This window comes from Talpa europaea (assembly GCF_964194135.1).
Source record: "Talpa europaea genome assembly, chromosome: 6".
NCBI classification, from domain to species: domain Eukaryota; kingdom Metazoa; phylum Chordata; class Mammalia; order Eulipotyphla; family Talpidae; genus Talpa; species Talpa europaea.
In genome coordinates this window covers 5,228,911-5,517,268 of record NC_140072.1, presented here as the reverse complement: position 1 = coordinate 5,517,268, position 288,358 = coordinate 5,228,911, and the positions used below count along the sequence as shown (strand labels likewise).

Genomic DNA, 288,358 nt, shown 5'->3' with positions numbered 1-288,358 from the left:
CTTGTGAAGATTATATAATATAAAGCATTTGCAAAGTGCATTGCAAATGACGATCCACATCATAATAACTAACAGATGATCATATTCTCATTAACATTTATCTTGGAAGGGTCAAAGATTTTAAAATCAACCTCCTGCTTTCCTAATGCTTCTAGAGATCTTTCAGATCTTTCCTTCATAATCCAGGAAGTCATAATCAATCATCCTAGTGTGTATACTGGGTTATCACTGTTTCTTGGCATGTTAAGGGATCTGTTATTGGAAACTACTTGAACATTACCTTGTGATAGGTGTTTAGAATTGTGATTTGTTCATTTCCAGTCAAAAGATTGTAATAAGAGCAGCTGATCTGTCCAGGACAGGCAATACTAAATGAGAACCAACATCCCTTAAAGATCTGCTAAGAGAGGGGAGGCATGCACGATAGCTAGCTCAGCACAGTCGGATGAGTGAATTCAATGAGAGGTAAGGCACAAGTGTGGGGGTGACACAGAGAAGACCCCCGAAGCCAGCAGAGGAGGTGTGAGGGAGGGCTTCCTGGAGGAAGTGTGATCTGACTTGACCTTGAATGAGTAGTTGAAGTTATTGTAGCAAGGATGCGCGGGTGAAGGGAATCGGGATATAATTGACACAGGAGAGAGGGAACTGCGTCCTAGACAGTGATGTGGATAACAGCCTGGTGACTGCCCTGCGGTGTCTATATGTCATAATCTGTGTGCAGTAAAAAAGAGCCAATATGTACAAGGTTTCTGGTTTGTGTTCCCTCAATTCTTAATTATGCAATTTGTATTTAATAGGTAATTACATTTTCTTCCATTTAAATGTACATTTAAATGTACACATGAGTTGAATGTCACTTAAATTCTGATAATACATGAAATTAAAAGTAAAAATCATGAAAAAGACATCTGGAATGAGTGAGCAAACAGGGGGAGGGAACTAGAAGCAGAAAAATGGGCAGGAGACCTCGGACAGAACGTGAAGGACTCTCTGGGAACAGCTCTCAGTTCTGTGTGAAAGGAGCTTCATTAAGGATGGAACTAGGAAGCTGGTATGGTAAAATTTATAATTTAGAAAGCTCACTCTGTCCTTAATTATTCTGTGGGAAAAAGGGCCTGACTTTTTTAAACTAAACCCTGTCGTTATTGAGAGACTTGGTCTTAGTTTTTCTAAGTCCTGTTGGAGTTCAGTCTCATTTCCCAGTGGTATCAATTAGTTCCTTAAACATTAAAAAAAATAAAATCCACATACACAGCATTTAATGACTCCATTTAACATGGAATCTGGAGGTAGAACCCGACTGTCTTCTGTCCTGGGAACTTCTGTCCTCAGCGCACCAGTGGCCTCTCCCCTCAGGTCCACCTGATGGTTGCGAAACTAAGCAAATTTAAGTCCTCACACAACAATCTAAAGCCCAAACAGTAGCTTTTCTTTATGTAACTATCTCTTTTATCACAAAGGAAAATAATTTCCAGAAGTTACCAAGTAGACTTTCTGTGACTCCTAGGCTGCAACTGGGCTGTTTCTATCCCTTAAAACAGTCACTGATTAGGGCGGCCTCCCTGGTGGTGCAAGAGGTGAAGCACCGCTCTATGAAGCAATCTGCAGCCTCTGCAGCACGAGTTCGATCCCCAGCCGGCCAGGGAGCAACCCACATGGTGCAGCAGACCTTTCCTGTCTCACCTGCTGCTCCCCTCCGCAGTGTAGTTCAGTCAGTCTGCCTGTTCTGCTCCCCACTCTGTCTCTGGTGAATCCTCTCACCCCCCGCACCTCTGGCCTGTACCCCAGCTCTTGTATGCATAAATAAATAAATCTTAAGAAAAAAAAAACCAACAAACCAGACACTAATTAGACAAATGGTGACTTAATGTTTGGAGGCTGGAGAGCAGAAGGCCACTGCCACGGAATCAGGAGTCTGGCAGGGAGAATGGGCTGGGCTAGAGATCAGGGCTTTAGTGACACGGTCCTCCGTGCTAGGTTAGCTGGTCTAGAAATACTGCTACTTGACCTACCTAACTCCTTTGACTTTTTGAGTCAAATTCCAAATCTCGGTCACCATGATTTACCCTTGCAAACTCCCTGGACTTTGACTGGCTCCCTGATTAGATAGTGACCCCTGCCACCCCCATGATTTAGCCCCAGCCCCTCCAGCCCAGCTATGCCTGGGTGAGCCACTAGATCCATCACCTCCTCTCAGCTCCTTCTCCTGGTCCCAACCCCTCTGCACCAGACCTTTACATCAGGTCTTCACAAGCCTCTGTCTTCTCAGTGTCAATGCTTAGCCATAAAGTGCAGGGTATGAATTTTAGAGCAAACTTTTTAATATACTTTGCAGGGTATGCCCTAGACTTGCCAGAACCCTCTGGAAGTTTTTTTCTGGGATGAATGCTTATCATGATTCCAGTCTGGTCCTCCTTTGATGCGTTGGCTGTAGGGTAGAACAAGACCTACAACTAAAGAATGAAGCTGGCATTTTTACATCCCTGCGCTGTGGTTCCCAAAATGTGGTCCCTGAACTAGTAGCATCAATACTTCCTCGGGGATGGTGAGCCGAGGACACTCTTGGGCCAGAGGTGTGTGGGGGGTGGGGGGTGAGAGGATTCACCAAAGACAGAGCCGGGGACAGATCAGGCAGACTGACCGAAATACACTGCTGAGCCACTAACCCATCACCTCCTCCCAGCTCCTCCTCCTTGTCCCAATCAGGCGAGCCAGGAGAGGTCTGCTGCACCATGTGGGCTGCTCCCCGGATGCCTGGGGATTGAACTCCTGCTGCAGAGGCTGCGGACAGCTTCATAGGTTGCGCCCTAACCCCATGCACCACCAGGGAAGCCCAGCAATCTTTTGAACAAGTCCTCCCACTGATTCTGCATTCAAGCGTGAGAACTACAACCACGGAAATCTCAGACACCTGGAATTGAGCTGTGTGACCTTGGTTGAGGGAATACATCTTTCTGAGCCTCTTTATAATTAAGAAAAGTATAATTATTGATGATGAAATACTTGATGAAGATTAAATGGGCAATTATTTGTGAAACACAGCTTAATTTTGCCACTTGTTAGGAATATAATTTTGTCCTCATTTCTTTCTCTTCCCTCTCTCTCTCTCTGAATGTTATTTATAACAATTATTTTTTGAATTACAATTTTTACGTGACTCTCGGCCTGGAAGGCAGATTTATTTCAATTACTCATCTGAAATGGTCTTGTTAGTGGGACTCCTTGGAAGAGAGTGGGTATGGATATGTTAAGCCCTGCAGTTCTTTTCTTTTCTGACTTTGCCCTCATCACCTGGTTAAGGAAGACTCCCCAACCGCAGCTATTTTGTCTTTCATCTGCCCTGGCTCTGCTCTGAGGAGGGAGCTACAAATGGCCCTCCACGTCGCAGGCTCTCTCTGCCTTCCTGCCATGTCTTGCTGGGGATCCATACAGCTGGGATTGCATTTCCTTAAAAGTCACTTTTCTTCAGGGTGAAAACGGTGGCTGAACATGCCAAGTTTCATGGCCGTGGGATTGTAATTGAGAAATATCACCGTCTGTTCACATTCTGCCTGAGAAATGCGCTCTGTGGCTGCCAGGAGCGGCTGCAAATGGTCTCGGGGAGAGGGACTGGGTGCCTTCATTTTGGGCGCACAGCGTCACAACATAAAGTGGGCATCGTTTCCAGGATCACCGGAGTCTAAGTGATGCCGGGCGCTGCTTTCTTGAGCAGGCTGCTGGCTCTCTTTAGTGTGGGCTATGGGTGGTTCTGTCCCCAAGTGCCTCTATGAGGAAAGACTGGCTGTTTTTTTTTTCCCTGAAAAAGTCTATTCTAGGAACTAAGCTCCTATATGTAGAGAGTGTGTGAGGGGCTTTTAATACCTTGCTCTCACTGATTAAATAGTAATCCTTTAAAATAGACGTTAAAACACCATTTTACAGATGGGGAAACTAAGGTTTAGAAAGTGCAATGGATATTTTCAGTCATGCAGCAATTAAATTGGAGCATTTTATTATTACCTGGATCTCTTTAAACTCTGCTGAATAGAAAGGGAAGTTATCAGGAACATACAGTGAATCGTAGATACTGGAAATGGTGCTTACAATAGAATTGATGTGGGGTAACCTGATTGTGTATGCGTATATTAGATTCTGGACTTGCTATTAACTCTGAACTACTAATTAGGAATAGACTTTGGGTTGCTGACTTTGATCTTACACTCCTGTTCGTTATCATGGCAGTGCTGTCTATTCAGTTAAAAGAGAGAGTATAACATGCCTTTCTTCATTTGCCAATCCCTACCATTCAATCATTTACTAGTCATAACAAATATTAGGTTCCTGCTCGGTGTTGCAATCTGCATAAGGAATAAGTAAGTCAAAAGACAGCCCTGTGACTTTCTCCGTGTCTTGGATGTGTGTGTTTTACTATGGAGATTGTCATCCATTACTTATTTCAGAGGCTTAGGAACCATCATAGTTACACCTTAGAACTGCCATGGAATATATGTCTCAAAATGGCTATACCTTCTGAGTTTGTTTATTCACCTGTCAAATGGAAAAATATAGAAGCTTACGCTGACTACACTTTCAAGGAAGACCAAATAGATAATACATGTGAGGGAAACTTGCACTATCCAAAGTATGATAAAATATTTACTAATATATTTTAGATAACATTTTGCTATTGCTGTAATTGTTATTACTGACTTCAGTTTTAAGAGGCCAGGTAAATAAATTAATGATAATGTCAATGTTCATTAAGTGTAAATCTAGCAAAATGTATTATTTCACCTCTTCTGTAGACCTAAGGGTAATTGCATTATTACTTCTCATTTAAAAGTGTTAGATGTTTACATTATTTTTCAGCTGTAGTCCTGAAGTTGCTCCTAGAGAAACTGATTGAGAAGCATTATGTAAGATTGGGGAGGTAGCATATGCTGGAGAATCATGCCAACCTGCTTTCAAAACCTGCCTCTATTCTAGCTGAAAGAGAGAATAAATTTTCTTTAAGAAGGAGGTAGTGACACCTAACTTACACAATTGGTGTGATGACTAAATAAAACTATATGGAAATGGCACATTATAAAATATTATATAACAAACACATATATATCTTAGCTCATATATTATAATTAAAAGTTTGCAAAAAGTAATTTTCAAAGGTGCTGCAAGTGGATGTTTTTCATTTTTCACCTTTAATATTCATTTCAAGAAAATTCAAAAAAATCTAAAAAAAATACAGTGGAAATAATGTCTTCCTTTATTGAGAGAGGAGTTTTCAGTTACTCTGTAGTCCATGAAATTCAAGATGATCCCTAGGACACTTCAGTGAACTCCTTCATAATCTCCTCTAAGTAGGCGTATGTACCCACTCCATGCTTTCTCCTCAGTCTGTCTTTCCATCATGTTATTAAGAGCAAAATTTTATCATCATCATTGTATATTAACTGTTTTCTCCCTGAATTATGAATTCCTTGAAGGTAGCAACAGTCTTGCAATTATCCCTTTATGCAGTTCTCCAGCACTGGCACATAGAGGGCACCCAGTCAGAGGGTTAATAATTTTCCCAATCACGTATTTAGTAAGAGAAGAGGAATGTGACATGCTGTGTCAACATGCTATGTCAAAACAAGGCATGCTGTAGACGTATATAATACAGAATTAAGAAAGCTTGTGCAAAGGCAACGAAGAAAGGAATAATCTATTATGCAAACAAGAAATTTGGTATTATCAGGTCAAAACTTATGAAGAGGATGAGGAATGGTGGGCGATGGGGCTAGGAAACTGAACAGAGTACGTGTGTTCATAAATGGTGATTTAAAATGCACTGAGATGATTGCCTTGTAAATTATGAATCAATATTGAACTTACTGAACTTGTCTTGTTATGGTACTTGTCTTAGCCCGCTCAGGCTGCCATAACAGATTACAAGGGGTTGGGAGCTTAACTAAAAAACATATTTTATCACAGTCTGGAGGCAAGATGTCCAAGATCAAAGTGCTAGAAAATTCAGTTTTGTGAAGAGGCCTCTCGACTTGTAAACAATCACTTCCTTGGTGTGTCCTCACATGATCTTTTCTTTGTGCATATATTTAAAGAGAGGGGTCTGATGTCTCAGTTCTGTTGGCTTAAGACCCCGTCTTGATGATCACATTCAACTTTAATTACCTCTCTATGGGACCTGTTTCCAAATACAGTCACATTTTGAGTTAGGACCTGAACATATGAATTCTGGAGGAGCACAATTCAGTCTATACTGTGTGTATGTCCAGAGGAAACACATTATTGATGCATTTGGGGACTTTAAATGGTCTGTATTGATCCACAAACAGTTAAGTGCTATAAATTTAGGTTGATAATAAAAACATGGCTTTATTCTACACTAATTATTTCACTATATAGAGCCATACAAAACGGAGAGATTTGGCCAAGTTCTCATGGGTGGATAATGCCAAACAAATGCTAATAGTCTCCTGACACCCACTGAGTTCCCACTATCTAAGTAAGTCATAATATAGGAATAGAAACTTACTTACACTTCAGATTCTTTCAGAGTGCTGACTGCTTAACAAGTCTGCATGACTCCCTTGGACTTCTCAATTATCTGCTTTGTTTTCCCAGGTAACTTGCTTCCAAGATTCCTGAATTTGCACAACACCTACTTTCTCCCATCAGTTTCTGATGTCACATTTCCATCTAGTTTCCTGCCCTAGGTAATGTTGCCAGGAGAGTAAATGAGCCATTGTGTGCACCCAAGGAACTAACCCAGTAATTTTTTGAAGCATGGGAAAAAACAAGATTAGAGAGCACAATAAAAGTTCTCCTAATGATATGTCAGCTTTTAAGTTTTTTCTCTCATTCAAGTATCACTTGCTTCACAATGCCTATATAAGGACAGATATTCCTCTGCAACTATTTAAATTAAATAAAGGACAAATCTGTTCCCAGATGCAAATGACAACAGTGGGCAGCTGAGGATGTATTGCTTATATGGTTTTATACCCAAATGGAGTTCTTTCATAGCCTCTGTTGTTTTATAACATTCCATCAGCATTGCCAGGGCTATTGCCCTGAACTCCCCTTCTGCCATGCTCCGCAACTCCACTGAGTCAGGGCATCTTTAGGGTTTTTTTCTGTTGTTCTTGTTTGTTTGTTTGTTTGTTTGTTTTTGTTCGGTCATGTGTTCTTCTGTCTCCTTATTTTTGATTTTGTATAAGTTTTAGCATGGATAAATTTTCCTGTGTTTTTTCGTACCTTTTGGAAGGTACAGAAAGTCAGAAAATTAGTACTGGCAAGGGGTAGTGGACATGAGAGAACTAGAGCAACAGGAGTAAAGGATCAGCTCAAATGGAGTCAGACTTTAAGCTTCCTGTTGTGAAGTGTTTCTTTGTGAGGAGAAGAATATTTTGAGGGCATGTGCCACTATATCACAAAGTCCTGTCTATGAGAAAAAATTTAGAGGTAAGAACCAAGAAAATATATTGCTTCTTCTAGTCAACAAGTTTATTCTTTTTCCAGTAAGACTAAGTTAGACCATTGTGTTTATACTTCCTCCTTTAATTGATTAATCTTAGTGTTCAATTATTTGGGTCACCAAGATCAAAATTTTTGGTTCACCTTTAGGAATTGAGTGCCATTTTATGGATCACATTTCTGTCTCTTTGGGTCATCTTATTTTTCCATTTTTACTTTGCCTTCATTTTCCTTATATTGTGTTTATTTTCTCCATAAACTGTTTAAGCATTTCTATGGAAAAATAATGCATATATTTAAAACACATAATGTTTGAGGAGGCCAAAACAAAAAAGATGGAGAAAGAAAGGAAAGGAAGGAGGAAGAGGGACCTTAGAATTATAGTAACTTTCAGAGTTAATTTAGTTAAAATTTGTATGAATGCAGGAATCCTTTTACCAGTGTTCCTTTGTGAGATTCACCTGCTTTTCCTATGTTTATTTTTCTAAGATAATCATTGCCCCTCCCTCTAAGACACTCCCATGCCATCTCAGAAACCTCTGATTATCTGTAACTTCATCCTTCAACTGGGTGAACTTGACCTCTGGCAAAAATTTCATCCAAAACTTTCATTTTTATTTAGATTCATAAGCACAGGAAAAAATAGTATTTTCTCTTTTGCTTTCCTCTGAGATGACTTGAAGCTCAAAACCCACTAGTAAGAGGTGTTAATAGGATCTGAAGGAGAGGCACACAGTTTGATATTCAGAGACAAAGACAGGCTTGCTGGGCTGTTTCCTCTATCAAATCTTCATTACCCACCGCACTGTGTCATTACTCACATGCTTTCACATCCACATGCTGCTCTGCCTCCCTCCATGCCCCTCTTTCTCTCCAGAAATAAATGCTATTGATCAGCAGTGGCCATTTCTAAAGCTGGCAAGAACGCATGAGCTTATTAAGTTTCTTTATTAAAGTTGAGTATAATCTGGAAGGAAGAGTGGATTCCCCCTGGATTTATGGTCATTTATATTTTCCCTTGTAATCCTCCATTTGTAACATTTCATTACACACAGTCTAATGGGGTTTGGGGATATTTTTGTTTGGTAAAGGATTTTTGTCATGCTGCTTTTTCCCAATCATTAAAACCTCAGTAGAGGGTCTACAGGGAGAGATGCAAAGTGCAGCTGTGGTGGTATCCTCTGACTTAACACGTGGTCAATTAGATCTGTGCTAATTTTTATGGTGATTTGAGGCTGAATTTTAGATCCAAAGAGTTTAACCACAACATTTACCCCTTAGCGTTATGTGCTATCATCATTTTTCCTTCGTGTCTTTCAAAGTTCATCGGGGCTTTCTTTTTCCTGTAGCTTAAATTCAGATCTTCTGTAAATTTCAGAATAAGTTTCCTAACTGGTTCTCTGCTGTCAGACTTTTTGTCCTCTTTCAGCCCTCCCATCTGTTACCTTTATTTAGCAGCCCAAGTGATCCTTCTAAAATGCAAATCTGACTATATCACCCACTAGTTAAATTCTCCAGTGACTTCTCATGTTTAAGCCCAAATCCAAATGCAGTGTCGGAGCTGTAAGGTCTTCCTCTCATGGGGATGATGTCTTGCCAACTCTTTTACTCTGCATTTATCCAAGACTTCCTACCCTGCCCATCACATACCTTGCCTTTCTGTTTTAATGACCCCTTCCCATATTCATAAATGTCCACGTGACTGTGTCCACCACACCCAACCCTTTCTTCATCTAACTAATGTTATTTCCCCTCTGAGTGTTTCTTCCTGTAATGAGTCTTACATATGTGTCCATTGTCCCAGTGCCTCTACGACAGCCCTAAACCACATTCAATTACAATTATTATGTTATTTGAGTTTTTGACCACTGCTCCCAAGTGCATTCAAGGCAGATTCTGTGTCTTTATACTTCCTCTATCTGTAATGACTTGTTCCATGCCTGGCTTAAAGTAGGTATTTAATAAAACTCTGTTGAATGATCAAATAAAAAAAGAATATATATGTATGCATATATTTATAAAGTAAAATCGAATGGAAAAACTTGTGTGAACTGGTAGTATCTTTCTCTGCTTTAGAAAGCATGGGTTGTGATATTTAATAAAAAAAAACTAATCTAGATGATATTTTACATAGATTTGTGATTCTTAGAACTTTAGATCTGGAAAGGACATCAGAGATTCTCTAAATGTCTGAAAGTATGTAGTTTAACCTTTTTAACTGATTAAGTAGAGAAACTGAATTTTGATAGTGTTCAGGGCTTCCTGGGGCCAGAGAAACCCTCTACCCAAGCTAGAGGACAGGGTTTTTAATTACTGTTGATGTATGACTGTGAAGAGCTAGTTACTTCTTTTTGATCAGGATTCCAATGGTATATGTTATATGCTATCTTCCTAAAATATACATATTACTCAGCAACCATATGTTTAAAGGCAGGAGTTCTAAAAGAAGACCACTCAAACCACAGGGTTCTCTAAGTTTTCAAGTTTTACTGGGAAGAATAACATTTCTCTGAAATATACTCTTGACTCATCATGAGTTAAGAATGTATTAACACCTCCACAAAATATAACCAAGAGAATGTGTTTCACCTGGAGGTGTGTAGACTAATTAAAAGTGACTAAAACTGAATATCTCTGTTTCTTCATGTTACTTACCTTCCCTTCTACTCTGAGAGTAGTCCAATTAACTACTTAGCCTTTCCATTGATTATCTGATATCAAGGGAGACTAACACTTAATCCTAAGGAGTCCGGAAATAATTTTGAGCAGGAATTCTCCCCATTCAGTAATAATAATATCAGAGGCCCTTTAGAATATTTCTAACCATGGGCTTCCCTAGTGGTACAGGAGTTAAAGACAGCACTATCAAGCTATCACCAGTCATTGCTGCACGATTTCAATCCATGGCGGGTCAGGGAGCTAATCCATGTGGCACAGCAGACCTCTCCTGCCTTGCCTGCTGCTCCCCTCAGCAGTGCATTTCAGTAGATATGCCTGTTCTGCTCCCCATTCTTTGGTGAATCCTCTCACCATCCCACACCCCTGGCTTATACACCAGTTCTTGTATGCATAAATAATACATCTTAAAAAAATATTCCAGCCTCTCCAATACTAAAATAGATGTGATATGTTACCACTCAAAAAACTTGCACAGGTTTTCTGGAATGCCAAGTTGGTTAAAATGATTGTAATAGAGAAGTACATACTGTTAGGATGCCATTATAGTCAGCTACACATTTCTTTGCCCAAGAAGAAATGAAAATGAAGAATTGAACATTATAGAATGAGTATAATTTATTTAGTAGACATATGCTGTCTACATATGGTGTCCACAAATTCCCACAAAGTCAACAAAGGTAACCTTGGAAGTAATGTTTGATGTTTCTTGGTTTAAATACAGTTCCCTCATTTCTCAGGTATGATATTCTGGAAAAAAAGATATTACAAGGTCATGGGTAGAAGTCATTGTTTCCATAAAGCTATGGAAAAACTTTGAAGACTGAACAAAGTATTGGCTTGGGTGTCTCAGGGACCTTTGAAATGAGAGATAAGGTGTATCAAATTATAGGATGCAAAGGATTGGGTAGAGGAACATGAGCCAAGAAAACTGATAGAAATTCCTTGGGCCCCTTCTAATATTTGGACTTTTGATATCAAGCACAGATATGAGAACCATAATTAGGAGAGTTTCTAATTTATATATTAGATCTCACCTCTACTCTACTCAGTGACAGAGTCTAACTCCTCAACCTGTTGCTCAGTCCTGGAAAGACAATTCTCTATAATTCTGCTGTAAATACATTGATCTGTTAATCAATGGTTGTAAGGAATAAGTATGCCCAATTTCATATAAGGGGAAGGGATAACATCAAAATGTTTTTAATAGAAATCACACTATTTGAAAAAAAAAAAAGCTATGATGTTGAGTACACAATGATGTTGAGTTTTCACCACTTTTCAATTCCTGATGCCTAGGAATATGAATCTTCCAGAAATGCAGTCTCTTACTAAAAATATTACATAGGAAAATGACATTAGAATTGGAGTTATAATGAAAATCTAATTTTGTTTCTTTTACCAGATTGCTATATAATCTTGGCCACATCATCTTCATCTTTCTTTCATTCCTTATCTATAAAATTGTGGAAGTTTGGTTGTTAAATGTGTTCTTGGGAGCTTTGTGGATTCTTTAAAGTTTCCTTAGAAAAAGGATGAGGCCAGTTCTACTATAATCAGTAGATTATTATGATTTCATAAAGAAAGCAGTCACAATACCCCATTTATATAATTTTCTAGCAAGTTATTCAGTTGCATTGACTTCTTAAACTCTCTCAACTTGGACAGTTTGAACTTTCACATTTTATGGAAATGAGTGATTTCCTTAAGCCTTATACATTTTTCCAGTAGGCTGAATTGTTAAGAATTTTTTAAAAATTCTAACTCAGATTATTTCTCTTCCTTCTGTGATTGATTAGTGGTGGTTGAAAATAAAATTAGAAGGTGTCCCCCAACTGTGAAGTGACTCATAAGGAGGGTTCAAAGTGTTCTTTTATGAGCAGTGCCTTGATTAGGAAAGTGATTTATTCCCTTAAAATATCCTGGATGAAATGTCCAACCCACTTAGAATGATCTAATGTTACCAGGAAGAGACCTTAGTTTCAATTTCTGTAAGTTATCTTTTTATGGATATGGAACTTGAGATCTAGAAAAGTTTTCTTGGCTGGGGAAGGGGAACCAGAAAATGAGCAAATGAGTCCTACAGTATGATAAGCTATCCGTTAATCATCATTTCTTACATTTGTATGATATTTAAAGTTTACATAGCACTTACTTGCATAATAATTCATAAGCATCAACAGCCAATGAGAAAGTTAAGACAGTTATAAATATCTTGTTAGAGGTTGAGAAGATGATAATTAACAAAGTCAAGAGGAAAATCAAGACTGCTTCATGAACGTGTTATTTCTCCTCAATAATTTGCCTTAAAAATTTAACTTTGGTCATAAAAATGAATAAAATATCTGGTGCTATAGTTTTTTTTTAACTATTAATCAGATGGCCTCCCTTTCTAATAGAATTCTTATAACTATGAGATGCAAAAATGATTTTATCAGGGGAAGAGAAAGATTCTAAAATAGTAAAACAAAAGCTTAAATACAGTTGTCTGCTTCTTTCCAAATGTGTTAGCTGAGTGGTCAGTAATAAAAAAGAAAGAATTTTAGGCAACCCTACAGATAGCAGTCAAGGGTCATGTGTAGGTAATAAGCTTCTGGACATCATAAGGGGAAGGAGTTTCACCCTGCTCTATAAACTAACAGGCTTTGGGGAGTTCACAGGTTTATTAGATGCATAGAAGGTGACTGTTGTAGGCATATTCCTCTCTCCAGCTTTCCAAGAACCTTCAGAAACAGAAAAGACATGGCTTGTCCAATCTCTTTCTCACACTTCTCCCAGAAAGTGATTAGAAAAAAGTTATCAGTGAAAAGCTCATAAGAAAACATTAAATCTATCTATATATATAATTTAAATTAAAAGTAAAGCTAAGTTTTAATTGGCTGTAGATTATAGAGTTCCATACTGAACCAAGGTATGTCAATATTAGCTGCTTAAGATGTATCCGAGAAAGGGAAAAAGAAGGTAAGTTGAACAGGAAGAGAGCTCGTCCAAGCCAGATTGGAAGTCTTCGTTTTCTATCCAACACAAACCTTACAGTATGAGAGGATGATGAGGGAACAGGAGATAATGCTCCAATGAAGGCCTATGGTGGCTCACTCCCCAGACTTCCGTTCTTGTTGCTTCCATATTAAAGCAATGATATGTGAACAGTGGATTTCAGAATCAACAACACATTGCAAAGAAATGGCATTTCCTCAACTTTGGAATGACTGAGTCCATGACTTGGTATGCCCAGTGATGGGAACCAGTGGGCCCTCTCACATATTCCAGAAGGGAGGCCAGTGAGAAGGAACATTGCTCTCAGTCTCACACATCCTTGAGTAGGGGGAGGTAACCAAACTATTTTAATTCATAAAATATATATTTTTTTTTTACTAGGCAACTTGAGAGACCACCATGTGATGCCCTCAAGAAAAAACGACTTTAATTTATTGGTGAAGAACATTAGACTCTGGAGCATCCAGTGATTTTCCAGGAAGGACACTAGACCCAGGTACATTGACTCATAACCTATGAGTTTTCTCATTATTTAATAATGTTCTCTCCTCAGGGGGAAACTCTGTATCTTAATTTATCTGTTTGCCATTCAAACATTGTGTGGTACACTAGTTCAGGCAAAGACAGGTCTTCACTCCATGGTGAGGACTGTATTGTGTTTTAAGTTCTCCTGACATTCTATAAAAGGGAATATTTCTGATAAATCTCCCGTTCGTCTTTTTCCTTAATTCCCATTATGATACATAGTCATTAGTGGATTGATCTGTTCACAGGTCCAGAAGTATACCTGAGAATCCGAAACATGTTGACCTCACAAAACCCAAAGTTGACCTGTTCTCCAAGGAGAATATAAATATATGCAACTGGTTGAAAAGTTGAAAATAGGCTTTTCTGTGAGGTACTATGGAGTAAGAGGGGAAAAATAAAGTGTTGGGGATATTGGAAGAAAAATCTGTATTCCTCTTTCTACATGCTAATTTCAGCCTTTACAAAGGAATCCACTCCTATTCACCTGGATTTTTGCTTCTCTTCTAGAGAGGAGAGGCTGCTTAGCAAAGAAATAGCTCAAATTTATTGGGTATTTTTTTTTAAAGATTTATTTATTTATACAAGCACTGGGGTGCAGGCCAGAGGAATGGGAGGGTGAGAGGATTCACCAGAGACAGAGGTGGGAGCAGAACAGGCAGACTGACTGAAATACACTGCTGAGGGGAGCAGTGGACAAGGCAGGAGAGGTCTGCTGCGCCATGTGGGAATCTCACTGGCCGGCCAGGAATTGAACCTACACTGCCGAGGCTGTGGACATGCCTACAGCGCTGTGCTCAACCGGCTGTGCCACCAGGGAGGCCAGGGTAATTTTTTAGTAAGTAGGATGAACTTGCCTACATACCTTAATCTACCCTTTCAACTTTGTCTCTTTGCTTTGAATGCCAATACCCATGCAATTTTGCTATCTCCATGCTTTGAAAGCACTTGGGTGTTGGTTGCCTCCAGTTTGTAGGAGAAGATACAGCCTGTAGTGGAGTGAAAGCATGCCTCTTCAAGGTCTAGATTTTGAATGGCATGATATGAATTAGACTAAGAGATTGGATCCAAGTAAATGAGCTACAGCCAGGGCATGGCCTCAAAATGAATAGCAGTGAGATCAGTTGCAGAGACAGAAAAGTGCCTGGGAAGACTTCAAAGTCCTATGTTTTCATTTGTTTTGTTGTCACCTTCATCTTCATTTTCATCATCTCTAAACTGAGTATACTGTCCTGTAAGACCATTGTGAGGATTAGAGTTTATGCATAAAGACTGTCTGATTAAAGCAGACTAAACAAATGGTAGCTATTCTGGTTGCATGGTTGTTGGTGCTGCTGTCAGTTTTACTACTGTCATCATCACCTCATTCTTATCATAATTATTAAGTTTCCCATTCTCTTCAAAACTACAGAGACTTTTCCTTCTGGCCTCTTCAGACTCAGAAAGCTGCTATAATTGGTACCTAATTGCTCTTATCACATCAAAGCCCTTATCACAGTCTATCTTGAAACTGTGAGTCATCAGACAGCTTCATAAAAATGCCTTGACACCTTCCCTTTGGGACAGTGATGTGGTGTTCATGAGGATTCAGTTCACACAGGGAAGGCTCAGTCATCATATGGTAGGCCCAGGGGGTAAATACAATTGCAAGATGACCACCAAGACTCTGGGTTGGAAATGAAAAAAATGATCCCCAAACCCTCTTATCCCAGAGGCAGGGAAGTATATTTTTTCCTTACCATGAAATTATTAGCTAATCCAATTGAATAGAAAAAGTAACCGATAGAGACTACACATTTTAAACTAGATTTTTGGAACTTTGAGGCTATTTTGGTCAACAAGATTGAAAGAAAATACTCTCCTTATAGGGTGTATGAAACTAGAAATTTCAATTCTGCCATAAAAATTGTGGTAGGAGGGTGGGTATAGCCTTCCAAAGAAATTAAAGATTGTATACCACTCTTCTTTGGCATTTTTGGACACTGTGTTTTCATGTTTTATTCTCTGATTAGTATCCCTCTATACAATAAGACTATAAAGCCTGTGAAAACTGGAGTTGTAGCTACATGTTCTCATTATCGTATCTCCGAAGCCCTCTGTTTTCAATATTTGTTTGCTATGTGATGTGGCCCCAGGCACTGACCTCACCTGAGGCTAAGTTTTGCTCGAGATAGAAATTGAAACAGGCTTACTGTGAAAATTAAATGAGATAATGTCTGTGATTTCTCCTGGAACTCAGAGTGCACTATTGAATAGTCCTGTCTCTTATTTTCCCCACTCCTTTTCATTAAGTATATTGCCCAAGTTGATGTCAGCTATAGAGTGTATAAAAGGTTCCGAAATGTGACTGAATTGAATTTTCATAGCAGTTCTGTAAGGTATGCAGAGAAATCGGTATTGATAAGAGGCAGTTAAGGCAATCAAGGTTAGAAAAAGCTGATGTGACCATGGAATCAGGTAGGGCTGATGTTCTTCGAATGTAGTGGGAAGGATCACGAGGCAAGGAATGCTGGTGACCTCCAGAAGCTTGGAAAGGCAAGACAGTGGGGTTCCCCTAGAGATTCCAGCTGGAATGCAATCAGGGGACACCTTGATTTTAGTCCTCTGACTCCTAGAACAGTGATAGAATACATTTGTGTGTTATTTGAAGGTATAAGTTTGCAAGAATCTGCTAGGGATGTGGGCTTCTAGTGAGTCCGAACCTGGGACACGACGGGGAGGGAAATCAGACATGGGGGACTGTCATGTCCAGCATGCAGTAAATCTTTACTTTCTTAGTGCTCATTATATACTATTTTAATTGCAGCAGGTGTAGCATCAAAGCATACCATATAATGATAACATGTATGAGTGATTTGTCTATTTTCTTACTGTTATCTATTTACTTCAGACAGTAGGGTACCAGGTGGTTAGTTCTCACACACATAATCTTATCGCCCCTAGCCAGAGCCTGGGAAGTTCGCTCATTATTTTTGTTATTCTCAAACTGTGGAGATGTACGCAGGTCACTTCCAGGCTCTCAACACCAAATCCTGTCACCCAGAGGTTTTCCTCCGAGATGCATGTGTTTTCACATGCCTTAAAGACGTGGGTCAAGGCCCTTCTGCTCACTGTGCAGGGTCTCTCCATTTTATTATTCTCAGACTGTGGAGATGTAGAAGCCTGACTCCACGCAGGTCACTTTCCAGGCTCTCAACACCAAGTCCTATCACTTAGAGGTTTTCCTCCGAGACACATGTGTTTTCACATGCCTTAGGGACTCGGGTCAAGGCCTTTCTGCTCACTACGCGGGGTGGCCACCTCCAACATAGGGAGACTACAGGAAAGTAAACCACGGTCATTGGGAGGGGATAGTACAGTTTATTCATTATATTATTTTTTATTGAGGCAACCTTGCTTTACAACAGTGTATTGGGTTTAGAGTTATGTTTTACCCCTCCTTAGATGTAAATACCACACCATACCCTCCACTAAAATCCTCCACCACCACCATCCTTTGGTCCTCCTGCCTCTGCTCCTACATCCTCCATCCTACTCTGGTAGACTCAATTCTTCAGTGAGATTTCCAGAATTTGTTTTTGTTCAGTTTTGTCTGTTCCATTGTTTATATTCTACAGATAAGTAAAATCATACAGACTTTGTTTCTCCCCTTCAGATTTATTTTGCTTGGCATTATCCCCTCTACTTTCATTCATCTTGGCACAAATGATAAAACTTCATCTTTTGGGCCACCCCGGTGGCGCAGCGGTTGAGGGCTGGGTTGTGAAGCTGCCCGCAGCCCCTGTAGCGCAGGTTCAATCCCCGGCTGCTCCCCAGCCACCAGAGGAGGGAGGGTCCCACATGGCGTGCAGACCTCTCCTGCCGCCCGCTGCTCCCCTCAGCAGTGTACCTTGGTCCTTCTGCCTGCTCTGCTCCCCGCTCTGGCTCTGGTGAATTCTCTCACCCTCCCGCGCTTCTTACTGTACCCACCGCTTGCATAAATAAATAAAAATAAATCTTTTTTTAAAAAAAAAACCTTCATCTTTTATTTTTAATGGTTGAGTAGTATTCCATCCTGTATATAGACCACATCTTCTTGATCCACCATCTGTTGTTGGACACTTGGGTTGTTTCCATAGCTTGGCTGTTGTAAATAGAGCTGCAATGAACATAGGAGAGTCCTTTTTAAGAAGAGTAAATAAACAAACACAGGGCTTAAGTAACTCAATGTTACATATTCAGTGGCACGGCAGTTTCTTCATTTAATTTTGATTCTATTTCTCATGCTCCATCAGCATGTATTTGTTTGGCATTAAAGAAATTCCCAGCACTGCTCACAGGGTTTCTTACTTTAAGTAAAATTAGGGCTTCTGAGACATACAATTGACCTTGTTAGGTTTTAAATGTCTATTTGAAATAGACATTGAAAGGGAAAATAGGAACTCTGGGCTGGGATGTCCCTTGGTCAAAGGAAGACAGAATAGGTGGGGCAGGACTCGGAGAAGCAGCAGGATGTGGTGGCACAGGTGTGGGCCTGGGCTACACAGAAGACAGGAGAACCATTTTATACTGTCCTTTGACCTTTGCATGGGAAAACTAGGACATCAGGAAAGGTTCTCATCCGGGAATTAAGGCATGCTGTTAGCCCTGTTCTTCTGCTACAACTCCGGTACTTGTATCTGGTGGATGGAGCTTGCGAAATGGAAGAGCTTCAACATGTGGCTCTGGGAAGAAAAGGCTTGCCACAGGGCATCGTTAGAGGTAGAGTCAATTAGAGAATTTGGATCCTCCTGCCTCTTGCACCTGCACTCCACTCTCCCAAACACTCCAGCTCCACAATCTCCAAACCAAAAGCTCTTGGCACCTGTGAGTCGGAGGTTATAATGGGTCTAGTTGAAATTTTGGCTTTTCCACTAGGTAGCTGTATCCCCAGACACATGGCAGAACTTTCCTAATCATTTTGCTATTGAGGAAGACAGGTGTGAAAGTCGCTGGAAATTGAAAGCTATTTTACCTGGAAGCAGTTAATTGTGCTAACCCTCCTGGGACATTGTGTGCACTCTGGTTTTTTAAATCTTAAAATAACTCCCTTTGTGAGAGTTGAGATTTTGTATCTTTTATTTCTATCCCTTTTGAAATATCACTACTCTTGTTTAAAAAGGACTGTAAAACCAAGATATTATTTGTTATCTTTCTAATATCTTCAATAGTATGACTGGTAATAATAGTGGCTACTATTAATTGGGTACCTAAAATATGAAAGGTGCCAGATTTATGTCTAAGAGACATATTATCATTACATCTCACAACAAGGAAAGTGGCGGTAGTGTCATCTTCATTTCATGGAGAATGAAACTGGCTCAGAAAGCGGAGCTGATCTACATGGTACAGTCAGCCATGGTGGGAAGAGTGTCCCAACCAGACTCTTCTGACTCCCAAATTATGTACTTGATACAGTGACTCCTATTATTACTTTGAGGTGAATTTTTTTAACTTTGAAAGTCCAAGACAAAGCCAAATTTAATGCGTATAACAAATGCTTAAGAATATTTGATGGCATTTTGAGCTCAGGCATTGAATTTGTATCTATTAGAGCTCACCCAAGGTTGAGACCCCAATCACAAAGAAGCACATGGAAAAAGTAAACACTATCACGTTCTAGAAATATTAGCAAGGAAGTTACATTAAGTGCATCCTGCCACGCAAATGCTGAAAAAGAAATACCAATGTCTTGGGAGATGAGAGTGGTTTGCCCTTGTTTCTCTCATTTTGACAAGGCTGCCAGGCAGCCACTTAGGGTCAGCGTCTCCAGTTTAGGAGTGAGAACAATAGTATAAAAGCTCTTACCACAACAGGTATTTTCCCAGGAGACAGCCCCAATGAAATGGAGGTCAACCATTCTGCGTTAGAGGTCAATGGATCCTGCTCTGAGGTCACCACACAGCATTTGATGCCTCTCTCTCCTCCCCTATTCAAGCCTGCCTTGACCAGTAGTCATCAACAATGATTTTTTGGGTTATTCTGTTGGTTGATTAATGAAATGGCTGGTTCTAAGAATAACTTGTTGATATTGGGGAAGGACCAAAAGTCGTGGTTGAAACAGCTCTCTCAGACAAGATTCACAAGCTTAGCTTACTTACTTAGCTTAAAATGAAGAGATTGCATAAAACGGTATAGAAATAGCATTCTCTGAACTATCTCAAAAATCCTATTGCGGCCTTTTCTTGATTTATTGACAATAGCACTTCTAGTACAAAGAACTTGTTAACCAATCATTCTGTGTGTAAAAGTCACCTTTTATTTATTGGAGTCAATAAATAGTGTGTGAAGAGATTAGCTGCTCCCAAGCTGGCTACCCATGTCTAAGGCAGCTCCTTAGCCACATTGGGATGATTTGAGGACACAGATTCTGGGAACTTCCTGGTGGCCGAGGGGTTAAGTCTCAGTGCTATCACCTCCATGGCCTGAGTTCCAGCTAGGGAACTGACCCTCAGATGGCACAGCAGACCTCTCCTGTCTCACCTGCTGCTCCCCTCAGCAGTATATTTCAGTAGATCCACCTGTTCTGTTCTCCACTCTGTCTCTGGTGAATTCTCTCATCCCCTACACCTCTGGCCTACACCCCACTTCTTCTACACAAAAATAAAAGAAATTTTAAAAGGATGTCAACATGACCTTTAGTAAATAAATAAGCACACACACACACACTCACACACAGATTCTAAGGAGACACCTAAAAATTTCTTAATCAGCATTAAAGTGGGGTTCTGAAAACATGTTGGTAATTTTTCAACTGGTTATTTTTATTTTTTTTAATTATGAAAATTATCAAAAAGGTCAACCTTCTTAAACACTTTAGCCTGATCATTTTTCTTTAATTGCACCCAGATTCTACTTCCATCAGGTCAACTTCTCAGAACTCAGAAGCAGGTGAACAATACCCAGTGGAGTGGAGGTCAACCATTCCATATCAGAGGCCATTGCCTCTGATGTCATCACACAGCATCTGCTGCAGACCTCTCCTCCCCTGCTCAACTCTGACATCATAGATCATCCAAACAACTTAGACCACTAGTCATAAGCCATTACTTTATTTCCTCCTAGGGACTCTGCTGCTCATTGCTAGGATGTCCTGCCCCAGAAGCAGCTCTTTTTCTTGATTACAGGCAGCAAAACAGAGACCATGCATATGTGTATGTTGGAACAGATCACAGTAACCCTAGTATTTCACTCTTGAGAATTTTTTTTTAAAAGAAAATAACAAACTTAGGCATCTCTATTCTTTAATCCTTACATGAGCCAGGTGGCATCGGCAGAGTGGGAATCATTTGTTTGGGGAGATAAGAAAGCCAGAACCCAAAGAGGATAAGAACTTGTCCAAGATACCTAGGCTGACTGCACAGATTCATTGGTAGGATTCATGGCAGAGACCCCAACACGTAGGGTATGGACAGTGGTCCAGTGTGGGATTTTGCCACTGAGAGCCAGAAACGTAAACAGAAGTGGAAGGAACCCTCACGAGGCTTCCAGGACTCAAAGTACCAACTGTTCAAACAGGGTCCATGAACCACAAACACCAGCAACAGTCTGGGTTTGCTCACAGTATTTGCAACCGGTGTTTAAGAATGGTTGGACACTGGCATGATGGACCTTGGGGAGGCACACTGAAGGAAATAGAAACTGGAGGAAACTGTTCCTACAAAACAGCTAAGACAGATGCAGTTGTGGATAGTGTAGTCCAAATGCAGAATGGGGAAGGTGTAGTCACATAAAGTGATTGACACCGTGGGGCGAACATGAAGGATGGGAGTAATCTCATCCATGTGGATCTGATCATGGCTAGAACGTAAAGCCCATGTGGATCATTGTGTCGGTATGTCATTTGCTTCCCCCTTCCCTGTGAAAGTACTGCACATGGCTACCATTGTTAGGAGACCTGAAGGAGCTTCCTGTGGGAGTATCATCCCCTCCCCATTATTAGACCAGGCTGCATGGTTTGAAGTGATTAATGAAGTCTAAGCACTGGGTAGACTGCATCTACCCAGTAATATAACGCTGGGCAGAAGCAGAGGCTTTATGAAACATTTCTTGCTTTCTGCCAGCAACTCCCTGTCCTTCTGCCAAGAGAAATCTGTGCTCCTTCATCATGGACTCCATGATGGGAGAAGCTCCAGAGCCACCCTGACACCTCCCCATTTGCCATATGATTGAAAGATAGAACTCAGTTTTTCTTTAAGCCACCAAGATTTTGAGTTCATTTGTTACAGCAACAAAGTTGACTGACACACAGAGACAACAGTTAGAAAAACAGAAAAGAAGCTTGCTAATGAAGGCTGTTTTTGGATAGTCAGGTCCCAGATACCAGGCTGGGGGTTAAAACAAGGGCTCCAACTCCCATGTTATAAGAGAGTATCTGGAGGCTATCATCCCAGGATACTTGCAGGTGCAAGACAGGGGTTGAGATAAGAGATGGGTTGTTTTCCCTGAGCCACAAGGCTAAGTCTGGCAGGGGTAACCATCACTCCAAGCTGAGTCTATGAATCGAGTCTCTTGCCACAAACAGGAAAACTAAGAGCTAAGGGTTTAGCCCAAATAAGAAGGGTGAGTTCAATTGCTTAGCACGAAGGACATCCCCAAGTTTCTACAGGACATCCTGCATTATGAAGGATGAGTAGACATGTCTAGATAGAGGAACTATCTGATGCCAAAGCATGGGAAAGCTCAAGGACTGGTCCACCTTTTCCCTCTTTTCTGGTCAGAATCTATCCAAGAGGAGCTCCTCAAGTTATTCTCCATGAAGCACCTGCACCAGAAGCAACTTTGTTGAAAATTAATAGTTCCTGTATTCCCCGACCTACCGAAATCAGAGTTTCTGAACACTGAGTATGCAAAACTAGCAGATCCCCCAGGTGACTCAGTGCAGTGGGCCTCAAACCTGATCACACATGAAATCATCGGGCAGCTTTTAAAATGAGAGGCTGGACCTCACTCTCATTTGCCTGATATGGTTAAGGGCTCACCCACTAGCATATTTTAGAAGTCTCCTACATTTATTTTGATGCACAGTCAGTTTGAGAATCATTGGCATAGAGAAAAAAAATCGATTTCCAGTTAGTGCTTATCCATCATGTACAAGATCACATGTAGGGCACTGTCATGCCCACAGCGATGGGAATTGATAATGGTTTTTCTTAAAACAGATTTGAAATATTGAAAGCTGATGGGAAGATGGTGCTCGGTACAGAGTAGACATTCAAAGTCATATGCTGAGTGAAGTGAGACATACCCAAAGAGACCGATCTTAATAACCAAACCTTCCAAGACATTCTCCTGTACTCTGATTGAAACTCAGGGACTTCCCTCTCCACATGTGGGAAGAGAGTAGGGATATGGGGATAGAGAGAGGAGAAAATTCTGAGTACAGATGGGACTCAAGAAGCCAGGAGCAAGGCAGGGCCTAAAGAGAAATCTGCCACTAAGAACTCAGGGGCTCCCTTTTCACAGCCTGGAGGGCCTGAGCTTTTTGTTTCTTGCTTTTAACACAGAACTTATCCTCAGAACACGTGTTTAGTTATCTACCAGTTTTGGGTTTGCTTATTGCATTTTCAGAATTGAATTTTTCAAGAGCAATTGCCACAATACAATTTTGTGAACTTGTAGCAATGAACATTTCTAATTAGGTTGCTATAGCCCTTAGCCAAATTACTGCAACTGTCATCTCTCTTTCTTTTTGATGCAAAAATGTAGGGCAGTCAGCAATATACACAATTTAATCTTAATGCGGGCAGACACTGCTCATAGTGACAGAAGGGTCTGTTTTCCATTAACCCAAAATTTGCTTAGTCAAGCAACTCCATCTTACACAGCTTGCATCCTAAAAGATGTTTCTGTCTTTGAAGCAAGCTGCCTTTTTAGCAATTAGCTGCCCATAAAATGCAAGTGATTGCCCTATCTCTGGATAATGGTTGAGTTGATCATGCCCATGGGCCAGGGCTATTCCTGGCCATTCTGAGTGTCCTCTGTCAGCACAGACCTGGGCTTCAGGGATTCTTCATCATTAGAACATGTGACAGCAATGGTGGAGACTTTCTGACCTTGTCATGTCTCTCTTTGATGGAAATCCGTATTTATTTACAGAAAATATTGATCTGTAAATTCTGATCCTGTGAGTCCCATGACTTAAATCCCTTGCTTTTGTTGTCCTATTCCATTTTTTTCATAGCTAGATCTACTAATTGTTTCAGTGGGACTCTCATCCCTAACTCCAGTCTAGATTAATTCTTATACACACAGAGCATAGTAAGACAAAATTAGCAATTGGTCAAGGAGACTATTAGTGATCAACAGCAGTATTCATTAGGTCTAAGGCATCGTTTGAGACAATTAGGATCTTAATTCTTGCTACAGGTAAAAAAGGTACATTATTATTCCAAATTCACAGATAAGAAAATCAAGTCAATGAAAACAAATGACTCTTACACAGCTGAGTCATGAAATGTCTAGTTACATGGCGTCTGACTCCATCCTTTCCTGCCATGTCCTCAACAGTATCATTGTGGGCCTTAAAGGCAGTTATTCTTCAGCTTTGGAATCCTCTACCCCATCATGAATATTACACTCCCTAGTGACCTTTTTAAAGATCGTTCCCTTCCTTTGACAAGCCCTTCAGAGGATACCCATGCTTTCAGAATAATATCCAACTCCATATGGCATCTATCCTAATTGTATTTCAAATTGTGTGCATCTCTCAAATCCAATAGAAATTTTCTCTCTGTTTCAACTTACTCCATTCTTTTTTTTTTAAGATTTATTTATGCATACAAGAACTGGGGTACAGGCCAGAGGTGTGGGGGTGAGAGGATTCACCAGAGACAGTGAGGAACAGAACAGGTGGAATGACTGAAACACACTGCTGAGGGGAGCAGCAGAGAGACAGGAGAGGTCTACTGCACCGTGTGGGTAGCTCCCTGGCCAGGGATCAAACTCATGCAGCAGTGACTTTGGATAGCTTCATAGGTTGCGTCTTAACCCCTTGCACCACCAGGTAGGCCCAAATTACTCCATTCTTAAGCTTACTACTTTTACTATGAACTTATTATTAACATTCTTAGCTTACCTTTACAGAATTTCTTAAATTGGACCTTGATTATTTGCATATGAAACTTTCTCCTTACTGCAAATTGTATTTCCTTTGGCTAAGCAAGGATTGTGTCTGCTTGATTTCTATATCCCCAACTATACTAGAGCACCTGGCACTGACTGGATACTTAATAAACGATTGCTAAATGAATGGTTGAATGAATCATTTGCTGCATGAATGGATGTATTAATGGGGGGAATAGAGGTCAGCAGCATCATCCTGTTCATTCTCACTGGGCTCAGAGTGTTTGCCCACATCCACATATGACCAATTCAGATATATAGATGCAGGGAGCTATTAAAAGACCAATGAGGCTGCCTGGTTTCTTTTAGATCAGATATAAGTCAAGCAAATCCAATTGGCCTTTATGTTGTAGAAAACTTTCATCCAAAGTATTTACTTTCTCAATTTGCATTTTCCTGTAGCTTGTGGAAGAGAAGATCATATTGCAAAATTTTTCTGAAACAGCTTTCTGGGACTGTAATAGGTTGAGGATAAAAGCATGGGGAGCTGGGCCTCCCCTGGTCGTGCAGGCGGTTGAGTGCAGTGCTGCAAAGCTGTCCGCAGCCTCTGCAGCGCCAGTTCAATCGCCAGCCACTGGCGAGGGTCCCACATGGCACGCAGACCTCTCCTGCCGCACCCGCTGCTCCCCTCAGCAGTGTATTTTGTCAGTCTGCCTGTTCTGTTCCCCACTCTGTCTCTGGTGAATCCTCTCACCCTCCCGCGCATCTGGCCTGTACCCCGGTTCTTGTATAAATAAATCTTTAAAAAAAAAAAAAGCAGAGGGAGTTGATAATGTTGACAGTTGAGGACAAAAATGAAAAGTTGATTGTGAATGGAAAGCAGGATCAGTGAGTGATTTTCTTCCTGCCGCTAACATTTAGGAGACATTGAGTGGACATTTTTGGAGAGGATGAGGAGAAAGATGAACCATAATATGTTGTTGGTGAGACTGTAAACTGGTGGAGTCATCTGGAAAAATAATCTGAATTTGCCTTAAAATAACAACAAAATAATTGGAAATACTTGTGACCCAGCAGTGACACTCTTGGGCATCTATCCAAAGACCTTGTAACCACCAGCCCCACAATTATATGTTCTACACTGTTTATGGTAGCATTATTTACAGTAGGTAGGATATGGAAGCAGCCCAAATGCTCACTGGTAGAGGACTGGATAAAGAAGTGCTGGTAAGTCACACAATGGACCATTATTCAGCAATATGGAAAGACAAAGTACTACCATTTACAGCAAAATTGGATGAGATCGCAAAAAAATATGTTTAGTAAAGCAAATCAGAATGACAAAGACACATATTGGACAAAGCAAAAAATCATAAAAAATTGCAAACACGAATAAGCAAAGTGAAGCTTCTAAGGTTAAGAAGGAGGGGGCAGGAAGAAAGCATCAAAGGGATGTAAGAGTTGGTAGTGGGAAAATAGATAAAAAGAAATAAAATAAGGAATTGACTTGATCACTCTAATATTGTATATTCAGGAGTGTTTAAGGTTTTGAACCTTACACAGTTTAGGGAGTCCTCTATAAATCAAAGAATCTTTTATATTTGTATTTTATACTAATATAAAATTCAGTACATGTTTGTGAAAGTGAGAAGCTCTAGGTTCATTAGCTTTGAAGTCAGTTTTCTTATGGTTCTCGGAAGGTGAACTTAATTGGTGTAAAATGTCCTTCCTCTGAAATAAATTCTGAGGATAAAGAGGGAGTTGATTAGTTAGAAAGGGAACTGCTAAAACCATAAAACAAATAGAAAGTCAGTCTGAAAAGACTTGGCCATGTAGCATGGAGATGTCCTCTATCTGCCTCCAGGAGGGTGTTCTGTCTCACTTTATAGAGGAGGAACAGATTGTAGCTGGAGACAATCCTATCACTGTCTCATCAATTTTGTCTTCTGATCCTGAAAGACCATCAATCCTCTAAAGAAGAAAGGTAGGCCAGTCAGAGGGCAGGAAGGACATCTCTTAAGTTTACCACACATTCCATTTATAAATGGATGTGGCCAACATGTCAGTGACTTGTCATATAGAGGAAAGTGTCTTTAGAGCTCATTCCTATCACTGTTCTTAGCAAGATCTGAACAATAATATTCTATGTATGCTAAGGAAGGAAATCTTCCCTTTTCTAAGCAACTGTGGAGAAAGTGGAGAAAAAAAAAAAACACTAATTCTTCCAAGATTTTCTGTAGATTATAAAGCTCATCCCAGTTAGCTAGTCTGGATTTCTAAGCATTTCTGATACCTTTGTGTCCCTACCGCTTACAGGATATTAAATTACCTATCACCTGGCACATTAAAAGAACAATCCAAAGAGACAGAGAAGTCCCTGTGTTGTAGGTGAGGTCAGATAACTTGTCAAACTCCCACGCTTATAAATGGCAGAACCCACATTTGAAACCAGAGTTTACAAACCCCCACACTTAACATATTCCAATACAGAATTTTATTTTCTTAAGGTTATCACTGTCTTAAAAACAGTTGACATCATATGAGACATTGTGCAGACATCCACCAACAACTGGTTTGTTTTCAACTCATGAAGCCTGTAATGAGCTTGAAATTTTGACTGGTGTTACTTGTTCGAAGTCAGGAGAAAAGCATGGGTCATTTCTCATGATTCTCTTGTGCAATTTTATGGCTCAATATCCTCATTGCTCTCCATCTCCTGTACAGAGAAGGCCTCCACTCTTGTTGGCATGAAGAAATGATTTGATGCTTGATGCCATTGTGTTCCAATGGATTGACATCGTGTAGTTCTTACAGTAATTGAAAAAACTCAATATTCCTATCACACGTGCCTCAGTTTCTTGGCCAGGAGATTGTATCCCTTCCATTTTCATTCTTGGAGTATCTCCACATATTAATTATTCAAATACTCTTCTGTACTCAGAGCTCACTTTGGCACTGGTGTGACTGTGGCTCAGGCTATGCAGGGACCCCGCTTATCTTCTTATTTAAATCTACACCCTCTGATCTCGCCATTGACTATTACATGTTGAGGATATCACCGGATGCATCTTTATATCTCTCACAGGATGAGGACAGGCTGAGTGTGTTTTTATAATTGCTGGGCTGGATAGATAGATACATTTAGTTATAATGATCTTTGACAAACCTTATTACTGCTGTAACATCTATACTGGTAGAATTCAATTAGAGGCAAATAGCAATTCTATGAAATCTCAACTTTCATAGTATATATTTGCTCTCAGAAAGCCCTGAAGAGGCCTTTCTATATCCCAGTGACTGGAGAGTTGCAGTTCCTGAGGAATAAAGGTATCTGCACAGGTGATTTCACACGCCACCTCTCCATGTGATAGGCACATAGAATCCTCTCTTATAAGGAAGCAAAAGTTGACTTGTCTAACATGAAAAAACTAAACTTAAGTGAATGAAATTTAATCACACTTCCTAGTTATCAGCTAGACACACTTACATCAGTTCTGAGGGCTAGAAGCCCAAGACCTAGGTGTCAACAGTGCTAGTCCCTTGTGAGAAGAAGCTCCACTTTGCTTTTCACTTAGATTCCCTTTGGCAGCAATCTTTGGTGCCCCTTGGCTTGCGGAAATGTCATTCCCATCTCTACCTTTTCCTCACATGATGTTCTCCCTATGTGTGTGTACACAATGTATACACATGCGTTTATGCACACATACATGTGTGTACATGTACACATATGTACATATGCACACATGTGAACTTGTCTATGTACAAGTATTTTCTGTCTGTAACACACTAGTCCTATTACATTAGTTCTCAGCCCAATTGTCTAACTTTAACTTGATTCCCTCTTTAAAGACCAAATAAGTTCATATTCCTAGGCACTCAATGTTATGACTCCAACATATCTTTTTGAGGGGACAGGAAAGAATCCATTGCAAAGAGCACGTGGACAGCAAGTCCTTGCTAGAATTTGATTAGGCTGTTTTTGAAGTGCAGGTAGCACCTAAGAAAATGGGCATTACAGGAACAATGATGCAATGGCAAAAGTGAGTTTAAAAACGGTGCATTTAGCATTTAAAGGAACTAAGCATGGGCTACCGTGAGAACAGCTTCCTAAGATCAACAGTCTATCATTTCATTTCTTTCTTCACCTTTTACATGCTGCACTTTGTTGAGGGACACAATTTTATTAGTTGGTTTCAATTTAGCAAGTTTTGCAGACAGACTTTGAAGGGGAAATTATAATTGAAGCTCTACATTCCTGATGACCTCTTCCGATGAAAGCTTTTGTCTGCTGGTTGTTCACATTGTAGAAATTCGTCCATCAAAGCCTGGCATGGTAGTCCGTCCTGGACTAGACATGAGATGTGCTGGATTTTAGTGTCAGTGCTGGCTTTAACTGTCTCTTAATGTCAATGACTCGGTATCTTTGGATCACAATATTTTATTGATACCAGAGAAGGTTGTATTTTATTATATGAATATTCTAGGTGTCTCTAAATCTTTGTGTCACTTCTGGCTGGCTGTAGTGTGATAAAAATACGTTAGACGAATCAGATGATGCCAAAATAATAAGGAATGAATGTAAACATTAATCTTAGTGAAAGAAGGGATGCAAGTGAAAAAAAAATACTAGAAAACCCACTTACATAGAATGAAGAATTACTTGATCATTGTTTTAACTAAACAGTTCTTTTTTCCCAAAAATTTCAAGGGAACTCTACTAGATTTTTTTAGGAAGTGAACATATTCTTAATTCTCTGTCTAAAACAATATTTTAAACCAATGTATTTGCTACTATAGTCACTATGTTTACACAATCAATTCAAATTATTATGATCAGGATTGAGACAATATTGGCCAGGAAAGAACAAAAAAGCAGTGTGGATATTGTTTCTTCATATCAATACAAACATAAATGAGTTCTGGATTGCAAAGTCATGAATTTCTAACATTGGTAGCAGAAATTTGAAAGCTACTGACTACCCTAAGCTTCACTCATGTAGCACTACTTTGCAGAGGCTTGAAGCACTGATAGACTAAAGGAATCTAGCAAATGACAATGACAGAGAAAGTTGTTCAAGTCTCATTTTGTTTCCATTTTCTTCAGTAAGGAAATTGGTAAACCTTATGGAAATGAAAAGATAAATAAATTCCTTATAAAATAAAATTAAATCTGACTTGAGTTAGAAATTGATTAAAGAATATTCCCTCACTTTTATTAGTCTAGTTCTCCAAATCTAGGTGAATTTCACATGAGCATACTGAAAAATGTTACTATTTTTTGCAGTAAACTTCAAAAAATTCTATAAATAGAAATTTTCAAGCATTGAAAAAAGCAGAGAATACAGTGTAATGAATGTCCACATGTCTATTTCCCAGTTTCAATGATTATCAGCTTACTTCATACTCTTCTTCCTGACTGCTCTCTTTCACTGACTTATTTTAAAACACATTCTTGGCATCATCACTGAGCAGATGAGCATTATTATCAATAATCATTTTTAGTCAGTATCCTGTTAATTTTCATATTTTCTGGACACTTTTTAAACTTAAGGCACCACAATGTGATATCACTTTATACCACTTTATACTAGGATGGCAATAATATTAATAGTAATAGTAACAATAAATCTAGAGAAATTGGAACCCTTCACATGCTGTTGATGCAGGTGTAAAATGGTACAACCATTTTGGAAAACATTTGGTGTTTCCTCAAAATGAAAAACATAGAATTACCGTATGATTCCTTAATTCTACTCCTAGTTCTATGCTCAAGAGAAATGAATGAATACACCCCTACTAAAATTTGTACCTCAATGTTCATAACATTCATTATTGCCAAATATATATATTTTTTTTAATAAAAGATTTATTTTTATTTATTTATCCAAGCACTGGGTACAGTCAGAAGCACCGGAGGGCGAGAGAATTCACCAGAGCCAGAGCGGGGAGCAGAGCAGGCAGAAGGACTGAAGTACACTGCTGAGGGGAGCAGCGGGCGGCAGGAGAGGTCTGCGCACCATTTGGGATCCTCCTCCGGTGGCCGGGAAGCAGCCGGGGATCGAACCGGCACTGCAGAGGCTGCAGGCAGCTTCGCAACCCAGCGCTCAACCGCTGCGCCACCGGGGAGGCCCCAAATAAATTATTTTTAATTGCCAATCAAAATGTCTATTAGCTCTGATGAATGGATACATGAAAGTGGCAGATTCAGTCAGTGGAATATTATTCAGCAAAGAAAACGAATTGAGGACCTCCCCTGGTGGCACAGCGGTTGAGAGCTGCCTGCAGCCTCTACAGCAGCAGTTCGTTCCCCAGAGGCCAGGCGAGGGTCCCACAAAAAAAAAAAAAAAAAAGGAATTGAGTATTATACCTACTACAACACGGATAAACCTTGAAAACATGATCTAAGAGAAAGAAGTCAGTCACAAAAGACCATGCATTGTATGATTCCATTCCTATGAAATGTCCAAAATAGGTAAAGTCATTGAAACAGAATATAGATAAACGACTGCTGAGGATGAGGAGAGGGAGTAAAGACAGTTGATGGGCATAGAGTGGTCTTATGAGGCAATGAATATGTTCTAAAATCGATGATGGTGATGGCTTCACATATCAGTGAGTATGCCAAACTATTGAGTTGTACACTTCAAACAGGTGAATGCTATGATATGTAAATTATAATTCCATAAGTTGTTATTTAATAACATTGAGAGAGAGGAAAACATACTAACAGACTAAAAGTATGGAGATGCTCTGATTTCCAAAAGGTGAAGGAGGTAGATTTCAAAATTGATTGATTGTTTCACAGTTAGTTTGACTTCAGTGAATAGGTATTTTTGAAAGGGAAAAAATAAAGTGAGAAAACATAGTATTGTAGGTACTCTGATTGGTTGGTTTGGGTCTCTGGCAAGAGACATAGTTGAACTTCTTAGCAATTACATCACATGGGCAAAATCCAGTGATAGGTTTGATAAAAGATTTCTAGACTTCCTGTCAAGGGACTCTGGTTATACTGACCCCTGACCTCCACCAAATCAACTTCATGTTAGGGGGCTCAGTTAATCAGGACTGTGTGGTCTGTTTTGAGGGGTTGTTGTAAGGTGCAACTCAGACAACTGATTTTAAAATGTCTTGAAGATCAAGAATTGTGTCACTGTCATTATTATCTCGGTGATACAAGCAGTAGAATCTATTCACAGAAAAGCTGATTTGATATTTGATGTGTAGACAATGTTTGTTGTGGATATTGGTGGCCTACTGCAATCAGGGCTGATCCCTGCCTCTCATTTGCATTTCATGTACCATTTCTGCAACTGTACCGTGTGCTGTGTATTCACGAAACATCCTATTATTGTGGCTTTTATATTTACACATATTTTAATAGAAGGGCTTTTTTAAAAAGGGCACCTCTGTATTCTTTGAGAGTAAGCAAATCCTCCTTAGAGTCACAAATTTCCTTTCCTCCTTGACCCCATTTTTTGTATGTAACTCTGAGTTAGATACTTAACTCCAAAACTTAAAGAGGCATTTTTTTTTAGAAGTTAGGGAAACAAGCAACTGCTTCTTTAACAGCAATTACAGAAAATCTACATACAGTTACTCTTATTATCCTTATTTGCTCTAGGTTTCATTTTTCTCTCCTTCCCTTTCTGTCTAGTCAATATTTGTCTGGAATTTTAAGAAGGAAAATCTAAAAATTGTGCATTCAGATTTTGTTGTTGGGTCACCATCAAGTCTGTGTGCCATACCTCCTCATTGCTGGAAGTGCCTTTCAATGGTAACTTTTGTAATCTGCATATTCAGGGACAGTGGGAAATGCACGTGGGACTCATGTCCCCAGTGTCTGCCTATAAGTGCTCTCAGCTCACACCCCTTACAGCTCTCATGGTGCTGCTAGTCCCCCATCAGGGTGCTGGTTTTCTCTCCTTCAATCTCTGAATTTCTTGAAGACAAGCGCTTTTTTGTTGTTGTTTTTGTTAACAAAGACTATTGTACCTGCTACAAGTCAAACTCCCCTATAAGACCCATCCTCAATCAGCAGTAGTGAATGTTCTGGCCTTGACTCAGAAAGGTGCTCTGAGTAAAAGCAGCAAAACTCAGTGCACACTGCCCCTCAGCTCTCTTCTGCATTTCATGGCTGTTATCACACCAGCTTCAGGCTCCAAAATCTTTGGTCAAGAAGCAACTGATGTAGTGTCATATTTTTGTGTCCTGCAAAATTTTATATAAAACAGAAAGGATGATAGGATTTTTCTGGTCCCCTTGGGGGAAATCACTACGTAGTTCTTAGGCATTAATATGTTTATGTATTTTGGAGAAAGCTTCATCCGCCTCACCCACCGCCCCAGGAATGTTTTTAGCCAAATCTCAATCACCTTTTTATCTCGGCTTGACAATGTTCCAGATGAACTGTCACTTTTGCTTCATAATTAAAAAATGAAATAGAGTCCTTTTCAGCTATTTTTCTCCAACTTGCCATTAGGAATGAACACAAGTCAGTACTGATACATGGATTTATACATCCTACAAATAGCAAGGTTGATGGGCAAGAAGATATAAGCCAACTTAAATTAAACTGGTTCTGCATATGAAATGACTGCCTGCTTCTGGGCAGACTTTATTTCACCCATAAATACTTAATAGAAATTGGTGGTCGATGGTTTCTGCTAGAGGGAATACTGTTCACTCCTGCTGACTTTGGCACCCAGGTGGCTTGGGGGGTGGAGGCTGTAAATGATTTATTTTTTCAAATGACTTTGTGGTTACCTGGCTCCAATGGAAGGCTTTGGGAGTCTTGAACTATCCTCCTGTGCCTTGGTCTCATCTTCTGTAAAACAGATCAGAATGCTTCTCTTGTGTCTGGAAGGCTCTTGGGAAGATGGAATGAATGAACATTGCTGTGTTTATGCATGTGGATTCATTCATAAGGGATTCTAGGATCTCAGAACAACTGACAGAAAGGGTAGGGTGGGGAATAAACTCACCCCTGGCTGAGGGTGGTGGCTCATATTTACAGGATCCAAGGAGGCACAGAAGTTGAGTGTTTTTTGAGTTTAGGTTAGATTCCAGGAATAGGAGTCAAGAATACAGTGTGCAGGGCCAATGACCTCCAGGAAGGAACGACATCCTTGGGCAGTGTGTGGTTGGACACCCAGAATGAGTTTCCAGTTGATTGGTCTCTGGTCAGCACCATGGCCAGCTTCCGTGAACCTGGGGGTGGTGAACCAGGTGTGTGTGTGTGTGTGTGTGTGTGTGTGTGTGTGTGTGTGTGTGTGAGTGTGTGTGTAAAGGGATGAAGTAGTGGGAGATGACCACAATAGGAGGAGCTGGGGCCTGGTGAGGGAAATGCAAGGGGAAGATTCTAGCTCTCAGAAAGAGGACCTAGAAAACACCAGGTAAATATACAGGCCATACAAGAACATAAGTCAGGGTAGGGGCTAATACCAGGAGTGACCCAGAGGTGATCTTAGATCAGAATGAGGAATGATCCATGGTGGGTGAAAGGGAGTAGACTGACCACTGGGCCAAGGGCTCACCCATCCTTATCCTTTACCAATTTGGAGCAACACGACTAATTCAGGCTGGCTCTGCGGGTGATGGTTTGGGTTATCTGAAAATAATCAAGCTAAAGCCACCACTGCTAAGTAATTCACCAGCACCAAGACTTCAGACTGGAGGGCTTTACATTGCTCTCTTGGGGGGACGTGGCAAGGAGCAGGGCTGCAGAGATCTGACAAGAACAGTGTTTCCCAGGCTTCCTTTAGCATCTTTCTTACACTCATTTAGGCTGTAACTCATATATTAAAATTGTACTCACCCTTTTGTCCTACTCAGTTTTGACAAGCAGGTTGAAAGGCAGATAGGTGTTTTTTTGGATAAGTGTTAATTGTAACATTTAATCCACTGAATCTGAACTCTGGGCTGCTTTCTACAATTAGAGGAGAGAATTAAAATCTCTCATTTTTAAAGTTCTAATGATGAACATGTACCATCAAGGTAAAGCTCTCTAGAGAAAATCTATTTTTTATCCAGGCATGTTAATGCCAAGAAAAAAGCAAATGCAAAGTGCTGTATCAATTTTATCAGAACTGTTCACCCCAAACATATGTCAGGGCATGCTCCCCCCTCCATGAGTATCTATATTACGAGGGGGAGGATACATGAATCCACTGCAGAGGCAAGTCTCCTGTTCTGTCAGTCTTGGTACCAAGACTGTCCTGTGTTACTCACTCTTGCCCTGAGACCTCCTTGTACTGGCTGCTTATCACCTGGTGTCTGCCTGCTGGGGCTGGAGTGAAGCAATAACTGCTTTGAGTTCCTTGTTGGAAAACACAGGTTCAAGAATGCCAAGTAGAGGCGACAGACAGGTTCCTGTAAGAGCTGGAACTTGGAGGTCTGCAAAGAGAAGAAAGCCAAGGGTGGCACAGAGGGGCAGTGTCTGACCACCTTTAGCAGAGCCTCAGATTCTAGGCTAGGAAAAGGAAGAACAAATTATAACAGCTCCTGCCAAGAGAAAGGGGGAAATCCAGGTTCCAGCCCACATTTCTATTCAGGGGCTCAGGGAATAAACTCACTGGTTTCCCAGAGTTGTGGTCAGAAATGCATAAGGACCCTTCCCAACTTCAGAGGAATGTTTCAGAAGCCTTTGGGAAGCCAAATCAAACTCTAAATGATGGCCCTTCCATCAGCCTGATAAAGGCTGAAAGAATAAGGAAGAGTTCATCTAGAGAAGGTGGGTCTTTAAATATTGCTGAAAACTGCAATATTATGGCTTTTCTCAACTCCACAGAAGGTATTGAATGTATGTACAACCTGACTCTGTGTATGTGTGTGTGTGTGTGTGTGTAACATAGGATATAATCACCCCATGAATCTATAAGGGGTGATTATATATGCAGCCATGTGTATGTATATATTATATATACCTGTATGGGGTTGTGTGTATAAAATCTATTTCTTCCTTAGTTTTTGATATTATCTTCATTTGAAAATAAATGGGCCTTGTAGAGTTGTGAACATACACACCTAAAATACACTTTGTGCTGTCATCCGTGTTCCCTCAATGGACATAATTAATTAATTAAAAGGAAAGAAGAGAAACAGGTTGATAGCTGCTGCGGGGGCCCCACTCTTATCCTGCAGCTTGCCGACTCTGGACTCTGGTGCCTCCACTTGCATCACCAAGGGCCGCCTCTGACTAAGAGACCCCACTCAGGCCTGGCTCTACAGCCACAGGAAGTTCCTGAAACTAAAATCTCCTTATGGGCGGACTCTCCTAATCAAAGGCAGACAGCCTGGGGTGTAAGTGCCCCAGCTCTCTCACCCTGATGGGGATAGCTCTGAAGATATACAACAATTCAGAAGTTCCCTTTTGGATTAAGCAGGTGGTGGTTACCTTAATATCATTCCCCTGCATTCGCTTAGCACCTAACTTCATCCCCAAACTGATGCCCTCATTTCCAGACTCTGTGCTGGGAGACAACCAACTAGGAATGCAAAATCCATTATTTTTGTGCTACTTTGCTAAAAGATTTTACACACGGGTGCTCGTGTTGCATTTCCTAGAATTTCTACTACTTCTCTGTCTTTTTAAGAATATTTTTCTTTAGAAAACATTGTCACAATGACTGAAAATTCAAATATCTTTATAAAAGTGGATTATTAAAACCATTATGTTCTTCTAGAACTCAATAAGTCATATCATGTTTGAAGAGCTTTCAAATAATGAAGAAAACAAATTCAATCTGAATAATTATATACTGTGACTTGACTGCATCATCTGACCTTCCAGCAGCATGTACCTAAATCCAGTTTGACCAGCTTGCTCTAAAGGGTGTAACAAAGGATTTGTAACATGCTCAGAAAACCATCTGGGGGCTGTCATAAGGAGAAGCTTTGTCTGTACATGAACTCAGACTTGATTCTAGAGTAATGGATTCTTCTCCACCAGCATCAGAAACGATGCAAACAATACACACCTAGGATTTAATTATCCCCAAAGACAACAGGTAACAGAGGAGTCAGTAATTGCAAGGTTACACTTCTGGCTGTATTAGGAGTCTGAACACTGCAAGGTTGTAAGAAAAGCCTATTGAATGTCAGAAGGAATTTGGAGACTCACTGAACTTGAGCAGAGCAGTGTGTATGCAGTCGGTGTGGGAATAGCCAGGGTGGGTATTATTTAAAAAGCCAAAAATTTGAAAATAAATATTAAAACTGGCCTATATGCAGAGAAAATGAGGTCTATGGGTACAGGGACAAAAAAATAGGAACTATGATTAAAGAAAACTATTTGTGTTTAGTGAAAAACCTAAATAAGGAGTTATTAAAAGAAAGAATACATAGAAGGGTTTCAGGGACAGGCCTGAGGACGGACATTGACTGGAAATCAACTTACAGACCTAATGGCAGCTGCTGTTGACTCTCTGAAGGACCTTCCAAAACAAGGATGAGGCTTGTTTGGTGAGTCCTTAGAATAAGGAGCTAAGGTACAGAGGCCCCAGCTTCAGGAAGGCAGATTTTTGGGTTACTATAAAAGAGCAGCTGGAAGGCAGCCCCAGGCTGTAGGCAACAGAGGCTCTAGCCTGGAATCAAAGGGGCCCTGTGATCCTGGGAGTCATTTGAGGACCTTGTTCCCAGGCCATAGTGCACTCACTGGAGAAATGCCCACCAATCTGGTGAGTGGCCCAGAGGATGGAGGCTTCTTTCCTTCCTTTCCTTCTTTTTAATCAGGACTCACCTTACCTTATAAATGTGTGCCCAAAACCAGGAGTTCCTCTAGGGGCACCACCATTTCACTGGGTGTCTTCTTTGCCCAGAGTGCTTGACATGGAGCCTGGCACTGAGTACTTTGTAGAAACATCTGTAAAATGAAAGGTTGTCGAAAAATAATTTGATCTCCGTAGAGAGGCAGGGGGTGCCCCTGTCTTTATTCCTTTACTCCTGGAATGTGCACCCCAGGATAACCAGAGCCTTGATTGCATTGTTTACTGCCATTGCGTCAGTGCCCAGGACTGTCTGGTATGTGGTGGATACTCAGCACCAGTGAGCAATGACTGGCCACGGGCCACAAGGTCAGAGCGGGAATGGACAGTCATGGACTTGATCTGATTTTGACATGGTGCACCAGAACTCCTTCTGCCCTGCTTGCTTCAGTAAAGAAGTAGTTTTAGACCCGCAATAGTCCATTCCTACATCTAGAGAAAGTAACAATAAAGAAAGTTCAATCTTGCCGTATTAGTTCACAAACTTGGTGGTACACCGGAATCCCCTGGCAATGGTTATGTTAAAACACAGACCACTAGACCCTCAGAGTGTCTGATTCAGTAAGTCTGAGGTTGGACCAAATATTTGTTTGTTTTGATACTTTTTCCTGTGACTCTGATGCCTCCAGGGACATACTTTGAGAACCACTGTGATTGTACAAGCAAGTAGAGGGTGGGAGGCTGATAGGTGTTTTCATAAGCTATCTTGGCCCAATTTATCAACAGAACATGAAACTCTCTTTTTTTCCCTCCACTGAACTGTGCGCCATTCTCAAAGAAACTTTTCAGGATGTGCAGAAACGGGTGCCCACCTGCCTTGATAATAATACGAAAAACAGTCAGTGCCAGATGAAACGCTGCATTTGGCACCATAAAATATCCTCCGAGGATAATCAGGTGCCGACAATTCCACAAACCTCCCATAAATCCTGACACTCCAGCCAAGAACTGCTCTGCTTTCCTGACATTCTGAAGTTAGCATTTTATGGCCTCGCCATAATAAGATCATCTTGCTCCGGAGTCATTTGTGCTGTAATTGCTTTAAAATTTCAAGGAGCTTTGGATTTCTCCACCTCATTAAATCGGATTACATCAGGAAAGCTGTTTTTTTTTTTTTTTTTAAACCAAGAAAGTGACCTTTTAACCAAGAAAGTTCCTATGCCCTCCATGTGGTTTCCTGGGGTTCTATTTTGCTAATGGATGCTAGACCCTCATGCACAGACGTAGGCGACCTCAGAAGTCAGCATGAAGCTCCCCTACTGGGTTTGCTGCTTCGATTTTCCTTTCCATCTAATAAAAAGAGCCACACATCACCTGTGGACTTGGCTTTGAAGTCTCGGGAGGGATGGCCCTTTAACATGAATAAACAAACCTTTGTGAAGCTGAAGCCAAATTCTCTCTGGTCCCCTTAGCATCCGAAAAATCAAGATAGTGTGATAGGAGGCTGAAGAGAAAGTGGGTTTCCCCCTACTATGAGTTCTATTATCAATGATTTTTGTTGACAAGCTAATAATTTTTAATGCTGCCCATGTGCTGGATAGTCAATCAAATGATTTGTATACACTGGTTTGATAGCCACACAATTGCACTATGGGGTCAAACTTGCCTGAAGGACTTAGGGTTAGTAGGTGACTCCAAAACCTGAGATTTCCACTACATTATGATGAACAGGAAGCAACATTTTTGAAAACTATTTTTTTAATTGAAGTAACATTAGCATCCACTATATGATTTAGGGCAATATTTTCACACAGATGTGTTACCACACCAAGGCACCCATAGTCCTCCACCATAGTCCACTGGAACCCTTCCCTCCCCACTGCCCACCCTCCCCTGTGCAGATGCAATTCTGCAGTCAGAATTGGTTTAGCGCTGTCTCTGTTTTGTTTTATTACTTTATATTCCACATATGAGCAAGATCATCTGCCATTTGTCTCTCTCCTTCTGACTTGTTTCACTTAACATAATTGCCTCCAATTCTATCCATATTGTTGCAAATGGCAAGAGTTCATCTCTCTTTATAGCAAAGGAGGTACCCATTGTACCAACACACTGTGTCCTCTTTATCCACTCACCTGCGCGTCCTCTTTATCCACTCACCTGCGCTTGGGCACTCAGAGTGTTTCCATAAATTGTCTATTCTCAAGAGTGCTGCAGTGGACATAGGCGTGCATATGTCCTTTTGAATTAGTATTTTTGCACTCTTGGATAAATACCAAGGAGTGGGTTTGCTGGGTTATGTGGTACATCTATTTTTAATATTTTGAGAAACCTCCATACTGTTTTCCGTAGGGCCTAGACTGATCTCTATTCCCACCAAGCGTGTAGGAGGGGTCCTTTTATCCACATCCTTGCCTACATTTGTTGTTTCTGGAATTTTTGATGTGGAATATTTTCACAGGAGAGAAGTAGCATCTCATTGTGGTTTTCATTTGTATTTCTCTGATGAGAAGTGATGTTGAACATGTTTTCGTGTGCTGTCGGCCATCCATATGTTATCTTGGGAGAAGTATCTATTTTAATTGGTTTATGGTACCACAGGGACCTATGTGCAAAATGACCACACTGCTCACACCTTCAGGAAATTCAGAGTCTGAGTAAGCAAGAAAAACTCCATATTACACCAACTTTGAAATGCACATTGATTCACATTATACTGTATCTGAAATGATCTTCTTATGCTGTTTGAACATCACAGGCATGGGGTCATGGTTATCACTGCCGATGTGTGATACAGCTGTTCATTTTGTTATCTCTTCTGGCTCTGAGTCCATCTCTTTTGATCAGTATAAAATAAGATTTCTAAATAACAAGGAAACCCAGCATTATAGTTTAATTGGCAGGAATTTTCTTTCTCAGCGATGTATAAAATAATAGTACAATTTGCAATTACGAGTGTTTTCACTTTCATGAAATATGGACACTGTTAAATATGGCTTTTGTGAATGAGACCCTAAGTATAAACAGATCTCACAAAGGGAGAAACAGTGGGGTGGGGAAGAGTCAGGAATATTTGATGTAGAAAGAACTGGTTTGCTGAGACCTGAAGAAAATGAAAATGTCCCAAGAGGAGGCTTGAGATTGACCTTTACACTGAGGGAATGTGAGAGCCGCATTTTGTATTTCTGAAGCTGAATCTCTATTACCTACCAGATGGATCCTTCTAGAAGGTTAAAAACAAGAAACAAAAGAACCGAGGGTATACAAATTGTGCACATACGTGTGTGTATTACTCTAAAGCACATGCAAATGTAAACATAATGAAATACAATCACATAGGAACGGATGTGCATGGAAAGACCATGCTGCTATCTCTCTCTGTCTCTGTCTTCCTTTCTCTCTGTCCTCTTTCTCTCTTCTGTCTGCCCTCCCTGTTGCCCATTTCGGGTTGACTTGGAATTGAAAGTGTTTTTTCATTAGACATTTTCCTTAAAAAAGAAAGATTTCATTTTTGTTCAAAATTTAAAATAAAACTAGGTGAATATTTCGTGTACCTCCTGACAGAGAGAGCAAACACACTTCAGAGTCACTCAACCCAGCTGCCTTTTCTTAGTCTTAGCACTAATTTGTAAAGTTTCAGTGGATCTGAGCTCAGAGTGGGGGGTGGTGCAGTTTCTGATGTGCAGTTCTCTTGTGTTTCTAAAGAAAGAGGGGTTTCCAGAGCTAGACACGGGACTCTCCACAGTGCATCTCTGGGATGCACCCCCGCCATGTCACCACCTTCTTTTCTGTATTTGCAGTGAAAATACTAAGAGGTTCACACAGTTCTTGGTATACACATGCCACGTTGGAATAACCATGCAATATTCTGTGAAAATGTGGCAGAATTCAAGTTGCTTGTGGATTAGGGGGCGATCTGGGGGAACCTGGGAGAGTTTGCACAGGGCTCCCATGGGGCTGCCCATCCTCCCTGCTGCTGTGCTCCCCAGGAACTCTGCTTACACACCCAACTCTTCCAGGGGTCTTGTTTCCTGCTGTGTATTTGTTTCTGTTTTTACTTAGAAGTGATATCCTAGCTGGAAAAAAAAATGCCAGATCTCTCACAGGGAGGCCTCCAGATGAAAAAGAGAAATGCATTCGCTTTTGGGGGTAACATGAATGGTGTTGACCACACCGGGAAGGACAGTGGGTGAAAGGCATCAACTGTAGGTGCCAAGTGGCTGAAAGCTCTGTCTCAAATCTATGTGTGATGATGTCACTAAGATGACGGGAAGTGTGGGAATCCACACCACTCCCAACACCGTCATGTGTGGGTCTGAGGAATGAAGTAGAATATGTCTAGTCATCAGATATTGAAATGGTAATTTTTTTTTAAGATTTATTTTTATTTATTTACTTATACAAGCACTGGGTACAGTCAGAAGCGCGGGAGTGTGAGAGAATTCACCAGAGTCAGAGCGGAGAGCAGAGCAGGCAGAAGGACCGAAGTACACTGCTGAGGGGAGCAGCGGGTGTGGCAGGAGAGGTCTGTGCGCCATGTGGGACCCTCACCCAGCGGCCGGGGATCGAACTGGTGCTGCAGAGGCTGCAGGCAGCTTCGCAACCCAGCGCTCAACCGCTGTGCCACCGGGGAGGCCCCGAAATGGTAATATTTTAAATGCATTGCATTAAACTCTATTAAAATGAACTTCAGCTGTTAATGCATCAACAACAAAATTTTAAGTTCCATTTGTTGTTGATATTGTATTTTTATTAGTTAATCCTGTACAAGACTGTGCAGGGCACTTACCTCAAAATGCCCTGTAAAATCAGCACTGGAATGTTTCCATAAACCGAGGCACAGAGAGCTTCAGCAAACTGTTGGTCACCCCACTTTGGAAAGCCATCTGAGCTCATGCAGTATTGGCGGCCCCTCCCACTGCTGTCGAGATCTAGGAGGGCAGAAGGAGGAAGAGGACCACATCCTCTCCAGGCAGCAGGATGCTTGTCCACCTTCAGAGGAGCCCAGCAACAGCCCGCACAGTTCTTGACAATAACGCCAGAGAAATTCAGGAAGAAAATAAACATCAATAACCTAAAATTGACCAGGATAATGATATTCAGAGCAAAGTAAGGCTTATCATTTCAACATTTCCTAATGCCCTTCATTTCATTAACTGCTGATTTGATCCAACATCTCTGAAATAGTTGCATTTGCATTTATAGAGAGAATGCCAGCCTTCCTAGCTTGTCAGAATCGTCCTCTCTCAGTTTGCATGTTGCACTTCCCAAATTTGAGAGGGAAGTGATTGCTAATTCTCTCCAAATGGTCCCTGTGCATCCAGACTGCATCGAAGGCTGATTCAATTTATTATTTCAACAAATATCTGAGAGTTCACTTGCTATGTTTATTTAGCATCCCTTCTATACTTAGTTCTATAAAATAAACGAGCTTTCAGGAAGGGAGTGGATGGGCGAGGGATGAGTTTCCTGCAATGGGTAAGTTAATCTTTGCTTATTTACCTCATCTCTTGAAGCTTCTATTTTTTCAGCCCTTAAATGGGAATCATCACTCCACTTGCAGGGTTGACATAAGGAGTGAATGAGATAATGAATGCAATTCACCAGATACTGTGGTGAGCACAATTAGGTGCTCAGTTGATGATTTGATGATCTCCAGGATTTAAAAATATTCCATAGAGACTCTATTGAAATTGGCCTGGTTGGTATTGTGTATCGATGGGAGAGAGATGACATCTACAGAACAGAGCACATTCCCATCAATCGTGTATCTTTATAGGAATTAGCTAATCACTCAGCATTCTCTTACAATTTCAAGAGGAGAAGGCACTTACATTGAGTGCCTCTTCTTCTATGCTGGAGAGATGAACATGTAGCATGGTGAGTGGTAGGCTGGGAGTACCTGGCTCACTCTGCCTTTTCTCTTGCTCTCATTTTTTTCATCTATTCATGGATAGCACAGACCTGATTATCTTAAACCCCATGCATTTGTGCCAAAGCTCAGATTTGCCCCTTAGCTGAAATAAATGCATCCTCTAATATGAGACTAAAAACAATTAAACTATTAACTAAAACGAAGCTGAGGGAGGAAAAAGTGGCAGGAGAGAGACAGAAACAATCTGAGATGTCAGAAGGAGAGGCAACCGCTTTCACCTATGGGACTCGGTGCAGTCTCTTAGGGGAGTTGGCATTTGAGATGTGTTTGAAGGATGGACCATTTCACACAGGGAGATGGGGAGAGAAAGATCTCCAAGCCGACAGCCACCTGTGAACCGTGACATGGAATCAGGGGATATGGCAAGCTTTCTGCAACATCCAAAGCTTGGACGAATCACAGGATTTCATATATGATGACAGCAGAAGCAGGAATTTGGGCTGAACTGTGCACAGATAGGGTGGTGAGATTTGAGCAGAGAGACCAGGTAAAAAGATGGACTAGATAAGAAGCCTGTAAAGCTGGGCTCCCCAGCATTCTGGGGACAAGCAGGAGGGCGAGGAAGGCTGGGGTGGTTTGGGGTAGGGTGGGAAGGGAAGCATCACTGAAAGCGACGGGACATTTTGACTCTAAAGACCAGAAAGTGAAAGCAGATATTTTTTTCAGGATTATCCTACCAAACGGTGCGATTCTGAATGCAAGTTTGAGTATCTTCAAAAGACTTCAGTTATATCTCACTTTCCTAATTCTTGTTTGGTCGCAACCTACTTGTGGGAGAAGGTGTGAAAACCATGTCTCTCTCACACTTGCAATGAGCCCAGGAGGCCTGGCCCAGCGTCTCACCAAGAGCTGCGCCCAGCGGCCTGGCTGGGCTCCAGGTGCACCTGGATGGAGGACGGAGCTTCTCACCAATGCACATGCCAGGGGCCCTGGCCAGTCTCCAGCCCCGCCTTCCACAAGACGACTGAGCGTTCTCACGGGAGAACCACAACCAAGAGGATACAAAGGACCCATGGAGCCTCTAGCTGTCCTCTGAAGAGATACTATGGGAGGATCCCAGGGTTTTGCAAGTTTCCTGAAGTGGCCAGGCTGGTCTGCCCTCAGGCACGGCGGGAGTGGGCATGTGGGAGCGGTTGCTTGTGGGTGGTGCGTGTGCAGGCACAGGCCTGGCCTCCACCGCTTGCACAGGAGAAACCTGTCCTGCGGCTGAATCCTAAGGAGAGGGCCTGGGCACAGCTGCTGCAGAGCGCCCGCTAGCGCCGCCCTGTGGTCAGGACTGCTGCCAATACCGGGTAAAATTATCTAATTTCTCTGGAGCAGAGAGAGTTTGGAGGAAGATCAGGTATCTGAGACTTAACAAACTTGCTTTTGAATCTTGGGTTTTGCCATTGATTTTGTCACGGAGCAAATCAAACGTTGTCTTCTTTATAATGGGATAACGCTACCCTATTTCCAGTTTGTTGCAATGCCCTATATAAAGAGACTGGCACCTAATGGAGGCAGCAAGCTGGTTAGGACTTAGAAAAAAACCCTATGTGGAATTTCCTTTCCTCAGTTCTTTTGACAAATTACAGAGAGGAAGAAGATAAATATTTGTGGATGGTGAATGGCATCTACTTTGTTTTTTTCCTATATTCCCTTTTGTAATAAATGAGGACAATTTACTCCATTGAGTTATTTATCTTGGAGAAGTTCTTAGCAGTCCTTGAGCCTAAAATGTTTTCCTAATGGTTAGTCAATACCAGGCTGTTTGATCTTGCCAGCTCACCACAGTTCAGGAGAGAAGGCAGCAGCAAGGAAGCGCATTATGAGGCTATCATCAGTGTTCTTTTTCTGGAAAACCACTGAGGGCATTCATATGGGACAGCTGTTTGGGAGATTCTGGAACAATGCCAGTAGTAGTTGATAGCATAGTAGATGGTGTCTACTGGTTTGACTGAGGGTCAGTGTCTTCTGAAGGATGCTCGGTGAGAGGACCTGTGATGTGCTTCTAGCTCAGGGCCGGGCAAGCTGACGTTCCAGAGAATGGCCTGAAACAAGTGGACATGGCATTGATGAATTAAACTTCCTGGATAATTCTGAATTATACCTGACCCTTTCTCCAGAGTGTCCCTGCAGATTTGAACTCCAAGTGCCCATGCTGTTAACTGGCTCCTAAACCATTCACTGAGTTTCTTCTGTTTCAGTTTCATGTCCCCACTTCTCTCCCAACATTTCTAGTGTTATCTTTGGAATAATCTAGCTGCTCTCGAAGGCCTGTCTCCATGCCTTCACATAAGGGAACACATACCAAGACACATTCTGACTTCTTGCAGAAATCATATTGTTGAGGCTTATGATATTATAAGCCCCTCCTTGCCTACCAGCCATAACTTTATTTAAACAATATTCTGTGGTGTGCATTGCCTCCCAGCCCCCTCTAGCCATCATTACTATTCATTCATGCCAATAAAATACTGTTTAATTTCTGCTTTTAGGCTATATATTAATGTACTACACCAGCCTTCCCTCCTCCTGTCCCATTGTACTTCTGTGACCTGACTTTTCTGAAATTAACCACAGATTTTAAGGACATTGAAGATAGTGAGCCAGTCAATACAGGAGACATGTTATGTGTCCTGGAGAATAAATACTTAAAAGTCACTTAGGGGCTCACGCAATTTTATTTTGGTTACTGTTAAGTGCATCACGCCTTTCCCCATAGACCCGTCAAGCCTTGAATTCCTGGATCAACAACATCCACAGAGGGAAATCCTCCTCTGTGGTCAGTTTTCGCATAGGAGAAACTGAAGGGGAATGAGCTCTGCCTCCTCTACCTTGGAAGATGAACAGGATTGTTGTTAACAAAACCTTCATCTCTTAATAATACTAACCACCCCGCTCATGCTTACTTATATGATTTGATTCTTTTGTGCATGATATTATTAAGTACAGGGTATGCATAATATCTCACGCTATTATATCATTATATATATCATATTCTCACTGAGAATAGACATCACTGTAACTTAGAAACAGAGGAATGGAAGGTTGCAGTGACTAAGAGGCTCGCCCACAGCACACAGTTATTATGTAAAGCAGTCATTCACGCTCCCAGGTCTGTTTTGGAATGAATTTCCAGTTCTAGCAAGTATTAGCTTACCTAAGGCAAGCAAGTTGTTCCTCTCAACTTCAGTTTCTTTGTCTGTAAAATGGGGATGGGGCGATTGAATGCAAAGGACCTTGAACTTGCATATTAAATGGATCATTTGCATGTAGCATTGGTGATAGCGCACAGAGCTGGTCAATATTGCAGCGATGATTTATAGTGAGAACCTAAATCAAAGCTTGCTCCTGGCTTTTGGCTCTGAGTCCCGTACCATTTTCAGAACAGAACAACAACAACAAAAAGCTGTGGGGTACATGACCTTCATAAAGTATGACCACTCCTTTGCAAGCCAGGTCATTGGCAAACATTTCCTAATAAGAGTACAATGCTCTTATTTGTTTTATTCATTCAAGGTCCATGCTTTCCCAGATACTGATTGTAACTACTTTTTCTATGTAATGTTTCCAACAGTAGACAATGCAGGTGTTTGTCTGCTCATTAACTCAGGCAGTCTAACCTTCCAGGAGCCCATGGTGTGATGTGCTGGGGAAAGCAAGAGTTTGAGGTCCATGACATCAAATGTGTTCAAATCTCAGCCTCAAGTTACAGAGCCTTGCACTGAAGTTTACTGAGGTTGACTTTCATTGATGACACTAGACAAGGATATTTTTTAAGCAGGACTGACACAAAGATTAGAAAACAGCCATGAGGTGGCATTAGCACCATAGAACCAGGCAGGTGTCTGGTGGTTTGGAATGGATTTTAGTATCTTCTGAGAAGGCTCATCAATTGACTAAGAAGAGTGCGTTACGACAAATCTGTATTGGCAAGACTCAGACTTAGTTTCCAGTTACTGTAAACACAGTACGTTGGAAAGAGATCAGCTTCCCACTCTTGGGATAGCCTTTTGCAAGCTGTGTTACTGGGAAAATATTACTTAATCCTTCTGAAATTCAGTTATTTGTAATCTAAAAACATGGAATTAATGATATCCACCATATAGAGAACTAGAGATTTTATAGTTAAATCACATTATGTAGAACTTGGACCTCGATAATAGGATGATGTTATGGTATCATGGCAATAATTGGTATCTACTGCTAGTATTATTATCTTGGTTAGCAATATGGTTTCTCCTTGGAAGATGCTTCTATGAAACAAAGGTGAAAGTGTGGACCACATCAAATTTCCAGAACTTTTGAAACTTTTTAGAACTTTCTAAGTATAACTTTGCTACTCTTTGAAATATTGCCCCTTAGAATAGGTAAGAACAAATGTATTATTTGGACCAGATTTCTCATGTCATATAAACAAGTACATTAATCTAAGATAAAATTATGGATATTTATTTCAAAAAGTCTACTCTGTCTGCTTTTAATTATGCAACCCTGCAGCTCTAAGTCCCTCATGATGAACATAGGAAGGAGACAATAGAAAATTGTAAGGTGCACATGTTTTTGGAAGGAGGTTGTTTTTAAGAGCTGGGACATAGCTCTGTGTCCTGTGTTAGATGGATTTATTTCATGTTAAAGTCTTTGCAACGTCATCAGAGATAGTGATTGCTCCCCCACCCTCTGTATCTTCAGCCAGAGAAGAAAATTCAGATCTCCAGAAACAAGATACAACAGATTCCTGAAAAATGTCAATATGTTCAATGTAGTTCAGTGTTCAACACTGATGAAAAAACAGAAATTTCTATTGATTCTGAAGGAAAAGTAGTCATTCAAGGATCTGCTTGCATTACATTGCATCACTTAAAACCTAGTTTTCAAGAGCCCAGCCATAAGGTCCAGTGAGGACTCCCTGTGTGACCTTACCTTGTGCTTTTGTCCCTGCTTTGCCCTGCTAAGGGCACTCTGGGTAATTGCTTCCACACCCAGATAATTCTTATTTGGTCTTCAGGGTTCAGCTGAGATATCACTTCTCAGGAGAAGACTTCCCACTATGCTCCCCTCAAGGAGGAAATCATCTGAAATTTAAGCCTCATTCTGTTGCCAACAGCACAGGAGCATAATGTGTTCACAGGCAGGAATTTTCCTCCACAGGAAGAGGCCCAAGGAGCGGGGCAGCCTCCTTTTTATCTTCCTCCTCCTCGGTGACTCCTGTATAGGCATCCACTCACTTTTGCTGAATCAATCAGTCAATCAATCAATGAAGAGATAGATAAAGGCCAGTGAAGGGAAATTATTTAATGTCAGAGGCTCATCACATCTCAAACTAGAAGGACAAGGCAAGGTTATAAATTATAATAGTCAAGCAGAGATGGTGAAAGGATCAAGAAGTGATGTATGAAGGAGATAGGCCAGGAGGGCAGTGCAGGTGCTTAACCAGGGGAAAATCCAGGTGTTTGGGGCAGAACACTGTTCTCTGTGCTAAAAGGAATTTTGCCAGCCTGTGGCGATCTCTATCATATACCTGAATGCATCTAGAATTTTTTTAAATTATTAAGGAACTATTTTACTATTTTCATAACATGATGAATGATGAATGGAATTTATGTATTCCCTCAATGAAGTGTGTGTTTGTGTGTGTGTGTGTGTGTGTGAGAGTGTGTGAGACTAAAGAAGGCATAAGCTTATGGAAGGGAGAATGAGCAAGATTGGTTGTTTTAGGAAGTTTGGGAACTTCTACTTATTATTCACTTTTCGATAATTGGAGAAAAGTCATTGAGAAGCGTATGTTTCTATAATAGGAACTGTTTTAAGTTCACAACTTTCAATTTGTCTTCAGGATCCTACATATTTAATCCACGCAGCACATGCTGATGAAGTTACACTGAACATGATGGTGCATTTGGTGGTGTCCTGACAATTAAAATGCAGAACTTGTGATTAATCACATTATTGCTTATGAAACTGAATGTTCTTGAGATCAAACGCCCTTGCTGTCAAGTAGTAATGGTGAGCTCACTGCTTTTCAAGAGCTTGCTTTGTCTTTTCTTTCCCCCTTCTCTTCCTCTCTCCCTCCCTGCCTGCCTTTCCTTCTTTCCATTGTAAATAAAACTCCCCCCCTGCACTAAGTGATGCTAAGTCCATTACTAAGTTTGTAATAACCACAGGGGATAATGACAATGCAAGCGGCAACATTTATAAATATACGTGTTTCTATCCCAACAAAGGTACAGTGCAAAACCAGACAGTGTTACTGCTCAGAGCTCGTGGACCTTGGCACACTGCATGGTTACAGTTTGCATCAGGAAGCTATTAAATCAACAAGGGGGACATCTCATTTTTTTCAATGACGGAGGAGATCGTAGATGTTAAAGAAGTTTATTTTCTCTCTCTTTAGTGATTGTATTTAACAAATATTTAAAGATTTCCTATGAGTGATTATAAAAAGAATTTTGGGTTTAGCACTTACGTTTTGGGTAGTTATTTTTGCTACCACACAAATCTTTCAAATATACATTTCATTCTTTTATACTTACTCCATTTTGGGGTGTTCTTTCTTGATCATGCTAACTCCCTCAAACAAACCTGGAAGCTAGAGGGTTAGGTCTACCCAGTGACTTGAGGACGGAGTAGTGGGTCTCATCACTCTATCTCTGGCCTTTCAATGGCTGCTACTCTAGAATTTTCATTCCACTTGGACGCTAGCTTTGTTTGGACACTGCTCTATTTATTCATTAGGCATCTATAATTTCAGTTGGAACATGAATTAAAATGAAACATTTCTTGCAGGGTTTTGCTAGCAAAACATGAATTTAGATCCAGTTTCATCAACTGCTCATTAATTCTTGTTCATTAGTTCAACAAATATTTATTTCTCAGCTCCTGGGAGAATCACACTTTCTTAAGGTATTGAAAATACACCTATGCACAAGAGAGTACTGTCAGATGTTGGAGTTGCTCAGTAAAAAAAAAAAAAAAAAAAGGAACAAAAAAGAGTATTCATCTAAAGTGAACTTTCAGTACATATGACAGTAAGAAAATAGACTTGAAAATAGTAACATTCGAAACAGATCGACTGAATAATGACCTTTCCAGAAAACAAATATGACAACATTTTTTGTGTGAATCTAAAGTCTACCCACTTCAAAATGTCAGCTTTCTCTCCTCTTCTCCATCTCTCGCCCTATCCTTTTCCACACCACCTTATATATGTCCCTCACATACTTCTCCATGCTCCCTGGATAGTCCTCCCTCTTTCCTTATGTTATTCTCCACAATCCCTTATCCTCCCCTCCTAGCGTTTCCCTCTAGACATATCCTTGGATGAGGTACACTCCTCTACTCTATCTTTAATTATTTTTTTTCAATCTCTCTTCTGTAGATGGGGCAGCACCCACCACATTACCCATAGTCACCAAGGAAATCTGTCAACAGTCTGTTGTGTCAGGCTCAAGTCTGATCCCTTTATTGCCTGCTGGGGAGACCTTGGGCTTCTCAGCATCATATCTGGATCCTTCGTGATCTGTCCCCTCTGCAAGTCTGGGCAGAGATTTTCAGTCACACTCTGCATCCCAACCAGAACTTTTACACATAAATCTCATCACTATTCCCTGATTGACTCATGCTTTGATTCCAACATAATTTTTTCATATTTTTGGCTAGTTTTATCAGGCTCTCTGGTCCTCTGGAATGCTTGATCCCATTAGTAGTGAAGAGATTTCTCCTAAGACTTACCTCAAAGATAGCCTCCATTATGGACATTTCTTGGATAACTCTTGTTATAATTATCTGCATAGTTCTGGTCTCTTTGCTGCCTAAGGAACTTTGGGGACCCCCACCAACCTGCTTTTATCTTCCTGGGTAAATCGTTGTTTTCATATGTTGATGCCTCTGTTCTCTGTGCTCCCTCTGCTTAGAAGCAACTCTGCTGACCCTTTATCCCTCCGAATGACATCAACTACTTTTTTGTAGATTCAAAAATCAATTTCTTTATGACACTTTTACTGATCCTCCCACTAACAGAAGTTGAATTAGTTCTTGTTCTGGGTAACTTTTGTGCTCATATTACAGTCTGTGTGAACTTCTATCTTGTGTCTTACATCTTGGAGAACTTGTATTTATCTGTATCTTACTACAAGACCATAAGGATCTTGAGAGAAGGACTGTATATAATTAATGAATACATTTAATGATTTAATATGTATAGATGTATTTTTTAGCATTTGTTCTATGCCAAGCACTGTATGAAATGCTAAATATACATTAGTAAGCAAGAAAGACATTCCTTTATTTCATCATGTGTTATTCTACTATGGAAGAGAGACAATGAACTAGCGATTCAGGTGTGGTAAGTACATTAAAACTATTATAGGTTAAGGGTATGTGAGGGGGAATATCAGATGACTTAAACTAGTTGGAGTGGCGTAGACCTGGATGAGCAAGTAAGCTTGAAACAGTGATTGTCTTTTGAGAGTAAAAGTCAGAATTCCTGATTGCTGAGGTAGTTGAAATTCAGGGGATTGCAACTTATATGCCATAAATGTGTTGCCATGAAGAGCAGAAAGTTTTCTTAATCTACAGTAGTTCCTGAAACACCGAATATGAGCAGTATGGAATTAAGGGTATGGAACAGTTCCTCATCTAGTCAATCCTGTATTGGCTAGAGGAGAGTCACATGGAGCTTTAAAAAGTTACCTTCTTACCTTATAAGAAAAGGCGGTAAAGGAGTTCTGAGAAAATTAACAGAAGAAGGAGAATAAATGTATAGGCAAAGCCTGGACTCGGTGTAGATAATTTCCTGGAAGACACTTCCAGAAGAGAGGCAGCTGACAGTTCACATGGTGAATGTCCTTTGATGGTGAAGCAAGAGACTTGGCAAAAAAGAACATCATTGTGTTTTCTTACCTCCTCATCCCAGAAAAGCGATGAAGTTGATTTACAGTGACTGCACAGCTGAATTGGAAGTCTGGTTCAGGGAAGAGTTGCTGACAATTAGTGCGTCATTCACCGGGTCTATTTGTTTTCAGTTTGGGCCCCCCAAAGAGGAGAGGGAGTTTGCCCATCTCTGCTGACTGCCTATGTTTACCCTGCTACAAACTCATTTGACAGCTTCAAGTACAGAGGCAGGTTCTGTTTTTGCTCAACTTTTTATCCTCCCTTCTGGGTAGGTGAACAAAACATATTCATTTAGTGGGTGAATCAAGCGTGTGCTAAGTATCGACATTAACTCACGGGAGCCTGGATCATATTACCCTGGGATCACAGGAACCTGCTCACCTCCAACCTTAACTCTGACTCAAGGCGAGCTTCTTCAGTGAATCATGCTTTCCATGTCCTTAGTAGTTCTATGTTAGACTATTTGTCTTGTATTAATGAGCATTCTTATTCTCTTTCTCACCACAGGTTCAAGGTCACTTTGTAGACTGTCTTCTGTCTTCCAGTATCACTTGGCTTCATTTGCTCTGTACTATATATCATGGGAGGGAGAATACAACCAACTTGCTGTTGTTTCTTCCCACTGCTCTCAGCAAACCATTCATAAGTGTTCACTTACTCATTTATGAATTCACCATTCATGAGGCTTAGGGCATAGGCACAATTCTAGGCTCCCTTATGCTGGACCTGAGATCTACATGTCAAATTCTTAAGAATTTTAAAAATTTGTTACATATAGCCAGTATTAAAAAGTAGACTATATCATCCTACAATTCAATCATTAGTATAAAAAATGATGATCAAAACTCATCTCTCAAATATTTTATTTTATATATTACACTTTGCTATTTTATGTGTTCATCAGGTTGTTTTATTTACTATATCTCTGATGGAAAAGCCATAGGGGAGTAATACTGAGCATGTCTTCTCAGCTCTGCACTCACTAATATCATGTTGGTGGCTTGAAGTGGGCCAAAGTGGGAATAGTTACACCACAGAAAGAAGGAACCATGACATAGGAACCAGACCTCCAGTCTCTCCCAAGCCTGTAGATGAATAGCATCAGCACACCACTGCTTCTAGCGGTATATAAAGTCAGGTCCAGCAGTAACAACGGTGCTTGGGATCATCCAGTGTTTATGTGCAAGCAAATACGTGGTTGCCACTGCAGATTCATAATTAAAAGGTAACTGGCAAGATAATTAAAAGGTAACCAAGAGAAACATTCTCTGCTTTGGGCCAAGTAGTATAATTAGGTTCAGTACATGCTTTACCAGCTAGGTGGAGTATGAAAAAATATATCCGCAAAGTTAATGGACATTTCTGATGGGCTTTGTTACAAAGCAGATAGCTAGTCTCCCTTTCAGTAAAATTAGAGATGTAAAAACAGTTCCACAAATCCAGAATGGCTGTGGCTTAGTTGTAAAATATGTCTCCCGACTTTTATTTAGACAAAACTGGTAGGAAATATTTTAATCAGTTCACCTTTTACTGCTGTTAAGGACTCGTAGGTGTCAGCAATACTCAGTACCATGCAAAAGCTGGAATAGTTTTCGTCACTTTCTTCTCAGCAGTGCGTCAGAGAGGCTCACTCAGGAAGTGGTCCTCCAAAAGACTCACTTAAGAATCAACCAAAAAAATAGTTGAATCTAAATAATCACCAGATCTAGAAATTGTGATATCAGGTGATGATGTGAAAAACTTTCTGGCCTTCTTTACCAAACTTGCTTCCAGCCTGTCTGTTCTGGGTGAGGAGGGGAATCAGCCTCAGTAGTTAGCAAGTGAGGGAGTGATTTAGGTGGGCAAAAAGCCAAGTGGCGTCCTTCACAACTTACCTAGTTTGAATTAAGAAGATTGTCTAACTAGTGTAATGAATTGATGCATGTTGTAATTAGTATCTAGAAGACAGTGACTTCTTAAAAGAACTGAGACACTGGTGACAAAAGTGACCATGGAATCTATATTTCATGATGAATCATAAAATTTGTGGAACTTCTTGATTTTTTTTTATAAAATGACAATTGAAAAATTCTCTGAGTGGGGCCTCCCCTGGTGGCACAGCAGTTGAATGCTGGGCTGCGAAGCTGCCCACAGCCTCTGCAGCACCGGTTCAATCCCTGGTGACCAGTCCCACATGGCATGACAGACCTCTCCTGTCTCGCCCGCTGCTCCCCTCAGCAGTGTATTTCGTTGGTCTGCCTATTCTTTTCCCCACTCTGGCTCTGGTGAATTCTCTCACCCTCCCGTGCTTCTGACTGTACCCAGTGCTTGTATAAATAAATAAATAAATAAATAAATAAATAAATAAATAAATAAATAAATAAATAAATAAATAAATCTTTAAAAGAAAAAAAAAGAAAATTCTCCGAGTATATTTTTATCAGAAAAGCACAAAACAAAATCTAGTTTTATGTTTATTGTGTTTTTTCTGTTATACATTTTTCCAAGTTCTGAAAATAGATAGAATTTTCCATTACCAAAGTCTGAGTTTGATTTGAAACAGGAAAAATGAAAAGGATGCTACATCCTTAGATATATAATACTATGGTAAAATGGGAGATCTGAATTTTATTCAAGTGATAATGTCAGAATAAAAGAAAGAAAATGCATAATTCATGCATGAATCACTAGGGCTCTATTAAAGATTAATCATGGAGGTCACAAACCAAAGATGCAGTGATTGGAACACTGGGAAAGATGGAGAATGGGAAGCTCTCTACCTTTTAACATCTCTTGCTTCCTCCACTCAGGATAAACCACATTTTCAGTCTCCTTTTCAGCATCTGTTGCCGTATTTCAGGTCCTGTGAAAGGTAAATCAAGATGGAGGTGCTAATGTCTTTCCTAACCCCATCCCCAAGCCCACCCCTTGCCCCACTCCAAGATACCCAAGCAAAACCCGTTTTTCACTTCCCCTGGTAATTCATGGCTCTTAGCCTTTTGAGAGACTATGGACATTTGACTCATACTATTTACTCCGTTGTGTTTCCACTCATATTGCTGAGTCTTTGTTCCACAAACTCTCATTTTTTAAATTCTTATGTATCCCTTGGTTCTTAAAATGAAGTAGCTTGGCACTTTGCATTAGAACAGTCTCTCTGCTTGTTGTCACTGACTGCAAGTTTCTTCGGATAATAAAATGTAGAGAAGAGTTTGACCTTTACAAGACCTCCTTAAGTGTCAGGAACTATTCTAGGTGCCTTACAACACATCTTATCTAATCTTCAAAATGACCCAATATGCATATTACCACCTCCATTTCACCGATGAGTTAGCTCAGTCAGTCAGTTAATTAACGCATCCAAAGGGCTACTGGTAAAGAAATCAACTGAGTCTTCTCTGAGTCAAAGTCACTGCTCTTTTCACTGTGTCCCAGCATTTTGATATCATGAGTCAGTTTCTTTTCTTGTGCCTGGACTGCACTGTTTCGATGCAGACTCTGAATCACTGTCTGCCTCTAGCTTTCTCTGTGTGTTTCTCCTCTTTCTCTTCTGCCATTTTTATTTCTTGACATTTTCTAAAGATTTTACTGTACATGAGAGTATGTTCTAGGGTCACAAGAGGAATTTGCTCTGGAAAAAATGCAGGGGGAGGCAGCTAGGACAGGCATGATGGGCTGAGCAGACAGAGCCCTGCCACTGTGTTGGCCAACTCTAGAGGGAGTGTGCTCCCTACACAGAGGGACAGAGGGAGTGTGCTCCCTGTACTGAGGGACAGCAGGCTGTGTGGTCAGACAGCATCTGCAGCTGCCACACAGGTTGAGCCAATCATCCCAGGATCCTTAGCATGAAAGAAAGTTCTGGGAAGATGGACAGTTTCCTTGTCACTGGACCTAGTGAGCCATTCTTCCATTACTGGGGTAGGGGAAGAGTGTGGTCACTATTCAGTCTACAAACCTGTAATGGGTATTCTCTCTCTTTTTCTCTCTTTTTCAACTCCTTACCTCTATCTTTATCTCCCTCTCTCTCTCTATCTCTCCAAATCACTTTTCCCTCCTATATGAAGAAATTTACAGGTCTGACTATAGCTTTTTAAATTTTTTTTTTGGGGGGAAGCAAAGATTAAGCGCTCTTCTTAAATAAATTACATTATTTTACTTTAGTCATAAAAACAATACAAACTTCCATCTCTATGGAAGAGAAACCCAGCATAATTCTGTACTTTTTCAAGAGTCATCATAGCCATAACTATGCGAATAGCATCACTGCCCAGCCTTTCAGTGGAGGAAACCGAGCTCAGGGAGGTGAAGTGGGGCCCGAAGTTGCTGATGTAGGTGACACAGAGCTGAGGAACCATCCCTGGTCTCTCAGTGTTGGGCTTAGTGTTTTTTCCTTCACATCTCTGTTGATTAAAAAGAAAAAAAGAAGCAAAGAAATAGTCAAAGGAATCATCCTGGCGGAGTGTTTGACAAGGCTCATCCCCTGTGGAGTTATTAGCGGGAAGCTCAACACCTGGGTTATTTTTGATCACTTGATGGCCTTGTGACAAGGTTGGAACAGCTCAGAATGAGATTGGCTAAGGGAACAGTAGCTCTTCTGACACAAATCACAGCTTCGAATGCTTTCAGCTTTCACCTGTATCATGTACACACATGAAAGACTCCAAAAAATACTATCTAAAAGCTGGTGTTTTTAAGCCCTTTCTGAATATTTGTAACAATGGATAACATTACAGGACGTTGCTCTTCAAATTAAAAGAAATAAAGCTTTGAAAAGGATAAGAGAATTCTTTTGATTCAAGACAGAAAGATTCCATTAAAAATCTATTTTCTTAATTTTCTCAGCAGGCTGATCAACTAGTGTTCACTTACTCTGCTTCAAATGAAATTCAGAAAGTTGCCATTTTACAAATCCAATGTTTGGAATCTTTAGACTTCCATCCTTCACTCGACATTCAAAACTAGTGATAGGAATTTCTCCGAGAGGCAGATAGTGTTGCTTGTGATGAGGAATGCCCTCCTCGGTTGTCAGAAGTCACCTTTCTGCTTACTGTTTGACGGCACGATGGAGACTCCTACTCTGCATCCAGAGAGGCATCCATCTTTTACTGCAGTTTCCTCCTTTAGCCCTTTGAAATCTCCAAAGTGCCAAAGTCAATTTTTCCAGCATGGTCATAAAGTGAGGTGAGGAGTTATCACCTCTCGCATGAAAACTTCAAAGAAAACAACACAAAATCTGTGTTTTGTAACACCAGGCCCCTTGATTTATATCCTCCGTGCTTCACTCTTGATATCTTCTGATCTCTATTGCTCCTGATCTCTACTGCATCGTTGGCTCTCCTTCCTCTTACAGACAGATCTATTAATTTCATTTGTATTTTTTTCACTTCGGAGAATTGTTTTCTGACTATTAATTGCTGCCATTTATGCCTGCCTTTTGACAAAGGACATTCTATCATTAGTAAGAGAAAACTTGATAGTTGGGAATACATCTTCCACTGGCTGAGATGTATTGACATGGACTTCAGTTCTCTCTGGTTTGGGACTTGTTCCTGCCCATTCTGAAGTCTTGGAACGCATCTCAGGAGCCTCCAATTTTTGGAAGCTACTTTTCTACTTTTCTTACTCCTCTTGAATGAATTTGACACTCTGATGTTTCCCCTATAACACTTGTCTGTCGATAACCTGATAGTCACTAACTTTAATGGTGGTTTATCAATTGAGTTCTATGGCTCTGTATCAGTCAAAGTTCCAGTTAAGAAAAAGAACCTACATAGTAATTGGAATGGAACCATTTAATAATAATAATTATTGACATGTCTGATGAGAACAACTATAAAGAGTTAAAAAGAACTGTGACAAAAATTCACATTTGAGGGGGAAAAGCATGAAAATGATGAAATGGAAGGGAGCGATTGGCTACTGAGACTAGGATTCAGACCTTCCAGAAGATGGTGAAGGTGCGCTCCCTGTATAGTTCAGAAGTTTTCTGGGTTGACTGGGAAATCACTGGTCAGAAATCACCCCTCCAGGGTGCAGATAAGGCAAGGCTTATGTGTTACCCCAGGGTACCAGCAAAGATCTCTGGAAATCTGCCCACAGGGAACCACTGAAACCCAAAGTGAAATTTTCCATCTAGACAGTATGTCACCTATTTTCCTATTCAAGTATTTTAAGTTTTTTATCCTTAAATAACCATTTCCATAGACACTATATTGAATTGGCATTATCCCTATCTTGTTTCATGGTGAACCATTGTGAATTGAAAATAATTTGGGGGAAAAATGCAAAAATCAGAAAGGAAAAATAGTCTGTGAAATGTGTGTTTTACTCATTCAAAATAGATGGAAACAATTTCAGCAAAGATTTGAACTTCTGAGAACAATAAAAACCATCTCTTCCGTAGTTTCTGTTTGCCCCCAGGGAATCCATCATAGTCAATGAACCAAGAAGTGTTTGCATTTTGTAAACTCATATACAGTCTCTGCTGATTTTGAAGACAAAGGAGAAGTAAAGGTTCCTAGCAGCAAATTCACTGAAATCTGTCAGTCTTCAGAGCCTTGGTCTCGGGAATATGATCCCTTACATCAGGCGTTTCACCAGGAGGGTAGATGACTCCCTGCTCTACTTTTCTCTCCACCTATATATTTCCAGATTCTTGTCTACATTTCATTTCCTCTCATAACAGAGGAGATACCGCCTTGTGGAATTGTATCATAGGCAAAGACTAGATTTAGCTGCTAGTTGTTTCGTATTGGGCAAATAAATTAATGTACCTTTCTGTATCTGTTACATCTAATTATCTGACAACTGTTATAGTCACATATTCTGAGAGATAGTCTTTTTTATTTCCCAAGCCCACCAGGAATTTCATAGTATTTTTCAGCTACAGCAAAAATGAAGGATGTTAAGGTAAATTTACCTATGTGACATAGGATTGAAAGTTTTCTATATTTTATTCAGTGGCACAAAATTAAATCTAAGTCAACTGAAAGTTCAATATGTGTTTCTAACTCTGAAGCAACTACAATAGATGCTAAAAAAAAGATAGTTAACAGAATAATGGATAAGTTGAAATGGAATTATATAAACACAAATATAACTGAAGGTAGAAAGAGAAAAGACAAGATAACTAATAATAAAGCGAGTAACATGTGTTCAACTATGTCAATGTAGCAAACAAACTTTCCACAAATAAAACACTTACATTAAAAAAAAGAAAACCTACATGCACAAGATGGCTTAACTGATGAACTTCAACTTTTTTTTTTTTTATAAATTTTATTGTTATATTCCCCATACAATTGCAGCCCCCCATTCTGACCCCAATCCCTCCCCTCCCGCCCCCGCCCCCCTAAAAGTGTCTCTGGTTCATAGTTTTTTGTTGATTTTGATTTTCACTTTCTTATAGTTATTCATTTTCCTGGTCCCTTATTTAAGTTTTCTAGATTCCTGCTATGAGTGAGACCATCCGGTATTTTTCTTTTTCTTTTTGGCTTATTTCGCTGAGCATGATCCCTTCCAGCGCCATCCATGTTGCAGCAAATTGCATGTGTTTATCTTTTTTGAATGCTGAGTAATATTCCATGGTATATATGTACCACATCTTCTTGATCCAGTCATCTATTTTTGGGCATTTGGGTTGTTTCCAAAGCTTAGCTATTGTAAACAGTGCTGCTATAAACATAGGGGTGCAGGTGTTCTTTGGAATTGATGTTTCTGTGTCCTTTGGGTAAATACCTAGGAGTGGAATTGCTGGATCCTATGGAAGCTCTATGTTTAGTAGGTCCAGAAATCTCCACACAGCTTTCCACAGTGGTTGGACCAGTTTGCACTCCCACCAACAGTGCAGAAGAGTTCCTTTTTCTCCACACCCTCGCCAACATTTGTTGTTGCTAGTTTTTTTAATATGTGCCATTCTCACTGGTGTAAGATGGTATCTCATGGTAGTTTTGATTTGCATTTCCCTGATGACAAGTGATGTTGAACATTTTTTCATATGCCTGTTGGCCATTTGCATTTCCTCTTCAGAGAAGTTTCTTTTAAGCTCTTCTGCCCATTTTTTGACTGGATTATTTTCTTTGTTGTTGTTGAGTCTCATCAGCTCTTTGCAGATTTTTGTGATCAGTCCTTTATCATTAGTGTTGGGTGCAAAAATGTTCTCCCAGTTGGTGGGGTTTCTCTTTGTTTTTGTTATTGTCTCTTTTGCTGTGCAAAAGCTCTTTAATTTGATGTAGTCCCAGCTGTTTATCTTTGCCTTCACTATCACTGCTTTGGGTGATGTGTCTGTAAAGATGTCTTTGATGTGCAAATCACGTAGTGTTTCGCCTATATTTCCTTCTATATATTTTATGGTTTCAGGTCTTATGTCTAGTTCTTTAATCCATTTTGAGTTGATTTTTGTGTATGGTGTGAGGTGGTGGTCAAGCTTCATTCTTTTGCATGTAGCGACCCAGTTTTCCCAGCACCATTTATTGAACAAACTTTCTTTGCTCCAATGCATATTCTTTGCTCCTTTGTCAAAGATTAGTTGACCATAAATCTGTGGGTTTATTTCTGGATTTTCTATTCGATTCCATTGGTCTGTATGTCTGTTCTTGTTCCAATACCATGCAGTTTTGATGATTATGGCTTTGTAGTATAGTTTGAAGTCTGGGAGTCTGATGCCTCCATTCCCTTCTTTTTTTTTTTCAGGAGAGCTTTGGCTATTCGGGGTTTTTTGTGATTCCATATGAATTTCATCAATAATTGTTCTATTTCTTTGAAGAATGACATTGAAATTTTGATTGGAATAGCATTGAATCTGTATATTGCTTTTGGAAGGATGGCCATTTTAATAATGTTTATTCTCCCAATCCATGAGCAGGGGATGTCTCTCCATTTCTTTGTGTCTTCTTCTATTTCCTTTAACAGTGTTTTATAGTTTTCTTTGTATAGGTCCTTTACCTCTTTTGTTAGATTTATTCCCAAATATTTGATTTTTTTTGTTTCAATAACAAAAGGGATGGTCTTTTTGATTTCTTCTTCTTCAGATTTATTGTTTGTGTATAGGAAGGCTACTGACTTTTGCGTGTTGATTTTGTATCCTGCCACTTTACTGAACTGATTGATGAGTTGAATTAGCTTTTCTGTGGAGTTTTTGGGGTTCTCTATGTATAATATCATATCGTCTGCAAATAGTGATAGTTTGACTTCTTCTTTTCCTATTTGGATTCCTTGGATGTCTTTCTCTTGTCTTATTGCCCTGGCTAGGACTTCCAGTATTATATTGAAAAGCAATGGTGAGAGTGGACATCCTTGTCTTGTTCCAGATCTTAATGGAATTGCTTTCAGCTTTTCACCATTGAGAATGATACTGGCTGTTGGCTTGTCATAGATGGCCTTTATGATGTTGAGGTATGTTCCTTGTATCCCAAGAATTTCAAGGGCTTTTATCATGAATGGGTGTTGCACTTTGTCGAAAGCTTTCTCAGCATCTATTGATATTATCATATGGTTTTTATATTTCTTTTTGTTGATGTGTTGGATAACGTTGATTGATTTTCGGATGTTAAACCATCCTTGTGCCCCTGGAATGAATCCAACTTGGTCGTGGTGAATTATCTTATGGATACATTGTTGGATTCTGATAGCTAAAATTTTATTGAGGATTTTTGCATCAGTGTTCATTAGGGAGATTGGCCTGTAGTTTTCCTTTTTTGTGTTGTCCTTGTTCGGTTTTGGTATTAGTGTAATGTTGGCTTCATAGAACGTGTTTGGTATTGTCCCTTCCTTCTCAATTTTTTGGAAGAGTTTGTGAAGGATAGGCACTAATTCGTCTCTGAATGTTTGGTAGAATTCATTTGTAAATCCATCAGGTCCTGGGCTTTTGTTTTTGGGGAGGTTTTTGATTACCATTTCAATTTCGCTAATTGTAATTGGTCTGTTTAGGTGTTCTATTTCTTCTTTATCTAGCTTTGGGTGATCGTAGAGTTGTAGGAATTTGTCCATCTCCTCTAGATTGTTAAACTTGTTTCCATATAACTGTTCATAGTAGTTACTGATTATTCTTTTGATTTCTGCTGTGTCCGTTGTGATTTCTCCTCTTTCATTGATGATCCTGTTTATTTGTGCTTTCTCCCTTTTTTCCTTTGTGAGCCTGGCTAGGGGTTTGTCTATTTTATTGATTTTTTCAAAGAACCAGCTCTTGGTTTCATTGATCTTTTGGATTGTTTTTTTAGTTTCAATTTCATTTATTTCTGCTTTGGTTTTTATTATTTCTTTTCTTCTACTGGTTTTGGGGTTTTTTTGTTGTTCTTTTTCTAGATCTTTGAGCTTCGAGATGAGGTTGTTTCTTTGCGTTCTTTCTTGTTTCTTGATGTGAGCTTCTATTGCTATATATTTTCCTCTTATTACTGCTTTTGCTGCATCCCATACATTTAGGATATTGGTGTCCTCCTTGTCGTTCAATTCAAAAAATTTTTTAATTTCTTCTTTGATCTCCTCATTAGTCCAATGGTCTTCCAGTAGTGTGGTTTTTAATCTCCATGAGGTAGGAAAGTTCCTTGCCTTCTTTTTATGGTTTATTTCTAGTTTGATGCCTTCATGGTCAGAAAAGATGGTTGATATGATTTCAATCTTGGTGTATCTGTTGATGTTTGTCTTGTGCCCCAGTATGTGATCGATCCTGGAGAATGATCCGTGTGCGCTTGAGAAAAATGTGTACTCCGTTTTTTTGGGGTTTAGTGTTCTATAGATGTCTGTTAAGCCCAATTGCTTTAGGTCTTTATTTAGAGCTTTGGTTTCTTTACTTATTTTTTGTCTTGTTGATCTATCCATTGTTGATAGTGGTGTGTTGAAGTCTCCCACTACGTATGTGTTTTCTCTGATGTCTGTTTTCAGAGAGGACAACAGTTGTCTGATATATTTTGGTGCTCCTTCGTTTGGTGAGTATATGTTAATGAGTGTTATTTCTTCTTGAAGTATTGTCCCCTTGATCATAATGTAGTGACCATTGGGGTCTCTTTTTATCTTTTTGAGTTTGAAATCTGTTTTATCTGCTATAAGTATAGCTGTTCCTGCTTTCTTTTTTGGCCCATTTGCTTGTAGGATTGTTTTCCATCCTTTAACTTTGAGCCTATTTTTATCTTTTGTAGCTAAATGTGTTTCCTGGAGACAGCAAAAGGTTGGGTTTTGTTTCTTAATCCAGGCTGCAACTCTGTGTCTTTTTATTGAAGAGTTTAGTCCATTTACATTTAGAGTTAATATTGATATGTTAACATCTGTATTTGCCATTGTGTTTGTCTTTCCTTTGATTTTATTTATTTATTCTTTTAATAACTTTTTTTTTTTTTGCCTTCTTTCATTGTTATTCGTCGCTCTGAGGTTCTGGCTTTAGGACTCCTTGTAGTATTTTTTGGAGTGGGGGTTTAGTTGCAATGAAATTCCGGAGTTTCTGTTTGTCTGGGAAGGTCCATATTCTTTCTTCAAAGAGGAAGGAGAGCTTTGCGGGATAGAGTATTCTTGGTTGGCATCTGTTTTCTTGGAGTCTGTTGACTATGTCCCTCCACTCTCTCCTTGCCCGTAGTGTTTCTTCGGAGAAGTCTGATGTCAGCCTGATTGGTTTTCCTTTGAATGTTATCTGTTTCTTCCCTCTTGCCAGCTTCATTATTTTTTCCTTGTCCTGGATTCTTGGGAGCTTTACTATTATGTGTCTTGCTGTATTTTTTCTTTCGTCGTGGAAGTTTGGTGTTCTTCTTGCTTCTTGTATATCAATTTTCAGCTCCTTCTTCACATTTGGGAAGTTCTCTTCAATTATCTCTTTGAATATTTTCTCTGTTCCTACATCTCTCTCCTCTCCTTCTGGTATTCCTATAACTCTTATATTTCCTTTCCTCATGGAGTCAGATAGTTCCCGAAGTCTTTCTTCGTTCTTTTTCCTTCGTACTTCTCTTTCCTTTTCTGTTTTGGTTCTTTTTATTTCTGTGTCTTCAAGATTACTTATTCGTTCTTCCATTTCATCTATTCTGCTTTCATTGCTTTTCCCAGAATTCTTTAGTTCTTCCATTAATTCTTTGATCTCCTGCATTTCTTTTACTTCCCTCTTTAGGGACTCAATTTCTTTCTTCTGACCATTGTTTTCCCTCTCTAGGGACTCAATTGCATTCTTCTGATCGTTGATTATTTTTCCCTTTTCATTGTTTTCCTTTATGACTTCTGTCAGTTTTTTAATCACGGCAATTTTAAATTCTCTTTCTGGAAGGCTCAGAAATTCTTCCAAGTTATTGTCGTTGCAATCTGGGGGGTGGCTTTCTTTTTGTGGTGTGCTTTTTCTCTGGAGAGTTGCTAGGTTGCGTGTGGTTCTTCTCCTCCCTACTGTCTGTTTTCTAATTTGCCGTATGCGTTGGGACACTGTGTTGTTGGGACTTGCCGGCATCTTGGGTGGGCTTCTCTGTTCCCCTCTGGTTCTTCCAGGAGTCATCTGTCAGTTTCAAGCAGCCTTTACTGGAGAAAGGTCCCTGTTCTAAAATGCCGATGTGGGGACACACTCCCCTGTGCGCCTGGTCTGTCCCGGTGGTGGGTTCCTGCTCCCCTCTAGGCTTGGACTGCAGGCCAGAGGGGGTCTGGCGTGGGCGAACTTCCCCCGCTCACCTCTGGCTCCTGAGGAAGCCTTCTGCAGGTAGTCTTTACTGAAGAAATGTCCCTGTTCTAAAATGGTGATGTGGGACACACTCCCTGCGCTTCTGGTCTCAGGCACACTCTTCTGCGCGCCTGGTCTGCCCCGGATGTGGGTGCTCGCTCTCCCTGTGGGCTCAGACTACTTGTTCGGAAGGGGCCCGGTGTGGGCTAACTCCCCAGCTGGCCACTAGCTCCTTCAGGAGCCTCTTCTGGCGTCAAGTCGCTAGGTGGCGCCAGAGATCTCTCCTAGAGCCCTTGGGGAGCTGATTTTCCACCCCGTGGGACAGGGAGCAGAGCGGGGATGGTAGGGTACACCTCAACGGCTTTGGGGTGCTGTGTCTGCCTTGTGCCCCACTGTCGTGGGGAACCCACGCCCCTAATTTCGTGCCCCGGGTCTCAGTTCCAAAGCCCTCAGTTCCAGGACGCGGGCTGTAGCCCAGATCAGTGGCGCGGGAATGGCGCCTTTTGAATCCCGCTCCCCTGCCTGGGCGCCTTGTTCCTGCTCACTCAGGGAGGGCCTCCGCTGTCTCCCCGCAAGCCTAGGTCGCAGGCGCGGGGACCTGGGCAGCTGCAATCTGGTCCGGATCCGCGCCACTTTCCGCGCAAGCTTACCGGGCGGCCGGGGCTGTGTGCTGGTGCTGGTCTCCTCCTGGGGGGCGGGGCTCTCTTTAATGGCGCCTGGAGCTCACCTCTGCGGCGGATCCTGCAGGGTTCGCCTCAGCTCCCGTTCATGGGGTGTGGTGGCTGAAATAGTTCCTTTCCACTCACAGTCCCACTTGCTGCGTCCGTTTTTCTTGTTGGGCGTTTTGGTTTGTTGTTTTCCTCCTCTCTGCCGGTCGGAGAGTGCCGCCTCTGTGGGCGGGGGAGGGGAGCAGGGTTCTGCGCTTCCCTCCCTTCTCGTCCTCTTTTATGGCAACTTTCTTCTTCGGGCAGTTTGCTGGAGTCGTCCGTTTATCTTCCGTGTCCCAGTTCTCACTGGGACCTGCCGCTTTTCCTCCCTATTAACTTTTTTTAATGGGAGATCTTACTCGCAGCGTCTCCTAGCCGCCATGTTGCTCCTGAACTTCAACTTTTAAGGAAGAAAGAACATGAAGGAAAATAAAATCTCCTGAACACATTATAAAAATCCAACAAACTAATAGCAAATCAAAATCCTCATATATAAAACAATAAACCATGACCCAGAGAATTTATCATAGGAATGAAAAGTTGGTTTAAATTCTGAATAATAATCAGTTAATCACATCAACAGAATAAAAAGAAAATGGATATGATTATCTTAGTGGATGCAGAAAAAGTACTGGAAAATGTAAAACACCATCCATGACTAAAAAGGGGAAAACTCAGCAAAGTAATGTAGAAAAGAGAGAGAAGCTCTTGAGTCTAATAAAAGGGCGTCTGTAGAAGCATCCTGCTTTAGCTAATGCCATGTTCAATGAAGATTCCGTTTTTATCTAAATATAGTACGCCTTCTGCATCTTGCGTTCCCTCATCTTGATATTTCTTCTATTAATCTCTCCTTTTCCCACAAGAATTCTCTCCCAAGGCTAATTCATATATTTGTCTCCACAGTTTTATTATTTTCATTCTTCTCAATCCCTTGTAATCAGCCACTCCCCCACCACCCAGTAATGCTAATGGACTAAATATTTCATACAAGCTTGACAAACACTCCTCAGCATTCACCTTCTCATGCTTGCCAACCCCTGATTACCGGTGGCTCCACCTCAGTTTCCTTCCAGCTCTGGGACCCCCAGGTGCATCCCAGACTATTATGTCCATGAGTTTTAGACACATCTACACTTCTTCCTACCAGTGAGAAGGAATGTTCTGAAGACTGCATGATCTCAACTAGTTGAAACTGTGGTTGTGTGATATCTCACAATGGAGTAGCAGGATTTCTTTGGATTGATCTAAGTCTGTCTAGTTCTTTCCTTCCACTAGTAGATGAACTACTCTCATCTAGAGGAAGAGGGCTACAATAATCACCTCTTAACTTGCACAGGGACAAATGCTTTGTTCCTTCCCAGTCCACCCTCACATTTTAGAGTGATCAAGCATCCTATTGGGGGTCCTTTATTCCACACTGATGTCTGCCATCACAGCTCAGGTGCAGAACCAGCTCCTTACCATGACTAACATGGGTTGAAGCATACTGTGATTCCAGATTTATCTTTAACTCCATCTCTCTGTTCCAGCCACACCAAGCCCCTCCTTCAGGTCACGGGAACTTTGCAATTATAATTAGTTCTCTCTACATGAAAATTCTTTCCCCACCCCTTCACCTTATTTCTGATCTTCCTTCTGATTTTCAGCAAAGTATCACTCTATTTGGGAGACCTTTCATGACCTTCCTAGCTAAGTAAAATCTCCCATCAAGTACCACAACATATTGGACCTCTACTTTATAGCACTTACCAGAATTGCAGTTGTACATGCATCGTGTAATTTGCTTTAATATGCTGTTTCCACCACTAGATTATTCTAGTGTTCTGTGGCTATGGTGTGTCTAGTCAGCATGATACTGGCACTCTGTCAGGTATCCATACATCTAACTGTTGGTATTTCTGCTTTTCTCCAGATCTTCTTTTTTTTTTTTTTTTTTTTTATTTAATTCTTTTTTTTTTTTTTTTATAAATTTTATTGTTATATTCCCCATACAATTGCAGCCCCCCATTCTGACCCCAATCCCTCCCCTCCCGCCCCCGCCCCCCTAAAAGTGTCTCTGGTTCATAGTTTTTTGTTGATTTTGATTTTCACTTTCTTATAGTTATTCATTTTCCTGGTCCCTTATTTAAGTTTTCTAGATTCCTGCTATGAGTGAGACCATCCGGTATTTTTCTTTTTCTTTTTGGCTTATTTCGCTGAGCATGATCCCTTCCAGCGCCATCCATGTTGCAGCAAATTGCATGTGTTTATCTTTTTTGAATGCTGAGTAATATTCCATGGTATATATGTACCACATCTTCTTGATCCAGTCATCTATTTTTGGGCATTTGGGTTGTTTCCAAAGCTTAGCTATTGTAAACAGTGCTGCTATAAACATAGGGGTGCAGGTGTTCTTTGGAATTGATGTTTCTGTGTCCTTTGGGTAAATACCTAGGAGTGGAATTGCTGGGTCATATGGAAGCTCTATGTTTAGTAGGTCCAGAAATCTCCACACAGCTTTCCACAGTGGTTGGACCAGTTTGCACTCCCACCAACAGTGCAGAAGAGTTCCTTTTTCTCCACACCCTCGCCAACATTTGTTGTTGCTAGTTTTTTTAATATGTGCCATTCTCACTGGTGTAAGATGGTATCTCATGGTAGTTTTGATTTGCATTTCCCTGATGACAAGTGATGTTGAACATTTTTTCATATGCCTGTTGGCCATTTGCATTTCCTCTTCAGAGAGGTTTCTTTTAAGCTCTTCTGCCCATTTTTTGACTGGATTATTTTCTTTGTTGTTGTTGAGTCTCATCAGCTCTTTGCAGATTTTTGTGATCAGTCCTTTATCATTAGTGTTGGGTGCAAAAATGTTCTCCCAGTTGGTGGGGTTTCTCTTTGTTTTTGTTATTGTCTCTTTTGCTGTGCAAAAGCTCTTTAATTTGATATAGTCCCAGCTGTTTATCTTTGCCTTCACTATCACAGCTTTGGGTGATGTGTCTGTAAAGATGTCTTTGATGTGCAAATCACGTAGTGTTTCGCCTATATTTCCTTCTATATATTTTATGGTTTCAGGTCTTATGTCTAGTTCTTTAATCCATTTTGAGTTGATTTTTGTGTATGGTGTGAGGTGGTGGTCAATCTCCAGATCTTCTTGATGACTCCTTCATTTCTGTTCTCATACCTGGTTCTCATCATTACTAAATTACTTAGCTTTTTTGCTGCCTTGATCATTTCTGTGTTGTTCCTGAATGTTGTTCCTTATTTCCATGTTTGCGATGGCAGCATTACTTAACTCACACCCTCCAAAGCACTATCTCCACCCAAATAAAAAATCTATTATCTCCGCAGTTCAGCAAATATCTCGTGCATATCTAATTAATATGAAGGTCTTGGGATTAGCAAAAGCACTCCAGAGTTTTGGGAGCTCAGTGGGTGAGTGGGGAGCAAGCCAGAGAGCTGATCTTGCTGATGACCAGTACCAAGACCTATAGGAGTCTCCAAGGAGCTCAGTCTTGAAAGTTTTTTCTTTCCTAATATTTTATTTCACTTTATAAGTAGAGATTTAACTATAAGACATTTTAAATTTGAGTATTTGCAATACTTATTGAGTGTGGGAATATTTGGAGAGTTTTATTTTTCTCTCTGCTCTCATCAGAAAACTATCAATGGTATTGAAAATAATTTAAAAGTAAGCAAAGCATAGCTTAAAGAATATATGACAACAGGCGCACAGACCTCTCCTGCCGCCCGCTGCTCCCCTCAGCAGTGTACTTCGGTCCTTCTGCCTGCTCTGCTCCCCGCTCTGGCTCTGGTGAATTCTCTCACCCTCCTGTGCTTCTGACTGTACCCAGTGCTTGTATAAATAAATAAATAAATCTTAAAATAAAAAATCTTCATAATTAAAAAAAAAGAATATATGACAACAAACTCTGAACATACCAGCTAACACATAGCATAGTCTAACTATTTTCTGCAATTTCTATTTTTATATAGTTAAATATTTGTCAATTTTAATAAACTGTTGCTTAAAGGATTGTACAAGATTCTGCAAGCCACAGAGTACACCATCTTTGGCAGGTTTTCAAGTTTTTATTCCAGTTTCCTCATCTATAGCGTGAAGATTTTCAAGCACTGTCGTATAGAGATGCTCTGAGAAGGAGTTCACACATCACATGCACTTAGAACAATGCTTGTTATTTTCCTGTTCTCTCTCATTCACAAGTCTGACATTTCCTTTCAGGGTGTCAGACTCATCAAATATGTTCATTTTGGATCACTTCTGACCCAGGCAGGAGGCCTTCACATAAACAACAAATTGTCCTTGAGGAAAATGTGCATAAATGATCAATTAGAGGATTTGCAGTGGGTCTTCCCTGCTGTGGACAGGAGTCTGTGTTCTATCTTTAGCTGGAGCATATGCTGTGCATCTCATAGACTTTCATTAGTGCTTTCAAGCTCCCAGATGCCCAAAGATCACTCACAATTCCTTTCCCTTCTTAGATAATCCCAAAATAAATATGCTGTAGTCAGAGACCCCTGTGAATATAACTTTGCCTTGAGTTTCGATCATATCGCTTTCAGAATTTTATTTCCTCTTGTGTGAAACCAGGTGTCTGCATGATGAGCTTGCAGAAAGATTGCAAGTCTCAATGTGATCATGATACGGATGCCTTTTGAAAGTAGTAAACCTTTGTATAAGTTAGATAGTTCATAATAGCAATTAATAGTACTGATAACTAATACAAGCACAATAAAACATAGATAACATATCACTCTTTCTTTACTGAAGGTGCCTATAAGTTGGATTTTTCTCAAGTTTGGGAACAGAACAAAGAAAGATTGGTAGTTTTCCCATCAGACTTTCTGCCACAATAGCACAAACCATCATCACAGACAGCGCACACAGACACAGCAGTTCTGATACTTAGGAGATGTATTGATAGAAGCTGAAAGAAGTAGTCTCTGTGCGGCTCAGTGAGTGATTCTGATGCACTATCTTTACCTACAACAATTAAGATGGAAGTTGCTACTTAGGGATACTGTCGAATTTGAGGAAATTCACATTTTATTATGATCCTAAGGACAGAACAAATCTCTTCCTATCATGAACCAAAGCCAGCAATTGAGTGGCTCTCCCTCTCACTTATCCCAACTGAAGGGTACAAGTTAAGGGTCCAGATGCAGCTCCCCTGTTCCTATGAAGAGGCTGCACCCACCAGAAACAAAGCTTCCTCTGTGAGAAAACACTGTTGAAGTTGCTGCCTCCAGACACATCAGTAACTGCAAAGAATGTCAACTCTAACAGGTATGGTGTTACTAAAATGCCTAGTTCCCAGAAGATAAGACTTAATACGTAGGGTAGACTTAAACAAATCTTTCTATTTCCCTCAATGCATAGACAATGTCAAATCGATACATTAACCAAACACTGCCCAGATTTTCTTTGTAGAAATCCTTGAACTATTTTATGTAACACCTTACAAACTGTATGTAATCTCTCTTGATAAGCTCAGAATTCAGGCAGCTTTCCCCAAGATTCCTGGAAGCTACTCCTGGATTCAACCCATCTACATTCTTTAATAACTTCACTTAGTTTGTCATGCCTTGCTTTATTGAGCTGACTCTCCACAGAGTTAAGATGGTGAGAAGGTTGAGTTCCTCTCAATTCTTGTATCTTGAATGCCATAACTCTATAATTGTGAAATAACCAGGGCAACACCTATATAACACCTTGCGGTGAACCAGGAAGTACCTGCCAGGCAATTACTATTAGGCTCTCATTTATAAATGAGGACATGGATGTACAGAAAGTTAAGAAACTTTCCAGGAAACAGTCTTCGGTAGCAGAGCCAGGGTCTGAATGCGGGCAGTTTGCCTGACTTCCAGTCTTAACTACCACACTCCGGTCTTGAAATCAAAAACTGCCTCTTTCCATCCAGTTCTGTCTACTTTGCTGAAAGCAGGATTAGAGTAGGTCCTCTTGCAATACCCTTTCCCTGAGAACATGCCATTTTTTAGACTCGGTTTTATCACAGTGCCCAGATGCGTATCCTCAGACGCAGCTTCATTCATTCATTCATTCATTCATTCAGCAGATGGTGATTATATAATCTCTCGCTTACTGAGCTGGAAAGAGAGTGAATAAGACATGAGGATGTTTCTGGTGGTGCACACAATATGTATTGGTAGAATGGAAGTTGTAATTATAATAGAAAATTGGAAGTGCTACAAAAAGACTTGTTTATAGTACCACAAAACCTAAAACCCAGAGCACAATGTCTCTAGTGGAAATACCTCATAAAGAAAGTAAATTATGAGTTGATTCAAAAAGACGTAGACATTTCAAAGCACCTCTCTCATAGGCAAGTCTTTCTAAAGTGAATGGTGCATCTCAGGAATGAAAAACATTCCAGATAATGGATCCTTGAGGCCCATGGAGGTCCTCAAGTGAAACCAATGTACAAAAATTGGAGAAATCATTCCCTAAAAGAACTTTCTTCCCCAATGGGGCTAGGGCATTGTGTGTTCCTTTCGTTATTTAAGATGAGTTTGAGATACTGCAGAGCCCATGGTCTAGTATGGAGAACAGCCAAAATATCACAGTGCTGAAGTCTTGGGGCCTTCAAGTTGATATTCTAAAAATTTTAAGAAACATGCTAGTTATTCATTCATTCTTTTGAGATTTTTAAAGTTCAGGAGTTAACTGTCTTATAAAGTGTCCGTGAATATAGTTAAGTTTTAGAAATGGGTACAAAGTATTATAATGAACCAATATATTTCTCTTTGTAACTATTGGCTTTGGGTCTTCCTGTAATGAAATAAATATTTTTTTTTACATCTTTTTATACTTTTCTGCCTTCCAAATCAATGCTTGAATTAATTAATATTTACTTTATACATTCATTTATAACCACCCACTCTAAAGATTTCCGTTAGTACGAGTAGAAAGGGAGTCTGGAAAAAGTTTTGCAGTAAGCCCTTCATCCCTTTAACAACCTTATATCTGATTTTGATTTTTCTCAAGTAAAGGTTAATATAAAAAGGTTGGAAAATATTATTAGTTTTAGACAAAACTAATAATAAAGGTTTGAATACGAGGTTATGGGTGGGATAGGGCAGGGAAGAACAGGGAAGGTGGCCACACTGAGACATATGCCATCTTTTTTAATTTTTTGCATACAAGAAATGGGGTGTTGGCCAGAGTCCAAGGAGGTGGAGTGAGTAAGAGGACTCAACAGAGACAGAGTAGGGAGCAGAACAGGTGGATTTACTGAAATACACTGCTGAGGGGAGCAGCAGGTGAGTCAGGAGAGGTCTGCTGCGCTATGTGGGTAGCTCCCTGGCCAGGGATGGAACTCAGTTGTATAGGTGATAGTGCTGAGACTTAACCTCTAGGCCACCAGGGAGGCCCCTGAGACCTATGCCATTTTCATAGGTCATTCTGTCCTCATGGGACTGTCCCACCCTCTCTCAGCATTGATCTGGCTAGATTACTCATGAACTTGTCCAAGTCTGCAACCCTCAGTCACAAATGCTGTAGCCCAAATATCTGATCTCCTGCCACATAATTCGCCTGTATTGCATGTGGGTCTTCAATACAAGTGACAGGGAAATATCAAAGAGATAAGTTTTGTTACTCCAAGTGAAAGTACACATTTAACATGGGCAGGCTCCAAAGTGGTTCTTGAAGTTCATTACCTCTCTTGAACCTCCATTTTGCAGTCAAGAATCCAGAGTCTATTTCTGAATTCCTCGAGCTTCACTAGAAAGTTTTCAATGTCTAGTCCAAACCTTATTCTGGGTTTTAAACAAATAAAGTACTGAATTTAGTTGTGTGTCTGTTGATTTCAGATTCCCAATTTCTTTTAACAAATTTTTTTTTTTAAAAGGCAACTCTATCAATGTCAACTCTCAATATTTGTTTTTTAAGTAATGACTATTTCTAGTGTTAGTGTACAAATGATAATGGCAAATGCACAACTCTGTCTAGTAAGTACATAAATTAAAAAAAAATACTTACAGTGGGTTCTATTATTCATTGGTGAAATTAAATAATGCAATTTTTTATACTTCAATTATTTTCTTCTTTCAAATTGAAGAAATCTTCTGCTCACTCACTCTTCATCCTTTCTCAGTCTGGTATTTTCACAACTGGAATAGAGGCTGAAATTAGTGTTCTGAAATACTGCATCCTCAACTTGTTCGTAATGCAATTCAGCACCAGCAGGAAAGGTCAGATGATTTAAAGCTTGTAATCGAGGGGCCTAAGCACTGTAAGTTGAATCCCCTAAATTGTGCAGGTCCTCCTTTATTACCTATTAAGCCTTGACAGGAATGAGGCACAGAATGATATATTTTAAGGCTTAGGGGCTTCTGCGATGAAAGTGCTTGCCTTATCTAGAAGAAAGTGAGGTGAAAATCCACCTTGATATTCCATGTCATCAGCAGCTGAGGCCCAATGACTACAGAGGCTATGTCTACTGGAAAATTTTGTTGACATTTCCATTCTCATTGTCTCCATTCAAAGCATCGATTTCCCTCCCAGATTGGTAAAACCCACCAATTGTCCCCTTTTCATTGTCCCTCCCCTGCACTAAATTCCATGTTGCTGTTAAGTATTTTGAAATTGTAACCCTAATGATTCTCTCACCTCCATAAACCCATCAGATGGTATTGCCTTAAAATGGTTTTCAGATACCTTCGTAGAATATCATATAGTCTTTATAGTCTATAAATAGATGGATAAAGGAAGCTTTGTTATTCAGAGTGAAATATATTTTATCCAATAAATTTACAAGAATATAGGCCAAAATGATGTTTGAGCATTGCAGCATGCTCCCCCATGTCTTATCCCAGCTACGTGAAAATATTTGTTCCTTATTTCCCTTACTTAACACATAAAGTTTTTATAAAATTATTCTTTCAGATGACTTTCTGGCCTGACATAGGTGCTATCCATGTGATCCCCATTGCTCTCTGGGAAGTCTGCACCATATGTCCTCAGGCTATTTTATTATCCTCCATCTGTATTTCTGTCTTCTGCAAACTCTTTGAAGGCAGAGACTCTTTTATTTATAGATACTTTATTACCTAATACATCACCACACAATAAATGGCACATTGAAAGCAATTGATAAAACTTTGTGGAATGATTGATAAATATTTGAATAAATTATTAATAAGATGGTCATTTTCCAGTGTATGAAAGTTGGTTAGGATTATAGTACTTTAACTCAATAAAGCCCATCATGAAAACCTTGAATGCCAGGATGATGAGTTTATGTTAGGTTTATTTAAAAGTTCAACCCTTCTGGAAGATTAATCTCTCATGCGTGGCAGGCCAGAACAAAGGGGCAGGTAACCAGTTATGAATGTATGAGAAATAGAATTGTTGTTCTGAAACCTTTTGTAGTATCATTTTGATAGAAATATGTGGAATAGGCTGTTTTTTTCACCCTTTTCAAGTTCTCTGATCTGGGCTCACAAGAAGACCTTTCTAGTTTCATCGCTGAAACAGGAGAGTTTCATCACTCTCATTTTATTTAAACAGTCACAGAAAGGTGAAGTAATTTTCTCAAGGTCATACAGCCACTATAAGTAACAAAGGCAAAATGTAGGTCAAGGTTTGCTGCTTCTACTTGAGTCAGAGATTGAACTTGTATCTTAAAACGAAGGTTGTAATTGTTCTCATTTGCATAAGCCTCTGAATTTTCATGCTTCTGAAATTGTCACATTCTTTATTTCAAGTCCTAAATCAATCAGAATCTGTAGCTAGTGCATGTTTTCAAGGAGCTGTAGAACAACACTACATGTCTCTCTCTTTCTCGAACCTCTTCAGAGCAGCAAGAAGTCCACTTGTTATTTATTTTATAAGATTCTATTTTAATAACTACTTGATCTCCCCATGCCTTGTCTTCAATAGGCACTTCATTCTAAGGGAATGCAGGAGAAATTACAAGGAACTATATGCCCCGTTATTGTAAGTAACTTCGGTCCCATTTCCTGTGGGTGATATGGACATTGCTGCCTTTGATTCTAACCAGGTTGGAGAAGCTAGCCTCACATTCTCATCTTTGGAATTCTGTTCTCCTGGAATCATTCACGGTAACAAAAACTTGACCAGTTGAACTCTTTGGTGAATAAAAGCATTATAGCTATTTTTGTTGGAGAGATATTTAATATAAAGAACTAGAAGTTCATATAATCACTGTGTGGTTTCAAAGAAACCCAGAAATACTGGGATCAGAGGAGCTATAGTCACTCTTCCCACTGCTGCGTGACGAGAGTGGGTGGAGCTCAGGAGAGAGCTGGCAGCCAGGGACACGACCTTCTGTGTTGTTGGTTTTCTCCATGCAGTAGTTACGATGTCTATTGCTTATCCTCAGAGAGGACACCAGTGAATAAGAGGATCCAACACTGGTCCTCTGAGCTGCTGTATCTGCTCAGGAGAAGGACTTTTCTTCATCTTACGTTTCTAAATATCATCCTAATGACTCATTAACCGAATCTAAGAGGTCAGGGGCTCTGAAAACCAGCTTTCCTCACTTCTCTCTTGGGGTGCAAAGAAGAATTAACAAAGGGATAATGATGGTTCTTTGTTGACCACAATCTGAAACATTTGCATCCTTTGCAAATTTTTTTTACATTATTTGAAGATAATTTTGCTTAGTAATGAGGAGGAAATGATAGCAATAATGCACATAATGTTTAAGCAACACAAGCATGGAATGCTGTCCTATTGGGAGGTCCATTGAGAGACATGCTACCTCCTCTCTTCCAAGGTCTCAGCTACTTAAACTTCTTGCCAGGGGTCCCAAACAGGTCTTCAGGATACATAGTAATTTGAAGTTTAAATTTTAGGGAGTATTTTGAAACAAATATTTGTGATAATATTGAATAGATGCTGTTAAGGTAGATAGAATGCTAGTTACTTGTCAGCCTATTATTTTCCTTTTTTAGCCAATAGTAACACTTGATAAATGTTCATTAAATTGAGAAAAGATCATTGATTTGGGCTCCATAAATAGTGTTTTTCAATAAAGTATATAATTTGAAATATGTGGCCCACTGGGGTTGTTTATCCCTTGTCATTTATATTAGTCAGCTGTTCCTGTTAGTTTAGTTGCTTAAAATATCAACCATTTGTTAGCTTGTGACTCAGCTGGTCTGGGTTGGTTCCACATCCTCTATTGCACTTTTTCATATTTCTGTGGTCAGCAGGTGGGCCAGATAACAGCTTAATGCTGTATGATCACCTCATGAATATATCGGACAGCTATCTCGCCGTGGGTCTGGGTCACAAGGATAACAGGGTGACATCTCTCTCATTAGACCCCAAACTAACCCGACTACGTGGTTCCAGCATTTCTAAATCATCTAGAGGGGGTAGGCCAAGATGCATAGATGCTTTCAGCCCTTTGCTTTTATCATCTACTTTCTGTTATTGGGTTAATTGGAACAAGTCACATTGAGAAATCCAGAATTAAGGGGTCAAAAGACTCCATTTCCTGAAGGAAGAAGCTATAAACTCACATTGCAAAGAGGAAAGTTCATAGACACAGGCAGAATTTGTGACCACTTTTATCAACTGCCACCACACTATATAAATGGGAGCAAAGAATTACTTGTTAGACTAGGTAACACATAATATCTACGTACCCTCAATTCTGGACAATGTGATCTGACTTCTCACAATTCTCTATTCTTTCATGTCAGTCTATTTCTTTCCTTTTGTTGGACCCCTCACATGGCCTCACACCAAGCGAGGGGTACTTCTTCCATGGCCCATTCTCACAGGTGTGATTGGAATCTGATTGAGGTTTTGATTGGCTTCTCCCTCATGATAAGTGATGAAGAACATTTTTTTTTTCATATGCCTGTTAGCCTTCTTTGTTAGCCTCTTTGGAGCAGATCTGCTTGTTTTTAGATTGGATGATTTATTTCCTTTTTCTTGAGTTGTATGATTTCTGTATATTTCTTGGAAATCAGCCCATTGTCAGATGTATTAGATGAAGATATTTTCCCTTTTGTTTGGCTGCTAATAAGACTGGAGCAATATCCCTGCAGGCCCTGTACTCTCCTAGTGTGCAAGGGAATAAGCACCAGAAATCATACTAGTTCCAGGCCTATTGTTTTTTGATTTTTCAAAGTGGGCACCAAGAACTCTCTGGCCAGACTGTATTCACTGTGGTTGCAGTTTATTTCTATGCACTCTATATATGTGCTGGAGGTTGTACAGGGGAGATGATCTAGTGGCCCCCCTAGGAATGATTTGCCAGAGGTCCTGTACTCTCCCAGTATGTAGCAAACAAGAAGTAGAAATCATGCCTGTTCCAAGCTTGCCCCTCAGCTGATTCTCCAATGTGGGCACAAAAAAACCTGCTGAGCATACTAACTTCACAATGACCATCTTCAGCTTCTCTTTATGCATGCTGGCCCTGGGTTGAAGGTCAAGTAGTAGAAGGGGTGGGTCACTTCCCCAGCTCCCCATGGTGGGCACTGACAATCCTGGGAGCCCAGGATTTGCACAGGGGGCAGATGAGGGGTTCTTTCTACTGCTGCGTCTAGTCACTGGCTGCCCACATGCCCATAGTGGAACAGTTGAATAGACTGAGAATTGTGCTCTGTGGGAGAGCCAGGGGGAATGAGTGGAGGAGCCAGACTTCCCTCCTGGTGAATGGATCATCCCCAACTTACTGCTTCTCAGTCTTTCCTATCCTTTTCATAGTTTGTTTCTCCTCCTTGCTGAGACACTGGTCCTTATGTCTCTCACTACTTGGAGTGATGTGCCTCCTCTCTCAACAAAGTCTATGTTTGGGTCCCTGAAGGACACAAAGACTCCATCTTCCCCTTAGTACCACCCCAGGACTTTAATTGAGCCATTGTCAAATAAAATGTGGCCAAAGAAGAGACATTATAAATGTAAGTCTGTAATAAGAAAGGTTTATGATTTTTGTAACAATTTCAAATAGGATCCTTTAACTTTTATAGAGAATGCAATAAAGGTATAATTATAAATAATGAATAAACCAGGACTTACTGGCAACTCTTCACACTTAGGACTTTTGTATTTGGGGGAACAAAAGAGAGAAATTTGAAAGATGGAAGTGACTTCCTTTGAAAAAGAAGAATCTGGTAGAAAATGGAAAAATCTAAAATTGATCACAGATGGAGATAAAGCTCAAATTCTCAGTAGTGTGAGTTTCTTTCCTCTTTACTGAATGAGAACATAGACAAGAGTGTGCAGAGATAGAGCTTATATTTGTTTGGGGACTTCTTATAGTAGCTGGTCATATTCTGAACCTCCCTCAAATTCCCACATAAGCAAGACTGGTGTGGCCCAGAATGAACTACATGCTGCCATGGCAGATTGTGATGCAAAATTAAACCCTTGAAAAAAGCTTTGGTAAGTAAAGATGCCCCAAACAAGCATCACAAAGAGAAAAGTACAAAGGGTAATTGTAGTTAAATCATTTATTGTTCATTCCCTCATATATTTTTTTAATCCTTTTAGAGAATCTTTATTAGTAACCCAAGATGTAGGGAATCTTGGGGATGGAGATAATAAATGGAAAACAATCCAAGCTAAAGCAAACATTTGACATAACTACCTGTGGCTTGGTTTGCAAGGAGGCAGTCAAGAAAAAAAGATGAAAAAATGCGTCTGTAGTAACAAAAATATGGTTAATTATGTCTGCTTGGCTGCTGACAATACATCAAAGCCTCAAAGTCATCTTCCCGCCTTTGTTGATTTTCAATGCAGTTTCTGCATGAAGATGTTTCACTTTTCCTACAAAAATTTATCTTAATACAGAATGAAAATTTTGCAAATGCCTAGTTATAACAGAGATGTTTACTGTATCTCAAAGGAAAACTAAATTGCCATAATAAAGGAGCATGATGAACAGGGACCCTCAATATTTTCTAACAATTGTGATGTATTTCAGTGATGCTTTCTTTATAGTCCTTTCTCAGAGTTCAGGGAACTCCTTGCAGCTATAGTTTTGTGAATTTCATCAAATTTTGATAACTTTTAATTGTTGTTCTTTATGTGTATTCCTTTCCTTTCCTCCATTCTGCAACTTAATTGTACATTTAGACTGATTGTCATATTCCTATAGTATATTGAAGCTATAATTAATTTTTGTGATATTTTTCTCTAATCACTTCATTTTTAATAATTATTCTTGCCATTTTTGAAGCATACTAATAAGTTCTTCTGAAATTCTTAATCTATTAACTCTACCTCATTCATTTTTAAAATTTGGATATTGCTGGTTGCATAGAATTTTTTTGGAAGTTTTCCATCCTTTCCAATTGAACAGAAGAGTTTGAATAGGCTAGGTATTAGTTCTTCTTTGAATGTTTGGTAGAATTCACTAATGAAGCCATCTAGTCCTGGGCTTTGTTTTGGGGGAGTGCTTTAATCCTCCCCCAAACAAAATGCTTCAATTTCCTCACTCCTGATTGGTCTGTTCAGGATTTCTCTTTTTCTCTGATTCATTCCAGGAATATTGTGTATTTCTAAGATTTGTCCACTTCTGTGTTGCCCAATTATTTCCAAAGAATTGGTCATTGCATTTTTTTAAAAGATTTATTTATTTCTGCATACAAGAACTGGGGTGTAGACCAGAGGGGCAGGGGTGAGAGGATTCACCAGAGACAGAGTGGGGAGATGAACAGGCAGATCTACTGAAATACACTGATAAGGGGAGCAGCGGGAGAGACAGGCGAGGTCTGCTGTGCCATGTGGGTCAGCGACCCTAGCTGGCTGGGAGATCAAACGTGTGCTACAGAGACTGTGGATAACTTCATAGTGCTGTGCTTAACCCCTTGTGCTACCAGAGAGGCCCTGTCATTGCATTTTAGTTCTTAAAGTTCCATTTGGTTCTTTTTGATATCTCTTCATTATTTTCATTCTTCTCCTTCAGTGTTGTTGAACTTAAGGCATCAGGCTTGTTAGTGGCTGATATATACATATCTGTGTCATTTACCTTAGTCATGTACCATTTTGCTTTTCAATGTGCCTTTTCAAATACTATAAACACTTCATAGAACAGTATGTATAGGGCATCCCCTGGTGGAGCAGGTGCTGAGTGCTGGACTGCAAAGCTTCCCTCAGCCTCTGCAGCGCTGGTTCCATCCCTGGCCACCGGCGAGGGTCCCACATGGTGCAACAGTCCTCTTCTGCCACGCCCGCTGCTCCCCTCAGGAGTGTATTTTGTCAGTCTGCCTGTTCTGCTCCCCGCTCTGGCTCTGGTGAATTCTCTCACCCTCCTGCGCTTCTGACTGTACCCAGTGCTTATGTAAATAAATAAACAAACAAACAAACAAATAAATAAATAAATAAATCTTTAAAAAAATATGTGTGTAACATTGCCTTACTGTTCATGCACATCATCACTTTCTAATTCAATCAAATATAAAGCACCAGGATTTTGTTTAGGGGAAATACTCCTTTTATTTATGGCCTGCTACTGGTCAAATGCATAGGTTGATCACAATATAACCATATTGATCAGAATTTGCTAAATATAATGTTTTTTCTCTAGATTTACATACTGCTTATTAAATCTTTTTATTGAAATGCTCATGTGATACAACAATTTATCTCTTCATTGTATTCGTAATTGTTCTCTTTACTCCAGAACTCAGAAACAATAGGGATTGGACAGTGTTTGTTATCAAGCCCTTCTAGTTTCAGAAGTGTTGCAATATCACATTAACTGTATTGATGAGAGGTAAAGTCATAGTAAGGAAAATGTGTCCATTTGATTGTTACACCAAAAAATAAACTGTTGTCAGTACACACGCCCTTTTTGCTTCTGTGCATGTGTATATGTTGCATTTATAGTGAAGACAAATGTTAGTGGGATTTTTTTGTTTGTTTTCCTCTGTACATGTTTTCCTAGCTTTGTATCATCACTTCAGTGATCTTTTCATAAGATAGCAGGGTCTCTCCAGAGATGAGTCATGATGCGGGTTGTTTGTACAGTAAAGGCTGTGTTTATTGAAAATTTGATTTTTGAAATCTGAATCTTCTCTAACAAAAGTGCAAATGCAGACATAAGAAATGAATACTCCAAAAGCTTGCGTAAGTTTAATACATAAAAGGGACACTTATGCAGAAATTATTGATTCTCTGTTGGCACAAATTCTAGAAACCTCTAGATTTCCTAAATCCATATCACATTTAAATCCAAAACATGAAGAGTGTTGATAGCTGATCACCCTCCCTGAATAGTCAGGATGGATGAAGCCCTGGAGAAAATTGTAACTACAAAAATATGGAGCTTATGCCCTTATCTTCAAAAATCTTAGAAAACTTGCTGTATCTAAAAACACTAATAAGTATAACACTAAGAACATCCAAAGGAGAATGTTTCCAGATTTTATAGTCAGGAGTAGCCTGAAATTGAAGAGTGAACTTGGAAACTACCACACATAATTAACACAATGTGTTTCTTTCACCTCAACTGTTTTTAAGGATGTCATCATAAAATGGCATAAAGAAATCCATTAGCTAATGTTTAGGCTCATAAAGCACAAGGAAAAATCTATCCCATGGTAATAGTGATCTAGCAGAGTCATTATAAGGATGGACTCAAAAGCCATGTTGGCTGGGCTGCAAGTCCTAGCTTTGTCAGTTGCAGATTCGGGCCAGTTTCTAACCTGTCTGTGTCTTGACTTCTCTATCTGGAAAGAAGATGAACAGAACACCCTTATCATAAAATGATCATGACAATTGGATGAAATGAAATTTGTCAAGCATTTAAAAGAGAATCTGACACATCCCCAGATCTCAGTGCACACCATTTCCTAATACTAACAATAAAGTCATGTGTGTTGGAAATATTTACCTGTGTGCCAGTCACAATTTTAATGTTTACACATCTTAACTCAATCAATCCTTGTAATAACCCAGGAGGGAGATGTTGCTATTATCCCTGTTTTCCATTTAAGAAAACCGAATCACAGAGATATAAATAACTTGCTCCAGGACCTCATTACTTAAGGTTTTCTGCAAGAGTTTTGTCCCTAGACAGCCACAAGGATGTGATGCTGGTACCATATTTTTATTATTTACAAGAAATTGTAAATATAAAGTGACCGGAAAATATAATGTCACTGATTTCCTGAGTCAGGGTCACCCTCTTGCCCAAGAGTTCAAACAAAAGGTATCTAGTTAAGAGGTTAGACTAAATGAATTGTGTAATTGTGTGTTTGGTAAAGATTTATTTATTTTAGTATTGAACCATGGCCAATAAAAAGTAAAAGAATGTTTTCCTTTTTATTCTCTAAAGAGGTAGCTCGGTTGAAACCCACTGGAGAACATATCCTGAGGAATAGCTTAAACGTGGGGCATAAAACTCCAATTTCCTTACAAAAATTATATCGATAGTTGTATATGATTTTACATAATTTTATTATATGTTTATTTGAAAGGTTTTAATCTCTGTATAGAAATAAATTCCTCACCGATTTAGGAGCCATTTTCATGTCAATACACAGACTCTAACATGAGACCAAGCTGGGCTTGTGATGTATCTGTTACCTCTTTGTCTGCATACATTATAAAAAGGGGGAAATAATATTACCTGGATGTACTTATAATATGTATATTCATGTGTCATGAATACACAAATGTACATATTATAAGTACATAATATAATATACATAAGTATGTAATATAAGATTATTGCAAGGAATCATTAAGATCATTTAAAATTATCTAGATAGCACATGATAAGTGGTAAACACTGATTAAGCATTATTATTACTATTTTGTAAATGAGATGTTAATTCATTACTAATTGCAAAGGTACACACATGGGGATTTTTGTCAATAATGACAATCAATTTGATCATGAAAATGATGACTCTTTTTTATTGCAAAGTATAATACCCAGATAAAAAAGTAGACAAATCACAAATGTAAGTTCAAGAATTTATCACAGAGTATATGTGGCAAAGAATGGTTCCAGAATTTAAAATTCTTTATAAATGCAATTTACGGAAGTGGAATTACTTTTTTGTTCACTTCGGATAACATATGCAGTCCAACCTGGTTTAATAATCAAAAGTTTAAACTCAGCTAAACATTGGCTTATCCAATGGTTCTGCTGGGGCAGTGATGAAGGAAGGAAAGCAGAGGGGGTGCTGGCCAGTTCCTCTTTGACTGATACTGATCTGAGCTGGTTTCTGTGTCCTTGAGCTTGGCAGGTGTTTGTTTCCCTTATTCACACAGGAGCATGTGTTGGTTTTCTAAATTCTGTCCCTGCCCTTTCATTGGGGACCTCTTGGGAGCCAGCTTCCCTAAAGGGAGCTGGAGTTTTTGGAGAGGACCTGTTTTCTCTGCCTACGGAGTTTTGGGATGTCAGAAGTTCTGCAAACAGAACTTCTTCCCAGAACTGACTCCTTTTCTCTGAGGACGAACTGGCTAGTATGCATACTCTATACTAACCAGAAAAGCTTGTTTTCAGCAGTAACTTATTAATCTATATAAGCAAAAACACAATTGTGTGCTTTTTTCTTGTTCCTTTGTTCATATCTTTAATAAAAGCCTGGGCTGGGAGAGAGAGGCAGAGCTGCTCTCGATGGCTCTCTCCATCCTCCCCCTGCTGCAAATTCATTTACACTCCAAGTCTTCATTAATGGCAGAGAACTTCACCAGGTGTCCTGACTGCAGCAGGAACCACGCAAGCCATTCCCTCAGTGCCAGCAGACAATTTCCTGTCTGCACACCTACACGCTCAACAGTGCATCCTCTTCATGCAGAGGACACTTAACCCTCTGTCTGGACAGGATCTTCTGTTCCTTGTAAAAATGCACCTGGCTGGTGTCAGACATCCTCATTGCCTTTGATTTGACCAACTGAGAGTTCAGGACAACTTTGCAGCAGCCACTTGCTCTGTCATCAGCCTAACTAGGGAAATGCACAGACTCTTGGGATGTCACTGCCTCTGTGGATCAAGCACCAGTCCATTCTACCTCCAGAACTTCAGAGGATAGGCATGTTGTCCATATGGCCCCTTGAAAACTTTCCAGAGTCTTGAAATGGTGCGGGCACCGGCTCCCTCCCTTACAACTCTAATCTGTGAAAAAGAGTATTTTCCTGCCTCTGCTTCTCCAACCCTTTCTACAGACTTTTGTTGGACTTCAGTTCAGGGCATCAATTGCCTTTCAGGAAGAGCATATCCTGAAACTATAATCTTCTTATTTATCGTCACAACAAGCCCTGTATGGCAATTGCTTGCCCAATTTATAAAGGAACATAAACTAATGAATAACTTGCACAGGGAGACTATATAAACCCTTGGTGGACTCAAAAGTTTTTGCCCTGGTACGAAATCTTCCTTTCTACTCTTGCTACATATCTCCGCTCACATCCATGCTTGCATCTGTGGCTTCCACCTGTTGGTGCAGTGTAGTCTGGCTCTTATCCTGTAGCCGATTTTTTGAGATGCAGTGCAAGACTTAGTGCAAGAGGTGTGCTCAGGTCTTGATTTATGCTAAGTCACAAAGACTTGATGACCCTTCACACACAGGACACAGTGTCTTGCACTTATCTCACCACTGTGTTGCATGGTTTCAGACCAAGGTTTATTTAACTGGCAGGAGATAACACAGCATGTTTAAAGTCAGGGCACTCATTCAGGTACTTTCAGATCATATCTGGAAACCTCTTTGGATGACCTCAAGGCAACTCAGAAGGGCTACATGTGCACTGGTAGGAACTTGGGGGCTGGTCCTTGGTCCTGTACATCACTTCCCAAAGCTCTCAAGGATTAGAACCAGATGGGCAGTCATACCAGGTGTTGGGGAATACATGACATTAAATGCGGGAACCTAAACCATTATGACAAAGGGGGATGACAAGAGGTCATTTTTCAAATGAAACCCTGAAATAAGGCAAAGTGTAGGAACAACATCGGGTGAAATCCAAAATTGTGTGAAGGGAGAAGACTAGAAAAGACTCAATTTCTTGGCCAGAAGCCACTGGAGAATACATACAATTCAACTCACTTAGTTTAAACATATTGGGTTGAAGCCAATGACAACTTTCTCATATTCCATCTCTTATGTAAAGGTAAGTTGAGTTCCAGAAATAGAATATTAATGATAAGGTGATATCTCAGTTATGGTCTTCAGTGAAATTTCACAGATCTCAGCCAGGTGTGATATAAAATAATTTGTGACCAAACTAAGAGCACTCTTGGGAGCATAGTCACCTTGTATATCTCGGCTCAGTTAAATCTGTAAAAGACTTGTCAACACTTCACATCCATTTCCACTTTGGGATGGGCTTCCTATACTTGAAGTCAGATTATCAAACATGATAATTGCCATCTGTCTATACCCACATGGAGAAAAATCTGCGAAGAAGCATATTGTGGGTAATATGAATATTGTCAGTTTTTAGATTAGGTTGACTCAATTCCATCTCAGCATAGTTTACCTTGATGGAATTATTTGCATCTCTCAAACTAAATTGCTGGATAGGAAACAATTATCTTATTTTCAGATCAAGATTTCTCAGAAAGGGGTGTGTGTGTGTGTGTGTGTGTGTGTGTTTTGAGCGGCAGGATGAAAGAGATGCTGTGATGTGTGAAAAGCTCCAAAATAATATTTAAATTCCAGATCTTAATCTGCCCCTAATTTACCCAGTGACCTTGAACAACCACTTTCTCTTTCTGAGTATTTATTTTTTCTCTAAGATGTAAGATTTGGGCAAGCTGACTTCTGTGATCTTTTCCAATTTCAAAATCCCATGAGTATACTCTGGTGAAGAGGCAAACATGAGAATAGGTTTAAAGTACATATAAAGGCTACAACTGGTTTAGATATCACAGTGAATTCCTAAGTTCTTAAGTGACATTAAAAATTTAAAGGATATTTTGGTCATTTTTGCTCTCATTTGAGACCTTAGTCTAGAAAAAAGTTTCATTTGGAGAAACTTCTTCACTTTTCATGTCAGGTCTAAAATTGATATGCAATCATAGTCTCATGTCGAAGAGTAATATAATTTTCCATGCTAAGACATTGCCAGTATGTCTAACAAGGTATCCAACCTAATCCAATAATTGTAACTTCTTTCTATCATTAAAAACTTAAGTTTGTTTTCAAAGAATTGCAAAATTAACTGTATGTTCCTTTTAAGAATAAACTCTTGAGTGTTTTCTAGAAGAGCTAATGTTCTAAAGTAGCACTCACTCACATGAACATGTTTGCAATGCTAAAACAAATATATAACATTGCAAGTGAATGTCTAACTTTTTTTTTTTAAATAGAGGCATTTTTTTCATTTATTTATTTGTTTGTTTGTTTTGTTTATACATGCACTGGGTACAGTCAGAAGCGCGGGAGGGTGAGAGAATTCACCAGAGCCAGAGCGGGGAGCAGAGCAGGCAGAAGGACCGAAGTACACTGCTGAGGGGAGCAGCGGGCGGCAGGAGAGGTCTGCGCGCCATGTGGGACCCTCCTCTGGTGGCCGGGGAGCAGCCGGGGATCGAACCGGCGCTACCGAGGCTGCGGGCAGCTTCGCAACCCAGCGCTCAACTGCTGCGCCACCGGGGAGGCCCTGTCTAACTTTTTTTTGACTGTTAAATATATATTTGGCTACCTAAAGAGAATGCTTTTTTTTTTTTTTTTTGAGGACACATTTCACATTTTATTTACATTTTAAGACTAACTTTAAAATCTCAAATTCACATATCCATATACCTATTTCCTTTTTGTTGATTTCACTTAAACTTAAATGCATGGTTTGTCAAACAAAGACTGTAAACAAATATTTACCATGTCTGTTACATGTAACACACAGGAACTGCTTTTAACAGAAATTGATTGACCTCTCCCCCACGACATTTTGTTAATTATAAATACAAGTATCAAAACAATCCTGAACATATTTTTGTTTTTTTTTTTTTTTTTTTTTTTTTTTTTTTTTTTTTTTTTTTGCAATTTTTTTTTTTTTTATAGAGGCATGTTTTATTTATTTATTTGTTTGGTTGTTTGTTTGTTTTGTTTATACATGCACTGGGTACAGTCAGAAGCGCGGGAGGGTGAGAGAATTCACCAGAGCCAGAGCGGGGAGCAGAGCAGGCAGAAGGACCGAAGTACACTGCTGAGGGGAGCAGCGGGCGGCAGGAGAGGTCTGCGCGCCACGTGGGACCCTCCTCCGGTGGCCGGGGAGCAGCCGGGGATCGAACCGGCGCCGCAGAGGCCGCGGGCAGCTTCGCAACCCAACGCTCAACCGCTGCGCCACCGGGGAGGCCCCTGAACATATTTTTGATACTACTAGTAGTCAGCACCCACACCACTTCAAAAATTAATACAATTTGTGACAATATTCATTATACCTGCTACTTTAGACAATTTAAACTGCATCTCTTTTTCTAAGCAAGATGGACAAAGCATGCAAGCTTTGGAAACAACCCAAATGCCCAAAAATAGATGACTGGATCAAGAAGATGTGGTCCATATACACCATGGAATATTACTCAGCATTCAAAAAAAGATAAACACATGCAATTTGCAGCAACATGGATGGAGCTGGAAGGGATCATGCTCAGCGAAATAAGCCAGAAAGAAAAAGAAAAATACCGGATGGTCTCACTCATAGCAGGAATCCAGAAAACTTCAATAAGGGACCAGGAAAATGAATAACTATAAGAAAGAAAATACCAAAATCAACAAACAACTATGAACCAGAGACACTCCATGGGGGGTGGGGGGTGGGGAGGGGAGGGATTGGGGTCAAAATAAGGGGTCGCAATTGTATGGGGAATATAAAAATTAAAAAATTATATAAAAAAAATATGGTGGAGTACAAACAGCCATTAGAAAGTAAGGCCTTAAGCAGTTTCTTAGTATATGTAAAATTAAACATATATGAAGTTTAAAAAAAAAAAAGATGGACAAAGCATGCTATTTAGCTTTTCCTTCTTGAGATTTTCACTTCTCAGAAATACACATGCTTCCAAAGCCATCCGATACTTTTAGTCATGCTTTCTTCTTATAAACCTGAATTCAATTTTGAGCACTCTAGGTTTATGCTTCAATGACAAAACCTTAACAAGAGAAAAAAAAATTGTGCTGCATTTTTTCTCTTGTTACCTGAAAACAAAATGGGTGTACATATATCAATTATATTCTTTAAAATGTCCAGGTCATGTTTATCAGCTGGGATTCTTTTACTTAATGTGTGGGTATTTTGTATTGTGATATTTAATCAAAACATTAACATGGGTAGAAGGTTGTTGATTTAAGACAAGTTCAAGATCCACTAAAATTAATTACTGTATGTTTGTCCTTCTGGTGGCTGTGGAAGCTTCATATTTTCTTTGGACATCATTAGACCTCTTAGCTCTTGAAGTACAACTTTAATGCTATATGAATTTTGCCATTTTGCTAAGACTGGTATGCTTCGTGCATCCACCATTCCACTGGGATTATTTATTCCATTCATATTAATTTTGGTTACAAATCTAACTGATGGAGGAGCTTCTGGGTATGTAGGTCCATATTGTACTTTCAGGCTATATATTCTGTTTTCATAATTTGTCTGTGGAGACCACCAACTTCTCCTGCAGTCCAACGCAGCCTCCTGAGAATGCTTATTTTTGATGATGGGTCATTCTCTTGTATTTCTCTATTAGGCCTGCAGTTCATCTTTCTCTTTATCTCACTTTTTATTTTGAAAAAGAAAATGAAACCTTTATTGCAGCATTATTGACACACAAACAACTATACATACTAACGTATACCGTTTGATCAGTTTTGACAAATGTATAAATCTATCGCCACAACCTTGGTAATTTGTATCTTCCCTCTTTTCCTGATGAATGACATTATTTTATTGATCTCAAAAAATCACTTGGGGATCATTTATCTTTGGCCAATTTTTTTCTGTTTTTATCTTATTTACTTATGTTTTGATCTTAATTTCCTTTCTTTGCTTTGTTTAGCTTGTGTTTAGCTTTCTTTTTCTTTCTTTTTATTAAAACAGAAGTGGAAGGCGAAGGAGAGATAAGAAAAAAGAGAGAAGGTAGGAGAAAGCTAGTTTGCTTTTCTTTTATTCACTTTCTTAAGGTGAAAACTGAAATTATTGATTGGAGGTCTTCTTTTTATAATAAAGAAGTTGACCCTATAAATTATCTCCTCTTTCCTGTGATGTATGTCAAGAAATAAAAGTGAGACTATAAAAACAATGAATGAAAATAATTGAAATTTATCATTATTATGGGAGAAAGATCATTGTAATCATTTTAGGAACCCTCATGACCTACATTCCTGTGTTTGCTTGCAAAGCATCTGCTTCTAAGAGAAAGTTTCCGCTGTATAAAAAATATTGCACTTCTTTAAGTTGGAGGAAACCCCAGGAGTAAATGAAGCAGGATTAAAAACCAATGAAAAGAACACACATCTGAGCAAAATGAGGTCTCGGTGTATCTGCACATATGTTGCCCTCGCCAAGTATTTTTTAAAATGTAGTTTTTACTAGTTTTCATTTATTTGTATTGATTCTAGTGCCTTCTGGGGTGGAGCAGGTATATCTTATGTCTCTTCTTTAAAGGACACTTCAGTCTGTGAGCAAATGCGGTTGTCCATCAGCCACATCTCCCAATTATGTATGGAAAAGGAAGGAAGAGGTGAGAGTAGTGAGGTCCCATCAACCTTCCATGGCAAAACTGCCTTTGTGTCTCCACTGGGGCTTTTTGTTTGAGAGTCTCTGGGAGAATTTAAAGGCGGACTTCCTGGACACAACGTGATGGTCACTTGTCATTTATTATGAAGTAATTATTACTTTACCCAAAGTCAGACGCGTTCCCAATGCGCTGGGCAGGTGAGGCGGATGCAGTCTGTCAGCGATGCAAGTGTCCTGCAGAAACCTCCTCAGCCCAGTATGACTGTGTGGGTTCTGTGACCCTTTAAAAATTCTCTGGAAACCTTTAGCATGTGCCGTCTCACATTTCAGATGACTTCAAATCACCAATTTCTTAGTAATATCCTAAAAGACAAGCCCCCATGCATTTCACTTTATGTGTTCAGTAGGAGCCTTGATCCTTTGTGAATATGAAACAGCAGGACTTGACTTCTCCAGCAGCAAGATTATTAGAGTCTTTGTTCATGCTCATCATGTTGGGAATCCCTTTCTTATTTTAGTGTAATAATTTTGCTCTGTATTTATGGATGAAATGCTTAATAAATATGGACTCTTGCAAGTATTTCCAATATACTGATTTATCTGAGATTCTTACATTCAAGGGAGCATGTCTCATTCCCTCTTCCTTTTGTCACTTAAGAGTAAGGAGAGCATCCTTCTTCGCTGCGGGGTTAGCGGGGATCTGCTAGAAGCAACAGTTTCTTTAGTTATTTATAGCCTGACAGAAAATGTACTGTTATTCTGGTGGGCACACATCAATTTCTGTAGGGGGTAGGATATTTTCTCAGACATGAATGAAAAACCAGTTTAGGATACAGAATGTGTATAAATAATAATACCAGGATTTGTAGTCTAACAGACCCACCAGCATCCTGGAGATGTGGAGGGAATGCTGAGCTAGGTGTCTTGGGTTGAAAATTATGTCTACTCAGTGTGCTGTGTGACCTTGGATGAGCTATTTAATATTGCTGAGGCTCAGTGCTGGCCTTTGCAGACTAAGGGTGAATTCTTGGTGCTTTGCTCAGATCTCCTCACAGGCACTTTACCCCTTTACGGAACAATTTTCTGCTTTCTGTGCACTTTGTTTCTGTTGGCTGGTCCCTATGACTTTCTTCAGATCACTACCTTTGAACTCCAGGAGTGCCTTGTTTCACCCTTATTCATAGAGGCGGAAGGGGGTTTCTGTGCCCCCCAGTAATCAACCCTTCCAGTGACAATATGAAAGCCCAAATGCATTGCCTTCAGGCTGAACCATCCTGAAGGTGTAATGCATCAGCCAGCACTTCTTGGGCAATTGCTGGGACTGTATCTGAAATCCTAATCTCACCTGACATCCTAGGTCTGTCCTTTTTCATTTCCTTATTTTCTCAGCAAGTACTTTCTTTAAAATCACTTACACATAAAACCTCTCTCGGGATTTACTTCGCAGAACCCTACCGACCTCATTTAACCAGAAGTTCAAGATTAAATAAATATTAGATCAAAATAGACTTCTTCTTGTAGGGTTATTATAGTGGCTTAATGATTGCCTGAGTTCATAGAGCAAACTATATGGCTCTTCAGTCTTCATTCCTATTTTCTTGTAGGTAAATATATTTTGTTTCTTGAGGTCCAGATTCAAGTGGAAAATGTTACCATTTTAATTCATAATGTTTACTTCTTTCATCACAGCAATAACTGATAGCAGGAAGGAATTACTATTGAATTTTATACAAGTATAGTTGGAAAGGATACAGCAAACATGTCAATGAAATCACTGGTTGTGTCCTTCTCTGATTGACTTTTGTGACTTAAATAATGTTACCAAGGTTTATCCATGTTGTTGCAGATGGCATGATTTCCTTTTCACGGCTGAATAATATTCCAATGTGTATGTACATACCATTTTTTCTTGAGGTATCTAAAATAATCAAATTCACAGGAGCAGAAAGCAGAATAGTGGCCGCAAGGGGCAGAGAGAGGAAGACATGGGAAATTGTGCAATGGATATAGTTTCAGTTATGCAAGATGGGTGAGTTCTAAGGATCTACTTATAGCTTTGCATTTGTAGTTCTCACTACTATCCCATACACCTAAAATTTTGTTAAGAGGTTAGGTCTCACCTGTTCTTAACATAATAATAAGGGACACATCACTTGTTAACATATGTTGACAATGTGACTGCCCTGCTGGAATCTCATCCAAGCTCTGAACTCCCTGTCCTCTCCACTGAAAATAAGACCACAAATAAAAATTGTCCTTGAAACCTCTTGATCCCTGATTTCCCCATCTGCCAGGCACTGCCTCCACTGAAACCTCAATACCATGTTTAATAATAGCTAAGATGCTGGCTGCTCAGGGAGCACTGATGATCCATGGTTGCTTTAAAATACCTAAAGTCTTAATATCAAAGGAATCCAAGCTGCAAGGATACTGAACAAGATCTTTTCTCCAGTGCTTCTAAAATCACACCATGTATAGAATAGAAAGAACCAGGGAGTCATGTTTGAATGGCCATTCATTCATCATTTTTAAAAGAAACCATTTGGCATTCTCTTTGTGACAAGACCATTATGATTTGTTTGCTCTCCATATAGTTTACTGAACATCAACTGTTCTGAAGAAAAGTGGTGTGACATTTTTAAGAAGCCTATTTGCAAAATTAAAAGAACTTTCATAGGAATGGGAGTGAGTCAGTGAAGATTTAAGGAAAAAATTATTTTAACTAGAGGCTCACAGCAGGAAGGAAGCATTCAAGGAGCTGAGGTCTAATAGACAAAATGCTGCCTTCTCAGGGAAAGGAAGTCTTCAGACTCACTCAGAGCTTCAAATAGGTAATTAGCACCTTCCTTCTCCTTTGTTACTGGCAGCTGACTGATGTCCTTAATCAGCCCAGGTGGTAGGAAAAAGATAAAAGCCTTAAAAGCACTAGCTTTTACTGTTAGAGTGAGGACAATCACCTGGGAAAGCTGCTTTCTCATGCAGATTCTTAGGGCCCAGTCCCTGAAAGCTCTGTCTTGTCTCATGAGGGAATATACCAGGAACTTGCATTTTTGACCTGCATGGAAATTGTTCCCTTGTTCTCTCATCTAGAAACAAAACTGGCATAACGCTATTTTAATATAGGCAGGTATTCCAGTAAGGACTCCTTACAATGGAGTCTTGAACTATTTTTGTTATCTTTCCCTCAATATCTTGTAATCACTTAAATATTTGCCCAATAAAAACTGATGTGACCAAAAAAAAGCAAAAGTTCTTGTGGTGAGAACACGTTACTTTTTCTGAGCAACAATTGAAATAAATGAAGAGGCATCAAGAAGAAAAAATTCTGAATATATGTTAAAAGCCATCAAATACTACATGTGACTGAATTCCTATTGAAGAAGGATTAGAATTTTTTTTCTGTATAGCTTCAAGGAAGCAATTAAGGATCAATGAGCAGAAGTGATGAGCAAACTCTTCAGAAACATGGATTTTTAATTGAGTTGCCCCTAGTGAACTACTTCATATAAAGTGAATTCCAAATTCCCCAGGATTTGCAAACATCATATCACCAACCAACTGGCAAGATAAAGTGGGGCAAAGATAATACATCCTCCCTCAGTGTATAAGCATCCTTCCAGACAGCAAGACAATGGACCTCTCAAAAACTGAAAAAAAGCACATACATCTAGTTACTGCACAGCAGTCGCTTTCTCTTTTTTTTTTTTCTGTATAATTGTTGTCCTTTTCTAAATTCATCTCGAGATTATGATTTCCAGAAGTCAACAAGGTAAGGTGTAAAACAGAGTTATGTGGTAGAACTATACAATGAAGTATGGTTTATACCTGTCAAAATAGAAACATTTACAGAAACTACAATCTTTCTTTTTGTTGTGGGTACAAAGAAAATGTAACATCTGCTATGTAAACACATATTGTTACTTTTTCTATTGGCAAACAATTTTAAAGCTCATAGTAAAGTATAAAATGCATGTAGTCTGATCCAGCGATATCATATCCCTTGAAATGTATCTTGGAGACATGGATTGGTAAGTAAAGGATTGATAAGTAAAGATCTAGGAATAAGGGGCTCTACACATTATTATCCACATAGAAAAATTAAGAAAAATGCCCATCGGTGGCCAACTGGCTTTACAAATGATGGGGATCCACATTAGCAAGTAAAGCTCTTAGAAAGAGTGGATTTGATTTGTCTGTTTGGAGGGAGGAATTTCTAGCAGGTGTTGAGAAAAGCAAGATAAAAAAATGGGTATAACATGTTTAAGTCTTTGTGAAACATGAGTCAAACATGTGCATATGCTTTAAATTAGGTTTATGTATGTATATACATAATTATAGGTGTATATATATAATATTATGGGTGTATATATGTACATACGTGTGTATACTCTATATACCTAATTTGTGTGTATGCTATGTGTGTTGGTTTATCTAAACATGGATACAAGTATTAAAAATGTAGATGTTCACATGCTTTATCTAATAGGTCACTGACATGGGTAGAGAGAGAGAGGTGGCTTGTAGGCAAATGAGACAGTACAATAAGCACAAGTCTGCATTCAGTGAATAGTATGTATGCTATGGCTTCATATTTGTGTTCTATATGAAATTATACATATGCAAAGAGAAATATATGCAATATTTTCCTGAGAGACAAGGAAAATTCTATATACATAGTTTATTAACCCAGCTTTAAAATCTAATATTGAGGGAAAAGTAAGTAAGTAATAGAGTTGGATTCAGCCCAATGGTATATTTGCTTGTTACTTTATCTACATTCTGTCTCATTCCAGTGCAATGAAAAATATAGCGTAGTCTGAAAAATAATTGAAGGAATTATAGGATGGGGAATGTAAATACATGTTTTACAAATTTTTTTATAAACATAACAAAAATCTCACTTCAGTTGCTTGAGAAGTCACTTGTGACTGTAGGTTTAATGTATCCAAGCGGAACATCATCTATATTCTTATTGAGTTGGGACTCTTGATGAATTTACCTCATTTACCTCCATGACAGGGCAAAGCAATTCTTTCACTTGGACAAACATTAAGGCATTGTTGAGTATTGTCAAATTCAATAAGTCAATGGTAATTTTAGGGGAGAAAAAAGCCTTCATTTTAATTGAATCTTAGGATAAGACCCACAGTAAAAGGTCCACAGGATAAGAGCTTAATTGCTTCAACCTTTCCATCTTCAGTTTTGTTTAATTTAACACTTCAGTGAACTACCCAGGGGTAACGCACCGCCTTGGACATTTCTAGCTCCTTTTAGGTCATTTACAGGTTTTCACTAAATACCACAATTAAGGAGTTCAATATAGGTCAGGATGTAGTATTTCTGAAACTATATATATGGATTCTGATATTTCATGTATCACTAAATCTATCAAGTAATAATTGCTTCCCCAGAGCTAATAGACATGAGAAATTTAAGTGTCTCTACCTTTACAGATGTGCCTTTCAGCCTAAAGTTTTCAGGCAGAAATGAATTAATCCCTTAAAGCAGTAGAGTCTGTAGTGTCACCTCTGAATTATGCCTGATTTCCAATGATTGGGACAGGCCTGCAAGCTCTTCTTAGTAAAGGACTGGTCTGACTTTCACTGTAAGCCCTTTCCATAGTTCATAACTCACCTGCAAAATTCCTCCCAAGGTGAAATATTTCTGCTCCAGATGGAGTTTTAGACAGCACATTTCCCTAGATTTGAATAGGTGTTTAACTAAAGAAAAGGGGAAAAAAATCTTACATCCTCTCGGTTGGGAGGCCAGTAGCGTGTTTGCAGCAGAGAAAACAGGTCAGATGTGATTCATTGAAATCCAAAATGCTAGGTTTTAATCCTTTAATTCCTTTCTTTCTTTTCACCATTCCTCCTTTCCTTCCCTTTCTCTACTCTGACATTTATCAAGCATCAGTTGCATGCCAATTTCTGTCAGGTACTGAGCTAGGTGCTGCAGGTACTGATCTCCTGTTACTGTGGTAACAGTGCCAAACATAGTGGCTCAAAAACAACAAGCACTTTTTTTTCCTTTTACAATTTGGAGTCAAGTGAAACTGACCCTCACACAGTTTGATGCAAGTGGCAAGGATGTGCACCCCAGGGAGCTCCCCCAGGGTTCTGCTTCCCTTGCCACTTCTAGCTTCTGCCAACATTCCTTGGCTTGTGGCCATGCCACCCCAGTCTCTGCTCCTGCTGTCCCAGCACATTCTCCTCCCCTGAGTCAGTTTTCCCTCTACCTCCCTCCTAAGAACACTGGAATACATTTAAGGCTCATCCTAATAGTTCATAATAAGCTTCCCACATCAACATTCTTAACTTCAGCTCATCTACAACATCCATGAAGGTAAAGTCACAGGTGACATTTTGTCCTTTTCAGTGAATGCTAACATAATGTACTTGTCAGTTTATTCTATTTAGGGAATTTGGGGAAGTAGTAGGGGATTGATTCTTATAAGATTTTACAATTTTGTGCAAGTTTAAATGAAAATTTAAAAGTTAAAAAGTAAAATTCCTAATTTTAAGAAGTAGGATGTCAATTATTAAATTTATATACCTGCAAATGTCTACAAATTTAGAAGAGTTAATGTCCATCTAAAATGGCCTGCCTTTCAGGGTCATAAAATCTTGGAGAGGATATTGGAGATCTTTTGAGGAGACAGGATGGGTAAAAGCAAGACCAGACCTGCTAGCTCATCTCTGCCATTCTAAGTCACTGTGATCTTGGGAAATACATAATAATAGTAACAATTTGTCAACATTTACTGAGAACTGCTATGTTCCAGGTGTTGTTTTAGGGGGTGTGCATTATTCCATTTAATCCTTACAATAAACATACGGATTTTGTGTTACTTTCATTTTCATTTTATAGATAACTCTAGCCCAAATAGGCTGTCGCCTCCATCAAGTCAGTTAGGAAATATTTGAGACAAGTTCAGATTCTCTCTGCCTCCAGGTCTGTGTTCATCACCACTTATTAACCACAATTTTCTCTAGTAGAAAATGGAAATGATAACCATACCCATGTTATAGGCATTTGACTTACTAACAGAGGCATTTAAATTTAGGATTCAAGTTAGGCACAGGGAAGCGTTGATTTTTATCCCACTGTGATTACTGTACCCTGACTTTATTGTGGGGGAGAAAAGTAGCTCAGAGAATTTAGGCATTTGCCCAGATTAACAAATTAACATCCTAAGGAGATGCTATTAAAACCTTATACCGCTGACTCAGTCCATACTTCTTTCGACTGTGTACTACCTCTCCTGGAAAGTGATCATCACACCAAGCTTCAGGATCCTGTCACAATGACACAGTATAGTCAGTGTCCCTTAACAACTTGGTGTGTTCTGAGAGATGTGTCCTTAGGCAATTTCATACTTGAGCAAGTGCCAGAGAATGTAGTTACCCAAGCCTCCGTGCTGTAGCCATGTACACACGCTATGGTACAGCCTATAAGGACCACCCTCGTCTATGTGGTCCACCCTTGACCACAGTGTCGTTGAGCAGTATGTGAATGTATAACCATCGGCATAAAAGACAAAATTTAATCCACAACATCTTTAAAGTTCGCTGCGAGCAGCCACTTATGAAGAGGCACATAAGCCCTCAGGTCCATCCTGTCTTCTCAGTACTGGCCGTCTGGCTGCTGGAGAAGGCGTGTCCTGGTGGGCACTCAGCCACCCACTGTTCCACTCTACAAAAGCTTGCCACCATTGGGCAACTGGCAAGAGTCAGCTCCCTTAACTGGCCCCATAACTAGAAGCAATTAGTGCTTTTACACCAGCCACTTCTATCGCTGGGCCTCGGTTTCCATAATCACAAAATGAGGGAGCACTTTCTAAAAAATTCTATTATCCTTCAAAGCTTAGTCATTTCATGATACTCTGCAATGCTTGATTATTCATTTTCTCATTAGTTTGGCTTTTTAGATCTGGCATTCAGAAATCAATCAACTAATAATTAATTTTGTGTTCAGTACAGTGTTACATATTCATATATTTCATAAATTAAAAAGAGTTTTGGACCAAAAGTCTGGAGTAAATATGATTTTCCCTCAGCTCGCTTGCCTTTTGGCTTATTTTTTATTGCACTGTGCTTATCTGGCTGCTTGCTAAGAAATCCAAGTCCACAAGATGAAGGTGTATCCACAGAAACTCTCTGTGCTTTTAATATCCTCTACTAACTTTCCCTAAGACTATCAAAGGACACACGATGTTCACCTTAGAGTTTAGTAAGCATTGCTTTTTTGTTTTGGTCGCTGTTACGTACAATGGTATTCTAAAGACTTCAGGAAGAAAGCATCCCCTGTGAACTTTTCATGCTACGCCTTACGTTAATGTCAAGATGAAAATTAACAGGCACGTGCAATGAGCGTGTGCAATGAGAGCATTTTATTCCTTTTCCTTACACCAACATGTATGTTTCTATATTACATGAGCTTGAAATGAAGGTAAGAGGAATAATACCAAGATCCCAAATTAATCAAACTGTTTATGACAGTTTAATGCATGTTATTTTCGTCGCAAATAAACTAGTAACACTTAAATATGCATTTATCATAAGAACTAATTTACTTACATTGTTTTGTTTTACTGAAATATCTACCATAAAAAATTTAAGTTACTGTTAAGATTACTGCTGCTTCAGATTTTATTTTTTTAAGAATTTATTTATGCATACAAGAGCTGGGGCACAGGCCAGAAGCATGGGCCTATGAGGATTCACCAGAGACAGAGTGGGGAACAGAACAACCAGATTGACTGAAATACACTGCTGAGGGGAGCACCGGGAAAGACAGGAGAGGTCTGCTGCGCCATGTGGGTTGCTCCCTGGTCGGCTGTGGGATGGAACTCGTGTTGCAGAGGCTGCGGACAGCTTCATAGGTTGTGTCTTAAACCCTTGTGCCACCAGGGAGACCCCTACTTCAGATTATATTAATGGAACTTTCTTCTTTGTAATAAATACATATTTTTTTCTTTATTTTTTTTAAAGATTTATGCATACAAGAACTGGGGTACAGGCCAGAGGTGTGAGGGGTGAAAGGATTCACCAGAGACAGAGCGGGGAACAGAACAGGCAGACTGACTGAAATACACTGCTGAGGGGAGCAGCAGGCAAGGCAGGAGAGGTCTGCTGTGGGTAGCTCCCTGGCCAGGGGATCGAACTGGAACTACAGAGGCTGTGGATAGCTTCATAGTGCTGTGCTTAATCCTTTGTGGCACCAGGGAGACCCATAAAATCATAATTAAAAAAAAAATAAAAAGACAAAACCAATAAGCTTAGTGAACAGTCAAAACAACTACTCCAGTATGAGTTTAAACTTTAGCTTTATTCTAAGGATCATCTTGCTGAAAATTTAAACAAAGGTACATTTTCTTCCATCTGTTAAAAGTCTTGCTCTTTTTAATGGAAATTTTCCATGACTTTTTATGTATTGATTTTTATTATGAAGTGAGTCTGTTTGGTGGTGGACTTCCCAAGTTTCATGCCTTATTTGATGAAGAATGTAAATTCTCATTTTAAACAAAGCATCACTGATGGCAGGGTCCATGCTGAGTGTTCTCGGTGGATACATCAGAGGACAGGGAGGGATGGTTCAGGGAGGACAGGCTGCCATCTTACGCCCAACCAGACACCACCTGTAAAAGGGAGAAAAGATGCACATAAATTATACTTTCATTAATTGAATAAAAATGAGACTGTGTTATGTCACTTGAGATCTTCATACAGAGTCTCTTAAGATTCCAGATGAAAACAAAATGCTTCTAGGTAGCAGATCAGGACAAGTTTGCAAGTGACCTGAAAACTCAGCTGGGCCTGGAATTTAGATCAAATATGGACTTAGAAAAATTCAGGGGAAGGACGCTTGAGAGATAATGCATAGCTTAACAAGAGGCACAAATGAAGGCAAACTCAGGGTAAGGTTTGAAAATTGGGGATCATTTTATTCTATTAGAAGCCAGAGGCTCCGAAGAAGAATTCTAGGAAAAAAACTATTATGTCAGTCTGTGGGAGGCGGTACTTAGGAACCACTGGTTGGAAGGCATGGTGCTAACCCCAATGGCATCCTCATCCCACTGACATTGTGTTTGGTGTTATTCAGTTGGAAATATCTGTTTGACAGTAAAGGTTAGGGTATGCAGAAGCAAGGAAATCTGGCAAGATGTATAGTTTGGGCTTCCTTGATTTTCCCCCAGAGCAAACTTCTTAACAAAACACAGGGAAGCAGGAATGCCTTTTTAATATACTTATAGGTGGAAAGAGCATAAAAAAGAACGAAGAAGATTCTAGAATGGCGATTTCTTGCAAGCCAATGTCATTGGAATTGCTTGGAGTGTCGGGTTTTTCTTTTTGAAAGATGCCCAATGAAAGGAAAAGTCAGAATGCAATTTCAAGAGGAGAATAGGTTCCGTGAACTCTGTCATCACTTCATTTTGCCTCTATGCAAAGAAAATTGTATCTTATGTTCCAAGTCACAGTACATTTGTCCTCAGATAGTTTTACGCCATAGTCACCACCACCAATTTTCTGACAAAATGTTTACATTATCTGCTGGTCTATTTCAGAAACTGACAAAAATTGTTAGGCTAAAGAAAAAGAAATTTCAGTGAGTTTACTATGTACTTAGACTTCCTTACCAAATTCAAAGGCTGCTTACAAATTACTTGGCATTACGATTTTATGTCAGTCCTATAATTTGGAAGATCTGTTTGAGAATATCAAATTTAATTGCTTTGTTCATCAAATGTCTGTGGTGGTTGACTTTGGAGAATGCTGATTTGAGATTTAATCTTCATTAAATCAAGGAAGTTCCTAGGTAAACTAAAAAGTGAATGTGTCCCTCTTTTTCCTCCCATTGGGAGCAGAGTCATCCATATTTCTGTCACTTTCCTATGGGGAGTGATTTCGCTCAGGCTAACTTGTGATGTGAATGTGTCTCATGATTACAATGAGTACTTTTTCACCTTAGGCTATGGCAGATGGATGCATAAATATGAAGCAGAAACTGAACCAAAGATTGACTTGGTTGCCTTTTAATATTTTATTTTCCTTGCCCTACATTTTTTTTTTAATTAAAATCTTAGTGGTTCTCAGGAACTCCAGATTAGGTAAGTCCAAGTTCTGTGTTCAAGGACCAATGTTTAATTTTTGTAGTGACATGTGCTGTTCAATTTGTTCATAGATGTTGCTTCCCTGGACGTCTTTCTAATCCAGATCCATAGGGGCTGTTCACATGCTTATTGTTATAACCCTGGACATGTACCTCTTCTTGGCAACACTAGGAGGGACGTTTTCATTGCAAAGATAGTCAGGACAGCCAAAAATAATTAAAGGCAGGCTTTGTGTCTATGCCTGAGCACTGTCTATATTCTCTTTTATGTATATAAAAAATTTAACTGGTTTTGCAATCATAGCTATGTTTCTTGTAGAAGGAACTAGGTGATGTCATTTGGATAATCTAGAAGTAAACTGTGTGAAAGGGACATCGTTGTTCATAAAAATATTTTGAGAAGAGCTAAATTCACTTTATTGAATGCTGATACCTGTTTGAAGCATTAATTTAAGACACCTATTGGACAAAGTGATACATAAATAAGTATCATAGTAATCTGTCCCAGTTTTAATTTTTCACCTATTCTTTTGTCTCATGTTGGTACATGCCAAATGACTACTACCATTGGTTTATAGCCAATTGCTGAGATCTCTATGACTCTGATCGCTGAGGGTTCAGTAATTAGTCTATGGAGGTGTTCAACCCAGGATGCATTTCTTAAGCTCTGGAACTTTGACTCAGCTCTGAATTGCTGGTGCAATGAGTTTTATATAAATCTCTTCAAATGCATACAAGCAACCATAAAGTTTCTCTCCTATTTGGAGGCTGGGATTGAACAGAAAGAAAAAGATTATCTTCTGACTGAGTATTCCATTTTTGACTCTTTATTTTGCAAAAACCCTTTCTTCCTTGGCTTACCTCCTTAGTGGTCATCTCCTAATGGCTACATGAAGAAGGGTAGAGTGAGCAGATGTATCATATTACAATGCCCAGAAAACACAGTAACAGGAATTTGCTTTCCGGCACCTCTGAGCTATGTGATATCCCACTGGATTTGTTGAATCAAAATGAGTATCTGAATCTGGAGATTGGGGAAAATGTCTGATTGAACTGGTAATCACTGAAATGTAGATATTTGAAAATTCAAGCCATGAAATTAGATTAGAGCACCAAGACTTGGAGTGCAGATAAGAGAAGCCAAAATTAACTGTGGTTGACAACTGTGTGTAATATTTTAAATATGTGTAACTAAGTTAATTCCCTATGTGTTATAAACCTTTATAAGCTTATATAATCACATTAACCTAAAACCTTACTTGGGGAGGGTTTATTGTAAAAAAAACAGGAAAACAGAGGATCACTATTATTTGGATTTGCTTTGTATATTGAGACTTGTGTGCTTACCTTATCAGAGGGTTCTGTGTGGGGCAGGGAGTGAGCATTTAGCATGTCTGACCTTGATAATGAGTTGGGTTATAACTGGCATCTATTGTGAATCCACAGTTCATTCATATTCTAAAGGAAAAGGAAGGCAGGCTTCACTAACTGGGACTTTAAGTAATTTTTCTGTTTTTGAAGCACCAAAATCATCTTTCTTATATTATTCATTCAGTAGCTTTTTCCCCATCAGTAGGGAAATGTCTTGGCAAGTGTGAATGTGCTTCCATTTTCTTTCTTGTTAATTCTTTTCACATGATAAATTGCAGGGAACTGTGCTGAAATCCCTTGAAATTGAAAAGTCAGTCTACATGAATGCTTAGGAGCAAAGGTTTTGAACATAATAAGACCATAGACATTCAGCTGAGAGAATTTTCAGAAACATTTGCAGTAGATTGTTACCTTTTATGGTTATGCGTAGATTCATTTGCGTACTTTTCAATGCTTTTTGCATTGGCGGTCAATCTGAGTTATCTAAAATGATTGCAAAACTTCCCAGCATTACTTGAAGTATTTGATAGTTTTTTAAAATAAGGTCATTCATAAGGCAAACAGTCTTTAAAACTGCAGCAAGTGAAAATGAAGGTATTTTTTGATTGCTCCTTATTTCCACCTATACAAAGATAAACTATTTTTTGTTTCCAGCCTGGCTCCATGCCCCAACTTTGTTCTGTGGTTACAAAGGAGGTTCCTTCATTTAAAAATGAATATACATTGATAGAACATTTAAAAACACTTATAAACTATTTCAGCTTTTCAGAAACCTAACCAAAAACATTTCATTCATTCACAATAAAGTTTCATAGGAAATAATTAAAAAATATCACAATTATTTTAACTTCTCATCAAGAATACAAGTAGAGAATTATATATGCCTACCCATGATGAAATCAAAATAAAAAAATAACCTGCACTAGTGATTATGCAGTGGGGAAAATGAATATTCACATGAGCTCAAGAGATTGCCCCCCAACTCACTAATTATGAAAAGAAAAAAGTACAAAGTGTTAGGGGGAAAAGGCGGTCCCAAAGCAAATTCCATACAGGCTTTGTGGACTCCACCCCCACCCCAGGTCAAAGCCAAAGACACTGGGAACTCCAAATCCCATCACCACCAAAGGGAAGGTGGCTGGGACCTGAGGGTGGGGTTAAGCAGCCAGGTGGATACAAAAGGCAGACACGTGGGCTTTGGGGGGCTCTCCATTTTTGGGCTCTCGGCCAGCTCGGAGCGTCCGGCCAGCTCTGAGAGTGACTTTGGGTTTCCAGGTCGTCGGATCGGGTAGGACGCATTAAAGACTTTATTTCCCTATTTTCTCCCTGAGTTGTCCATTTTCCTTATTTCCTTTCCTCTTGTAAATAAACCTTTTATTAACCCTTTTGCATGTGTCTGTAGTAGAGTATTCATAAGTCTCTTTAAAGCGCGCAGGTGAGGACCCACAGCCAGGAACCCGTTTAATATCGGGGCTTCTCTATAACAAAAGGAGGTCTGGGAGGTAATACTTTAACTGAGAGCTAAAATTTCATATTACTTACAAATAGTCAAACTGGCAAGTGTTCTTTCTGGAAAGTATACAACATCATCTGGGAAGAATCTTTGCTGGAGGTGTTCCAAATATAAGCCTAACCAAAACATCAGAACCTTCTCCACAGTGAGATTCACAACACAATATATGAGACCTGTCTAAAACAAAATATCAGCGATGTGAACGCCAAAGAGGGAGTTATTGTAGAACAAGAAACCTAAAGAAACACAAAAAGGTAATTTGCAGTTACTTTTGAATTTAAATATAAATTTTCTACTAGTGTAATCCTATCAATGTTACATTTGGGGGGAGAGTTATAATTATACATATATAATATACATATAAACTATATAATATACCTTAAACACATATAATATAAACATAGTATTATAGTTACATGAGAAAATGTCTTTTTTCCTAGTGACACATTTAAGGGCAAAGTTAAATTACTTTCACAAATGTATAAATACATACAAACATAGGCAAGATGGAGAAAATGTGACAAAATGGTGACATCATGTGAACATGACATGATTTGTAAATGTATGAGTATTTATTGCACAAAACTTTCAATTTTACTATAAGTTTGAGATGACTCAAAAAATGTTGAAGAAATAAATTATATATTTTTGAATGAAAAAAAATGGAATTGGAAAATGTACCTTTCATCATAAAGGATCTCAATGTAAGTGGAACATTTTTAATAGATACTGCTAATAACTATAATGATGTCTATAATAATAGCTTATCTTTCATATAGTGCCTCACACTTTGCCAATTACCTTTCTATGAATTTTTTAATTCCTGGGAACTCCAGAGTTATCATATTGAATGGTCATTACCATTATTACTTACTTCTTACAGATGGAGATATTTGAGTTTCTGAATTTAAATGCCATGTCCAAGATTTTATAAATTAAGAGAAAATGGGAAATTAACTCAAAGCCAGGTCAACCAACTCTCATGGGGCTTTAGTTCTTTACCTACTGGATTCATTGCACCTATATGTCTGTAGTACATGCAACAATTAAATAATTAAATAATAATCAAATAATTAAATAATAATTAAATAATTAAAACCTTTGAAAGTTGCATGGTTGATGCTTAGCATTAGTGGGTGGGTTACTGAAATATGTGATGGAGACTCCATTTTCTGCTTTTCTCTAATTGAGCCAGTCTTTCCTGGGTCTAAACTGCAGATGTCTGGAACTGGTATCAAAAGACCCAGTCGTAGATTTTTTTTGCTAAAGAAAGTGTCATAAAATTTTTCTTTTTATTTATACATTCTGCCAATATGACAGTTATAACTTTAATTCAAATACCAAAATTGTTAATGCTTCTTGACATTTTCACAAGTCTTTTAACTGTTTTGTATTTTGCTTTTGAAAGACTTAACTCCAAATGAAATAAGAAAGCCTTAAGTTTTGGGAATTTGAAAAGGAACTTACATCTCCTCCATAACCAAGCAAATCGAAGGGATCCTAGGAGCACCTTTCCTGTAATTGCTTTTATGACAGTTTGCTTTGTAGCTTTTTTTAATAAGATGATAGACATATTTATCATGTGAAAAGGTGGCTATTAGCTTCCATTTGTTTGTTGAGAAGTTTTTAATCTCACATTTCTGTGACTTCAGCAGATTCATACTAACAAAGCCAAGCCAGTTTCCGTACAAGGAAATGTTTTATGGAACTAAGTAAATTGGACCTTGAGATGTGTTTTTTTTTTTAAACCTTGTAATTGTATCATGGTGCATCTTGACTCCCATTTATATGGCTTATGATTAATTATACTTTATTATTGATGGAGTACCAGCCTTAATATGCAAGACTGAAAGGCATGAACTGATTCACACGCATCCTTGGGGGCTGATGTGCTCCTGCCCACACTGGCTGCAGGGAAGGTTGTCTTCTCCCCCAGCCCCTACTGCTGCCCCCTCTAAGATGAAAGAACCCAAATGCTTTGATTCTCTTACTGACATGCTCAGTCCATTTCAGTTCTCATCCCTTCACAATGTGTTTATAAAATAGATAAAATTAGAAGATAGAATGTTGATAAAGAAATATGAGGGAGGCCAATTCCAACAGATACTAAAACATGATACTATGATAATTAAAATAACAGAACACTGATATGAAAATTAAAAACATCAATATAACCAGCGACACGGCTAACTCAAAAACAAACTGTTGTTTAATAATAACTCATCAGAGTAAAGAAATTAGATCAATTAATAAATAAACATTCAATAAATGCTAATAGCAAAATAACTAGTCTTTGGGAATGTAAGTAAATTTAGATCTTCACGTAACACTATGTCTCAAAACAAATTGCTAATGTGCTAAAGGGTTAAATATTAAAAAATCAAGCAGTAAGTACCTTAGAAAAAAGAAGTGAGAACATATTAAAGGCACAGGAAGCTACAAAGGAAGGCACAGGAAGCTTTAGGGGGGAATTTCTTTAATTTAAAATATTATGAAATAATCTTATGGATGACAATGATAAATAAAAAAACTTTACTATGTAAACCTTAATGATTTCTAGATGCTAAAAAGTTGTAAAAGCAAATAGTTGACTTAAAGTTCCCAGTTAATAGGTGAAGCAAAGAGCTAATATTATTACAGTAGTGAATCTGTTAAGAAAAATAGGTATCAGGGAGCAAAGACTTGATAAGGTCATTTTGATTTTAAACAAACATTAAAAGCAATCAAAATGGAGAATGGAAGAGACTGGAAATTTTCTTTAATCATTTATCTGACATAACTGCTTCAAAGCTGGTAATTCTGAGGGGCTAGACCTTAGCGAATGGGCTTTTAATTATTCCTGTGTGCAAGTAATGAATTTGGGACATTTCAACTGTTTATAAAATTCCCTCTTAAAGGAATAAAATCCATTGATAGTAAAATGTAGATTACTTGCTTATTTCATAGTGTAAGAAAAGAGAAAACAACCTTTAACTTTGTGTGAGAGTCTCATAGCAGGACCAACTTGCTTAATGTCATAGTACTAAAAAAATGCAGAATCACTAAATAGTAGTGTCTTTGCTGCAGCCACTGAGTCAAATAGAGCAATGGATCCTAAAATATATTTCATGAGAGAAAGAGATAAACAGACAAGTGGGAATTACCCAATTACAATATAAATCAATTCTTTTCTGGAAATGAAATGTTTTTTACCTGCCTAATCAGCAATATTTTTGAAAAAGTAATAGTACTTCTCTCTGGTCTTCTATGAAATGGGCAGTGTTATACTTTGCCTCTTTGTTAGATTGTTTTAATAATTCAAGAACCTCAAAAATGTGTATTTTTTTTTAGCTCCACAGTTGGATTTAAAACACATATAGTTATGATGATACATCATGTGTAATGATATAAACAGATCTCTTTTTCACACAGATGCTTGTCAATCTTGAGAAGGTATAGAATTCAATTCATTGTTCAGAATGTTTTACTATGATTTAAAATGTACCATAATGAATAGTACATATATTAAAAGACACTCATACTATATTTTGCTCAGTGAAACAAAATAAAAAATATAGAGTGATGATTTTCAATCTATCATATTTTCAAAGGTCAACAGTAGGGCATAAGATGTATGGTTATTAAGGGTATAGGGAATGTGGCATTCCCATATATTATTGATTACAGTGTAATTGCTACAACAACTTCAGAGAGCACTTTGTCAGTACCAATCAAATAAAAAACATAATACTGACCCGCAAATTCTACTTTTAATTTGTCTCTCAAACAGAAAAATTCAAGAGTTTGCCATGATATTTTTAATTCTGCCATGGAACATCAAAATACTGGAAAGAATTTAAATGTGTATTAGTACATGATTTATACATGAATATAACCATATTAAGGAACATTATATAGCTGTTGAAAGAACAAGTTCAGTTTTACCTGCTCACATATTAGGATGTCAATGGTATATTGTTGAATCAAAAAGCAAATTTTGAAGTCAATATATAGAACAAGATCTCCCTCTCTCTCTCTCTCCCCACCACCACTTACAAGTGGAATTTCATGATTCAAATCAGTGTTGTTGAAGGTCAACTATAGTTCTTGATAATAATGATACAAAATTTCCAGTAAAGTTCTGGGAAGGTGCACGAGTACTTAAAAGAGACAGGCATCCCTTCCATCTGAGGATATGACAGGTAGTAGAGCAGCAGAAAACAGTGAGAATAGGTAATATTTCCATGTGCAAAGATGGGGGAGCATCCCCAGTTTAAAATGCTGCATAATATCTCTCCGGACCATTCTGTACCCCACCACTTCCTTAGCATTAAAAAGATCAAGTGTTATGATTAGCAGATATTAATCTAATTTCCCCTTTAGCTGTATGGCTGAAAATACCCTTTAATTTTTAATACTTTATTTATGAATCTCAAATTCCTCCCCTTTAAAATGAAGATTGAAGTACCTCTCTTATGGGTTTCAATATTGAATATGATGATCTTTAGGGGAAATACTTTGTATAAGCTAATTTAGTCCAAATATATGAATTTACAGTGTTTGTATTCACATCATTATTATGTATAAAATGACTCCATCCTTCCAGGAGTGAAGAGATAGACAAAACACTCTAGTTATCCTTCAGAATTTGATGAAATTGAAGATTCACTCTTCATTGAAGAAGAAACTGTGATTTCTTGCAAAGAAGATCAACTTTAAACTATTCTGAGACAAGCACCCACTGGAGGGCAGGTGTGAGGAACTAGTAGGTCAAGTTCTATCCTCAGCTAATCTATAGGCTATTTCAACAGAATTTTACCTGGCAACAAAGTCATTACCTTGATTCTTCCCTTATTTGCTCTCTTCCCATATTTTCTTTCATGTCTTTATTCTAAAATATTTTTACACATGCCTTTCCTTAACATATTTTTAGATTTCCTTTCAGTTCCTTGACAATCTTTCCTCCAAGACCTCAATGATTCACTCTGACAGCTTCTTTGGAACTAAATAACTTTCTTTTCTCAGTGGATGGTTCCAGCACCCTAAAGTTCTCCAAAAATCTCTTTGAAGTAGCTCGGCACTAAGTTCTGGGTTTCACACGCCATTGGCTTGGCTGAGTAGAGCACTAATTTTACCTTTGTGGATCTTAGAAGAGCAAATCCCTTCAATTTTAAACTATAGGTTGTAGTTATTCTTATTAAGAAGACATTCTCTGAGTGTCTTTCTGTTGGAATTAACTTTTTGGTTTACCTAGAAGTGGTTGATGAGACGTGAGGTGTAATGAATGGTGACGGTTAGTCATTAACTTACTCTGGCATCACAAGAGCCAAAATCAATCTTTATTTCTACTCTGGAGACAGGAGTTCCATAACTTTTATCTTTTTGGCAGTGAACAATGAGGGGAAAGTCATGTCACATGTTAGACTTGAAGGATGATGTTTTCTTCCTTCCTTGGTAGGAAGCCCATTAATGTTTGTGGCCCATTGGTCAGTGGTGAAAATTCCTTTCCATTTACTTCATTATGCCAGTTCCCCAAAGACTGAGAAAATGAGTATTGGTATTCTACAGGAAACACATAGGGTTTTGAGTGATTAGAACTTAATCTCTCTCCAATAGCATGGATGGATGTCACTGTTCCTTTAACCCAGACAAGCCAGCAGCCCCATCAAGGACACATAAAGGTTGAGAGTGGAATTTAGTTCTTTACTGGGTTCAAGGTGCCAGGAGAAAACCAAGGAAGGAATTAAGCTTCTCTACCAGTCCTAAGCATGGGTGACACTGTGATTGCATATTGCAAGTATTATATTCATCCTCACAAAAATTATGAAAGCTATATTTTCATTCATCTAATTCAGCTATCAAGTTATAGATGGTGGTAAGAAAAAAAACAACCTCTGAACAAAAATAGTAACTAATATAATTTAATACAATGCACATATTTGTGATATATGCATATATATATATATATAATGTTTAGGTAATACGTACACTTACCGTAATTAAGGTGGTCAAACATCTTGAATTCTGAAATCACCTTCAGCTCTTCACAATAGCTGTCGTGAAAGCAGCCCAGTCTGCCTTCATGCCCTTCTCTGAGGGGAGAGCTGGGAGCAGGGCATCAGCGGGTCCTGTAAGCATCCTCACATGTCAAAGTTGGCAGACAGAGCTTAAGTCACATGTTCCTGGTTTTAAGACCCAGCTGACAACCTGCTCTTTTAGAGACGGCAGCAACATAGCTTAATATCATCCCTTGCAGCCATCTGGCTTGGAACTCTCCTTACTAACCCCAGCTCTAAGCTGCAGGCAGTATTGAGGAAGGAGATGAAAGTGTAATGCCAAGCAGGATTGCTAACCTGTGACGTTTCATAAGGCAAAGGAAGCCTGGGCATGTATTACATTGCTGCTGATGAAATGGAACACTTACTGGGATGGATGCCTTTTTAAATGCAACAGTTGCACTGTGTGTGTGTGTGTGTGTGTGTGTGTGTCTCCCTATAAGTGGATGTACAGAGCAGTGTGAAAAATATGATCCCAAGGAGGGCAAACCCCCAAGTCTCATTAAATGCAAGTTGCTGAAGTAAAGCAATGTGCCACTGAACACAAAATATTCATGTATCTCTGATGGAAAGTATCATTTTTGAGAGCATGTGGGATAAATATGAGGCTATAAATCCAGGCTTCCTCAAGTAAGATTTTTCTAGTGGGCTGGTAGACAAGATGGGACTCTGTCACTGTGATTGTCTTTGCTGCTGGAAAAATGAAAAAAAAAAAAAAAAAAAGTCTCCATTGCTCAGAGCTCCCTGGGCACACAGAGATATGAGTTACAGTGTTAGCTGTCTTTGCAGCCAACTCACAGTTAGGTTAATAAAATACAAATATTTGCAGTGACCAAAGAATAGCACACTTGATTAGGAAGGTGGGAGGTGGCGGTTAAGGGCCAGGAGGGCAATGAAGGTGCTGGCCCAGGCTTCACAGGGCACAAGTGGACTCAGGGACCGTCGCTGTGGCATCCCCAGTGGTGTTGCCAGCTGCAATTCTTAATGAGTAATTACACCCCGGGCTGAGCAGACCACATGGCCCGTTAGGAAATATGTTAAAGAAAAATTCTCTGCCTTGCAGAGTTTACATTCTGAAGAGGCTGGAAATGAGCCCCGGAGACCTTTCTCGAGAGGAGGTTAAAATAGAGAGACTTCCCGCAAAAAACGAAAGTGATTTTTATCAAAGATCTAAAAGCTGAATGTCAGATTGCCAACATGCGGGGAGCTGTGTCCTGTCGTCTTTCCTCCCACGCAAAGGGCTCTGATGACAATGGGCGAGTTTTTCTGAGATTAATGGGACTGAGTGTGCGAAATGTAGTCTATCAGGCTCGTTAATTTTAGCCTTTTTAGCATTCCTGCCGCAAGAGGCACCTAGAAGGTGTGGGTGTGCGTCAATAAAAGCACCAAGTACAGGGAAAGACGGTGCCTCTCCTTGTGAAGAACCAGCGTCCCGACCTCACCACCACCTACCTGCACCCTGACTTTGCAGGAAGGGAGAGAAAGAAAGCAGCGTTTTGAACACCTACTAAGTGAAGGCTGTGTGATCACGCCTTCCATAGGCCTTATGGATGTCACCCTCTCGAGGCTCCTGAAAGATGAATGCTTTGAAGGCTCATTTTTTGAGTAAGAAGTGGAAGCAGAGATCACTGAAGGGAGCCAGTTCTCTGTGACTATTGACGCTCTCTGCTCCTTCTGCTTTACCATAATTCTTGTGTTACATACTTCCTTTAAAGTGTGTTTATTTCATCCCTGCTACCTACCTCCTCGACTTCTGTCACATGTCTAGCTCACAGTAAAGTCAACGCGTCATCTTAGAAATGATGCTCAGGAAAAGATCGTGGAAGTTGCTTGTGCTGACGTGTGGCCCGAGCGACTGCACAGCCTCCTGGGCTCCTCTGTATTCTCCAGTTCTCCGTCTCCCCCTCCTTCCCTCCTCCTCCTTTGATCTCTCTGGTGTCAGCTCCTTTAACTTATAGAAGCAGGCCAAGATGACTGATCTGATGCTAGGAAGTGCTATGAAGCAGGAAAATATAACCTTTCTCTTCCCTGGTGTGAGCAACGGTAATGGTTTCTTGGTATGAAATGTACAAGATTTGAACGTTCCTCTAAGGGAACATTACATCGTACATTTACTGAGTACCCCTAGTTTGCCACGGATGAAACTGGACGCCTGCTACTTTGCTGTGTTTAGTGTGGTAGCAACAAATTCTCAAATGGATGCAATAGGCTTTCTACTTGATGTGCATTAAAGAAGCACGCGCATGCACACATATGTGCACACACACTCACAGACACACAATAAAAGGTAAAGAATAGTACCTTGCATATCATAAAACAACATATCATAAAAACAAAGTGCCAATGTGATGGAAAGCAAAGAGGGATCAGTGTTGAGTGAGGGAAGATGAGAAGCCTATTGGTCAAGAAGCATTTGATCTAGGTCTTAATATCTGGGCGTCTTATGAGTTCAGTGAATGAACATTGTTGCTGAATGAACCAACTGGCTGCCTTGGTGAATCACAACTCTCTTCTATTTCTTTGTGGGACAATTTTTGAACTATAACAGGATTAATATTTCCATATTCTCTGCTACAATTTATTTTCCTGACTTACTTTCCTTTTATTATTTTTCCTCTTCTCCATCTTCATTTATTTATTTTTAAAGATTTATTTGTTTCTTTGTTTGTTTGTTTATACAAGCACTGGGTACAGTCAGATGCATGGGAGGGTGAGAGGATTCACCAGAGCCAGAGCGGGGAACTGAACAGGCAGACTCACGAAATACATTGCTGAGGGGCGCAGCGGGCAGCAGGAGAGGTCTGCGTGCCATGTGGGACCCTTGCCGGGGGCCCGGGATCGAACCGGCACTGCAGAGGCTGCGGGCAGCTTCGCAGCCCAGTGCTCAACCACTGCGCCACCAGGGGAGGCTCTTTAAAAAAGCTTTTGAGCTGGAAAGAGTCAAGATCGGTCTGTGATTCATCAGAACACATGAGAGATTCCCCATGTCTTGCAGGGTTTCTGAATCTCACTGCATATACAAACACAACTGCTGACCTTTGGTGCCAGACTTGGGAGCTACTGATGGACGACAGGTGGGATGCTCCAGTGGTCCTAATCGATGATGCCAGAAAGCACGACTATGAGCTTTCATGGGTAACTGTCTAGGGCATGGCATGGTCCTGGGATGCTATGGAAACCTAGATGGGCACACAAATTTCTTTAACATATGCCAAGAAATATGTTCCTTAATTTCTTCCCTTTTAAAAAGTTACTTGAACTGTCTGTGCTGCAATTTCTTCATTTCAAGTTATAGTGAAAATGTATTGGATACATATACACATACATGTATGTGTGTATTCCTTATATATACACATACATGTGTGCATATTCCTTAGTCCTTAGAAGAATGCATGATATATGTTAAATATTTTTTAAAGATTTATTTTTATTTATTTATGCATCCTCTCACTCCCTGCACCTCTGGACTGGACCCCAGTCCAGTCCAGAGGTGCAGGGAGTGAGAGGATTCACCAGAGACAGAGTGGGGAGCTGAGCAGGTAGACCTACTGAAATAAACTGCTGAGGGGAGCAGCGGGGAGACAGGAGAGGTCTGCTTTGCCATGTGGGTCAGCTCCCTGGCCAGGGAATCAAACTCATGCCACAGTGGCTGGCAATAGGTTGATAGGATAGTGCTGAGACTTCAACCCCTGCACCACCAGGGAGGCCCCTGTGTTAAATATTTTATAAACAAAAGCAATAGAAACTCTTGTGGTTGTTGCTATTGTTTTTATTTTCTCCTTATATACGGAGATTGAATTTGGCTTTTTTGCAACTAGGTGGGGTTTCTATTTCTCCAATTTTGTCCCAGAAGCCAGTACAGTGGGGAAATTGTACAAGAATATTCAAGTAGAGAATTATACTGGAAGTCAAAGTATTTGCGTATTATAGCAATAAGGAACACATACAATAAAAATTTTTTAGTGCCTACTGCATAGAGATAGAGCAGTGCATCTGAGCTTTACATGGTCTTACAAATCACTGCCCTTCTTAGTTCCTTATGCTCCAATTTTCAAACAAAGTATAATCTTTGATCATTGATCACACTTTTTAATTATTAGAAGAAATCCCTTGAAATAAAAATCTTTACTAAAATTCCTTTTATTTTTGCAATGTGTTGATGAAAGCATGTGACCTCCAACTCACCCAACTTGAGAGGCTTCTAGGAACCCCAAAGGAGCCCAGCTTGGAAACCTCTAGATTAAAGGATTCCTGGTTCTTGTTTTAGACACATAGTTGTAGAGATGAATAGTGTCATGTAAATTATTGACAAACTTCTGTGAGTTTTGCAACTGATTACTGTGTCTCATGGTGTCTAATTTTAGCAATCAAGGTGATCTTATCCCCAGTAGAAAATTGGCAAGGGTTATATTGCTGCAATCTAGGAGTGACTTTTAAGAGTTGCCACGTATTGACTTGAATAACTCGAGCATATTAGAATTTTTGGTATCAATTTTTGGGGGTCCCTTAAGCTACAATGAGACAGCAGTCTATATAGAATAGATTCCATATGAAGATTCATTGACTTTGACAACCTCAGACTTTCTAGAAAGAGATATTTTGGTCAGACAAATGGTAGGTGTTTGGGTCTCAATGTTTTATTCCTATGAATCCTTCAATTCCCTAATTTTATCCTTAACCTTTTTTTGCCTAGAGTGTTAGTTTTAAGTGGTATGTGATTCTACTTTTTCATTACAAAATAATCAATGCTTTTATTTGTCTTTCCTCTTTATCTTTTTCCCCCACTTTTTAAAGTTGAAGTCTTTCTGCTTTTTCAGTAGAGAGTATTTTTTATACTATGTATGCATGCATGGTCCATGTTTCCGCATGTTCTAATTAAATATCTTTCTCTGTTACTAGAAATGGTAAAGATAGGTCATGTATTAATTTATTTGTGCATCCCTTGTGGGACTCTGTGTGTGTGTGTGTGTGTGTGTGTGTGTGTGTGTGAGTGTGAGTGGGGAGATATTTGAATAGGTTGTCATCAATATTCTAGAATTTCTAACCCAGTATTCCATTTTTGTCATTTATTTAAATTAAAAAAAATGAGACTTGTGTTTGGAGCAAAACCAAATGCATGCCCTCATTTTGCCAACTTAATATCATTTATATAGCTATTAGTTTACCCATTGCACTTAGTTTCTGGATGAACTTACATATTCTGCTTTGGCTTCCCAGCCAAATGGCAAAAGCAACCTCTTTTAGTGTTTGGACCCATCGGCCAGTGTCTCTGCTCTCATTCAATCACAGTCTTGGCAAAACTTCAGGGTGGCCTTGGCAAAAATGATCCTGACATTATTTGACAAGTTTAAGGGCAAAACACAACAAAATGCATTATCATTTTGCCTTCACAATTTCCAGAAACAACCTAGAGCTCTGGGAATTCTGTAGGTGGCTCACCCAGAACAGGAATTGGGTGAGTCTTCTGCAGGAAGGAGGGGCATGAGTAGGCATTAACCAAGTGGAAAGGGATGGAGAAAAAAGATCAAGACTGCAAACAGGGCAGGAGATGTTGCACGAGAAAGTCAATGGAATGAGCTAAAGGCCCAAGCAAGAACTCAAGAACTGGAGGCAACAAGGGAGAAAGTGGGAGAGCTGAAGGGGGAAGACCAAGCAACAGGGGCTTCTCTATGCCATTGTTCTCCCACCAGTGCTGTCACTTGTAAGGAAATCAGCTTTTTACTTAAATAAGCATAATCCATTCCAAAGGGAGGTCACCTGTGCAGACAGCAGGCTCCCTTCACCCTTCATCCAGAGACCTTCTAGAGAACTTTATGTCTGATTCACCAGAGAACTGGTTCTCCTACATCCGTTTGTTCTCTTTCTTCCCTGTATCCGCACGTCATTGCTTCCCTCTTCCCCTTATAGTGTCATTTAGTTTAGCAGTCGCTACTTATGTGTGCACAGTCTAATGCAGGAGTGGACAGTCTCAAATGACTTTCCTTCCCCAGTTGTATAAAGGAGCCATCAGGCTGGTCCCAGAGCAGCCACAACACAAAGCTGTGCTGTGCTTAGGCCTCCCAGAGCCTCCTGAAACAATCTTTTTTTTTTAAGATTTATTTATTTAACAAGCACTGGGGTACAGGCCAGAGGCCTGTGAGAGAGTCCACCAGAGACAGAGCAGGGAGCACAACAGGCAGAAGGACTGAAATGCACTGCTGAGGGGAGCAGCGGGCGAGACAGGAGAGGTCTGCTGTGCCATGTGGGCATCTCCCTAGTCGGCCAGGAATCGAACCGGCGCCGCGGAGGCTGCAGACATCTTCACAGTGCTGCTCAACCTGCTGCGCCACCAGGAAGGCCCTCCTGAAACAATCTTTATGAATATGTTAGGAGTATGAAACAGAATGCAGGCATTTTTTGATATGGCATGTCTTCTTAAAAACTATATATATTTGGGAAGAATGAGAGCAAGAAAGAGAGATTGCTCATAGCTCCACATAGTCTATTAACTCCATCCTATGTTTGTGAAATGCCCAAATTATTAAACAAAACTTGACTCCCACCATAAAACATAAAAATTCTAGATGGTTATCTCCCCAGTCTTGTTTGTACATGCCTTGCAACCCTGATAGATGACCCATCTATGCCAGACAGATTTGATTGATCCAGATGTTGAATCACCAGCTGTAGCTGCAAAGAATCCGTTTCATTGAGGATGTGACTTGCTGCCAGTCCCAGGTTTCCTGTGATGTCTGTGAGTGATGGGGGAGGACCCACCCAGAGCCGGTGGGCCAGAGGAACACTCGTCCTTGCAGTGGACCAATTCTGTGATATGATTTTGGGTACTGCCTCAGACTATTTATCCCGTAATAAGCCATTTTGCCCTCCCAGAGAGCTTCCCAATACCCTTTTCATCTAAGTTTGCCCTGCTTAGCTTCTGTTGCCTTCAACTAGGAAACTTAATTAGTTCCTTCTTCTCTTTGGAACTCATTTTCTCTCTCTAAATTTGGCTGATTGGTCTATATATTTTGGTAAGGCAATCTATCAAAGACTTTTTATGCACAAAGTTAAAGAGATGAGAATAAGAATTCTTTGAAGGAGAGATAAACCATAGAATGGCTCATTTTTGACTTTTTAGAAACTATTTCACATTGACTAGTTATTTGCTAGTATCAGAATGATGAATGACCCGACAGTGAACTTCTCATGCTATATATTGAATTTCTCCTTATGTTAGAAGCATGTCAATCATGAAAAGAAGATTTTTATGTTTTTCAAAGGTATTACATGGTAATTCTTTAAAAGGGGTTTAGTTTTTAACGGGGTATGCAATTTGCCACTGTAAACAAAATAATGCTTTCTATGGGAATAGCAATGTTCAGACTGAAGAGATAATAAATGGAGTCCAAGATGTTGTCTGGGAAGGAAAAGAGCTCCAGGGAAAAAGGGACCGACAGTCAGAACATATAAACTGAACTTTCAATTATTTTTCAGGGAGGGAGACCTGAGTTTTTTTTTTTTTTCCCTAAAACAAAATAGACCTTACAAGGCCACTGGTTTCTTTTTGGAAAATACTTCAAAATAGTTGACATTCAGAGACCTTTATGGGTAATGTGAGATATTTTTCAGGTTCCTGGAACATAAATATCTTTCAAACATTCACTGGTAAAAGTAGTTGAGACATCTTAAGCTTGGACGTAGATTTTCATAATGCATAAATTATGTAGTTGCTTTGAAAACATGCAAATTTAGAGAAAACATATTAATTTTGTGCAGATTTCACCAAAAAAAAATCTTTGAAGGCTTGGAGAAACTAAATAATCTTATTTATTTGGGAAGAATATTTTTAAAAGGTTAATTCCCTTTGGGTAATTTTAGAATGTTTCACCACAACACAAACAAAACAAAAAGACAAAAGCATGCTTTTCATATCACCTGGGAAATCCCTCTGACACATTTATGATGAATGTTTAATGCTAAGAGACTAAATTATCTTTTACTAACCTGAAAATATTGATCAGAAATGAGTACAACTTCCATTCATTCAACCCAGGCATCCGTGCTAATGATGGCTACCCATGATCCGCTGGCATTTGTGTCCGGTGGTCCCTCTTTAGAGATGCTTTGGTCAGTGTTTCATCTCTGGCTGAAACCCCTCAAAGCCAAGGACTGTGCCTTCTACCTTGTCTGCTCATAGCATCTAGCACGGCAGGTCCTCACCAGCTATTTATTTGATGGTGTCCGAGTATACTTAAAAAAAATCGCATTTCAAAGCCTACAAAACAAAAGCATTTGTCACAAGTCATAAAAATTTGGAAATCTAATTAAGCAACATTTGGTATCTGAAAGAGATCTTTAAAATTCATCCATTTACTCATACATGAAATATATTTGAGCACCTACTGGGTACAATTCCCCTGCTAGGTGCTCAGCTAGAAAAGGCTGAGCAGACAGATCTGGTCTCTGATGCTATGTCTAATGAGGGACACAGATATTCATCAAAAATCATACCCAGGGCCTCCCTGGTGGTGCAAGGGGTAAAGCACCACACTATGAAGCAATCCACAGCCTTTGCAGCATGAGTTCGATCCCTGGCCGGCTGGTGAGAATCCCACATGGCATGGTAGACCTCTCCTGTCTCCCCTCTGCTCCCCTCAGCAGTGTATTTCAGTCAGTCTATTCTGCTCCCCACTCTGTTTCTGGTGAATCCTCTCACCCCCCGCATCTGGCCTGTGCCCCAGTTCTTGTATGCATAAATAAATAAATCTTTTTTAAAAAAAAATCATACCCAAACCAGTGAGTGTGTATGCCAAGTGCTGTGCCAAGTGCTGTGAAAATAAGTAAAAAGAGACGAGAATATGAAAGGCTTATTCTGTGTCTTGCTCAGCCTTCTTCTTCTTTTTTTTTTTTTTAAGATCTATTTATTTATATATATGAGAGCTTGGGTACAGGCCAGAGGTGCAGGGGGTGAGAGGATTCACCAAAGACAGAGCAGGGAACAGAACAGGCAGATCCACTGAAATACACTGCTGAGGGGAGCAGCAGGGAGACGGGAGAGGTCTGCCATGCCATGTGGGTAGCTCCCTGGCCAGCCAGGGATTGAACTCGCACTGCAGAGGCTGCAGACAGCTTCACAGGCTGCGTCTTAACCCCTTGCACCACCAGGGAGGCCCTTGCTCAGCCTTCTATTCCCAAGGACATTCCTTCATTAATGGTCAGCTTAATTATTTCCATCATTCATGGAGGCCTGAGGTCGGGATTTATGATACAAAGCTTAACATGGTTAAAAAACATAGGGCAGATTTTCCTGAGGGGTAAGTCTTGAACTGAGAGCCATAAAATGAAGCTTCAAGAAGCAGGTAAAGAGCAGAAGGATGAGTGTGTGGGCACAGGGGGTGGCAGCCTGCTTGTTCATGGCGTCTGGAAGCTGACCACAGCAGCTGGGGCTCACTGCTCATGGCCACATCCATTCCCAAGAGAAGTGACAACATGCAAGTCTGCATTTTCAATGGCTACTCTTCAATATCCGTCAGCCCCACAGATCTCAAATCTGGACATTTTAGAGAGTGAAATGCAAGCAGTGCCCAGGAAATGAAGAACATATTGAAAAAATTTCATTCACAGTGTTCTTGGTAAAAGAGATGGATCAGGCAAAGTGATGGCCCAGAAAATGTCACCCATGCTGGAATGAATTAACAGGCAGAATTGGTTCATCTAGAAGAGTACACTAAACACACCACTGCCCATGAAAGGGGAACCCTCTTATCATAAAAAGATGAAAAATGAAGCTTTAAAGGAAATATTCAGACAGGAAGAAAATGTCAAACAGGTCCTGAAGTGCACCCTCAAAGAACTCAGAATGATCATATGGAGTTTAGGTGTTTGCCCAAAGATCAGGGTTATTAAATAAGATAACCACAATACTTATATAATAGAATATATAAAATAGATGTTTTTCCTAAAACTAATGTATCTTCCTGTGTGCACCATGTTTGCCTTAGTTTAAGACAAAGATATGTGGTGCACCAAGTTTATTGGAGAGATGATGTCAGTGGGAAAACTGTAAAATCTGTGTTATTTAGCTGGCGTCCATCATGTACCCCTGGGTGAGACACCAGGTACAACACACCTCAGAATAATATGAACAAAAGTCAGGAGGCTGGAACAGTAAGTCACTGAATCTCATTCTCCGTTGCTGAGGTTGATTCTGGAGGCATCAGTCCTATCTTGGGGGGCTGGGGAGGGTGTAGCCAAGAAAGTCCTGGACCTGAAAATTTCCTTCAGGAAGATGCTAGAGGCAAATTCAGGTTTTTGAGGTAGGAAATTGTGAATGGCCTGCATGTGTAGATAAATTGTGGTGGAAAAAGAAGATGTTGAGCAAGACATCAATGACTTAAAAAAATAATAAAAAATCACCCAAAGTGAGACCTAATTTGGTGAGGGTATCAGAATTCAGGAATGAATAAAAATTGCACAATCACATAGACAAAAATTATCACCTAGAAAGAGGATAAGTAGACTCTCATTTGCACATAAGATGAAGGAAGACAAAGAAACAAGGTTTGCAGGCTGTTACACTAACATTGTGCATTTCTAGTCAATAGAATGATGGATGAAATCAACCCTGTCTAACAAAATACCCCACACTGATGTGACATCAGTGGCATTGAAAGTCTCCTAGATTGATGATGTCCACTCTGCTCAATATTGTACCCCTAAACAGTGTATCTGGAGGACACTCAGTAAATATTTGTTAGTGAATTAACATATGAGCTAAAATGACAATGGCAATCACATCACAAGGAGAAGGTAGTTGTAATAATTCAGAAAAATACTTTAATATTATACAAAAATATAGTTTCCAAACAAGAAGTAATAATTCTATGTAAGTGCATATGTTTAGGAAAAAGCATAACCTCCCTTTGTTTTACTTCCTAAGCACAATCATGGCTACATCAATACATAGAGATTCCAATTTATATATGTACGCGTGTGTGATAACTTTCATCAACACGTTTGTGTACTATATATGTACAATGAGAAGCAGGGGGTTAATATGTCTTCAGTCTTTGTAATCTCAATAACATTAAAAAAAGTATAGAGGAGGTAAATAATACAATATTAAGATTATTTTAATAGAGACACTAAAGTAAATTGAAGAAAAGGCAAATATGAAAATACAGCAAGCATAAAATCTTGTAATAAATTCTAATGTCAAAGAGGAAATTACATTTGCTCTAGATCAATATCTTATAATAACAATAATAAAACCCCTCTAAATTCTGTGTTCTATAGCCGAAAATATAGTCAAAGAAAAATATATGATTTAAAAATGTTCATTTCATAATAAGAAATAATGGACATTGGTTAATTGACCTTCCATCAAAAATTTTATAGTAGAATAAAAAGCACTACATATGAAAAACGAAATGAGAAAATCAATAAAGATTAAAGTGGAAATTAACACATGATTAAATTATAAAGACAGTAAACTTGATAAGTAAATCTCCCAGCTACTAAAACATAAATACAGAGCAAATAATGAAAGGAAACAATGCATAATTTAAGAATTCAGTGAGAAAATAACATCTTAGGTAATTTTTCCAAGAAGCAGCTGATTTTCAGGGTGCTTTAAACTATTTTAGAGCATTTATAAAAATATGCAAAGGTATAGATTACAAGTAGCCTCATTACAATGTACTCATAATAACAAAATGGGAAAACTCTACAGATGACCTTTGAAAAAAGCACAGGTAAATAAAGTAAGATTCATCTACCTGTGAGGTAGATGGCACCAGGAAGTCAGGACATTCATCCAGAATGGTACAAGGAAACATTTTTCATGGAATGTGATAGAGTAACGCATGGGCTGTTTTATGGAAGGATGAGTAGGAATCAGTTATATGGAGAATAGGTTAAGGTTTGCATTCTAGAGGGGGAAAACAGGTCCAAAGTTGTGTAGACCTAATCTAAACAATGATCAAAAAACCATATATAGAGGTAGGTGAGCTTGGGGCATGTTACACTAGCAAATATTCCCCCATAAACCTCTGCTCTCTCTGTCCTCTCTGTACCACACTTCCCTGCTACATCACCTGTGGTCTTATGGCACAAGGTCCAGGTAAAGATCAGAATCATACCTGGAGACCTCTGTTGGGACACATTCCACCCAGAGTCAGCCAGCATCCTCCAAGAAAGGAACGAGGTTCAGTCTTCTCTTTCATTAATTTTTCAACAACTGCTTATCAGAACTGATTACTTATCAAGCATTGATACAGGTGCTAGGGATAAAGATATGAATAAGACTTAGTTGTTGCTATAAGTGATCTCACATAAGTGAGATAGTTAAACGGAAAAAAATGAAGAGTACAATGGACCAGGAGAAATGCAATGGAGAAAAGCTTTATGGGAAGCAGGGAAGAGGAGACCTTCCACAGTGGGGGCGGTGGGGGCAGGGCTGGGTAGATCACATATGCCTTATCTCGTGAACCAGAGAACGAGTTAGCCAGAGGAAGATTGTGTGTGTGTGTGTGTGTGTGTGTTAGGGTTATGTAAGTCTACTCATGTGAAGGGTATGACAGTGAAAAGGTACTCAGGCTCTTTCTGTACCAAGAGATAATGGGAGCAAGAGGCTTGTCTAGCAGTACATTAGTTGAGCTTGTTGAGTTTTCAAAGAAAATCTTTGAATTTCCTAAAAGCAGATTCCTGCATTTTAAGTAATTCAGAAGCAATTCCTAGCTAGTAACATGAAGCAGAAAAACAAACACTGTGCCTTAGAATGGTCTCCCCTGCCTTTTCCCAGATCCATTCAAATGATCAACTTAATTTCCACCTTTAAAACAGTTTTAGACGGAAGAAGCACTGTAGGCATATAGGAAAGAGATGAAAGTAAATATTTATTGGCACAATTCATTTTCTCTTAAGCTTTCAGTCATGCTTTGGATCAAATAGAGCTAAAAGACTTCAAGGATCAAAGGGCCAAATATGAAGTGGCCACATAAATTCCAAAGCTATCTTTCATTTTAGGAATATATTAAGAGTGTCTTTGGTGACCTATAGAAAATGATTTTATGCTTTTGCTCTCAATTTGAAATAAACTCTTCCTAGCACATAAGAGACATTCATAATTTGTTTAATGCTTGTCTTGTGCTGCAGGAAAAAATAAGGAAATCCTCACAGGTTGCAGAGTAAAGGGAATTTTTAAATGCCTGCACTTTGGAGTCATTCATTCATTCATTTATTCATTAAATCAACAATTGTAGTGTCCTATAGTCTCACAGAGCAAAGCACTACAGAAACAGGTGGGCAAGATAGGTAAGATTTCTACCTCTGGAGTCTACAATTTTTTTTGGGGGGGAGACATACAACAGTAAGTAAATCCATGAATAAATGCAGAATCTAATAAAAGTATAAAGCAAGTAAATGGGGTGATTTGACATGAAATAGCTGAGGCGTGTCACATAGCTAGGTCATCAGGGACAGGCTCTTTTGACAAGTGGACATTTAAGCTGAGGTTGAATCCTGGATTTCTTTAAGCCTAATTTTAGAGATATGTAAAATGGGATAAAAATAGAACCCGCAGCCTCTGCAGTGCTGGGTCGATCCCAGCCGGCCCGCAAGAGTCCCACATGGTGCTGCAGACCTCTCCTGTCTCGCCCGCTGCTCCCTTCAGCAGTGTATTTCGTCAGTCTGCCTGTTCTGTTCCCCACTCTGTCTCTGGTGAATCCTCTCACCCTCCTGCGCATTGGCCTGTACCCCGATTCTTGTATAAACAAATAAATAGATCTTTAAAAAAAATAGATCCCATGTGGTAGGACTTTTGAAAGCATCAAATGAGATCATGAATGTAAAGAACTCAACTTAATGCCTGAGAGTTCATACTCAGTACGATTACTATTTGCCCTCAAAGAATATTTCCCTGTACATTTTCTTCAATAAAATTTCCTGAAGCTCACAAAAGTACACCCACATTTTAAAGAACACTTGTGCATTTTAATACTCTATTTCTACCCACATTAGTTTACTGAACGTCCAATAAGAAATGATCCATTGCTTTTTTAAATGTTGCAAATTAATTTGTAGCATCTCATTTCAATGGAAGACCCACAGGAGCGTGAATGAGACAGGAGTGACATAGACACTGGCAAGCAGAGAGCAGGGGCAGTTTTGTGTTTGAAACTGATGCCAAGATCCTGAGTCCCCTCAAAGAGGGAAGTAGCTGAGGATTTTCTGGAATCTGGGCTGTTCCACATGTGTTTGTAAATAGAACAGTGCTAATAATGGCTGCCGATCGCTGCATAAAACTTTCCAGCTCATAAAGTCCTACTTGGTACATTGCTGCTGTGTATCTGATTGTAATCCATAGAGTTGTCACTATTATCCAGTATTTTTTAAATAAAGGGTCATTTTCCTGAGAACACCCTAGACAGAAGAAAGGCCTGATTTGTGTCAAATTACTATTCCTTTGAGAACATAAATTCTGATTTTTGTCTGTTATTTTTGCTTAGCGAGACAATGCATGGGCTTATCTTTGTCATCCTCTGAAGAGACGAGTGAAGACAAGATTGACAACCCAAATTTGCCTCCTGCAGTATATGATGGACAGCCTGATACAACTGATTATGATTAATATACTGCAGAATGCATTTGAGGGACCTGCTTACTGTATAATCAATTCTCTTTCCCTTTTTATCTTGGCTGCTGGGGAGTCCTTAATAAATTTCAAATTGGTTCCTGACATAGCTATCTTCTTTCTTCATAAATTTTCTTCTTTTCCTTTAAAATGTTAACTCTCCTGTGGGGCTGTATAGACCTACATTTATCTCTACATCTCTATTTGTTTCTGCAATTACATCTGTACTTACATCTTTGTGGCAAGCTGCCTCTAGTCTACTCTTCAAGGAGACTAGACATAAATCATAAATCTGCTGTAGAATTCAAAGCATTGTTCAACTTGTGAATTAAAATAGTGTTTTGGCATTGCAGAGTCAAGCCATTTTTTTTTGTAGTCAGCCTCAATAAAGGCATGGATCTAGCTCGTTTTAAATTTAGTATCAATTTCATTAGAATCTCCTTTATTTGGGTTTATTTTCTCTTTTTAAGACTTTTTATTAATAATTTTTTATTGTGCCTTCGGTTGGCATCATTATTAATATTATGGATGCACAGCATCTCCCCCTTCAGGGTGTCACCATAATGCACCCACCACAGTCCTCTGTGCTTCTCCCCATCTTATTCTCCCCTCTCCCCCCTCAGAAAAGGACCACATACACATGGTATAGACTTCACAGGGCTGTGTGTAAAAGGTAAAGATTGGCGTTATTATTCACCATTCCTGGCTTTGCTCTTATCTCAATGGTATAGACTAATATGCAACTCAGTTCTCATTACTGCATGAGTAGTTCGTGGAAGAAAAGAAACTCACAACTTTTATATTTCCATCACTTATTTCACAGTCCAACAGAGGCTCAGAAAATGTTTATGATGTGAACAGCATCAACTAAATACCTATGGTCCTTCCAACTCCCCACAGAGAAGTTGTTTACTCTGATATTCACCATTTAAAGACTAAGTATGGTAGTGGGTTTAGGGATATCTTTTGCACACCCAAGGAAACTTGACACCTGCAGGTGTTTCTCCTTGCTTCACATTTCTTCATTTTCACAGATGTAAATGACATGTTCATTCCAAAACAATAACTTTGGCTTCTTCCTGAAAGAGAAGCCTCAAATAATCATGTCACTCCATGATTAGGAATTTCTCCTGGTTGTTGCCATCTGAACTCTTTGTGGGCCCTCTGCTTCTGAAAACTCTACATATTCCTAGTTAACTGTCCAACACCTTCTTCATGGGGAAAATTATTAGGCTGTGACCTTACCATGTCAAGAACACATGGCACACACACTCAGCAGCTAATTCCACTGTCCTCTTTGAATATAGGGTCACGATATTAAGTAGTCCCAATTAATAGTGGTTCAGCCCTCCAATCTTGTATGTGATCCCAATTTATTCTCATAATAATCCTTTGTAAGAAGTGTAATTAACATCATTGGCTTTTCATTTCTTGAGAAAATTGTCCAGGTTAACACAGCTTTTAAGGGTAAAACAGAGTATAGAATGTGTCCATCAAAATACCATTAGAAAATTTGAGCTTCAATATCTCTTATTTCTCATATTATTGGACAGGTCTGTATTATTATTTTGTATACAAGGTTAGAAATTTAGCAGTCTGATCTTGGTTCAAGGGGAATAAAAAAAGTCCCCACATTACCCATGAAACTGAAGTAATTTGTAGTCTGTAGTACATTGGAAATGAAAGTCCCCAAAGTTATTATAGTTCTATTTAAGAATGCTGGGTATCATTTTCCTCTGACAGGACCCTTAAATAGATGAATGGAGGAACATGTCCTAATTATGTTACCAAGTTCCAAAGATTGGAATTTTAGCGGTTTCAGGGCCAGTGATAAGTAACTCTTGGTGGAGAAAACACATTTAAGCAATGAAAATCCCTGAGTCTTTCCACCAAAGATCTCGCCTTTGTAGCTGTGTCTGGGTGCATATGTGGGTGTGGAGGGTGGGTTGGGGGCTGGGGCTTATTCATGTCAATAGTTAAGCTAATGTGTGTCAACACACATAGTGTGTGTGGAAACACCTGTAAAACAGAAGGAAGGTGAGTGTTGGTCAGTGCCAGAGAGGTCAAGAGCACACTCTGCTGACAGTGAGGAATAAAAAAATCACAACAATCCCAGGAGCACACGCAAGCTCATTTCTGGCCTGGCCTCGGAGTCATGGTTCCTTTCTTCTCTAGAAGGGATATTTGGGAAAATGCCAAGCTGAAGAAGGAATTTCAATGGGTCTTAGATTCAGACACACACACACACAGACACACACACACACACACACTGCATTTGAAAAGAAAATGTAAAACAAAACCATGGCCAAAAAAATAATGTCATAGGGAAAAAAAGTGCTCCAATTTGAGACTCAAACTGTATCTGGAAAACAGCTATTTAGCTGTCATTTATATTTCATCCCTGCAGGAACTGAACTATTCTGATTGTGTACTTTTCATACCCCCATAAGGGATTCAATCTCAAATTCAAAGATGAAAGAGCTCTAGCTCACCAGACTGACTGCTCTCCACTCCTGGAGGTTTTCCTGAGGCTCCTTTAGTCAGAGAGTCTGAACCTCAGCGTTGCGGTCGGGGGTCACCGAGAGAGATGCAGGTGGTAGAGAGGACCACCGTGGTTTTCACTGGGTGCATGTTGGGAACCTCAGCCCCATTTTAATCAAAACCACTTGGTCTCTTCTAAGATTATTCAGCTACACAAGGGTGAGGTGAGTGAGGCATTCGTGTTGAGCACAACATTGAAAGGGATGAACAAAACTCAACAACTGACATAAATAACATTTAGTGCAATCGCTTTTAAAAAATCAAGTAATAAACAATGACCCACAGACTGGCCACTTGTTTTGTAAATCCACTTTTATTTGTAAATCAGCTCTGCATTGTGCTGAGTGAGGTGAGGTCACACAGATAATGCTGGATCCTGCCTTTATTACAATTTTAATAATTTGCTAGCCATGGATTATAGATTTTTCATTATTGTATATTTTATAATATTCCATTAGATATAACTTACTGAGCTTTCAAGACCTCCTAAAATGTGGCATCATCTCTGAGATGAAGATTTCACTCGCCTCACCCTAATTTTGAGTTTCTAGTATTTGGATGCCAGAGTAAATCTTTAACAAAATTCATGCTCAAAAATTTTGTAAAGCACAGCCCTAGCAGGTGAGCAGTGAGTTTTGTCTAGGAAAGAAGGAAGAAAAAGAGGGAGGGAAGGAGAGACGGAGACTGTGAGGGAGGAAGGGAATCATCCTTTCCAAAGCCCAAGGCTGAGTCTCGCCTCTTCACCAGCCAATTATCTCCTTTCCCATTTATTTTTGAAAATACTTAGTAGAGTATAAAAAGTTTGCCTTTGTTTAATCCTGGCTCTGACATTTAATAGCTATAGGTTTTAAGAGTTATATTTTTAATTCTCTGACCTTCACTAGTCTCACATCTAAAATGGAAATAAATCTGTTTAACAGAATTTTGTGATAATAGATGAAGATATTGTTTAAAAATCAAAATAAAGTTTTTGCAAGCTCAGCTTCTGGCGCATACTAAGATTTCAATAAATGTTAGCAACCGATTTTCTTGTTTTTGATATTGACATTACTGATGATTTTTTAAACTAATATTTCACTATTAAATGACAGCATTCAACTGTAAAGATAAAGTGTATCTTGTGTATTAAGTATATATTATAGCATATACTTGTCAAATGCTATTATACATTATATATTGAATATATTAATATTGCAATTACATATGACATACTATACTTTATATGTTGCTTGTATCAGTATATATCTTTTGACCTTGCCAATAGGTATCAAGATGAATTCATACCTTATTCCTGTTGTATCTGGCATTTTGCTTGCATAAATCAGATTAATCTAAGTTTTATTCAGTGGGTGTATTTCCAAAAGAAGTAACTATACTAGTTATTTTCCCTTTTGTTATTGTTTTCAACCCTCAAATTGCCATTGAGACATATGCTAATATCTACATTTGCCAGTTGAAGAAACTGGGGTTCAGAAAGGCTGTGTGACTCACTCAAGGTCATGTGGCCAGAACCAGGACATGTCTTGACTATATGTTAACAGATCGTTGCCCACTGATTGAAAACTTGTTTTTGTTTGGTTTTAATTTCATACTAAAACACACTGTCTCCTAGTGTCTATGCAGGACCATTTATGGTTTAATTCTTGGTCATTATGTTTCCCACAAAACTCAGTACACAACATATTCAGTACACTCAAGGTCAGTTGCAGAATTACTTTCTGTGATGAAATTCTTCCCTGTTGTGATTAAGATCAGTGTTATTGAACATAACTACAAAGAGATATTTCTGCAGTATTTACTGTATGATAAAACATGCTTCCTATGAGGAAGTGAATTAGTTTAGTAGAGTAAGATAAAAGTTCCTGATGAATTATGGAGGATTCAATTGGTAAATAGACTTGGAAGAAAAATTTAAAGGAGGATTTGGAGGTCTCAGAGTTCCACATAGGTGAATTCCTTCCCTTTTGTCTGGAGTTATTCTCTACTAAAGAGAAGCATTTTTGGAAAATGAACTTGTCGTTGATGAGGTTGTCTCTGGCCTATCCCTAGGAGAAATGTGATTTAAACAAATTAAATTTCTTCCACTTTTTAAATTGAACAAGCCTGGATCCTCAACCTTATCTCTCTTATTCCCATGCAAAAGTGAATTGAAGACCAAACTATAATTGGCAATTAATGGTTTCAGATTTTATTATAGAACCCTTGTTGCAAAGTTCATTTGCACAGGAACTTCGCCAGGAAATGCGTGTCTAGGTCACTGAGCAAAACCTGCCCTCTCCCACAGAACTAAAATATTACATTGAGACTGACAGTTTAACACTGCCATTTACCTGCTCCTGGATAACCAGGTCCAGCTGCTTACTCTTAAACGCACCTTTAGGAGGGATTAGGTAGTTGGGTCTGGAATCCCCCAGCTTTACAAGGTGTAAGATGGCATGTCAGTCACCTAAGCAGATAAATTAGGTTTCTTCTATACATTTCTCCAATGAGTTTTTTTTTTTTTTTGAAACTTGAAGTCCCCTAATTTTACATGTAAATTGTAAATTGGAGAAAAATAAATAGAAAATAAATATGATGAATACTCTAATAACTAAATTCAAATTAGAATAACAATGTATCAGTTTTTCACTATGGATTGAAAAAAAAAAGTGGAACTAACAAGTTTGGGCAAAGATCTAGAAGTTGTACATGCCCCTTCACTTTGTACTTGTTAAGTTGGGGAAAATGTACCCAGAGATCTAAATCTGCGTCTGTCCTTTGAACTAGGAATTCCATAATAGGGAAATTAAAAATTAGAAAGTGATTAAGAATATGAGCATTGATTTAAATGCATGTTTTATTTTTTTACATTTTTATGTGAAATGATTAAAACTAGAAAACCACATAATTTAAAAAAAATGGAAGTGTTTTTTTTCTGTAGACACATATAATGGAAGGCAACGCAACCATTGAAACATCACCATGGTGATTATTTATCAGTGTGGTCCGATAATGAGAACAGGCCTTTACACTTAGCACTTTCAATATTTTATGATGTTCTGTAATGAAAATGAGTTCCTTTTGTACTACAGATAGATAGATAGATAGATAGATAGATAGATAGATAGATAGATAGATAGAAGGCAAAATATTAACTAACCACTCCATTGTCAATAACAATCACAGATTGCATGGAGATAACTAACTTTCAAAGATGTGGACAGGTATTTTTTAAGCAAACAGCACAAATTTTGACATAGAATTATAACGTGGAATGGCAATTGTAAAGATGTCCATTCTTCAAAAATGAATCTTCAAATTATTGAACATCCAATAAAAGTGCAGTCAGCAGTGCTGGAGACCAATGGATGGTAAAATTGCCTTGAGGGAAGAAATCCCTCTGGAGTTGTTTTTCTTTTCCCCATCAAAAAAATACAGTCTATATATTTTAAAACAGAAGCATAGGGGAAGGATCCTTTCTGAGTGTTGGTGAAACTATAAAACCATAAAAGATCAAACGGTTGCTAACATTGCTGGAATAATTGTCAGACCTATTATTGAAATGGAACAGGAGTATAGAGACTTAATAACAGATCTTAGAGAGAAAAGAATCCCAAATAAGCTAATCTCTTTGGAATCCAGCTCCTCCTCTTCTTTTTCATAACAGCCCATTCTTAATTCAACCCTAATGATCTTTCTCACACAAAGACAGTTCATGCCATGTAGTAATTTGCAATTATTCTGAGATATGAATTTGAACAAAGCTTCATCAGAATGCCATTCACTTAAAGAGCCTGTCGCCTTTGGAAATTGCTTTGTTGCTATCTTTTCATTGACTAGAGAATGTTCTAAATGTTGGTGCTTTGTCAAGAAAAAAAAAAGTCCATCTCATGAGAAAACAAAACCTTAGTATAATTTTAAAAGGTCAGTATCTTTGGGCTATCTGAGAACATGTATAGAAAAATCTGTGAATTATTACAAATATGACTCTTGAGAAGGCCATGATTGTGTATCAACTCTCCCATATTGTTAAACTTGCTTAACGTTAAATCATTTGAGGAAGGGAAATACCCATTTAGCAACAGCAAGAATATTTTGATCAATCACACACTTTATTTCAAATAAACTTTCAAATTTTCTTCATAGTCGAATGGTGAAAAAAGTAAATAAGAAGGAAATCTCTTGGAAAAGGAATATTGACTTAGTTTAAGTTTAGTGGTCTTTACAAATGTGTAGTTTTAAGAAAATGGCTATAAGGTTACTATAAATTACTATGAAACACAAACATCTTAATTTAAAATGGGCTCATTATGAAAAAAAAATTGCACAAATAAAAGTTCTATTTTATTATTCAGAATTATATTCACAATTTTAATTTGACCCTGTTCCTGTTAGGACCACACCCTTGCCCCTGTTTCTCTTCCATCCCAGCCCCAAGCCCTCAGACCTCAGATAGGGTGACCTCACCCCTGCCAGGACAGTTCACTGCAGATGTCTCTGTTATAGGTTCAAAGTTGTTTGTTCAATGTTTGTTTTTGAGATTTATCCTTGATGACAAATATGGTTCCAGTTGTGTTGTATAAGTACCCTATAAACAATGGCAGCCTGAATTCTTTCCTATGTATTTTCTCCTGTGCATTTAAAATATTTGTGCTGTAGGGTGAGCAAATCTTCACCTTTAATTCTTTAATTGATATCGCCAACTAAGTCTCCAAGGGCACTTAACTGATTATTCTTCCCCAATGTGTACATAGAGCTTATCACCATGAATCCAGAGCAGTATTTATTACCAGGCTTTTTTCTTTAAATAATCCCAACCTTATGGAATTGAAATTACATCTGTTTTAAATTTACATTTACTGCTACTAGATTTTACTAGTTCCTCGGGCATTCCTATTTTGGTCTACTTGCTCAAGTTAAGATGCTTGTATTTTTATTATTGATTTTTAGAAGCTGTTATGTGTTCCAGACACTGTTTATTCATTATAGGTATTGCAAGTATTTTGTCTTCATCTGCGACTTCTTATCTCAACTATTTGTGTGTGTGTTCCAATAAAACTTTATTTATAAGAACCAGATGCAGGACCCCACATATCAATCTCTGTTTCAGGCTGCTTCTTCCCCTTTTTAAAAATTGCATTATTTTTTATTGAGGTAACTTTGGGTTACAGCACTGTATATGATTTAGGGGTACAGGCCTATACCTCTTCAGATGTGTGTTATCACACCACACCCACTACCAAAGCATAATCCTCCACCATAGTCCATTGGACCCCCCCACTTTGCTTTGCTTACCACCGCCACCCTCTGGCCCTGGTTTTCCTGGATCTTTTAAGGTAATAACTATTTTATTTTAATTATATCAAATGCATTAGTCTTTTCTTTTTAATGCTTTTACTGTCTTGTTAATGCAGTCATAAATTTCTTCTGTATGTGTCTTTGAAACTTTTATTCATTTCATCTTTGTTTTATACCTTTAATCCACCTTCAATTGATTTTGATAAGGTCTGAGTTAGGGATGGAATTTTATTTTCTTACACGTAGATAACCAATTGTTCCGACAATTTTGACTTATTCTTTTCCCAAGGATATGCAATGTTTCTTATTTTTAAACTCCCTTTCATACGTGAGCCTGCTTTTGGTTTGCTTATTATCTTATTTTATTGATTTTTCAATTTGCCTATACCTCTCCCATTTTACTTCGTTTAATGGTTTTATTATAATTATTTACATCTAATTATAAAAGTTCTTCCATCTTATTTTCTGCAAAATTGACATATCTATTCTTACTGCTGTTCTATATGAATATTTTTAATTAGCTTTTCTAGTTTCGGAAGACATCCTATTGGAATTTTGAATGTAATTGCATTGAATTTGTAGGTAAACTTGGAAGAGACAATGAATTTAGGGAGAATTCTGTAATCAATAATATGGTACCTTCTATTTCTTAAATTCGTACATAAATGATTGCACTCTGTTTCCTTAGGATTTCTTAATTATTTCTTTAATGCAATTGTATAATTTTTCCATGTATCTTCTTTGTTAGATCTGTACTTAATCTTCCCAGGAATATATCAACATTTTTCAAAAAAATGATTTTTGAATTCACTGTTCCTCTCTATTAAGTTATTGACTTATGTTCTTACCTTCATGATTTCTTTCCTTTCTATCAAGTTGTGGCTCTTTTCTACTCCCAATATTTAGAAATATTTAATATAGTCAGTATTTTGTTAGTTGTTAGTTCTTTTGGCTTACTATTGCTCCTAATGACTTGCTGTCATGCTTATGCTAAGCAGTTTTTATCCAGAAAAAGTTGTGTAAACTTTGTTGAGGATGTTTCTCTCTGAAAGATTGATTTACTTCTCTTGGGGTACAGAAATATTCCATAAAGATCCCAACTTAATTTATGAACTTGATCATCGAGTTAATATAAATTTGTGTAAATGTAAATTATAATCTTGCATGAAGAGGTCTGTAACTTCACATGTATTTTTAAAAAGCTATTTTCTCCTTTTTTGGTGTATATTCCTATATTGTAAGATCATTAAGTTAATGTTTGATCCTATAGATGAAGATGTATACAAACAGCCCCAGTTTTTTGTAGGATCCTTAGATCTTTAGTGTATCACTTTTTTATCAGGAACTCTAGGGCCTGCTAATACATCAAAGAAGTTCTTATTTTGTAGCACAGAATTTCTCTACATAACGTCCTTATTGCCAACACCCAACATCCTACATTGAATTTTGTTTGTTTCAGTTACTTTATTGGAACGCATATATTGGAATATGTTGACTCTCTACACAAACGGTTGGTTTTTGTTTGCTAAGTGTACCAGAAGTCTATACTTCAGTTATTGTAAAGGTGAAAAGTAATTGGAATGCCAGATATAGAAATTAATCTATATGATATTGTTGCTATGATTTTCACAGAATTTAAAATAAGAACGGTGTGTTATGTGAATGTGTACATTGAAAGAAAAACAAAAGATTTCATGGAAAGCTAAAAATGTCAATTGTGAAATCTCTCCACACTAATGCTGTCATGTGAATAACAAATATAGATGGATAGATATATTTATATATATTATTTTATGCATATGTAATATGCATGATATGTATAAAATAATGACTAAAGTTATTTGATAGCATGTTCTTCAGAATATACTGTCTTTCCAAGTTTATTTGTTCTCAAATGAAGAGATTTTAAAAAATACTTAAAACAGTAACTAATGAAAACTATATTTGCAGAGCCATCTTGAATATTTTACCTATTTTATCTAAACCTATACTTCCAGGAAATTGTTAGAGAAAAACTTTATAGTTTAGAAAACTGATTTTATAGTTTAGAAAACTATAGTTTAGAAAACTGATTGAGAGACTGCAAGGAACTTTTAGAATTCATTCTCGCTGTTGTACATTATTCATTTAGACAAATGTGAAATGATACATATCCATCATCACAGTATTATATGGGGTATTTTCACTGCCCTCAAAATCCTCTACTTTCTGCTTATTCAATCCTCTCCTCCCACCCCACATCTGGCAAGCACTGATCTTTATACTATTTCCATAGCTTTGTCTTTTTCAGAAGTCATATAATGGGAAATAGACACCATGCATTGTTTTCAGATTACCTTCTTTCATTTAGAAATATGCATTTAAGTTTCCTCCATGCATCTTCATGGCTGGAAAGCTCTTTTATTTTTTTTTTTTTTTAAGCTCTGAATTCACTGTCTGGATGCACTACAGTTTATTTATCCATTCACCCACCGAAGGCTATCTGGGGTGCTTCCAAATTTTCAGGACTAAAGCTTCTGTAAACATTCATGTGCGGGCTTTATGTGGATGTGCTTTCAGCACTGCTGAGTAAATAATAAGGAGTATGATTGATGGGTCACAGGTAGGAGTATTTGTTTTCTTAGGAAACTGCTCAACTGTCTTCTAAAGTGGATACTGCATTTTGCATTCCCATCAGCAATGAATGAGAATTCCTTTTACTGCACATTTTTGTTGGTATTTGGTGGTGTTTGTGTTCGCCTTTCTAATAGGCGTGCAGTGGTAAATCATTGCTACTTTAACTTGAATTTCCATGATGGAATATGATGTAAAATACCTTTTCATATGATAATTTGTTGACTACTGAAGTATTCTTTAAGATCATTCACCCATTTTTAATTGGGTTGTCTGTTTTCATATTTGGGGGTTCTCTTTTTTTATTTCCTCCCAATCTGAAAAACCAGAAACAGTGAATGCTCTTTTTTCGAATTAGAAAAAAAAAAGTAGCTATATATAAACTACTGTATAAAGATGAAATTACTAGTTCAAGTTACTTGCTAATACTTGTTATCAGGTTGTTTATTCTGCGTCTTTCACTATTTTTATATAGGTAAAGGTTTTATTATTTTCTCACACTATTTTACGATTACAAAATGCCTTCCTTATTCATATTTGTTTGTTAAAATATTGTTTAAAATATAATGTAAGATAGCTGAAGTGGCAGAAGATAAAACACAACATGGGTTATCAACTTGGTCTCAATTTTCCACTTGTTTAGGAGAAAAAGAATAAACATGTTCTGAACATTATGACTTAGGAGGAAAAATAGATTCTGATTTTTAAAGAACAAATTTTTGAATTAAGCATCAGAACTAAAACAAACACTTCAGTCATGACAAGCTAACACAACACAGTAAGTTTAAAGACAGAAATAATTTTGGCCATCTTTGTGATTTGTCTTCTCTTGCAAAGGAAATGACTACCAGAATAGAGGAAATGGAAAAGCAACCACAAAGCACTTATACCTATCGATCTGGATATTTAACTAATTATATATAAATCCATAAAAGTTTATAAATTTCTAAATACATTTTATAATTCTCCATAAATATCTGTAACATGTAAATTTCTCCATCTTAATTATTAGAATGAACTGGGAACATTTTCCCCCAGACATTGGAGGAGTAGAAACACCATGGCTTTGATTTCTTACTAATCCTCAATACTGTTTACAACAACGCATTTTTTTTATTTAAATGCATCTACACATCATTTTCCTCTGACAGCTGTTACAAATGATTACTACTTGTGTGCTTACTAGTACTTGCCTGAGACCTCCAAGGTTTTGCACACCTGCAATGTCATTTAGCTGAAACAGAACCTTCTAACATTTGCAGATCTAGTCTCCTAATGTTAGAGAGAAAGAGAAACTGAAGTAGATGGGTTAAGTCAGTTGTTGTAGGTTACACAGTAAGCATCACATACACAGATAAAAGCTTCTCAACTCCTACTAAGTACATTAGATACTTAATTATCTGCCAAAGGAAGGGTGACCTGGAATTCTTTTATCCATCAATCAAATGCCTTTTGAAACTAGCGACTAAGCTCTCTCTTTTTCAGAGAACGTGCCTTCTTTTTAAATCATTAATCTTTACTGTGATTCGGGAGAAAAGCTGATCAGAGAAGTTACATGAAAAATATATATTATCTAAGATTCTGTTTTGATTGAAAACAGTCAGAAGAAACAATGTTCTCTTAAGTCAGACTTCATTTTTTTTTGTTTCAAAATATTCTCCCATAACATTAATAGGAGGTTTATATCAAGGTTCAAATTAATATTTAATTATAATTATAACATTTCTCTTTGACTCAAGGGTTATTTCAAATGATAATGCTTGTTCTCAAATAGAATTGTAATCTAGAGATTTAGTGCATAATAAATTTATGTTCAGAACATATACTAAATATTTTTGTTCTTTGATATTCAGATGTATGTAGCATTTCTTTCATTACCATTTGTTGAAAGGACAGTCCTTTTATATTAAATTATCTTAGCAACATTTTTGAAAATCAACAGACAATATATCATTTATTTCTGCATCATATTTTCTAGTTTCATTGAGTTACATATTAATACTTTTGTTAATATAATTGACTATAAAAACTATAATTTCAATAATTCTTAAAATTAGTGTGGGTCCTCCAATTTTGATCTTGTCTTAAAAATTGTATTAGTTTGTTAAGTTCCTATATTTATCCTTTCCATTTCTCCAAAGAAGTTTGCTGAGATTTTGATTGGAATAATAGTGAATTCATAGATCAATTTGGGAAGTATTATCCTCACCAATATCGAGCCTTCTATCCAAGTCTTGGTATATTACTAATTTTACTTAGGCTATCAGCATTTTTTTTTTGGTAGTTTTCTTTGTAAGGGACATGAGCACATTTTATATGTTTATCCTTGTTTTTATTTTCTTTCTGCTATTTATTAGATTTCTAATTCTCAATTTATATATTTTCTTGCTAAAATATAAAAATATTGCTGATTCTTGTAATTTTCCTTTGCAGTTGTATCTTGGACTCATGAGTTGCTTATATCTTTCCAATATGGGCTTCTAGTTCAACTTTTTTTTTTTTTTCAGAGAACATACCATATGATTCTACCCTTTTTAGATTTATTTAAGCATACTATGTAGTTCAGTATGTTTAAAAAAATTAAGCAATTGAAAAAAGTGATGAAAAATAGCATAATGGTAGAGAGTTAAATGAAGAAAGAAGATATATAAATTTTAAAATATATGCCCCTAAAATTGTGGCACACAAACATACACAATACAATTGGAATAGTAAATGGACAATTATACAATCATAATGAAACTTTTAATTTTGCCTTTGATAACTGATAAAATTCACTGTAAATTTTTCTGTTCAGACACTGTGCTATCTAGCCTAATCAGATTTTTCTCATAGTGTATAAATTCAACATTAAACTTTCATCTTACCCATTGTCAATACTGTTTTATTTCTCTTGAAAGCCCTACCTAATAATTCTGCATGCCAGTTCTGGCTCAATTAGTTAAAATGCTATAAAAACTTCCTTCCAAGATTGAATAGCTAACATGTATTGAATGTTTATTCTATGAAAGGCACTAATTACTCTATATAGCTGTTTAATTCATTTTTATGACAAACTATTAGATATCATTATATAGGCTCATTTAATACATCATGAAGTTGAGATTTATGTAGGTTGACTAACTTACAAAGTTTAAATGTCTACTGTATGACAAAGTGAAATTTCCCCTAAGGTTCCTACTTCAAAAACTTTGTTCTTAAGTTCTATTGTCAATCAAATGATAGCTTCTCTCTCTGTTGGCGTGAACTACTGTAATAGCATGTACTAGAATCTAAGAAGGGCCTTGTTGTATGTGACAACTGGTCTGGCTATTTGTCAGGGAATGGACTAAAACTAAAGCTGCATTTTAAGGAAACATAAACAAATAATAGTGATTTTCATCCCTGTAGGTTAGCTCTATTTATATTTATATCTCTGTGTGAGTGTGTATAAATTTTTATTTGAATTTATCTGAACACCAGTGCTTTCACACTGTATTGCCTGAGGTAAAAAGCCTCTATGGCTAAATGCATGGCATTTGATGTTCTGCTTATCACAGTAAAAGCATCAGTTAAATATCTACACATTCATGGAGAAATTCAATGTAACATGTAGCACATTTCTTTAGAGGCCTTGTAATTTTGTCCTACGGGGAAGGCAGGTATTTTCAGCAGGAATCAGAAGTCTCCTCCTTAAGACATCCTCTGGGGCTCAATGATACCTCAAAGAGAGATTTTGGGATTAGGTTATTCAGACACAAGTTATTAGAGTGAATGGCTGGGTAAAATGCTCTTAGCTACAGTTATATGAGGAGCGTAAGAGAGACATTTCCTTATTAAAGACAAAAAAAGCTTCCACAAAATACTGAGTTATTGGTTATAAAGAATCCTGCAGGGTAGCATAGATGAAAAAAGAATTAACTAGCAAATTAACCAAATTCTGCTTCAAAGCTTTGATTCAAACGAGCATTTAATAAGCATTTTCTTTACTTCAGTAACAACACATTTGTTTTTTTTTCTGAATAAGATTAAATATTCCTTTTAGAAGGATGAAAACATACAAATAAGAAACCTCTTTTACTCATTTTTAAGTTATTACATGAACTATGTAATCAAAACCACATTAGAAATCAAAACAGTGTTAAAAAGTCAACAACAACTGCTCTATTGTGTTATTGCAAACAATTGCATTTTATAATTTTCTAATAATTACAAGATTCAAAGAACAAAGGAAGAATTTTTGTGTTTATCTTCTTCAAATATTGCTACATATGAGAAGAAAGCTAAATTACATTGAGCATGAAACTAAACCATAGTCCACCAGACCCCATGCCAATAACAATACACAGCTCTGTCAGAAGTCAAGGTGACGATTAGCAAGTAGAAGGGATGCATGGAAAGGGGTCCCCACCAGCTGCTTCTTCAAACCTACCCCTATTCCCTACCTTCTGCCATCCCTTCCAAGCCCAGGTGGAGTTTGATTTGTATAAGGTGTGGAGATAGGCAGGTTTTTGGTTTTATTTTCAGGAAAAGTGTGTAGATTGAGTGAGCACCTGACAGAAACAAAAACTTGTTTCCAACAGTTATTTTCTCAGGCATATGTTAATTTCCATGAAGGGCAATATGCATGCTTTAATACACGAGGTCTTGTAGGTCATTTGTGAGTGAGGAAGGTGTGAGTTTAGGAGATAAAAGGTTTTATTATAGGGCAAAATGCCTTTTTGTTGACTTCTGTGGGCCTCTCCAGGGTAGAAAGTTCAGGAAACCTGCATTTCATGTTGATGGCTGATGGGTAATGGCTGATGGGCATTGACTTATGAATGATAACTGATGGGTGAGGACAGGACTTAGTCCAGACACTTCCTAGCAGAGCTGCACACACTGATTCTGCTCCTGCTTTCTCTTTGCCCACATCTTATTCATATTTTGTTTACTTTCACAACTTACATATGTAATTCATATAATTTCCAAGCTATCCATTGCAGATCATCACCACTTAGCAGAATAAGGCAGAAGTATAAAGAAATAAAATAGTTCTACCTAAGCCCCTAAGCCTCAAAGTTAGAAAATGAGAATGCCCAAAATCAAATTTAGCCTCACCGATTTTCTTAATCACTACTTGCACCCATTGCTAATGTCTGCTGGGTATAAAGTAAAAGGAAATTAGCTGTTGAGTTACTTGAGGTCAGCAATTCATACTCAACAAAGGTAAGATCTTTCCCAGGAGCTTGCATTCCACTTGGGAAATAATGAAGCTTCCAAATTAACAGATTACTTTTCCCTTAGAGAGATAATTACCCATTGAGGTAACTGTCTACCTTGAAGTGTCTCTTCATGTTGATCAGTGAGTTATGTTTCTTTCTTACTGTTATTTCTGTTCTAAGTAAGGTTGTTGAGTTGCTCAAAGTGGAAGCCTAATAGTTTCAGGGCAGACTCTAGAGTCAGATTTTCTGAGTTTACCCAGCACTGATATTTATTCTACAAATTTGGCCACCATTGTATCCTCTCGTGCCTCCGTTTTCTAACTGCAATCTAAAGATTAGAATAGTATCTACCAAAAAGCATTGTTGAGGGAAATTAATGAAGTTATAAATTAAAAGCACTGAGAATGGTGTTTTTCATGTTCTCTAAGTTAAATATTGGTTCTCATTATTATGTTTATATGTAACTATCTAGTTACAACAAAAATGTAGCTTAGAAAAATGAATTCATTGATAGCTCTCTCTTTCTACAAGATGTAAGTATATTCCATGGATAACACTGGTATTACCCCAGTTATAAAAAGAATAAGCAAGACATATTCTAAATCCTCACAATATTATTCTGTTTTATTGTCAGAAATGTGTAGGGAAACAGTCTTATTTATAATCGTTTTGGTATCGCAGCAATTCTTAAAGATTCATCTAGTGCATAGAAATTATCCATTATTTACACATTGTTACTAAATTAGTTAATTGACCATGGCTTGTAATTAACTCTGATATGGATACTAAATTATTCATGCTATAAATAAATTAATGTTCAGAGATTTTGCTTTGTTTTTGGAATATTTGATTAGAACTCCTTTACCCTGTAACTTACCCATTTTTCTTTCCTAATGGAGCATAATGTTCACAGATGGGTACTATGAACCCATAAAATGTTGGTGTGACTAATTTGAGTTACTCTGTTTTGTCTTGAAAACCTTTTCATTCATGGTTCTAAAGTTTCTAATTGCAATTGAATGCAGTGTATATCTTTGAGGTATGGCATCAGTGTAATGATGTTCTAACAAACGCATCAAAATTAGAGAATCCAGATCAAGTTTTGTGTCAAAATTGTTTCCTTATGAGATTAGAAATAATTGTATCAAATTATGGCCAAATTAAAATTACCAAAGTCAAATGAAATGTGACTAGTGGAGTGGAGTAGTAAGAACTGTGGGTATAGATCGTGGCTTCATATTCATTCATTTATGGTGTCGTCCCTGTGTCTACACAGCCCTGAATGTGCATCAACACATATACTCTTACATACAGAATATCTTTTTGTAACACTGTAAACACATAGTATAAATTAAATGGTATCAGAAATGGTATCCTATTTGCTGATCTCTCTTATTAGATCCTGATGGTGCTGCATTTTCAGAGAAGAAACATAGTAATTCCTTTGTTTTGCCCAATCATTAGTTTATTAGAAAACTTATTATCAAGTAAAAATTGGGCCTGTATATGCACTCTTGTGTTCATCGCAGGATCATTCACAATAACTGAGACATGGAAACAGCCCATGTGCTCACCTGATGTTGGGCACATAGGTTGCTATAGATATGACAACCCTTTTAGGACACATATTTAAACAATTATAATTAAGCATTACACTAGTATGCTAACTAGATATCAAGTCAGGTATGTTGCCTGTCTGCAGATGCCTTCCAATCTAATAGCAAAAGACACACATAAACAACTTAATGCAATAGTTTTTGGTGCCAGGATCAATGTAGAGAGAAAGTAAAGGATGATCTGATGCATCCCACTTGAAGACCAAGACTCTCTAGTAATTGATTCTGGAGTGAATACTTCAGTGACATGAGTGGGTGCCTTGAGGAAGGAGTAAAGAAATGTGAGCTATAATAAAGTTACCATAAGCCTTTAGTTAAGAAACGCAAAATCTTTTCTTCCCTTAAATAACTTGATTTTTTACATATATTAATAAAAACTCAATCGTAGAGAGTCTGGCAAAATAGCTGCAGAGTGAAGACCTGGGACTTGCCTCCTCCACATCAAAATGACATAAAACAAAGCCAAATAACAATCCTCTGAGGGAAATACTGACTGCAGTCATGCACAATAGAAGCATCAGCTTGACAGGAAAGGTTAGGAAGTAGTTTAGTGACCTCTGTTTAGAGAGACAATGGGGCAGCATCGCCACCTGGCGGGGTGGCAGTGTTGGAAACAGCACAGGATAAGGGAAAGATTTACTCCTTACTCAAATGAGGAGCCTAGAGGGGCTACACTGGAAGTAATGTGCAGCCTCAGTCAAAGGCAGTCTCTATTTATTAGCATCAGGTACAAAGGTGGGGCAAGTAGTAGGGAGTATACAGCTGTGGGGATGGTTATCCAAGATGTATACTAGGGTGGGGTGCCCAGGGGCTATTGCCTGGGGGGCTCTATTGTTCCCAATGGCCAAGCATATTATGTCTATTCTAGTAGCTACCTGCTGTTTTCAGCAGATATTGGTTTCCCTGTATGTTTCTCATACCACGACTTCTGTCCATGGTGAGAGGCCCCCTGCGCGACCCTACACACAGCTGACAAGTACAACTTCTGGGCACCAAGACAATATCATCCAGAACAAGGGGTCTGGGGATTCCTCACAGCACAACCCATATGGGGAGGAGCTGCTGTGGTACAGAGCCCCCTACAGGGGTTGACTCAGGAACAGGCCAAACTGGGGCTCCTAACACCAGGCACTGCACCGGATAAGGGCATGGATGAGACAGCACCCCAGTGGAGGCTTCATTGCTGTAGAGCTGCAGAGGTGGGGCAATAAATCATAACCCACAACAGCTGTGTCCTGAATTGGGTCAGAAATTACAACTGAATGGGCCTCCCCGGTCTGAGTGCTGGGTTGCGAAGCTGCCCGCAGCCTCTGTAATGCCGGTTTGATACCCGGACACCGGAGGAGGGTCCCACATGGCGCGCAGACCTCTCCTGCTGCCCGCTGCTCCCCTCAGCAGTGTACTTCGTCAGTCTGCCTGCTCTGCTCCCCACTCTGGCTCTGGTGAATTCTCTCACCTCTCATCTACTGCGCTTCTGACTATACCCAGTGCTTGTATAAATAAATAAATAAATAAATCTTAAAAAAAAAATCTTATAAAAAAAAAAAGAAATTACAACTGAAACCTGAGCTGAGATGTTTAAGACACCTGCCACCATCCACAAAGAAATGCTTCACAGCAGGGAGTTCAAATCCCAAGTCCACTAGAGGTGACTTTTAATGCCTGCTACTCCCTGCCCGTCCCAGCCCCCTGCCTACTCAAACAGGGACAAAAACAGCAGTTGAAAAATCTATTCCCACTAAAACCCATACAAAACTTGACAACAAGGAGACAGAAGAACACAGTGCAAATGCCACAACACGAGAACACTGAAAGGAAACCATGATGCATTGGAGAAAAATGTTCATTGCCATTTCTAGTAAGAGAGATTCTGATTAAACTGCAATGAGATACACCTGACACCTATGAAAATGGCTTATATTAAAAAGACTCCTACAAATGAGTACTGGAGATGTGGAGAAAGAGGACCCCTATTACACTGCTGGTGGGAATCTGAACTGATGAAGCCATTATAGAAAGCAATCTGGATTTACCTTAAAACATTGTGAATGAACATATCAGACTACCTGGCAATCCCATTTTTGGGCATTTATCCACAGAAAATGAAGCCATCAACAAAATCCTCCTATGGTCCACCATGCTCACAGCAGCATTATCTACAATGGCCAGGGCATGGAGGAATGGACCATGAAGATGTGGTGCAAAAACAGCAAGGAATCATATTGTCATAAGAAAGGATGAAGGGCAACCCTTTTCAATGAAATGGAGTGAATTTGCAAAAATCATATGCAGCAAGTAACTCAGAATGATAAAAACAAGAATTAGGCATTCACATCACAGACAGTTCGACAATATAAAACACTTTTAAAACTTAGTGGAGGCCATTTAACATTCTGAGGTCTCTGAGGTTAAGAAGGAGAGAGAAAGAGAGATATAGGGGGTGCCGGGGACAATGATGGGAAAAGTAAGAAAAAAAATTCATTTTTTTTGTATGTGGCAGAAAGGCAGACAGACAGAAACTGACATGTATGGATATGCTTAAATAGTGAGACCAAGTATCCACAAGGCTTGATCCCAGAATAATCTGTTTATTTGTTTTATGCACAAATCTATGCCTAAACCAGTGTCCAACTAGCTAACCAAAACAAAACAAAAACTCAATCTTAATTCTTTGTATTTTTTCCAAATGGACATAACAGCATAAAATTACCCTTCAATTTATTACCACATTGATTACTATTTATTGAAGTTTGTTATTCATTACTTATATTAAACAGTTTTTTAAAAAGCAGCATCTTCAGTAGGTATTGGCAGGATTAATATAAACTGCAGAGCGCCTTCTACTATCCTTTTCTCCCCAAAGAGTTGGCGCTCCCTTTGTCAAGTTTTAGTATTAATATTAGGTGTTTTAATATTAACATTAGAGATATATTTTATATATATATACATATATATATATTAGGGAATAAAATAAGTCTCCCGGGGCTAGGCTCACACCTTCCAATTTTAGTTTGTAAACCACTGGAACAAATTACCTCCCATGCCATTTTGACCTTTTTAGTCCATAATGCTCTGACTTAGAGAGCACAAGGATGGTTAGAGTAGGTTTCAAACTGAGCTATTCTTCTGTACTTTCTGACTTTTTTCTCAATTTGATCAAGATTTTACCTGACTCATTTCCAGCATCTTGTTCTTTCGATGTTCTTCTCATCCTCTCAAGAATACAATCTCCCTGGAAGAAAAGACTGCTCTGAGGAACATTTCTAGGTATTGGAAAAAGGTCTCATTTTGAGCTCTTCATCACACAAAAAGAAAAGGGATTTTAAGGGCACCAATGCCAGATGTAATGCACATTGATTGTCATTCTCTTCTAGGTCCTTCTAGGCTGACAAATGCATGGCATGAAATAAGGTATGCTCTGGCCAGCTGGAATATAAAGACCATAAAGAAATAGCACACACTGAACTCATTTCCCATAAAACAGGACCATTATTTTACTTTTGATTTATATTAAAAATGACAGCTGCATATATTTCTTCATGCATGTACAGAATCAAACACAAGGCATAAAACTCCCCAAACAAAACTGGACCCTACCAATTAGGTGTAAAATTGAATATTTTTCCTTGAGTCTAAGAGTTGAGAGACACTCTTCATGGGCTTCTTTTTCTCTTTTCTTTCTTCACGGACACACACACACACACACAAGGGGGCGGGGGAGAGACTGACAGAATTGTTCACCAAACCAACTGCCATGGCCTGGAATCTATTATGTCATTATCTAGGAATATAAATTCTACCCTTAAAACTGCTTCACAAGAAGGTACATTAAAATTTTTCAAGAGTTTTTCTGATGCTTTCAAAGATTCTCAGGGTACTCTGCACTTAAGTTTAATGCAGTGCTGCAGGGTAATATTTCTTTTTTTCCTTTGTAATCTTATGAATAGGAGTATCATTTTGTCCAGAAATGTCCTTTTCATCAAGTAAGTGGAAATACAGGCATGCATTCTTCATCACAATTTCATGGCATGCACAAAATATACTCAGGGACCTCAGACCAAAGAGTCCCTCTTTTGATAAGAGAAAAGAGGGGAAAGAGGGTGAATTTAGCAGCAAGTCACTACCATGTGCCCCTTCATATGGAGTTTCTCATGGAAGCATCAATATATTTTAGAAATGAGAACTTGGAAACTCAACATGATAATTAATCCCATTGCACAGTGACCCCAGAGCTCATGTGGGACTCAGCTGATATCTTCTCCCTTCAATTTTTTTCCAATTCATCACCTCTGATATGAATCAAAAGGCAATAAAAGATAGGCCCACAAATCATTCTTCTTCTCCAGTAGTCAGCTAAGTGTGCTAAAACATCCTGCCCCAGCTATTAGTAGCTGAATAAACACATGAAGATCAAATAGAGAGTCAAGACATGGGTGTATTCTGATTTACCTCCTAGATTTCATGGCACTTTTCAGTTGTCAGTAGAGCACACTTAAAAAATGATCTGATCCTATCAGAGACATACTTAGTCATAAACTATAGATTTTGGTTTGATAGGTATATTCAAAAAAATTACTTGCAGATGTTTCTAATATATATATCTGGTTAAAAATACAGCTATGCTATTTCAAACAGCTTGTTTTTCTTGTTGACCTTGAGGGAAGAGTTAAAACAACTGGCCTGTGAGCCATTCATTTTCTTTGGGGGGACAGTGCCTCCCTGGAGCAGATAAGAAAAAGAAGGCAAATGTCCTAGTCTAGTCTCCTTGTCAACTAGGCCTCCAGTTAAATATTCATAATATTTGCTTGGAGGAAGAGGCTTTATCTGGTAAGTGTCCTTAGCAGAATCTTTTCTGACTAAAGAATTACTAATAATGAATAAACTCAGAATTGATGAGGCATGGGTCCCTGGAGAAAGTCACATAAGTAGTAGAAACCTCTGGAGTATAAAATGGAGATGTTTTATAGCTTACATGCTCTTCACTGTGTTAGACAATGACCTTGAAATCCTCACTTGGAGAATCTGGACCAGAAAGGGCAGGTCTGGATAAGATGACAGATCTGGAAAGCTGCCTCCATCTCTCAGGTCCCCTTACACATTATCTGAGCTACTTTATTGCCTGTATCCTTGGGATTACTAGTGAAATTTCATACTAGATATGATGACTGATGCCTTTGAGTCTGACGTGACAATTCTTACCACTTGTGTTTGCTCAGATAGCATTAAGTATTTTATATATTTTGGTTTGTCAGTTTAAAAAGTTAGGTTGGAGATGGACAAGTGGCAATAGTGACTTTTGTCCTAATAGCCTCAGATTATAAACATTGGTTCAAAGATTGGTAAAAAGAAATCAAATGATAATTACCTTAGAAATACTGAATCAGATCTTCTCCTGCCTTCTCCTAAACAGACAAATATTATACGTCAAGAAGAAGTAGTTTATAGTGGCACAAGGATTAATACTTGTTCTTGAGAGGCTGGCCCTTTAAACATCTGTGGTGATGAGAGTTTTATAAAACACACCACCTCTCTCCAAGGGCAGATGACCTTAAATTTATGTCCTGAGTTCCAGGGCTAAAGTTATTCTGTAGAAGAGTATGATCTCAATGTTACTCAAGTAACAGCATTACCTCAGTATTACCCTAAGCTAGTGCTCCTGAGATGCATGTCAATCAATGTAAACAATATAAACAATAGTCCCTGTTTCCAAATTAGCTAAATCACTTCTGCTAATGATCACATCTATTTCATGATAGCGCTATAGAGATTCCAAGAAACAGTCTCTCAGGAAATCGCAAGTCTTCTCTGAGTAGCCTAATGAGACTGACACTTCCCTCAGTTACAGGTGGAAGCAAGGAAGGTTCTGTTCATGATTTGGCTGATCTACATGCCCTGCCAGTCCTCGTCAGTAACAGGAAGTACATACACCGTATCAATCTTCTTTCACATTATATGTGAAAGGTTTTATTGTGCTAAGAACACTTACTATGATATTTACCCTCTTGACAAATTTTTAAGTGTGTAATACAGTATTTTTTTAAAGATTTATGTTTATTCATGCATACAAGAGCTGGGGTATAGGCCAGAGGTGGGGCCATGAGAGGATTCACCAGAGACAGAGTGGAGAACAGAACAGGCAGAACTACTGAAATACACTGCTGAGGGGAGCAGCGGGGAGACAGGAGAGGTCTGCCGCGCCATGTGGGTCAGCTCCCTGGCTGGGGATCAAGCTCAAGCTGCAGTCTCTGGCAATAGCTTGATAGTGTTGGGACTTTAACCCCTGCGCCACCAGGGAGGCCCATATAATACAGTATTTTAAATGAAAGTCACTAGTGTACAACAGATTTCTAGAACATATTCATCTTGCTTAACTGAAAATTTATACTCATTGATTAGCTACTTCCAATTTCCTCCTCCTACAACCTCATTATTCTCTGTTTCTATGAGATTAACTATTGTAACTAACTCAAGTGAGAGCTCTGTCTTTCTGTGATCAGATTATTTCACTTAATGTCCTCCAAGTTTGTCTATGTATTTTGTTGCTTTTAAAGGCTGAGTGATATTGCACTGTGTACTTCACCACATTTTTGTTATCCATCTATCTGCTGATAGACATTTTGGTTGTTCTGTATCTTGGCTATTGTAAATAATGCTACAGTGAACATGAGGGTGTATGTTAGATTCTGATTTCAATTATTTTGGCTCTATATCCAGAAGTAGAATTACTGGATCATATGGTATATCTATTACTTTTTTTAGGAATTGCCATGTTGCTTTCTATAGTCGTTACCCCTTAATACATACCAGAGCACAAGGATTCTAATTCAACATCCTTGCAAACACTTATTATCTTTATTTTTTAATTTTTTATTTTGTTAAGATTTATTTATTTATACATGAATTGGGGCACAGGCTACATGCATGGGAGGGTGAAAGGATTCACCAGAGACAGAGCGGGGAGCAGAACAGGCAGACTGATGAAATACGCAGCTGAGGGGAGCAGTGGGCACGACAGGAGAGGTCTGCCGTGCCACGTAGGACCCTTGACGGCCGGCCAGGATAGAACTGGCGCTGTAGAGGCTGCGGACAGCTTCACAGCGCTGTGCTCAACTGCCAGCGCCACCAGGGGAGGCCCTATTATCTTTATTTTTTAATTGTCATCCTAACAGGTGCTCTCTCATTGTCATTTTGATTTTCATTTCCTTAGTACTTACTATTGTTGAGCAGCTTTTCATAGAGCTGTTGTCTGTTGTAGGTCTTTGGAAAAAATTCTATTCAGATAACTGGCTTTATTTTTCTTTTTACTAAGTAATGTTGTACATGTCTCTCTGAGTCATTGAAAAATCTTTTAAAACATTTTTAGACTCCTAATATTTATATGGTATGCCATTGCATGAATGTAACATAAGCAGATTGCTAATATTGCATATTTGGGTTGTTCTCAATCTTTTACAAATAACTAAATGGTACCTGCCATTATACTATTCCAAGTCCTTTGCATTTGTTAAATGAAATCGCTACTAAAATTTTACAAATTAGACACTATTATTTTTACATTTTTGTAAATTGGAAAATTAAGCAAAGGGAAAGTGACTTTCCTAAGTTCACACAGTTACTAAGTTATGTGGTGGAGTTTGATTAGAAATCCAGGCACACACAAATCATGTCTATACACTACACTGTTGTCAGCATTTCAAATGAACATACTTAAAGCTAATTCTTTACACACATCATAGTAATTTATTTGCTGTAAGTGCCTTCGTGTGGAATAATTGGGTCAAATATTTGCAGACTTCTTGTTAGAGATATGATTTGCAAACATTTACTCCCATTCTGTAGGTTGCCTTTTTACTATGTTAGTTTTTTTCTTGATTGTTCAGAAGCTATTTGATGTAGTTCCACCTGTCCATTTTTCTTCTGTTGCTTGTACTTTTGGCATCATAAATAGTGATTTCATTGTCAACACTTCCCAAAATATATTTCCCTATATTGTCCTCTAGAAATTTCATACTTTCAGGTCTTACATCTAAAAATTTCATCCATTTGAGTTGATTTTGTTGAAAATAGTTTGAGCTAAGTGTTCAGTTTACATCTTTTACATGTGTATGAGTTCTTCCAATACTATTTTTAAAAGATTTATTTATTGCATAGAAGAACTGGGGTGTAGGCCAGAGTTGTGGGGTGTGAGGGAAGTCACCAGAGACAGAGTGGGGAGCAGAATAGGCAGATTTACTGAAATACATTGCTAAGGGGAGCAACAGGCAAGACAGGAGAGGTCTGCTATGCTGTGTGGGTTAGCTCCCTGGCCAGGGATCAAACTCAGACCAGCGTATTGTACACCCTTGTTGAAGATAAGTTGATGATAGGTAGGTGGGTTGCTTCTAAATTTTCTATTCTGTCCCACTGGTTTCCATGTCTGGCCAAGCCAGTGCCATACTATTTTAATTACCATAGCTTTATAATATAATTTGATGTCAGGAAGTGTGGTAACTCCAGTGTTCTTTTTTAAGATCAATTTTCTATTTTTAGTTCCATGTGAATTTTACATTTTTTTACATTTCTATAAAAAAATCCATTGAGAGGGCCTCCCCAGTGGTGCAAGGGGTTGGGACACAGCCTATAAAGCTATCGGCACCCACTGCAGCACAAGTTTGATCCCCAGCCAAGGAGCTGCCCACATGGTGCAGCAGACCTCTCCTGACTTGCTTGTTGCTCCCCTCAGCAGTGTATTTCAGTTGGTCTGCCTGTTCTGTTCCCCACTCTGTCTCTGGAGAATCCTCTCAACCCCCCACACCTCTGGCCTCTACCCTAGTTCTTGTATGCATAAATAAATAAATCTTTTTAAAATAATTCCATTGAGATCTTGATAAGGTTTGCATGGAATCTACAAATAGTTTGGGATAGATGGGAATAAAAAAATCAGGTGTTTCAATCCATGAATATGGATGTCTTGCCATTTATTTGTGCCTGTTTCATTTCATTTCATCATTTTATAATTTTCATTGAATAGATCTGCCACATTCTTACTTGGGTTTATTCTCAAGCACTTTATTTTTTTTTGGTACTCTTGTATATAGAATTTTTTTTAATTTCCTTTTTCAATAGTTTATTGTTAGTGTCTAGAGAGTCAACTGACATTTTTATGCTGACTTTGTACCCTTCAGATTTACTGAATATATCTGTCCTTTCAAATTTTAAATGTCCCCCCTGTTGCTGCACTTACCAGCTATAACATGTAACAGAAAGATGACTAAAGAAAGTCATTTTTGTATTTTTTGAAAGAAGTATTGACAAAATGCTTAACTGGGTGTGACAAGCATGAAGGTCAATTACGTGGGGTAATCTAAGTGTTCTGGCCTGAGAGCTTAGAGACCTAATCTCTCAACCTTGCTCTGTAGCTTACAAGTTCTTTAGATATGAGGAAGTCAATCACTTTTCTGACCTTGACATTCTACTTCTAATATGCAAGGTCACTTAACTGGATAACCTGTAAAGTTTGCCCTGACCCCATTTATTTTACCATTTTATCTCTAATTCTATAACATCTGTATGTCTTTGCAATTTTTTAATTGTGGAGAATCCAAGATAAAACATTTTGTATAGGAAAACAAATGCATAGTCCATTCAGAATTTCTCAAAATTTTCAATAGACACAAATGAGAGTTTTTTTGGGACCTAGGGGACAACTTTAAATAACTGAAAATGAAAACTTACTTGGACTTTCTGGCTTTAAAATTAAACATTGATTCAATGTGTTTAATCTGTGCCATGATTTATCCTGCTGCTCTATAAAAATTGTATTACTTCCCCTACTCTGCTATGATTCTTTACTTAGAAATGATGCTCACTGTGTTGTTCATTAAAACACATACTATACATATGTGATTGTCTGGATTTACATATAAAATAATTAAAATTAAATACAATTAAAAATTCAGTTCCTTAGGTGAGCTAACCATCTACATGTTTAGTCACCATGTCACTAGTGGATAAGGTATTGCAAAGTGCAGGTATGTAATATTTCTGTCATCAAAGAAAGATCTGCCAAAGAGCACCATCCTAAAATAATCATCTGGTGGTTTCTCGTTGTCCAAAATTCTTCTGAGTCCTTTCTGAAATATAGAAACTCTGAGAATTACAACTCAATGATATTGAATAATGTCAACTTATGGAGAGTAGAAATAAAGCTCAAATTACAAGGCAGGGCAATAGAATTCATATCAATTTCAGCAGCTTATGAGAATTTTAGCAATTAACTTCAATTACCAGTGTCTAGACACAACTGCCTTCTCATATTATGCTAAAAAAATTAATGTACTTCCTACCTCTTACTGTTGCTCTGAATATAAAATGAGATACTGCCCCAAGACAATTATTGAGTCTCATTAATATTTATTTATATCTTCTGAATCTAGCATTGTCCCAGGCATATCTATTGATGGACAGGATGATGGATATGCGTTCAGTTTATAATCAATGATATGAACAATTTGAAAACAAGTCCATCAAGAAAACATATCTTCACTCACCCTTAGAGGCTTATTTCTAAATTTAATATGCTGAGGGAAAATTAGCAGCTCACTGTAAAAGTTGTGGAATCTCACACCAAATTTAGTTTTGACCATTATCTATATCTATTTTAGGACTTAAAAGATGATGATAATTTTCCTCACACATAAATCATTTCTGGGTTTATTCATTTGTGATAGTTCTTTTTTAAATGTCAACTTGTCTTTAGAGTGAGGCATTGATTTTTCCAAAGATGTCTTGCTGGATCTTTCTGCTATTTCAGAGCACATTATTAAATTAAGAAGTTATAGAAGAATATCTATGAGAGAAAAGGCTAACTGTTTAGTGCTTTTGACTCTCCATAAGTTATCTTGGGAGTTCAAGAAGTGTTAATGGAAATATACCTACAACACGTAAGAAGTTATTTCCACTTATGATAAGAAAATGCCTTTGGGTGGCCATTAAGAAAAATTGTTTTAAAGATTTTTTAAAGGGAAAATAATAAAAAGTTGAGAAACATTGGTTTATTATAATGCTAAGTGCTAAAAGAAGTACATGAATCTTCATAGGCATTATATTTATCCATTATATATGTAAACATGTACATCTATGCAAGAGACCACACACACAGAGTGAATTAAAGAAAGAAAACTATTTGTGGGAAATATGTATTTCCCAGAAAGAAATATATTTGTGGAATTATAGTAAATATTTGATTTCTTTTTATTGCTTATGATTGTTACAGTTTGTTCATAAATTGCATGAACTATTTCAAGCCATTATTTTTTAAAAAAAAACAATAACTGTCATGGGCTACATTTGAGTCTAATCAGACAGCCTAGGAGATTGGCTATTGTAAAAAGACAGACTTGAAGCAGTTGGAGATTTGCAAATAATGAGGGGAAAATCATATATTGCATCAATTTTATTTTACTTTGTCTTCAGTTGAGAGGGAAATCCTTCAAAAGCAAGGCAGTTGCCTGCCTTTCTGTTCCAAAAAAATTTGGCAAGGATCTTCCATAAGGCCAGGTTTTTTTGGGTTTTTTTTGTTTTTTTGTTTTTTTTCTTTTAACTTTGATGGGTGGAAGTGGGGAAGGGAGTTGGTGGATAATTCTGGAGTTGCAGGATAGGGAAATTAGATAGTCAGTCAGCTCTGTCCGAGTTAGATTCCACTAACTATTGTCCCAACTTCTTGTGCCAAGTGAATTATCTTCAAAATATTTTATGTAAACATAAACTTAAAATTTCATTAAAACATACATTCTCAAAAATAATACTCCTGAAAGGAGTATTTTTACATGCCAAAAGAAAGATTTGAACAATAACATCTCTGTGCTTTAAAAGTTAAAAAAAAGAAAAGAGGGTTCTGATAATCTGTGTGCTTGCAGAGGTGTTCACAAGAGGTGGGACTTGAGCTTTGCATTGCACATTAAGTCTATCAATGGAATTAGATTTGGTTTATTTTGACAAACATGGCAGGAGAAAATGGATTAAGCAAGAATGAAGTTAAATTCTCTGTCACATAAAATTGGTCTGGTATAGGGAGTCCAGGTCAACACGTGGCTTCACTGTCATTAGGACAACTGACGTGCTTCCACGATGATGTACCACAGTGCTAACACCTGGGGATCCTGTAGGGTCTGAGTGACACTGAGATCCAGCTTTTACGTCCAAATTCCAGAAATCAGGAAGGAAGGAGGAAAAGATTTCATTTGTCTACTTAAAAACAATCGGCTGAAACTCAGTTGAATTACTGCTGCGTTTAGTTCTAAGCAGGGCAGATGAAAGTATTCATTATTTCAGGAGGCTGTGCTCTTCCCCAAAATTTGGGGGTACTAATAAAAGGTGAATAAATATTTCTGAGGTAACTGACCTGTACTACCACTTCCCTTTTGACCATCTAGTGATCTCTGTCATTGCTTCTTACATATGAACACCTCCTCCCTGCCTTTCTAAGAACATGTCCTGTGGCCTCATAGTTACTACGTCCAGCTCAAAGCCCCTAGTTCCTTGATGAGATAGCCTCTCTTCTTAGGTCCAGAAATGTCACCCAGCATTATATAAAATGGAAGTAGTCTATTTGCCCCACAAAACCAACATAAATGGTACAGAACAGCTCAATAAGAATTACTATTCAGGGCCTCCCTGGTGGCACAAGGGATTAAGCACCACACTATGAAGCAATCTGCAGCCTGAGAACCACGAGCTCGATCCTCGACCAGCCAGGGAGCAACCCACATATACTTCAGTCAATCTGCCTGTTATGTTCCCCACTGTCTCTGGTGAATCCTCTCACCCCCTGCATCTCTGGCCTGTGCCCTAGCTCTTGTATACATAAATAAATAAATATTTTTAAAAAATTACTCTTCAGAAAAAGAGACAAATGAGAAGTGATATGTGTGAAGTACCCAGTGCTAAGGGAGCATAGACAGGTGGCTATTATTTGGGACTCAAAAGATCTGAAAACAATTCATGGGGGGGGGGATCTGAACCCCAGTGAATGCGTACACCTAAACAGATAAAAATGATAATAAAATGGCAGTGATCTTTTGAGTGATGATAGAATAAACTATAAAACTAGCTACATATTTCCTGTGCTTTGTACGGCCTTCTTATTTCTCTATCTGTGTTACTCCACTTATTTATCACAGCAATCTGATGATTCAAAATGTTTACCCCACTTTACAGGGAGGCAAGGGTCACACTCATGGCATCAGCTGGTAGTTGGCAAAGCTATGATCTGATTCCATTCAGTCTGTGCCATGCATTTAACCACTATAATAGATGACTCATTTTGCTCTTGACATAAATAGAGGGAACTCTCAACAAAAGTTTTTGAGGCATTACAAAGGATATAATAGAAACTAGCAGGTAGTTTTAATTAATGCTAGTGCATCAGAGTGATTTCCCAGTCACAGATAAGAACCATTATATATGAGCTAATGTTTTGCAGTATCTATGTTTTACTGTTGTTAAAACTTATTTTAGAGACTCTGTGTTCTAAAACTGATGAGATGATTATAATATTTAGATCAATGCTTTATTTTATAGACATACTGCAGAAATAATCACAAGCTTGAGACATACATAACTATAAATACTAAATACAAATGGGAGTTAGATAGAGATTGGCTAGACATGGTAACAGACCATGTTTATGTGCTTCAAACAGAAGTGGTATAGAAACAAAAAAAATGGAGTGTTAAAAATACTCTAATGCGAACATTCTCTTCATTTACCATACCGGGTTCAAGGTTAAAACACCAATTTGTTTGGGTCTCCCTGAAGGCACAAGGGGTTAAGATGCAGCACTGTGGGGCTGTCCGCAGCCACTGCTGCATGAGTTTGATCCCTGGCCAGGGAGGTGACCCACATGGCGCAGCAGACCTCTCCTGGTTCATCCACTGCTCCCCTCAGCAGTGTATTTCAGTCAGTCTGCCTGTTCTGTTCCCCACTCTTTCTCTGGTGAATCCTCTCAGCACCCCCACACCTCTGGCCTGAACCCCAGTTCTTGTATGCATAATAAATACATGTCAAAAAAAAGAAACACCAATTTGTTAAGGAAAGGTAATTTGAAGTAACAATTTAGGAATGCTTTGTTCTTGTCTTTTTTTTTAAGTCATTTTGCTTGTAAGTATGTATAAGGCAACCTAGGTGAAGCTTTGAAGTCAATCAACACTTAAGAGATGAGATTTAAACTTGTAGGATCTGGCACAGTAGAAAATGAATACATTCTAGTTAAATGTAAATGTGATATTACACTAAGCTCTAGAGGTGGACACCCTATCTATACATCACTGTCAAATAGAACTTTCTATGACGCTGGGAGTATCCTGTGTCCTGCTGTCTGACCTGGCATCCAGGGGTCACTGTGGCTATTGAGTGCATGTGGCTGATCAGATGAGGAACTGCATATTCAATTTTTAAAAGTTATTTTAAATTTAACTCCAGATGAATAGTGGCTACCATATCTCACAGCAATCTCCAGAAATGGAAACTTGGTTAAATACATAAGGTATCCCCCTAAAAATGGTACACAATAGAATATTTTAGATCATTGGAACTGATCATCCTTGAGCTATTAATAGGGTGAAGCAAAGAGAGAACTATTATTGATTTGTTTATCAAATATTTATTAAACTCCACCATATTTCTCAATATGCTGCAGATACAAATGCAAATAAGGCCTGCAATGTGCACTTCTAGTGGACAAAAGGAGAGAAAATTCACAAAGTATGAGTGTAATGCACAGTGTGATATGAGCTAGTGATAGATACCGTGAAGAACGTGTGGTGCAAGAGAGGAATGACAGAAGGGGATAGGTGTCATTAGATGGGATTATTAGGGAAAATGTGAAATTGGGGTGTTTAATGACATATTTGAAACCTGAGCAGGTGGGAAAGTAACCCTTCTAGATATCTTGGGAGAACAGAGTTCCAGAGAGGAACAAGTCAAGTGCAAAAGTCCTAGCCAGGAACTGACATCAAATAAACTCAGACATTAGGGAAGTCCACATGTCAGTCACAGCATGACTGAATAAATGTGCAGCAAATTAAAATGAAGGAATTAAGATGGTTCCAAATGATAGAGGTGTTGTGGGCCTCAGTAGCTCGTGAATGTCACACTAACTAGATGAGACCATGAATTTTCACTGCTAAAAAACCCATGCACAATTGAGGATGCTGTATGCATTTCTTTTTTGCTGAAATTTAGTAATTTTGGTCTAAATGAGAGAAAGTCCTTAACCGAGAAACAAAACATTAGTTTTAAAACATGAGCAGTGCTGTATGTGGGATACATATGTTTAAAAAAATGAATTTCACAACCTTAATTACTCAACTTCATTTTCTACCTTTATTAAAATGCAAAATTAAAAAATAAAAGCCAGGTAAACAGCAATAAGAAAGCATGCTTATTATCTCCAAATCTTTTCAATGATTTATGAGAACTTAATTGTATTATTTAGAGTTTTCTTGAGAAGGAAAGATTGCCATGGGTAATTGTTGAAGGATGAGATCAAGGGTGGATTTTGATGGAATGAAAATGTTTGGAAATTAGATAAAAGATTACAAGGAGACAGACTGTGGAAGGTAGACTTCTTACCGTCGAGAGAGAGAGAGAGAGAGAGAGAGAGAGAGAGAGAGAGAGAGAGAGAGAGGGAGAGAGAGATTTCTTGACGGTAAGAAGTCTACCTTCCACAGTCTGTCTCCTTGTAATCTTTTATATATATATATATATATATATATATATATATATATATGCACACACACATCCATACACTGGTATTTGGCCACATGGCCAGGCAGGCTTTTTAGGGATCAAGGCAGCTGTCACCACGGTCTTGTACATTGCACATTTGGCATATCAAATGTGCAATGTATAAATATTGTATATTTCAGGTCTCTCCCTCAGTCCCAGATCCCTGGCACCTGCCTAGCCCCTTTCGTGTAGTTCCCCACCGGTAGGTAACTTTCTAAGCTCTCAGGCCCCAGCTATTCTGCTTTGCACCCAATCTGCTTGGCTGGGCATTTGCCTACAAGTGGATGGGTGAGTTTTTGGAATTGGATGGGAGACTGGTATTTTGTATCTTTCTTTCCTCTCTCTGTCTAGTCCCTTTGAACTTCCCACCAATTAAAGATCTTTGCGCTCACTAAGCATCTGTGTCTTTGCCTTTATGCATGCAGATGGCCAGACCCTTAAAACGTGCAAAATGGGATTTTTCCCTTAGAGTAGGTTGGCGTCCCTGGTTACCTCCAAGTTTTGCCAGGTTGCAATTTGGTTCCTGACCAGGAATGAGCCTCCTGCTGGCAGGGTAATTGAGTGCTGTGAGAGCAGAGAGTGCTCAGCTAGTGTCTACTGAGGGTGATACAATGGAAATCTGGATTCTAAGATGATCCCTGTTAAAACAGAAAAAAATTGTCCAAAACAAAATTCATCTGGGTGAATTTAGAGATCTAATTGGCTTCACTAAATGATTCATGAATTGGGCAGCATTCCATGTAGCTGGGAGTCCTACAGAATTAAAGCCTTTTTTATTCAGAGAAGAGGTAGAGAAAAGAGAAGAGATTATCTCAAGCTAAGCACCGTCTCTTAAGGGATAGCAGGGGGGTTTTCTCGTGCAGATTACCTTACTAGTGCTGCCCAGAAAATTCCAGGCTAATTGCTCTAGAAATCCACTTTGGGAGAAGCTGCAAGGCAATCAGTTCGGGTGTTAAGTTCAAGCAGTTGTCCTGGGCAGAGTGAATGTTCTAGAGATGATTGTGTTTTTCTACAATGACAGTTTACTTTCATTTTATCAAACAAACAAAAGGGTGATGACCCGTGATAAGTAAAAACTGTCCAAGCTGATACTCAGAGTCTGGAGCACATGTACCCGCACAGCAAGCAGGTCTCGTAAGTTACCTTAATGTACCTGCAAGTGTAACATTCCCAAATATTGTCAGTTGTTAAGGAAGCAAAGTCCAGGTAGGGAAGGGTGCTGGTCCGGTCTGGGCAGAGGCATTTCAGGCTCAAACCTTTCATGCTCAGGTGAGCACAGTGCTGGAGCTTGTTGTGTTCAGCTCAGGGGGCTGTATCCTGCATCAGAGAAGTCAGAGGAGCAGAGAGCTTCACGGCTGATGCCTGGGTGAGTGGCAGCTTCTCAACCAGAAGATTCGTGTAGAGATGTGTCTGTGCTTTTGCTTGTTGTCCAGCTGCCATTTTTACAATTTTTTTAGGAGCCTCTCTGCCCAGAGGTCCATTTGTCTGGCGGTTCAGATAAGGCTCTGGCAAGTGCTTGTAGGGCACTCCCCAGGAGTGCTACCCTTATCACCATGTCCGGAATTTCATCTGGCTGCTGTCTGATTTACTTCCACAAAGCATGTTTGTGTTTTGACATTGGTGATTCCATTATATAATTTACTTCATTTGTAACTTATGAAATAGTATGACTATTTGAACAATGAAATATTCATATCAGTGGGGCTTGGCATCGTTGAAATGATTTCAGGGCCTGTTTCTTATTTTGAATGCCTCAATGAGTCATATCCTCAATGAGTGTGGACAGAAATGTGACCAGCTTGTAGGCAGCAGGACATGGTAAACATGATAGGTATCATCTCCATGGCCAGGTTATATTACATGGCAAAGGTAAAGGAATTTCTACAGAAGAAATTACATTTCCTAATTTGTAGATTTTGAGGTCATCAAGGAGATTGTTCTAGATGAAACTGATAGCATTTGATGAATTGTTATAAAAAGTAGAGTTTAGAGACTTGAAACAGTAGATATGGTCTCCTTTTGGCCTTAAAAAAATCTATTGTTTTTTTCTATGTCTAAAAGATGATGAATTCTGCTAGTAACAGCATGACTTTGGAGGAGGACTCAAGCCTTGGATGAAACTAAAACCTCTGCCAAAATGTTGATGACAGCTTTGTGAGTCCTTGAAGGGAGGACCCCGTTAAGCGATGCCCAGTCTTTTGACCTATGGACATTGCAAGGTAATTGTCTTAAACCTATAAGCATCTGCTAATGTGTTCCATAGCAATGGAGAATTAATATAATGACTCAAAGTATTCCTGGACATTGTTTTCATCCAAGCAGATGTTAGAAGTCAAAACATCATTTTATTTTTTTTAAACATCTCTTTAAGATAACAGTGAACACTTCTCAAGGTTATGGTAAAAACCCAGCAGAGCTTTCCTGGTGGTGTAGGGGTTAAGTCTCAGCACTATCACCATGGCGGCCTGAGTTCAATCCCTGGCCAGCGAGCTGACCCACATGGAGCAGCAGACCTCTCCTGTCTTGCCCACTGCTCCTCTCAGCAGTATATTTCAGTAGACCCTCCTGCTCTGCTTCCCATTCTGTCTCTGGTGAATTCTCTCACCCCATGCACCTCTGGCCTATACCTCAGTTCATCTACTATATAAAAAATATTTAAAAAAATAAAAGCACATCAAAGGAAGATCTGTGCCTGCAGGACACTAGCCTTGCTCAGAGAAGATGGTCAAAAAGGGAATCCTAGTAAGTGGCTGCCCCCAGTAACCACACTCCAATACCCATGAAGACTACATGTGTCCATGCTTATTGGGAATATTTGGGAATCATGATGCTTTTAAGAAACAGAGAAGTATGGATAGAAGGGATATAATAAGGAGGAGATGCCTCAAGGATGTTTGCTTGAATCACACTTTTTCTTTAAATTGTGTTACTTTTGATTGCTGTGACCTTGATTTACAGCAATACATATGATTTAGAGGTACAGGTTGACACCTCTTCAGATATATGTCACCACACTATGCCCACCACCAAAGCAGCAATAATCCTCTTCCATTAAAGAAATGATAACTTACTGGATTATGACATAAAAACTCTGCTGCACTACCCTCTGATGGCACTCTTAGCTTTATTGATGGTGGGATAGGGTAGTGCTCTTCTTGGCAAGATTAGGCAAAGGGTTGTAACAAGCATACATGTGTTTGGAAAGATACAAACTCAAGTTTCAAATGTTGACCTTGTGGTGGGATAACTATGGGGACAACACCTGAGGGGAGAAATCAAATAATGTCCAAAAACTAAAAAAAACTTTGAAAATAAATAAAAGTAAAACGTAGACCTCAGTGGTGGATGATGGGTGATTTTGTGGTGGACACCCTACAGTGGTGATATCTGATGGAGCTAATCGTAAGTTTCCACAATTAAAAGAATGCAAAAATGTTGACCTAATGGTGAGAGAAAGTTGAATTTTTTTTTTATTTAAAAGTCTTCAGCAGTAGTAGAAAAATTTATTTCACTTTTTAATGTTTTTGTATCTTACATTATACAGCAAATGAAACCATAATATATTTACTTATGAAATTTTTCCTGACCCCCATCTCAATTTAATTCCCTATTCCAATCTTGCAAGAAATAGTGTATATATTTCTTCTTGCTCATGTAAATTCATAAAAGCACATATATATGTTATAAGTATGGGTACATACACATATAACATATTTGTGCATAGAGATTTTTCTTAGAAATAAATTTCACTGAATATAATAGCTGGATAGTTGCCCTTTCTAAAAAACCAAAGATATGAACATGTGTGAATATTACTTTAATGTTGTGTTTAAATAATGTTTAAACATACACAATCCTATATGTGATTTTATAATATACCTTCAGTTTGTGTGTGGTTAGGGTATTATTTATTCATCTCTTCAGCTTGTCTGACCATCTCTAGTTTTTCCCACCTCTCATGGAATAACTGTCTTCAAGTCTTACTCGTATAACCAATCTGGCATCTATCTTCTGTGACATATTCATATAAAACATAAATTTGCACATATAGCATTTGCATATATATAACATTTATTTGTAGTGTGCTGTGAAAAATTAAATGGCATTCAATAGAGTTCACTGAATATTAATTTTCTCTGTCAATATTATGAAAATCTCTCAAGACTTTGGCACAGTTCCACTCTGGTATTTAAGAGTTGCATAGTATTCTATGCTGTGGGTATAAGATATTTTATTAAATAAACATTAATTTAATTTTGCCCAGTTATTGCTTTAAGAAATAGCTTTATAATTATATCTTTGTCTGGCAGACTTTTCTAATAACCAGGTACCCTGGAAGACACAGATTTCCAGGAAATTTTGATTGAAAGTTATGTGTATTTATTATTTTTCAAATATTGCTATAATGTCCTCTTGCAATATGAATCACCTCAGCTAAAGTTCTAGAAACTGTGGGACAGAGATGAGCAGTCATTAATGTGCCCTTCCTGACTTTCTGTCAAAACTGTGAGCTTACTAACGTGGTTATTGTTGGTTATAAGGTTATAAGTAGCTTTCAAGTAGGTGTAAGTAGATACCTGTATTAGAAACTGGTTCCTGGTATATACACAACATAAAGGATTCATCATAGACTTTGGGATGGGAGGTGGACAGAATCTAGAAGGATCTTGAGAAGACACAGTGAGAAGGGCCTCAGAGTGATTCTTCGTGAAAATTAGGAGACAAGGGGAAAGTTAGGGAAGCTGGGAAGAGGAAGATAGGTATAAAACATGATGAAATGTTTTAAAAAACTGTCCCTGAAATACCATGAACAACCAAAGATTACCAAACAAGATTATAAATATGGCTAAGGAGGTTTCCAGGCAAGAAACGGGCAACTTCTGTCTTCTTTGGAAAGAATAGAGAGGTGAAATAGAGAAGAAACTGTTCATTTTAAAGCATAATTTACATACAATAAGGAGTCAGAACTAGATAATGGCATTGTTTCTTGTCTTCTGCATTTCAAAGAAAAAGGCTCTCCAGGTAAGAGGTGGCCTATGAAAAGTAGGAGGTAACCAGTTAAGCATAATCTCAAGGCTTCTGTGACACATTATTGAGATCACACAGCTAGCAAAACCTGCTCAAAAGTTTAAGACTGTGGCTCTTAAAACTTCTCTCCTAGGGATTAACACTTCTAAAGAATCCTAAGGTTTTGTAGACTCCTTCAACCAGACAAAAATGCCTTTAAATATCTTAAGATATTGTCCTAGAATATCAGTCATCTCAGTCCAATGTATAGAAGGGTTTCTCTCAGAGGCCTAATTGAATAAACAACATTAAGATTCATAGAAACCAATCAACAATTTAAGATAATTATGGTGATTGAAGCACCACCTGCTTGGAATGAAAAGAACAGAGAGCAATTCAAAATTTAAATAAAGGTCCAGGAATCCTAACTTCTAATGACAGGAAGTCAAATGAAAAGTAATTCAGCTACAATCAGGGTCTTTTCCTGAGAGGAACTAGCTAAAGTAAGATCCTTGCATGCATTCAATTTTCTGAGGGTAGATCTTTAAGGGAATGGAAGCAAGTGGTCAGACTAATCTCCTTAGCTAGAACTTCAGGCAAATTGACTAGTGATATTTTCTAAGAGAAAGAGTCCATGGCTATAAAGTGTCCCAAAGTGAGGATTATTTATAGCAAATAAATTCAGACTCTGAGGCATGACTTCTTGAAGATTGTCACCTAAGCTATACACCACATTACACTGTAAAATGGAGATGTTCCATATCTAAATGCTTCCTGCTGTGTGAGATAATAACCTGTAAAGCTTCACTTTGAGATGCCATCTACTATTCTGGCACAGAGAGTGAGTTTCTGACCAAAGGAAGGGCCTGGAGTCAGGTGGGTGTCCCTAGCTTCTCTCTATTTTGCTTGAGCTGCTTGATGATCTGTATTCTTGAAATTTTTAATAAAAATTGATACCAGGTGTAATCATCTGTTAGGTCTACAATAATGAAGACAAAATATATAGTTTAAAGGCTAGAAATTTATTATATCATAATTCCTAGAAGGCTGAGATTGATGTGTTGGCCAGTTTGATTCTGGTTGTGTGGGAAAGCCTGACTCTTATCTCCTGACTTCTCCTGACTTCTGCTGGCTCCTGGTGGCTTCTTGGGAATCTTTGCATTCCTTGGTTTTGTAGATACATCACCCAGTTGCCCTTCTCATTTTCATGTGGAATTCTACCTATGTGCATGCATGTCTCCACATTTTCCCTTCTTGTAAGGACATACTCATATTGAATTAAGGCCATACTGAAATATGGACTTCAGCTGAAATTCAATGACAAAACTCTGGGCCCTGAGCTGATACCATAATGAGATGAACCTGAGTTTTTGTTTTTGTTTTTTTTTTAAATATTTATTTATTTATGCATACAAGAACTGGGGTACAAGCCAGAGATGTGGGAGGTGAGCGGACTCACCAGAGACAGAGTGGGGAACAGAACAGGCAGATTGATTGAAATGCACTGCTGAGGGGAGGAGCAGGTGAATCAGGAGAAGATGGACCCAAGTTCTTGAAGACAGGTGTTGAGTGTATTTTGCACATGAGAAGAATATGACTTTTTGTTGACATGGTCCATCTGTGGCAGATTTTTCTCTTGGAAAATGGATGCAACACTAACTTCCATCTCAAATTCTGACTTGCAGTCTCCCTTTACAACCCTGCCATTAAGAAGTGGAGTCTGTTTCTTCAACCTTCAGATCTAGGTGAGATCAGTGATATCAGAGAATGGGAGAGGCCATGAAATGATACTTTGCAATTCCAGACATGGCTCCTAACTAGCTTGGCAGATGCTGCATCATGGAACATTTTCTCTCAAATCTCACATCTGAAACTCAGCTCTTGTGTTGTGAGAAGCACAATCCAAGGGGGAGGCTATGTGCAGGGTCTCCAGTCAACAGCCTCAGCTGACTGGCAGATCCACCAACTGCCATCTTGGATTTGGACATAACGCCAGTCACTACACATACCAATGAGCAAAGACAGAATTCAATCTATAAAAAGTGCTTTTGTTTAGCTAGCTGGCCAGTTATCTGAGTATGATGGACATATCACCCTGAAGAAACTCTTCTGATACCTCATCTCTATTTTATAGTGGCTATTTTATAGTGAGTTAAACAAAAACATTAGTCATAAGTGAATCACTTTGTCAGAACAGCCCATCAAAGTTAATGTTCCTGGTATTACTCCTGTTCAGCCCCCAGAGTTTATTATGAGTCTCCTGGTTATCTTGACCTTGGTATATACTGGCCTGCATGGTTAATTCCTGATGGTGATGCCCAGCAGTCATTCAGTCATCACTGGAGCAGGAGTCAAAGCAAGAGTTTTAGTTTAAAGAAAACATCATAGTGTGTACAAGCAGCCTGTACTCTGTGTGTATACACAGATTCCTGTATTAGGTATGGTGCCCTTCTATTCCTCCTATCTGGCTATTATTTCCCTATTAGAATATGTGCAGCAGATTTAGATATATTCCATACAACAGATTTAAAATAAACCTGTCTTAATTGATAGATATAAAACTTGAACTCTGGGGTTCCCTGGTGGCACAGAGGTTAAAGTCTCACTGCTATCAAGTTACCGCCAGCCACTGGGACATGAGTTTGATCAAGGGAGCTGACCCATATGTCATAGCAGAACTTTCCCTTCCCTTCTACTGCTCCCCTCTGCAGTATATTTCAGTAGATCTGCCTGTTCTGCTCCCCACTCTATCTGGTGAATCCTTTCACCTCCCCACCCTGGACTTCTGGCATACACCCCATTTCTGTATGCATAAATAAATAAAATAAATCTTTAAAAAAAAAAAAAACTTGAACTCTGAGCTCCACTGACAGTATTCAATTACATGTTTTATATAGGCTAGTTTCATTGGCCTTAGTAATAGATAACATTAGCATAAAAAATTCTAGATACCTGCCTCAGGCAGTTTTAAACTAGAAAAATAACCTTCTGATTTTCCACCTGCTAAAATTCTACATTCTTATGTAGAAAACTTACGATAGAGTTTGAATTCAGAACAGGTTAAAATTTCATGCAATTAAAATTCCACTTCTTTATTAATGTCAAAAGAAGACAGAATGTACTTTCTAAGAATATATTACCGCAAATCAATTCCTTTCCATGGCTAAATGTATAAATATAAGAATGACTTTTTAATAGAATGGGTACAACGTAGGAAGCAGAGATGCAGATGGGGCCTCCCCGCTCCTGGGCGTGTGATTACTCTTAACTTGCTGAGTTGTGAAGATTAAATAGACGGCAGTCTGTAAAATAGCTAGTCTCAGGCAGTGGCCAGGCAAAGTACATACTGTAAATAGAAATCCTCTCCCATTTCTTTCTCGTTTATCTAAAGAACTTCTTTATTTCTTCACTGATACCTCTAATTCTCTTCAGATTTGAAAAGATTATTTATAATGGGATTAAGTGGACACATGAACAAGTAATGTTCATTGACAATTCTAGGCCTATCTATGGCCTGAGGTAAGAAAGATTGGAATATGTAGCTATTATAAAGATGTTAATATTATAGTGATACTTTGTAATCATTCATTAACAAGATTGCATTTAATTCTTACCATAATTCAGGCCTCTGTGTAAATTAAGCTCCCGGAGACACAAAGAACTCATAGACAAGTGGATAATGGGAATACTATTGACTTGATTGTCAAAGATCTTTCTCTGTACCCTATGCATCCACAGTATTTTTCCATTTAAAATGCATGCTGTAGTGATAATTTCTCTATCATTTCTTCTCAATTACAATTCAGGCTTCCCTGAGATTGTACATTGGCCCAAGTCCTACATGGTGTGTGAACACATGTTCTCTCTCCCTGAACTCCTCCACACAGTATGTCTTCCTGACATGACTTTAAAGGTTGCCTCTGAAGGGAATAGCATTTCCAAACATCCCCCCAAACATGCCTTTGCCCATTGGGGTTTGCAGCAGTAAACATGAGAGACATATTGCATCCATTATGATTACCAGTGAAGTTTCACCATCTGCCATACTTTTCTCTTCCTCTGAGCCCAGCCATAAAGCACATGGCTCCCCACTCTAGAAAAATAGGAAGATCTAGGGTGTGTGCCTGATTTACCAAGCTCTGCAGGCAACACTGAGTATCTGCCTATCCTGTCTGCCCAGCGCTTCTGGGCACTGCACCAATCCCGCATACATCCAAGCACCCCACAGAGCTCTCGTCTCCAACCTTGTTCTGGATGTACAGTATGAGGTGAATCTGATAGACAAACACTCAGACAAATGAGCCAGGAGTGACCATGTCATGGAGGGGTCTTTTCTTACTTCTCAAACAGTTGTTCATGTCAACATCGCAGAGACAGAAGATCCTATAAGCAAAAAATATATTTGTGTGGAGAGGTGAGCCCAGAAGTTCTCTCAACCCCTGTTATTTCTTATTTATTTTTCAAGGCTTTTAGATCTCAAATTAAAAAAAAGAGAGAGAGAGAAAGAGAGAAGGAGGGAGAAGCAAGAGAAAGAAAGAGAGGTAGAGAGGAAACCAATGGTATGTGTCAGACTTTTAAGCCATTGCAATCTCCACATCTTTTAGCAGCAACTGGTGATTGCCAAGGATTTTAAGTTTTTCAAAATAACCCCTTAAGGTCTCATAAGGTCTCATAAGGTCTCATAGCTATTTGTGCTCTCTGATCTCTGGGATTAATGCTGTTGTTTTTAATAGATAGACTACATATCCCTGAGATGAATGTAGATTGATGGGTGAGTGGGTGGGTAGGTGGATGGATGGATGGATGGATAGATCGATGGCTAGATGGACAGATAGACAGACAGAGTTAGATTTTTTGGTGGGCAGACTGTCCCTGATGTATAAGAGAATAACTACATGACGATATCAAGGACATAGCATAAAGCTCCTGCCATATCTTCTTTACAGTTGTCTTTTTTACTGATCCTTAAATCTCTTTAGAAAGGAACACAACTGCTTATTTTCTCCTGATATAACAGGGACAACAAAACACAGTAACAGCAACACTGACTTAAAATAAATTTGTAGTAGAAAACCACACTAAATTTTAAATGAATGTTATTCACCTTGCTTTAAATGTATATTTAACTTAAACCTTACAACAACCTGCAAGGCTATTTTTGTAATCTCCTTTTAACAGGTGATGAAACTACTACTGAGAAAAGTCAAGTTCATGATCCAAATTTAGAAAGACTCCTATCTCTCTAACTCCATTATTTTTATTTGATTTGATGCATTGTTCTCAACTTCAGCTTAAGGGCACATGTGCTTTTCAGCGAGGGTTAAGAGCACTCATGTCATTTGGTATACTTTTTTTCTTTTTTGCTTGACCTACTTGTTTAAAAAGTTTCTTCTGATCATTTCAGAATCCTAAATGTATAGACTATGGAATGATCAAACTGAGTTAGCTAAATTATTATACATAATCCCACCTAAATCACCTACTCTTCTGAGACCAGAAAGCAATAAAAAGCAGAGGGAGAGAGAGGTGCAAAAGGGATCAGAGACACTGACAAGCTTTAAAGTGGTGCCAGCAACCAGCCCTTCCTCTCCTCTTCCTTGCGGATAGATTTATTTTTTTTAAAGATTTATTTATTTTTATACAAGAACTGGGGTACAGGCCAGATGTGCGGGAGGGTGAGAGGATTCACCAGAGACAGAGTGGGGAGCAGAACAGACAGACTGATGAAACATACTGTTGAGGGGAGCAGCGGGCAAGAGAGGGGCGGTCTGCTGTGCCATGTGGGTTTCTCCTTGGCCGGCCAGGAATCGAACCTGCACTGCAGAGGCTGTGGACAGCTTCACAAGCGCTACGCTCAACCCGCTGCACCACCTGGGAGGCCCTGCATGTAGATTTAAAGGCATTTTGAACCCTTGGAAAACTGACTGAATCCCTCTTTTTTGTGCGATGTGTGCTTGCACAGGGAGCGCGAGTCAGCTGGCACTGCTCTCTGCGTGCATTAGCTGGCAGGCCTCTTCCCCTCCTCCTCTGACCTGGAGCAGGGAGGTCTGGAGTCTCCCCTCTTGCAACCCGACTCTCCATCTGCGTGTAGCTGTGTGCCCAACACAGCTGGGCTCTGCAAGTTAGGATTATTGCCAGTCGTTTCCAACTTGCCAAGGTTTCAGAAGGGCAGCTGGGACATCAGAACTTTCCTGGGAATTTCCCGGCTGCCAGCTCAGATACTGTATCCTTGTTTGCTGAACTAAAACTAGTAAAGATTGGCAAAGATAAATTAGCAACCGCTCCGGAAGGATGGTATGTCTCAGCCAAACATTTGCTGAACAGTGATTCCAAGTAGCATCCAACTCCGTCTCTAATGTGTTAACAGATGTGGGCATTATCGGCGGGAGTTAATATGGCATCATTCACAGAGCTGGGCTGGATGAGTTTTCTCTCTAAATGATGTTTTGGAGCAACAGACTAGAAAAGATCAGTCTACGCTGACAATCAGCATGAGAGAGCATTGAACACATTTCTGCATCTTTCTCCCGGGTTCCTCTTGGGAGGCCACCAATGATCTAGCCTGTAGTTTCCTACAACATACCTGGAAACCAGCAGACCATATGTTCTGCCACTTATAGTATAAGGTTTTGGGATTAGACACCTCATCCTGCTAGGAGAACCATTCCCTGGGGTGGACCAGATACTAAACAAACTGCTACAGTTCCCAGAGTTGGCTCAGGGGGAAAGCTGATTAGCCAAATCTCCCTGCCTGAATGGGAGCTCAGCTCAGGAACAATAGTAGGCCTTGTCGGCAAGAGCAAGGAGCCTACTGTGTAGAGAGCATCTTTCTTCCTGCCTGGGACATTCACTGTTACTTAATTTTCACATCAGCCAATAAAGACAAAGATAATGGTAATGAAAACAAGAAATGACATTTGTTAAGTACTTAATGGACTACAAACTGCTTAAATATTATCTGTGTTTGTTTTGTATATGTAAGTGCACTAATGCCAGGCTCATTTGTTTACAATTGTTATGCCCTTTTGACAAATTGCTCTCTTTATCAAAAAATTTAACTTATGCAGCATGAGTAAGTTCTGGAGATCTAACACAGAGCGGGGTGACTATCATTAATACTACATTGTATACTTGAAATTTGCTAAAAGAATGAATATTAAGGGCCTCCCTTGGTGGCACAGTGGTTGAGCACTGGGCTGCGAAGCTGCCTGCAGCCTCTGCAGCGCCGGTTCGATCCCCGGCCCCTGGTGAGGGTTCCACATGGCGCGCAGACCTCTCCTGCCGCACCCGCTGCTCCTCTCAGCAGTGTACTTCGGTCCTTCTGCCTGTTCTGTTCCCTGCTCTGGTTTTGGTGAATTCTCTCACCCTCCCACGTTTCTGACTGTACCCAGTGCTTTTATAAACAAATAAATAAATCTTTAAAAAAGAAAAGGTGTTAAAAAAAGAATGAATCAAGTGTTCTCAACACACACTGTCACCATGTAAGATGATAGATATGTTAATTTATTATAGTCATTACTTCACAATGAATACTTATATCAAAATATCACATTGTATAACTTACATATATATGAAATTTATTGAATCTTTATTGATCAGAGATTTTCCATATAGTCTCTGCCCCCACACATGTATAGCCTCCTTCATTATCAATATACATCCCGCTCCAAGGGTGGAATTGATATATTTGTTACAACTGATGATTCACATTAATACATCACAGTCACCCAAACTCCATAGTTTACATTAAAGTTCACTCTGGTTTGGAAAATTCTAAGCATTTGGCCAAATATATGGTGACATGTCTCCATCATTGTTGTATCATGCAGAGAAGTCATTGCCTGCAAAACCCTCTGAACTCCGCCCTTTGACCCTCTTCCCCAGTCTCTGCCACCCACTGACATTTTCATGGTCTCAGTAGTTCTGCCTTTTCCAGAATGTCATACACTTGGAATCATTCCATTTGTATTCTTTTCCAGTTGGCTTCTTTTACTTAGCACTATGCATGTAAGATCCTCCGTACCTTTTCACGGTTTGATTATGCATTTATTTTTGCACAGATTAATATTCCATTGTCTGGATATACTGTAGTTTATTTATCCATTTACCCACTGAAGGACATCTCGGTTGCTTCCAAGTACAAACAAAACTACTATAAATATCCATGTACAAGTTTCTGTGTGGAAACAAGTTTTCAACTACTTTGGGTAAATGAGATTTATGATTTCTGGATCATATGATAGGAGAATGTCTAGTTTTGTAGAAAACTGCCAAATTGTCTTCCAAAGTGGTTCTAAAAATATACAATTTTTATTTGCCAAGCATGTCTCACTAAAGCTAGAAAATATTATATGTGTATTATTACATCATGCAATCTAGTAATGACATAGGTATCATTCTAGGGGTTACTATACATACAAAGAAAATGAAAATCAGAGAGCTTCATTGATTTTCAAGTTGACTCAGCAGTAAGTGATGGGGCTTCCGCCAAACCGAACGTGTAATAAAGCAGAGTGGAAGCATGCAGACTTCAGAGGCAGGTAGATGGAAGTTTGATGCCCTGCTGACCTACAGTGCCAGTTGCTTGGCAAGTTGCTTAGCTTCATTGAATTTCAAGTGTATCATCAAAGATACTGACAATGAAGCTACCTGCTGGGATTAGAGATAAGTTAGGGAATGTGCTACCACACAGAAGCCATTCAATAAATGCAGGTCTTACTACCCTTTCTATGATGATCTACTTGGGGCCAGGAGAGAGATGCTTTTCAAATTTTCTACCCCATGTTGAGATTGGGCTAAGGTCTGGAATTGGAGTGGCAATTTATGTTGTAAGTTTAATGGATCCAGTTCTAGAAAATTGAGCAGCAGGAAATGAAAAATCATATACCGCCTGGAGTTCCCTTCCTTGGTGGATAAATAATTCTGTTTCTGAGGCCCTGTGAAGTCACCTTTATGACTCTGTAAGAGTGTCCCTGGAATTGAAAATCTGGTCTCACTTAGATCCTTACTTTTAGCAACTGTTCCTAGAAACCCAAGATTTCTTAATTCTTTTGCTATCTGCTTTATGTCATGTAAGGGCAGATGGTTAGAATATTCTTGATATTTGGTGTAAAGAGAAAGATGAGTACAGGATGCTGAATTTTGAAGAGTAGGAATCCCTAGGAGAAAACACCTTCAAGAGGAATAGTGGATATTATCTATGCCATTAACACCCTTCATAAAATGACTGACTATTGTGCAAAACACAATATTATCCAATTATTTGCACAACATTATATCCTGCACATTTTCTTTGTGGAAAGAGACAATTTGAGATCTTCCTAGCTTTGCTACTCATTATTTGAGCAGAGATCATGAAATTGAATAATCTTTACCACATTCAGAGTAAGCTGTTTGCATAAATATTTCCATTCCAGACCTGGTGGGTATGCAAAACTGCCCAGCACTGATAAGGAACTGGGATTCAGATTATTTGCTTCACTCATTATCACACGTCTAGTAAATGTTGAGATGCAGATAAATGTGTCCTGGATACCAAGTTCAAACAAAATTGTCTTCTAAATGGAAATATATTCTTCTTTTGTTCTGAAATATGTTTAATTTGATTAAAATAACAAATATTGAAAAGCTATAATGTGCAGGACAAACTTTAATTCAAAAGACAAAGACACAGATTATCCTTAAAAGTGTTAGTTCTTCCACAGGGTGCAAGACCATCTCTGCTGCCACTTCTGGTCTTGGGTCTTGCTTGCTTTCTCTCTAGAACCTCTGTCATGAAGTTTAATTGTGTCTCCCCAATGAAGTTTAGATGGAATGACAGTAGTTTGATGACTCATTTTAAGATGATGCGTCATTTTCTGTCTACTGCCTGCTTTATTATTATTATTATTATTATTATTATCATGGAAATTCAGTCTCTTTGTCAGGACAAATTTTGGAACTGACAAATTTGCATCAAAATTTCCTAAATAAGATGTGGCCTTTCATTCTTTAGAGTCAAAACTCTTAATCGAATAAATGCTCTGTTCTTATTCTTGAAAAAATTTGTTTTTATTTTTACATATATTGTGAATCCCTTTGATCTTATACTCATTTTTGTGTAATGACACTTTTGAGGCTCTTAGTGCATGTCAGATACTGTGTTAAAGTTCACTTATTTCTTGTGTGGAATCCCCCTAAGAGGTAGGTTTATCATTATTCCCACTTTATAGATGAAGATCTTAAGATGCAGGGGGTTAAGTAACTCCAGGGAGGATGCTGGATGGTACGTAGTAGATAATGTGGACGGTCTATTCTGTTCACTTAGTGCTGTGTGCTAGTCATCTGCCTTTTGTTTCTTTGCTACACTTCACTTTGATGGTCTCCTTCAACCTGGACCCTTTTTCTTTGATTATTGGAGTTAGACTTATTTTAAACATGTTGCATCCAACACAACTTTTATTTATTGTTAAATGTGTTGTATTTCTCTCCCTTTCTTGGCCTCTGCTACCAAAAATTGTCTTTCTCTTTATTTCTTCTTGGATTTTTTTTTCTCTGATAAATTATCTTCTCTTTAATATCTTTAAGGTTAAATAAAAACTTGACGTGAAGAAGAATTCTACTTTTTTGCTCAATTCCATTCTGATACATGAAGCTGTCTCACATTCATTTCCTTTACTTCTCTCATTTGCTCCATTATTTTTATGCATATGTTTCATGTTGCAACTTGTCAGGCTATTTCTTATTTTAAGAGTATTTTATTTTGGGTCAACATTTTTTTTTTTGTAAGAATGTTATAGTAAGCAAAGTGTGGACAATGTATGATTTCAATTTGAAACTTAAGCTTTAATGCTTTACATGCAATGCCTTCTTTTTGTTTGTTTGCTTATTTTTTTAAAATAAAGTAGCATTGTTTTACATCCTTATTAATATTTTGGCAATACAGGATTTCTCTCTCAGGTGTGGTCACCATAGTTCTCTCACCACCAGAGCATGCATAGTCCTCCACCATAGTCCTCCACCATAGCCCATTGTTCTCTCTGCACCACCAGCACCATCCAAACCCTTCTATATCCCCCTCTGGATGCCGTAGGTCTATGGTTAGCTTTCTTGTCTGCCTTAGGCATTTGGTATCCCTTGGCAATCCATCCAGAATCCATTTTGGTGTATTCGCAATGAAGACCCATATGTTCAAGATATCTATGTAAACTCAAACTAATTGTCTTTAAATGACATATTTTTTCCATGGTACTAGCTACCATATACATCAGACCCATTATTTCTGTGTATTTCTGAAACTACAAGACTGCATGTCCACATCACAGATAACAAAGCTGATTGTGGCATGATTGGGATATGTAGGGAGACATTTCAGAAGCACTTCCATGTTAGTCAGTGTGCCTGTGGTAAAATTGAAAAGTGGCATCCACTGGCATAATAAACAATTGTTGGAAAGGGCAGTACGTAGGAGAAACTTGGAGAAACAGGCATTCATAGCAGCACCATAAATCTTTCTGAATCCCATGTGTTTAGAAGTTCCCTCTGTGAGATGTTTGGACTAGTAGAGGTAAGAAAATATTTGTTTTAATAAGTGTGCCACTCTGGGGTGGGAGAGGGTATTGCTGCGTATAAGGAGGTGGATCTCAGTGTCTGATCCTGAGATGTCACCTTTTCATCCAGGTCCAAATGGTTCTGCAGTCTGGTGTGTAGGAAGCGACACTCTTATTCTAAGTGTTCATTTTACCAACAAATTATTAATTCACAGTAATAGGCGATTTCTTATGAAAAGGAGACAGCTGGTGTCTATGTTTCTGATGAGGATAAAAGGCAGAGGAGTACACGATAATCATGGGTTATTAAATATTCACATTGTTGGAGACTCCTGCAGTCATTGCACATTTAGAAACAATTAAAATAAAGCGATTGTCACCTTGGAGTCCCAGTAGCCGGTCATTGCAGCCGACTATTCTAGCATCAAATGCAACCCCTAGCAGCTGCTTCTCAGGACCCATAAATGAGAAAAGACACACAATAGATGTTCTTTATGCCTTTTCAGTGGCAATTCAGGGTTTTTCCTTGACTGGGTAGCATTTTTCACTCAAATATGTAAATATTTTAAGTGACACGTTATGGTTCCATCTTCAACAGTAGAATCATAATAAATACAATTTTTAAAATAATATTTCATATGGTCGCTTCTGATGAAAATACGCCAGGATAAAAGGCTATGAAATGCCACTGTTCTCTCGTGTTCTTTTTCCTTGCTGTGGCTAATTCTTAGTTTTTATTGAGAGTTTGTTTTCTTGTGGCACATAATTAGCACATTTAAAACACTTTGCACCTTTTAAACAACATAGGATAAAAGTACGTAAATAAATATAGGTTGAGGAGCACAGGTGTCTTTCTGATTCAATTAGTGCTTCTTTATTCTAAACTCTTCCTTGACTTACAATCTCTTTCTTAATTCAAAAGATGAAAATAAACAGTCATTTGGCTATTAGAGGAGCCCACAGAGGGCTCATTAACTGGGTTCTAATTGGGTTCTTTCACAAATCTGTCACTCAGGACTGAAGGTGAATCTTATGCCAGCAGCAAATGAGTGCACAGAGGGCTGTGAAGTGGAAGGACTAAAAGCACCAGAGGAATAGAGGAAAGAGACGAATTTAGGACAAAGGAAATGCCCTTTAATATGGGCCAGAGGTAGGAGGTAAACTAGAGGGAGACCTTGGGAAGCTAGTGTTCAGAAAGTCAGACTTGAACTCTTCTGAGCTTTTTCTTTGCTTCATGACTGGAACAGGCATTAGAGCAACTGTGACACTGGTGATGCTGCAAGGTGCCCTACCACCCCACTGACACCTGGACAGTGTGTGCTTGTCTGTGTCCCCAGGCTCAACTGACTCCCCTTGATTGTTTTCCATACCCACTTTGGCCATGACAAGGCATTCCTGGCAGCAGGGACCATGTCTCCTATAGCTGCCTTGTATAGTATGTAGCACAAATTAAGTCCTTGATTGGTGGTTATTGAATCAACCAACTGAACACTCAATTAGTAGGTGAACAAATACATCACCTCACCCTTTGTCATTGCTGAGTCCTTCGCTTCTTCTTCTCCACTTGTTTTAACTTTTATTCAGATTAACTTCATTATGAATTTTTTCCAATTTTGTACCACCCAGAAATAGAGAATCACTTATGATCACCTCCTCAAACTATACAAATAACATCCAATATGTGCATCTATTATAAAAAATGATTGTGGTGTAGTATAATGACATTATTCCTCAGGCAGATTATGGAATTGTGGGAGCATGGGACTGAGTATTAATCATCTTCAGAAGCTTCTCTGTATTATCCAAAGCACTTAGAACAGAGCTTGGCATCTAAGAGGTGATAAATAGGCATTTATTAAGTAAGTGATTGGATCCTGATTTAGGGATGACACAAAACATTTCAATCAGGATTATCAAGATTTCCTAACTCCAGCATTGATTTCCTTGTAAGATGACTTTATTAGTTTTTGGAGGATCAGTGTTGTAGTCACAGAAAGGCGCAAAAGCAAAATACTTCTGGATAAAATGTATAGTAAATTTAGATGATAAAGAAACGAAGCTATGATAAAAGATAAAGTCATGATAAAAAGGATAAAAATAACATAAATATCTCTTAGGCCAGACCTCCCCTTGGTAAGCAGGTGCTGAATCATCACACAACCAGCTCTTGGGTAGAAAATAGTGAGATTTGGCTGAATGTTTAATGATACAGCAGTCTTCAGAATTAAGCACCTTGCAAGACTCAGAATAAGGACAGAAAAGCAGAGGTGGGAGTAGTGGAATTATAAAATAATAATACTTATATTTTTTATACACTAGCTAAGCAGAACTAATATGTTATTCATAAATTATTGCACATGTGAAACTATACAACTAAGATCAACATCCCATTATTTTCACAAACTGTATAAAATATTAGTATCTGTACTTTTGCTAGAAGGTGAGAGAATAAAATCCACATCATGATATTGCTATGGTCAGTGGAAGTGGGTTCTTGAGTTCCTCCCTTAAGAATGAGATGAGGGACCTCCCTGGTGGTGCAGGTGGTTGAGAACAGCACTGTGGAGCTGTCCACAGTCCCTGCAGCACGGGTTCGATCCCGACTGGCCAACGAGAATCCCACATGGCGCGGCAGACCTCTCCTGTCGTGACCGCTGCTCCCCTCAGCAGTGTATTTCTGTCGTCTGCATATTCTGCTCCCCGCTCTGTCTCTGGTGAATCCTCTCACTCTCCTGTGCATCTGGCCTGTACCCCAGTTATTGTATAAATAAATAAATTTAAAAAAAAGAATGAGATGAGGACTTGAGACAAGAAAATTGAACTGGAAGCTGAGATTAGTGGAAACGATAGAGCAACAGAAAGATTAAGTGTCTCCTAATGGGGACTTCCGGCTGCCTGTGCAGCTATAGTAAAATATGCTTCTTCATGAGTGGGATGATCATGAAATGGAGGACAACACCTCCGCAGAGCTGGAGATCTTAGTATTATAATGAAGATGAGGTCAGAGTTAGTTCAGGTTTCTTCTCAGCACGCTTCACCACGGGGTCCTGCTGCTTGCTCTGTAGGCCAGCCGTGGTTCCACTTTGTTGTCACTGGATTGCTTCAACAATCAAATAAAACAAAGTTACTAGGGACATTGAGTAAGCAATGATTTTCTGTAATTCATTAAACATTAATTTCTATGCGCTATTGTTAGTGCATGTTTGTATGTGTTCTTGTTCCAAGTATTCGTGCAAAGGGCAAGAGGCAAGCGCATCCAAGAAGTCCCCTCCTCATTATGACTTATTTGTGTTAAGACTTAAGAGAAGTCACTAATGTAATGAAGCTAAAATCCATAACTTCCAAACCAATAGAAAAAAGGATAAGCCAGCCCAGAACTGTCCTCTCAAGCCAGCAATTTTTTTTAAATAAATTTTATTTTTATATTCCCCATACAATTGCAACCCCCCCATTCTGACCCCAATCCCTCCCCGCCTGCCCCCCACCCCCCAAAGAGTGTCTCTGGTTCATAGTTTTTTTGTTGATTTTGATTTTTACTTTTTATTAATTAGTCTTTTTTCCTGGTCCCTTATTTAGGTTTTCTAAATTCCTGCTATGAGTGAGACCATCCGGTATTTTTCTTTTTCTTTTTCTTTCTGGCTTATTTTGCTGAGCATGATCCCTTCCAGCGCCATCCATGTTGCTGCAAATTGCATGTGTTTATCTTTTTTGAATGCTGAGTAATATTCCCTTATGTATATGGACCACATCTTCTTGATCCAGTCATCTTTTTTTGGGCATTTGGGTTGTTTCCAAAGCTTAGCTATTGTAAACAGTGCTGTCAAGCCAGCAATATTTATAAAAGAGATCAACAGAGTTCTCCTCCCACTTGGTTCATTGTTTGCCCTCCATCCAATCCACACTATTCATGACTGTTCTGACCACCTCCTATCTCTCCATTGGCGAAGGAGGTATTTCCTAAATACTCCAGACATGGCATGAGACCCTGAACTGATGCACAAAAACAGCTTTTTCGTCACAAGTACCACAGCCTGATGGAGGAAGCTATTGAGTGACAAGAAAATGAGGTCACACTTGGTTCTTGCAAGAGGATGTGATTGGTTTGTTTGGATAATTTTGGACACTGGCAGGGGGGTTGCCCAACCATCAGGTTGAGGGTCGGGTTGGAGGAAGCTGGTTAAGCTTATAGGGGAACCAGCTGGGCAATGCAGGGATCCTTTCCTGTGGGGTTGGGTACTCATCAAGAGAGGGCAGGGCAGCCAATGCTAGGACTTTGGGGGCTCACAAGGCTCAAAGATGTTAAGTTTTGCAGTATATTTCATTCAGAACTTATGCTACCATTTCCCATGTTTTTAGTATTACTCAGTCATAGCTCCTAATCTAATCAGCCACCAGGATTAAGCAAATTTATTCTGTTATACTTCTAATTAAGATCAAAGTTTGAAGACTATGAGGTAGCCTGCACAAATGAATAATTAAATACAACAGAGCAGGAGGTTAAAGGATTTTTTTTAAAAAGAGACAAATAACATGCACAGAATCTAGGGTGAGCTATTTGGTACAGGTTAACATGATTTGGGGTTCCATTTTCCTGTGTATCTGGGAGAAAAATGAAAAAAACAAACAAAAAACTACAACCAGAAAAACAACAAATTGTTTTGGAAGGTTTTATTATCTGAAAAAAAAGGAAGGAAATTTCTTCTCAATTAATATTAGATTTCACTTGCAATAAAAATTAAGTAAATCAAACACTGTCTGCGACTCTAGGTTTAAAAAGTTGTAGAGCTATTTTTCAGAAGATTTTTTTTTCCTATAGCAATCCATCCTGGAGTGGAATTCACACTTATTAACTACATACTATGTACTTTGAACTTGAGGTCTATAATTTCATCTAATCTCCACCACAATGCTGGTGAACTACATACTGCTTTTTGAAATTTTATACTTGAGTTGATAAAGGCATGCAGAAGCTAAGCTAAATTCCCAAGATGAGAGACTTGGACAAGTTCCAGTCAGGATTTAAGTCCAGGATTACTTGATTCTTAAAAAGCATAGGGTTTAACATCAAATAATAGCTCATGAAGTCATTTCTACTCAGAAGTTAGATAATACCATCCAGGCATACCACTCTTTTAATAGTTAGTATCTAGGCATGTATAATTGGAACTGAAAAATTCATAGAAATAAGTTGTCAATTCATTTTTACTACTTCACATACAAGGAACTCAGGTAAGCTTTGAGTGAGTTCAGAATATCAGACTGACCTATTTGATAAAAATTTAAATTGTTTGCATGCAGAGAGAGAGTGAGTGAGAGAGAGATCATTATTATAGTGAGATCCATAAACCTATATCACTATTTTGTATCAAACATAATAACAGGGACCAAATATATCTGGCATAAATTACAAGGTAACCTACTTTCCATCTGAATTCAATTCAGGAATATGCAAAATTAAGGGAAAAATTTTCTTGCAAATACTTAAATTCTCTCCAAAGCTTGAACAAGTTGCCTTTTGAAGTTTTAAATGGCATCATGCAGGTCTAAAGCAATTAAATTTAGTAAACTTATGATAAAGTGGGAGTGAATTATACTTTGCTTAATAAGATAACCTCCTTGTAATTCTCTACTTTCTAATACAGTATTTAATAAGCCTCATGAAGTATCGCCTAGCCAGGAGGGTAGAACTTGCATTAGAGGGAAGGCAATGGGATCTTCAATTTGTAGCTGTGGTTTTGCTTGGAAATTATTGAAATTAAAATCCAGCAACATTTGTGCTGCTACAATCCAAAAAAGTCTCTGCTTCAAAGACACAGCCAGAGTTGAACTTCTCAATTTTGTGGACAGCTGAGAAACCACTACCAGTAAATAACTACTAAATATGCTAAAAATGAATGCTATTAGTGATGAGGTGTCGAGTTTAAAAGCCTCCTGAATATCAATTTCCAGCGAGATAAAGAGAGGAATGTTTTACCTCTTGGAGGCTGGTAAATGGCTTGCTGTTTAGCAAAATCCAGCTAATAGACCTCTTGTCATCCAAAAGTGAGGGCACAAGCCTCTCTTTTCTTCTCTTTTCATAGTAAGTTGAAATATTGTCACCCAGCCCAGGAAAAAGCAAGAAAAGGTACCAGAAGCTGAGAAATCCCCCAGAAGAGAATTAAGCCTTATTTGGTGCAGACCAACAGAAATGTGGCATCTCCTTGACCTTTGTTTTTCTGTCTTCCATCCATTTCCTTTTCACTCTTAACTCTTTCTCTTTTTTGGTTTGGACCTCCCAAACTGCTTGAGGCTGAGACAGGGCCTGTGTGGGCAGAGTAAAGCAATTTTGCAATGACTCATCTTTTCTTTTTTTTTTAGGAGAGAGTATGATAAAGAAGACTTTTTTATTTTTATCAAAGTTGTAAGTCTCAGTTGCCTAGGACAGAAAATGAAGTAAAAATCAGAAATAAGTTGCATGTAACTGACTGGAACATTCCTTGTGCCTTGTCTCCTGGGGAACTCAGTGGGGTGAAACATGTGCAGAATGACAAGAGATGACACCTAAGGTGACCTTTAAGTCTGGTTCCCACCTGGAGACAGAGGCCCTGGAAAAGCTATCAACTGCCCATTAAACAATTTTGCATAGATGTTTAAGGCTCCAATGTATAATTTTTCCTTTTCCATATTACATTTCAAGGAAATAAAACCTCTTGTTCAAACCTGTCAGAAGCATTTTGGATCTGGGCTCTGTGGCATGGCATATGACTGAACAATCATAACTACACACCAGAGGTGAATTTGACAATATGTCACATGTGTGCCGTCCTCAATCCAGCTATTAGTGAAGAAAGAAAAAAAATGAACAAGGTAGGAAAAGGATAGATATGGACAAATTATAACTCCTCCTTGTTTTAATTCAAAATTATCTTCTTGGGCCACTTACCCAATTTTTGGACTCAGGATTCATTTGCTGAGTTCCATTAGACAATGTATATGAATATAGAGATAAGTATACAGTGTATTTATAATATTAAGTGATTTTCAGCCATGAGCATGTCAATTTCCCACACTTCAGTATTTTTACAGTTCTGTAATTTTAATAGAATTGCATTTATTGAATCTGTAGATTAATTTAGGGAAAATAGGTATGTTTATGACACAAAGATTTCCTATCCGAGAATTTGAACAATTTTAAACTTAATTCTCTGAGAAACATTGTGTGTTTTGTTTTATCCAATATTAGCACCATATATTTTTCTCAATGTTAATAAACCTATTATTTAGAATAATTTTCTCATTTTTAGTTAATGTATTTAAATTTGCAGTCAAGTCTTATATTCATTAGACCTTGTGCCCAGCAACTGTGCTAAAGTTTGATACACATGATAATGATTTAATAATTTCTAGGACATGTTTAGATTTTTTATGTATATAAAGTAATAATGTAACTTATTTCTAGTATTCCAGAACTTTTTTTTTTAAGAAGACAATTTCTGTTGAACATTTTGGAATACATTTATACACTTGTTAAAATACTCAAATTGCTTATCTTCTTTCATCTGTTAATGTGTGAGTTACATTAATGTAGTTTCAGTGATAGAAAAACTCCTTGCATTCTAGCAATAAATACATTTTAGTTATTATGTCATCCATTTGATACTTGCTTAATACTTTCTAATATAGATAAAAACTATTTATCATTAGCTATCTTTCTAAAAATCACTTTTTTCCCCATGAAAATATTTTCTGGGATATTATCTCTTATTAAATGGGCAAATTGCAGTGCAGAATATTAGAGTTCCAAGCCCACAACCATTTTCCTTATAATAAAAACACAAAATAAAACGCCTCTGAGTTAAAAAAAAACAAAACTCAAATTAGGCCATACAATTTTTCAAAAATTGTTTTTCAATCCCAAAAGAAAAATGATGTGGATATTAACAAGGAATTGCTTTGTCTCAATAGGGCTGCATAATGCACAACCACAAAATCTTAGCTGCATAAGATAGTAAATATTAATTTACTTCAAGTGCTTGTGGGTTTCAGCTGAATTGGTCTGAGCCTGGCTGATAGGGGCAGGGCTTGCCCATAGACCTGTCATTTCTATAGCTTTGACCTTGGCTCAGCTGTCTGGGTTTGTGCCTTTTTGTCCACAAATGTGGATTTGATAGTTACAGAATCCTTTATGATTTTGATTAATACTTTATTTTGGTGATTTGTGTTCTCCTGAAATGTCATATACAATATTTCTCCATCAATAATTTCCTAGTATTTTTCAGTTAATTTGTTTTTCATTTATTGCTATGTCCTCTTTTTTCTTTAGTATTATAGATGGGTGGATAATTGATAGGTTGAGGTAGATATTAATAGATAGAAATAGATAGAGAGAGATAGACAGATAGATAGATAGATGTATATTAAATATATCCATATGCCAAATTTTGATTTATTATGTTTGGGGAACATTTTCCAGATCATGTTGAGTTTTCATTATATAGTGATAATTATTTTTTATTAAATATATATTAATTTAAATGCATTTCTTCAGCTTAAATATTATGTGTATGAATTTGAAGACAGGCCATAATATTGGAAAATTGATCTAAGTACGTGTGGTCATTCACAGTTTTATGTGTTTCATTTTGGTGAATATTTTCACTCTAGGTCTCTACCTTATAACCTCTTACTAGGTTACAATGAAAGTAGTTTTTAGCCTAACTTTCACCACATAATTATACATTATTACTCAAATTTATTTTTCTAGTTGCTTGTTCTGTAGGCACAATGAAGGTCTGCTTCTATCATATTTAAAAATGCTTCAGTGACTCTTTGCATGATAGGTTCTCCCAAAGTAAATATGGTAATATTTTAGTATAATTTCCCCAAGGAAAATTCTCTACATCACTGTCTGGACAAACTGCTGTTTTGGAATAAAATCTCAAGTGCCATGCTAAAGTGTATAGGTTAATGCACACACTCAGTTCTTGCACACTGTTTTTACAAGGTTGAGTACACCTGTTCATTATTTTTTGCTAGCCTATATGTCTTGAAGTCACTGATTTTACTAATAACTTTAAATTTCTTTTAGTAAGCATTCAGTGCCATCCATTGCAGAAGATAACTGAAGCTTTCTTAGTAGTTCCTTCAAGAGTGTTGATTTCTACTTAAAAGCTTTCAAGTACTAATTCATTATCCCTGCAATGTAATGCTGACTTAGGGAACTAATTCTCAAATGCAAATTAATAAGCAAAAGCATATACTTTCCATGATCAGTGATGAGTTATTAAACATTAAGTTACACACAAACTAGTAGTTTTATTTTTTTATTTTTTTTTATAGAAGCATGTTTTATTTAATTTATTTGTTTGTTTGTTTTTGTTCATACATGCACTGGGTACAGTCAGGAGGGTGAGAGAATTCACCAGAGGCAGAGCGGGGAGCAGAGCAGGCAGAAGGACCGAAGGACACTGCTGAGGGGAGCAGCGGGCGGCAGGAGAGGTCTGCGCGCCATGTGGGACCCTCCGCTGGTGGCAGGGGAGCAGCCGGGGATCGAACCGGCGCCGCAGAGGCCGCGAGCAGCTTCGCAACCCAGCGCTCAACCGCTGCGCCACCGCGGAGGCCCACAAACTAGTAGTTTTATAGTGTAAAAGTGATAGCAAATTCACTTCTTAAACTCATCGCTTAAAAATGTACATGATTAACAATTTATATTAGGCTGTAATTTCCACATTTCTGTATCTATACATACTGGTATATAAGCTCATACATGCACATAAAACATATGCAACATTTATTTTATAGTATTGGTCTGTACACATAATTATTTTTATCTATATACACTTGCATAAATTTAAAAGTAAGCCTTAAACTCAACTATAAGAAAACAATCTGATTTTAAAAATGGACCAAATGTCTCAACAGGCCCCTTACCATAGAAATACACAGATGGCAGCCAGAATAAGAAAACATGCTTCATGTCACATATCATCAGGAAAGTTAAAATAAAAACAAAAAAATATGAGATTCCTTTATGCACCTATTAGATTTACCAGAATTTAGAACACATACATTCCCAATGTTGATGAGCATGTCGACCAGGAGGAGCATTTCTGGGGGGGATATAGAGTGATACAGCCGATTTGGAAGACAGCATGGTGGTTTCTTGTAAACCTAAACATATTCTTACCACAAAATTCAGCAACTTTGCTCTTTGGTATTTATCCATAAAAGTTGAAAACTATGTCTATGCAAAAGCCTGCACCTGTATATATGTAGAAGTTGTATTCATGATTTTCAAAACTTAAAATTATCCCACGTGTCCTTCCATAGGTAAATGGATACACAGCTAGTTGTACATCCTGGCAGTGGAATATTATATAGCTCTAAAAAGTGTTATTATACTGAAAGGCATGGAGGAAATTTAAATGCATATTACTGAATAAAAGATGTCAGTCTGAAAAGGCTATGCACAATATAATTCTAACTATTTGATATTCTGGAAAAGGCACAGCTATAGAGACAATTAAAAATTTCCTGGTTGACAGGAGTTTGGAAGGGAGTTTTGAATAGGAGAGACAGGATAACAATGAATACATATGCATATGTATTTGTCCAGATTCAGACAATATTCAACACCAAAGGGAATCTTAATTTAATCTTTGAATCTGAGGTGATTCTGATGTGTTCTGTTCTGATGGGGGATGCTGGGCATGTATAGGGCAGGGGAGAGCCATAGGATGGGGAATTTTATACCCACTGCTTAATTTTGCTGCGAGCCAAAAACTGCTCTAAAAATCTACAATCTTAAAAATATACTTGATATTTTCCCAAGTATAAAGAATGTTATACTATTTTAACAGAGTAGATATAGGGTCTTAAATGATAAGGAATATTTTAAATATTGTTGTGTTATAAAATAACATGGGAATTTTCCTTCCCATCTATCACTAATGTTCACAGAGGACAAATTAATTCCATTTATGGAACTTGAAATTTGGATATTAAATTTGCATTCTGATCAAGCTTAATTATAACTTTTAATTTAATCAGTTTTAGAGCTACTTTTTATCAATTTTTTTTTTTTTTGCAAAGTGCCATCAAAAAAGATGATTCCTAAAATGTCAGGTTAGTTGGGTAAATTGACACAGAAATGGTACTGATGATCAAACTGGCTGTGATGTGGGGACAGAGGAGAGAGTACAAGCACATCTACTCTGTATGACTGTGGGATAGGACAGGACCCTAGTGGTGATAACATTTATGCAGAATGTGGTTAATGAGAAAAACACAGCCAAGTAAATTTCAAAAATGACCTCTTGTCATAGAGCATTAGTAATTATCTAGGAATTACTGTCTAGAAGACTGTAGAAAGCCTGTATTACTGAGATGATTACAGACACACTCCAGCGAGTTGGTGAAAGTCAGTGTGAGGGGCTCCAACCTAGATGGGATTTATTCTGCAGGTAAAGAGAAGAGACAAAAAAACTAGTATTTTTCTCTCTGGAGTATTAATTTTCCGACAGTAATAGTAGCTAGATTTTACTGTGTGATTGCCATGTGCCAGCATCTGTGTTAAACACTACATGTATATGTATATAAGATACGTGATTTCATAATAACATAATAATTCAGAGAGGATGAAGCTTGACTTCACACAGTAATTGGCATAGACCAAATTGGAAATTCATGATTCCTGACTTAATTTCTCCCACATCTATGCAAAAATAGCATTTGTTTTATTCTTTATTCATCTTTCTGGATCTTTGGAGGGATTTACTCCTGCAGGCAAGGACAGAGCACCCCAAGATAATTCCTGGGATCCCAGGGACTCAGGAATCCAGCACTATTTCCAGATTTGGTTAAAGCTTAGTCAGAGAAAGAGCTACAGAGCAAAGTACAAAGTCTTGCTCTCATTCTGGCCATCAGGGATGTTTTCTTCCTTTTTCTAATTTTAAGATGAATGATAAGGTAAAGGGTATATTTGAACTCTTAGTGGCGACCTTAATGTAATATACACGTGTTGATTCTCAGTGATGAAAGCCTAAAGCCTATATAATGTAATCATGCAGCATTACTTTAAAAAGGGAAAATAAGGAGACAGTTTAAACCATCTCTCCAAATTTAAATATTTTAAAATTTAAAAATAAGAAACCAATAAGATGACTGGAATATAAAATGAAGTTCATTGTCTCCTGAATGAAGATTTTGGGAACTGCACACTCAAGTGAGAAGTTTGTGGGAGACTCTTCCCTGAGAAAATTCTTCCTGTAACTTCCTTCATTTCTCAAGGGACTGCTTCTAATTAAGAGCACTGTTTTACTTCAGAAGAAAAATCCAGAGAAGTAAGGAAATTATAGCTATTTAATCCTCTTATAAGCTCTAAAAGAAAGATAACTGTGAAAACTTTGCCTCCAGAGAATTCTACAGGGCTTCAGTGAGTAAACCAGGATTATAATACACTTAGATTTTCATTTGCAACTATGGATCACACCGTTGCTTATAGTGAGTGGTACAAAGGAATGATCTTCTAAAAGTCTTAACATTCTTAAGTTTTTGTCTTTTAAAAATGTCAATGCTTTAGCTTACTCTTTCATTATTAATTCATAGACTTCTGTTTAATTATAAATATAATGCATGGTCATTAAAATCAAACAGTGGAAAACTATGTAGGAGAAAACTATGTCTCTGCAACAGTGTATTTATACATATCTATTTCAACCCAGTAGATTTTTCTGCAAATTATTTTGTTAAATTAGTACCATAGCACAGTTATTTTCCCATTCAGTCAGGACATAACCCTTCTTTTTCTTTTTTTTTTTTTTTAAAGATTTTATTTATTTATTTATATAAGTACTGGGTACAGTCAGAAGCACAGGAGGGTGAGAGAGTTCACCAGAGCCAGAGTGGGGAACAGAACAGGCAGACTGACGATACACTGCTGAGGGGAGCAGCGGGTGGCAGGAGAGGTCTGCATGCCACGTGGGACCCTCACCTGGCGGCTGGGGATCGAACCAGTGCTGCAGAGGCTGCGGGGCAGCTTCGCAACCCAGCACTCAACTGCTGCACCACCGGGAAGGCCCCATAATCCTTCTTCTTATGAGGCATAGAGTCGTGGGTTAAGCATACAGTAGAGATATTTCAACCTTCATTTGCAGATAGATTTTGAATTGATCTAAAAGATTACCTAGGTATAAAATTTATGATAAATATGCATATGTCATAATACTCTCATCATATATGTATATATATTTAGAAATGGAAACATGTCCCACTCTATCCTTACTTCTCCCCTATATATTTGTATATATGCACATATATACATATATAAACTTACGCATATATAAATGTGAATATGTATGTTTATTCATATATGTGTATGTGTGTGTGTTTATGAAAAATTAGCTTTGATGCCAAGAATGAGAATAGATGGCTCAAAGATTAGGTAGAATATAAATTTTGAAGAATACAGCAAAGTTTGGCAAAACAGTATTCAACCTGTCACCCACTTATTAGAATGTCATTTACTCACCTACTTGCTGGAGGTGATTGTTAATTAAATTTAGTATTGCAAACGTAATGAGCAAAACGTGTTTTCTTGTGGTAGTTCTTCTTTTGTATAAAGAAAAATAACTTATTGTTCTGTTTTCTGAATATATCAATTTGGTGACTATGAAATTGGTTTTTGAATCTATGAACTAAGTGCCTTGTTATATTTTTTACATTTGACTTTATACTCTTGTTGAGAGAAATAATGGCAATGGTAGCAATAACTTGTAATTTGTATGTTTGGTTTAATCTCACAGTTTTGAGCTATGAATTCATGATCTTCTTTGCAATCTCACAGCATCTGTGTTCAGTTGTCAGGGCAGTGATCATTATTATAGTTTTGCAGAAATTGAAAATATACGAAACCTCTGAGAAATGAAGTGACATTTCCAAGGTCACACAAGATCAAATAAAATAATGTATGAATGTGACTTTAAAATTGCAAATATCAGGCCTCCCTGGTGGTGCAGGGATTAAAGTCTCAGTGCTGTCAAGCTATTGCCAGCCACTGTGGCCTCAGTTAGCTCCCTGGCCAGGGAACTGACCCACATGGCTCGACAGACCTCTCCAGTCTTCCCTCTGCTCCCCTCAGTAGTGTATTTCAGTAGACCTGCCTGTTCTGCTCCCCACTCGGTCTCTGGTGAATCCTCTCAACCCCCCACGCCTCCGGCCTGCACCCAAGTTCTTGAATGCATGAATAAATAAATCTTTAAATAAGATAAAATTGCAAGTATCCTTGTACAACTTAAGAAAGGGGATTTGAGCATAAGAAAGCATTTGCCATTGAAGTCATTGCATAAAAGACAATTTGTGTTTTCACTCTGAAAGCTGGAAGCTACCAAAAAATTAAAATCTAAATGTTCGAGAAAGATCCCCGCTTTTAGAGACTTCTTGGAGACAGGTGCACATTAGGACATAGCTGCCACCTCCTGCCTAGCAAAATCTTTGCCGGAATTCGGTCTTTGCAAGAGCTGGGTATGAATTTTTCATAGACTGCTGGAGGGGACCTGCAGCAAGAATTCTTCAAACAGTCCTGGCAGCATCAGATTATATAAAGCATTGAAAAATGAGGGATGCAAACGTGAGTGAGCAAGGGGAGCACATAGTTTATATCCAGCCAAGGGAATTTTCCATTTTGAATTATTTTTTTCCTCTGAAGTGGGCAATTAATTTTCACTCTAGGAGGTAGGTGACATGTCTGAACCTAATGTTTAAAATTTGTGAAGTATAGACATACAACAAGCAAGCATAAAGCTTGCACATAGTCACAAGGATGGACACAGAAATGTAATGCATGTGGAAACACTGATGTAGTAGTCTGTGATGAAAAAACGTGAACACAGGTAGGAAAGTGTGGATATTCATGTAGATCAGTGTATACATTACATAGACCCTGTCTCCACTTCCAGTCATGCGAATGCATATAATTGCAAGTACTTCCCAATTCACTCTCACAAATGAATAGTATAGCATCCCACCCATATATGTTACACACACAAACAAGATAAAAATGTGCCTAAAGTGCATGCATACTCACACACACATGTACAAGTATGCAATACAAATATATAATTGTTCAGAGATTCATACAGGCTCTGCAGTCAGTGCATCCCTGATACCAAATGCCATCACAGATATTACAAAAAATAACAACAGAACAGATTAATAATTCTTAGGACCATTTTGACAAAGTCAAAAATGTTAGCAGATCAACCTAAGCAATATATGATGGAGATAATATATCATGAACACAATGGGTTCCTCCTAGAGTTTTACAAATATACAAAAATCCATAAATATGTGGAACTAGTTTTGTTTTGTTTTTTTTTTAAAGTCTTATTGCTAGACAGACAGCTGAGAATATTTTGCCATAGTTTTCATAAGCTTTTGCCAAGCCCTAATATGCACATTATGGGTGTGTGTGCATGTAGATACTACACTAAATTCTGTGGATACAAAGATTAATAGGGTACAGTATTTACCTTTGAGGAGACCCTGGGGTATTAAAGAAACAAATAGCTATAAATCAATAGGGCAGGTACATACTAGCACTGTTTATAGATCATTGGGTGTTTTATGGAGGAGCTTCTCAATATGCCTGTGCAAAGATCAGTTCAGAGGAGCAGCCTCAAGAGGTGATGCCTGAGTTGCATCTCAAAGGGTGAGAAAACGATGCATTACTGTTAAGAGGGTAGGAAGGACATTTTAAATGATGGCAACAGCATAAACAAAACCACAGAGAACTGAAAGCATAGCATGAATATGAGAGTGATTTCAAAAACTTCAGAATAGATAAAGCATCAAAGACAAAACAGGTTTGTCCTGAGAGACTAATAGGAGACATACCAAAGTAATTAAAGACTTGGAATGGCTTTACTTTTACCAATAGGTAGCTGCTGCAGCTCCTCAAGCAGGGAGATGACTCAATCAGAATCTCATTTACACCTGACTTTCACCTATCTGGGATGAAATGGAATTTACTTGTGTAAGTTTGAGACCAGGGGACACTTCTGAAGATTATTTAAATTGTCTAGCACAGGGATGATCTCAAATCAGTGTTAATGGAAAAAGATGGATTTAATTTTTTAAAATATTAAAGGTTCAAAAATTGCCAAAGTAATGAGTATTTTAATGAGGATATAAGATAATAGTGTCTACTGTTATTCTGTTTTCTTTTTTTTTTTTTAAGATTTATTTATGCATACAAGAACTGGGGCACAGGCCAAAATTTTGGGTGTGTGAGAGGATTCACCAGAGACAGAGTGGGCAACAGAACAGGCAGATCGAGTGAAATACACTGCTGAGGGGAGCAGGGGATGAGTCAGGAGAGGTCTGCTGCACCATGTGGGTATCTCCCTGGCCGGGGATCGAACTCACACTACTGTGCTGCAGACAGCTTCATAGGTTGCGTCCTAACCCCTTGCACCACGAAGGAGGCCCTGTTACTCTGTTTTCTAACAGGAACATATATATTGAGAGTTCATCAACTGGGAAACTACATGAGCACATAGAGGGGAGAATATGAAGCAAGCATTGCAAGGCATATAAAGGTGCCTTTTGTAAACATGGGTATAGATACATAAAGTTCAAGGGGGCAAATCTTTCAGTAATAAATCAACAGCTTATATCAAGTATATATAATATATCTAATTGTATATATGTAATTTCATGAATAATCAGACTAAAAAAGAAATATAATAATTATTATCATTTATGAAATAAACTGTTATCATTTTTGAAATATCCCTTTCAAGATACATAAATAGGACAGCTTGAGACAGGTAGGGAGAAGCACTAGTCTGTGTTATTGTGAAATCTTAAAGAGTTAACAATTTAAATATGAAGAATGCTCCACATCTTCAAAAAGTAGAGATCTATGAAAACTGAAATGATCAATTAAACATTGATTGGTATTAGTGAAAGTAGCTGAAAGAAACCATTGAATGGGAATCAGGCTAGAGTTTTGTTTGTTTTTTAATCAGAATGTGAGATGAGGATATGTAGAAAGTGGGAATGAGAAGAAAAGGTGAAGATTGCACTTTTGTTTGGAATTTAACATTTTGAATTAAAATTGTGCAAGAAAGTTATCTGGTTTCATTCTTTTGCATATGACTGTGCGGTTTTCCAATGCATTTATTAAAGAGACTTTCCTTTCTTCCTTGAATATCCTTAACTTCTATTATAAATTGTCCAATTGCATGTGGTTTTATTTCTGGACTTTCAATTCTATTCCATTGATTGTGTACCTGTTTTCTGTCTAATGCCATATGTTGCTCTTTTGATTACTGTGGCTTTATTGTATAGTTTGAAGTCAAACTTGACTTCAAACAATGAAGCATGACAGCTTCATTGTTCTTTTTTTCCTCAGGACTGTTTTTGGTTATTTGAGTTTTATTGTAGTTCCATAAAATGTTAGGACTTTTGGTTAATTTCTGTGGAAACAACCACTGAGATATCGACACAGATTGCAGTGAAGCTGTGCATTGCTTCAGATAGAATGGCCATTTTGACAATACTGATGTTCTAATCTGTGAGTGTGGAATGTCTTTCCATCTCTTTGTGTCTTCTCAATTTTTTCCAACAATATCTTACAGTTTTCACTGACCAGATCTTTCACTTCCTTGGTTGAATTTATTCCCAAGTATTTTTTTTTTCTTTTTGGTGTGATGGTAAATGGTATTATTTTCTTCATTGCTCTTTATGCTAGCTCACTATTTCCATTTTGAAATATGGCAGATTTTTATATAGTGATTTTGTAACCTGCAACTTCATTAGTTTATTTTATGCATGTATTTACATATTTCAGTGTTCTTTGCTGGTTGAATACTTTCTTCATTTAATGTTTTTATCCCTGAAATTAGTCTCTTGTAGGCGACATGGAGTTGGGTCTTGCTACTTTATTCAGTCATTCATTCTGTGACTTTTGACGGGAGAGTTCAGGCCATTTGCATTAAGGGAATTGATATGTGTGTTTTATTGCAACTTACTATTTGCTTTATGTTTGTTTTTGTAGTTCTTCTCTGTTATTTTCTTCTTTTTTCTCTTCCCTTGAGGTTTATGTTTTTGCTTAGGGATGTCTGTAGGTTCCTTTTTCATCTTCATTGCCATTTTTACCATCGCTTTTTGCTTTGTGGTTACTATGAGTCTCTGAGGAGGTCTTGTGCATAGATTATTCTGTAGTCTGTTGATCACTATTTATATTTGAATACATTCTGAAGTTATGCATTTTCACTCCCCTGCCTACATTCATAATGTTGATGTCTCATTTTACTACTCTATGTTATTTAGTTCCCTCAATAATTATTAAGGCTTCTGTTAGTTCTATTAGTCTCATATTTTAATCTTCACTCTGCTTTCTAGGTGGCTGGTCCACCTAAAGAAAAGAATATATCTTTTAAAATGAGGTGTTAATTTCCCTTTGGTATGTTTTCTTGTTTTTATTTATCAACCTTACTTTTTAGTTGAAATGAGTTCCTAGCATTTCTGAAAGGTTAGTGGCACAAGCTAGCAAGTGTGAGTCTGTTTGATGGCCAGGTGTGAATGCTCTTGATTATTGACCCCAGTGAGCCCTAGTTCTTGGGAGGAGTTCAAGTTCTCAGCAGGGATTCAACCTCAGTGTCTACTAGCATGAGGGTGGCTCCAGATTGTCCCCACCTGCACTGTTATCAATAAGTTTGCAAACATGGGTCTGCTAGTGATTCAGATCCTGGATTAGTCCCCAAAGTTCCTTGCCTCTCAGGTCAATACTGTGAAGATGGCATCTGGGATTCCTTCACATATGAGTTGGGTGCTGTTCAGACTGGAGTTAATGCTTTGAGTCCCAGTGCAAGTGACTCTCAGGCCTATTCCAGGTGGTTCTGAGTCTCTACATTGTCCTAGGGTTTCCCATGTCTACTTACATGTGGTCCTCAGTGAGGGAGGCCCATGGCCTCATCTCCCCTATGTTGGATCAGAGGGTCAAGGAGCAGGGTTTGGCACAACCCTCCACCCACTCCCTCAGGAAAAATTCTTCACCTTCCCAGATGCACCCTTTTGTCCCTGGGGTGGAGTTTCCCTTCCTGGGTGAGGGCGAGCCTCTATCTCTCCTATCCATCTGAGTGCTGGCTTTATTTTCCTTTAGAGTGGAAGATCCCTTAGTCTGGGTGTCAGATCTACTTCTGTGTGGATTAACCCATGTTTAGGTATAGATTTTCAGTGACTGTGATAGGAGCTAAGTCCAATTTCACCTTATGAGAACCTTCACTTCTGGATAGCTTTGAAAAGAGAATATTCAGTTACGCAATGTATTCCTTCAAGTAAAATATACTAACTCTGAGTTGTTGCTCTCAGGAGCTCACAGTCTGGGGAATAAAGTCTTTCAAAATAACTATTATGGAATAATGTACCTGACTAATAACCTAATGAGAACAGCAGCTAATAAATGCAAGGGAAGAAATTATTTTATCTAAAGGACTTCTCAAAATAGAAATCTTTAGTAATGTGAATTACCTGAATGAGATATTTTTCTCATGAACACATAACAGTGTCCATAAATACAAATTCACCCCTCAGATAATTTCAATGAAACATTTGCAAAAACCAATTTTAAACCATGAGTTGCAATATTCTATCCATGCTCAAAGCCTCACTGAATATAAATGGGATGTAGCTTTATCAAATTCCAAACCGGCTCTCTGCTCATTTTTAGAAAGTACAGGATTAAAGTAAGGTGGTTAAGAACTGAAATCAAAGTATAAATTTAGCCATTGCCAGGTACAATCGACAGTATTTGTCCTTCAGGAAGGAAACTGTCTTATAATCAGAAAAAAAATAGAATTTGGGGCTATGATTCTATTTATGGAATTGAATTTTTTTAAATAGGAAGGGAATTCAGTGATTTGTAGACTGGAGATACTGAAGGAAAAAAAAAATCAAGTTATTTTGGGAAATCGTGCTTAAGATGTCACTTTATTATAGAAAAATCATTTTTCAATTTAAATTTCTTTCAAAACTTGTAAAAGTTTTTTATTTAATTCAAAGCAAATTTTGCCCCATCCTCTAACACATGTTATTTCTTTTTTACTTTTTAACATTTGAGATTTAAATCATACTTTTAAGCCAAAACTGTTTTTTCTTGTGTAGAACTTTTTTCAGAACTCAATGCCTCCTCTAATCAAAAAGTACTTAAATATAAAATAAATGAAAATTTAATCTCTGGGAACATTTGAAATTTCATTGACTTTATGGAATCTATTGTGAAATGAAAGGTGGATAATATTCATACCCTACAAATAAGTGAAAACATTTACAAAGATTTTATAAACCCCACATTCAACATATACATATGCACCTTCCTTTTCTACATGCCATATTTACCTATAAATTTACAAAATAGATTTCATGATGTTTAATTTTAAGGAATCTTTTTTACATCAGCCTTTCAACTATGTTATAATTCATAATGGACTATAGTGTTTTGTTACTAGATTCAGAAAATATTCCCATATTTGATCTTAAATTTCATGGGTTAGTGTCCCTTCAATTTCCTGTCACAGAATGTAAAAAGGAGCAGACACCTTCCAAGATAGTTTTGTCCAAATTAAGCGTGTGGTTATTTGGTGGCTAACAAATTCAATTTAAAAGGAAGTGACAGCTATTTTCCCCCTTATTATATGAAAGCAATTAGAAGAAATGATAAAATACATTATAATTTTTGTCATGTATTTAGATGAATATTGAATTATTATCTGTTTCGTACTGTGTGTCAAACATATATAAAATCCTACAGTCACCGTCCTATAAGATGTATTGGTTCACACACACTGTGTGACTCTATTTACATGATATTTTCAAAAAGACAGCATAGGGAGTGTTTTGTTGTGGTGAAACTCTTCAGGATTCTTTTATGGTGGTGGGTTCACAAAATTGCATATGTTTAAAGGGATTAGAATAGAACTGTGCACCAAAGTCAGTTGCTGTATGATAAACAGCCAATTTTTCCAAAAGATCATTGGAAATTATTTAACTTACTTGGACAATAATTAAAATACTTCCTTCCCTAAGCTATAAAAGAGAAAGGAATACAAAATATTTCCATGAACTTTTTATTTCTGTTTTATTTGTATGTTTAAGTCTAAATACCTATTTTAGTTCAGCCCTTATGAAATGAACTCAGTAGTTCTTGAATTATCAGGAATAAGATTTCATTTGGACTGTAATCAAATACTTGAAAAAAATTTTAAATTATATTATGAAATAAATTTAAATGAGAATGATTAAAAGATAATGATTATTTTTCAAAAGTCTACCCTCTAAAGAATGAGTGTGTATTGAACCCCTTATATCTGTCCAATACTTTGTGTAAGTTTTTATAAATCTACTCTAATATAAAATTTAAGTAGAGGCTCTGGAGACAATTACCTGGATCCAAATTATATCCTGTCACATACTGACTGAAAATTAGGCAACAAAATATACTGTCCGAAATTAACACAATTAATAAATAAGAATAGTGGGGTTAAGATAGTACTGTCTCACTTCGAAGATGGTGCCCAAGACAACAGCTAGCCCAGAATCTATTATCAATTCCTCAGAACTATATTGTGGACCTTTTATATGGTTCCAAAATACCTGAGCCAGATACACAAAATATCCCATGGAATGTTCTGAACTTCCTGGAGAACCATCTACAGTAGGTGTCTTATTATATATCAGGGTTCTGGTACACTAATTTATAAGTAGTCATTCCCATTTTTGATCATTATTTATTCCAGCAACTCTTCCAAAATTTGCTTCCATTTGAAGGTTCCTGGCAATGAATCCATGACAAGGACACAAATCCTGAGTACATACTAAAACATTCCCATCACAGAGTGACTCTCTCACTTTCTTCAACTCCTTTTAATTATTGGGATAGAGCAAAGAGTCCAATTTCTTCTTCCTCTTTTTACCTCCCGGTGGCCCCCTGGCTCCTCCTTCCCTCCTTTCTTCATTATCGAAATTGTGGTCAGAGTTGACAGTCATGGAGAAATGATAATTACAACCTATTGATATTTATTTTAAGCACCAGGCCAAGTAAAAGAAACTGTAAGAGTATTTTTAGTTGGGATTTAACATGAGGAATCAGGATACAGTCCATTTTAAGAAAACTTCAGAAGGCAATGAAAACCTGTGTCTTCTGATTTGTGATATAATCATTTGCTACATGGAGTTTTTAATATATATATATATATATATATATATATATATATATATAACACTGTAAAATACAATAGCACATCAGCAGTATGATAACACCATTGAAATAAGGTCTTCAGAATATCCATCAAAATACCCATGCAAGTAAGCATATCAAACAAGGAAATGAAAACTGTATCCAAAGAAAATGTTTAAGATATTAGTAACGAAACAAAGGATAGAATCAATAAATATAAATAAATGAAAAATGAATCCATAATAAAATTCTGTCTTCGTATTAGATCCTAATTCCAATATAAACTATCATCATTTTCCTTAAAATTTTCTCTTTCAAAAATTCTTCAGCAATGATTCTGATTAAATTTGAAAAATATGTCTGGAAAATAAATGAGAATATTGGAAATTTAAAAAAATAAAAGATGTTTAGTGCTTTATCAAAGTTCTGTTTTTATTTACTGATCAATAAAAGTAATAAGTAGAAATCTAAGGATGAAAGTAGTATAAACATCATTGCATTTTAATGTTTTCTAATAAATGAAGCAGACATTTTATAGTGGATACTAAAATATTTTCTGCCCACTTGATTAATCAACACAAGTAAAAAACAGGGAGGTTTTATTATTTGACCAACAAAAACTTGAGTGTAAGTGTCAGGAAAAGCAATCTCATTTGTCTGGAATTTCTCAGAAATAAGGCAGGTGAACAAAATTGGTATGTTTTTATTGTGTCTCTAATAGAAGTTTTCCAATAGTCCATTACACTCCAGTATTATTTTAATGAGCCTTAATGAGTCATTGATCCAGTCCAACAGTGTGCAATAAATGCCAAAAATATTTGTGTCTTTTAAATTCCCTACTAAATTTGTGAATACATATCTCATTCCCTGGTTTCAGAAACAATCCTTCTGTTTTTAATGTGAGTGGTTCCACATTCAAATGAGACACAAGGAACTAAAATATGAAGCTTTTAAAATGAGATTTAAGGATATGTAAAAATCAGATGTGCTAATTTTAAATGGAAGTATTATTTTCATTCCAAAATTCTCATTTAATCAGGTTTAATTTGCTACAAAGTACATAGTCATTAAACTATATTAAGATGAGTCATAAGACTCTCCAGACTAATGGAAATTTTAGAGATAATGTTGAAATGAGGGAAAAGCACTTGGAAAATAGAAGATTGAGAACATTATTACATTAAGATTATTCCTTAAATTTAACCCTCCAAACAAAAAAGTATTCTTACATCATGTTCAAATGATGTCCAAAAGCTGCTTTTTAATTGAAGTGTTTTTAAACATAAATTTTGCAGAAAATCAACTTTCCTATATACAATATAAAAGTTTGATGCTGGAAAAAAAATGCTTCTGAAAGTTATAGGTACTAATTTATATTCTTTTTATTAACTAGTTATTTTCTTATGTCATTGTTAATTTTTGGACAATATTTAATTTCTCCCCTCAGTTGTAGACCCCATAGTTTTCCCCCGACCACAGCACAGCACCCCTGATCCATCACCACAGTCCCTAATGCCCCTGTTTTGACCTTCCCCCTCACCCCCTCCTGGAGGCCTCCAATCTATGCTCAGCTTATTAATTTATATTCACCTATCACATCTAAAATGAATTGGAATTAAACTTAGATGATGTTAATAATTTTTCCTTTAAAAAGATGCAAAGACTATAAAAGTTAACAATCTTAGGGAAACGCCAAATCCCCACTGAATGAGCTACAGATTCTGAAAGGGGGAGATTGGACTGATCCTTTATTTGTCGTTGTTGTCTCCAAACATCTATTTCGGGTATCAAAGATATTATTTAGGAGCCTGCATGGAGATGTAACGAGTGGGATCAGATATTACTAATACTCATTAAGATATTTGATCCAGATAAATGGTGTACCATTAAAAGGAGTAAAACCAGGGCCTTTCTGGTGGCTCAGGGATTAGAGTCTCTGTGCTATCAAGCTATTGCCAGCCCCTGAGGCATGAGTTCAATCCCCAACCAGGGAGATGTCCCACATGGCACAGCGGACCTCTCCTGTCTCCCCGCTGCTCCCCTCAGCAGTGGGTTTCAGTCAATCTGCCTGTTCTGCTCCCCACTGTCTCTGGTGAATCCTCTCACCCCGGCACCTCCGGCCTACACCCCAGTTCGTATATGCATAAATAAATAAATAAATAAATAAATAAATAAATCTTTTTTTTTTTTTAAAGGAATAATACCACAAGTAAATTTTTAACAGGGATATTTAGAGACATATCAGAGCACAGGCCCTGCCCTGGAGGGTAGTTTTCAGGTCCCTGAGTTAGAGAGTCTTGATCGCCATTTTTTTCACTAGATAAATATTTTTTTTGGTCCACATAATGCCGAGAAGCTGTGGTTAGCAGTGGTACACGGCTCGCTGGGACAGGGCCTGTCCTCTAATGTTCACAATGGACTAGTAATAAGCCAACCATACAGGAAATGATTTGAAATTATAGTGGTATATATGTAATATTATAAGAACAGAGACAATTGAGTATTTTCTGCTACTGAGACAAGTGAAGCCAGAAATTCTGTAAGTCTATGGGGTTGAAATGGAAGTTCACACACTTATTTGACAGCAGTGTTATTTTCCTCATCTTCCTCTTGGCACCTGGAACTGTTCCCCAGGAACACTGCAGAAAGGGTTGTGAGTGAACAGAAATTCTCCAAATGGATGGATCAGTGGGAACACCCAGGGATTATTCAGACCATCCCTGGAAAGGTTGAGTCAGGATTCTTAGAGCAGCTTTGTAGGAAAATGATAGTTGTATTAAAAAAAAAAAAAAAAAGGAAAAATTGAAGGAAGGGAGGAAGAATAAAAGACAAATGTATATATTGGAAGTTTTATTCCAGTGACAAGCATGGCCTCATTTGGGGAGTAAAAAAAGTTAAAAACAAAACGAGGGTGACACAAAGTCAGATTCTAAGACAGTTTGGTCTGAAATCATAAAGAGTATTAGATAGAAGCCATAAAATTTAGCCAATAAGAAATTTTTAGAAGTGACTTCAGCAAGGCATACTGCAATTACATTGTTTCCGTAGAATGACTGTTGTGGTAATAATAACATGTGAGGGTATTTTGAACTGGGTTGAACCCAATTGTCAGAAGGGTTCTAAGAAGAAATCACTCAGATGGATGATTTGGATATGATGGATGATAGAAGTGGAGACTCAGTGGCCACTGGATCTTTATGTAGGCAAAAAGAAAACAAAATGGTAAAAACATTAACTGAACAAAGTGAAAGATGAAAATTTCAGTTACATGAGTAGTAGTAATGGTTATTATTATTAATGGGGAGCTGACTATATGATAATTACTTGTTTAAGTTAATTTAAAAGGAGCATATTAAATAAGTTAATGTAATACTCATAGCTACCCTGTGATATAAGTACTATGAATATTTTCAATATAGCTATGAAGAAATTGAGTACAACAGAATTTAGTAATTCACCCCATGCTGAAAGTTACGAAGTGGCAGAACAGGAATTGAAAATCATTTAGTCAAAGTCTATAATGCTGGTTCAGGGACAGGTTGGCTTCAATAGATAGTAACCAGCAGTTGTTAGCCTGTTTCTCACCTTTAAAATTTGTGAGATATCGGGCCTCCCTGGTGGTACAGGAGGTTGAGCGCAGCGCTGTGAAGCTGTCCGCAGACTCTGTAGTGCCGGTTCAATCCCCACCAGCCATGGAGCAACCCACATGGCGTGACAGGCTTCTCCCGTCTGGCCCGCTGCTCCCCTCAACAGTGCATTTCAGTCAGTCTGCCTGTTCTGTTCCCGGCTCTGTCTCTGGTGGATCCTCTCACCCTCCCGCACATCTGGGTTGTACCCCGGTTCTTGTATAAATAAATAAATCTTTAAAAAAAAAGGAAGACAATGCCCATATTAAAAAAAAAATTGTAAGCTATCAAAAGCTATCATCAAAAGTATGCACTTTTGAGATTATAATATATATATACATGCAATATTTATAAAAATACTGCAAAATTGGCCAGGAGAGAATGGCGATGTATAGAAATAATTTATATTTAATCTATAAAGCAGAAGTAGATTATAAGCTATCGAGTAAATTATAAACTCTAAGGAAATCAAAACAGAGTTTATGAAACTATTTTAAAATTTATGATTAATTCTTTACAAAGTTCACATTTCCAGTCATACGATAAACCTTGCCAATATAATATGGAGCATAGGGATTGTGGTTAACAATGTTGTAGTGTATATTTGAAAGATAGCAAATAAATCTTTAAAAATTAGAATTAGATCAGAAGAAAAAATACTTGTAACTATATCTGATGATGAATGTCAACTAAAGCCATTGTCGTAATCATTTTCAAATATATACATGTATCAAATCATCATCTCATACACCTAAGACTAATACAACATTAAGTCAATTATACCTCACTAAAAATAAAATTAAGGAATTGAAATGTCTCAATGTTATATATGCATTTTATACAAAGGAAAGCAATAAAGGAGTAGAGATTAGACACTCTCCTGTGTCCACAGAAACCTGTTTCTGTGTTTCATTTATCCTGGTCACTTCAGTACATACTTGTGTTTATTGCAAAAGGAAAGTGAATTCACATACTTAGGTTTTACATTCTAATACACTATGCAGCTTCTTCATGAGATGTGTTTTATGTATCATAAGTTCAGATAAAAGCTTATATGAGGATAAGTGAAAGACATGTATTTATCCCCGATTGAAGAGGGCAAAGCTGATGGATGGTATTCCTTCTAAAATTATTCCTTTCTGTTGTCATGTTTTTCATGTTTTTAGGATTCAGGTCATACATTCTTTATCTGCCTACATTTTGACCATAGCATCTCTTCTTTTAAAAACAGTATATTAAGTATATAATTTATTTAAAGCTGTCTTGTGACTTACCTAAGGAATGGATCAGTAACATTATTCGTGTCAAATGAGGAGGAAGGAAATGAAGAACCAATTATGAATGGATGAATGGATGGATGGAGAGAAGTAAATGAGATGAATGTGGGAATGAATTATTCAGAATTCTAGTCTATTTAGGAAATTGTCATATGGTATAGAGATGGTTGCTGAATTCACATAAACTTTACAAGTAAGTGAGTCTAACTGCCTGCTTCTCTGGCATTCACTGATTCAGTTCCTGTTTTTCATGTGAGTAGGAAGCATGTTATCAAATACACTTAAATATTTATCACACCTTAGATCACAAATTCAGAAAATGAAAGATGGCCACATGTTGTTAAAAAACACTTTAGAAAAATATGATCTGTCTTTTGCATAGATTTTCAAAAAGTTTTCTAACCTAACTTGCTTGGAAAACCTTTCCTACATTATCTCATTTAATCCATAGTGAAATTAAATCAGGTCATTCTGATGAAAAAAGGCAAACCAAGATTTAAATCAGAATCCAATTCCAAACACCACACTTTACAAATTAACATCCTTCCCACAGGATAGGGAAATATTTGCTCTTTCTAAATCATTAATAAGAACAGGAAATGCAGTTGATATCTCCCCTACTGATGAATATTACTTTATTTTTTTCAATTCAATTATACCCAAATGCAGAACTCCCCACAGGCATCTTAGTATAGCCTATTATTTGTTGTTAATATGTAGTATTCAATGATCACATTTTGATAAATTAAAACCTGCTCCTGGGTATTGTAAGCTATTATTTGAAACAGGGACATGCATTTCATCAATAAGAATTTCATGCTTCCCAGATGGTGATGACCTGTAACATAATAAAGAAAGTGATGTAAGATCTTAAACCATTCTGACTCCTGTGTATGCCCTAACAGAGGCTGTCTCCATGAGCCAGCAGATATATGCCCCACTAATTTAGGGAGAGTTGTTTCCATATAGAAACAATATTTGATTAATGATTGTCTAGGAGTAGGGAGGCGGGAAAGACCAATAATGATGTGGGTTTACTTTTTGAGTGTACAATCTGTTGTAAAACTAGATTATAGTGGTGGAATGCAAACTATTGGGTGAAATGTATGGCATGTGAATTACATCTCCCCAAAGCTATGAAAACATCATAACCCACATCACTTAACTATAATATTTGTATTTCGGTTGATGTCATAGTGTTAGTTCATTAACCTGAACTTGTACAAAAAGACTTTCTATGGAATAGAAGTTAGGACTGTGCTCAACTTCTCAAGGTACTAAGAATACTCATTCTACCTGCTTGAGCTCTAGATTTTGAATGCTTGAGTCAGATTCCCAACTCTGCCACTTAGCTAGCTGAGTGGCATCTAGTCGGCTAAGATATCTAATTCTCTATTATTCATGATACTCACTTTTCTATAAAGTGAACATAATAACATCATCAAATTCTGACTTTATTTTTCCAGTCAAGTGAAATATGAATATAAAACATTAACTGCCTTCCTTATTATACTCAGTTACAACCAAAGAAAGGATGGCATTTGACATCTTTTAATGAACAGCATTACTTGCTTCTTAACCCTCAGGTTTTTTTTTTTTTGTTGTTGTTTTTATGAGACTAACTGTAATGCTATAAAAATACAGACCTTAGGGGGTTATTATAAAATAGGACAAACCTAAAAACAGTTATGGGGGAAGTTTACTACAAGAGGATTGCAATCAGGTTATCAGGGAATAGTCTAAATATCTCTCAAACTAGGAAAAGTAATAACTGGTCCCTATCTCAAAAGGATAACAAGAATATCCAGGGGTCATAAGATAGAATGAATTTCTTAAACATCCCTTGAATAGATTCATTTCAATCAGAACATCCATTTCTTTTCTTGAATATACCAGCCACAATGACTTTTTAAAAACATTCTGTCTGTCATACTTTCTCCATGTTGTTTGCTTTACATTCTTATTTCAATTGTATTATTTCCCAAGGATGCAGTCCCACAAAACTTTCACTACCTTCTGCTGTGTGAAGACGAGTGGGAAAACTGCAGTCGATGAATCAAGAAGCAGGACCTTCCCAGACATCAAATCTGTTGTTCTAGATCTGGAACTCTGCAGTCTTCAGAACTGTGAGAAATACATATTTGCTGTTTAAACCAAAAAGATAGAGAAATAGGTAGGGTGGGTGAGTGGGTGGGTAGATAGATAGATAGATAAGATAGATAATTTGTTCCTTCTAAATCATGTTTGTTCTCGGTACACCAACTGTTAAACACTTTTCACTTTATTTCATTTTTCTTGTTTATTGTCCTGTAAAATACCATGTTCTTCTTATTTATTTTTATGTCTCAGAAAGCTAACAGTGTTTCTATTATGAAATAGATGCTTTAAAGATGCTTGTTAAATTAGTATAGGTGCTAACAGGTAAACTGATGAGAACCTGATGAATGTATTACTCATTTTTAAGAGTTAAAGTTTATCTTTCAAAAAGAAAAAATGAAAAATATACAAGAAAAAAGCAAAACTCAAATGCTCTCATTGGGTGTAAGGGTTCAAGTAGAAATTTCCTGCACTGTTGTTGAGAGTACAAATGATAACATTACATGGAGAAACAGCCTGCCAGTTTCTCAGGAAGAGTGCTCTCTATACCACTCAAACATCTGAGTTTTAGATATTTATCTAGTAGACATAAAACCATGTAGTCACACCAAAATCTTTCCATAATTGGTCATAAAATATTTACTAATCATAGCATTTTTGAGATAGAAATGATGTGTTATAATTCACCAGTTCACTTGTTTTTCACCCAAGTGCAGAATCCAGTGGTGTTTAGTATCCTCACTGAGTTGTGCAAAGATAATTGCAATCAATTTTAGATCATTTTTCTGAATCCTTAAACCTAATACATTGTGGAAGTCACTCTCCACCCCTCAACGCTCCCCCACGCCCTGGGCAGCTGTTATAGCTGTGGCTTTTCTGAACATTTCCTATGAACAGAATATCAATGATCCATGACCTATGATGACTGAAATCTTGCATTTTGCCTAATCTTTTCAAAAGCATATAGTACTATTTTATTCTCCTTTATTGCTGAATTTTATTCCATTTGTGATTATATCATGCTGCTTATCCATCCTTTAGATGATTAATATTTGTATCACTTGCAATTTTTGGCTATAATGAAAAATTCTGCCGAGAACATTCATGTACACAGTTTTTGTGCACAATATTTTTATTATGAGCATATATGTAGGAGTAGAGTAGCTAGGTCATATGGTAACTGTATGTTTAACTCTTTCAAGCACTATCAGACTTCTTTCCAAGTAGCTGCACCATTAAATATTCCCACCAGCAGCATATGAGGGTTCTAATTTCTCTACATCCTTGTGAATTATTATTATTTGTGTTTTTCCCCCTTATAATCATGATAGTTGTTATAAAGTGTTATCTCCATGTAGTTTTGATTTGCATTATCTTGATGAATAATGATTGGAGATATTTTTCAGTGATTTTTGGTCAGTTGTATATATTGTCTGGAGAAACGTCTATTTAGTCCTTTACCAATTTTTAATTTGGTTATCCGGCTTTCATAGTTGAGTTATGAGACATCTTTCTATAGTCTGGATAGAAATCCTTTATGAAATGTCTGATTTATAAGTGTTTCCCTTTCCTATGTGTCTATTTTTACTTTCTCCATTGTGTTCATTGAAGTATAAACTTTTTTTTTATAAAATTCAATTAATCTATTTTCTTTCATTGCTTGTGTTTTGGTGGTTATATATTGCAAGAAATTACCCATCCAAGGTCATGAAGGTGTATGCCCATGCTTTACTCTAAGATTTTTAGTTTTCACTGTGATAATGAGGCATTTGATCAACCTTGCTTAGTTTTTGTATGTGGTGTCAGGTAGGCATGAAACTTTATTTCACTGCATAAAGATGCTGAATTGTTTCAGCACAATTATTTGAGAAGATTATTTTTCCCTTTGAATCTTTTTGGCACCTGTGTTGAAATCAGTTGACTGTAGACATATAGGTTTATATCTATACTATCAATTCACTGATCTATTGGATTGTCAGAAAAGTCACGACGTAGTGTTTCTATGATTTCTATGCAAAAATGTGTTGTGACTTTTCCAATATCCCAATATATTACTACCATTAAGTCACTATCCTACTGTCTTTATTACTTTATAATTTTAACAAATTTTGACTGAGAATCATGAGTCCTACAACTCTGTTCCAATAAATTGCATACATGCTATTTTACACAACTGTCTTTTAAAACCAATTAGAAGGAGGAAAAGGGAATACGTATTTTTACTGTCATTGCTAACTACACAATTAATTTTACCAAGGTCTTTGCTTTTTCACATGAATTTTAATTACTATAATTACTGTTTGGTGTCAAATGCTTTCGTCTTAAAGATGTTCTTTAATATTTCTTTTAAAGTTGGTCTAATATCAAATGCATTATCTCAGTTTTATCATACATGGTTTTAGTTTGTCTTCTTTTCTGAAAATTTTTCCGTAGTTTGAATTCTTGGTTGACAAGTTCCCTCCCCCCCAACACTTTGATTATTTCTTATCAATGCTTGCATCTTTTCTCACCAAAAGTTAGCTTCTGATCTTGTTGGAGTAATTAACTGATCTCTTTCTTCAAGATTTTCTCTGTCTTTGGCTTTGAACATTTTTCACTTTATATATCTGTGTATGTGTCTCTATATTTATCTCGATTTCTTTGATTTTTTTTCTTAAAAATCAAATTTGGTGGGGCCTCCCTCATGGTGCAGGGGTTAAAGACAGTGCTATCAAGCTATTTCTAGCCACTGCAGCATGAGTTCTATCCCCAGCCAGCCAGGGAGCTACCCACATGGCACAGCAGACCTCTCCTGCCTCACCCACTGCTCGCCTCAGCAGTGTATTTCAGTAGATCTGCCTGTTCTGCTCCCCATTCTCTCTGGTGAATCCTCTCACCCCTCGCAACTCTGGCTTACACCCCAATTCTTATATGCATAAATAAATATTTTTTTTAAAAATCAAATTTGGGAAATATTAACTATTAATTTGTACTTTTTCTAATATTTTTCTACTCTTTCCCTTTTCTTATTTTTTTCTGGTCCTTCCTTCCATTATGCTTATATCAGTAAGTTCATAGAGTTCTGCCTTTCACTGTTGATTTTCAAATTTTCTTTATTCTATTTTCCTTCCTGCATTTTGTGCTGTGTGATCCCTTTCAATCTACATTCAGATGGATTGATTCATTTCTACCATGTCTTTCTACTGCTGAGATTCTCTAGTGAGTTTTTCATTTCAATTGTTTTATTTTGAACTTTAGAAGATGATTCCTATTTAAAACGATTTCTATCTTTTTATTGATGCTCTCTAATTGCATCAAAATTATCATCAAATCTTCCTTTACTTCCATAAGTCTGACTTTTTTTAGAACAGACTTACTAGTGGTTGCTTTAAATCTTTGTCGTATCTGCTCTCAGCAAGCTTTTAGCTTGGGTTGCCTATATTTTTCCATCCTGTTCATAAGGGCGCATTCACTGTTTCTTTTTATTATGCCTGTTGTTGAAACCTGAACATTAAAAATAATTTGTGGGGCTTTCCGTGGTGACACAAGGAGTTAAGCATCAGCACTGTGAAGCTATCCACAGCCACTACACGAGTTCGATCCCTGGCCAGGGAGCTGACCCACATGGCTCTGCAGACCTCTCCTGTTTCCCTGCTACTCCCCTCAGCAGTGTATTTCAGTCGATCTGCCTGTCCTGCTCCCCTCTCTGTCTCTGGTGAATCCTCTCACCCCCAACACCTCTGGCCTGTACCCCAGTTCTTGTATGTATAATTAAATATTAAAAAAATAAAAATAACTTGTGGATGTGCCATTCCCCCTCCCATCTAAGCCGTGTTGCTTACTTGCTTATTTGTTTTCTATCTTGTACTATTTTAGTGAAGTCTATTTCTACCTCTGTGTGAAGCCTATTTACATCATATCTCCACAGGTGTATCCTTCTGTGTATTCACAGTCACCCAGGGTTTTCTCCAGAGGTTCCTTTTTCTGCTTCCTACATTAAATATTTTTTTTTCAGTTTGTTTTTTCCTACTGGTCCATGAAATAGTAGAGCTAGTGTTTGACTGAGCTGGAAAGAAGGGGAGGGTTTGAACAGATCTAGGTAAAAACACCGGAGACTTCCAAAGCTTTATCCAAGTTTCAGTCATTTCTCTTGAGTAAATGCTTTTCAATATAGTTTTCAATTCAGAATTCTGGGTGTTTCCATTATTTTTTATATGTATGGTTTTAATAGTGTTGGGCAGGGAATTTGCTGAGTACCTTCACACACCGTTCCAGAAATCCTGCCTCCAAAGTGAGATTTTATAGATTGTATTCTCTAATCATAAACCAGTAAACAGTCTTTTTTGTGTCGTGTTTCCTTTGTTCAACATATTATTGGAGCATTTCCTCTGCATTTTTAATAGTAGCTGTAGTTTTGTTCTATGGAAGATTTATGAAAATTTTAACATAACCAAACAGTATTTTAATATCGTTTTTGGGTAATTAGGAACCATATGGCACTATCTAAAATATACATAGGTTTTGGCGTCTCTGTGTTTAGATGGTAACTACTACTAGGAAATTAAAGAGAAAAATATTGTCTTGAATACAGACATGTATTCAAGCTCCGAGGCTCATGGGGGCATGGCCTGCTTTGCTCAGGTGCCAGGTCCTGCCCCACCACTTGTGGGTGGAGCTCCAGTTTCAGTCCCACCTTCATTTGTAGCTTTTTTCTTTAAAACAATATGATGGAAACAGGCAAAACATTAACAGTTGTTAAAATTTGGTTGTGAAATACAGTATTTGCATTGTTAGCTCATTTTAAACCAGACTGCATGCTTGAATATTTTACACTAATGGTATAACTAAAACAGCCACAGATAAAATATTTAAAAGATAAAAAGCAGATTTGTTTTTTGAAGATGCAAATACTTAACTTCCTGAAAATGTAAAATCATAAGCTATTCAACTTCATATCCTTCCAAGGACTCAAAAGATGATAGTTTAAGGTTCTATTTCCTGTAGAAACAAGTGTATGCACACACATTCAACCCTTCTTGCACTTCACTGAAGCAGCCAGACACTTCTTATATGAAACATAAATTGGCCAGAAATTTCATAATAAATGTGGGGAAAAAAAGCTCCACAAGGTAGATAAACTTGTTTATTCATCTGGTCTCTAGGAATTTATCACAAAAATTATTGATTTATTTTTTGTTCTGAGAAGAGACAATGGATACTTTTTTATTAAGGTGACATTGACTTCAATTGTTGTTTGTATTTTGAAAGTATAGGGTCTTCCCCTCTTTGGGTGCTGTCACCTAGGCCTCCCACCACCACAGTCCACTAGTTTACTTCCCCATAGACCTGTCAACAGTCTATGATTGAGTCCTGGTGTGTTTGGACCCCAGCATACCTTGCGATGGAGGATCACCTTTAGTGTTAAGTTAGAACCCCAATCAGTGGAGCAGGGGTATGTTAGAGGAGATAAATCAAAAGCAAGCATCAAATTAGTGAGCAGACTATTAATGAAAAACTGAGTTCTTGAGTGAGTGTTGAAGATTAACTATTAAACCAGTGTTTTCCAAACATTTATTTATTTATTTATTATATTGAAGGACCGTTGTGTTGTATACTTACTAGTGTTCTCACAGGAATGGTGCTGATTACTCACTATTTTCCTTTCCTCTGGAAGCAGACCTTGCTAATAATGAACGGAGTGGAGACATTGCCCAAGGTGAAGAGTCTCTTATGGGCCCAAAAGCTTGAATAAGCTTAGAGTGGACTGTTTTAGTTTTAGGGTAGGAGATGAGAGCGATGATTTTGTCAGGCGAGGGAAATTCTTTAGCTCTTGTAAAATCTTGGCAGGTAGTCAGGCGCCTGTGGTGTCTACGTGGAGACAAATGCAGCAAACCATCCCAATTATGGTAATAACATATTTTCTACCCACCCACACACCCGTTCCCTTAGAGCAGAAGTCTATTTGGATACATATATCCAGAGGGAAACTGCTGTTTTCAAATGTCAGGTGAGTCTATGTTTATTTCAGACAGAATATTCCACCTTAAAACTGATGTTGACAGGTCTATGGGTAAAGTAAATAAGCTTGTTAGAGCTGAGGACAGCACCTCTGCCACTGGGTTGGTGAAAAGTCACAACTCAATCCTCAGTTCTCTGGATTCTGCTGTGCATTTCTGCAGGTTGTGAGAAGGTGGGAGAACAATTTGCTAGGCACAGAGTTGTTTTCCAGAGTGGGAGGGCCAGCTGGCATGTATTTTCCCCCACCCACCCAGCATTAGAGATATTTTAATAAGAAAAAGTTATTAAAAATTTAAAATGCCCAATTTCTTAGGTAGGATTTCATAGTAGTATTCCTATGCTTACATATTAGAGATGACTTTTACAGTAGTATTTCTATCTTTAAATATTAAGGATTTGGTGAATGTAAAACACACATCTGCTCACACAAGCTCACGCATGAACCCTGGCCCTACAGTCTTTCTCATGGAGACTATCTAATCTTGGCTAGATTAGATCCCTTTTCTAATACAGTTTCTTTTTTTATATATAATAAATTTTATTTTTATATTCCCCATACAATTTCAACCCCCCATTTTGACCCAAATCCCTCCCCTCCCTCCCCCCACCCCCCCTAAAGTGTCTCTGGTTCATAGATTTTTATTGATTTTGATTTTCACTTTCTTATAGTTATTCATTTTCCTGGTCCCTTATTTAAGTTTTCTAGATTCCTGCTATGAGTGAGACCATCCGGTATTTTTCTTTTTCTTTCTGGCTTATTTCGCTGAGCATGATCCCTTCCAGCGCCATCCATGTTGCTGCAAATTGCATGTGTTTATCTTTTTTGAATGCTGAGTAATATTCCATGGTATATATGCACCACATCTTCTCGATACAGTCATCTATTTTTAGGCATTTGGGCTGTTTCCAAAGCTTAGCTATTGTAAATAGTGCTGCTATAAACATAGGGGTGCAGGTGTTCTTTGGAATGGATGTTTCTGTGTCCTTTGGGTAAATACCTAGGAGTGGAATTGCTGGATCCTATGGAAGCTCTATGTTTAGTAGGTCCAGAAATCTCCACACAGCTCTCCATAGTGGTTGGACCAGTTTGCACTCCCACCAACAGTGCAGGAGAGTTCCTTTCTCTCCACACCCTCGCCAACATTTGTTGTTGCTAGTTTTTTTAACATGTGCCATTCTCACTGGTGTAAGATGGTATCTCATGGTAGTTTTGATTTGCATTTCCCTGATTACAAGTGATGTTGAACATTTTTTCATATGCCTGTTGGCCATTTGCATTTCCTCTTCAGAGAAGTTTCTTTTTAGCTCTTCTGCCCATTTTTTGACTGGTCTAATCCATTTTCTTAATCTCAATTAATTAGTAGAGATCCTTGCCCCTTCCAGACCCAGCATGCTGAAATGTGCTACATTTTCTAATTTATCTTTTGGTTGACACAAATATGCAGACACACAGTCACAGTTGCAATTGCCAACTTTAAGTTGAGTAGATGATGCAGCAACTTGAATTGTCATGTAAAATTGGCTCTGCCACTCACAACTGCAGTTGACCCTTTTGAAAAGTTGTAAGTATAACATCACCATTGGTCCTAGAACTATCACACTTAAGTATTTACCCAAGAGAATTAAAGATACATGTCCTCAAAAATTTTCTTGAATTTTCTTAGGATTTCTTTTTTAAATAAGAGTCAAACACTTGCAGCAGCCCAAATCTCCACTGAGAAATGGAACAACAAATTTTGAAAAATTATGAAAAAATTACAGCATGAGTTGTCCAGTATTAAGAAATACTCGTGTGGGCCCAGTAACAGGGAGGAAGGTGGTATAAGAGAGAATGAGAAAGAAAAATGAGTATGAGGTCACACCCACACATTTTAATTTTATTCTTTCAAGATTTATTTTATTTATTTATGCATACAAGAACTGGGCTGTAGGTCAGAGGTGCCGGGGGCGGGCTGTGTGTTTGAGTGGATTCACCTGAGAGAGAGTGGTGAACGGAACAGACAGAGCTCCTGAAATCCACTGCTGAGGGGAGCAGCGGGGAGACAGGAGAGGTCTGCTGTGCCATGTGGGTCAACTCCCTGCCTGGGGATCGAACTCATGCTGCAGTGACTGGCGACAACACTGAGACCTTAAGCCGTGCGCCACCAGGGAGACACTTAACTTTATTTATTCTTGATGTGAGGGAGTTGTTGGAAAGGAAAGAATAATGTCGCCTTACCAATGAGCAAAGAGTGAGATGGTGGGGGCTGTGTGTATTTTAGAGATAATAATGAGAACACTAGATAAAGAGTTACGTTTGGCATCAGCTCAGGTTGTATGATGAATATCATGGATGTTTTACTTCTTTTACTAGTTCACTGCCAGATAGGAACCGTTGTGCTGGGTGGGCTAATGGAACTCCAAACAGATTAGCAAAGTCAAACTATTGAGATTAAACACCCTCTTTTTTTCTCTCACAAATTCCTTAGTCTGGCCGCTGTTCCAACCACCCAAAGCACATTGTGTGACAATCCCCTCTGACCCTTTCCCTTTCCCTCTCTCTATCCTGCTTTCTTAGCCTCCCAAAACTCACACCACCTTTCACTCCCTGTGGGAAGACATGTTTATGGTGAACTTACCAGTTACTGTCGCCTCCACATTTCCAATCAACACAACCCACATCCCTGAGCCGAGAGCCCCTGTCCTATTTCTTACCCGGTGTGAAGGAAGCAGGGCTGGGCTAGCGGGACACATATTCCCTGCACCCCTTCACCATCACCCAGCTCCCCCCCATCCCCGGAGCCGCTGGGTGCTTTTTAGGTGCAGGTTTCTAGTACATGATTTTCAATCCTCACACCAGCCAGTGAGGAATCGGTGATATTTTCATTTACCAAGAACATTGGCTCCCTGTAATGTGGCACCACCCGGCCATTGCAGACAGGAATTCAAATTCCCGTTTGTCTGACTGCATGCCTTCTTGATGTCCCACTATTGCAACACTGCTTTCTAGAACGTTGTTAAGGGGTGTTCTTTCTACAGGGATATCTTGCTCAATTGTTCTTTTCACCTCTCAGGTTGTCAGCGATGCCTTGTTCCCCCCACTGTTGTAGGCACCCCCAGCCTCCCCTCGGCCAACCTTCCTCCAAGAAACCCTTTCTGACACCCTCTCTGTGGCTAGGGCCCCTAGGTGTCATCTGATGCTGCCTGAGCTGCATTGCCAAATAGCTTGGCCTTCTGCACTGCCTGTGCCTGTGGCTGTGAGGATGGATACCCTAATAAGCCAGCAAGTGGGTGGATCTGAAAAAGAAATCAGAAGGGACCATGCATATCGTCAGGGATCTGTGTGTTGACTCGGGGGTCTGTGCACATCAGGGGGAGACCTGTCTTGCTAAGGAGCCCTGCAGGGTTTTCCTCTAAGGTGAACCTGTCGGCAGCTGCTGTCCTGTCCCGGGTTGTTTTCACGCTGCACTTCTTCAGCGGCTGCCTGGCTCTTGTCTCCGGCTCCCCCCTGCAGCCCCCTCTCTGCGCTGGGCCATTTCTGTCTGCTCAGTCCATCCGCACCTCTCCACTGCAATTGAGAAATCTTTCTGTCTCTTAAGATGAGCGCTGTCAATTTTCTCTCATGCCATTTGCTCCTTTTCACCAGACTTCTGCTCCCTTATTAACGGCCTTTTTCATCTGGTGCTTGAAGTTCCCTGGCTCCTTAATGTCCCCACCTCCCCCTTTGGAAGAAATAGCTCGCTCCTGTCACTCACACAGAGTACCAGCTCATCTCTCACCTTTCCCCCCTTCAAGTCTTGACACTTGATCGCCTCTCATTCCAGACCCCATCATTGATTTCTCTCCGCGGCTGACTTTGGTCCAACCCAGGCTTTCTGTGCAAGAAAGAAGTGGCCTGAGGTGGCCTGAAGTGGCCTGAGGCCTCCCCTGGTGGCGCAGCAGTTGAGCACTGGACTGCGAAGCTGCCTGCAGCCTCTGCAGTGCTAGTTCGATCCCCTGCCACCAGCCTGGGTCCCACATGGTGCGCAGACCTCTCCTGCTGTGCCCGCTGCTCCCCTCAGCAGTGTACTTAGTCAGTCTGCCTGTTCTTTTCCCCGCTCTGTCTCTGGTGAATTCTCTCACCCTCCCGCGCTTCTGACTGTATCCAGTGCTTGTATAAATAAATCAAAAAAATCTTAAAAAAAAAAAAAGCAGTGCCCTAGAGTCCTATTCCTACCTCCATTTACCCCAGACTAGGGGCTGCAGGGCGCAGCTGAGCCACAGAAGTTTAAATTCCCAGCCCCTTTAGCCTTGCTTTTTGCCGGCTTGCTCTGTTGTGGAAGGCCAGTAGCATCAGGTCAACTCTTGGAAGCATTTTGAGTTGAGGTTCCATTTCTGACCTGGACATGTGCGCCCACCTGCATCTTCACCTGCTTGGGAAAGCGCGCCCCCTCTGGTCCGCGGCTCACACTTCTGTTTCAAGAGCATCCTCTCTGCTCGGGGGTCTGTATTGGGAAACCCTCTGGGAACATTTTTAGATTTGTGTCTAGATTTGGAAACATCATCTACCTCTTTTTTTTTTTTTTTTTTTTTTCTGGAGAGGTTTGTTATATATAGGTCACGAGGACTCATGCTCTGGCTGGACAATTCATCCTTTCTTTTTTTTTAATTTTATTTTAACACTTAGGCCACCAGGGAAGCCCCGGGCTTCATTCTTGAGGATATGGATCCTATGAACTTGGACAATTATAATCCCGTATCTCCATCATTATAATGTAATACCGAGTATCTTCACTGCCCTGAAGGTCATCTGTGGGCTCTTTTCACTCTCTCCATCCTCGCTTTCGGCAACCACACATCTTTTCACTTTGTCCATTTTTCCATTTCTGTAATGTCATATAGTTTGAATTATACAATCTGTGGCCTTTTCTAATTTACTTCTTCGCTTAAAAATGTGAATCTAAGACCCCTTCATGTCTTTTCAAAACTTACTGACTTTCTCTCTCTCTCGTTTTCATTTAGTGCTGATAACATTCCATTGTCTGGATATAACTGTTTATTTATCGATTCTCCTGCTGTAGGACAGCTTGGTCACTTTCAAGTTTTGATAAATATCAACAAAGTTATTATAAAGATCCATGTGGAGGTTTTTGTGTAGACCTGTTTTCAACATCTTTGAACAAACATCAAGGAGCAAATTGATGGATCATATGGTAAAAGTAGGATTAGTTTTTGTAAAAAACTGCCAGACTGGCATCCAAGTGGCTGTGCCACTTTGCATTTCCCCCAGCAGTGAATCTTCCGCATCCTCCTGGTGTTTGATGTTGTTGGCATTCCAAATTTTGACCATTCTGATAAGGGTATAATTGTATCTCATTGTTGTTTTAATTTGCATTTCCCTTGTGACATCTGATGGGAAGCAGCATTTTATATGCTAATCTGCCATTTGTCTCTCTCCTTTGGTGAGGTGTCTGTTAAGGGCTTTGATATTTTTTGACTGAGTTGTTTGTCTTATAATTTAGTTTTGAGAGTTCTTTTATTTTGGATAATAGTCCTTTATCAGATATGTCTTTTGCAAAATTTTCTGTCTGTGAATTATCTTTTAGTTGTCTTGGTATAGTATTTCCATGAAAAGAAGATTTTAATTATAACAAAGTCTAGGTTATCAATTATTTCTTTGCTAGATCACATTTTGGTGTGCAGCTAAAAAGTCATTGCCATACCAAGGTCATGTAGCTTTGTTTTCTCCTTGGTTATCGTCTAGAAGATCTATAAATTTTCATTTTACATTAAGATCCATGTTCCATTTTGAGATGATATTTATTACGTCTATATCTAGATTCAATTTTTGCATGTGCATGATTTAGTTCCTTTGCTTTATCAACACATGGCTGTATACAAGTAAATTCCTAACTTAGTATCTATTTTATTTGAATGCTGTGATATTGAGTAACTTCTAGTGATTAGTTTTCCTTCAAATAATTATTATGGAATGTTCAAATTTTGTGTGTGTGTATATACATATAGATAAATTTAAATTTTCATATCTAGGTATATGTGCATTATATATCTATGCACATTCCTTCTCTCATGTATTAAGTTGGAAACTATTTGAAAGAAAAATCCATGTAGTTTGCTTTTGAAGCTCCTCATCTTTCCAAATGACACTTGCGTGCACCTATAGAATGTCTAATAAATAGCAGGTCTCAACCCACATTCTCTGAAAGGCAAAATACATATAAGACTTTTTGTAACACCTAAAATAGGAAAGTGTATATTTCTCTAAGGAAGTATTTTCTAAACAAAATAGGAGGAAACATGTTTTGACAAGTACCAACATTCCTATAGGAAATATAAGACATCACATTTAAACTCAGAAGAGTTTTAAAATGTCCCCAAGGAATGACAGAGAAGAACCTACTAAAGTGACCTTTCTGCAGAAAACAAGTCAAAAATCTTGAAATAATACAAAAAGTGCTATCTTGAGGCACTGAAGAATAAAGAGAAACATTTGTTCTAGCACAGTGTACACTTGTAGAATTCTAAGGACTAAGTTCTCTGTTTGCATTTCTTCAGCTGGGAGACAGAATATATTGCCACCCATGATGTCTCACCGATATGGAAAGTATACTCAGGTAGACCACAGAAATTTTGAAAGAGGGATTTCAGAAGTGGAGAAGACAGGGGATCCCCCAAATTCTGTCTTTTATATCTCTGAGTGACCACAGAGTAAAGCATAATAGATCAGACATAAAAAAAAATAGCTCTGTTAAAGACAATATTAGTAACTGATTGGAGCTGATACCCAAGAAATTGTTTGTAATTTGTGTTAAATCAAGTCAGTTACCTAACTTTACAAAGGAATCACAGTATTGAGAGATAAATAATAGAATCTACATTTTGATTTCCAGGAATCACTCTAAAATTATCTGACACATGAAGATCAAGGAAGATGGGACCTTTTCTAAAGGGAAAAAAAAAAAACAATCTGAGACTAATCCAAATAACCCAGTTATTACAATTAGCAGAAAAGGGTATAATGTCACCTATTTTCTTTACCCTCAGGCATGTAGAAGAATGAATCTGGTTCTTGATAGAAAATATTTGCCAACTCATGGAATAAATAAGAAATCTTGAATATATAAAAGAAATGCTTTTGTTACCTTTTAATAAAGTGGTACAATTTTAAATATTAACAGGTTATGAAAAATGAAGGATGTATGAAGTAATTCCTTGAACAGTATTCCTGTAAAACATACCCAAAAAAAGTATATTTAAAAGTCAGTAGAAAATGAAAATCTTATAAATTAAAAATTCTGAGAGGCATGAAAGCAGTAATATAGAAACAAAATATAGAGGAAAAATTAAAATATACCAATAGGCAAAATATATACTAAATAGTCTAAATATACCAAAAAAGGCTATTAAGATCAGAAGGCATTTATAAGACAAGATCCAATTGTATGTTGTATATGACACATCTTCATATTTTAATAGCACATTTATATTTTAACACTTCCCTTACAGGAAATAATACAACTGGGGTGGGGATAACAAATATACTGAAGTTTAAGAATATATTATCATCCACATTGATGTAATTATATCTATTTACCTCTAAAATCAGTGATTATATCTTACATTCTTTCACATATCATGCTTTATGGATCTTGAAACAATACTCAATAATTTTTTTTAAAGATTTATTTATTTTTATACAAGAGCTGGGGTATAGGCCAGAAGTGCGAGAGGGTGAGAGGATTCACCAGAGACAGAGTGGGGAGCAGAACAGGCAGACTGACTGAAACACACTGCTGAGGGGAGCAGTGGGGAGACAGGAGAGGTATGCTTCGCCATGTGGGATTCTCCCCAGCTGGCTGGGATTGAACCCTCACTGCAGTTGCTGTGGACAGCTTCACAGAACTGCACTCAACCCACTGTGCCACCAGGGAGACCCATCAATAAATTTTAAAGTACAAAATGTACAGAATTTATTTTCTGACCAAGGTGGCTTTATCTAGACATCAACACAGGAAAGTCACAAGTATTTATAAATTAAAGAGTCAATATCTAAATAATCTATAAGTTAAAGAATAAATCAGAAGGGAATTTTAAGTTATTGAAACAAAGAAAGAGCAGATCCCAAACAGTTGCATATGGAAAACCCTATGTAGCTACTCTGCCCTCAGGGGAGGGGTGGGTGTTGAGCACACTCCTTCCCCTCAGACACACATGCGCTCTTTCTCTTGAAGACAAAACTCTGCAGAGACTTGCATTCCAGGAGTACCATATCAAAGGAGGAGGTGAAGAGTGATGTCTTAGTGGGCAATCTGACAAAAGCCATCTGCTCCAGATGATCACAGTCAACATAAACAGTGGCAAGTATGTTGACACCATGGACATTTGTAATGGGGTGAAAACTGAGATCTATCTCTACCATTTTCTTCTCCAGATGCATGAGCTTAGTCTGATCCTAAGACAAATGTCAAATTCCAACAGAGGGGTAGTCTACAAAAGGCTTGATAAGCACTTATTAACTGGAAAAGCCTGAGAAACTGTCCCAAGCCAGAGGCACCTAAGGAGAAATGATGCCTGAATATAACATAGTCTCCTGAATAGGTCAGGAGAAAAACCAGTAGGGTAAAAACTAAGGTAATTTGAACAGAGGAATTTTTTTTTATCTTTACATGTTTACCGTTGAAAATAAGAAAGAAATAAAATGAATAATCTGAGTTTCCACAGATGAACTAAATTAGAAAGAACCAATTAGTCTCAAAGGAATAAAAGTATAAAGATACTTCTATAGATAAAAGGAATAAAAATATAAAGAAGAAAGCAAAGCTCAATGCATAAATTGAAAGAAGAAAAATAAATGAAACCTGGATATGATTCTTTAACGTGATAGTTTATAAAACTCCGGATCTATTGATTGAGAAATACACAGAGCAAACACAAATTAACCACATGTGGAATGATTAAAATTTTTCAGTGCAGATCCTATACATATTAAATGAAGAATAAGAAAATATTTAAGTCAACTTTTGTTCATAGTTTCAAAATTTAGATAGAGTGGGTAAATTACTTGGAAAAAAGAAGACTATCAAAGGTTGGTCAAAAGGAAATAGATACAATTCTATATGTATCAAAGAAATTGAATATATTAGTACAAATTATGACAAAAGAAAACTCTAGTCCTAGAAGCATTAATGGTGAATTGTAACAAAATTTTAATCCGATAAAAGGCATTTGCAAAAAATTTAAGTATCATAACTGATACTGATATATTGAAGCACTTACCCCAATATCAAGAGGGGAAAAAAAAGATAACCACTATTACCTTATCTATTCACATTGCACAGAATCCCTAACTAGTACGTTATGTTAATGCAAGGGAAAAATTCGATAAAATTTGGAAAAGAAGAAACAATTGTCTTTATCACAGACAACATGACTTTCAAGGTAGAAATTCCCAATTTTTTACCAAAACAAATCTACTTTCATAACTGAGTTTAACAAGTTTGCACATCAGTATAAAAATCCATTTGATTTCTATGTATCAGTAGTAAAAAATTGAAAAATGTATTTTTTAGAAAATCAGTAACCATTTAAAATTGCATCCAAACATATGCAAAATCACACAGGTCTAAATGTAACCAAGTTCATACCCTCATTCTTCTTACATCATATTCATTAAACAGGACTCTGTCTGAAAACACTTACACATTAGAGTGAAACACCTTTTCTAGACTTTCTAATAACTGCTTGGGTCAAGCTCCTGTTTCCAAAACAAACTTCCATCTCGTCAAGTCTCTTCTACTCCCTATTTCCTTATTTATCTTCCTCCAGAAAATCTAGATTTCTGGACAGAAATCTAGAAATGCTAGGCTTTTCTCTGCAGGATTGAATGGAAAATGTCTATTACTATAAGAAGCTGATACTTGCTTTGGTAAGTGTTTAGTAGGTGGATAAACAAGAGATAGATTTCTGGTATAAGGAAAAAACCCAGTCTTGGTTAAAAATAGTAGGAAGGAGAGCCAAGTAAATAAAAAAATGTATATTCATTCTGAAAACAGGCTGTATAAAATAGATCCCAGCTGTAGAAATAACTTGAGATTTTTAGTATCAAGCTGTGAAATAGGTGCACATATTAAAGAAACTAAGGTGGAGCTGGCCATGGGGTAGGACTGGAGATGCCTGTGTTAGTCAAGTGTAGTAAGTCAAGTGTTAATCCTAGAAATAGCAATAAATAACCAGTTTCCTACTTTTACCATTTAAGCTTATATGTATGTTAAAAATAGTTTGGGAATTGAGAAGGGATGGGTAAATCAGGTTAAAGGGAACAATGATTTGGGGAAGGATAGAATTGGACTTTTAGTGGTAAATTTAATGAAATAAATATACATGTTGATATTTAATGATGCACCTAGTGCTTATATGATAGTATAATTCATTGTGACTTCCATTAAAAAGAAAAATAATAGAGATCGATGGCTCAATTGATCTGCTTGTATTATTCTAGCTGACAATGGAAGCATAATATCTCTTTGTATTCTGGGGCATGGTGTTTATTCTTTGTTTAGTTCCTATCCGTGTGGTCCTATCCTACCCTCAGTTTTTTTCATTTCTGTTTCTAATGGGATTACAATATCCTTGGGGACATATGATAATCAAATTCATAGCTATATCTCTGTTTACTCATGCTATATACAAAGGCTATTATCAATAGGCCTTTGTTGAATACTTGCTTATTTCCTAGTGGGTCCCCTGGAAATATTGTAACATCTTCACAAATACCTTTGAGGTTTTTCTTGTGAAAGAATATTCAAAATAGATTTATTTAATTCCTGTGACCATCACAAAAATTTAAATACCAAAATTCCCCCTATTGGTCTTTAACATTCTTGAACAGATACATTTTTCTAAATTCCATTTTTAAATTAGTGTTTCTAATGTCTACATATCCTCATAAATATTTCTCTGACATAATAATGAATAAAATTCTATTGGTTCAAACAACGTCTCCTTCGTAAATGCCCAGGAGATTGCACATCTCTCATGTCCATATGGTTGAGGTCTTCAGGTTTAATCCATCATGCCCATGTTGACAATAAATATAGCTGCAGCATAAATATTAATACAAAGGATCACAAACATTCTGTCCACCCCCATTCTTTGCACTGTCACTGCATTGTTTTTGAAACAAATGTCTGACCTTGTCCTGTTACTATTTCAAAATAAACACTTTGATTTTAAACTTTTCAATGGCTGTTCATTTTGGAAAGAAAACTATCTTTAGTCTTACTTTAGAATTATAAAAATATATTTATAAAGAGGACCTCCCCTGGTGGTGCAGTGGTTGAGCGCAGGGTTGCAAGGCTGCCTGCAGCCTCTGCCTGCAGCCTCTCCATCCCCGGCCACCAGCGAGGGTCCCACAAAAAAAAAATATATATATATATATATATTTATAAAGAAACACTTGTTTATATTACTTCCATTTTGCTTTATATAGCTTGGCACTTATTGAGGCATTGGGATTTAATTCACCAAACTTTCAAGCATACGGATACTAAGATTCAGTTATCTATGGAAGGCTGTGGGGAAAAAGTTTAGTCTGCGAATATAAGGGATGTTCTTATTAAATCCAGTTGACAAAAATGATTAAAGATCTTACAACTAAAACCACAGCACTATATATCTTGGATTGTTAAAAAATGAAAATGGAATCCTTATTTTTTTAATCATATAAAGTACAGGAACTGAAATAAGTGCTCATTAGTAATCCCATCCCTGGGGATGATAAAGTGACTTCCATTTCATAATTTCCTCCTCCCTTTTTCTCCTCCAGAATTTCTCATGATTCTTAACATACTTACACTTCACGTGAAACTGGTCACACAAGCATAAGTGCAGGTCAGGTACGCTTACTGTTACTCCGTCTCTGAAGTTGTTTCTGATTTTATTCTGGGAAAAACACCCAGAAGTTACAGAGTTAAACTGTAATGATTGAGAGATGAGAGGAATACAAATTTATTTTCCATAACTATTATTTTTAACAAAGTAAATATAATTAATTGCTTGATCTGCTCAGCCACAGCTAACTGATGATTGTTTTAGTTTGTGGAGTTTCTAAGCTGCAGCTAATCTAACATAAGAAAAGAGAAATTATCAGGATTATCATCATACCCCACTTATAAAAAAAATTAACTTGTCTTCATGGAAAGTCAGCAAACTTCTCTTCAGTTATTTTTTCTTTGTTTTTGTTTTTTTATTTCTGTAACAATCTTCAGGGAAATATAACATTCAATTTGGGACCTGGTTATCTTTTTCTTTCCATACTTTTTCTTGTGATATACTAGGTTACTACAATATTCACATGACTGTTGCATTATTATCCATTAGTGTATAACAAATCATTCAGAAAATTAATGTCCTAAATAATAATGAGCATATATAAGCTCACATTTTCATGGGGCAGGGACTAGGAAGTGACTTGGCAGCATAATTCTGCCTCATGGTCTCTCAAAAATTCAATCAGGTGTGTCAGCCAGATGCTGTCATCTGAAGGTTCAACTGGGGCTGGAGGATCCACTTGCAAAGTGGCTCCCTCACATGAGTGAGTTAGTGCCTGCTCCTGACAGGGGCTACCAGTTGCTCATCAAGTGAATTTCCCTAGAGAGCTGCGATTACCTTTATGGCAAATGTCCATCTCCCCAGCATGAGCATCAAAAAGACATAAAGACAATGTAATCAACACCCCAGAAGTCAAACATCATTACTTCTATGGCATGTGACTGGTCTCATAAGGGAATTAAACACATCTGGGAAAATGAGAAATCAAAGAACTCTTTGTGATTTGCTGCCATTAATGACTCTTCAAATCTCCTGGCATCTTCAGTGGAACCTCCCTCACTTCATCTTAATCACATTGCACACTCATAAAAACTATAAACAAAACTCCAACTACAAAATGAGTTATTCATTCAACCAATATCCAGCCTATCATTTCTCCTTAAGTTTTACTTCATCAACTATTCATACTAAAAATATATTTTTAATCAATCATCAGCCCTATCTACTTTCTATTTATTTTCTTACCTTACTCATTTAAGTTTTACAGTTTTTTATGTCAGTACCACTTGGACATACTTTAGCATCATTGAGCTTCAAATGTTGCATCATCAGGTAGCATCTCTGTTTCCATCACATTTTTAAAAAGATTTATTTATTTATGCATACAAGAGCTGGGGTACAGGCCAGAGATGTGGGGGGTGAGAGGATTCACCAGAGACAGGGTGGAACAGAACAGGCAGACTGACTGAAATACACTGCTGAGGGGAGCAGCAGGGAGACAGGAGAGGTCTGCCTTGCCATGTGGATCTCTCCCTGGCCAGTTGGGGATCGAACTCATGCTGCAGAGACTGCAGATTGCTTCGTAGTGCGATGCTTAACCCCTTGCACCACCAGTGTTTCCACCACATTTCAAACTGAACTACTGACATTCCTGCAAAGCTCACATAGCAGGGCAAGTGAGTACCACTATTAATTAATTAATATTTTGTCAACCTTAATGAACACCTCAGTTCTCACTGAGAAATTATGCTTTGTTACTCTAGTCAATTCATTTCCTGAATCAAACACTTTCTTCTCTCTACAAAACTTGGCCAGCTCATCCTTTTTGACCATTACTTTGTGATATCTCCTTCTTTTTTTTTAATTATAAATTTTATTTTTATATTCCCCATACAATTACAACCCCCTTATTTTGACCCCAATCCCTCCCCTCCCGGCCCCCCCCACCCCCCTTAGAGTGTCTCTTGTTCATAGTTGTTTGCTGATTTTGATTTTTACTTTCTTATGGTTATTCTTTTTCCTGGTCCCTTATTTAAGTTTTCTAGATTCCTGCTATGAGTGAGACCATCGGTATTTTTCTTTTTCTTTCTGGCTTATTTCCCTGCATGCTCAGGGATATCTCCTTCTTAACTAAGGAAATATGAACTACTTGATGGGAAATTTTTCAACTTCCGTTCAAGAAACATATAAACCAGCAGACCGCCCTGGTGGCCTGGGGGTTAAGTCTCTATTACCACTATGGCCTGAGTTCAATCCCCAGCCAGGGAGCTGACCCACATGGCACAGCAGACCTCTCCTGTCTCACCCACTGCTCCCCTCAGCAGTTTATTTCAGTAGATCCAACTGTTCTACTCCTGACTCTGTCTTTGGTGAATCCTCTCACCCACCACACCTCTGGCCTACACCCCAGTTCTTCTACACAAAAATTAAATTTTTTAAATAGAATAAAAATAAACCAAATGGCAGTATACCTATCTTATTCTGTCTTGTGGCAGTTAAACAGCAATTCTCAATCTTTAGTATCCATCAGCATCATCAAGAGGAATAGTAAAATCACCAATCACTTTTCTGCCCTATTCTCAGTATTTTCAGCTTCTAAAAAAATTTCCAAGTGATGATTATTCTTTTAGTCTGCTGACTGCACCTTGAGGACCTCTTTGTTTGACATCATATTCCTCATCATCTGTAACCAGACCCATGCACTTGTGTCCAGCTCCAAACTTTTCCCATTAGTGTTATTATATTTATCAATTGTCTTATTCTTCTCAATGGTGTGTGTGTGTATAGTGTTGGTGTGTGTATAAAGTTTGAAATAAACTTTTCTTTCTTTCTTTTTTTTTTTGGTGGGACCCTCGCTGGAGGCTGGGGAACGAACCGGCGCTGCAGAGGCTGCAGGCAGCCTCACAGCCCAGTGCTCAACCACTGCGCCACCAGGGGAGGCCCTGAAATAAACTTTCCTATGAACCAATGTCCTTCATCATTTTCCCTTTCACAGGTGAATTTCTTGAAAGATTTTTCCAACTTAACATTCACATTTATTCATTGCCCTCTTACCTCTCCACTCATTGCAGTGTGGCTAGTTCCTTGATCCACTCAGCTGAAACCCATCTTGGTAAATTCATCAAACATCTCCAGTTTGCTAACTCCAAATGACATTTTTTTCCATTCCTCATATTGGTTTTACAAATTTTCTTTCTTAACACACCTGGTTTCAACCACATCATGCACTGCTGGTTTAATTCAGGTGGAAATATCACTGGTCTGTCTAGCCTTTCTCCTTGGGTCTCCCTTTTCATTATATTTAAAGTCTTCTATATTTAGCCATTCAGTTTTAGAGTCCATTACTATTTTAATTGAAGCCTTCCTCTCTTCTCTATAATCTCCTTCCAGACAATTTCAATTTCATGATTTCCCAATGTTTTAATTACTACCTTGAAAATGAATCACTCTCAAATATAAATATATATCTAAGAGCTCCATTTGTTATACCTTATAGGTATGCCAACCTGCCTACTGGGATCTCATTTTGAATGAGCTAGCACATCTTTGAATGACTTGTCAGATCCTGCTCCAGACCTTGCAGTTTGGTATCACACCACCTAGTCCATGGAGAAAATGACAACATAGCTGTCATCTTTGATACTTTACTCTTCCTCATACCCTGTGTTCAATTAATCATATAGTTAGGTTAATTTTACACTTGAAAACATCTCTCAAATACAGATATTTTCTACAACATTGTTAACAGAATTTTAGTCTCCTAAAAGGATTGTTTTCTTATATTCTGCAGTTAGTGACTCTTCTTATAGATTTTTTCTGTCTTGCTTAAAATTTACTGAAGTTAATGAATCCTGGGGCTGCATATTTTTTATCAATTCAGTAACTTAGTCATCATCAATTTTTATATCACTTCTGTATATTTTTCATTCCAGATTCTGCATAAATATATAGAAGCTCTCATTCAATTATCAATTGCTTTTCCCTCCCCTTCCACCAATTCCTGTACTTTGCTTTTTGGTAGTACAGTCTGCATTATCTGTTCTGCTTATTCTTGTGGACTAATTCTTTTCCAAGTTATGTCTAACTTAGTGAAACTACTGTGAAACTACTGCGTATGTTATTTCAATGATTAACTTTTTAATACCTTGAATTTCTACATTTTTATTCCTTCTTTACTATGAATTTTTTGGATCATTTCCTATTGTGGCATTATCCTTTTACTGCTTATAGAATTAATTTAAATATATTATAATGTTGAACATTTTGCACCTGAGAACTCTGATATGTATAGGCTTTGGGGATATCTTTTGAAGTTTTATTTATTTATTTGATTCACTTTAATTTATTTTTCTTTCTTTGATGTTCTATTGAATACTTTTTTTATTATGGGTTTGTATTTAATGGAACTTTTTTTAGACATAATTTTTAAATGTTTGCCTCTGATTGCATATTTAATTTGATTCTTTTTAAAATTACTTTAACATGGCTAGTCTGAGATTGTGTGTGTGTGTGTGTGTGTGCGTGTGAGCAAGTGAGAGAGAGAGAGAGAATGTGTGTGAAAAGTACATTGATAATGTGGATTTTATTAGGCAATCCAACAAGAATTTGTAGTAAGGATTTCTCAAGGGAGTCCATTTATTTTTTCTTGTTCATCTAGATGGAATATTGAGAAAGGTGCACATTTCTGTCTGTATCTGCTGCACAGATATTTTCAGAAACAATTTCCTCATTGGAATTCAAGTGCTTAAAATAATATCTGGTACACATTCAGTGCTCAATAAATACCTCAAAACAAATGTCTACTATTGGGTAGTTGCAACTGATGTAGAAAAAATATGTCAAAAAAGCTTGCAGAGGGAAGCATTCCATACACTCTGTACCCCTTGCCAAGGCTCATAGACCCTCCTAGGACATCTTAGAGGCTCAGACTGGCAGGCACCAAACTCAGAGGCTTTTAACCATCTGACACTTTTATGAATGACTATCACAGCATATAATTTAGAGAAAATCTGTTATACATAAAACATAATGGCTAAATCTAAAGTTTAATTAGAATAAATTAATGCATCTGTCTCAATCTTCTTGAGGTAGAAGAGTGGATCAATACTAGAATATTTATTAACACAATTTATCATATTGTATAGATAAAAGTCAAACACTCAGATGATACCTTTCATGTTTAAAAAGTAGCTTCATTGTCTCAGAATTCTTTCTGAATTTTTAAAGAATATTATCCATGCAAAAATATATCTCCATAATATGATGAAATCTATTTCAAGGCAATGGTAAAACTTCTACTAATTGTGTAATACTCAAATAGGTTGTGTTTAAATTTTATTAATTTGTAGACCAATTTTAAAGCACTTTAAGTGCAGTTCCATTTGTTACTCATATTCATCCAATATGAGTCTACCCCTAATTTTATTTTACCATGGATTTAACTGAGATTTATGGAGATGGGGAAATCGACTGAGATCACACAGCTATTTTGCTGTCTGAGTTTGCATTCAAATCCCTGTCGTTCTGATTCCAAACTCAAGCTTTCACTATTTTCTTTTCTGAAGTGTGAGGTAGTGAGGGGTCATTGCTTTTTGCGAAAATTTTGCAGAATCCCAGAATGAAAATTGAATTTTATTAGAAAAGGAGTGTTTCAGTGCTGTCAAAAACAAATCCATTGCTTTTCCAGATATGGAAAGTAGCCAGTTAGAACTACTAGTGAAAAGAAAGCCAGTCAGTTACTACCTGTACATATAGACAAAAGGAAAGCTGTTCTTATTGGAAGAAAATACCCCAAAATCTTATTGAAAGATGAAGAATTTTTAAACGTGACAGTGTTGAATGATGCAAAAATTTTAACTTATCTCAACAAATATGTAACCACAAATTAACAAATGTTAATATTTGTATTTATTTGTATGTAAACCAGGGTGCAATCAGGCAGAGTGAATTACACCTAAGTATTTAAAGAGAGGACTTTCAATGATTTTTATGTTACATGGGAGATGAAGGAACTGCAAACAAGAGATCTTAAAGTAGCCAGAAATTAGCAACAGTTGGACACCCTTAGATTGGAGGAATAAAGAAGGGGGAGTGTTAGCAGAGCCCAGATGTTGACAGCCTGGCAGCAGAGGAGACTGACAACTAAGTGGCTGGGTTACCAAACCTTCCAAATTCCACTTCCTGCCAGTTGGCGCCATGGGCAAACCCATCTGGAAGACATCAAAATACAATCAGAAACTCCTCTTCCTGAACAATGGGGTACAAGTCCACAGGGGAGGTCAACAAGCTGATAGGATGGCAAAACAGTTTTTTTCTAGGTTATTTTTCATAAGAAAAAAAAAATACCCACACATACATTTATTTGTAAACGTTCAGTATATGTAATTGAATTGTGTGTTGTGCCTTAAAACTTTTGAATATATTCTCCTGTACCATAATTCATTTTCTGAAAACTATTTTCTAATGGTTATCTTTTCAAAAAATGTAGCATCTTTAAAAAATATTTATATCAATTATATTTTCTGATTTTTAAGACAGTAAATGTATACATATGCATGTGCACATTATAAATAGATGAATGGATCCAAGTTTGGGAATATTCTAAGTTTCTTGGCTAAAATTCAATTTTTATATTAAGAAAAAAACTTAAAATCACCCATAAGCTCATAATTCAGATCAAATCACTGGTAAACATTTGATAATCTAGTAATTTTCTATTAATGAACAGTTATTCTTTATAAATTTCTATTTTAAAAAATATTTCTGCTTTATAACTGTCTTATATTGATAGAATTAAGATAATGGTGTAGAATCCCCATGTGCTTGACATGGCCTTTCCTGTTATTAACTTCTCACATTAATATGGCATACCCATCACATTTAGCAAACCAATATTGATTATTATTATTATTATTATCATCATCAGGTCCTTTTTTTTTTAAAGACTTATTTATTTATACAAGAACCAGGGTACAGGTCAGATGTGTGAGAGGGTGGGAGGATTCACCAGAGACAGAGTGGGGAACAGAACAGGCAGACTGATGAAATACACTGCTGAGGGGAGCAGTGGGCGAGACAGGAGAGGTCTGCGTGCCATGCGGGACCCTCGTCGGCAGGCTGGGATCGAACTTGCACTGCAGAGGCTGTGGACAGCTTCACAGCACAGCACCTCCCTTTCATACTGCACTCTATCTGAAAGTAATTATGCACAATTCACCCTTTAAAAGTAAAAAAAGGAACAATTGTGTAAGAAAAAAAGTGGGAAAAATATGCACTTCCCTAAGTGGGTAGTACCTACATAACTTATTTCTGTTCTTCTGCATAGTCCATTTGTCTATTCTACCCCTTTTATTTATTCATTCAATTGTTTATTTATCTCTGCATGGACTTGTGAATGTTTATTTTATACTTGGGGATATAACATTAAATTCTATAATTTTAATTAGTAACCATGAAGAGACACTCTACATTAAACCTGTATTTTGTTACTGATTAGTAAAAGATAACTGGGTTAATGGTAATAAAGTGTCAAATCAAATTTCAGATTTACCATTCATTTACAAAATTATTTGTGAGTATATCTTCACAACTCAGTATGTGTGCATACTTTTCCCACCCACCACCCACGTCCTAGTGCTAGTGCATCATCATATTGAACCCTCTGCCTTTCCTGCCACTGCCTGACCCCTTCCCCTGGTACCCACTGTATTTTTTTTCAGTGTCTAAGAGTTATTTTTGTCATGTTTTTCTAGATCATTTTGTTTGGTTATTTAAATTCCACAAATGAGAGGATCCATCTGGTGATTTTCCTTTACTTTTGTCTTATTTCACTTAACTTCATCTTCTCTGCTTCCATCCATATTGCACAAAAGGTAAAATTTCATCTTTTTAAGTAGCTAAGTAGTATTCCATGGAGCATATATATGTAATAAATTCATTAAGATTTTTAATACATTTTGCCATATTGCCTGTCATAAATGTCACAAAAATGTCCACTTTCCATTTTAAACGATACCTCCTAAAGATTCATAAAGGGCAAGGAAAGTATTTTCTCATCCTAATATCCCCAGTAGACCTATATAGAACTTTTCACATTTTTAGGGACACTGCTTATGAAATACTCATCTTACATGTTATGTGGTTTTCCTTTATCATCAGCAAGACTTCCATCCATGGGAATTATTTCAGGAATGGCATTTAAGCTCGACATTTGGAAATGCTTTTGATTCAATTGATGCCTGCTGGGGTGAATTCCTCTCTTGCTCTATTTATTTGTCTTCCTGCATTGGATGGAGACAATAATGGGCAGCTTTAGCAATTTCCATATCTACCAGAGGTCCATGAGAACGCTGGCAGTGCTCCAACTACGGGCACAACAGCGCGCTAGAAGGAGTGTGATTGATCCATTGTAGCAGGTGCCTAAAGAAATCCCAAAAGGTCAGGTTGCCCAAGATTACATATTTATTTCAGTATTAATATTGATGCCATGATGCCTTATACCAAACATCATGTTTAATCTTCCCTTAACCCTGCAGAGTGATATCCTCATTTTACCAACATCAAAACAGGAGTTAAAAAATGTTGAGAAATTTGCCTGGAGTAAGCAGAGCAAAAATTTAGTACACAAGTTCTCTAGTTTGTATCATTTTTCTTCAAAACCATGTTGCTTCACATGGTGTAGATGATAGTCACAGATAAATGTGGATTTACATGTGTAATTTATAATGTTTATATTTGGCTGCTCCGGTGTGTGATCCTGTTTGGAGGAAAGGATATGGTAGGAAGCATAGCAGAGAATCACAAAATTAATCAGTGGATAATTCAAAGTTTAATAGAAAAAGAAATTCGATGTCAAGATGTCACTAGCTTTACTTTAATTCTAAATTCTTTCCTCCTAATCCTATTAAACAGGAATTAAGTCACAACATAAATGCAAGTTTAGAGTTGCTGATCTAGACAACATGATCTGCGAGGTTAGAACCCTGCCCATCGCCTCATCTCAAGTCAAAGAGCTTTGTCAGGTCTAAATGCATGATGTATTGATTCATAACTCTTGACCCCTTGCTAGAAATAAGGGATTTATTTTTAACAACAAATTCTGTGGCTTCAGTTAGACATTTTAATTGCAGTTCACCTCTTATTTTTCATGTGCATTTGATTAAAACATTTAATCTTTTTGAGTCTGAGTTTTCCGATTTAAAAATATTATGGTGTTAAAGATAGCAGAGCAAACCCATTATTACTCTATTGAGCCTAATTAAAATACACACAAAACAAACACACAAAAACAAAATAGCATTAACAGAACACTTCCTCCACCCATACCACAAATTACCAGCCACATCTGTTAAGTTCCTCTGACGATTTCCTCAGAATAAGGAAGCTTCAGCCCTCAGAGAAAGTGGAGGTTAGAGAAACCAAAGACAAGCACTAAAACCAACACTTGAAAGTTGACCATAGACCTGAAGCATGCAGAGGGGGTGGCGGGAGAGTGAAAGGAGGTGTGAGAATGTGGGGGTGGGTGGGGGAGAGCTCAATGGACTATGACAGAGGACTATGCTTTGGTGATGGGAGAGCAAAGGTGAGCACACCTGAGGGGAGAAATCAGCTATTGCCAAAGCATTAACGGAGTGTAAAACAATGGTACTTGATTAATACGAAATGAATAAAATGATATTAGAAGTCAGCCTTTCCATCAGACTTGTAGGTTCAGTAATGCTGTGACTGGAGAAAGGATGCCCAAGACTCTGCAGACACACATCTTCTCGGGGTCATAGCAGCACTGGCAAACAATGGGCCCATGTTTTCCAAGGTGCGGCTGAGATGGTTACTGGACAGGTGCTGTGGAGGGGGGCGTGTGGTTAAATCCAGCCAAGAAAGGGAAGCTGCTCTTTCTTTCGCAGGATTTGCATGAATGTTGAAGAAGCAATGTTGCCATTGGATGTAGATTGCAACCAGGCTGCTTCCAGGAACCTTGATTCCAGAATCTCTAGTCTGTCTTTTCATGTTGGAAATTCACACCGATTCAACTTTGCCTTCCTCCTTCCCCGACCAAGCCCCCTTATAGTCCACTCCAGTGCATAGTCCTCAGGTTTCTACCTACATGAGTCTGTAAAATTTCACACTATTTGTCTAAGTATGAAAACTCTTCTCAGACTTTGTATATGTGCTCCTTGGAATATATTGCAACTGAGCCTTGGGTCATGAGGATTGTGGAATCAGGTCTGCAGGGGATTCAGCTTGCCTGCTGAAGAGCATTGTCTCCAGCAGGATCATTAGTCAAGGGGAAGCATAGGTACTCAGATAGGGAGGAAGTTCTCCCCTGCCCCCCACACACCCTAGGAATTGAGAATTCACAATCCCCAAACCAACTGTGAGAGCCCCATCCATTCCAGATTTTAACACAAGAGATCTGAGGAGGTTGTGACTCCCATGCACTTTGCAATGCAGACAACAGTCAGAGAAGGTTTTGCATTTGGTTTCGTGAAATATTTGCCCTATAGTCCTATGGAAGAGCTGTTGTGGAAATGCCTGTTTTCTAATTATGCGTAGGGATGAAATTTAAAAGTCCCCAGCCTGTTATTGTTTTTTTTTTTTTTAAAGATTTATTTATTTATTTATCAAGCATTGGGTACAGTCAGAAGCGTGGGAAGGTGAGAGAATTCACCAGAGCCAGAGCGGGGAGCAGAACAGGCAGACTGAGGAAATACACTGCTGAGGGGAGCAGCGGGAGCAGAAGGAGAGGTTGTCGCACCATGTGGGACCCTTGCCCAAAGGCCGGAGATCGAACTGGTGCTTCAGAGGCTGCGGGCAGCTTTGCAGCTCAGCGCTCAACTGCTGCGCCACCACCCAGCCTGTTATTTTTGTCCTTCAAAATCTTCAACATGTTCAGGAGCAGCCCACCAACCCCACAAAACCTGCCCACTTTCTGCCTTAATTTTCTATTGCTTCAACTATTAATATATGGTATCACCCAATCTCATATTCTATAGGCATTCAACTCTAGGCAACTTTAACTATATTGAGAATTATTTAATAATGGTTATTGATGATTAGAAAGCTCATAAGTGGTTCTTTTGCTTTTACCATAATCATATTATATTATCATATGGGGGAAAATGTCCTTTTCCTTATTGCAGAGTTTTTAAGTGCTTACAAAGCATGCATTTAAACTCATGACTAACAGGCAAGAAAAAACCAAAGAGCTATTGCCTACCTACCCCCCCCAAATCAAAAGAATAACATTGCATTTCATAGCAGACACATGATATGACTTATTTAAATAGCTACATCTTTATTTTATGTGGCATCACCTGGAAAAACATCAGCAAGGGAAGAGAATTGCTCCCTCTCAATACTATATATTTTTATTTGTGGGACAAGGAATAACTCTATTATTTATCTCAAATAACACAGTCAAGCTTTTGATATTTCTCAAACTGTTTCCTTAATATTGGCAAAGCTATTTTACTGCTCTCCATTGGATCCCTTTTCTGTGAAATGGCAATTTTAATACATGAAATTTAAGAGACATAACTGATAAGGAAGCATTGTGTGAGCACAAAGAGACACACACATTGTATTGCATCTTCACTTAGAAATGGTTTGTTCATTCTGAGCCTTGAGACCTGAAACTGGTTTTTTGTGTCATCATATAATCATCCTAGTTTTTTCCAATTTTCTGCTGGCCCAGTTCTATACCTACATTTGTCTGTGGCCTATTATTTCCAGACTTCCGTCTGTTCGACTTTAACCTCTTTAAAAGTTCCAGGCAGGCAGAACTCAGCAGTCAACAAAACCAGGATCCACCTATTTAAATCTTGCATTTATGAAGTGTTAACTAACAGTCAGACATATTTTAACATGAGATATATATATATATATGTCATCTTATACATATATATGATACTATATGACATATAACATTTGATACATATCCTAAATCATGACAGGTATCATGTTTTAATTAGGGTTAAGATAAACTATTCTTATAGGAATAAGGTTATTTTCATATATAATATTTTTATGAGAATATAGTGAATGGGTAAATGGTTAGTAAGTGAAAAGTAGATCTGGAATTTAGACACATGGGATCATTTTCTGTTGATCCTCATATGTATATACTTACATATAATTTTTCAATACTCAACCTGATTTTCCACTGTTGAATTGAAACATAACACATTTTATATTATTTCTTTTCATACAGAAGTTATTTCTCTATTCTCCATTTCTCTGTTTTTGCTAACCAAATTTTTATTTCTTTTCCCAATTTGTTCTTAAACTTCCCTAGAGCTCTGTTCCCCTAAATTCCCCTCTACTCCATAATTTAAGAGCATAGTCAAGGAGAACATTTTTCCATGAGTACCAGGTCTATGCCACCTATTACCTTTACTGCTTAAGAGAGGAACCTTAAACATCATTCTTAGGTTATCATTAGAATCATCCCTGGGAGACTTTTGGTTTCTCTGGCCTGGTCTTAGACCCTTTCTCTCTGATATACTCAATTATTACAACTCTCATAGAACAACTTTTCTCAATAATCTGTTTTAAGGAGTCAGATTCCTGCTAAACCAAATTTGTCATTAATTTAACTAGATGACACATTACTTTTCAATAAAAATATAACCACCACTTTTAGAAGAACCTCACCATATAGAAAAGCTATAAGGATGCCAAATTATAATCACAGGATTATTGGATAGTTACAGAAATAGAGCAAGAAGACTCAAAAGGAGGAGATTAATGACTAATGGCATATCAATAAAATAACCTGATCCATCCATATATATATAGCTAAGACTGACCATTGGGGAAGCCCGATACTCTGGGGAAAGTTTATCAGAATACCCAACCCCCGTGCTTTCCTTTCCTCATTTTACATTCTCTGCTGAAAGATCCCTTTTGCAAATATGTTATTTATTTAGCTTTCTTAAAATACATTAAGATATATACTTTTTTTTAATTTATACTTTTGTTTACTGATTGAGATAACATTCCCCCAGGTTCTAAGCCACTGTATTGTGGATGAAATCCATCAGCACCTGCCCCTTAGAGTCCTAGAAATGTTTCACCATCACTCATAGGTGTCACTTATATAACATTTGCATCTTTAACTTGACTGTCTGGAAATTCTTCCCAAACCCACCATATGAAAAAATACATTTCAACATAGTAAAAACTTTGGCACTTTACTTTTACCTGGCTAAGGAATTTGATTTTCTAATCATTGCTTTGGCCCCAATTTGCTGAGAACCATTTGACTAATCACAACTACTTCTGCAGCTCGGTTTCTCCATAGGGAAATGTGAGTTTCAACTAGATGTTTGCTCAAATTGGCTGGCATAATTCAACCTGTTACCCTAGAGCCTCCTTCAGGCCATCAGCTTTAGCAAGACAATTTAATAATAAAATAAAAACAGCTAGGAGTGTATCAATAATCAGATATTTACTCTGGCAATTCCTTTTAAAAGATATAAATGTTTCAAAAGCAGAACAAAGAAAGAAACAATGGATAGTTTGAAAACCTAAATGCAGTGTTTCTAATACCCCCATAAAAGCTTGAATATATTTATATTTCTGCTGAAAAGAAACTCAATCCCCTCCAAATTAAACTGTTGATAGACATAGAGAAAGGTGTTTGCCATCAGCAAGGTAATTGACTTGGCATCTGATATCACCAGTGAGAACATAGTCATAGGAGAAGTTAATTTGACTGTCTTGAGGGTATTCATTCATATAATTCATACACACAGGAGAAACGTCATTACTTGTTGATGTCAAATAGCTGGATTAATCGAATGTTAAAAGTTTGGAGATAATTAAGCTACACATATCTCCCATCTTAGAGACTGATAACTCTTACTTTATGTTTGAATACTAACAGTGAAAAATAAAAGTCAAAGGAGTTGATGCTAAGTAAGTTAACATCTATAAAAAGTATCCCCAGAAGGGCCTCCCCAGTGGCTCAGCAGTTGAGCGCTTGGCTGCAAAGCTGCCTGCAGCCTCTGCAATGCTGGTTCTATCCCTGGCCGCCCGGCGAGGGTCCCACATGGCATACAGACCTCTTCTGCCACGTCCACTGCTCCCCTCAGCAGTGTATTTCTTCAATCTGCCTGCTCTGTTTCCTGCTCTGGCTCTGGTGAATTCTCTCACCCTACCGCGCTTCTGACTGTACCCAGTGCTTGTATAAATAAATAAACAATTTTTTTTTAAAAAAAGTATCCCCAGAAGCTTGTGATTGTATTTAACAGAATATAAAGAGGCCATATTTTGTGTTTCTAACTGCAAACTCTCTGTAAAGAAGCACATTTAAAAAATAAAGTATATTTATAAAATTTTTAATATGCTTTGCATATGTTCTAATATGTGCTTCTCAGAACATGCACTAGGTTGGTAAGAAAAGTGTGATGCCTTAATTATACAGAAAAGGAAATTTTTTGTGTTATTCTGCACTGTTATTTTGCATTTAGCCATGTCCATTCTTAGCCCTCTGCTCTTTCCACTTACTACCTAACTATAATTTCAGATCCAGATTACAGATAATCTTGTCAGGAATTCTTTAAGTTTCAAACAAATGTATAATATTCATTACTTATTATCATTTAATCAAATGCATTCTACTATTAATACATTGCCTTGAAATTATTCTATTGTCATAATCATTAATACCACCCTGATTCATCAACAAATAAATGGATAAAGTGTAGTATCTTTATAAAATGGCGAAGCATTCCACAATAAAACCTAAAAGACTTATTCATGGTACAACATGGTTGAAATTTGAAAACACTCTACCAAGTGAAAGAAACCACTCACTACAGAAAACATTGTGTGATTTTTTTAATATAATATTCAAAATAGTTAAATCTGTAGGGACAGCAAGTTAATTCATATTTAATCAGGTCTGGGTGGGTAGAGAGGAAGTAAAGAGTGATTGCTGATCACCTGTCAAGTATATCTCAATAGTGTTGTTGTGTACGTATAGATTAGAGAGATCAATAGATGATGGATGGATGGATGGATGGATGGATGGATGGATGGATGGATGGATGGAGAGAGAGGGGGGAGTTAGAGAAAGAGAAAGAGAGAGAGAGGTTTATTATCTATATAGAGAGAGTGTGTACTGGAGGAAACAAAATATGCAAAATATAATTGGTCAGAAAGGAATCATTTTACTAGAAATGACATTTATTTTATCATGATATTTCTTTGACATCAACTTTTTACCCATTTGGGCAACTCTTTCTGTATTTCTTAACTCAGTGATTTTTCTATTTCAGCACACATTGCAAAATCACAGGACATATATAATTCTCACTTATGAGAAAAGAAACATCCAAGTAAATACCTTGCCCTATGAGGCTATGTATTCATAGGTGTCTAAGTATTTGATTAGGATTAGAGTCCTAACATGAAAGTTTCAAAGAAAGCAGGAAAACATGAAATATAACAAAATAGGATAAGGTCAAAAATGCATCTTAGTTAATGAAAAAGATGGATTAAATTGTAGGGGCTTTACTAAATTCGTATTTGGTTGCTGAGTTATGAGATATCAATATTATTGGAGTTCCACATACAAGTTCATAAAGTTAGATACCGATCACAGGTAGTCTAAAAGTTATCACCGAATAGCACAAAAATGACTGTTTAAAAGCAGATGATCTTGGCATAAAGTCCTTAATTTTACAGTCAGTAGATTCAGGTTTAGCTTCTTGATGTTTCACTGGTTCTTTAAAAAATGTCAATATATTTCTTTAACTTGATCAATCCCCTTTACATTAAATCACTCAGAAAAATATAAACCATGAAAACATTGCAGGATTTTGTTGGTGGGAGTAAAGACTTCAGATGTATTTTGAAAAAAACGAATTAGCTCAGGTGCACTTAACTCTGTTTATTGTTACCTCTGGATCACTAACAATACATTATTGGTAGTTTTCATAAATAGACTGTTTCTCCAGAATTAGAACACCACAAAAAAACTACTTAATGTGACCTCATCTCACTTTGATGCAATTTGATGTGATATGATGCAATTTAGAAAATGTGGGCTGAGAACCTTAATTTCCATTATGGTAGGTCATGAGGATAGCCCTAGAGGCTCTTACATGGCAATGTTTATAAATAGGACCACATACAAATGACTCATAATACAAATTAATGAGTTGAAGAGGTATATCCATAACACAGGGCACACAGAGGAGGGGGTGATATATACTAATTTGGGAGAAACTTGAGATGATTTCCTGGAATGGTGTGCTCATGGGCTAGTTTTTGAAATTTAAGTGGGAGTCTGTCAGATAAAAACTGAAGAAGACTTGGGAATGGGTGTTGTCCTGGGCAGAGAAAAAGTTGGCACTGATGTCCAAAGGCAGGTGCCTCCTGGGATGTTCAGGGAATGTCCCACGAGGCTGTTCTACATGGAGTTGCTTTGGGAATGTTTATTTTATTGTGTTTTTCCCCCTTCCAGCCCCACCACACACCACCACCACTACCACTACCACCAACATCCTGACACCAGAAGTGGGAGATAGGCAGGATGGAGGGAAGGCAGAAAATTTGTTCCAACATGTCTTCTTTTTTTCATCATTTCCAACAGATAGGTCTATTCAAAAGCCTGGTAATTAAGCCAGAGATCTGGTATCCACAACTCCATGAAGTTGAACCATATGGTTACTTTCTCTTTCCCCTGGTTATAATGATCAAACAAAATAACAATGACTACTCTTAATGACAATAATAATATCAAAATTGACAGTAACAGTGACATATTTGCATAAGTCCTATTACTTGCAAGCTTTGTTTTAGTCCATGTATATATATTTACTTAGGTAAACATTAGAACAGCCTTATAAGCTACCTACCAGCTATACTCCTGTATCATAGGCAAAGAGACTGAACCATTTAGATATTAGATCTAAATTTGCATACTAAAATGCAGCAGAGCTAAGATTTCCAGCCTCGCTCTAAGTCGTCAGGTGCACCACCCCAGAAAGTCAGAGTGTGGAGGGATTGGTCAGGACATCAGGTTAGTGGATAGGAAGGAGGGCGATCCTTGAGTCTGCGTATTCCACGCTGAGTTTCTCCTCATTTGGAGAGGATGGAAAAACACTGGAGGGTTAGTTCAAGGCAATTTCATGGTAAAATCTGTATTTCTTGAGAATCAAAGTTCTTAGGGAAGGCCACATGGCTTTTATTAATTAAGCTTTACACTTCATTATATTTTATCTTCCATTTTCATACAGGAAAAAAAAAAATGATTTCCTGCAGAAGGGTGGAGCGTGATCCCAAGCAGAGAAGACTAACTGCAGGGTTGAACCAATACTACAGACAAGATATCAAGGGAGAAAATTTCCTCGCCAAGTGGCAAAGGACTTAACAAGTATAAATGGCACCTGGATGGCAAGAAATGGTGGCAAACTGGTAGGTTGCATAGTGGTTAAGTCATTTGCTGATGGACATGCAATGGTGTGTGGGTGAAGTTAGCTCTCTGCAGGGGATGGGAGGAGACCACGACATGTAATTTTTGTTGACTGTTAAAGATATTGACCTAGAATTAGGACGAGATGCAGATAATGGGCTCCCAGGGCTGAGCTGGAGGTATTGTGGGCTGTCTGGATGGGATCCCTGAAGCCACAGCCTCAGTGGTAGATGCTGACATTCAGAACCATGGCTCCCGGCTTCCCACGGACCTGGGGTTGAAGGGCACCACCGCAGCCATTCCTTGCCTTCTGAACAAGCTCAAATTCTCATCCTTTCTCAACTTCAACTTCTTCATCTTCAAACGAGGGATAAGACCTATTTCAAAGAATTATTTTGAAAATATAATTATAAAACACCAATAACATGGCCTAGTGCTTTCCAAGTTGAGTCCTTGGTGAATAAATTAATAATATCATTGTTACTCATTTTGCTTTTGATGAGGCAGGGAGGATGAAGACAGCAAGAATTAATTCTGGTTCCTCCACCATACTAGGTACCCGGAAAATGTTTGGACATGAATTCTGATTCAAGCAATTGTTAGTTTTTTCTTCCTAACTGAGGGTGTTTATTAACCTCTCTCTCTCTCTCAAATTGTTCATCTACAAACTGGAGTTAATAATACTACCCACCACAATAGAGTATTAGATGGGTGAAATGAGTTAAGGTGTAATATGTATTTTCAGTGGTGCTCAACACAGAGTGAGGACCTCACAGTATTTATTATATTTTTATTTGAAATCAGGGACAAACATTGGTTATTCTTAGTGGAATCTTTTCAAGACAGACTTCAACCTGTAACTCATCAATGGTGATGGAAAATTTTACAGCTTTCCTGGGAAAGGAGTTGAGTTAAAGAATGAAACCTATTGAAGACACAGAAAAGAATCACATTTTTAACAGGATGTAAAAATGGAAATATGGACAAGAGAGCAAATGTAAGAATGTAAAATTTCTGAACCAAAATACATATGAGGAAGTAATTCCACTACCCTTGGACCTCAAAGGCACATCAAGAACATAAAAGGAATCAGAGGGTAGAGAACAAAAAAGATATTTGAATTATGCCAAAATGACTTTGGACGAGGCTGTCAGCAGGCTGAGCATTTTCCCCACTGCCCACAAAGATGGGTGGGAGCTGGCTCAGCTCCATCACATTCTGGGCAAAACAAAATAAACATGCAGGTGTTTGATTCAAAAAGCAAGAAAATAGTTTTTTTTCCCTTTTCTTCTGTATTCTCCTTCTTGATGCATTATAGATTTTATGTACTGCTTAATGTCACACTCTCTTAGGTACAAGGATTTTGCTGAGGACAGGTCCTCGCCCAGGGCCCTGATGCTGCCCCATGACCCACTACATGGGGTGTGTGTACTCATTTACTCTTCTAGGACCAGTGCTCAGGCCCCAGCCTGAGAACTCAGAGTTAGGAGACCAGGAGCTGTGATGATGTGGGACTACTCAGAAGCACAGACAAGCCCCATGGGACCTCACTTATACAACACAAACTCAAAGACAAAACTACCAAGCATTTTGAGAAAGCACTAGTCCACAGAGCATTGCCCTTTGTGCCTGGGCCCCTGTCTGAGCCTGGTGCCCGTGCAACCTCACCAGCCGTACATCCATGTGGCCAACTCGGGAACGTGTGTGTGTTAGCAGAGGTCAGCGTGATCACAAAACTTGCTATTATCTAACATTGTAAGGGAAATTCAAGACATTTACCCAAGGGCAAAGTAAGATGACCCTTATTGAAAGCACAGAGACAAAAAATAGAACCAAAAAAAAATTTGATTTATTCTATTTTATGAGAAATGCAATCATCCTAATGTTTACCAGGCATCGCTTTATTTTAAATGAACTTCCCAAATCTTTTCCGAAGGTCTCTGTCTGAGAATCTTTAAATTGTGCTGGTAAAAGCATAGGTTAGTAACCACAGATGTACAAGTTAAGATAGTGAAGAAAGTGGTGAAGATACTCTTATTTAAGTTAATAATACTTAATAGTTAAAATAATTCAATATACAATGGTAATAGTGGCTTACAATTATTGAGAGTCTACCGCATGTTAAGGCATTATTCAAAGTATGTTTCCTATTTTATGATTTTTAATATTACTAACTACAGTATTAATCATAGACTTATTTAATATATTCTAATATTACAGATGTAAAAACTGAGACTTGGGAGATTACAGTTACATGACTAGGATGGCCTGGACTTAACCCAGAATTTGTTTGGCTCAGAAAGTTAACCCTGAGGATAGTTTCCATTTGACTATTTTCTTGTTAATGGAGAATTTGGGGCTGAACTTTCATGTCATGGTTTTCCTTAGTGTACAAATTTTGCTTCACATGGTAAAACAGTAAGGCACAGCCTGGGTGGGAGAAGAAAGCAATAGGAAAATGTGTAATGACTATATACATCATATGCTTTTCCATAGAAAGCAAAAAATTCCAACACTATAACAATGGCATGAACTTCAGTCACAGTCATTCCATTTAACAGAAAATGTATAGATGAAACATACACACTCATATACATATATGTGCACATACATGTGTGGCTGTGATCACATATGTGATCAAAATCAAACATACATATGACTTTTATTATGAAACTATTCTTTATTATTTTTTTGTCTGCAAATGTTTGTAACAAGGGCCTCCCCAGTGGCACAGCGGTTGAGCACTGGGCTGCGAAGCTGCCCGCAGCCTCTGCAGTGCTGGTTTGATCCACGGCCAATGGCGAGGGTCCCACATGGTGTGCAGACCTCTCCTGCAGTGCCCGCTGCTCCCCTCAGCAGTGTACTTCATCAGTCTGCCTGTTCTGCTCCCCAGTCTGGCTCTGGTGAATTCTCTCACCCTCTCATGCTTCTGACTGTACCCAGTGCTTGTATAAATAAATAAATAAATGTTAAAAAATGTTTGTAACAAGTAGGATGCAGTTACTGTGTATATTCCTACTATGTACATAGATATCATTTTTCAATTCTTCAAGAATCTTTGGCAGGAATTTCACAGTTTTTACCTGACAGCATAGTGCACTATTAATTCTAACATTGACAAGTTGATTTTAAAATTTTAATAACCAGAAAATTAATGAGTGCTCACCATCTTGTGACCTGATTAGTAATTGGGGTGATGCCATTATCTTGGTATCTTGTAAGATGCTAGAAACTTCAGCTTGAGGTGAGACTTTTGTATAATTTCTAACTTGTCCTGACATGCAACACCCATGATGCCTTGATGTAGTCAACTTTCATTTCTAAGAGAATTTAAAATCCTCTTGAAATTGCCACTGCTGATCTGTGGTCTGTGACAACTGATATTTGTATTAGGTTACTCAACTCAATACTTCCTTCCAAATATTTCTGTAGCCCATAAAACATTCAGATGGAAGGAAGCATGTTCTTTTATTAAGCACATTTTTGTGTGTGAATCCCTTTGCTACTATTCTTGGGGGATAAGTCATCTGCCATAAACATTATGTTCTTTGGAATTTATACTGTCCTGACAATATTAGTTTATCTGCCACCAGGAATTGTGCACATTTAAAAATAAAAATAAGGGGCCTCCCTGGTGGCTCAAGGGGTTAAGCACCACACTATGAAGAAATCCACAACCACTGCAGCATGAGTTTGATCCCTGGCTGGCCAGGGAGCTACCCACATGGCTCAGCAGGCCTCGCCTGACTCGCCCGCTGCTCCCCTCAGCTGTGTATTTTGGTGGATCTGCCTGTTGTGTTCCCTGCTCTGTCTCTGGTGAGTCCTCTCACCTCCCACACCTCTGGCCTGTACCCCAGCTCTTGTATGCATAAATAAATAAATCTTTAAATAAATAAATAAAATAAATAAATAAATAAAAATAAAATAAGAGGGGCCCACTGACAGTAGTTTCCTTTGGAATAGTTCAAAATATGCAGCAAATTGGCCTGCTTACTTCCCCACCCCAAGCCTTTCCAGAGACTGAAAATCCCTTGTTCCCCAAGTTTAATTCTTCAGCCATTCATGTTTGTCATGCTAGACATTTTCTAACCTGGAGTGGTGTAAAAAATGCATTTTGCTTTCTATTGAGTAAAGTCATTTATTATTTAAAGTGCTAGGGAAGATTTAACAAAAATTTCTCCCAGAGAAACAGCTCAAGACAGTTAAGGAGACAGAAGAGTTACGTTTGAATATACTTGGTCTCTTTGAAGAAAACAAGCCTTCAGCCAGCTGGACATTGAAACCTGCTGGGAGGGTGGAGGGGGCAGGAAAGGGAGGGGCATAAATCAACCTGACCCTGGGTGCATCTTCTTGAACCAGCTTGGCCACTGCCTCTAGATAGCTGCCCATCTCCAGCTACTAGTTTGTTCTGCATAATAAATGTAATGATTCTCCTGCTCCTTTAAAGCGGGTTTGAATTTCCCATTTTTAAAACAATGAGAAATGTTCGAAAAATGGGGCAGAAACTATATAAGGAAATGTTAATCTTATTGAGTGGAGAGATGCTCTCATTTCTTTGTTGGTTTTACATAGCATTTAAATTAGAAGCAAAGGCAGATTGTTCCCGTTCAGGTTGACTTTAACATGATCTACAAGACACTATGGTGACAGGAGGTATCCCCCGCTGGGGGTCAAGTCTATGCTCTGCCCTCATAACTTCAACTCCTTGTCTCTTCACACCCTCAGTCTCAGATTCCTCTTCATTGGGCAAAGGGTTGAATTCCATTTCCTCTAAGATCTTTCTCATCTCTTTTGAAAGGTCTTTGACTCATATCCTGGAATGATGCTACCTTCCTTTCAAATTGGTTGGGATTCAGCGTGAACAGCCTTCATTATACTCTCCTGGAATAAAGGTAATGAGGAGAATGGAGGAAAACAAGAACAATGAATATTTATAGTTGCAATTCTCTGTGCCTGCCACTTTCTCAGATTCCCTTTTCAACCTGCACTGGAAGCAGGTATTATTATCTCAGTTTAAAGAATATAAAAAAGAGACTCAAGTTGTTGAAGTGACCTCAAGGTCGCAAAGACCAGGCAGTGGTGGAGAGTGGATTAGAAGCATACCTCTCTTGGCTTCCATTTGACACAGTTCCCTTCTATCTTTCCTTTCATCTGTCCCTCTGCTGCTCCTTTGCTAACCTCCATTGTGGATTCCTATTCTTCTGGGAATATGTCACTTGCAGATAGCCATTTGATTTTTTTTATATAGATACTTCATAGAAATAAATTATCCTAACATCAGTGAAGAACAGATAGCATATCCTATTTTTAATATGAGAAGGATGAATAAGTATTCAGTAGGTTAAGGAAATTAACACATAACAAGTAAGGGGTAAGGCAGAATTTTAACATAGATTCCTCTTCATCAGACTTGACAATTCATGTTTATCTAAATGTCCCTGATGCCCTTCCCAGAATGTCCCTGCCTCCTCTGCCTATTGACCAGTTGTCCTGCATCCAACTCAAGCCTCACCTGAGGTAACTTGGATAGTGGTAAAGAACCTCTTTGCTGAATTAGCCAATCTGACTCCAGGCTGAATCACCATCTTGACTACCATGATATTAAGAGTTGACTATGGAGAATAAATAAGTTAAATATATGTATATCCTTTCAACAGGGCCTGGCATGTATTTAGTATTTAATTAATGATGATGATTTTTATTGCATTATTTTCTTACAAAACAAATAAGAATGGTAACTATATATACATATGGGGAATTTTCTTTTTCTTTTAATTCTATTCACTCAATAAAACCTATAATACTTGCTTTTTATAATAGATACTTTTAGAGTTATTTTTATACTTTTATGAATTTAAAAGTGGATTATGTTTCCAATTTGTACAGTTACCCTCACTGACACCATTAAATATTAAATATAATTTGCAAACAAATATGCACCTTTTATAATATTCTTAATCATAAAACATTCATTTTGTCAAAAATAACATTAAGTATTCATATCTTCGGTAGTCAATATTTAATATATGCATATCCAACCTAAAGATGATAAATATTTCCATCAAATATTTATAGCATATTTCACCTGTTCTGTGTGAACTGCATTAGAGACCTAGAAGTTAAAGATGTCATCTATTTCTACGAGGTTTGTGTTGACATAAGAAAGTTGTCACAATCTTTCCATATTGTTTTATATGCAAATTTCAAAAATTGAGCCCTAAATATTACTGTTTCTGTAACTACATAGAGTTTTCCTAACTTCCTCTAACAAAATGAATCAATGACCCACTGTATTCCTGTAATATTCTGTAACCGATCATGTGGTATTTTTTTCCAGCTTAAAATGCTATGTAATTATTTAGTTATCACTCATTTATTTTTATATCTTAAGCTCCCTGTATTTGTAATGTGTCTTTTTATCACTTTCATTTCAGAGTTGCCATCAATTAGACATCAGCCATTATGTAGATGTCAAGGCCTGTACACTAACAGACATCAACAGCAATAAAATCCCAAACTAAAAGAAGATTCCAGAAACAAAGTGTGGATATATTATTAACCCTTAGCATGAAATTTACTCTAGAGAATGGATGAGGAAGTTGACAAACCAGAAGTTTTAGGGAATATTCAAATAACAGGAGTAAGGAATCATAGAAATGATCCCTGAACATATAGTCTTAAAACCATAAAATAAATAGAAGAAAACAGGCAAAACACTCCATGACACTGGCTTCTGTGAGGTCTCAACTACAATAGCAATGAAACTAAAACAAAAATATATAAATGGGACTATATCAAATGATAAAGTTTTGGGGCTTCCCCGGTGGCACAGCAGGTTGAGCGCTGTGCTATGAAGCTGTCTGCAGCTTCTGCAGCACAGGTTCGATTCCTGGCCAGCCAGGGAGATTCCCACATGGTGCCGCAGACCTCTCCTGCCTCGCCTGCTGCTGCTCCCCTCAGCAGTGTATTTTGGCCTGTCTGCTTGTTCTGCTCCCCTCTTTCTCTGGTGAATTCCTTCACCGTCCCGGGCCTCTGACCTGTACCTAAGTTCTTGTGTAAATAAATAAATCTTAAAAATAATTTAAAAAAAAAAGGGCCTCCCCGGTGGCGCAGCATATGAGCGCTGGGTTGCGAAGCTGCCCGCAGCCTCTGCAGCACCTGTTCGAGCCCTGGCCACCAGCTAGGGTCCCACATGGTGCGCAGACCTCTCCTGCCACCCGCTGCTCCCCTCAGCAGTATACTTCGTCAGTATGCCTTCTGCTCTCCACTCTGGCTCTGGTGAATTCTCTCACCCTCCCATGCTTCTGACTGTACCCAGTGCTTGTATAAATAAATAAATAAATCTTAAAAAATCATAATTAAAAAAAAGAATGAAAAAAATTCTTTTAAAAAAAAGATGAAGTTTCTACATAGTGATGCAAACTATCATTAAAATGAAAAACAGCCAGCAGAATGGAAAAAAACATTTGTCTACCACCCATCTGACAAGGGGCTGATTTCCAAGATCCAGAAAAAACTGATAAAATGCAACAAAACAACCCAATCAAGAAAAATGGCAGAAGAGCTAGACAAACACTTCAAAGAAAATTCATAGATGACCAACAAGCACATGAAAATATGGTCATCATCATTTATCAGTTTCAATATGAAATCAAAACCACAATAAGATAGCATGACATACCTGTGAAAATGGCTCATATCAAAAAGATCAGAAGCAGAAACAGCAAGTGCTGGTCAAGGGATAGAAGAAAAGGAAAACTCATATTCTGTTGGAGGAAAAATAGACTGGTCTAGCCCCTCTGGAACACAGTCTCATGGATAATCAAAATATTAAAGTTAGATCTACTACATGGATCCAGCAATTCTACTCCTGGGTGTCTATCTGAAGAATGCAAAATCACCAACTTGTAGGAATCTCTGCACTCCTATGTTCATTGCAACACTATTTACAATAGCCAAGTTATGGAAACAACCTAAGTTCCCAACAACAGATGAGTGGATTAAGATGCTAGTGTATAAACAACTGCAAAAAAGAAATGAAATCTTACCATTTGTGAAAACATGGATGGAACTGGAGGAAAAGTTAGAAGGACAAATGCCAGGTGGTTTCACTCATCTGTAGCATATAGAGAAATAAAACAAAGGGACAGACAAAATTAAGGCAATAACAAATCCCAGAAATCTGACCATAGAACTGAGGGGATCAGAAAGGGATAATCAGGGTGGGGAGCAAAGTGGGAGAAAAAGCACTGTGGGTATTTGGGTGGTGGTTGTGGTGGGTGTGTTATGGTACCATTCATCTGAAGAGGTATAAACCAATACCTCTGAATCATATAGTGTTGTATCCATTACCTCAATAAAAAAAGATACATTTTTCTTAAAAAAAGTAAACATTACAAATCATATTAACTGAATTTTATTCCAATTCAGCAATGCCGATCAATATGTCTACTGAATGCAGAGGATGACGTTTTATTTATAAATATATATGACTGACAGCTTGAGTTGAAAAGTCATGCCAAAGAATTAAACTTCCAATGTGAAAAAGTCTCCAGACTAATTTAACCAATTTATCATGAATAAGTCTAAAGACGATATTTCAACAAGAATAAAGTACAAATTCTGTATAACAAGAGCAAGACATCAGAGTTGCATTGGTGGCATTTTATGTTAATCATAATGGTACATGGTATGATCATTGCTATTTTAGCATCATTGAAATAGGGCCAAATACCTGCTAATTCATAAGAATATGAACTTCAGTTCAAGCACCATGAACTTGAACTGCATCCTTACATTTCTCTTGTGAAGTGAAATATTTGGCACAGAGAGAAAGGTATTCATTACATACAGGGATAATAAATAAAAGATTTGATTTGTGTGCATAGTTGGTCTCCAACTGAGGCCAATATTGTAACTCATTCTTTATACTTCGGGAACTTATGAGTTCCCATTGTGTCAGGCATCAAAATGTAAAATATAGCATATAATCCCTTCCCTCAAAGAGCTCATCATCTAATGAATAAATAGCCACATGTACAGAAAGGTGCACAGAATTTGTCTTCAAGATTCAATGGAAGCATGCAAAATGCTGAAGTAAAGTCAGACATATGTGTGGGAAGATTTCCTGGAAGAGAAGGTTAAAACTTAACGGGAATGAAATTTCAAAATGAATGGAGTAGGATGATCCTTCTCTGTATGAGCAGAGGGAGCAGACAACTGCTAAGAGTGCAGTGTGGCAAAAATCAAGTACAAGTGCACAGGAAGGTATGAGTAGCAGGCATGTAGCTGAGAAAAGCAGTAGCTAGTTGGTGGAGATGTTTATGTCGTGCTAATGTAACAAATGGATAATACCCTCAAATAGTCCACACATGATGTCAAGTAAAAACTTGCACAGATTTTATTCTCTACAAGTCATGGAAGATGCTTATGGATAATGCAGGGTATCAGTGGCCAAAGTTGTCAAAGGAGCTGAATAAACATTCTCCTGGGAAAGTTGATGGAGAAGTTGAGCAGAGTGGGGGAGCAAAGTGTTGAGTCTATCTTTAATGGACAATAATGCTTTTCCCCAGAGACCATTTCAATTTCTTTGTTTATTCATTTGTTACCTTCAGTAATTTAAAGTCATTGTTCATCTCTCAGAGATGGGAGTTTGACCCTGGAGAGAACAGTTAATTTATTTTTGAATTTGAATAGAAGATTAAGAAAAGGGTTAGTGATGTTGACATTTGCCTACTGATAAATGTGTCAATACATGGAGGAGTAGTTCATTACCAGAACTTGACCCTTGAAAGTGTCATATTGACAATGCCAAAGAAAATCACTGTGCATGGAGCAGGAATTAGGTAATCAAGTTAGGTCAGTAAGATTCCAGCAGGAGTCAAAGATCATTTCACATTCATTTAATTCATTCTGTCTACTGATGTGATTCCCTCTGGTCTTCATAATAGAGTCAGTTATTTATATGTTGATCTCACCATTTAGGGAAAAAAAAAAAACAGTCTCCATATTCCCTCCTGCATGTCATCCATATAGATGTTGTAAAAATAATGACTTTTGAAATTATTTGGTATTTACTTCTTCTCCTTATAGCTTTACTATTTTTAAATTCCCTACTATAAAATCACATTATGCGTGGTGTGTTTATTGTCCCTAGTTCTTATTCTAAAGACATTTTTAAGCTACATTAAGTATCTGTCATATTTAAGTATAATTTAAAGTATTTGCCTCGATTTTAATGGCTTCTGGTATGGCAAACAAAAGTTTATGGTGCTATTTGTATTTTTGTATGTACCAGGCAGAGATGCTTGTTGATCAGTAATCCCTGTTTCTTTCTTTTCCTTTATTTTTTTGGTCACATGAGGAGTCGCTGTCCCCTGTGTTCTCTAGCAGTTCAGCCAATGCAATATGGATAATGCAGGTACAGACAACTTCCAGGGGGAACCCACAAATATCTCTCTTCTGTACTTTGATGCAGTTGCTGCGGAGAAGTGCTTCACCATTGAGGTGCTGGCCTGTTTCATCAGAGGAGAGAAAGTCCCTTGGGGCTCATGGCTGAAAGCATGCTAGTACCACCTAAGTGGAGTTCAAGAGCCAAGGAGCCTCAGAAGAATCGCCCCAAACCTGGGGAGGTCAGGGATTCCCCCACGGCAGTGCATTGGCATGTCTCACACCTGTGTGTTGTGTCCTGTGTGTTGAGTTGCCTGGGGGCAGGACATGACTTGCTCCAGGGCTTCTAGAAAACAAGTGCTCCATCATGTGACTGGTGACCCACAGTTCAGGCACAGCCATGGGGAATAAGACAGGATTACAAAAAACAATATTCCAGCTTGAGCATCAGGGAGTGGGAGGTTGAAAGGAACTCAGGTCATCAAGTTCCCAGTTTAGCTGACTGGAACTTACAGTGGCATCCAGGTCCCATGAGAGGTTGGAATAAAACCTCAAATTCAGATGGAGGTTTGGCTAAGTGCATTAGCTGGGTGAGGAAGGGAGAGGTCAGCTGAGGCATGTTGGGGGTTCGGATGGCTTCATCCACATTGACCTTAGGAGACTGTTTCCAGACCTTGCATGGGCATCCTGACCACTGAGTTTATGCTGGCTACAAACTGGGAAGAGCAGAGCCCCAAGTGTTGGTTTCTTGAACTCACACGAACAAGCCAGGCAGGCAGAGCTAACATTGTCAAAGCACATGGGTGGAATTTTATCCATAGAGCATGAAGTTCTGAAACTTTGATATTAACAGGTCTTGTTTGTGGAATACCATGCAGTCAGTCTTGCTAAGACTGGCTTACACTGAAAGATGAATTCGTAAATAATCAAATCCCTTCTTATAGTGAGGCCATACCAAGACCTATTAATCAAATATTAGAAGGTAGTTATTTATTTTTTTTATAGCTTTAGCAATGATGAGAGCAAGAGGAGAGACGATGGGAAAAATCAAAACTCAGAGCTAGATTAAAAGTTTAGAAATGTAATCCTAGGAATGTTAAATGAAGCTGAGACAAATACAACAGTGGCAACTGGTCTCCTACTAGAAGTTCACAAAGTCAGTGTAGGTAAATCTAAGCTACAAATTCTCATGTGAGGGAACAGAGGAATAGAGGAAACCATTTCTGAGCAGTTGAAAGCTTTCTCTCTAACATTACTAAACTGCGTACTGAAACAAGATATATTCATTCCTAAGTAATTTTGTCTTCTGAAAAAAAGATGACATGGGGAAAAAGAAGGTTATAGACAGACCACTCAAAACCAATACAATTTATATGAAAAATGCATTATGAGACCAATATAATATCAATATTAGTACAGCAAGGACACTGTAAAATTTGCACAAAGTGAAGAATATGCTAGAAAATATATTGTCATTTAACATAATACTATAACTAGCAATTAAAGTAAGGTTAATGTGCTTGATGCAAAGAGATGTAAGGAAGTTTGAAATGGTTAAATTATAGAGACAAGGACAAATGTGCAGAATAAGCAGAACCATGTGGAAAGAATTGGTAAGCTAGGAAAGAGTGTGTTCAAACTGAGCCAAGAGGAAAAAAAAAAAAAACAAAATAAATGAGGGGACTAAACATCATATACAATAAATAACCCATCCCTCAGTGGTTTTTGTCCAGCCGTTTTGGTACACTTTGCATTATCTGCTCCAACTTACATGGCATAAAGGTATTAATGTAATGTGAAAAAAATTGTGACTAAACCAATTTGATTTCTTAATTTTATCTCCATCAGTTCCCCCTATAACTATTGGTTATGAGCCATTTTTTATTATGTAAACACATAGTAGAGGAGAATAGATTTTAAACCTGTTAAGTAATGCTTCCCTCTTGCAGGCATTTAAATTTTCACATTTTCAGACAGCTGTTCACACAGCCACACACCGATTATGATTTTCAGGTATTTGAATACTTATAAATCAGTTCAACATACAAGTAGACTTAAGAGGGGTCTGGCCTCCTGGAATAGCCAGCCATGCAGTCACGTGAGAGGGAACAGCCCAGGGGTAGCTGTCTCTATGAGAGACAGCTGTAAATTGCAATGCAGGATGCAGCTGAAAGTCAAATGAAAGGAATTAAGTGCAGATGAACTTGGTATAATGCAACAGAAGCCTTAGGGAATTTCTGAAGACTAAAGCGCTGTGATTGCCCGAGTGATCTTGGAAATTCACTGGTGGCAGAATAGATAAAACACCAGTTATTCAGCTACTACCATTATGCAGAGATTATGGGGAGTGGTTATGGGGAGTGTGGATCAGAGCCATTGAGACCTAGTAACAGTCAGAAGAGGTATTGCTGAAAATAGAAATTACAATTGGGTTTTCCCGATCTGTTGATGATGCCATGAAATTCCGTTTCCAAGTGGAAGGCTGCTGGCAGAAGGGCCAAAAGACATCCACCTCGGCTGAGATATTTAAATGCCAACAGCAGACTCCTTGGAACTGCCCCTGGTTCACTCTCTTCGTGGTAACTTCCTCTGGTATGAAATCAATACTCCTAGATTATAAATGTTCACTCTGCAGAAAGCTTTCAGGTTTCTCCAAATGTTTTGCCATGTTAGAAGCCATTGATTATCATTGCAAAGAAACTTCCTGCAATCAGTCGTACAATTTATATTGCAAAGTCATTATATCTGTTTTAGTCGCTCCTTTTAGCTATTTTTATTCTTTTTAAGATTTGTTTTATTTAGGCACACAAGAACGGGAGTGTGGGCCAGGGGTGCAGGGGGTGAGAGGTTTCACCAGAGACAGAGTGAGGAGCAGAACAGGTGAATCTACTGAAATACGCTGCTGAGGGGAAGCAGCGGGTGAGCCGGGAGAGGTCTGCTGCGCCATGTGGGATATCTCCCTGGCCCGGGATGGAACGCATGCCACAGTGGCTGCTGATAGCTTCATAGTGCTGAGACTTAACCCCTTGTACCACCAGTGTAGTCCCTTTTAGCTCTTTTTAAAAAGTGAGTTTTCTCACATGCTTAAAGGTACCGTGGTGCCAGCATGCACAGGGCAGGCTCACTGTCCATTAAGGCAGGTGGATAACAAGAGTCCTGGAGACCTGGGTGGATTTTCACAAGTCTTTAATGCTCTCTCAGGGAACCTGGTACACAGGTACACCAGGCAGGGGGGGCTGGATGCAAGGAGACAGAAGGGGGCCTGCAGGGGGCTGGGAGGCAGGCAGGCAACAAAGCCTCCAGGCCCCCATGCATCCTTGAGCTCCTTGGCCTCTCTCTGACCTTCTCATTCTCCTCTCATGGTCTCACCTCTGCACTCAGCCCAGAACAGCTTTAAGCCCTGCTTCTAGGCTCAGGTGTGCCTGTTTACGTGTGCGCATGCCCGTGCTCGCTGGGCACAGGTGCCCATGATTATTGGTGTGGGTACCCTGTGCTCAGGTTCCCAGGAAGCCCTTGCTTGGGCCAAGGTGGCGGCTGTGGAAGCCAGGACAGGAGAGTGGAAAAAGCCTGACCACGTCCTTTACCCTCCAGGTACCAACCACATTTTACTCTCATTATGGATTCATCTATTGAAAACGTCTCGTGTTCTCTTTCTTTATTCATTCCTCCTTGTCCAATTATCTTTTGGGTCAACATGAAGCTTCCTTGAATTGGCTCCTAAGTCCTTTTGACAAACCTTCCCACTCCTTGATAGTTTCTAGAATGCCAAGATGTGCTAGTTTCATTCTGTGTTTATTGTGCCCCCGAACAAGAGTTCTGCTTCCTTTCAGAGGAAAATGGTAGATGAGAGGCACTAATATCCTATTAAAAAAATAAATAATTGAAAACCTCATTTGCATTGATATTCAATTTCTAGTACTCAAAATTTTCTGACTAACAAATTTATGTTTTGGTCTTTCATTTGATCAAGACGTAAGAGTAATTTGTCAAACAGTCATTTGTGAATGGAGGAGTGCATTGAGCTATAGAATTATGTGCAAACTTTTTATTACCTCATGTAAATCAAAAACTTACCTTATTGAAAAGTGATGAGTTACAGTTCCCATCACCACTCTTTATTTGGACACTTTTTACCCAAAATTCTTTATGGAAGCTCACTCAAGATTAAATAAAAGAAAGAAAAGAAGTTTCATTTTCTTTCTTTCAAAAAATGTTTATTTTAAAAACTAAAAAGTTGTTTGTAGCACATTCAACACGTAACTGGTAAATCATCTATGTAATGAAGGCCCTGAAGGAAAAGCCTGTATGTGCTGAGTAAAAAATGTCACAGAATAGGCTGTATGTGGCTCTTCTTGAACTTGCTGCTAATGTTAAAGCAGGTGATAATAAACTATCGAGATACTTACAGTCCAGAATTCACCAAAGTAAGAAAACATCAATTTTCTTTGAAGTCCTTGCTAATTGTATAAATGCAATGCAGAGAGGTTTCTGTGAAACAACATTGGAGTTCTGGTCTGAAACCCAATTAAAAATGTGGACATGGGAAGATGTATTTATGCTCCTTGTTACAAGAAAGAATAATTTGTCATGTAGCTGATCATTCCTCCAGATAATTTCAGAGTCATTTTCAGATAATAAAATCAGTGCAAGAAAATACAGAAGTGAGAATTAGCCTCAAAGGAGGTATCAGAAAACCCGTTGGAGGCTTTCCTAACTCCAGTGCATTGCTTGAGGTGATCAACATACAAATAATAGACAGCAACTAGTTAAATTTTTCCAAAGTGCGGTTATTTCTAGGCTGGAGTGGTAGGTAGACATGTTTTATGCTTGGGGCAAGATAGAATGGTTTTAACATCAAACCGATGGATTGCTACATGCCGAAAGATACTGCAGATGGCTACATGATATTAATGTGAAACTTTAGGATAAGGAAAGAGAAATAGGGAACGCTTAAAATTCACTTATCAGAACACAGAATCTTAGTTACCACCTCCTCTCTAAAATGGCATAATATGATTTTTAAATCAGCAAATTTGCATGTGATTCAGCACTAAATGAAAGCCCACACAACCTGTCAGACCATCAATAATTCAAACTGTGCTTTCTATTGGGTGGAAATTTTCATTTTCTTGCAATCCCTAAAAGCATATGGAGAGAAGTGACTGTGTTCTTGTTTCACTATTTAGGAACCTGGCGGTGTTCTCAAAGTGACTTCTGGATTAAAATTCTTCCGCTATGCTTGTCAAAAGATAAGATCCTTTCCACGAACTAAACTCACTGTAATATTCCATCAAAATAAAATTGGAATGAGTTCATTTCGCTCTCTCCTGCACCACCAGTTGCAGAGACTGTTGCAATCAGAACAAATCAAAGCATTTTTGATGAGTGGGCAGAGAAAAGCTCAGCCTCTTTTTCTGCAGGTGCACTGGTTTAATAGTTCCAGGGAGCCATCCTTTATGGTGGGTGGGTAACAGCCAAGGGAGAAGCCAGCCGATTTAGAGTCGCAGGAGCACAGCATGACATCAGAATGCTTACATTTGATTTCCATCTTTGCATCTCCCTGGCAAGTATCTCATCCTCATCTGTGAAACATGCATCAAAATATTTGCCACGGAGGTTCTTGGTGGCTTTTGACTTTGCACTGAGCCCAGTGTCTACCGGTGCATTTTATAAAAGCATTTCCTTGGATTTTCTTCCTGCATCCTTCTAGAATTCAGATGAGCCATTTCTATCCTTCAAAAAAAAAAAAAATCCCTGTCAAATGATAGTAATAATAACAGTTTTTATTAAGTACTTGGTGCCTGAATGTTTTGAGTGTTTGCACTATGTAGAAGCATCCAGAGTCTCCTTTTACTGCACAAAAAAAAAAAAAAAAAAAAGTGAGGTAACATGTTCAATGTCCATGTGGAATATGCAGAACAGGGCTGGGAAGAAAAAAGTGCCTGGTCTCCTCCTTGCGTGCTGTTCCCAGGCCGTTTGAGTTTAGTGCCCCCGCAAACTCCTTCCCATGTTCGCTGTGTTTGGCTTTCTGTTACAGCCTCTCGTCGTCAGCTGTTTGGAGGTGGACCACTTCATCCAGTTACAGAATGCAGCCAATGAGAGGCACGCAATCCATTTTTAAAAAAAATAAACAGTGCCTCTGAAAGCTTAGAGTGAAATATAATTTAATAAGAGAGAGTTGAACAGAAAAACCCAATAGAGGTCTTACAGGTGGGAGGGGGCATGGCTCTTATTTCAGGGACTAATAAAACATACTTCCAGGCCCCCCTGGTGGCATAGGGGTTAAGTCTCAGCACTATTAAGACCACACCCTGAATTCCATCCCCCTCAGGGAGCTGACCCACACATGGAACAGTGGACTTCTCCTGTCTAGCCTGCTGCTCCCCTCAACAGTGTATTTCAATAGATCTGCCTGTTCTGCCCCCCACCCTGTCTCTGGAGAATCCTCTCACCACACCCCCAAACCCCCCCCCCCCAGCACCTCTGGTCTATTCCACAGTTACTTCTATGCAAAAAGGTAAATAAAAAATACTTCCCTGGAATTAACCTAAGGAAAACGCTCTGAGAGCAATCAATCTTTCATGTTTCTGGATCCTACTCATGCAGGCGAGGCTCATAAACCATCAAGCCAAGATGAGACACTGTCTGTGTCCTCTCCAAACTGACCCACAGAAGCTGTGAACACAATAAAATGGTGATTGTTTGATTATGACACTTAATTTTGGGTAGTTTGTCAGGCTGCAATAGACACTGGAGTAATGGATATAAGGAGCAACAACTCTGTTTTTGTTTATCGAAAAATATCTATTTCACTGTCATTTTTGAAGGGCAGTTTTGTTGCATGTAGAATTTTTCTGATCTTTTAAAATTTATTTGTAAAGTAGATTCAAGAAGGGGGAGGGGCTGGTCAAAGTCAATCCCCCTCTCTTCCAGGAGACTTTCCCAAACCAGTTTGAGAGCAAACCAGCCACTTCCTTGTAGGGTCAGAGGCCTCTCTTGGCATTTAGCCAGTGGGCATGTTGATTCCCTATTTTTTGTCATTACTCCTTGCTCTTCTACATCACTGGCAGAGGAGGCTCTTAGCTTGCTCTAGCCAAGAAGTTGGAAACGGCTGCTAATGCATTCTTGACAGGAGTTCTGTGAAAGTGTCTGGCCAATTCATAAAGCCTGGAGCAAGTGGATAGTGAGCAAAAGCTAAAGAAATTCTCCTGGAAAAATATTTTATAAGAGGGACCTGAGCTTAGGGGAGGCATTTGTGCCTGACCAAGTTGTACCCATGTTGGTGTTTACTGGAGGTTCTTTGAAACAACATGAAAAGAATATGAACACTTATCAATGTAGCCACATATCCAATGAAAATGGATCAAAGAGACAACTGAAATTAAAATATTTTCTTGACAGCTCCCTGATTCTACCCTCATCTTGCGCAACCTATTTTCCAGATATCAGTCAGAGTGATCTTTAATAATACATCAGCTGTGCAGGACTCTGCTCCAAACTTCTTGTTATTTCCATTTCATTTGGAATAAAATCCGAAGTCTATAACCTGTAAGCCCTTCACATATGACCCCAGCCTAGCTCCCACTTCCTCTCCTAACACCCTCTGCTTGGCTCAGCTCAGCCTGGCTACATGAATGTTCTCTGCCTCAGGGCTTTTGCACTTGCCATTCCTTATGCCTGCAGCACTGTTCTCTGTACTCCCCAAGAGGTCACTCTGCCCTTTTTTCAAGGTTATTTTAATTATGAATTTCTCATATTCTTTCTGACCACTATACACAAAATTCTTCTCACCAAGTATTTTCAATCAGTTTCTATTCATTGTTTTGATCATCACAGTTATTAGTACTTGTCATGTATTTATCTGTATTTTCTTATTTGTTATTTCTACTGAAATTCAAGTTTCACTCACAGGGGCCTTATTAGGTTTATTGACAAATCTGTAGATACTCGTATGTATTAAGTACTCAACAAATATTTGCTGAAGGATTGAATGTTGTTAGATGAATTAAATGCATTATTTCTACTTGCTGGAATTTACCTACATATGCTCATCAGGTACTTTTTACTTATAGAATTTGACTAGCAATACTTTATTCACAGAACTTCAAAGTATTCATGTGCATGTGAATACTCTTTAAACCTTGCATTAGATTATCAAAACACAAGGAAGCCTCACAGTTGTTTATAACAAGTATTTAACTGCTCTCATTGACAATTTTGATCATATATGTATCAAGTTTTGCAATTGTCTTTGCGATCCTAACCTCACACTATTGTAAGAATTACTGAGATTAAACTCAACGCAAACATAATTTAAGATGTAGAAAGACACACAAATTTCTGCTCTCCCAGATAGCAAAACAGAATATCAACACCACTCTGACTAGGCCTGAAAAGCAAAATAAAACAAAAACAACACAGATATATGCTTTATACTTTGGGGGATTACATTTTTTTTTTTTTAATGAGAACAAATGACTCATTTGATCCAATTTTAAATTTTACCCTCTGGGCAATATTAGAATGATATTTTACCTTGCTGGATAGTGTAGGATATGGAATGTGTACTTGTCCAAACACAAGCATAAACCTTGTTTGATAAGCATGTTTGCTAAATCACTGAGTTGGATATCACCGATGTAAGAAAGGTGAAAGGAGTCTTTATCTCAGTGTATGAGGTGGCTTTGGGGGAAACGTAACAGAAGTAATACCCCACCTACTGAGATTTCTAACAAATATTGATGAGGATTCTGTGAGACTTACTATGTTTGTAGTTCTACGAGGCTGCCTAGGGTCAACTGCAAAGTTGAAAATGTGAGTTTAAGAAAAAGGTAAATTCTTTCAATTCTCTACTAAGTTCCTCCATCCAGAGTATTGATAGTAGTTTGCACTGTCAAGAGAACTGATTATTCAATCTTTTAGATTAAAAATAACTAGAAAATTGAGGGGATTATTGAGGCCAGTTGCTCACCTGAAAGTGGAATTTGGGAACCCCCCTTCCATTATTCCATTTCCCCTGAGAAGAGCAATCATTTGGTTCAAGGACTAACTTGAATTTAGTGCTAAGGACCAGGATGGTACATTCAGGAGAGTGATAAAAAGCTCAAAGGGTCACCTATCTTGAAACACCTCTGTGTTTCTTTGGTCGTTGGATGTTCTCACACAACTCTTCCATTTTATTTTTCATCTGTGACACTAACAAGTTCAAAAGGAAGTGAAACTCTATTTGATGAGCAGTTGTGCATTGAAGCAGGCTTAGAGAACCCAAAGTATGACAGGTTCTGGTTCAAAGTATGTGAACCCCAGGTATGTACCTCAGCAGGTAATCATGAACCCCTTTATCTTTTTTCATGCTTCAAGCTAAGGGGTTCATGAAGTCAAGCATGGGGAATGTCCAGCCATACTGAGTGGCCAGTTTAGGGTTAAGTCCTCGGTTCACTTATTCTAGAGAGAGTGGCTAACTAAATATTTAAATATTGATACTTCAATAACAAATACAAAGTGCATAATAATTTTTAAGATTCTTCCACAGTTGTTTGTACAGCTGAGATTAGCAAATTCTATGAGTTAAATAGTTCTCATATGATAGTTGAGAAGGATGAGGAGATAAGCTGGAGATCAAAATCCCAGCCCTTGTGTTTCTCCATTGTGCATAGTTCTTTGTTGGAGAAACTGAGAAATATAAAATTTTATATTTACAACCAAGAAGTGATAATAATGGCATACTTGGTTTTAAAATCGAAAGTGAACACATCAAAAGAAAAGAATCCTGCACTTTAAATCAACAGATGATTAGAATTCTTGAAACAGAAGTGAGGGTCCTTGCATGCACAGTGTGTTGATTAGGGGGATTGCATTTTATTCTAGAGGGTTCCCAGGTGAAGCTAATCATACTTAAGTTGACAGGGTTCAAAGATCTCAAACTGCCCACTAGTAATTTAATACATCTGACCTGAATGGCCATAAGCACTGCCACCCTTCATTTGGGAATTTGCATTATCATCTAGAATATAATGTTACATAAAGCTAATGCAGATGCTGATTTTTTTTTTCTTTTTAACCTTCCTTAGAAATGTCAATGAGATGGTCTGATTTGAGTATCAATAAAGGCCCTTAAATTGTGAGGTAATGATACTCTGAAGGACAGATAGCAATTATTACTTCAAAGAGTAGACCCTAGTTTAAAAAAAATAAATGCATTATTCACAAAGAGGGAATAGAGAAACAGGGGAAACAAAATAGGGAAAGATCATCATGATTTCAGACTCTCCTGAACATCCAATCCATTCTCACTGTGCAGTGGACCACTTAGAAGTTTAAAATCATTTAAGGAACATCTCCCTGACAAAGTTTCTGTGTGACACTGATTCGCACCTCACCTCAGCCAGCTGAACAAAAGGAGGCATCAGAGTCCGTGGTTTGCTAAGTTAAAGACAAGAAATAAAAATTTGTAGTTCAGGGACTGAGGCAGAACAGGAATTCATAATCATGATGGAGCCCCTGCCTCCCCTTCCAGGGCGTCCAAGAAGCAGCTGCACATTTCTGACAATGAGGAAAGGTACGACCCCTTAGGGAGCCACAAGGATTCTGAGTGTGCAGGAAGCTGGGGCGGGAGGCTTTAGTGCCCTTGATCTTTGCCAGCTGACAGTGTGACTGTGAACACATGAATTCACCTGGCAAAAGGCAATTAGGGTGGAATAGCATGATTTGCTAATTCATAGAATTCGCCAATAGAATTATTTGCTAAAGAGTTGGCCTTACAAGGGAGAGATAACCCAGGCTCTTGGCATCAAATGGGCCTTTCAAAATGGATGAGAAAGGCGGAGAAGGAGTAAGAGAAGATGCAGTGGAAGAAGCAGCAGGAGCATTGCAAAAGGTGAGAGAGAGCCCCACCTGCTGTTGCTGTCACTGCAGGGAGAAAGGAACACAGCTGGGAGAGCAGGGGTTCTGCAGAGGGGTGAATGGTCCTCAGGTGAGTCAGGCAGTAAAGGGCGGCCACCATGGCACACTGCAAGAAAACTAAATTCTACCAACAATCAAATAAGCAATGCGGCTCATTACCTGCCCCCCCCCCCCGAGCTTCCAAAGGAACAAGCCCTACAGCACCTAGATTTTAGCACCTGCCTGGGACGTCAGTGCTGGGACTAGGGCTTGAAGTCACGTGTGTGGTAGTTTGCTATGACAGTAACAGAAAACAAAGCACCTGCAAAGACCCAAAGTGAGACATAGCCACATCCACAATGATGGTTAAAGATACCATCTTTCTTTCCCAGCAAAAATGGACTAAAACTCAGAAAGAATGTAGAAGATTTTAAACTGATAATACACTAGTTCTCCCTGGATTTCTGATATTCTAATCTTAACATCTAAAACAATTGATTTATTTTGCCCTTAAAATAAGAAAGCTTTTTTTTTTTTTTTTTTCGTTAATGGTAGCTTTCCAGTAATTTTCAGTAAAGATACCTCTGGCCAGAGTATCCCTGGATGAAGACCCCTTCATTCTAGCCCTAGGGTTAGTGGCAGCTCAATGAAAATTGTCCTGAGGAAGTAAGACTCTAATACCAGCTCCCAGTACTTTTGATCTCTCTCATTGGTGAAGCGTCTGATCCTTCTGCTCTTAAACACACATCCTTGGTCTCCAATTGTGCTTTGTAAACTAAAAATTTCCAGATAAGTGTAGGTTATTACTACTATGAATAGATTAACAAAAAATAAAATTCATTGTTGAATAGGTGTGTGTGTGAGCTGTTCCCATAATAAGTTTGTTCTTGGGTCTCTTTCTATCATTCCTGGTTCTGTTCCTCTCTACAGGCCCCTAAAGCTTTTTTCCTCTAGGTTTTTTTCCACCAACTGCCTCGGCAGAGAGATTCTGGAGCAAGAAAGGAGCCAGGGATATCTCCCACCTCTGTACTATCCCCTGCTGCTGTCTTTCCAGCACATGATTCCTTCAGAAAGTCTGCCTCCCCCTTGTCTTTGTGGTCTAGTGCGCTGGCAGGTTCATTCTGACATGGCAGGAGAAATATTTTGCCATGAAATATATTGCCTGAAGATATCACTTATTTGTTCCAAAATGAGGAAAATTGAATCAGGCTTTTAATGGCAAATGCATTGTTGTATATATTTTTAAACATATACAGCAATGAGTTTTTACATGAGATATTAGTGCCAGAGTCCTTCAGAGAAAAATAAAAATATAATCTATAAATATAATCTATAAAAATATAAAACTTTACTGCTAGCCTCCTTAACACCATTAACACCTAAGGCTTGAAAACAGTGCTTTTGCCAGTATGTTTTATTAAAGAAAATTGCTATGCAGAAAAGTTATTGCCACTGCAGGTAATCCCCAAAGGGCAGATTGCTTAATGCTGGGTTTATAATCTCATCAAAATATTTAATGTTATTACCACTGCTTTGAATATCTGGAGCGTGTTAGGATGAAACATCTTGTTTGGTCGTCACATTTTCTGTTGTAAGTCATAATTCCAGTTTTAAAAATGCTCTTGCACCCAAAGGAGCTTTCTGAGGGGAAAAAAAAATGCCAGCATGTCTCCTCTAGAAGTAGAGAAATTTGAATTTTTAAGAAAGTATGGCAGGCACAGCTCCACAAAGTTTAAGGGCACATTGGAACTTTGCTCAAAGATGAGATGCAGTTGGAACGTAAAAATACCCCAGCAAATGAAACAGATTAGAATAGCAGTCTACCCCAGCCCCCCCAGCTAATAATGGAGTGAGCTCAGTAAGTCCTTCTTCCCCTCCCCCATGACTTCTGTTATAGGGCAGCCCCGATATTGAGCGGGTTCCTGGCTGTGGGTCCTCACCCACACGCTTACAAGGGACTTATGAATACTCCACTGCAGGCACACACAAAAGGTTCATAAAAGGTTTATTTACAAGGGAAAAGGAAAGAAGGAAAATGTACAACTCAGGGAGAAAATAGGGAAATCAAGTCTTTAATGCGTCCTACCCGATCCGCTGACCTGGAAACCCAAAAAGCACTCTCAGAGCTGGCAGAGAGCCAAAATGGGGGAACCCCTCCAAAGTCCACGTGTCTGGCTTTATACCAACCTGGCTGCTTAACCCCACCCTCAGGTCCCAGCCACCTTCCCTTGGGTGGTGATGGGATGTGGAGTTCCCAGTGTCTTTGGCTTTGGCCTGGCGTGGGGGTGGAGTCCACAAAGCCTGTATGGAATCAGCTTTAGGACAGCCTTTTCTCCCTAACACTTCCTCAGTCTCCAAAAGATCACGTGTTCCCTGAAGGTTCTATGGGAAACCTGGTGCCCATCTCAGCGCTGGACTCACAGTGGGCTTAGAATCATCACCCTCAGTTTCTTCTCTACCTGAAGCCTTAAACATGACTGTTCAGCTTCTTTGCTTTATGTCAACATAAGGAGTCTTGGGCTTGACCTGGAGACATTAATGTGGCTTACGCGAAACCAAGCACACAACTTGTTACATGCCTAGATGGAATTTCTAATACCTGCATTCGGAAAATCTTGCAAGTTTCCTGGCTGGGGGCCGTGTCTAGTCTTGCACATGTCCATGTGCAAGGAGGTGCTGGGGAGCACGCCACCTCTCCCAGTGCCACTTGACCTTGGCAAACCTACAGTTTGCAACAAGGCTTGGGAACAATGCATTATATCATGTAGCCACAAGATCTCATTAATAATGTAGACACTTAGAATGTCAGGCGCGAAAAGGACCTCAGAGTGTATTCTGAGTAATGATCCTATTGCATAGAAATGAAATAACACATGGAGGGGAAAAATAGCTTAATTAGCGAGTGGGTTAGCATGAGATAATTCATTTAGGCTACCTGTAGCCATGGAGCACATGGGATGTGCCTGGCAGTGCTAATGTCTGTGGAAAGAAATTAAAATAAATGATAAGTCACAAAATGCCTTTGCTCCCTACATTCCTTCCTCTCTCATTCTCTTGTCACTTCTCTCCTTCCCCACCCCCATACGCCTTACTCTCCCTTTCCTTTGTCTCTGCCCTCTTCACAGTGTACACTCTACACCAGGTCATTATCTTCGAGAAGATCAGAGACTATGTGCTGGGGAAGAAAACCAGGACAACACGTGTAAGCCCCAGTGTAGAGTGAATGTGAGTCAATTCACTCTTCCTAGGAAGAGTTAAGAGATAAATATCTTCTCTCTTCCCCACAGGGATCTATCACTCTATGTCTTTTATAGATACAGGAACATAGGGATCTCTGTCTCTGTATATTAATACACCCATACATAGACAAGGATGTGTGTGTGTGTGTGTGTGTGTGTGTTTTCCCCTGCAGTACCAGGCCCCCTGCCAGGCAAGTGTCTGTGTTCTGTGGCTCTCTTAGTCGACTTGGCATTTCAGAATAGGAGAGCAGACAGAGGCGATATATTCCCATTGCAGGAGGATGTCATGAAATGTGGAGTTTTAATGCTATAAAACTACAGGTGCCATAAGACCTTAGAATGAGCTTCACCCCATTTTCTTACTATTGCTCCTGGGGTCTGGATTGCCCAGATGTAATAACCTAGCACAGGAACTTTATTCTTGGATCTGAGCATATAGGACATAGAAGGAATGACACATTGAATGTGTTCATTGATAGAGTCATTGAGTGTTTTTCAGGAGGTCACTGGTGACACAGGGGGGTCAACTCCTCTCCCTTGCAGGCAAGCCCTCCTGCAGCTAGAAAATTGTCTTAAACCACCCTCCCTCTCATCTGAACATCCCATTTTCTTACAAGCTTGCAATAAAGATTTCAAAATATATTTTCTGTTTATATCTCATGTTAAACTGGGAACTCTGGTGGTTAATTAAGTCTTACAGAGCATATTTTTAGTAAATTTTTTTTAAATGTGTTATTGATATAAACTCATCACACGTCTATCTGTGCCATCTGATTCAAAGCTAGCAATCACTGTATCTTGAATGAAAGCAGGTTTGGTGGTTACACCTCTAAAATTAGCAGGAAGAAAAATATCTAGCAATATTCAGGAGAAATTGTCTCTTCGCATGTCACTTTGCATTTGAGAGGTACGCATTTCATCTTGAACACAAACCACAGATTCTGTTTCTTTGTAATTCATACCATATTATGAATGACGCGGCTGTTCTTAAAAAAGATAGGGATATTCATATATTTTTTTTTTCTTTCTTTGAGCACAGTTCACAGTCACGTTATCTGATTTTGGGTGTGGGAATGGGTGGGTCTAGGGTTCATGTCTAATGATAACAGTAAGGCCAACAAAACTTTAGCATCCCAAAGTACACTCTGTGATCTCACTTTCTGACTTCACATTCATTTTTTGTTTCTAATTCCTTTTATTGAAGAATACTACAATTTCAATTGTAGCCTTTGAGAGAAGGAAGTGGTTTTCGGGATCAAGATTTTGAGACTCAGACAGCTCCGGCATCTGCTCGAGGTCATTAGAGCCTGTAGCCAATATCTCTCAGTGCACAGGTGTTGCTGTTCATTTCACAGCAACAGCTTTACAATGTCTATAAAAATAACTTTAAGTGTGGTTATTGGAGCTCTCAAACTCCTAACTGTTTCATCTTCCAAATCAGACCATAACTGAGAGATTACGAGGGCCAGAACGTAGGAAATGAGAGCTTAGTGACAGACATATTGAAGTTCTTTATTCAAAATATAACTTTGGAGTGAGAAATTTGCAATTTCGTGGTTAGGGTATCAAACCACACACACACATGCACTAACACACAGTGGTCCTACAGTTTGTGTAGACAACTATTTGACACAATGCCTGAGGATGTCAGCTTCGTTGGTGTCACCTGCCCCCTCCCCTTTATGTTCTTGTTTTATTGGATTCGTTCTAGACTTGTTTTAAGCCGCCTTTGATCCCTATAGGTGTTAATTCCAGGGTTGTGTGCTAATTTTCAACAATGGATCTAAGCTCGCTAAATGAGTGAGCAGTTCTTTGGAGAAAAGTTTACAGCCTCCTTTAGTTAATTGGTGTTGCCAATAATGGACTCAGGGCTGAAGCCTGCAAGAATTTTTTACCTAATGAAATTGATTTCCATCTTGCGGTTTTGTATTATGCCATGTAGAAAACCCTAGATGGCAACCCTGAGAGAAAAAGTAGTAATTGAATACAAATTGACCCCATTCCAAGTTCACTTGGTAACATACTATTTCAAATAAATGAAAAAACAAAGACACTCAAAACCCTGAAATGTTTCAACTGCCTGCCCCATATGTGTAGCTGCAGTGCCTCCTTCACTGATTCACACAGAGCCAGTGTTAAATGAACTTTTATAATATGTTCTGCTCTTGGTAGTCACTATTTCAATCTACTCATTCATTCACTTAGCCTAGATGGTGTGTTTACAATGTGTCAGATGGTTACAGCTTCCCAAGGATCTTGGTTCCAAGAATCTTTGTCCCCGCCCCCCCCAGATTTTGAAAGAGCCAAGGGGTTTCAAATGAGAATTATTTGCTGTAGATCATGCAACAGGAGAGGAGAAGCAAGCATTTTGAGTCATGATCTTGACCTGAGAACAGCTGGGGTCTTGGTTTTATGGGGTTGGTTACCAGGGTGGGGTGGTGGGGGCAGCATCATGGAGTGCTTTAGGCTGAGCTACGCAGGGGCATTCACAGGTGGGTTACATGCTTCTTTGTAGGTTGTATGTCTCATTAGCATCTTAGGTCTCCACACAGAAGTGTGTGGCTTAGGATGCTGAAGAACAGGTCACTTCTAGGTCAGATTTCTGCCATCAGGGTCCAGCTGGTTCTGGAGCAAGGAAGCTTCTGCAGTGTGGAGTGTCTGTTTCTCATTGATTGACTGTATTTCATTAGCCTGGAGGGCTCAGTAACAGGGAGGTTAGACAAGCAAGGTCTACGTTCAAGGAGTCCTATAATAAGATTCCTCGTTAACCTGAGAAACAGGAGTAAAGAAACCCTGGCTTTGAAAGAAATAGATACTCAAACAGATACACCTCATTATTATTTGGCAAACAAACTGTTTACAGCATGTTTTTAATGTGCAAACTTAGAGCATGCTCAATATTGGAGTCAAGGAAAGCTTAAAAAAGGGTCATGTATGCTCAGACTCTTAGAATGAGATTTCGTCTGATTGACATGTGAAGATACGAACATCAAGGAAATCTATTTCAGGCCAAATGCAATTCAAAGAGTGATGATAATTAATGAGAGAGAAGAAGCTGTCTGCATGTAAAATAAATCATTCTGTACTGTTACAGGGCAACTCCAAGGGGAATGGCTGTGAGTCTTCACCTGCCTACTTAAGAACACAGGACAAGACTAGAGAGCAGGCAGGCAGAGAGTAGTTAATAAAAGTTTTATTTACAAGGAAAATGAGAAGAGGGTGGACACACAGAGACAAATTAATTGGTCGATACATCCTACCAGTAATGCCATCTGAGCTAAGACCCCAGATGAACACTGAGAGCAGAAAAAGCCAAGAGAGTGCAAAACCATATGTGTTTGGTTTTGTACCAACATCCCTCCCTAACTCTACCCTTAGTTCCCAGCATCCCCCACTTCAGGTAGTAAAAATCATGGCAGATTCATGGCATGCTGGAAATTGTCCTCATCACCTGGGTTCTCTTTGGCATGGAGGTGGAGTGGCGTCTGTGAAACATCAGTGAGTGCATTTTATTCAGGACATGTTGTTCCTCTACTGCTACCTCCTGGGTTCTTCTTGAGTTGTTCTGGCCATCAAACTACAAACATATGGAGAATTCACATAGTTATAAATTCTAAAGAATAATGACATGTACCAAGAATATTTATCCTGCATTTTTTTGACTAGACATGAAGGACATAGGGTGGAGGGCTTACCTGACAAACACGAAGCTGGTAAAAGGAAAATTGTATGAACCAGGAGAAAAAGGTGAAAAGAGAGAGTGACAAAGGGATTTAAAATCACCTTTATTCTGAGAGTAAAGATGAACTTCTTAGAGAGAACATGTTTGCTGACAAACCTAGCACTGGATGAGAGACCAAGCTACAGTCTTCTGGGTCATAAATGGGAGAGCAACCCTTTTCCTAATTTAGGGTATAAGTGTAGGACACTGATCTCTTTCCCACTAAAGAAGTGCAAAGCATTAGCCCAAAAACAAAAGCCTCTCCTCTTTGAGGGCTCTCACTGTTGTCATGCAAACAATGTGCATTCTTTAAGTAATGGTGATAGACATATTGAAGCTCACAGGGTCTTGATTGACTTCTAGTTTCTGTAATAGATTATGGGGAACCTATTGAGAAAAGTCTATATGAACGTTTTTGAGGACTATCCTTACAAAGTCAAAGGGGAAGGTCAGTAAATGATCAAGAACAGTCACCTATGACAATTGTGTGTGTGCATATGTGTGTGTGTTTGTGTGTGTGAGACAGAGAGATTTCCAGAAGTGAGTGAAATCAAATTTTGTATTAGAAAGACAAATAAGGTACCACTTTGGAGACTATGTTGGAAGTGACAATACTGGTAGCAGGGAACCTGATGGAAACTTTTTTAAGAATATGTATAGTATGTGATAACGAAACTGAACTCGTGAGTTCATCCTGTTGCTTGGGCACCTGCATTGAATAAGACACTGCCAACATGGAGAGCATAAATGACAAGTATTTATTTCTTTGTGACAACATGTATTTTTTTAAAGATCTATTTATTTATGAATAGAAGAAGTGGGGTGTAGAACAGAGGTGTGGGGGTGAGAGCATTTCCTGGAGAGAGAGTTGGGAGTGTAACGGGTAGATTTACTGAAATACACTGCGAAGGGGAGCAGCAGGCAAGACAGGAGAGGTCTGCTGCGCCATATGTGGGTCAGCTCCCTGGCCAGGGATCAAACTCAGGCTGCAGTGGCAATAGCACCGAGACTTAACTCTTAGGCCACCGGGGAGGCCCCATCACAAAGTTTAATAATTACACGTGTACCTCTGGTACACACAGGAGAGACCCAGCACAACTGAGTAGCTTACCCACATGGCTTTAGATGCCATCTTAAATAGTCTAGCTAGTACAAGGGAGGTGGGGAATAAAGGAAAAATTCAGTTGAGGTGTTTAGTGGGGGAAACAAAGGTGCTTCTGTCTTCTCCATTGAAAAGTGATAAAGAGCCCTTATAGGAAACAGTAAGGAGGTTCTTCAAAAGAGAGAGCTTCCTCAATAGATCTGCCATATGTTCCACAATTCCACTCCAAGGAATCTACCCAAAGAACATAAAAACACTAATTCAAAGGGAAACCTGTTCTTCTATGTTTGTAGCAGCACTATTTACAGTGGCTAAGATATAAAAAATAATCTAAATGTTCCCAAGTGGAGGAGTGGATCAAGAAGATAGGGTATTTGTACTCAGTGGGATATTGGTCAGCAATCGAAACAGATAAATTCAAACCACCCATGGCAACACAGATGGAGCTAGAAGGGATTATGCTAAGCAAAATAAGTCAGGAGAAAGACAGATACTGAATGGTATCACATATAAGTGGAATATAGAGAAATCAAACAAAGTGTTAGATAAAACCAAACTTAAAAACTAACCCTTGAATGATAATTGCAGTACTGAGGAATGCAGAGTGATAGAAGGGAAGGACAAGAGCAATATGGGGAGGAAGCACAGTGGACTAGTTTAGTGGACTACAGTGCTTTGGTGGAGGGTGCATTCTGATAACTCAAGAAGCCAAGGATGTGAACCTCAGTTTAAACATATACATATATAAAATATATATATATTATAAATATAAAAATATTTATATATACAATAATAAATATAAAGTCTAAATTTTAACTGTTTAAATTTAAACAGTATTTGTGGAGCAATAGACAAAATAATGGGTGGAGCCATGGAATGTTTTTGTTCCATGATCAACAAAAGTGAGTTGAGCCAACCGTAGAGTTGAGAGCTGACCAAATGGAGCAAATGACCTGCTGGAAGCTGAACTTCACTCACCCAACTCCTAGTTGCTTGATGGCACCAATCCAAGTCTAGTAATATTATAATGAGGAGGAAAACACCTGCAGAGTTTAAAACACAGTTTACATATATATATATATATATATATATATATATAAAGAGCAATGAATATATAAGAGCAATAAATGGTTTAGGTCTTCCTGGAATAGACTTTTATTGGGAGAAATATAGATAAAACCATCAGAAGCAACTACTATGCAGCCTTCAAAGGCCATTTTATGAAATAAACTCATTGTCAGAGACATTTTTGGGGGTGGGAGATTTTTGCTCCCCTACACTATCACTATCTTCTGTAAGGAACCCAAGTCTCCGGGCAATTAAAATACCTGGGGAAAATGTTAAGCAGCAAAGAGCTAAAATATTTGGTCACTTGTTCTAGTGACCAAAAGGATGTTTGGAAGAATTCCCAAGTCAACACAGAGTTCCCAAGTGTATAGAAAAGGAAGCAATTACAAATGTAACATAAATGTTCTGGGTTTCTAAGCCCTGGCCCTGCAGGCAAGCAAACAAAGCCATTTTCACAGGCTCTATCTTGTGTGCAGAAATCTGCTACTTGAAGGTGTAAGTCAGTCTTTTCAGATAAAAAAAAAAGGTTTAAACAAAGGATGCCCAGCCTTTCCATCTCTGAGGTGTTTTCATTAAAACAAAGGAGATAATGCTGGCTGCTTCTTGTATCAGCATATCTTTAGATGAGGACAGTTTAGAACCAGAAGCCTCCTCTATCACCAATAATTACATTCTTAATGTCAATGACTCATTGTTTTCACCTACATAGAATAAATTCAAACTTTTATTTACTGGAATGTTTAGGGTAAAGTCCATTAGACTGCATCCAGGATGGAAATCCTCACTTTGATTATCTAATAAACTCTATCAGTGACACTGTTGTTCAGTTAACACAAAGCAGATATATGATTTCATTACTTATAATCTCCTGGACGCCTTAGGAGGAAGAGCATCAGGTGTGTGCAGAGAAGCTCCTGGGAACACAGGTTAAATTTAATCCTTTGGCGCATACATTTAAATTATGTAAATTTCATTTACTACCTAATCTTTTGTCAGTAACACAACTGCTCCAAATACCTTCTCAGATCTCACACCAGGATGAAGTTAAGGAAAGTGCATTTCTTCCTCTAATTATTGTTAACCAGCTCTGCAGATGTTTTCCTTCTCATTATAATATTACTAGAATTGGATTGGTGCCATCAAGCAACTAGGAGTTGGGTGAGTGAAGTTCAGCTTCCAGCAGGTCATTTGCTCCATTTGGTCAGCTCTCAACTCTCCTGTTGATCATGGAACAAAGACATCCCACGGCTCCACCCATTGTTTTATCTATTGCTCCACAATACTGTGATAATGCACTGTTCTCTAAATTTATCATTGTATTTCTAACTTTGATATTTAACTTTCCGTCTTTAATAAACTAGCTTTTCTATTGGGTTAAATACATCCTCGTCATCCCTAAGAATTAGTATCATGCTATAGATAATAAAATCAAAGCTCCAAATTCAAAGACGAGAGAAAAGAGGAGATAAAAAGACAGAGAAAAGGAAAAGACAGAGCCAAGACTTAGAGATATTAGGTAACTTCTACAGAGGCACAAAACTGTGAAATACTGGACCTGGGTCCATAAATTAAGAAGATTTTGTTCTTATTAACAACTCTGTAATACAGTAGTGTTTGCATTGTATTGTAGTTATGCAGAGGACAATAAAAGTGTTCATTTAATAAATGACACCATATTTATTCTCGAGAATTTATCTTGGGTTGCAAAGATACTACTTATAGTGAAAGAGGAAATCCGAGGGACCTTTTATTAGCAATATGCAAAACATGTATAGATTTTTAAAATGCCTGATTTAGAATTATGCGTATTGTAAGAAGGTGAGAGGAAAGTGGCATGAACCTGGAAAAAAGAATGGGAGAGAGTGGCTAAGAGGTTTTTTTTTGTGTATGGGACCCTCACCAGCAGCCAGAGACGAACCTGTGCTGCAGAGACTGCGGGCAGCCTCGCAGCCCAGTGCTCAACCGCTGTGCCACCAGGGGAGGCCCCAAAGGGGTTTAAAATTACCTTCAAATGTCAGAACACCCTCCTCCCAGGAATTAAGTGGTACCACCCATTATTATGTATAAATGATTTTTTTTAAGCCAGAAAGGATAACTCCTTTGTAAGTACAAGAACTGGTTTTCAAATAGGTAACTCATAGGCCACTTGAATTTTTCTCTCTGCCTTTTCTCATGGTAATGTGCTTGCACATTCCTACCCAGTAGGTCTTCACACCCATTGCCTCCCAAGGGCTTAATTGGAAAGAGTTTCATCCTCCTGATGTCCTAAGTCCCTATGTTCAAGTTAACTCAAAATACTACATAAACATGCATTTACTGTTCTACATCTGAACTTATAATCTTTTCCAAGCAATCCTGTTTCTTCTCATAGTAGTATCTTAATAGTTGCTATGCTTACACTCTATTTTGCTTGCTAAGCACTTTGATAGTCCACATCTGAAAAGCAGGGTCCAATATGTTACCGAATGGCGTCTCCTAGTCCAGCCACCCTCCTTCCTTAAGCCTGGCGTCTTCATTCTCTGTACTGTGATCTAAGAGGTGGATCTGAGTGATCACATCAGGGTTATAAGGAATCTGATAAAAAAAAAAAAAATTGCCCTGGAGCTTGGAGGTCACAGGTTAGTTCTGCTCAAGGGCCACCTGCAGCTGCATGTTGGCTCTAAAGTCAAATGTGGGAGCCAAGCAGAGAACTGGCTCTTTCTCTGTTCTACTCCTGCATCCAATAATGGGCATGCAAAATCCCTGAAGAGCCCACTTCCTATTGCTTTAACTTAGTTTTTAGCATTTATCATCAGAAATGGAAAATAATGTTTTCAGCCTTACTGTGAAGACTAGAGATGATAGATAAGAAAATTTAGCACAGCACATGGCACATCGTTGAATCCGGAAAGCTTTACCATGGCTAAGAGCATCACCCAGGGGCTCGGAGGTTGTTTCTCTAACAATTTATATCTCTTAAGTGAACAATAATGAGAAACATTAAGAAAATGCATCTCTTAAAGCAGAAAATAAATAGAAGTAAAATAAATTAGATATTTGGTCTCTGAATCCTTAGCACAGAGTGCAGCTATGTTGGGAGCTGACAAAGAAATAATTGCTCACAGCAGAACAAGGATAAAAGCTCCATTTATAAACACATTCAATGCACAATGAGAAAAATCTACAGAATTATATATAGATAGGTGGAAGCTATAAAATATCTTAGCTTTGTTATAAACCTTTGTACGCGTGTGTGTGCATGTGTGTGTGCTTCTCCCAAACTTCTACATCCAGAGAAAAAGGAACAGTGAGTTAAGCATCAGCACCTGAGTATCTAAACCTGAGGGCTTCATAGATATTATTGAGAGGTTCCTGTCAATTTTATTCCATTTATGCCAGAGCAGGAGATGCAAACCATAGAAATGGAAGAATCACGTAAAGAAGGGAGGACACATTGTCGCAGTGGGGAAGGAGAGGAGCTAAATTGAAGAATGAGAAGGAAAAGTGTTTCTTGAAAGAGGTAATGGACATGCTGACGTGGTGGGTCCTGAGCCAAGGACATTGATCAAGTCTGCCTCCAAGTTGTTCAACTAAACCCGGCAGTTGAATCGCACGCCCTGAGACACGTTCCTAAGGGTCCGAAGAACATCTTCAGGTTCACAGAGAAGAGTGTCTCTTGCAGGAGGTCATGAGAATCCTGGGACTGACCATCAAAGGCTGGTTAGTCTCAAGATTGTCTGCTCTGATTCCATGTGATTAAACCGTGTGTAGAAACCAGAGCTCTCATTTTGCTTGGGGGAAACCCCAATATCAAGAGTCAGGATCAGTCAGGGATCATTTCTTTTTCCTACCTCCTTCAAGAAAGAGGTTCTATTTACCCTGCGCCAGGGAACGCCCCTTTCCAGTCAGTCTGTGCCCCTGACGTGCACTGTCACTCAGCACAGTTGCCTGGTTTTGGGGGAGGTAAATCATTCCAGTCATGATTACAGACAGGAATTCTTTTTTCCAGCAATGAACTTTCATCTCAGTGCATTCAAAATCTCCCCAATATTGAGAGTAATTAAAACTAGAAATGATTAGTTTGGACAGTCATGTCCACTACAATATTTAAAGGTATTTGTGTAGAAGTTGGAATGAATGATTGGCAGGGATTGATAATTCATTTGACACTAGTGTCTTCATTTTTGAATTCCTACCATCATTCTGATTTAATTCCAGCTCCACGGTTACTGCTCATCTTTGCAGAAACTTCTTTCAGTTGCTCAGTCTCCTGAACTCTGATGACCTCCCCACTCCATGCCTGCAATCACAGCTGGATTTGTCATTTTTTTGAAGATCTGAACTAATGAATTTAAATAACAAGCTGCATGTTCCTTTGATGACAAAACACAACCACCTTCTGGTAATTGTGTATCTTTTTCCATCTCTGGTGTAAACTCCATGGCTCATGCCCTCTCCTACTTGAGATCTGTGCCGCTTCTTCCTTCATTTTGGATATCTTTCTTTTAAATTCAGAAAAATGAGAGCAATTTAAAGATACCAAACCATCTGGACTATTAATTAAAATCTTTAGGATTGTTTTCAAATAAGAAATTACTAAAGCTATGTGCTTGCACCCTTGTGACTATTAAACCTGACTTCCCAAGATGTCTCCACATCGAGGGCCTCCCCAGTGGTGCAGCGGTTGAGCGCTGGGTTGTGAAGCTGCCCGCAGCCTCTGCAGCACCGGTTTGATACCCGGCTGCTCCCCGGCCACGGAAGGAGGGTCCTACATGGCCCGCAGACCTCTCCTGCCGCCCGCTGCTCCCCTCAGCAGTGAACTTCGTCAGTCTGCCTGCTCTGCTCCCCTCTCTGGCTCTGGTGAATTCTCTTACCCTCCCGCGCTTCTGACTGTACCCAGTGCTTATATAATAAATAAATAAAATAAATCTTAAAAAAAAAAAAAGGATGTCTCCACATCGAATCGGTCCTCCTCCTAAAGTTAGAATCTTGATTCTCCAGCTTATTGACCCAGGAAATGAAATGTGAATCCCTGATCTCTTTCACTCTCTCCCAGGAGGGTCACAGGCCAAGAGAACATGTGTTGGCCACGAGATGGTCCTCAATGCTCAGGGTGAAAATACACATCACATTTGCCAGGACATCACTGTAACTTCCACTTTGCAATTTCATTATCCTCTAATTTCATAGACTTTGGCCAGTCCCTGACCTCTCGGAATACCCATCCTTCCACAATGCATGCCGGCTTCCCAGTCTACACACTGTCTTGATGAGAACACATGTCTATATTGTACTCACAAAAAAATTGTCTTAGCCTGGAAAGGAGAGCTGACTGTTGCAGACAACTTTGCAATGTCTTCTATTATGAAAGTCTTTGGTCTGAATGAATTTAGATTAAACTTCTTCAATATCATCAAAAGAGAAGAAATGTCTTATTTTAATATTATTACTTTTTTTTTAATTCTCTGGTTTTATTCATAGAAGAAATTTGAAGAAATTTGTTCAAATTTTATGAAAAAGATTAGAATAGCAGTTGATGCTAATTTTTCATTTGATTAACAGTTTCAGTTTTCAACTTAGTTTTCAAGGAAATGAGTATGATGAGTTCTTCCAAAGTCAAGTAAAAAAAATCTAGGAAAAACAGATCTAAAACATACTATAGGGAAAATAGCATGAAACTTTAAATAACACTTTTATTTATTTTCATAAAATAAGAATTGTTTGGGAACATTCGTCATGTTATAATAAATGTTTAAGGATTGTTATATAGTTTAGTTGAATTTCTCCTGGTCTAGATTTTATTTTATTTTATTTTTAAAGATTTATTTATTTATGCATACAAGAACTGGGGAACAGGCCAGAGGCGTGGGGGGTGGGATGATCTACCAGAGATAGAGTGGGGAACAGAACAGGCAGACTGACTGAAATACACTGCTGAGGGGAGCAGCAGGTGAGTCAGGAGAGGTCTGCTGCGCCATGTGGGTCAGCTCCCTGGCCGGGGATAGAACTTGTGCTGCAGTGGCTGCAGACTGCTTCATAGGTTGCATCTTAACCCCTTGTGCCACCAGGGTGGCCCCCTGACCTAGATTTTATTTTATTATTTATAAATTGTTATAATTTCATGACAATATTGTAGAGAATAAATCCTGAAAGAGGTTAATAATATTAAAATTCTGTATTATAATTTTATACCTAACATGCTTTAATTAGTAAGTACCCTTTTATTTTCAACTTAATTTTCATTTAAGTAATATCAATTAGAAAATATTCTTAATACTAAGAAACTAAAATGAGGAGGTAAATCTATCCAAGGGAGGAAAATGATGTCATTTCTCTATTTAAACTGCTGATAAAAGAATTGGGATTTGTAGTTTAAAAAAAAAACTTATATTTTAAAATATTTAATATGAATAAAGTTTGTATATGCCAGCTTAACAGAAAATTATTTTTAAAAGGCAGATATGATATGATGTCCCCTACTTTTATATACAAACAAGAGCCATGAATTAGATTACTTGAAATACAGAACATACGCGTCCTCAAGGGCATGCAAGTAATTTAATACTGTGTGGGATTAGCTTTTTAAGAATACATCGTACATTCCCTAAGGGCCCCATACCTCACTAAATTCAAACTTTTACTGCTCTCATTTCAATTTTGTCAGACATAATAATAGACCCTACACTAGAATGCACTATTGAGAGAAAAATATAAGTATAAAAGTGTACAAATATGCTATAAATTAGAGATATATTGGATGGGCAGAAAATGTTTTAACCTTTAGTATGGAACTCTATTTAAAGGCAGTATTTATATATGGTCATCCAAGGAGGATGAATAACTTATTTTATGGAAAGGAACAGGATCTGTTTCCTAAACAGAGGTCAAATATGACTTGATTCTTCTTTGACTAGGCAATCTATGTGTGTTTTATACTCCTTTGCTTGTGAAAAAAGCTGTTCCATGCCGAGATCAGTTTTAGGCATTTTTATCACATTACCCTCCTGGTGTACTTTTCTAGAAGGGGGAGTCAGAATTTTAGGATGGATTACCAATTTATTAATTACCAACAAATCTCTTGATACCATATTTGGTCATATTTCCAATCTTACAAATATCCATAAAAATATAATAGCATGCTATTATGGAAGTAGTCTGGTCTTTGGAGTGTGTTAAGAATGAACTTAAATTCCAACTTGACTCTAATGGTTTAGGAACTTTAAGCAAGTTGATTAACCTAGTGATACTTCAGTTCCATTCTCTGCTGTCTGACAAGTTGGCTCTGAGAAATAAAGACTGTGTGGACAGCTGTAAAATCATTGCTGTAGAATCATGTGCAAGATGACTGTTGTCAGCTGCAAATGTTTGATATTTGTTTTTCCTCTTTTATAATGCAAAACTGCAATTCTAGTAAGTGCATTTCTATTGAACAATTATATTTATTTTATTCCAAAAACAAAGAGAAATGGTACCTAATATTTACTTCTGCTGAATTTCCCATTGGAAACTTTCTTATTTCAGTCACTTATTAAATATTGTTACAGATATTCTAATCAATGTTTCTTAATAAAAATGTTGGTCATAATTCACAGACTATAAGATCAACAAGGTCACTCCCAGGAAAGGTTCAGACTAAGCATACAGGAAATGCACAGTCCTTTTACTGCTACTCCGAACACATCTGTAAACTCCTGCTCTTGGCTCATGTTCTAGACTGAACATTCCTGTTGGCGTGTTCACTGGCAATTGAGGAACATTTGACCTCCTGCCCCAAGCTAAGTGTTTTTCAAAGAATGTAAGAAAAGGAGATTTAAGGGGCGGGGACCCAAGACAGAAAGTAATGTAATGTTACATATTGCATTCAATTCCAGATAAGACATTGAGATTTGCTTTATCAATTTTTTTAAATGTTTTTTGCTGAGTTAATATTGGTTTACATCTTGTTTCCATAGTAGAAGTGTATGATCTCCCTTCAGTCATTTGCTTTTAAAATGTGCTTATTTCACTGACAGGTATTAATGACATGACATTCATGATTGCAAAATACATTAAAACTTACTGAATTCTATATAAATCCCTACCAAGTTATGCTGTTATGACAATCAAAATACCGCATACTGAGATGGAACTTAATATTCTTCTTTACATCATACTGAAGTAGTCATATGGTTTTAACTAGTACATATTAGAACACCCTGGATAAATATATGACTCTTCTTTAATAGTTTTAATTGTTAAATATATTGTTTTTTTAAATTTAAATGAATTAAATTTATTTCATGCATTCAAAAACACACACTACAGTAAGAATATAATAAAATATATAGAGGAGTTGTATTCTTAAACTATAAAACAGTGATGGAAGAAATTAAAGGAAATATAAATAAATAGGGTTTGTGGATATTAAGGTTTAACATATTAAAGTTATATTTTCTTCCAAAATTTATCTATATATCGAAACAACCAAGACCTTTTTGTAGAGATAATGTATAAGAGTGATAGATGAGTATGTAAGTGTAATGAACTGAAAAATGGTTCCCCCAACATATCCACACTGTAATCACTAGAACTTAAGAATGTTACCTCACATGGAAAAAAAATAAGTCCTTGCAGACATGATCAAGTGAGAATTTTGAGATGGAGTGCTTATCCTGGACTATCCAGGTGGTCCACAAATGTAACCTCAGTGTTCTTATAAATGGGAGAAGGAGATTTGACACAGATACATAAAGGACAAGGTGATATGAAAACATATCAGAGATATGTGATGATAGTGATCTTGAAGATCTGAGTGATGCAATTATAAGTCAATCAAACCATTAAAAGCTGGAAGAGCCAAAGTATGTGTTCTCCCCTAGAGCCTCTGGAAGGAGTGCAGCCCCGTCAACACCTCGATTCTTGCCAGTGATACTGACTTCAGAATTGTGGCCTCCAGAACTTTGAGGGAATACATTTCTATGGTTTGATTCTCCAGGTCTGTGGTAGTTGTTATGATAATTCCAGGAAATTAATCAAATGAGGAAATGCAAAGAAATTAGAATAGTCAATTTGTCTTTGAAAAAGAAGAAAAAAGTTACATCTTCAAAAATATGCTAAAATAAGAAAAAATGTATATTCCATATAACTTTGCACAGAATTCTATATTTATATATTCTATAGATGAAAAATACTTGCAAAATACATATAGGATTTTATACATTTATACAAAATATACATATCTCAAAATTATGTAATAAGAATATAACTTCCTCAAAATAGTACATACAGGTAGTTGACCAAGTAAAAGACATATAAGTATATAAAAAGAAGTTCAATGTCATTAGTAAAGGAAGGGAAAATTAAACGATGATAAGATTTCAGGCCCAACTGTGGGACAGAAGGAATGCTGACAGTATTAAGTGTTGACAAGGATGCAGAGTAACTAAAAGTCTCATGTAATGGTGCTTAAAATACAAAATAACAGTCACTCTAGAAAAATGCTTGATAGTTCTTATAAAGTTAAACATATATCATAAGACCAGTAATTTCACTCACAGATATTCACTCTAGAGAAATGAAAATATAGGTCTGTACAAAGATGTGTCCCCAAATGCTGAGATCACCTTTATCATAAATGCACACATCCACACATACAAAAAATGACTCCCATGGCTATTATCAACTGAATGGACTGACATAGTATGTTAATATATTGAAATTACATTCAGTGATGAAAAAGCATTAACTGCTGACCTATGTACAACCTTAATTCACAACGAATATACATGAAGAAAGAAGTCAGAAACATGGCCTCCCCTGGTGGCGCAGCGGTTGAGCCCTGGGCTGTGAAGCCGCCCGCAGTCTCTGCAGCGCCGGTGGAATCCCTGGCTGCCAGCGAGGGTCCCACATGGCGCACAGACCTCTCCTGCCACCCGCTGCTCCCCTCATCAGTGTATTTCGACAGTCTGCCTGTTCTGCACCCCGCTCTGTCTCTGGTGAATTCTCTCACACTCCTGCGCTTCTGACTGTATCCAGTGCTTGTATAAATAAATCTTAAAAAAAAAAAAAAAAGAAAGAAGTCAGAAACAAAGACAGATGAGCTATATGGTTCAATGAAATAAACTTCTGGGCCTCCCTGGTGGCACAAAGAGTTAAGCACCACACTATGAAGCAATCCACAGCCTCTGCAGCACAAGTTCAACCCCCAGCCAGCCAGAGAGAAACCCACATGGTGCAGCAGACCTCTTTGTCTCGCCAGCTGCTCCCCTCAGCAGTGTATTTTGGTCCTTCTGCCTAGTCTGTTCCCCGCAATGTCTCTGTTGAATCCTCTCACCCTCTGCATCTCTGACCTGTACCCCAGCTCTTGTATGCATAAATAAATAAATCTTTAAAAAAATGTAATAAATTTCTAAAAATGCATAATTTAGGTGGTAATATCAGTGTAGTTATGCCCAAGGATTGGGAATTGATGGGGCATTGATTATAAAGGGATATAAGGAAAGTTGATGGGATACTGATGGAACAAGTACTCTATTTCTTAGAGTAGTGATATTTTCATCATTATTTACATTTTTGCAATTCAGATATTACACTTAAAATGAACATGCTTTTATACATATAATGCATAAAAACCTGACAAAATACTTTTTGAAATACAAATATTTGAAGAATAAGCGACAGGTATGAGTTTTAAAGGACATGTGTATTTGCTTGGCTATGAGTGTATTTAATGACTAGCTGATTGACAGCAATTTATTTTTTATTTACAGACACAAGGTAGAGCGTTCTTCCTTTTAGACAATATGCTAAGTTTGCATTTATTTGGCAGTATTACTGCATAAAGTTGGCCTTATTTTGCCATTTCACAGCATGAATATTTAGCAACATTTGTTGTTCCTAACATTCTCTTAATACCTAAGTTATTTTATGCAAAAAGCTGAATATACCTCTGAAATAAGAACTAACCGTCTTAGAATTCCAGCTGAGATACAGATCCAAAACCAGTAAGACTCAAGGATGGGTAGTAACTTGGGCAATGTCACAGAGCTTCAATTGGTGAAGAAATCAAACTCAATTCTCTGCTGTCAAGCTGGAGCTCTTATCTTGTCAGAGTTTCCCCTCATCCATACTTTGTGTCTGGTGATGGATTTCTACAGTAGATCATCAGATTCAGGATGATGAACACTGAAAGTTCTCAGGATGGTGACAGTTTTAAATAAGTCTTGAAGCCTATTTGTGAAACTCATCAGTTTTCTATTACATAGTAATGCTCATTCACTGATGAATCTTTGGAAATTATAATAAAACTCAGAAGAAAATAAAGCTCATATTTCATTCCCAATATTTGTACATTCATTAGGTGTTTAGCAAATCTTTAATTTTAACTTTAATTATTAACAGTTTTGATTGTTTGATTTCCTTTGAAGTCATGACTATGTATCACTTTCTAAAGAAAAGAAACAACATCCATATTATTTAAAATAAAACATTTTCTCAGTTCGGATTTTGAAACTTATTGAATTCTTCTCCTTATTCTGAGTGTTACTCAAGCTCCATGTTCTTTCCTGAGCTCCCGTATAACAGCAGTTTGCACTTGATTTTTCTGTATCCTCTCTATTCTGCTAAGTGATGAGACTCAATAAATAAACATAATATCCCTTTGGGATATAAAGTCTTAGGGATTTTCGCATTCCCCGGTATTTCAATTCAGCATGTTTACTAAAATGTCATGCCACTGAAGAGGAGGAGAGCAATGATCTCAATCATGGGTGACGACCCAGACCAGCTGGGAAGGCATTAAATTGTTCAGTGCTCAAGTCCTCTGTTTGACTGATTGAAGCAGGAATTCTGGACTAAGTAACAAGGCATCACTATCTTTAAAGCTCTCAAATTTGAGACCAACGTGAAGTCAAGGATGAGAGTCACTGAAGTGGGCAGAATCTTTATTAAAATATATGGTATAAAGTTTTATTTATAGTTGCCTCACTTTCCAGTAGCTTCTATTACAGATTTTTTTAAAATAATAACTTCTGCTCTGTGAAATATTTTGTGCTCTCTAAACATAATAAAAATTAAAATAATTTTTAATATTAAGTAAAATATGTAGTAAACTTAAGTAGACAGGAGAAGGATACACATTTTCAAAAGGTATGGTATGTTTGAGGAATATTGGTTGAATTTGGGTTAGAACAATCCCATGCTAATGTCTAAGACTTATCAGAATTTAATAACTAAATTCATGCTAATTAAAATTTACATTTTAAAGCCTGAGGATAAAAAAAAAAAAAACCTCCATGCTACTTGAAAAATTTACCTTATGAATACTCAGAGGGACTGGAAATACCAACAGTAATGACAGATATGTACCAAGGATTTATTTTATATTGGGGAATATACTAAGATCTTTATAAATATTTTAATTCTATTTCTACAAAATCCTCGAAGAATTTATTATAATGTGGTTTTTGCAAACAATGAAACTGAGGTCCAGAATTTGATTTTTCTAATATAACACAACTTGTGGTTGGCAGGAGAAGAATTCAAACATTCGTGTGTGTCGAACCTGTCTGAAATAGATGCATCCCCTTCCATTTCTAGTCACTTGTGATGGTGACTCATAATAAAATGAATTAATTATTCACTTATTTCAATAGCTAATTTTCATAAGAAAACATTTTCCTTCTATTTATGAGACCTTGCCTAGAGATCTAAATTTGAATCAGAAAGTTGCTAGGTATACATGAACCCATTACAAATATGTTACAAAAATATTAAATGTTTTCTATAAAAGTACTATTGTTTTTAAATAAATTTCCCTTTGAGCAGGGCTATAGAAATTATACAACCATATATGGCATAAATAATAATGATAAAAAAATCCTTGATGTTTATTGAGTAAAACTGCTACTTCTTCTTCCTTCTGCTTCCTCCCCCAATTCCAACCTCCAAGGAGGAAACCTTTGATTGTACAAAGCATGCCTCAGGCAGGTTGAAATCTTGAGTGTGATTTGAGATGACCGTTGGGAAACTGACCTACGCTTTGTCAGGTCTAACCACATGTCTTAGGATTGGGTGGTGGTTGTGTATGCATGAAGTATTTGCACCTGACTGTGCAGGAAAGAGCTGGAGAAGAGATTCCAGTTAAGTCTGGCAAAAATCCAGACAGCTGTAAAATCATATTTCCTTGAGAAGGTCAAAAGGATTTTTCCATGGGTAGTAGAATACCAGTTACGCTGTTGGTATAATTCAGATTCCGTTTCTTTAGATTGTTCTTCTCTGTGCAACAAGAGGTGCACATTGTTCTCTCTCCTTTGGCCCAAGCCAGGATGATTATTAACATTATTTACTTCTATAGCAATTATTTCCCTAAGCTTCAAAAATTTACCAAATTTCATCATTTAGGTATAATCATACCTTTAAAAGGAGCAATATTTTCAAATGCCTTATTTATTTTGACATAATCACAAGGTTTTTTTCATAATAAGAACGCAATAAACATTGAATCTATTGTGATTTTTGTGGCTTGAAATTAATTTACTTGCATTAAAGCTTGGGGCTTTTTGGTCTGTTAATGAATGTGTATGAATTTCTTAATAAGAGGAAATATACTACGGCTGTGCTTAATGAATGGGATGTAATAACGCTAACGTTTGTTTTAGTCAATTTTTGTTCTTTACTTGTGCTTTCTAAACATAAAATGTATTGGTAAGAGCTTCATTCATATGAGCAGTCCGTTAGTAAAAAGATTTTATGGACAGTCTTAAGATTATGCTTATTTGATTAAGTGCTAAGAGATTCTTCCATGTAATTTTCTTTGGCTGTTGTGCTTCAAACATAAAATTTATGGTAAAATTTTTTAAAGATTTATTTATTTATTTATACAAGCACTGACTGGGTACAGTCAGAAGCGCGGGAGGGTGAGAGAATTCACCAGAGCCAGAGTGGGGAACAGAACAGGCAGACTGACGAAATACACTGCTGAGGGGAGCAGTGGGCAGCAGGAGAGCTCTGCATGCCATGTGGGACTCTCACTAGCGGCCGGGGATCGAACCGGCTCTTCAGAGGTTGTGGACAGTTTCGCAGCCCAGCGCTCAACTGCTGCGCCACTGGGGAGGCCCCGGGAAAATTTTTTCAATAGAATATTATGATAATAGAATAAAGCCTTATAATCATCAGTTTATATTTTTTATTTAGCAACTAATGATACAGCAGGAAATTTAATTAAGCACAAATAAATCAATATTAATGATGCATTATAAAAACATTCAGATATTTCAACCTTATTGATTTTCTCATGCTTAAAAATAAACATAATGGCTGGAACTATCACTGCTATATAACTTGTGTCACTATTCTGAGAGATAAACACAGATCCATCTAAGCCACAGTGTTATAATTGCATGAATGAAAAATAGTAAAAATACTTTCTATTATTTTCATCATCTCTGAACTATCTATGCAAACTGCCTTGAGAAATAAACAGCTAGGCTCACCTATCCAGACTCAGAGCTTATGAATTAAGACAGTGCTCACAACAGACTCTGTGAGATTTCACTTTGTGAGGGGAGTTGAAAGTTTTCAAATGTGTTTGAGATTCCCAAGACAACTGGAGGCTGATAAGTAGAACACATCCCTCCTGTTTGCTCATTCCCTCACTGAGACATTGCCTCTTGTTTCTAGCCCAAGACTATTTTGCTTCCAAAACTTCCATGCTACTAGAAATGTGATAGAATGTTTAGTATCATGTAGATACGTTTGTATAATGTTTTCTAGACAGTAGAGAAGTGTTAACTATAATAGTTCCTAAAAGCCAACAAAGAGAATCTTTAATCTCCATTCTAAGATCAGCTTTTTAGGGAGGGGTTATCTTATGAGATCCTGTAGGGTCAGCTTCACCTATTTGACATTGGTAAACTGATACTGGTAAACACGTTAGAACATAGTTTGGCTATGGAATATGCAAATAAAGTCTAAATGTTTACTAATTTATTTCAAGACCATTAGTTCAACGCTGATGGAAATTCAAGTCAGTATTTCTACCACTTTTAGCTCCTGTTAAACTCGTAAATCTATGTGTGTATGAGGGGTGTGGTACAGGATATAGAGTAATTATATTTGTAATCATTATGTTGATTTCCAACCTTCAGATAGTCATTGGTGCTAAAATGAGGTTTCTTATTAAATTATTTGTCATTGGCTGCTTTGCATTTATTTAATGTCATGCATTGTACGAGTTGCCAAAACAAAATAGTGCCCTAGTGATGATCCTAAAGTCCCACTTCCTTATAATAAGTTTCCTTTTTAAATCACAAAGTACAAAATATATCTACTATGTATTTCAAGCAAAGATGAAGTAAAGGGTAAAGGGGGAGAAATAAAGGGCTTAGAAGAAACATGAATCATTTGAATGACCGGAGTTGGCAGGAGCATTGCATAAATCATCCAGTTTCTCTAAGTTAGATATGATCCTCCTCATTCCCAGAGATACATATCAGTGCTCAGAACAAATGCAATTTACACAAGATCACACACTTAGTAAGTTAATGAACTACCATATTAATACACATCTGTTCAATTTAAATCCTGCCTCCTTCCCATTACAGCATTTTCCCACTGTCTTTGACAGAAAACTAAAAAAAAAAAAAGAAAAAGAAAAAAAAATTAGGGTTGGACATAAAGATAATCATGATATCCTTAGGTATGGAGCTGATACAAAATGTTTGTTTTTCAGTCCAACGATACAATCTTGTTTAGATTATATATACATTACAGCATTTTCTTCCAGGGAAAATCAATTTTCCTCCTATAATTGGTGTCTTCTCTGGTGGCAAAAACACTGGTCTCTTTCACAGAAATCAAGTTTCTAGTATGGTACAAACATACGTATGATATTTTACCTCCTTCGTGATTAATTATCTTTTTCTTCTTTTTATGTAGGGCAAATAGTGACTGTTCTTTCTCTCTGCTCGTTAGTTATGAGGGACTCTGAGCTTCTGGGGACAAACCACTATAAAGAACTTAAAGTGTTGAGCGCATGCAAGACACACTTAATGCTATTTAATGGATCATTAGGCCACATGTCCCCTTAAATAAGTGGGACAGTATTTGGGTTTATTTGCTGATTTGGTGGGGGTTGGGGTCCTTCAGCACACAGAAATTGACTAGAGCAGTGAAATTATTTCAGAGGACTTTATTCAAAGAATTCTGCATTAGCATTTATCCATACTGTATCACTTTAGGAAGAATTTGCATAGAGAATTATAACTATCTCTAGTTCTCACCTTGTGAAGTGGTTAATATTCATTCCCTCAAAAACAAATGGAGAGAGTAGCTGAAAGAATCCAGCATCAATATAATTATCCAAATATCAACATGTCCAAAAATACAGCAATTTGCACATAAAGCAGAGGGGCAAACTAGTACTTGTGTATACAATAAAACATCGCAGAGTAGGGCATCGGCTCTCCAGCAGCAGGAGACCCGCCAGCCTGTCTGCTTGCATCTGGGCTCCTGGCTGCACTGGGAGAACGCAGGTGCAGAGCAGTCTTTGGCAAAATCAAAGATTAAGTTCTGAGAATTGCAAGAGCCAATATGATCTGGCAGATAGGATGCTAAGCCAAGTTTAGGAAATGTCACTTTAGATGGTGTTGGGATAGTATGAAAGGAGAAGTCATTTAAGTCACAGAAGGGAAGGGATTTGGAAGGAAGTTTCCTCAGGCAATTTTCTTTTCAAATAGTTTTGCTTAGCGTTTTTTATAGCATAGTTTGGTGTATATACTGAATTCTTTCTTGTGCAATACAGAGTGGCAATGGAGTAGTGCACTGGGGGTCTTTTGTCTGATTGTATTCTAATGTTTTCATGCATCATTCAAATATTGTACAGTGTGGCCAGTCAAATTTAGAACTCAGGAAAGATGACTGTATGAAAGTTAAAATTTGGAATTCAACAATCTAGATAATATTTACAGACTTGAAAGTGGACAATAAAACAGGGAAAGAACACATCATTGAACCCAAAGACATCTCCTTTTTTATTGACTAGTCTATAATTTTCCTTTGTAATTTTTAATTTGAAGAGGTTTTAATATGAAATAAATGCTGTTGATTCAGGAGAGCAGTGCTCTGATAAACATTACAATTTCAAGCAACTAGAACTTTCAGTATCCTGAAAATATGCCCTTTAGTAACCATTTCGGCAGTTCTTGAATATCTGGTAATTGTGTTTTTAAAGTTAAGTAGACATTTCTTTGGAAAATAATTTATTTCCAAATTCACAATTAACTAATTTATTTCCTCGTTTACAACTAACTTCTCACACTTATCAATAGCTCTTATTCAGGAACCCTTGAGCAAACGTGCAAAGATTTATGCTTAAAGCGATTATTAAACATGGCCTCACATAGTGCATAGATGTTTCAGAGACCACCAGGCACCTCTATTAAGGCATCTAGGTAACTCTCAGATCTATAACCATCAATATAGAAAGAGGCCCATGTATATTATGAGTCAAAAATTGGAGATGTAACTATACAAAAGATTGCCTTTGAGAGCAGATGTTGGCAGAGGGGCAGAGTACAAATCTGTTGATCACACACCATAAAATTTTCCCTTAAAATTGAAAATTCAGTGGCCAGTGATATATACAGGGTTGTCCAACCCTCTCCAATATCTGCACTGAATATATTTTCACTCCCAAAGTAATCCCATACCCTTGGTCCTCAGTCTCCATCCCTTTCCCCTTGGAAACCATTCTGTGTTATCTGTCCCTATGAATGTGTCTGTTCTGGACATTTCATGTCAATGAGACCATATAATACGTGACCTTTAACTGGCTTCTTCAGTCACCATCATATTTTTAAGGTTCCTTCACATTACACTGTGTGCCAGCACTTCATTTTTGTTGCCAAATAATGTTGCATTGTATGGATTAAAAGCATTTTGTTTAATCATGCATCAGTTGATAGACATTTGGGTTGTTGCCACTTTTTTGGTGTTCGAATAATGTTCTTATGAACATTCATGTAAAACTTTGTATGCAGACATATGGCTTAATTTCTCCTGGGTGTGTATCTAGGAATGGGACTGCTGTATCACAGGATAACTCTATTTATATTCTATTGAGGAGCTGCCAAACTGCTTTTCAAAGTGGCTGCACCGTTCCGTTCACACTAGCACAAATGAGGCATCCAATTTTCAACATCCTTGCCAGAACTTGTTATTGTCTGACTTTTGATTAGACAAGTGAAGTGGTATCTCATAGTGATTTTGATTTGAATATTTTAATAGCTAGAGATGTTGAATATATTCTCATGTACATCTTGGTTATTTGTATATTTTCTTTGGGGAAATGTATCTTCAATTCCTTTTTCATTTTTTGAATTGAGTTCTTTGTTTCCTTAATTGTTAAGTAAAAATGTTATCTATTTTGCATGCAACTTAATTATCAAATCTATGATTTCCCATTAGTTTCTTCCACTCTATGGGTTGTTTCTAACTTTCTTCATAGTGTCTTTTGCACCAAATATTTTAGTTTTGATAACACCCAATTTATCCAGTATTGCATTTGTTGTTTGTGCGTTTGACATGTATCAGAAGACTTTGCCTAAACAAATATCATGAAGATTTATTCCTATGACTTCTTCTAAGTATTTCATATTTTCAGTTCATATAATTGAGATATATGAACCATTCTGATTAATTTTGGTGTAAGTTTGGGGCCCAACTGAAGGAATTTTTGTTTTAAAGAAAAACAAATTTTTCAAGTTTTCTTTCTTTTTAAAATTGAGATAACATTAGTTTACAAAATTTTTTTGTGATTTAGAAATACAGATTCTCCCACTTCAGGTATTGTTGCGACATAACTCCCAACACCAAAACCCCCATAGTTCTCCACCACAGTCCACTTTGCTCTCTTCCCTCCACCTCCCCTACAGTAGCCTCAGTTATGCAGTGAGGTTTTGCATGAAAATATTCAGTTATTCTAGTTACAGTAGTTGAAAAGCTTTATTCTTTCCTCTGTTGAGCAATATTGTGACTCTTGTTTAAAATCAGTTGACCGGGCCTCCCTGGTGGCGCAGCAGTTGAGCGCTGGGTTGCGAAGCTGCCCGTGGCCTCTGCGGCGCTGGTTCGATCCCCGGCTGCTCCCCACAGGGCGCGCAGACCTCTCCTGCCACCCGCTGCTCCCCTCAGCAGTGTACCTCGGTCCTTCTGC

The 288,358-nt window shown here is 38.1% G+C and overlaps 1 protein-coding gene across 1 annotated transcript; it reads right to left on the bottom strand.

Moving 5' to 3' along the window:
- Positions 1–88,819: 88,819 nt before the first annotated feature.
- Positions 88,820–244,375, bottom strand: LOC311172527 (ubiquitin-conjugating enzyme E2 variant 2-like; the record flags this gene model as incomplete). The annotated part of the gene is made up of 3 exons (XM_084236003.1): positions 88,820–89,114; positions 239,062–239,167; positions 244,303–244,375. 3 exons carry the CDS (start codon positions 244,373–244,375, stop codon positions 88,820–88,822), a joined length of 474 nt encoding a protein of 157 aa, XP_084092129.1.
- Positions 244,376–288,358: the final 43,983 nt, after the last annotated feature.